General features: G+C 41.4%; 2 protein-coding genes and 3 long non-coding RNA genes across 9 annotated transcripts; 3 read left to right on the top strand and 2 right to left on the bottom strand.

Annotated features, from left to right (window-relative positions):
- Positions 1-599: 599 nt before the first annotated feature.
- Positions 600-92,020, top strand: LOC117769674 (storkhead-box protein 2-like). 4 transcript variants are annotated; one of them, XM_034598747.1, is made up of 8 exons: positions 600-910; positions 2,075-2,124; positions 5,793-5,831; positions 5,871-5,891; positions 35,643-35,828; positions 76,769-76,921; positions 87,289-89,674; positions 90,809-92,020. In XM_034598747.1, the coding sequence occupies exons 5-8, from the start codon at positions 35,687-35,689 to the stop codon at positions 91,011-91,013; spliced, it is 2,886 nt and encodes a 961-aa protein (XP_034454638.1). In that variant the 5' UTR covers positions 600-910; positions 2,075-2,124; positions 5,793-5,831; positions 5,871-5,891; positions 35,643-35,686; the 3' UTR covers positions 91,014-92,020. The 4 variants fall into 4 exon arrangements, with proteins under 4 accessions (XP_034454638.1, XP_034454637.1, XP_034454636.1 ...); XM_034598746.1 differs by having other exon boundaries at positions 2,075-2,144; XM_034598745.1 differs by lacking the exons at positions 600-910; positions 2,075-2,124; positions 5,793-5,831; positions 5,871-5,891 and having other exon boundaries at positions 34,795-35,828.
- On the bottom strand, positions 12,593-13,706 carry LOC117769720. Its single transcript, XR_004615285.1, has 2 exons — positions 13,226-13,706; positions 12,593-12,732 (listed from the first exon to the last, which is right to left on the bottom strand). It is a non-coding gene; the product is annotated as an uncharacterized LOC117769720 (long non-coding RNA).
- Positions 92,021-108,024: 16,004 nt separating the features above from the next.
- enpp6 (ectonucleotide pyrophosphatase/phosphodiesterase 6) lies at positions 108,025-171,125 on the top strand. Of its 2 annotated transcripts, none has more exons than XM_034599060.1 (8): positions 108,025-108,390; positions 133,094-133,273; positions 145,586-145,697; positions 146,633-146,714; positions 146,867-147,046; positions 170,323-170,460; positions 170,602-170,725; positions 170,887-171,125. In XM_034599060.1, exons 1-8 carry the CDS (start codon positions 108,135-108,137, stop codon positions 171,123-171,125), a joined length of 1,311 nt encoding a protein of 436 aa, XP_034454951.1. In that variant the 5' UTR covers positions 108,025-108,134. The 2 variants fall into 2 exon arrangements, with proteins under 2 accessions (XP_034454951.1, XP_034454950.1); XM_034599059.1 differs by having other exon boundaries at positions 146,633-146,774.
- Positions 171,126-171,153: 28 nt separating this feature from the next.
- Positions 171,154-171,717, top strand: LOC117769868. The gene is made up of 2 exons (XR_004615334.1): positions 171,154-171,184; positions 171,608-171,717. It is a non-coding gene; the product is annotated as an uncharacterized LOC117769868 (long non-coding RNA).
- Positions 171,718-171,785: 68 nt separating this feature from the next.
- LOC117769869 lies at positions 171,786-172,461 on the bottom strand. Its single transcript, XR_004615335.1, has 3 exons — positions 171,996-172,461; positions 171,939-171,945; positions 171,786-171,863 (listed from the first exon to the last, which is right to left on the bottom strand). It is a non-coding gene; the product is annotated as an uncharacterized LOC117769869 (long non-coding RNA).
- Between the last annotated feature and the right edge of the window lie 52,978 nt (positions 172,462-225,439).

Below are 225,439 nucleotides of genomic sequence, written 5' to 3'. Positions count from 1 at the left end.
AAAAACTGTACTGCAAAGAGTGGTCATCAAGACGAGAAAAGCGTTATATAAATACAGACCATTTACTATTTTACTTTACACAAAACCTTTTAATCTTTCAATTACAATCTGAAAAAAAGGAAAATAAATAAACAAAATCGTAAATTGTCTGCATTTATATGGTGCTCTTCTCACCCTCACCTCAACCTAACCATCATTCATATCTTACCCCTAACCTTACCCAGATCATTTGAATTAACAATGCCAATTAGGTCTTGATGTCTTGACAAGGTCAGTGTTTAAGCTGGAAAAGGTCCTAAAGGTTTAACAAAAACAAGGTCACACAGACACACACACACACACACACATACACACATACACACACGCACACGCACACACTCCAAACTCTGGCATCTCATTCCTTCCTTTTAACTGTTTATCCTTCTGTCCCTCCATCTTTCACAGACTCCACAGGTCACTAGTTAAGGCTTCTTGGTTTCTCTGACATTGGCCAATCAGTCCTGTCTGGAGGAGGAGGCATTCTCTGGTGTAAGGCCCTCCCTCCATTGACCATACAAGGTAACAGAGGAATGCATGGCTTGGCGGTCCATCTGCTTCATAAGAAAGACACAGACAAAGACCAGAGGATGTCCCACACTGACGAGCAACATTATTTTAGTGTGATTTGAACTTTTGCTAGCTGTGAAGAAAGGTTGAAAGGAAATTTAGAGAACTTAGGCAAGATACCCATATAACACTGTTGTAGAAGTAGCCTCACAGCGGACAAACAAGTCAAGCAGCAGCTGATTGATTTCACCCGGGAAAACCAAGTAAGCAGCCTGTGGCGATGACAAGAAAGAGATGAAAATGTCCAGGAGTGAAGCAGCTCTGAGCAGCACCTCAGCTGACCTGTAGCAGAGGACTTAATAAGGTATGAGATTCACAGAGATTACTCTAAAAAGAGTATACCGGTGTTGTCCAAGTAATTTTTTTTTTCAGGTTCATCACAAAAGTCACTACAGCATAACAATATTAATCTTGTTTCACAAGAATGAAAGCAGACTTGTTTTTCCCTGAAGGTTCTCCACACTGAGTTTGGTGTCAATCCAAAGCAGTGGTTCCAGAGTGCACTGTGTCCAGTGATGGCAATGTAGGGGTTTAGACAATATTCAAATACTTGGTCAAAGTCTCAAGCCTTTGCTCCAGTTCAGTTGTATTAACCAGCCAACCTAGCGAGGGCACTAGCCAATGCCCGTAGAAATGTGATATGACTTCATGTAATGTCTCAGCTTGGATATACTGTATACATACATAGTATATCTGCTTTTTTCATACGGCCATGATTCAGCAATGCTAAAAGCGGACATGCTTCAACACAGTTTTTATTAAATCATCTTACACAGTGTGATATGAAGTGACACTATATGTTGTCACAATGAATAGGGGGGTTGTAGGGGCTTATTTAAGTCAGCACATGTACTGACATAAGTCAGTTAAGTTTTAAGTAAGTGCATGTTTTGTAGATTCAGTGCAAGCCAAAAAGATAAGGAGGGCCAGAAAATCATAAAGTATACTGAAAAAACAAAAAGGCTACCTAAATGCCATTCACCCATACATTCTAACAGTACAATTATGTGCATCACTTTTTCTATCATGACTCAGTGGATTGGGGCTTAGAACCCAAAAACTTCTGCATGCAGAATTAGGGAGATGGGGATCAAACTGCAGATCTTCTGGTTCGAGGATAACCTGCTCTACTTCCTGAGCCACCCCTTTAGTATTTGAAAGCAACTGAATCGATCCCAAACAGACACAAATTCTAATCTGTGCAGGGTGAGGTAGGGTGGGGTAGGTTTGGTTTTATGCTCTCCTTAAAAACAAAGCAAAAAGTCTGTTGCGAAACCCTCCTGCAGTATGGCTGACATTGGTGTCACACAATGTTTCATCTCAAACAGTAGGCCAACATTTATGGCAGGGACTATAGACAACAGTTTCTATATATAGCAGACTTAGAAAGAAGAGGAAACAACTGCTAGTCATATACACACACATAGAATATACACACAAGCTTACTTAACTCCATCTGTTCCCACAGAGCCCTAGCTGTGCGAGTTCATGCTCCAACAGAGGGACGGGAATCAGAAGGTGTGGAAGAAATAGACCAGGTAAGAGCAACACACACACACACACACACACACACACACACACACACACACACACACACACACACACACACACACACACACACACATACTGGTCCTTTTACAAATGTACACACTGTTGACATAACGAATTCCGAGCCTCTACCCCAACCTTGTTACCTGACCCTGAAACCAGGTGTCAACCTTCGGACATTTAAGTAATGATGCAAATGCAGATATGCACTCAACACAATGTTTTAAAACTGAAATAGGTACTTTACAAAGAAAACAAGATATGCCCACAGCGTTAATTGGAACAGGACTGTACAGCAAGTTGGGTGAATTTTTATAGTTTCTCCCCAGACTTTTACTGGAAACAGCTCTGTAAATTGTGGCTTTCAACCAGCTGGGACTATGCACTTGGATCTTAATTTCCTCCAAAATGAGTTTGTACTGAGAGGATATCTGGCGTGTTAAGGGTTAATGATGACGTAAAGGGACTGCATTACATATTTTAGAAGTCTATCTTCCCAAAGTCCAGTTACTAAAACACATGTTGTAACACCCCAGCTGCCAGGAGCTGCTGTCCTGCTGATGACTGGGATGAACATGAGAAAGTGCAGAGGGAGGAGAGGAGGAAATGCTGTATTTATTTACTGAGTAGTCAGGGCACTGAGTTAGGAAGACTTTCACATAACCTATCCATACATAATCAACACCAGTCCTCCCTTGGGACCAAGAGACCATCCATGATTCCCAGGGTCAGTTTCACATGGGAGAAGGAGGGGGAGCAAGAGGAGTTAAGACATAGCCCATGGAAGACCTCATGAAAATACCCCTGACTCAGATGATGTAAACAACCCCCAACCAGTTCAACTCTTTTGGCTTGGCCTTAAAATAATATCTACTCGTAAATGGTCTGTATTTATATAATGCTTTTCTAGTCTTAATAACCACACAAAGCACTTTACACTAAAGTTTTACCATTCATACAGTGCTTTTATGTGCAGCACTTTCTGTATTGTACATCATTCATACACTGCCGGCACAGCTGTCAGGGGCAATTTATGGTTAAGTATCTTGCCCGAGGACACTTCAGAATGTGAAATGGGGGACATGGGGATCAAACCACCAACTTTCTGGTCAGGGGACAACCCGCCCCCTTTGTGACCCTTCATGAGGGGTTATGCTCCACATATCTTTCCTTTTCAGCAAGTGTATATTTCTCATCATTGTCTTGTTACTCCTAAAAAATGTTTTAAATTTTTAAAACCACTGAACCAATCATAACAGCCATAACTTCCTGTGCCCCTGGGCTCCCACCAAAAATCCTCTCTCAGTTCCTTACAGCCTTAATGTTCTGCGCTGCACTTCACTTTGACAGGGTCCTGTAGCTACTCTGATCAAGCACCAGTGTTTGACTCACTGTTCAGCATTGCCATTTTTGGTAACTGATTTTAAGCCCCACTTTCCAGTGACTTTTATGACTGTTTCTTTGTGGACGAAACTTTGACAACACCACTTCCTAAATCACTGCACTAGTAAATCTTTTTATACATACATATACATTCATACATACATTTTGTACATATATGAGATTGTGTGTGTGTGTGTGTGTGTGTGTGTGTGTGTGTGTGTGTGTGTAGTGTGACAGACAGATGGATACAAATTGAGAAAGGGCTTCCTGTGTGTGTTTTACAGAGCCAAGGAGAAACAGAAATATGACCATATTAGGCAATGTTTGGCTCAACAACAGAGATGGCTCTGACTGTTATCACAGCCTGTCTTAACACACACAGACACACAGACACACACGCACACACACAATCTCACATATCTACAAAGTAAAAAAGACTTAATTTCAATCAGATTTACTCGTGCTGTGATTTTGAAGGTGTTACAGTTTCTGTGTAATCTGTTCTTGAACCCTGGTGCAGGTTGAAGTAGGGTGCAGTAGATTAGGTTTTGTGCTCTCCTTAAATGGTAAAAACAGCAAAAATCTGATGTGAAACCCTTCTGCAGTATGGCTGAAATTTGTCTCACACAATTTTTCATCTTGAGCCAGCATAGATGACGGGGACCATAGACAACATTCTCTACATATAGCAGGCTTAGAAAGAATAGTAAACAACTGCTAGTTATATACATACACATAGAATATACACACAAGCTCACTTAACTGCATCTGTTCCCTCAGAGCGCTGCCTATGTGTGCTCATGCTTAGAGACAGAGGAACGAGAATCAGGTGGTGTGAACAAAACAGACCAGGTAAGAGCAATACACACACACAAACACACATAAACACAGACACATCGGCATAGTGCATTCCATAGCCGCTTACCCTACCCGTAACCACCTTGTTAAGCCTTATGAGACAAATTGTGATTTGTGAATATGGGCTGATATGATTGATTGATTGATTGATTGATAACTAAATGCCTAACCCTAAAATAAAATAAGACACAGACACACACAAAATACTGTCAGCCCCATCGTCTTTTTTATACTAGTGTGAAACATGTAGGTGCTTAACAGAGTTTTGCAAGTGTATGACACACCTGTGGAGCCTGAGTTTCCCTCACACAGCACACAGCTCAGCTCAACAGTTAAGCCATAATCCACATCTGAGGATCAACTCTGGGACCAGAGTGAACCAACAAGAAAACTTTGATTCTCATTTCATATTTAGCTAAAACACACAAACAACAGAGAGCTTCACAACTTGGACAATTATTTTCTTAGTATTTGATTTTCATAAATCAAGATTCCATTGCAACAAAAGATTAAATTAAATTTATTTTTACTGAGAACATTTTACTTTTTACAGTATACACATGGCATGAAACTTAAAACCATTATAACCCGGGTAGGTGTTCTTCTAAAATGGGAATAATGTGGTTGGTCTTTTGTTTTATTTGTTTTATTAGTTTTATTTCTTTCTTTTTGGATGTCGCTGTAGCAGAGTATAGCCAATGTCACTCTCATTTATGTCATGTTGTGCTATGTTTTTAGGTTCAGGATGTAAATGTAACATATTTTAACAACAGCATGTAAATGTGTAAAATAGAGTGTAAATGATTGATAATGGTTGGTCTGATGTGTTCATGGAATGGCCACACAGCTAGGCTGCTGCAGGACCTGTCACAAAATTCTATGTATAAAGATAAATGTATAGATTATATGAAGGCTCTCCATATTAAGATGGAACATGAGTAATCAGTTGCCAATAAGAAGGTCCACTCATAGTAAAATGTGTCTTGTGTAGTCCTAAAATTAAATTGCAACAGGTCCTGCAATCACCTAGGAAGAAAACCTCTCTACAGTAAAAACAGAAAGCGAAAGTTACAGATATTTGCTTTATTTTCTGTGATTGTATTAGATTGTACTTTTCATTATCTGAAGAACATGAAAAAAGAAAACAAAATGTTTCAAGCAGCTGTCAGATATTTCAGATGGTAAATGTGTGAATTTAAGCAGATTTGCAGACGACAGAAAGTAATAGTTCTGTGGCAATGAATTGGAGCAAGCAACTTTGATTTTGACCAAGTGTAGAGAGTATGGATGGATACCTCTCAGAATATCTGCATACTGTATATGAGTGTCTAAGCAGTCCAAAGCGTCTTTCAGAGAGATCGTTCAGTGACTGAACATGTAACATTTGTAAATCCAAGGGGTTGAGCAGAGTGAACAGGAGAGGCCAATGCCTGGATAATTTGTTGTTTCTCAGTAGATCCACTACGTACCGCAACAAGAAGAGGCAAGAGGAATTGGTAGGTATGTCATCCTGATTACAGTGCAATACGTCTCGACTCTCTCAGACACTCACACAGATAAATATCTTCCCACATTACAAATCCTAATCACAACTATCCACACAACATGGAGATGATGATTGTAAGAAATGAGAAGTTTGAAGCTTGGTGTCATGTATGCATACACACACACACACACACACACACACAGGAAGGCATTGAGACAAGACTTCACGTGGGTCTGTGGTTTTGTGTGTGAGAGAGAGAGAGAGAGAGAGAGAGAGAGAGAGAGAGAGAGAGAGAGAGAGAGAGAGAGAGAGAGAGAGATGGTCTTTCTTCTTAATATGGACTTGTTGGGCCCAGAGCAGAGGGAGAAGGACTAAATAAAGGCGCCCTCCTCCTCTGCTGCCTCCTCACTGTGACTAGAAAAGGGAATGTATTTAGCCAGAAGGGTAGGGGGTGGTGGGGGTGACAGACTATCAGTGGGAGCAATCACATCCTGGAGGAGGGAATGTTTATCCAAAGCAGCAATCCCTTTTTCCATGTTCCCTGAAATGAAAGACTGTCTTGGGCCATATATGGGCAGACTGGGAGTTTCCAGCAGAACAGAGTCCGAGCATTCTCTTTCTGCTTCTGTCTTTATAGGTCTCTCATTGTGTTGTGAAAGAGAGTTCAATTTCAACATCTGTACATTTGATATGAATCCAAAGTAGATGCCACTTATATTCCAATTTCATATACTGAGACCTGAGGAAGCAATTTACACCACTCCTTCTGTTCAGTCTCCAAGGTCCTGAGTCTTACAATAATCAGGTCTTTAAATACTGAATGACAAAACATCATGTATAAGCTGCTGTTATATCCCACAAACAAATGCAAGTCAATCAACCTAAAAACTGACAGATAAGAGCTGTGGATGGTGGGCTAAAGCTAGAACTGTGCTAAGCCACCACACAATATCAACAGTAGGAATACAAAATGTTTGGTTACGTTATGTATACAGTGCATGGACTCATCTATCTAAGCTGCTGTAGTGTATGCCGGTGGCTCTACGATCTGTATCATTTAGACAAACCAAACAGGCCCAGTTTTAATTAACCTCCTACAGCTTGTAGTGTGAAGCAATATGGACCAATAAGATTGACTAATCAGCCGATTTAGATTCTTTGGGGCTGTGATCTTAAATTTATCTCAGTCTAATAATGCCCTTTTGGATGGGATTATCAAATTATAAAATTGTCACACTGACTACATGAGCTGCAGCAGCACTACCTCCACCTCACTCATAAGCACCTTGATTTTGGTGTTGGAAAAGTTAAGATAAGAAATCATTGATCAGCAGGGTCATTTAATATTGATGAGGAGCTTTGGTTTGACCATTTATGTTTGAATGTGGGAGTGTAGAGGGCAGGGTATGAGGCAGACCAATGTACCCTTTTTTCCAGGTGGACTGGGATTTTTCAGCCGTGCATCTGCAAAGTTTTTTAAATCTGATGATTTGTTTTGCGTACGCCATTTTCTGCTATTGTGCGCATGTTCACTTTTAGTTTGAATCCTATGCAATGTTTTATAAGTGAGTCTAATGATGTTATAATTATAGAGGAAGATAAATACCCAGGTTATCACATCATATTCTGAACACAATTAAATCCAGTGTCATACAGACAAAAATAATTCAATGAAAAATCAGTCCATAGGAAATCACCAGTGGAATGTCTCACTTAATTACACCAAAATGACAGCCCATGTGTAGCACATGGAATTATTAAACTGTCTAAGCTGACAAAATTTATGCTGTCTTTATTTTTTTTCTATCCGTTGACGTGCTGCTCTTCCCTATGGCCCATGGTGCAGTGCTGCATCTCTGGTCAGTTGGTAGTCTGAGATGAAGCACTGTAGCTCGGGACGGAGGACAGAAATATCAATCTGAGCATGTCCACAGTCATGTAACTGCATCAATCAGCAGGTAAATGGTACATGGACATTATTTATATAGTGCTTTTCTAGTCTTATCAACCACCAGTGCTTAACACTACCAGCCACATTCACCCATTCACACACACACATTCATACAGCACTAATATATGATGTGCATAAGTACCAGATATGTGGTTTTCTTGTGTTAGGGAGTATGATGTGAAATGATATGATGATGCCAGTCGAGGATGATGTACGCCCACATCGAGTCTGTTTCTGCTAGAGGTTTGTTCCAGTTAATGAGGGAGTTTCTCTATAATATTTAAGGTCTCAACCTTACTATACAAGTGCCTTGAAATACTGTATGTTATGATTTGGCGCCATACAAATTGAATTGAATATAATATGTTTCTATTAACATTATAGAAAAAAATGTTGTCATAAAATGTGGACTGTGTGCAAATAACCAAGAGTCAGCATTATATATTTTGGTATAGCTTTCCAAAATGTGGAAAATCCAGTTTAGCACTTTGCTTGTCTTTGTAAGTCTTTTTACCCTTATAGAGCTATATCAACCGGCACCCCTTATTCTATTCCATTATTCTATTCTATCATCCAATTCTGTAATTGTCCATTGCAGTGAAAAGCCTTCAATTCCAGCTTGTGAATCCATTCAGATTAATTAATTTTACAACATTTAATCAATATTGCTTTAAATTGTAAATGGTCTGGATTTAGATAGCTCTTTTCTAGACTTGAAGATCACTTTTTTGCAGTTTGACCCATTTACACACATTCATAAAGTGCATCTATGTGCAGCACGTTCTCTATCACACATCACTCACACACTGTCAGCACAACTGTCAGGGGCAATTTGGGGTTCAGTATATTGCTCAACGACACTTCAGCACATGGATTGGAGGAGACTAGGATCAAGCTACCAACCTTTTTGTTAATGGACGACCCGCTCACCTCCTGAGCTACAGCCACCTTAATAAAATGCAGAAACCATTTTTGAAGTGGCACTATCAGAAGAAGGAAAGAAAAGCACAGATGTGGTCGTTTCTAATGTGAAATCAACAGCTGCAGTGCTGCATGTGAAGAATGGATCCATTGCTGTTGGTGTCATGAAAATAATGGATCAAATCAAAAGATTTATCTCCTCTCTCCTGGGGTCCAGTTTTCCCAGGAATCCCTTGACCTATCAGAAAGGGGGATTCCTGGAAATACTGTTCTTGGGGGTGGGGCTTATCAGCAATTCCATGGGCCATATGATACACCATGATCTTGTTTGGTGCCAATGTTTGACAACGCTAGGGCTAGAGTTGGTGTTAGAGAAACACTAATCATTCTTTCAGTCACATGTGATTCTCCGGGTGTCCTTACTGAGGGGCTGCAATGTAAGCAGCCAGCGCACAATATGTCATTTAATATATGAATACTGCTCATTGATCAATAAACTGTCAAAACAAAGAAATAATTGAATATATTGACTTTTATTTTATTACATTTTTGTAATTTACATTTTTGGGGCTTTTTTTGCCTTTATTTTGGATAGGACAGAGAGCTAGCTGTGAAGGGGGGCAGATAGTGTGTGTGGGGGAGGACATTCAGCAAAGGGCCGCTGCGGATGAGACATATCTTCAATAGGGTGGCAGCTCTACCAGGTGAGCTATATGCTGCCCCAAATATTTTGTCATTCATTGTATTTGAATCCTGCACTTTGGGATTAGAGTACAATAGGAAAAATGCCTTGAATTTAAAATGATTTAGAATTTAAATTAATGAACTTCAAACTTTCTTTTACAACCAGACTGTTGACACAGTAAAAAGGCAGCTTTGTCCAGTGACTTCTCACTCTGTCCCCACCAAATCAAACCAAATTAAAAGGATTGGAGAGGCCATGCATGTCCTGCATGCAAGTCATTCAATGCTGACTTTTTCAAATTGTAAAAATGCCATTTCATAATGTTATCACATGATGTCTTCTACACCACATCTTGATGAATGTTTGCGTAATTTAAGTGAAATGTATATCGTGTCTCTACTAATATTGGTTTCAAAAGTTCATGCATTATTATATTATAGGGTGAAATGTTAAATAATCTTTCTAACTTCATAGTGTCATCATCATGACATAATTCTTACCATACTTAATGATAATTTCTGATCATGTTTGTTTTTTGTCTGTATTTCTATAGAATGTAGACATACCGAAAAAAAAAATTTAAACTATGCATTTTTGTCATTTTCATTCTGACTTCTTCAAGACGAAATCTATACTATATCATTTGAGCGGGATTAATTTGTTTATAAATAATGTCATCTATAATAAAATGTAATGAATGAATATTATTATTATTGTTAGTTTACAGAGAATATGGATAATGCATGTGATTTGCTATCTTACAAAAGAGATCCAGAAATATCTCCCTGTTTGTCTGTCCACAGTTCCACAATAAGGTTTTTTGGATGAGTCCAAATCCAATCCAAGCCCCCCATTTAATTTAAACCACTTTCTAGGTACAGCGGTAACATCTCAAAAGGTTGCTATGTGAGTTTCTATATAGACCCCCTCACCCCTCTCAGAGTAAAATCTAATTGAACAATGACAGCTTAATTTATACCCATCTTCAACCAACTCTGGATAGTGTAAAGACCTTTTACATCTATGACATAAAGAAGGAAGGTAATTCAACAGATGAAGCCTTATGCTCCCAGATCCACAAATATCAGTGATAAAATGTTACTGATAAATGCTGATAATTTAATGTTCGAAAGTTTAAAAAGAAAACATGATGATAAAATGAGCAATGATGTTTACAAATGCCTACAAGATTAACGTGCTTAATAGGAAGTAAAGTATGATGTGTATGTGTAGGTGCTGACGTTCCTGTAGTGAGTGAGTGTTGTTTTGAGGAATTTACTATACTTAGAAAAAACTAATTTTGGGCCCTGTAATGTTTACGTGGCTTGTTTGTTTAAATTCTACAATAAAATATTATTTAAGTGCTTTTACTTCAAAATGCTGTGTGTTATTTAATCTGCTACTTGAAGTTTGTTAGTAATTATGAATCATCATTTTGATAAGTAATTTTTATCATTCACGCCAAGTAATATTAACTACCCTTCTGTATTGACTGCACGACCCGACACAATGAAGTAATGTTTACTTGGGTAACGGGAATGAAATTCGAAACCCTCTTCCTGCTCAGCCAGTGAAGTAAGAGGACAGTTTGCGCTCCTTTCACACAATAGGATAGACACTGACCAGAGCAGCAGCACCTGACCCAGGACAGATGTCTCCTGGATGATTTTATAACTCATTTGATGAGACAGTTCATGGATGTGAAGCCACTGGGGTAGGTTGTATATTTAATTTACTTTGTACATTCATGTTAGCTCATCTGCTAAAGTCAGTGTGTGAGTAGGCCACAGACTACTTTGCTAGCATTAGCTTAGCTTGCTAGCTATTATCATGCTGGCACATGTGCTGCTTTTCTAGACACACACCAGCTAATTTTTGTGGACATGTTTTCAGTTGCTGAAGAAGGGACCCTAATGGTGGAAGCTATGTATCTGCTGTTTGTCAAAATGTATTGTGTTGTGTTACATTACATTTATCGTAGTATTTTGGAACATATTTTATCTTTCATTAAAATTGTTTAAAAGAGGTAGTATTGTATTGTTTTAGCATGGTGGTTAACTATGTTGTGTTTGTTAACCTTTTGTTTTAGAAAAAAGAGGAGTTAAGAAGGATCACAACATTTCCTCTCCAGCAACCATTTTGTCAACATTGGACACTGGTTTTTCGGACAAAGGACAGGGTGGCTTGCACGAAAAAAAGGTCTATGCTGGACTCACTCAGGCAGGTAATGTCTAAAATTCATATGATGATAATCTTATGTTGGGCTCGTGTACATGGATGGATGTGACACTTGGTTCATTTGGTCAAAGTGAAATATTTGTATTAGCTTCCCCCACTATTATTCCATCTCTACCTTCTATGTAAAGTCCCTTGAGATCATGTATATTATGATTTGATGCTGTACAAATAAAATCTAATTGAATTTAATTAAACTGTAAGACCACACTTGACAAAATATTAAATGAATGTACTCCATTAAATCATAAAACGTCACTCTCTACATTCAGTCCGTAGCTCGCTTCACCACTGCTTGCTCTCTATCCATAGTGAATGTATAGGCAGTTATATAATGTTCTGTCTGTCTAACAGCAACATATCAAAGGTAGACGAGACATCATAATCCGCTGCTTAATAGAGTAACTTGGAGAGTCTGGAGAGGAACTCATCAAGGACTACCAGGTAAATTTGTGATGACGATTATTCTGACCATAATAAAAGTATTTTTTCCAACCTAAGACTTACTCTTATCTCTGTACAAATACTTTATAGGCAAACCACTCATATCCCTTTGTGTGGTTAAAAAAGACAAATATATTAATTTGCATTCTTCATTAAGATATTTACTACAATTGACATTTAAGATACAGTACCAATCAAAAAGTTGGCCTAACAACTTTTTGATTGGTATAGTCAATAGTTAAAAACAGTCCATAGTCTTCTAAGTTCTGATTTCAAATGTTTTTTACATCATTTCAGCAAGGAAGCCAAAGAGGTCTTTTCTCATCATGACTTTAAGATCTGAAGGAAATGCAGCACAGGACGGCCACAACCCCTGACCATTGTTCTTGATGACTGTTGCAAATGTTTACCTTTTGCTCAATGCCTTAAAGAACAGAATTTGTTGGTAATTAACTTACTGCATTTCTATACTGTATTTCTTACAAAGCTATTGCACTTTACAGTGATACTTCATTGAAAATATAATCTCTGCAGATGTACACGTTTTTCTGTTTAGTCAGACTGTCTGAGTGATTTTCTGAAAGCTCTTGAAATTGTTAAAAAGTTTTGGCCACACTGTTGAGCATGAGGCCACTTTGTATGGCTAAAAGATTGTATGTTCTGTTATGGCAGTGGTTACAAAATATGCAAGCATTGCAGGCTAGCTGAGATATGCATACTTAAAGGCCTTAAGAGGTTAGTTTGGATTATTGTATGTGTGATTGTATGAGGTCCTTATCAATAGTCAGTGTATTCGCTACGTGGAGCAACAGCATGGAATATAAGCAATGATGTGCCATGGACGGGGTAAGCAAAAAAGGTATTTTAGCAAGTTAAAAGACCAACTAAACGCCATAGGAGAAATCACATATTTGTGTTTGTGTTATTGTGTGACCTTGGGAATCTGAATTGTCCCTAAAACACTGAAGTCACACAATAATACAAACAAACTAAGGATCTAGGCAGTTCATTACTGAGCTTCTGTGCTGGTGCCCGTCTCTGCTTCTTCTAACTGTGGATGTGCTGACTGCTATCTACTGTAGCTAATACACTGACTACAGAAAAATACCTGATACAGCCACACATTTAATAATCCTATCAAACTGTTTAAGAGGTCAAATGCATCAGAAAGGTCACATGTCCTATTTGAAAATGTTTTAGTCTGACTAGGTGTTTCAAATGCACTGATTTAGATATGTTTTAATGCACACCATATTGTATGTGTAAAAAGCATCCCACAAGGATTTAAGATACATTAGATAATGTTTGATATTCTTGAGGGAATTAATGAAATGTGCTATGAAGGGGGTTGAATTAAGTTTTTAGATCCTTTAAAATAGTAAAAGTACATACGCATCAGCAGACATAAGTGTGAGTATATTCATTGTGAAATCTTTATCTTGATCTTAGCAGCACAAGCTCTGTAAAATAAATGTAGTAGGATGAGAGTAAAATAATGATAATGGAAATAACGTAGAGCAACTTTACCATTCAGATAGTTAACGTAAGTTTCATTGTAACAAAACACTATACTGCAACAAAAACAAAAAAAAGATACATGACCTTCAAGTTCAGATCCAAAGGAGAGCAGGGAGAGACAAACAGTCTCTATACTTTCCTCTTCTATTTGGGAAAATAGAGAATAATAATCACTACTGTTCAAAATCAGCAAAATGTAAAACACAGATTATGATATGAAATTTTAAATAAATCTAATTTATTTAAAGTAACGCAGATGAACGAGTACTCTCTGCAGGTTGCTGTGCCTCATGTTCTATTGTATGAAAGGTTTAAAGCCATTAACTAAGAAGTTACTGTGTTTTGTATGAAACTGGTAAAACGGGAAGAAGTCGTCCACTACCATTGGGTACTAAAGCGAATGCCGTCAACCCCCTCCTATTCCTCTCCTCCAGTTGATTCGTAAAAACAAACTAAAATCGCACACAACTTAAACTTCTCCATCTCTCAATCTTAGGGGCGATTTGGTTAACTGAATTTGACCTGTTGTATGTCACAAACATGGCTTACCCTGCAGGGGCCAAAGATCCACACAGAAAATCTGCTTTTTCTTACTGTATTCCACACACTTGTAGTAAGTTGGAATATTCAGACTTTAAGTCTGTGTATGGAACAATTTGAAATATAATGCAAATAACTTTGCACAAAATGAATGCATAAATAATCATTTTTAAATCAATCCCACAATTGAATTTGTATTACTCAATCACTTAAGTTATCGACAATGAATCCTAGTTTGGTTTGCACTCATTATTTCAAATAAAACAATTTATATATAATCCTTTTTTAACTTGTAGTTTCACTCTGCTGTCTACAAAAGAGATACTAAATGAAATTTGAACATATTTAGTTTTTCCACAATGTTGCACTTTGCCAATTCACCAGTCAAAGTAATTTGTACAGAGTAAGTGACACACATTCACATGTTGCTGTGGTTGTGACATGGTTAAAACACATTAAAGAGATTGGTGGCTACATGACAGCCAAAGAGAGAAGCTGTATGCAGCTTCTGCATTCACACCTAACCATTAACAAGTCTTTTAGACAAGATCTCTACATAGTGCATCTTAATGTTGAACTTTCTCGCCTAACAAAGTGAAAATAAATGCTAATGCTAAGCTACCTGCAATTAGATAGTATCCCTTGCCTCCCAGAGCAATAACAGTCATGATTCAATCTCTGCTGGAATGAGGTGTGTTATAAAAACCACCAGTCCTTTCAATACTCACCGAATCCAAAACCAAACTGAACTGATTAGTGGAGATTTGTCCAGAAATTGCAAGCTATTAATGAAATTAATCGTTCAGATACTAATTAGATTTTTGCTTCATTGCTGCCGGATTCAAAGTATTATAAAGTTGTCGATTTGAGCACAGATTTATCTTAATTACACTACACCCAGACAGCCCGTACTTGCCTTTGTTCAGGGAAGGTCTGGCGGTGTATGCAACAGTGGTAAAGCGTGACCTGAGGACCTGCGCCTGCCTGGTGGCAGCATACTCTTGCTGTATGCTGATGACCTGTTGATAGTCTCCCTGTCGAAGGACACTTGTCGCTGTTACTCTATTTTGCTGTTGCAGAGACTTCCTGAATGTGGTCACAGAGCAGGCCTGGCTAAGCTACAGATCTGCTCGCCAGAGGTTACATATTTGGTAAACGGTCGGTTGTCTCAGGGCTGTTGCTCTCAAGATTGAGAAAAAATATTTTGCACATCTTGAACATTTCTGCTACTCAGCACATGACAGCAGCTTGTTAATCTGGCTATTAGGTGATCAAGCCTCCACCTTAAATTAAAGCACTCACCACTCCTAAACTCAGAGACTCTTCTTCCTATGATGGATGAAAATGATGAACATGACTGTGTTGTGGTTACTGAAAACCAGAGACCAGATTTGTTGCAGACACCAATACCAAACTCTGATTTGATTCTGTACATGGACGGGGCAGTAAGCAGACCGTCTGACACAAAATAACTTGCTGGCTATGCTGTAATAACTGATTAAGAAGTGTTGGAAGCACTAGCGTTACCTTCTGGTACCTCTGCTCAAGCTGCAATATTGTACGCCCTTGCAAGAACTTGCATTTTGGCAAAGAAGAAAGCTGCAAACCATTAAGATAAGCTTTTGGTTTTGATTTAAGTAAATTATAAAGATAGGAGGTTGTCCAGTCTTTTACGCGATCCCCGTGCCCACTGTCATGAATGGCCCATCACAGGTGGTAGAAGGAGGATCAATAAGATAATAAGATCACAATGTTGCGCACCAGGCATCACACAAGTTTCGCACACTTTATTGGAAAGATGCATTATTTGTCAGCAAACTGGGAGAAAGTACAGCACAGTGAAACACGATAATTTGTTACCTTCATTGCGTCCCTTTATAAATACGGAAATAGATTTGTACATGCGAAGCTATTAGAGGTACAAATACTTAATTGTAGACCAGTTTTTTAAGTAGGTTGAAGCTTTCCCAACTAGGAGACAGGATGCAAAAAAAATTGTCATTAAGATCCCTTCAGTGGATAGCTCAGGTCAGGTTGCCCACACACATTGCCTATTGCGCTTTATTCCATTCCAAGTACACCTAGTGCAAGCCAACCTTTGACACCCCATAAAAACTCTGCTTTGAACTGATAAGTATATGTCAGAGTATGTCAATAAAACTAACTAACTAACTAACTAACTAACTAACTAACCTAAATTAGACTTGTTTTATTTACATGTATCAAGCAGACTGCCAAAACCTTCAAATGAACCCATTCATCTCTTTCATGTTGGAGATTATGTGCAAATCAAATCTCTGGAAAGTGTCTCTATCTCAAAGGCCCGTTCCAGGTGCTGTTGACAACCAGAACAGCCCATAGGGTCTAAGGTAAAGCAGAATGAATCCACGCGTCAAGATACATGCCAGCCCATCCACCAGATGCCCATGAAGAGGTGACGCAGAGGGAAACAGAGGGTGGTTCTTCATCCTCCTCCTATTGGTGGTCTCAAAAGGAGGAGTTTGTTCTGACAACTTAAATGTTTCACATACAATAAACATTATCCGAAGTGCACACAGAGAACTAAATGAACTGAGTAAATCATTTTCAGGGCTGTTACCTTTTTGTGATTAATTATAAATAACAATTTGTATTCAAATCAAACATTTAATTGCCAGTTTCACTTTATATTTGAGCTTGTCTTTTGTTTTAATCAATTTTATTGTTGATGTAATTATTAAAGTGTTCCTATCCCAAGGGTGTGAAGGTCTAAAGTTCCGGGTCAGTTGGTAATTGTCCCGTATAATATGAGTGTTTGGATTTTAAAGATTCAATTACAGTAGGGGTGGGGATCGTCCAGCAAGACTGTTTGATCCGGCCTGCGAGGCAATTCATAAATACAAAAAACACACACACAAACACACACACATATAATTTAATATTTCTAGGTCAAACTGCTGGATGCATTTGTGCATCATGTCTACATTAAACTCTTCTGCATAAGACTGCCTGAGTTCTCCTTTCACCTGCTTCCAGGAAACTTCCATAACAATTATTCTTATTAGTTTAATACTTATTCTAACTGGTCTAATCTTAAATCATTTTATTGCTGTTTTAATTTATATTTATTGTATTGCCTGTATTATTGTATTACTGTCCCTCATCACCATTGAAAGGGTTCTCCCTCATTGTGTCTCCCAAGGTATGAATAAATAAATGATGATGAGGACTTGTTTATCATACAGCAATTATACACTGCCGGCACAGCCAACACAGGCAATTTGGGGTTCAGGGAGATGGTGATAAAACTGCCGACCTTCTGTCGAGCCACAGCCACCCATATACAATAATATTATTATTGCCCCAGGTGAAAATTTGTCTCTGCAGTATAAAAACATTATCAAATACATTCATCATCACACATTCTCCTTCATAGATAAAAATTACAATTTAGTGCAATATAAAACAGTGATAAACAAGGAAAAAGAAGAATAAGAGGATAGCAAAACATATACAAATTTCAGCCTAGGTGGTTTTAAGGGCTTTAATAGACAGGGAGACAAAAGTGTATTTAAAATGGTGGTGCCTTCTGAGGTGAACTCTGTACCATCTGCCTGAGGGAGGAGCTGGTAGTCAGAATGGATTACTTAAAGGTCCAGTGTGTAAGATTTAGGTGAAAGGGATTTAATAGCAGAAATATAAAATAATCCTAGTGATATTTTCACCAGTGTGTTTCGTCTAAATTGAATGAACTGTTGTCTTCTTTACCCTAGAATGGGCCCTTTATATTTGAATACCTTATATTTACATCGGGAGCGGGTCCTCTCTTCGGAGGCTGCCATGTTTTTTACAGTAGCCCAAACTGGACAAACTAAACACCTTTTGAGTTTTTATGACAACTGAAGGCTACCACAGGTTCTATTTCATGTTTGGAAAGGGAGTGTGAGGTGAGGGGTATTCAGCTGCAACATGCAACTTCACCACTAGATGTCACTAAATTCTAAACACTGAACCTTTAAATTAGGATTTTTTGGGCCTATAGATTGTTGCAGGACTGGGAGATTGGGATGTTCATGGACACCCATAATTTTCATAGATATGTTTATGTGTCGGTTGGTCTGGCTTTCTACTACTGCATGATAGAATAAAAGTTGCACTTTTGGTTTGAGCCTTCTCAGGAAGTGCAGCCTCTGCCGCATATTGGAGCAATAATAATCCAAATGGATTTACTACACTATCACTTCATCTATGTGGATCCTCAGATACCTGTCGGAACTTACCTGTGCTATGGCCTGGACATGGATGAATGGTCAGCAAGAGACTTGGGCACAGTCCCATTTCACCCCTTGGCCCTACCCCTTGTTTTCGAGGGTTATCTTGCCCCTTGAAACGGATTCAGAAGTGGTAGTGGTTGAAAGTCTTTCCGTGCACTCACTGTCAAACAGTGTCTTGTTTCATCTGTGATGCTGAACATCTAAGCAATATGCTGTGCAGTTTGCAGGGTGGTAGTTCTACTCTCACTAAACTGCTGGATGCATTTGTCATGCTCCATGGTCATTTAAGTGCTCTCAAGATCAATCAGGCTTTTAATGTAATCGCAGGTAATTTGCCATGTAAAGATACTATATTTAAATATGCATGGTAGCAGCCTTACAAAAAGACCTGGGAAGGGTTGGTGCTATTGACTACACACATATCAGAACATGACGAGAGTTGTGAGAATCAAATAATTTCACAGCAGTAATGTACAGGTTTTAATAATATTGTACTTTAAATGACATGTTTATTTTGGCGTAATGTTTGCTGTGAACACATCAAAAGGCTATTATAAATGTAGATTACATACCCCATATGCTCAGTGTTAATACTAATAATAATAGTTCTTCTCTATTGCTTTAACACTTTTATTGTGCAACTAAACTGAATTTTTATTTATTTTCTATTCTTTTTAATATAAACACCTCAGTTGATGGTGGTTTATTCGACATTAACTTCTTAGCCGAGGTGTAGTCGGAAGAGCTTGCCAGGACAGCAAACAGTCATGATTTTGTTAAGTGGCTAGCTCGCAGTGAGGGAGCAGCAAGCTGATTGGCAGATGCAGAGTGGAGTGGACGGGCTGAGTTGTAAGGTTTGACAATGTTCTGGATGTAGACTGGACCTGATTCGTTCACAGCACGGTACGCATGTACTAGTTTCTTGAAACGGATGTGGGCAGCCACTGGTAACCAGTGAATGGAGAGGAGGAGCAGTGTAGTGTGAGTGAACTTAGGCAGGTTGAAGACCAGTCGAGCGGCTGCATTCTGGATGAGCTGCAGATGTCAGATAGCACTAGCAGGCAGACCAGCCAGGAGGGAGTTGCAATAGTCTAGGCATGAGATGACCAGAGCCTGGAGCAGAACCTGTGGCGCCTTCGGAGTGAGAAGGGGACGTATTCTCCTGATGTTGTGCAGCATGTATCTACAGGAACGGGTTGTTGCAGTAATGTTGGCAGTCAGGGAGAGTTGACTGTCGAGTGTCACAACAAGGTTCCTAGCGGTCTGGGTGGGGGCTACATGGAGTTGTCAATGGTAATACTAAGGTCATCGGTGGGGAGCCTTTTCCTGGAAGGAAAAGTAGTTCAGTCTTATCAAGGTTAATATTCAGTTGTTGTGCGGACATCCACTGAGAGATGTCAGTCAGACAGGCAGAGATTCATGCTGCTACCTGTGTTTCAGATGGGGAAAAGAGAGGATTAGTTGGGTGTCATCAGCATAGCTGTGGTAGGAAAAGCCATGTGAGTGAATGACAGAGCCGAGAGAGATGGTGTACAAAGAGAAGAGGAGGGGACCCAGGACGGAACCTTGAGGGACTCCAGTAGTGAGAGGACAAGGTTCAGACACAGATTCTCTCCAAGTTACCCGGTAAGTGTGGTCATTGATGTAGGATGAGAGCAGGGAGAGTGCAGAGCCTGAGACACCCAGATCCTGAAAGGAGGAAATAGGGATCTGGTGGTTCACTGTGTCAAATGCAGCAAAAAGGTCTAGAAGGATGAGGACAGAGGAGAGAGAGGCTGCTCTAGCAGTGTGAAGTTGCTCAGAGACAGCAAGGAGGGCAGTCTCAGTGGCCTGCCTTGACCCTGGTGAGGGTCAAGAAGGTTGTTATGGTGGAGATAGGAGGAGAGTTAGACCTAGAAACAGACATTTATACAAACACAGTAAGCAAATACTTGATACTTTAATACTTAATAGGTCCAACAGTTGTGAAGTCAGTGCATTTCAGTGCATAATTTGGTGAAATTATTTCTCTAAATGGATCCTTACCAGTTCTTGAGAGGACTCGAACATCATACGATTTCCAGTCTGGTCCTGGCTCCTCATGTTTTTGGACAGCTCTGTTGATGTGTTCATCACTATTATAGTTTGGCCACCAAGTCACACCATCTTCAAGCCATGAGTCTGGTATAATATTTACAGTCGTATATACAAGTATATACATCTGAAAAAGAAAATGTTACAGAATAAAGTTATTATCCCTAAAACTTTAAAAGCCCTTTTTGATACTATCTGTTGTCATAATATTTCCTACAATAGCCATTCAATGTATTTACATTCAGTAATTATCTCTCTACTGTTTCTTTTATTGTTACTGGCGGAGTCTGCCGTTCATTCTCAAATTCCACACGTAATGAGATTCACAGGAACGATGAATTCAAGTACTCCAGCAATACAGTTTGTAATTTTATCTCATTGATAGAAGCCTCCCTGTTTACTAAAAGCTCTAAGACAGCAGTATCAGAGTAGTGTTACTTTATTGCTAACAGAAATGTTCAATTTGTCACTGAGTTAAGCAATGACTGCTACTGATCACAAAAAAATGAATCTACAAAACAAGACAACAGTCATTTTAAGCGCATCTGTCAGCAGGTCTTTTTCAGTTTTTGAAAGGGAGTAGTGGAACAAGCAGAGACAGCCACAGTTTGTGAGAACCAGCCCCAACACACCTTCAAGGTAAACAACTTACTGCTGTTGTGTGGAATAAAGCTGCTCTTCTTCATTTCTGTTAGTCTTGGCAGTGTCAAGTCCGTCTCTAGTCTTTTTGTCTCCCACTACTCAGCTCCCCACCCTCAAGTCCACCAGCACACACATATGCCCTATCACTTTGGCTATGCGAGAAGGGCATGACAGAGTACAAACTTATGCAAGATCTCTGATGCTTTAGCCAACTCAAGTTGAAGGCCATCTGGAACAGGTCCAACATAATGTTGCTTTCTTAAACCCTTACATTCAACTCAATGCTGCAAATATTTTGAACCTCTGATAACCTTCTTATCATCTGAGCAAGTGGAAATTCTGTCTTTCTCACAAACCTCTTAATTTTATGGAAGTAATTTTCATATGCAAAAACCGAGATAGAGTCCAAACATTTGCAGATAGGTGGACCAAACCATGCACATTATACACTTAAGCCAAACTGCCGTACAGATCCCCAAAATGACTTACAAACGTGGTGAGCAAAGTGTTTGCATAATTAATACACACAGAGCAAAGCTGTGGACTGACAAGGATGCAAATACCTGTAGATAACAATTCATTGTTGCCATAAGGGTCACCGGTGGTGTGACAGTCATTGTTGCTATCGCTGTCATTGGTGTTGTCACAGGGGTCTGCCCTATTAGTTGCTGTTTGTTCTGATGACTGACAGTCTTCAGCAATTTCATGGAGTGATTTTTCAAGTGAAAAGCAGGCCCTCCACCTGACTCCAGAGCTTGTTAATGGAGGTTGCTTCCTTTTAATCATATCTCTAAAAAAAGACTCTTTGTGACAAAAAAATGTTTGTTGACATTCACCAGTTATTGCCTCCAATTGCAATAGCCACAACTCAAATGCAAAATCCACAACACAAATGCAAAAGCCACAACACCAATGCAAAAGCCACAGCACGAATGCAAAAGGCACAACATCTTTGTATTCTCACATCCAAATCCAATCATGTTTCTTCCTGTAAAATAAAATATGACGTGTGCTTACGTAGGCTTGAAACAACCAATTTCAACTAATAATGACAATAAAGTTGAATCTAATAGTCTAAATGGCAACAGGACATGCACAAAAAATGATTATACTGTAAGGCCCCCTATAACAAGTTTTTGAAAATTAACTTGCATTCAAATAACTGACTAGAAAAATAGAGAAAAAGCAGAAAAGCCCTGAAATATACAACCAATATGTACCTTATAGACCTCTAGATTCACATTGGTGTCATACAGTGATATGTGTGGCAGAAAGACCAGGGGTCAGTTTACCAAAGATATTTTAGATTGGTCTAAAGACCAGTCTTAATTTTGCTCTTAGATTACTCTAAAGCAAGTAAGATAGTTTCTAAAAAATAAAGAGCTTTAAGCCCCCCTACCACAAGGCTAATAGCCATGTTTGCTCACTACTGCACACTGAAACACTCTGCTTAAGCTCATTATGATGACATGTATAGTTTATGAATTATAAACTATAATGCATTATTGTATAAGGCTATACTATAATTCCTTAATGTCTATGGAGGTCCATTCAGTCCCATTGTATACAGTATTTTCTCAAATAATAGTCGGGGGTAAAAACAATGGTGGCTTAACTCCAGTGCGCCTGTCATGTAATAGGCACAACACGACTAAGCACAATGTACATTTCCATCTCTTTAATTTACTAAATTCAACAATATAATCATGCTATTGTCAACACTTTGTTGCTCTTTATTACTTATAAAAACTGTTATTGTCAATTTCAATTAATGTAAACTGTAGTAACGTTTAAACGTACTTGTCACAAGATGGCAGCTACATTTGAAGTACCTATATGGAAACTGGTATGAATTTTTCACAACACAGTTCTGCGAATGCTTCACAATAAAAGCCTTATTAGGAATTTAAGTGATTCTGTCTACTGAAATGCTAGAGGGCTTTTAATTTTAAATGGATAAAGGAAGTGTAGAGTTTGTATTAACTGCATAATGCAGTAAAAAGGGCAAACGGCAGTAGATTAAAAAACAAAGAGGCTTCAGTAATTACAATAGTAATATGACCAAATATACTCATCGAACAGAGGGATAAGACTGCTTCAAATATAGACCTGGTACCCTCTGCAGTTCAGGTAAATAAAGACCTTGTTCACAATTTGAGAATTTACAGTAACTCAGCCCCTGTATACAGTACAAACTTCATTCAAATTTCAAATGTTCAAAGCTCAGTATTGCACACTGATCAACTGTACTTAGACTTATTATGATGACATGTACAGTTTATAATGCATTACTGTCTATAGAGGCCTATTCAGTGTATTTCTAACACAGCCCCTTTATACAACAGAAACACCAATGACAGTTCAAAATGCTCACTATTACACACTTCTCAACTTACGCTTCGCCACACTGCCTGCGTGTGTGTTGCTTGATGGCTACCTTGCTGACTGCTGCGCACCTCGCACACTTTTGGTGTTAACACAGTGTCTCTGCTGCATCGCTGCTCCTGCCAGTCTTTCTACATTGAGTTTCCCTTTGATAATGGCCATCAATAGAAAAAAGTTTAATTTCATTTAATTATAAATTCATTCTACTGTTCAATGTTAATCAAGTAGTCAACACAGTGTTCATTATGGGTCTTTTTCTACATCGTAACAAATGTAAAAAAAAAAAACCTGACCTAGCTGATGCAAAATTAACTAACGCTACAATAACATTAACGTTACACATAGAGTTGTTTATTGGTGCTATAGCTAACTTAAGGCTAACTTATGGGCTATACAAATAAAATTTGATTGATTGATTGATTCTGTCTTCACATTATAAAAGTACATATAAAATGAACATACTTAATAACATTTTGTTCTACATGTTAGGTGAACAGATTCTCAAGGAAAGCTGCCTTGAAAGGTACAAACCTTAATGTCTAAAAAGGTAGGTGGTTGAATTGTCTAAACTCAAGTTAGCATAAAATTAGCCTGTCTGATTGACATCTCTCATTGGATGTCCGAACGCCACCTGAAAATTATCCTTGACAAGACAGAACTACCTCCATTGGACTTCAATGGGAAAGGCTCTCCCACCCATGACCTTACTTCAATCAGGAGAGACTTGATTCACAAGTTAACAATGTTTATTTGACAAATGCACAGAAGCAAAGTGAATGTTTACAGTCTTTGGCATTTTAGACCCCTGTGAGATGTCATCAGGATTAGAAGGGGGTGGAGCAGAGCATCGAACAGGAATACCCCCCGGGGTCTAGACACTGGTGGTGGTTCATCAGTCAATCGATTGTTTTGGATGGCCCATATTCGTGAGAATTGTCCTATTGGACTTCGCCAATTGTGACATCCTCTGCCCTTAACCCTCAACAAGAGTAAGGAAAAACTACAAAAACCTTTTTGACAGGAAAAACTTAGAAACCTCAGGAAGAGCCACATGCGAGGGATCCCTCTTCCAGGATGGACAGAAGTGCAATGGATGCCACAAGTAATAGGTATATTGTCAGGCAGTCTTGTTGATTTTTTAGTCCGCGATCAGCTGCCACCATGATCGGGTGCCGCCGTAATCCACGATCCCTTGTCATGATCCACTGATACTATTGGGATCCATCATCAAGGTCCATGATCGCTGCCAACACAATGTGGGATTATGCATACGATCAATTGAGGTCGGGATCCGGAAGAGGTGATGATATTCTGCTGGAGACTGGAGGAGATTGGGGTGGAGGAGGGGTTATGCACGTCACTGAAAGATGGCTGACTGCGAAAGAGAGGAGAAGGGATTTTTAAAGTTTTAAAGACTTAACCTGCATACAATCAGCTGATCAGTATGCAGGTTAAGTCTTCCTGACTGAACTTACGCTTAAGCTTCATTATTACCATTGACAACTCCGTGGTAGCCCCATCCAGACTGCTAGGAACCTGGGTGTGACACTGGACAGTCAACTCTCCCTTACTGCTAACATTACTGCAACAACCCGTTCCTGTAGCTCCATGCTGCACAACATCAGGAGAATACGTCCCCTTCTCACTCAGAAGGCGGCACAGGTTCTGGTTCAGGCTCTGGTCATCTAACGCCCAGACTACTTAAACTCCCTCCTGGCTAGTCTACCTGCTAGGGCTATCCGACCTCTGTAGCCCATCCAGAATGCAGCAGCTCGACTGGTATTTAATCTACCTAAGTTCACTGATACTACTCTGCTCCTCCGCTCCCTTCCCTGGTTAACAGTTGCTGCCCGCATCCGTTTCAAGACGCTAGTACTTGCGTACCGTGCTGTGAACGGATCGGGTCCAGTCTACATCCAGGACATTGTCAGACCTTACACCCCAGCCCGTCCAAAAAGCTCTGCATATGCCAATCGGCTTGCTGCTCCCTCAGTGCGAGCTAGCCACTCAACAATATACCGACGCCAACAGAGTAACATGAGCAATTGTCACCCCAAAGTCTGAAGATGTCTCACAAAGCATCTGCATATATCTCCCTCTACTTGCATCACCCATTCCAACAGCACATCCATGAAAGGCTAGAATTTTTGTCACTTTCTATGTTCTACGGAGGTGTTCACATCCTACTGTGTTGTTGATCGGACCCCTGACTTTTGTCACTCACCACCTACTACCTATTTTGTAGCTCTGAAAATCATCTCCATCTCCATGGTGAACGCTCATGGGGAGATAGTGCATCCAGCCATGATGCCTACTTTGAGACGCTTCCATATGGTGGTAAAATCTGGTGTCGTGAAGAAGATCATTGAAGTAGGCTTTAATCAAATTTATAATGGGCTCTGGTACTTTGAAAAAGTCAAAAGCAACCCAGAGGACACTATGTGGTACTGACCCAAATGCATCATTGAGATCAAGGAAAATTACATGTAGATCTCTCTTCTCAGTAATGGCTGATTGGATTTGGTGCCATATCCTGCTAGTGTGTTTTAAACATCCAGAGAACCCTGGAATTCCACCAGCTTGTTTTTCACCAGATAGCTTGTCAGCCTTTGGGCTATGACGTGAAAGAAGATCTTGCCTTCTACACTGAGGAGAATGATGGGCCGAAATTGGCTTGTGTTTGAGGATTCCTCCACTTTTGGTATCAGTACTCCTCTGGCTCTGCGCCAAGCTTCGGGTAGTGTTTGTTTTACCCATGCCACTCATTAATTTCCACAGAAGCATAGAACATCAGTAGCATTCTCACAGTGTCCCTGTTCGGGACACTGTTCGGGCCTGGTGCTGATGACGCTCTTGCCCACCTCACCGTGTTCTCAACTGCTCGACAAATAGAGGCTTCTGAAGAGGTCATAGATAGCCAATGAAAAAGCACAACATCACAAGGACCCCTCTAAGGGTGTCCTTCTGCCGAAATTAATAAAATTTCTGAGTCGCCGTTCTGTTTCGTGGAGAAATTGGACAGAAAATGGAAAACTGATTTTTAAACTTGGAGAATATCTAGGCTCTTGCTGCTTCTGTGGGCTTCACAGAGAAGGTGAACGAACTGTCAATATGAATGGACTTCCTGGTGCTTCAGGTGAATACCTTGTCTGCTGAAAATGATAAGAGAGGATGTACGACATGGGTGCATATTGCAGGCGCTGAAACTTTAAGATCTACGGAGTTCCCAAGAGTGACGGGGAAAATGTTAAAATGACATTGCACATATTGTCCCACATCATCGTTTGGTTTTCTTTCCGACCTCAAAGAGATTTAGGTACTCAGGCAACAACTGATGTCTTATGTAGAAGATTTTAATGTAGACTTGATGCATCAAGGAGACCAGAAGATGAAACAATATACAAACGTCAACAGAGTAACATGAGCAATTGTCACCCACAAGTCTGAAGATGTCTCCCACAGCATCTCCATATATCTTCCTCTACTTGCGTCACCCATTCCAACAGCAATCCATGAATGGCTAGAGTTGCTGTCACTCTGTATGTTACATGTAGGCAGGCACGTGCACAGATAGACCCCTAGTGGTGCTCAAGCACCTGCCCTTTTGCCCTGGATGAGAAAAGTGCCCCTTCTGCTGGAGCACAATTTTTTCTTCATTCATCAATATTTAAGAATAAAAATTACTCTCTCTGTCATCAATTCCCCCCAAATGTGTTTTGATATCTGACAGGGCATTTATTTGAGTTCTTGTGAGAATTTCGCCCCGACATGCTCCGCAGCGCTCACAAGCCCCCGCCGCGCCCCTCCCTCCTCCTCCTCCACTTAGTGCTCATGCAGTGCTGAGCGCCAGGCCAAACGACTGCAGCCTATGTCTTCTCTGACCCGCAGCATCAGACAAACAGGTAATGACGGTGTTTGTGCAATCCCCCGACGTTGTTTGGTGATAAATTAACCACAACATTAGCGCTGCTGAAAACATTACCTCGCAACTGGTCCGACGTTTCCTAAAAAATAAACAAACAAAAAACTCACGAAATCCGTGATTTCAAAGCCTTGTCCAGCTGTTTACTGACATTTGTCATGTTTAATGACGAGAGAGAGGGAGAGAGATACAGGCAGGCAGACAGGCAGGCAGGCAGGCAGAGAATTTAAAGGCAGTTTTACTGTTCTACAAATTAGACAAGTTCACTAGTTTTGTTTCATTTAAAATCGTAATTATTGAAATGAAAGGTAGGTCTTAAGTTGAGCTACATGACTGGTGTCTGGTGAGGTATATTGTGGTATATTATTAGTGTAATGCTGCTTATGCTTCAACTCTGTCAGAAAACAGTAAAAAAAAATGTGTCTGTACTGTGTTGTCAGCTTTATAGAGATTATGTAAATCACTCTTGATTATTATGCACAACATTGATTTATCTCATTTACAAAATTTGCAGCATAATGCCAAGAAAAGAGAGACTCCAAAAGCAGAAGGACAGGGAACTGCAGCAAGCAGCTCAGGGTAGCAGCTCTCTTTTATCTTGGATCAGGCCATCAACTAGTAAAACAAATGAGGGAGAATCAGTAACCCTACCTGGTCCAGAGGAGCCCATCACAGATGAGGAAGGACAGACAGAATGTAGGACTGAGTTATGTTCAGGGGCAGCAACAGAAACAGTGTTGCCTGAGGAGATGAGTCAAGAAGAGGGTGAAGTGACAGCAGCTCCCTTTACATCGCAGCAAGGGCATGTGGAGGAAAGAGCTGTTGATGAAAGTGAGGATGCAATTTCAAAAATAGCCACCATGCCATATCCTACAGATCCGTCCCATGTTGAAGCATTTCACATCAGGTGCAATGAGAGCTACATTGCTATGTGCTGCAGTGTAGGGCCCTGTCAACCAGAAATGTTTTTTCCCAAAAATGCTGAAGGGCAGTCATTCCAAAAGCATTGGTTTTCTGGAAATGTGTGGCTGGAGTATTCCCCAAGTTCTGATTCAATGCATTGTTTCAGTTGTCGGCTTTTTCTACCTGAAGATAGATATAAAAGCAGAAAGGAGTGGAGAAATGGGATCAGAAAGTGGAATACTGCTCTTGAAAAAATCAAGCAGCACTCTGTCACAGAGGTCCACATGACAAGCATGGTGAGGTGGACCAATTACAAAAAAAAAAGGCACTCCAGACTTCATTTGATGTATCAGATGTAAAGGGAGTGGAAGCCAGAGAGCGAGAGAGGCAGACAAACAGAGAGATACTGACCAGGTTAATAGATCTCATAGTGTATCTCGCAAGGCAGGGACTAGCATTCCGAGGTGATAATGAGAGTAACTCAAGTAACAACCGTGGTAACTTTCTGGAACTCGTGAATCTATTTTCCCGCTATGACAGTGTGCTGAAGATGCATACAGAAAATATTGGAAGAGTGAAAGTCACCAAGAAAAGGCCCCAGGTGTCACTGCTGTCAAACAGAAGCCAAAATGACCTGATCACAGCACTGGGTACTTACATCAGGAGGGAGATCCAAAGAGAAATCCAAGAAGCTGAAATGTACTCTATTCTCTTGGATGAGACCACCGATGTTTCCCACAAAGAACAGGTGTCATTTGTAGTGCGATATCTACATCAAAAGCAAATAAAGGAGAGATTTATCGAAGTTTGCAACATTGATACAACAACAGGCCAGGAGCTGGAGAATACTGTAGTCTCCCTTCTACAGAAGAATGGTCTGGAGCTGAAAAACATGTATGGCCAGGGCTACGATGGAGCAGCCAACATGAGTGGCATGTACAAAGGTCTTCAAGCCAGAATACGCACACTCAATGAGAAGGCCCTCTATGTGCACTGCAAAGCACACTGCCTGAACTTGGTCCTGGTGGAAGCCTCAAAGTCAAATAAGCACTTTGTGACCTTCTTCAACCTCGTGGAGAAGCTGTATGCCTTTTGCAGTGGCTCCTCAAAGCGCCATGCTGCTTTAGTTAGATTGCAGCAGTCACTGCATCCAGAGGGACATATTGTGGAGCTCAAGAGGCTGTCAGATACCCGTTGGGCTTGCAGGGAACAAGCACTGAAGGCCCTTCAGAGAAATCTGGAAGCTATAATGATGCTCCTCAATGAGATCTGTGAAAGAAATCCACCTGACCTGGCCCTAGGGGATGCAAAAATGTACAAAAATGCGATTAACTTCGCATTCATCCTCTGCATGGAAATCACCACCCCAGCATTTGAAGTCACTGCTCTTGCATCAAACGCTCTGCAAGAAGAAAGCCTGGATCACTCCACAGCCTACAAGCTAATTGATGGTGTAATTCACACAATACAAGCATTGAGGTCTGAGGAGAAGTTTGCCGAGATATTTCAAGGTGCGTCAGATAAGGCAGAGGCTCTCAACATTCCTTTACCTACTGTTGTGCCTGGTCAGGAGAGGAAACGGAAAGTGCCAGTGCGTTTCCAACACAGCACAACTGCATCGCAAGTGAGTGATGAGATTGACTCTGTGGAGTCATACTACAGGTCGAATGTGTACTACACATTTATTGATACCTTGACTGCGGAGCTCAACAGGAGATTCCAGGGGAGCATCACTGGAAGTCCAACTGGCACAATCATACGGTCCTTCCACTCTCTAACAGTGTGTGCCAACTGGACAAGCACCCCAAACCCAGAGGCAGAGGAAGCTGTCCATGTTCTTTGCGACTTCTATGAGGAAAATGAGGACCAGCTGACGACAGAGCTAAAGGTGTTCCACTCCAGCTTTCCCTCGAAGAACCTGCAAGAAATCCTTGCCATTGTGGAGGAGAACACTGGCCAGCTCATCTTTCCAACATTTGTGAAGATGGTAAGGATCTATGCAAGACTGCCAGTGACAACAGCTTCAGTGGAAAGATCCTTTTCAAAACTGAAGATAATAAAGAACAGGCTCAGGAGTCTCTGTGGGGAAGAAAGACTCTCCGACCTTCTCCTTCTTGCCATTGAGCAAGACATTGAAATAAATCACAGTGAAGTAATACAAATCTTCCAAGAGATCGCACCAAGGAGGATGCTCCTGTGAAGATCCTTTAATTTATTCAGAGCAGAGTTTTGATAAGTTTTAAGTTAGAATATTTTTTGATTATTTAACATATTATTTGGTAATACAATATGGCCTTGTTTTGTCTGTTTTTGCCTGTTATTCATTTATTTATTCAATTTGATAATTTGAGTTAGTTTGTTAACAAAAATAAATATATAAGTTGAAAATATCCTACTGTGTTTTTTATTTATTTATTTATTTATTATTATTATTTTTAATTTCATAAATAATTTTGGCGATGGGTGCCGTTTTTTTTTGGTTTGAGCACCTTCCCCCCAAAATGTCTGTGCACGTGCCTGCATGTAGGTGTTCGCATCCTATTGGATAGTTAGCCTAAAGTATGCATTCCTAAATCCCATTACGTCCTTACGTCTTGCCACTGGTGAAATATGCAAAAGAGTTCAAATTGGTGAGAGTTGAAGTTGGTGCCTCTCTGTCTGGCGCATCTGAGTTAGATATGAAAGTCCCTCAACGTAGACACTGTGTGTTGGCCCTTTTACCTGACCTTGGGTACTGCTTAGAGAGAGAAGGGAGTATCTGTGGAACTAAATAGGCACTATTCTCCTGTACAGATATAATATACAGTATACGTAATATAAGAGGCATATACAGTTATGTGTGAGGATGGTAAAATATTCCTCAACAAAAGGAAAGTGGGAGAAATGAGATGGGCAGGAAGAAACAGGAGAGAAAAAACGCTAATATCAAGACTCAGATTTGGACACAAGACTAAACAGTACATTGCTTAAACAGCAAAGCATGATACAGGAAAATGTGATAATTGTGGGCAAGAGGAAACAGTTCATCATGTCATAGTACACAAATATGAGCAAGAAAGATCGCAGCTAATTGTAAACCTTGGCAAGATTAAAGGGCCCATATTTTACACCTTTCTGGGATTTAATTTGAGGTATTGTTACTCCTAAAATTATATATCAGTGGTTTAACGTCGAAAAAAATGCTGCAATGTATATTTCCATGTCCTCTCTTCTGCCTCTCTCTGGAGCTGCAGACAGAACAGGCTGTTTTCGCCTGCCTCTTGAGCCCCTCTTCTGATTGGCTGACTGCACTTTGAGTGACACGCGACCAGGCCTAACACCGGTCTCATTCTGCAGATTGACAATCTCTGGTAAACACAGCTGGAAGTAACTGGACTGGTACCGGCTGGATGGGGCTGAGACACGAGTGCGATCCCGAATGACATAATACGGGGGAGGAAGTACGAAACAAGACGTTTCGATAACATATTTCTTAGAATGGACTGAGTGAAAAAGTCAGCGGAGTGACTGTTTTCATACTTTGAGGGTACCTACTGACCCCCTTCAAGTAATTACGGATAGTAAAAGCCCAGAAAATTTATTTTACACAATATGGGGCCTTTAAAGCAAGATGACTTTAAAGCATTCTTTTTTTTAACTTAATTGAACCGATAATGTAATTATATGACATCCTGATCCACACTCCATACAAGCTGGGGGCAAATGCACCACATCGTTGTTTTCCAACTGCCTACAAAACCCAGAAGAAGAAGATGAAGAAAAAGAAGAAGAAGAAGAAGAAAAGACAGTGACACTTTTAGGCTTGTGTGGTGTCTTCCAAGTATCTACAAGCCCCTGACATTCATATTCGACTCAAAACAAGGTCATTTCCACCGTGTTTTACGCCTAAAAGTCCACAAGAAGTGGCTGAGCTTGCGGACGTTAGCATTTCTGACGATCCCTGAATGCAACTCATCTGAAGATATCAGGGACATTTAGGTGTAAAGTGTAAACATGGTGTAAATGACCTAGTTTAGAGTCAAATATGAATGTCGGGGCTTGTGGATACTTGGATGGCACCACAGGAGCAGTATGGAGGCATGTTATGTTTTTTTTCTGTTGTTTTTTACGTCTGAAGATAAGTCCCTAATATCTTCAGCTGTATTGGATCGGCTGCTACCTGGCTGCTTCACCTTTTACCCCTGAAACTCATGGGTTACATGAGTTTTATCAAGAGAATATGTGCGTCCTCCAATGAGGTGCTTTAAATGTCAACGATATGGACACACTGCAAATATATGTAAAGGAAAACAAAGATGTGGGATGTGTGGAGGTGAACATGCATATAGAGAATGTGTCAGAAATGTCACGGTGAGATGTTGTAAAGGTGGAGGAAATCACAGAGCAGCTTATGGTGGATTTTCAGTTAGAAAACAAGCAGTGATCATCTAACAAGTTAAATCAGTGATATCAGTGATATGTGACATGCAGAGGCTGTAAAGATATATAATAACGAAACGAGAGGAAAAAATTAATCAAAGCAGGAATGAGGAGGTTAATACAGGATCAGGACAAATGTGCGACAGCAGTACAGGGATATCAATAGACAGGCTTGTCCTATTCTTAGCCTATGTCATCAATTGTTCAGAACAAGCAAAAACCAAGACAGAACAAAAAAAAAAATTATAGTCAAGGCAACAGCAAAATTCCTGAACATGAAAGAGCTATCCTGGGAAGAAATGAATCCTGAATTAAGTCAAGGAGAAAGGACCTCACAGAGCTCTCAAATCATACCATAATATTAATTCTTCAATGGAATTCTAGACATTTAATAGCAAATGGTCAGGGGTTACAAAATATGATTGATAAGTTCAAAACAAAACCAGATATCATATACATTCATGAAACTTGGCTCAAACCAAATTTTGACTTCATCATTAAAGGATACACCACTATACGGAAAGATAGTGACACTTGAAATGGCTGAGGATGTGCAATATTCATTAAAGAAGGTTTACATTATAGACAGCTAAGGACAATACAATAATTATAAGTGGTAGTCATAGAAATATGGATTAAGAGAGAAAGTTTAACAATAATTCATTTTTTAAGCCATGTAAAAAAATTGAGAAAGAAAAGCTGGAAGAGAGTAGTGGAACAATTGAGGGGTAATGTTGTTTTGTATGTAAATCTTAACGCACAAAGCACAATTTGGGGTGAGAAGGAGGAGGTTAATGGAGATGTTTAAGAGGAGGTAATGGACGTTTAATTGATGGATCAGGCACAAGGGTGAATTTGGTGAAAGGAAGAGTCAGCTATAGATCTCACTTGAGTTAAACAATTTTAAGCAGGTAAAGCTAGTTGGGTAGTATTCAAAGAAAGCACCATAGGGAGTGATCACTATCCAATATTCATAAAGGTAGGTGTAGAAAGGAAAATGGATTAGGATGATAGAGAAGGGAGATGGAAGTTTGAAGGAGCAAATTAGGATAAATATAGACTATTATCAGAAGAAAATTTAAGCATGTAAAATTAGATCAGACCACAGATGACATCAGCAGAGAAATATGCAGCATTATTATTGGGGCAGCAAAAGAGTAAATTCCAAGAAGTGGGAATAAATAGGGAGAATGTGGTTGACACAAGAATGCACCAATTCAATAACAATAGAAATAATACATTCAAGGTATTGAAGAATACACACAATTTTCAATATTTCATTGAGTGCAAAAGGGAAGCAAGCAGTTGTTAGGAATGTTATCAAAAGGACTAAAAGAGATTATTGGAAGAAATATTTTGACTCACTAGGTAGAACTATACCCCATACCCTGTCACTAGACAGGGTATGATTAAAAGAATGGCTGGAAATAGAAAAAAAAAAACGCATATCCTATCATGGAAGATACAGGGAACGTAGTCGAAGAAAATAAGGATAAAGCTGAATTATTAGCAAGGACATTTGTAAAAGAACACAGTTCAGAGACCTTGAGTAATGACGAAAAGAGACAGAGGGAAAGGACAATAGATAGAAATATAGAAGCACCTCAAGATAATAAGGATGTTGAAAATATATAAAATATAAAATTTACAATGAGTGAAGGTAAACAGGGCATTAAGTAAAGCAGGGTAAAAAAAACAGGGAAAGATCAGGAAACTGTGATTACTGTAACACACAGGAAACCATTGAGCATGTAATAATTCATTATCATCAAAATACCAACAGGAAAGGCAAATTCTCATTAGTAGATTGGAAAAAGATCACATCAGATTGCAACCGGAAACAATGCTGACATTGAACTCTGGGCATTTAGGATATAAGGTAATATTTTCTTTTCTAACTTAAACAGGACTATTCAAAATATTTTTTTGTAGTCTGAAAAACATTCGGATCCACACTCCAGCTCAGAAGGTGGCGTTGATGCACCTAAAAGTCGTTTGCCAAACGCCGTAAAAAAGCAGCAGCAGCAGCAGCAGAAGAAGAATAAGATGCCGTTTGTATAATTCCCACTCCGTATCAGAGCTCCATATAGACGCCGTCATCATACTTGAACCTAGTTGAGACCGTCCCGCATCTTGCAATGCTCCCCTGCACTGGACAAGAGCGTGACAGGCCACAGCACGACACTGTTCTCCCACGGCTGCTGACATCGCCTCTTTATTAACCTTAAAGGCAGCAAACAAACATACAGGTGTCCCACGAGTAAGGGTTTGTGACCGGCGACGAGAAGAGGGGGCTGGCTGCATCTGTTGCGTGTGAATTAATTTCCACATTAGCATCCAGTTAGCTAGCTGTAATGTCAGACACTTAACGTAACTATGAGGGTTACATTGAAAATCACAAATGTCATCTGTCACTTGTGGTGGGCAGTGCTTTACGGGGATCTCCAGTAAATACAGGGGCGGTAACGGAGCGATATATCATGTCCGTATAAGAAGAAGGACCTGAAAGGTGCATGAATGTGTTCAGTGTAATGCTTCGGAGCTAACGGACTAGCTTCGTGGAAACACGTCGGTAGTCTGAAGAGCGTTGCTTGTCGCTTTACACGGTGCTAGCTAATATGGACGGTCTTACTTCCACCAAGGATCACTGTGTCTCGCATCGGAAAATGCAATGAGAAGACTGCAAGAGGAAAACCTCTAGAAGCCCGACGCGATAATGGAGACTTTCTTGCAGATAGCTCCCCACTCCCTGGCAATAGTGCTGTCCAGGGTCGAGACTGGGGAAGCGACGGGGGCGGCCGGGGTGTCAGAGAGCGACGAATTGCCAAGGCACCACACAGGCTATGAGATTTTTGCCGATTTCAAAGCAGAAAATACCCAGCAACGTGTGTGGAACCAACGGATTACCGAGGCTATGTCCGAGACCTTCTTCCTGGGCTGGATAGACGAGCATGTGCTGCTGATCCAGGGGAAAGAGGACCATCTGGAGGTGTTGAGGGATGGATGGATGCGGAGGTACCTCAATCCTCCTCGGGGATTCACCATCAAATACCTTGGTAAGGCCTTTACACTCGCATGTCTACTTAGGGTTGGGCCCACTAATTTCCCCGGGCGTTTGCGTTTGTTTTCATTAAGACTGGGATACTACTACCTCCATTCAGCACCCAGATTTTGAGGTTAACATCATCGCCATAGTCTGGGACTATTTCTCTCTTGCATTCAGACTTTAAAACGGAAATGTCAGTGCCTGAAAAATTTAAGAAGCAGTCGCATCATAGAAAAATATATTTTCTACTGGCATTAAAAACGCAGAGGTGGGTGGTATCTCATTGGTACCACATAATTGGTTTGGGTGCCGCTTTTCTACATTTTACTTACCCTTTATGCCTGTTCATGTTCAGAACTAGACTAATACATTTTCTTTTATAAAATGTATTAGTCACATAGACCCACAAAGTGACATATGGCTTTATAGCTACCAATTTTGTGGTGAAATGGAAAGAGAGAATTAAGTAGGTGGGGTGATGATGATTTTAGCCTTAACTTGGAATATTAATGATGTGAATTTCACAGGCAGTACAACTAAAAAGATCTGTTGTCAAGTCAGGCCTCATGACTTGCACAGCTACTAACCCGCTGTAACATGTTGAATGCTTTAGTTAACCTAATATGAGAGGAATCAGGTCTTAGCTGAAGTCCTTTTAAACGTGTATTGATTCCTGTGGTTGCTCCACTCCATTGCTCACACAGTCATACACTGAACTCTATAGCCTTTTTCAGACATGACCTCCGGGTAAAATCTGGAGAATTGGCAACGGAGTTTACCCAGAGTCTGCCTCACAACGCAGCGGCAAGTTTTCTGGACAGACGCGTTCACAACAGTAACAAATCCCTTGCGTTATTCAGGAGAGAGGTGGTGCAGACAGAGACAGGAAGTGACTTGTTATCTCTGCTTCGTAGATCACGTGATCATGTTAACATCAGCCCAACACAGTCACCAACTCTTATCACCAACTCTCTTGACATCTTCGTCAGTGTTTTCTACGTGTGTCACAGCTTTTTCACCGGGAGATATTAGTTTTCTTTTTGTTTGTTTGTTGATTTTTTTCATTTTTTAGTCTATAGTGTGTTAGAAGTGTTATCAACCCCCTTACTCGTTCGTGATTAATCCAGCAGGGGATCTCCTGCTGTGTTCACACATCGACTTCTCCTGGATTTCTACGGACTTTATACTAGGAGGCCAGGCGGATAATGTCTGTAGAAACTGTGGAGCGTTTCACTCGGGACATTTGCGTTCATACATGCACCTCCTCCGGAGAAAATACGGAGGAACTGCAGAGTCCAGTACATGTCTGAAAGCAGCTTATGTTGACTTTGTTACCAATTAGGCTAGAGCTGCAACTATTTCATAAATTATTTACTAATTTTACACAAACAAAAGGGGGGGGGGGGGCTATTTTGATAACGGATAAATAATTTATGTAATTCTTCAAGCAAAAGTGTCTATTCTATTTTATGTCTCAGTCAATTGTATACGTTTTGGTTTTGGAGTTACAAAATAATACATTTGAAGATTAAAATAATTATTAATTATAAATGACAACTAAATAAACAACTTCAATATTTCTGTCATGTTAAAATATTATCAATATACCCAGATGTGTCCACTTGTGTAGTTCCATTGAGTTTATATGCCATTGTGTGTAGTTGTAGTTTCATTAGCTTAAAGGGAAAGTTCATCCAAAAATGAAAATTCACTCATTATCTACTCACCCCTATGTCAATGGAGGGGTGGGTGAAGTGTTTGAGTCCACAAAACCCTTTTGGAGTCTCAGGGGGTAAACTTTGTTGGAGCAGAATCCAATACAATTGAAGTCAATGGTGAGTCCGTCTTCAGACATAGTAAAACAACAGAAAAATTATAACATGCCTCCATACTGCTTCTGTGGTGCCATTCAAGTGTCCGGAAGCCCCGACATCTATATTTGACTCGAAACGAGGTCATTTACATCGTGTTTTTAGCCTAAATGTCCTCTGATATCTTCTGAAGAGGTGCATTCAGGGACTGCCGGAAATGCTAACGTCCGCTAGCTTAGCCACTTCTGGTGGACTTTTAGGCTTAAAACTTGGTGTAAATTACCTTGTTTCGAGTCAAATATGAATGTCGCTGCTTCCAGACACACGATGACACCACATGAAGGCATGTTATGTTTTTTCAGTTTTTTTATTACGTCTGAAGATAGGTCACTAACCAGCTACAAGGTTTACACCTGAAACTCCAAAAGTGTTTTGTGGACTCAAACACTTCACCCTTACATCCCCTTACATCCCCTTACTATCATTTGGACTTGTCAAGTCCAAATGATAGTTATTAAGATAGAAAAATAAAATCAAACTAAAACATACCACACCATAATTTTTTTTAATCAAACTCAAAGATAACCTTTATTCTTAACAATTGGGGCATCTTAGCCTTTGCTCTTTTTTTTTTTTCTCGCAAATATAGGATGGTTGAATGAAACTTTTTTCTTTTCTTTTTAAATCAGACAAACGACCAAACCTTTACACAATTAAATGTGAAATCTGAATCTGAGCCCATCTTTAGAAACAGTGTTGAGCCAGATCACACTTAAAAAGAACGAGTTCCAAGTTCAGTTCATAAGTTCATTTTTTATTGAGATGATATAGGTGATAAAAATATGGTCATGTGTTTGGTTATGAATCAATGGTGTCGGATCATGTCTGCGTGTCGCTCCACTCATTTTAAAACTGAGTCCTGACTGTGAGCGTCACGTCTCGTGTTGCACTGAGCACAAAATGTTGACGAGTCATTTTCATGATGTTTAAATGCAGCCTCATAAACTCTGGAGCTAATCAAACAAACACTAAGTTACTTCATGTACTGATCAGGTCCTGGTAACTAGTGAGGAGTGTTTATTAGTTCAAGTGAGAGCAGAGTGGAGGAGGACACAGAAACTACAGCTCGGTACAAATTTATTACTTATCTGATTACTTGATTAATCGATAGAATACTGAATTACTAAAATAATCGATAGCTACAGACCTAGAGCGAGTTTGGTGTGGAAGAACTTGACTAGCCTGCACAGAGCCCTGACCTCAACCTCATCAACATCTTTGGAGATTGCAAGCCAGGCCCTTTTATCCAACATCAGTGTCTGACCTCATAAATTCTCTTTTTAATGAATGGGCAAATATTCCCACAGACACACTCTAAAATCTTGTAGAAAGCCTTTTCAGAAGAATGGAAGCTGTTGTAGCTGCAAAGGGGGGTCCCTATTAATGCCTGGATTTAGAATGAGATGTCATAAACGCTCCTGTAGGTGTCCCAATACTTGTGTCCATATAGTGTATCACATTCAGATTCACGTTCAGATGCCATAGAAGAAATAAACTGAAAAGGAGTTCTTGGCGTCTCCTTTACTACAGAAATGAACCGGAGTGAAAATCTGTCAAACAGCCAAAAACTACGTCCGTCACAAACGATGAGCTCCGAAAGACTAAAGAGTGACAAATGTTTAGATTTGTACAGAATGTTTGTTCATAACAGTGATATAGAGCTGAGAAATGTTTGCATAATGAGCTGGGAGGGCCAAGTGTGGTGCATTGTTAGTGAACCTGTAATGAGAGATAACGACTGCTGCAAACCCCCCACATTTTTTACATAATTAAGTCGCAGCTACTTGCAGTTAAATAATTGCACAGGCGAATGTAGCAATTGTCACAAGATTAATTGTGCAGCACAGGTTTATTCATTCAATCAATTCATGCATTTATTTATGTCATTAATTCTGTGTTAATTAGGTCGTTGGGTTAACTCATTCTAAAACTCGATGGGTTTTAGTGGGGTGATCATCGGATCTACTACTTCTGTCTCGATTTGGCCAGTACATGGGAGCTTTGCCTGTAGGTCAATATTAGCTGCTTAGCTAATCAAAAGTAGTTGATGCTTAGTTCTACAATGTAAAAAAACTGGCAGCTGTGGTTGCCAGAACATCACCGTAATAAATACGGTAGAACGTTTTTATACTACTACGGTAAAAGGATATTAGCATATGGAAGTAAATCAGTCTCATCCAATTTTGACATTTTAAAGACTTTGAATTCCTAGTACTGAATTTTTTTTTACATTGAAATTATGCATTTGTATTTTTTGCCACTGCTACCAGTCTTCATATTTTCGATAAGTATTTTTCACTTTTTTCAATGTTCACAAATTCAGAATCAGAAAGTATATATGTTCAAGTTTCTCATATTCGATAGATCAAATTCAGATGCCAAAATATGAGTACTAAAATTCTGATTAAACATCCGGGATACCAAGGATAAGCAATTGATTGTCTAACATCGAACCAAACCTCCAGCCAATAAAGTCATGTCCAGTGGTCATGTGACGCCGATGCTTGCGACAACCCCACGGAGAAGAAACAAAGGAGAAGTGCTGAACTGTCAGCTACCCTACGCCAGCAATGGCAACAAACCAAGGAGCAACCAAGTGTGATGTCCACATATTTCAATCAATCAATCAATCTTTCAGAGTTGTAGCTGAAGTTAGTGTGTGAGCTAACGATTATTTTTGTATTGATTAATCTAACGATTATTTTTTATTACTAGATTTATAAATAATGGATTTATCAAAAACAAGGGGTTATATTTATTGTACATTGTATGCCCATTTTGATATGGTTCCTTAGGGTCTTAATGAAATGTCTGTAACATACTTTGGTCAAAATACCACAAGGATCATTTAAAACAGCACCCTTTTTACCCTGTATAAAACAGCCCTCCACAGAGTGACCTGTTTTTAGTGCCTGTTCCTTTAAATGCTAATGAGCCCTCTCCCCACCTCCCCCCATGATTTTAAACGATATAAATTACATATTTGATATGATATAAATTATCAAATATGCATCCCATACTTTGTATTCCCCTTCTGTTGTCCTGGAGTTTTAATTTTCCCAATCACATAATTAAATGTCCCCCTCTGCCCATCCACTACAAGCACACAAGCAGACAGACAGAGAGAGAAAGAGAGGGGTAGGGGTGGGGGGGGCTATGAAGACCATCATTTACCCCCGAACCCGACATTCAACGGGTACAACAACAAGCGGAGAAAGCAGAATCGCGGGCTGACCAGCGTGGAGAAATGCGCGTCCCGTGTGAACAGCCAGGCGGCTGCGCGCTTGAGAACGGCGCTGCGCTGCCTTGCAGCCTCGCTGCGTCCGGTGTACCCCGGCGTAACGAGTGGGGGGGGGGCTCTGTGTGTTTGTGCCAGTGGTACAGTAGTGCTGAACACTGCGGACGTCTTCCACACTGCTGGCTGTGTGGCGTTGACACAAATTCCAGCTCACGCATGGGAGAGCGAGCGGTCGCGCCCGAGCAACTGCTGCAGCCTCCCAGTCCCAACGATCCAGACAAATGCCACATGTGAGTGAATCGCGGGCTGACCAGCGCGGAGAAATGCTCGTCCCGTGTGAACAGCCAGGCGGCTGCGCGCTTGGGAACGGCGCTGCGCTGCCTCGCAGCCTCGCTGCGTCCGGTGTAAACCCGGCGTAACGAGTGTGGGGGGGCGGGGGGGATGAGGTGGGGGGTGGGCCAAGGCCATGTAGGGAGACTTCCAGTGTATTGTGACGACACAATACACAGGAAGCTCATTCCAGTCACTCAAGCATGACGTTTCTGACTTAGAGGAACCATAACAAAACGCGCGAGTGTTTTTTTTCCAGAGTTTTTGGGTTGGTAGACATGCCAGATACCCACATTAACCTGTAGAAGCACTAACAAAGTGGAATTTGCATGCTATGTCCCCTTTAATAATCTCTTAAAGGGGACATAGCATGCTTGTTGTTGTACCCGTTGAATGTCGGGGTTCGGGGGTAAATGATGGTCTTCATAGCCCCCCCCACCCTTCTCTTTCTCTCTCTGTCTGTCTGCTTGTGTGCTTGTAGTGGATGGGCAGAGGGGGACATTTAATTATGTGATTGGGAAAATTAAAACTCCAGGACAACAGAAGGGGAATACAAAGTATGGGATGCATATTTGATAATTTATATCATATAAAATATGTAATTTATATCGTTTAAAATCATGGGGGGGAGAGGGGGGAGGGGGGAGCTGGCTCATTAGCATTTAAAGGAACAGGCACTCAAAACAGGTCACTCTGTGGAGGGCTGTTTTATACAGGGTAAAAAGGGTGCTGTTTTAAATGATCCTTGTGGTATTTTGACCAAAGTATGTTACAGACATTTCATTAAGACCCCAAGGAACCATATCAACTTGTGGTAAAATTGGCATGCTATGTCCCCTTTAAATACAAACAAATCTGACAGAAAATAGCCCAGTCTGAACTGCTAATCTCCCTTTTACAATCCCATATCTCTCCAAATAAAGATTTGTGCAAGAGCTTGTTCCATTCAAGTAAAAGGAATATATCAATCTACATTAAGCTGTCCAACAACAAAATAAATGAAAATTCAAGTATCTTTCTGGAGGAATATCAAAAAAAATTATCTTGAAGTAGCCTAGTAGTTGTATCGATGTCTGTATGAAGTAAAAAACTAACAAATAAAATAAAGTAACTATAATTCAATGGTATTTCAACAATGTTTATTATTATTTTTTACACTGAACTGTACTCTAATAATAAAATAAATATTATGTTCTTGTTTCAAGTAAAATAATGTTTGCATACAAAATAAAGAGCTTTTGAAAAAGTAATTTTAAAATATAATGCTTTATTTTTGAAAAAATAAATAAAAGGATGTAGTTTGAGTTTTCCCTTTTCTTCTTTTTCTTATTATATAACTACATTTCACATATAAACAATCTCAACAAACATGAACAACTAAACAGCTTAAACTGTCCTCTTTGTTACCACTTTCTCTGGTTCAGTGAAGTGAACTCTAATGGCTCCTGGACTGTTTGCATCTTTCCTCCATCACAATCCTTACAGTCATCACAAACTTTTATCACTCTAAACATTAATTCACCAAAGTGGCCTGTTTGATTTATTATAAGGAAAGAGGTAAATGTGCAAAAACCCAGGCAAGTCATCTGTAGTCAAAGGAAAATGTACTCAGTACAGTTTAATCATAAATATCAGAGGTTAAGTAAACACTTAAGAGTTTGTATATCTAATACATACTTTTAAATTGTTAACAGCAGTAAATATTTTTTATAGAAGTCACAATTAATCCAAGGCTTCACGTTGGACCGTTCCAGCTGTTTACAATTGAGGACTCTTCATGTCACATTGGTAAACACTTACCTGTGAAGGTTGTAACTGCTGAAGTTGATCCATATATTAATTCTAGGTAAATAATTTACAAGTTAAGTTTTAAAAATGTTACTCTCACCTCTAAAAACAGCAGAAATTAAGTAAAAGGAAAGAAACTGAATCTGAGAATATAGAGAATCAAACACAAAGTTCTGTCATCTTAGAGGATACTGAAGGTGGTTTATTGACATCATCATATCTCAATAAATAATTAAGGATGTTGTTATCCGTCTCTCTCCTCCACATCCTAAAAATGACACCAAATATTCTGCTCCATAAATGAGGTCTTCCTTCTGCTGACACCATTCATCGTGATCCTTGGATGAGGTCCAGTTGTTTCACGTCATCAACCAAAACTTCAGTCCTTCTGACTCTAGTAGATTCACGGCTGATTTAAAAAAAAAACTACAAAAGCACTTCAGCAGAGAGAAATAGAAAAACAATTAATTAATTAGTTGGTAACAATCAGACATTAGCACATCACATAAAAACATTAATTAGATTAAAGTAGAGATAAAGACACTGGCACCAAGAAACCACAGCCCAGGAGAAATCATAAAACTGAATGTAATCATAAAAATCTAATGTAGTTAACTCACTGTCTGTTTTTCCTACACAGTCAGTATAATCTGACAGCTTCACTACATGACTACAAACATATACCTTTTTACATAGACATACAGCAGTAATCACAACAAAACACAGAAAGTTAATGCTACTGTTTAACCACATGTAAGAAGTTACCAAACAATATGTTAAACTGAACTATTACCATGTCCTCATGGATTTTTTTTATTTTTACCTTTTTATCGAGCTTAACTTTTAACACCTGGCTAACATAGGTTAGCAGCCCTGAGGGAACTGGTAGGCCTAACATTGCAAAGCTATCGGCTAACTAGCTAGCTTGGTTAGCATCGTGATTCACATTCACTGGGACAGTAACTAGCATGCTAACAGTTTCCTCTTCTCTGGTTAGAATGCATAGAAACAAACAGTAACTTTTTTGGAGCACAGTGAACACATGTGAAGATTAAAAACTGTAATACGTTAATAAAACAAGAGTTTACTCACCGAACAAACCGGACATCAACTCTTCTGGGTCTGTTGTTACCGATACAGTCTATGGTTGTTACTGTAGAACAGGCCTTAAACCCGGTCGACTCAAAACTAATAATCAAAGCTAAACCCGGTGGACTCTAAACTAATAATCGAAGCTAAAGCAATAATGTCCTCGCACGGTGCTCGGGCCGTATTAAAAACAAACTAACAGTAAACGTGTAGGTGTAAAAACCTTCTCCAATGACTAATGATGACAGAATCAGAGTAAATGTGAGAGAAGTGAGTGAACACGATGTAAATAAAGCTCCAGTTTTCCTCTGGTGATTCTCTCTTGCGCACACATCGGCATCACATGATCACTGGAACATGACTTGGTAGGCCGGAGGTTTGATCCGATGTGATACAATCGATTGCTTATCCTTGGTATCCTGGATGTTTAATCTGAATTTTAGCACTCAAATTTTGGCATCTGAATTTGACCTATCGAATTTGAACAACTTGAATATATACACGGGTAAAATAAGTATTGAACACGTCACCATTTTTCTCAGTAAATATATTTCTAAAGGTGCTATTGACATGACATTTTTTTTACGAGATGTCGGTAACAACCCAAGTAATCCATACATACAAAGAAAACCAAACAAATAAGTTCAGAAATTAAGTTATGTGTAATAAAATGGAATGACAGGGAAAAAGTATTGAACACATGAAGAAAGGGAGGTGCAAAAAGGCATGGAAAGCCAAGACACCCGCTGAAATCTATCAGTAATTAGAAAGCAATCCTGCCCCTTGTCAGTGCAAATTAATATCAGCTGGTTTAGTCCCAACTGATGGCCTATAAAAAGGTGTCTCATTACCAAGGTGTCACACAAGAAACATCTCATGATGGGTAAAAGCAAAGAGCTCTCTCAAGACCTTCGCAACCTTATTGTTGCAAAACATACTGATGGCATTGGTTGCAGAAGGATTTCTAAACTTCTGAATGTTCCAGTGAGCACTGTTGGGGCCATAATCCGGAAGTGGAAAGAACATCATTTCACCATAAACCGGCCACGACCAGGTGCTCCTTGCAAGATTTCTGACCGAGGAGTGAAAAGAATTATCAGAAGAGTTGTCCAAGAGCCAAGGACCACTTGTGGAGAGCTTCAGAAAGACCTGGAATTAGCAGGTACAATTGTTTCAAAGAAAATAATAAGTAATGCACTCAACCGACGTGGCCTGTATGCACGCTCGCCACGCAAGACTCCATTGCTGAAGAAAAAGCATGTGAAGCTCGCTTAAAGTTTGCTGCACAACATTTAGACAAGCCTGTGAAATACTGGAAGAATATAGTCTGGTCAGATGAGATCAAAATTGAACTCTTTGGATGCCATAATACACACCATGTTTGGAGGTCAAATGCACTGCATATCACCCCAAAAACACCATACCAACAGTGAAGTTTGGAGGTGGGAACATCATGGTGTGGGGCTGTTTTTCAGCATACGGCACTGGCGAGACATTCTTGATAAAAATCTGCTGCCATCTACCAGGATGGTGAAGATGAAATGAGGGTGGACATTTCAGCAAGACAATGATCCCAAACACACAGCCAAGGAAACTCTCAATTGGTTTCAGAGAAAGAAAATAAAGCTGCTAGAAAGAAAATAAAGCAGCCAAACACCTGACTTGAATCCAACAGAAAATCTATGGAAAAAACTAAAGATCAGAGTTCATAGAAGAGGCCCACGGAACCTTCAAGATTTGAAGACTGTTTGTGTGGAAGAATGGGCCAAAATCACACCTGAGCAATGCATGCGACTAGTTTCTCCATACAGGAGGCGTCTTGAAGCTGTCATCACCAACAAAGGCTTTTGTACGAAGTATTAAATAAATTTCAGTAAGCGTGTTCAATACTTTTTCCCTGTCATTCTATTTTATTACACATAACTTAATTTCTGAACTTATTTGTTTGGTTTTCTTTGTATGTATGGATTACTTGGGTTGTTTCCGACATCTCGTAAAAAAATGTCATGTCAATAGCACCTTTAGAAATATATTTACTGAGAAAAATGGTGATGTGTTCAATACTTATTTTACCCGCTGTATATACTTTGAATTTTGAACCCCCAGTCACTAGTCAATTGCCTGCACGACATTAAAATCTGGATGACATCAAACATTCTCAAACTGAACATTAATAAGACTGAGCTCATGGTTGTGTCCCCCAAGGCTCTGCTCCAGGAGGTTGGAGATCTCTTCCTCAACATCGGCGGCTGCTCCAGCTTCCAATCCCCCGAGGTCCGCAACCTGGACGTCATTCTTGACACCACCCTCTCCTTCCAATCCTACATCAAATCCGTCACCAAATCCGCCTTCTTTTACCTCAGAAATATCCCCAGTCCGGCCTATCAATCTATCAATCAATCAAATTTTATTTGTATAGCCCATATTCACAAGTCACAATTTGTCTCATGGTCAACAAGGTGTGACATCCTCTGCCCTTAATCCTCAACAAGAGTAAGGACAAACTACAAAAAAAAAACTTAACAGGGGAAAAAGAACGTAGTAACCTCAGAGAGAGCCACATGTGAGGGATCCCTCTCCCTGACTGGCAGAAACCCTCACTCATGCCTTCATCACCTCCTGCCTGGACTACTGTAATGGAGTCCTGTCCGGTGTACCTGACAACATCCTGAAACGACTCCAATATGTAAAGAACTCCGCTGCCAGGGTTCTCACCCGCACTAAGCCCTGGCAGCTCATCAAACCGGCCCTCATTCACCTCCACTGGCTCCCGATAAAGTCCTGTATTAAATACACAATCCTCCTTCTCACCTATAAATCCCTCCACACCCTAGTCCCACTATATTTAACTGACCTCCTCCACCCCTACACTCCACTCAGAAGGCTGCTGTCCTCAAACTCAGTTTTGCGCTCCATTCCCAACACCAAACTGCGAATTACCCTGCCGAAATACGCAACACAGAATCTCTCGACATCTTCAAAAAAACTCCTCAAGCACCACCTCTTCACTAAGGCCTTTGGCCTTAGTTAATGCTCCACCCTGCTGTTTATTTCTATCCTGTTTTGTATTATTACTTATTTCTTTTCTCTTCTGTTTCTAACCTCACAGACATATGTAAAGTGCTCTTGGGTCCCATGAAAGGCGCTATATAAATGCAATCCATTATTATTATTGGAAAAATAAAAGTGAAATATACTTGTTGTACTGAAATTCAGTGGCAAAAAATACAAATACATAAAAAGTCAGTGCTAGGAATTCAAAGGCTTTAATATTTAAAAATCTGATGAGACTGATTCACTTCATTGTTAGTAATTCTGATTTTACCGTTAAGGTTGGAGTCTGATTCCGTATTTTACTGCATAAATACCGTTTTTTACCATTGAAGGAAACACAGTTTTGCCGTTTAATTAACATGAAAATACCATAAGAATACCGTATAAATAAATTTGGTGCCATTAAATATGACTACTGTACAATTACTGTGACTACTGTGCAATATAAAAAACTACTTTATTCTGTATAAAATCTCTTAAAATGCTGTATAAATAAATGGTTTCCCATTAAATATGACTACTGTGAAATTAACATTCCAATGTAATGATTTCACTTCTCATATATATGTAAAAGGTTTTTGCCCTTTAAAGAAACCAGCTCATTGTTAATTGGGGTATAAGTTGGGTTACACTTTCTATAATCTGTGATCTAAAATCTTAATATACTCAACATAGATGGCACAAAGAAAAACAAAAACGCTTTAACAGTAAAATACTGGTAACTGTGCTTGTCATATCACTCAAAACACTTCTCTTATTATACATTTTGGGGGTAATTATAACACATAAGGTAAAAGTTGTATTTAATATTTTAATGATCAAAAAGGGAGCAGGCAAGGGAGCAGTTCGTGGACACAGAGGGTCCTGCCAAGTTGGGTGGAATGAGTTACCGCAATTTATTGGGCTCCCAGGACACAAGCATCAGGTAAAGAGCAGAGAGAACAATCACAGGATCAAAAACATTTTATTTACATAAAAGTAGTGGTGGGAGATATTGCAAAAAGTATATCAAAGTATACAAATTTTTCTGGTAATTCAATTTGAAAATGGTTTAAAAATGAAAGGACACTCTCAAACACCTATTTTGGCTACATTTTCATAGTCAGGCCTGTCATGGGTTATAATTAGTTGTCCTAAAATATCGTTGTCTTTGAACAGTTGAATCAATGGTGAACAGAGGCAATAGGCTATAAAGACAGCAATATCTACGATAACTAAAAGTGGTTGAATTACTTTTACAAATATCATTACAGATGAAAATTTAAATTTTAAGTTTTACTTTAATTTTCAAAATGGAAGATTCTGCTGGATGGAGTGCAAAGCTACTGGTTCATTGGTATGTTAAATTCACAGAAGAACAAGCACATATCCTGTGAATGAGTGAGTGACTGGAATTTGCCCCTTTCTGCCCTTGGCCGTATATGGCACAATGTGAAAAAAATAATTTTTCAATTGATATATGATTACATGACATGTTGATATAGACTCTGCTAGCAGTTGGAGTAATGTCACTTGGCTGATGGCAGGGCAGTAGGCAGGATTTTGAAATTAGGCTGGTTTCTTTTTGTTTTTTAGGGGAGCTGTATCTGTAAATACCTGACTTTGTGTGATGTTATTCTTTAATTTGACAAATCAAAAGGATGTAAAGAGACTACTATTTCTCCTTTTTCCTACTTTCTGTGCTCCTTACTCTGTCTCACCTGCTCCCCTCTGTTCTCCTCCTCTCTATTCTTCCCTGTCCTGCTCCTCTTTGTTTTCCTCTTCTATGTGCTCCTCTCTGTTCTCTTCCACTCTGTTCTTCATTTAATCTCTCCCACACAGATAGCTGTATTATTGAAAGCTGTCAGTTTCAAGCGGTTTCACGTCATTCAGATGTAGAGATACAGTGGGAGACAGGTGTGTGGAGTAGCTAAAAACTGTAATCCAATAAAAGTACTGTTATTTTGCAAAAACAATTGCTCAAATAGAAGAAAGATTTGTCCTCAAAATAACAAAAAATGTCTTGAGTAAGTGAGTAACTAACTTAAGAAATAAATAAAAGAATGCAAAAACCTTAAATTGCACTGAAGGGGAGCTACAGTGTGCGGACGGCTGTCTTCTATAGGTCCAGCACATGCCTTTAACGGTATTTGGATGTGTCTGACTACTATGCCCGGTTTGAAGGTAAAATCCCCCCCCTAAAATTCATTATTGTGACTCTTAAAACTGATTATTGGCCCAGTTCTAGGGCTGGGCGATAAAACGATATTGATAATTATTGAGATATAATTTTTCCTCGATAGATATTTAAGAAATGTCGATATAACGTTGATAGAACTCATCCTATCCATGTTTTGACAGACAACACGAACAGCCAACTGACACAGGATGACCGGACCTTTAATGAGCGTCTGTCCTGAAGCAGCAGTGTTATAATTATTCAGCGGTGGAAACCCGCTAAAACAATGAACGTAGCGGATAAACGACTCTGCATCGATGCATTGTTAAAGTGACCGGAGCGACCCGCAGACATGATCCGACACCATCGATTAATAACTAAACACTTGATCGGAGGTTTGTCACCTAAATCATCCCAATAAAAATAGAACCAATGAACGTGAACTAATACATTTTTGGAGCCGTGACCTTAGTTAAATTTTGTGCAAATGAACTATGAATGTTAACTAGTTAATTTTCAGCTGCATGAACTGAACTTTGAACTAGCTCATTGTAAGTGTGAACTGGCACAAAACTGAGTATAACTACATATAAAACTTTATAAGCTGTGTTATTAAATATGTTTTGCTGCTCCAGAAGTATTTTATTTGTTGGAAGAGGGGGCAAAATGGTTCTTTTGGTAGTAAAGGTTTCCGAGCCCTGTTTTAGACCTATAGCAGCATAACTAAGAGGAGGTCTAAGACCAGCCTGGACCAGCTCTAATTATAAGCTTTATCAAAAAGGAAGGTTTTAAGCCTACTCTTAAACGTACAGATGGTGTCGGCCTCCCGAACTGAAAGTGGGAGATGATTCCACAGGAGAGGAGCTTGATGCTGAAAGCTCTGGCTCCTACTCTACTTTTAGAGACTTTAGGGACGAGGAGTAAGCCTGAATTCTGGGAGCGCAGTGCTCTAGTGGGTTGATAAGGTACTATCAGCTCTTTGAGGTATAATGGTGCCATATTATTAAGGGCCTTGAAGGTGAGGAGGAGAATTTTAAATTCTATTCTAGATTTAACCGGAAGCCAGTGTAGTGAAGCTAATACAGGAGAAATGTGGTCTCTTTTCTTGGTTCTTGTCAGGACACGTGCTGCAGCATTTTGGACAAGCTGCAGAGTCTTTAACGACTTACTGCTGGAGCCTGATAATAAGGAATTACAATAATCAAGTCTGGATGGAATAAAGGCGTGGACCAATGTTTCTGAGATAGGACTTGTCTGATTTTTGAGATGTTACGTAAGTGAAAGAAGGCAGTCCTACAAATTTGTTTTAAGTGAGAATCAAAGGACAAATGTCATCTAGCACAGCTATATAATTAGATTATGTATCGCTAAGGTGTTTATGGACAATTTTTAGAACCTCTGTTTTATCTGAGAAAAGTGCTAATTTGCACAAATTGCAATCGATCTGAAAAATAGGATTTAAACCAGTTTAGGACAGTTCCTTTAATGCCAATTAACTGTTCTAGTCTCTGGAATAATATTTGATGATCGACAGTGTTGAATTGTAGTGGCCGTTTTACTTCGTTCCACATTACCAAAGGCCACTTATATTAAGTCTGCGGAGTGTTTGTTAAGTCTGACTCGTGTCCAACATATACCTTGCCTTGTTGTGAAAACCCAATGTCGACACACTTCCAGGAGGCAGGTAAATCTTGAAAAGGGTTTATTTTACAGTTCCAGCACAATTTACAGACACACCTTATATCGATCCTTTACCGAATAGGCGATGCTGGTTTTTTTTACGCTTTCACGATGTCACGTTTTCATGATTTCACGCTCAAAAACTTATTTCGATCCACTCCTCAGACTTCGCACTCACCACGATGTTAATGCGGTCAATAACAACAATGCGCATGTGCAATGAACTTTATTACGGCATCCTAAACTGTCGCAAACAACAAGCCGCAAACAGCGCCCAAAACAATATAATTAAATACAGCAGACACACTTTACAAAATATGTTTTAACTGTATAAAACTACAAACCTGGATAATTTAAGAACATATCAAACCAACATTAATATTTATTTACACACATGCAGGCTGCATGGTGGCTCTTACATGAATGCTGCACTAAGATGTAACAGGACGAGGACAGACACAAACCCTTGATCTGAAGCTATTAGAAGGTCATTAGTGACTTTTGCCAAGGCTGTCTCCGTGCTGTGATTAGCTCTAAACCCCGACTGAAAGTCTTCATATACATTACTTTCCTGGAGAAACTCACGCAGCTTGGGGATTTTAGACAGGAAGGCGAGGTTGGATATCGGTCGGTAGTTGGCTAAAACCTCAAGGTCCAGGGTGGTTTTTTTAAGAAGGGGTTTGATTACAGGTAGCTTAAAGGACTGTGGTACATATCCTAATGATCATGAGAGATTGATTGTATTCAGTAACGTACTATCAATTAGGGGCAGAATTTCTTTAAGTAACTTTGGGTTTAGAAGATGAGATTATTTTGATCAGCTGATCAAGGGTGATCAGAGAAATTGTTGGTAGGATTCTCAGCTGTTTCTGAGATTTCTGTGCTTGATGGGGTATTAGTGTCAACTGAGGGCAGGAGATGGTAGTTTTTTTTCTAATAGTTAAAATGTTATTAAAGAAGGTCATAAAGATATTGCTATTCAGGGATGGAGAAATACTGGATTTGATTGAGCTGTGACTCTGTCAGCCTGGCTACAGTGCTGAAGAGAAACCTGGTGATGTTTTTATTTTCTTCTATTAATGTGGAGCGGTGGCTAGCGGGGGCTGGCTAACTACAGCTAACGAAGGTTCTAAGCTTCTAAGTCGCTGAGTCGCACCTCCATCGCTACCAATACACTACATTTGTTACATGTACCACTACTTAACAGTAGTGGTACATGTAACAAATGTACCACTACATTTTTTTTTGACATCGATCATTATGTGATGTTCAGTGTTGATAATGTTGATACGTAAGTGCAGGTCAGCAGGAGTGTGGAGGGAGAAAACAGGAAACTCCAGCATGGTACAAACCAACCGCTTGTCATTGTGCAGCAGCAGACCATAGTGAAAACCCTGTATTTTCACTTATTGTGGCCACTGTTCTTCAACAAAGTTGACTAACTGGCCAGTTCACGTTAACAGGCTCTGCTCCTCTCATCTCTGCCTCACTGTGTGTCGTTGTCATGGTCGCTCTGTGTGAGGGAGTGGGGGCCCCGGGGCCTGTGCGTTCCCAGTCTGAGGAGTCTTGGAGCACATGCACACACGATGCAAGTTGCACTGTTGCGCTGTTATAAAATTTTACTGCACTGTCTCCAAAAATAGTTGTAAAATGAGACCAAATGGTCACAGTCTGGAGCTCTGCTTAAGATGATGTGGTGCTGATTCAGTATTTCGTTATTTGTGAAACAGCTGCAGATGCAGCACTCACAGGCTCTCCTCCTCATCTCTGGGGACTTCGATCATGTCTCTCCATCCTCCAATCTGCCCACCTTCACCCAGTACGTCACATGCCACCCCAGAGACAATTAAATACTGGAGCATTTCTATGCCAACACCAACGAAACCAGCTGTAACCCGCAGTGAGGAAGTGGTCCGACGAAACTGGATTTGAAGGACTGTTTCGAGTCAACTTTGTGGGAAGAACTCTGCAAAGATCATGGGGAGGACATCAACAGCCTCACACACTACATCACGGAATACATTAACTTCTAGTTAAGTACAGTGCTTCTCCAATAACAAGTCGTGGATTAACCCTGACATAAAGGCCCTCCTCAAGGAGAAAAAGAGGGCTTTTAGGTCAGGAAACAAGGAGGGGCTGATAGCTGTGCAGAAGGTGCTGAGGAGGAGGTTCAGTGAGAGGAAGAACAGCTACAGGAGGACCAGAAAGACAATGCCAGCGGTTTCTAGAACGGCAAAACAAATTTGAAATCAATTATTTTTTATAATCGAGTTACTTGAGAAATCGTTTTAGCCGCAGTAAGTACTTTCACAGACTCCAAATTAATAATTTGAGGTAAATTCAACACCGTACTCAACCCGGCAATTGACCAATAAGGAACAACAATCAGCAAATGGGAGTACATGGAAAAGACCCGGTGACATTTGGTAACTAAATAATATAAGAATATAACATAAGAAGTCATTTTTTAGTCCTTCAATGGGGAAATTTGCAGCATTATAGCAGCAAGAGCCAAAAAGACATCAGCAAGTAACAAGCAACATGCAATACTTGAGTGTAAGAAATATTAAAAAATATAGATACACATATGAATCTAATTAAACTATTATATACAGTGTAAAGACAGGAAGAAATATATGCAGTGTGAGGATATTTACAATGAATGGATTGCAAATGAACCGTAGAAATTGCACAGACAGATGAATATAGCACAGTGAATATTGCACAGATGAGACTTAAAATGTCAAATTGCAGTCCATAATAATTGTGGTGAATTTAGTTTTTTTACTAGAAGTTATATAGTCTTACTACTGCAGGAATGAACGACCTGCGATACCTCTCCTTCAGACACTTGGGGTGGGACTAGTTGTCAACAGAGAAGACAGCTTCACCATCACCCTCCTCTGAGTCAAGCAGGTATCCCAGGACAGGGCTGGTCCTCCTTATCAGTCTATCCAGTCTCTTCCTGTCAGCAGTGGAAATGCTGCTGCCCCAGCAAACTACTCCAAAGAAGATTGCAGATGCCACCACAAATAACCTATTAGAAACTCATACTTCTAACCTCTACATCACATATTCTCCCGTGTAGACTTCTTTCTCACCACCAAATCGACCATAAAAGACAGAACAGATTTATCAATCCATCCAATTGTAATAATTGACCATGCTTCAATTCCATAAACAATCCACCAGATGGCGCTTTAATATCTCACTGCTCACTACTATGGGAAACCACCAAAACAGTAATGCAAGGGAAAATAATTTCGTATTCATACTATAAGAAGAAAACCTATTAAAACAATCTAGAAAAAAAAGTCAAAGAACTTGAAAATATCTAGGCGATAACTCTAACAAACAAATATACATTGGAATGCTCTGAAATAACAAATACAAAAAACACAGTTTATCTTGCAACAACTAAAACATGAACGTTATGAATACAACAATAAATCCAGGAAATTCCTTGCAAATCATCTTAAATAAAAGAAGGAAAAACATAATCGCAGCTATAAAAAAAACTCTCCAGAGGATATAAGAAACACTTTTTGAACATTTTACAGTGAACTGTATACTTCAGACAATGAACCAGACCCCAATGATATAAATATATTCCTAAATAATATAAACCTACCCACGATACCAAATTTACAATAGTGGAATTCCACAAAACACTAATGTTAATACCTACAAATAATGCACCAGGTCCGGATGGCTTCCCCGCAGTTTTTTAGACACTTTTGGCAAACTATTTCACCTGTTTTTCAGAATGACACAAGAACTGACAGACTAAAATCAGACAAAGATCCCAGTGGTATTATTGTTATTATTATTACTATCATTATATTGATTCGATCTCACCACTTGCAGAGAGAGAGACTACCATTCAGTGATCTATTGGAAAAATACGGTGTTATGAACTCTTTGATAAATGAAAAGGCTTGATTGTTAAGGGCTTTGTATGTGAAGAGCAGGATCGCTGAGGCTAAAGGTAAATCTGACTGGTTACTGGCTTGTATGGCAGTACTTTGAAAGCCATGTGGCCTCAGTAGATTAGGCATCATTACCTCTATGCCTTTTTAAATTAAACACTTTCCCAGTTTAGAACTGTTGTGATTATTATACCTTAAGCGTGACAGCATTAAATGGTGTTCCTTTGGGCATTCAATACATTTGGCTATCAAAATATTGAATATTAATATTACAAATATTAATATTAAATAATAACTTTAATTGATTAAAGCTTCCTCGGGGCACCACCCTTCAAAGGAAGGCAAAAGATGTATTGATTTTGTCTCATGAAAGTACAAACTACAAATTTGGAACTCTGATTAGTATTAAATTAATAACTATAACCAAAATCACCACAGAAGTAGTTAGCAAAGTTGAAGGATATGGATTTCTTGACAGTGTAGAGGTTGGCAAATTCACCCTTATGCAACATTAATAAAGACAATTGTGTTAAAGAAAATCATTTATTATGAAGGTTTTAGCAGTCTGCTCCAGGCAGGCCTGCTTTAAGGTTGATGAGCTTGGATAGGGAGAGGTACCTACTCCTCCGGGAGAGGACAGTAGAAAAAGAGAGATACCCACCTCTCCTCCTGAAGAAGTGAGTAGAAAGAGAAAGAAAAGAGGGGGAACTGGGCTTTTATAGGCCTGGTGACCTCATGGGGCACATAGTGACCAACAGTGGTTGAAAGTTGCATCCAGGGGCAGGTTTAACACCAAGGTGTGAAGTTGAAGCAGCCTGGGAGACTGAGTTCTGGAGGCTCTCCTATGTCTTCAGAACAAAGGAAACATGTGGTTGCAGGCTTTGGCGACACATGAAGGCCAAACTATTGTTCACAAATACTAGGTCCCAACAGAACATAGGACAAGATGGAGAGTATCCCTTGTACGTTCTACCTCACTAATTAATGCCTACCGACAGTTGATGTTGTCGGATTTTCTCGGATGTTAATGACATATCCTCAGTTGTGTACCTTAGCGTATCATCAGGTGTTTCAGCCTTTTAATCACAAGACACCCTCTTCTAAGGCAGGCCCACCAGAGGTTGACGAGACCTACAGTGCTGTGAAAAAGTATTTGCCCCCTTCCTGGTTTCTAATTTTTTTGCATATTTGTCACACTTAAATGTTTCAGATCATCAAACAAATTTTAATATTAGACAAAGATAACCCGAGTAAATTCAAAATGCAGTTTTTAAATGATGATTTCAATTATTAACGGAAAAAAGCTATCCAAACCTACCTGGCCCTATGTGAAAAAGTAATTGCCCCCCTTGATAAATCATGAATGAACTGTGATTAAACCAAATTGTTTTGGAAAGCTGAGTTAAATTTCACTAGCCACACCCAGGCCTGATTACTGCCAGACCTGTTGAATCAAGAAATAACTTAAATAGAACCTGTCTGACAAAGTGAAGTAGGCTAAAAGATCTCAAGAAGCAACACATCATGCCGCGAGCTAAAGAAATTCAAAAACAGATGAGAAACAAAGTAATTGACATGTATCAGTCTGGAAAGGGTTACAAAGCCATTTCTAAGGCTTTGGGCCTTCAGCGAACCACGGTGAGAGCCATTATCCACAAATGGAGAAGACTTGGAACAGTGGTGAACCTTCCCAGGAGTGGCCGGCCTACCAAAATTACTCCAAGAGTGCATCGACGACTCATCCAGGAGGTCATAAAAGACCCCAGAACAACATCTAAAGAACTGCAGGCCTCACTTGCCTCAGTTAAGGTCAGTGTTCATGATTCAACAATAAGAAAGAGACTGGTCAAAAATGGCATCCATGGGAGAGTTCCAATGCGAAAGCCACTGCTGACCAAAAATAACACAAAGGCTTGTCTCACATTTGCCAAAAAACATCTTGAGGATCACCAAGACTTTTGGCCAAATATTCTGTGGACTGGCGAAACAAAAGTTGAACATTTTGGAAGGTGTACGTCCCGTTACATCTGGCGTAAAACTAACACAGCATTTCATAAAAACAACATCATACCAACAGTCAAACATGGTGGTGGTAGTGTGATGGTCTGGGGCTGCTTTGCAGCTTCAGGACCTGGACGACTTGCCATAATTGATGGAACCATGAATTCTGCTCTCTACCAGAAAATCCTGAAGGAGAATGTCCGGCCATCAGTTCGTGACCTCAAGCTCAAGCGCACTTGGGTTATGCAGCAGGACAATGATCCGAAACACACCAGCAAGTCCACCTCTGAATGGCTCAAAAAAAACAAAATTAAGGTTTTGGAGTGGCCTAGTCAAAGTCCGGACTTAAATCCGATTGAGATGCTGTGGCATGACCTTAAACAAGCCGTTTATGCTCGAAAACCATCCAATGTGGCTGAATTAAAACAATTTTGCAAAGAAGAGTGGGCCAAAATTCCTCCACAGCGATGTGAAAGACTCATTGCCAGTTATCGCAAACGCTTGATTGCAGTTGTTGCCGCCAAGGGTGGCACAACCAGTTATTAGGTTTAGGGGGCAATTACTTTTTCACATAAGGCCAAGTCGGTTTGGATAGCTTTTTTCCCTTAATAAATGAAATCATCATTTAAAAACTGCATTTTGTATTTACTCGGGTTATCTTTGTCTAATATAAAAATTTGTTTGATGATCTGAATCATTTAAGTGTGACAAATATGCAAAAAAATAAAAAATCAGGAAGGGGGAAAAATACTTTTTCACAGCACTGTAGGTGCATGTTCCATGCATCTTGGGGCCCAGTTGGGATCGAACCTCCTGATCCAGAGCCATTGGCTGCAGCATTCGGCAGTGTGTGATGTTTCTTTTATGGTCTGGCGCAGGGCTTGTCCATGGATCCCCTGATCTTTGAGTAACCTGATGGTGCATGAAACCCCCGCAGTCAACCTCTCTTTCCAGCCATGTTGCTCTGCCTCAATTAAAGTTGTAAAATGAGGCTTACTTCCTGTTGCCAGTAGGTGGCGCTATCACTACATACAGACTAATAGATCTGTCCAGGCAGGGACTGTGATCATGTGACAGAATTTTGGTGCTAATAGAAAATTGCTCAGTGGATTTACAAAAACTTAAATTTTCACAGTGAATCAGTAGGTGGCGCTATGACTCTGACTCAATATTGACATATGGGGCTGATCAGGCCTAGACTCTGATCATGTGACATAATTTTGGGGCTGTTTAGACAATGCACAGTGGAGTTAAAAAAAACGTCCTGTTTCACAGTCAATCAGAAGGTTGCGCTATGACCCTGACTCAATATTGACATGTAGAGCTGTTAGGTCCTGGACTCTGATCATGTGACTTTTGGTGCCGATTGGACAATGCAGATTGTAGTTAAAAGAATATCCTGTTTCAAGGCGAATCAGTAGGTGGCGCTATGACCCTGAGTTAATATTGACATGTGGAGCTGTTCAGGCCAGGACTGTGGTCATAGGTTTAAATGTTGGTTCCGATTGGACAATGCACAGTGGAGTTTTAAAAGAACTTCCTGTTTCATAGTGAATCGTTAGGTGGCACTATGACCCTGACTCAATATTGACATATGGAGCTGATCAGGCCTGGACTCTGATCATGTGACAGAATTTGGGGGCTGATTGGACAATGTACAGTGGAGTTATGAGAACTTTGTCTTCTATGGCAAAAAATCAACCTTCACCGCACCTCAATGTTTACAAGGTTTGAGGAAAGTTGAGGAATGGTTTTATGACTTGTCTGAGCTCATTTGAGCTGTATATTGTAAAGCAGCTAGGATCAGAGCATCAAAGTATAAAACATGTCACTTCCTGTCGCAAGCAGGTGGCGCTGTAATGATGAATCAATATTGACCTATGGATCTGTTCAGGGCGGGACTGTGATTGTGTGAAAGAGGGGTGAGGCTGAATGGACAATGCACAGAGGAGTTATAATAAATCCCTCTTTTTGGCAAATCATCAAAATTCAACGCCATGCCACGGTCACACCATGTGACTCGCACTTTAAGGCAGTTTAAGGCCCAATCCCATTTCACCCCGTGGCCCTACCCCTACCCTAGTGGTTGAAAGCTTCCCCTACGAGTTGGGACAGCCCTTCAAGAAGCCGTTACATCATCCTCATTAGTTGATGCGGAAATACGCATCAAACCTTTTTTAAGGTTGTTGTGAAAAAAGTGACCATATTATATTTAAAATGATATTAAATTAAGATATTACAATCATTATCGTAATTTTTAAATCGTTATTAATGGAGAAATTACTACTATGTGGGTCTCTCTCCCAGCTTGCCGGTGATTCGCAAGGCATTCTGGGTACTCTGTTTGAAATGAGGGTCTGAAAAATCTCCTTTTGGAGGGGTATAGAGCCCTACCCCTCGGCCCTACCCCTCCGTCCCAACAGGTTTTGGGACACTCTGCCCCTACACGTGAACGCGCAAAACGAAGGGGAAGGGCTAAGGGGTAGGGCCAAGGGGTGAAATGGGATTGGGCCTTAATCTCCATGTTGTTGAGATGACACTCACTGAATTTAAAGTTGATCTGATGAAAGCTTCAGGAAGAGTTCATTCAAATACAACATGTGTAAATGGTAAAAAATGGCCACTTAATTCAAAATGGCTGACTTCCTGTTTGGTCTAGCATATCGATCCAAGAGAGTTTTTTGATACATAGGAAAAACCACATGTTCCTACCAATTTTTGTACATGTCGATTAATCGTGGTGCTAGGGCTGCTTTTTAGGGGGCGCTAAAACTCACAGTTTCCAAATGCCTACATAATCAATGTCTTGAAGCCCTTTTGACAAAGTTTGACAAGGAGCAATACATCAAAGTGTAAGACGTGCAAAAAACCAAGACATTTCCTGTTGCCACCAAGGGGCGCTGTGATTTTAAGTCATGATTTCTGTGTAGATGTCATCAGTCTGGGACTCTTGTCATACTTATCCAGTTTGGATTAGATTGGATCATGTATGTCTGAGATATAACAATCTCCTGTTTTGATGGCGAGTAATACATTTTTGACGCCACGCCACCTTCACACTTTGTGCCAAAAAATCGAAAATCTAGGTAGTTTTAATCTCCATCTTGTTTAGATGACACTCACCGAAGTTGACCTGATGAAAGCTCTAGGAGGAGTTTGTTAAAATACACAATGTGTAAAATGACCATAATGGCTACTAAATCCAAAATGGGCGACTACCTGTGGCGTTTTTCATAATGCTCTGTGAGACTTATTTGTTCGTCTGGCCATGATACACTTATGTACCGATTTTCGTGAAGATCGGTGAAAGCAAACTCAGGGGCTGCGTTTGAGGTGGCGCTGTTCAGCCATTTTGCCACGCCCATTTCAAATTACTCCAGAATACGTACAATTTCACCACTTTTGGATTTTCTGCAGACTTTGGGGAGTTTTTGAGCATGTCTAAGGCCTTGAAAAACATGATTCATTTGCCTGAAAATTTTAAATAAACACATCAGTTGCACTGTAGGTGCTCAGGCCCTATTCAGGCACTAATTAGGGACCAGGGGCAAATTCCTCAATAGATAATAATGAGTCAGAGGAGGTCTAAAATGGCTCCCAGGAAAAAGAAACACACAAGGAGGGGGAAAAGGAAGCAAAAGCCCCCTAATGGATGCTGTGCAGGGAGAACTAATGGTGATAAATATATTTGTTCATGAACTGACTACCGAGCAACTCAGAGTAGTAATATCAATAACCATCAAAATCAATGCATTCCATCTACAGATACACTCTTAAAAATGTTTAAAGGTCCAGTGTGTAAGATCTAGGGGAAAGAGATCTATTGACAGAGATTTAATATAAAATAATCCTAGTGATGTTTTCACGAGTGTGTTTCATCTAAATTATACAAATTGTTGTTTTATTTCCACTAGAATGAGCCCTTTATATTGAAATACTTGTTTATTGACATGAGGGGGGGGTCCTCTCTATGGAGGCCGCCATGTTTCATGTAGTAGCCCAGACTGGACAAACTAAACACCCTTTGAGTTTTTATGAAAACTGAAGGTTACCACAGGTTCTCTGTCATGTTTGGAAGGGGAGGATGAGGTGAGGGGTGTTCAGCTGTAACATGCAACTTCACCACTTTATGTCACTAAATTCTACACACTGCAACTTTAAAACGGCTTAATTTAAGACATGGGTAATTGGTAACTCCAATTAAAGTGTTTAAAATGTGAAACCAATTAGTCCAATTATAAAATTCACATTGTCACCACCAGTTGCCCCTAATTCCAGAAGTGATTTGGGCAAATATAGCAAGATCTTATATTATATATAGCTAATGTTCTGGGCGCATGTTCTGCTTCGATGTCGCAGTCAGTCTTCTTGTCTTGCTGTTACCGTTCGTGTCCCATCTCTCAAGTCTTGTTTTGTGATGTTTTGAGTTTTCAGTGTAATGCATTAAACGTGATACCATAAAATGGTGTGCCTTTCGGCATTCAATAAATTTGGTTATCAAAATAAAATATAAAATATTAATATTGTATTATTAATATTAAATAATAACTTTAATTGATTAAAGTTACCTCGGGGCACCACTTAAGTCTAAGAGATTAAGTCTCATAAAAGTACTAACTACAAATTTGGAACTCTGATTAACAATTAAATTAATAACTAAGACCAAAATTACCATCTAGATTCTAGATGCAAAATTCACTTATGCAACATTAATAAAAAAACATTTGTGAAAGAAAAACATTTATTATGAATATAATAAAGTATAAAAACACAAATTACTAACGGTGTACTTACTAAACAAAGATAGGTATGTAAGTATGCATGTGTGTGTGTCTGTGTGAGTCAGCATGCTTTCAAAATGGCGGCTGGCCAAAGAGATAACACCCTTCCCCCCCTATTGGAATGTTTACGACATGTAGAGATAATTAGGTGAAGATTTATGCGTATGTCTGTGTATGTGTTTGTGCCAAGTTAGAGAAATAGTGTAGATTGAAATGCACAGAAAGACTGTGAAGGGCATAACAAACTAACATTACTTTTGAATAACTTATAACCAAAATATCACAACACAAATCAAACTTATAAACATCACACAGAATCGAATAAACAGTCTTGCTTAGCCTAGTATAATTATTAAGCCCAGTTGTGTTACCCGTCCGAAAAGAGGTTGCTGTGCAGTTCGCAGTACGGTGAAATCGTCTTGCTGGTTGTGTGGCTACTGCCTTCGTAGTTCTGTTGCGCTGTGCAGCTCAGTTGCTGGTTGAAGTTCTCCTGCAGGACATTGCGTCGCTGCTAGGAGGTTGGTCGAGTTTGGATTGCGAGGAGGTTTCCTTGGTGAGATGAGCTGGAAGCTGCACCTTTGAGCTCCTCTCGAAGAGTTGGATGGAAAGAGAAGATGTGAGCTGGAGAAGCCAGGCTTCTCCACTCGGCGATGCAGGAAAAGAGGCTGGGCAGCCTTCTCTCCTTGGAGGGATTGTAGAAAGAGAGAGAAGATAGGGGAACAGGCCTTATATTGGCCCGGTGACCTCACAGGTCATGGGGCCCAGAGTGACCAATAGGAGTTGAAACTTGTGTCCCTGGGGTTTTTTCACACCTCTGTGTGACGTTGATGCCCCCTGGGAGACTGAGTTCCGGAGGGTCTGGTTTTCTCCGGAACAAAGGGACATGCGGCTTCAGGCTTTTGACTGCGCATATAGGCCGAACTTTGGTCTCACAAAAACCATGTCCCAACATCAGGTATCACCCTCGTCTAGTTTTTCATTCACAATGCAAAATTGTCTGGATCACACTTATGTGCTTTGGATCATTGATAACAGCTCAGCACTGCTGCAACCAGAGGTTAACGGCTACAACTCACTCACCTAAAGCCGGGACGTTCTTCTCTAATTACTATCATCTGTCCTCTGAAACACAAAACGGGCAGGTATTCCCACATCGCTAATCCATCCATGTAAGAGAGGGAAGTGAGGAGGTGTATGCACGAGACTGAAGAAGCGTCCTTTCAGACCCCCTCTCTCGTCCATCATACTGGCAAATGTACATTCCCTCCGAAATATAAGGGACTTATTCCATGCCAAGTGTCAGGTGGATAGGGTCTTCAGAGACGCCTGTGTCACCGCTCTGACTGAAACCTGGCTCAATGAGGCCTGCCCAGACTCTGAGGTCAGTCTTTATCATTTCACCTTGTTGTGGCGGTGTCTGCATTTTTCTCAACACAATTGGTGTAATAACATCAAAATCCACTGCACAGTCTGTACTCCTGATGTGGAGACGCTGTCATTACACCCCTTCTTCCACCCCAGGAATTTCCCTACTGTGGTTATCAGGGCTTTAAGGATTCTCAAACAAAAATAAAAATGGCAGTCCCGACGTCCACGGTTTTGGTTTGCGATACGAGAAGTCGAAACCGCGACACGTCTCCCTGCCCAACCCCACATGCTGCCACAGCAGCAGGTTCAGCCTTTTGTGTGTGTGCGTATGTATGTTCAATCACACCCCAAGAGTGTCAAGGTCGGGGGGGATCATCTGTTTTACATTTACAAAAGTGCGTTGTCACCGCTCGGGAGCAGACCATTCGTCTCTAAAGTTGGAGTCAGGAGGAAATCATCTGGTGGATTGTTTATTCCCTTTGTAGTTTCCCTGGAGCTGCTGGCGGACTTATGCCCGATTGACTGACCAACTTGACCATCGACGTGAGTGCCCTTCACATATTGTCTATGGGAACGCTGTTATTGAAGCAACATGGACGCTTCCTTTACTCAGTTGTTGGTCTTTGAAGATCAGCAATTAAACCCGAAACAGATTTTTTTTTGTTGGGCTTATCGGGGAGCCTGAAACAGACTTTATAAAGTTGAGACTGTGGGAGACACACCCTCTTTCCTATTCTTTGGTTATTTTTGTTTACGTAGTTTTATGTGAAGTCAAGTCTAACATGTTCTTTAGTGTTTTCTCTTTTCTGATGTTTTGATAAAACATAGAAATTTCCCCTGGCTTTTTCTTACACTACATAACCCCTCAAAAAAAAAAAAAAGTATGAACCGAACTGCAGCTCAAAATCCGGGGTCCAAACCAAACCGTGGATTTGGAGTATTGTTACAGCCTTAGTGGTTATCATCTTTGTTTATATCCTACCTGATGCTAACACATATTTAGCTGCAAGGCTAGTAGCTGATGGTTTGTGACTTTAATTGCTGCAGACTAGAGGGTGTTCTGCTCTCTCTCCACCAATATGTGGATGTTCCCATAAAGAAAGATAAGGTTCTGGGTTTGTGAGGCAGCCAGCATGGGGACACCTTTTTAATTTTTAACTATTTATTTTTCTATTTTAGGGGAGTGTTAGCTTTGAGCTGCACCCAGACCCGGGAGGGTAATCGCCCATTGCGGGTTATATGCCTTTCCTCTTTGGACCATTTTCAGACTGCAGGTCAGGGAATCTGTCTGCTATGGGATGGCATTGTTGTTTCTTTGGGATTGCTTGTTATTGTCCTTATGGCTCCGCCTACTCCAGCCTCACGTCCCCCTCTAATGCTCAAGATATCTGTCCATTAGTGATTACAGATGGTGAGGGTGTATTATACTAAATTGTATGTAAAATGAGCACCCTACCCTGTCAAAAACCTTTTCAGCATCCAGGGTTAGAATGATGGCTCAAGATGCAAATGCTTTGCTTTTGATTTTAACATTCGTGGTATTTGGAGCACTGTGTTGGGTCTTTGTTTGGTTTAGGGATGAGTGTTATCACGGCCGTATTCATATGGTGGATAAATTTGGGATTGAGCAGGATTTTGGAAATCATTTAGAAAAATAATGATGAGAGAAGGGACCAGAAATTCTTATAAAATTCTAATGGGTATCCATCTTAACTTGATGACTTATTGTTGGGCATGAGTACTTATTGCATTCTTCAGTTCGTCTAGAGCAAGGGGTTTGTCCCAATTCTCTTCCTGGGTTGGGTTTAGTCAAGGGAGGGAGACATTCCTCAGAAAGCCATTTGCGTCTTTGGGTGTTGTATAATGGTTCCGGGTGTACAGTTTGGAGTAATGAAGTCTCAATGTTTCATTTATTGTAGAGTGCTCTTGTACATTGTTTTCAGAGGTATATTTAATTGATGTGATGTTAGATTTTTCAGTTTGTTGTTTGCAAAGAGTTTACCAGTTTTATTGTAAAATTCAAAAGGTTGATGGAGTCTTAGAAGGTTGTATTCGATTTGTTTGTTGAGGAGGTTATTAGGTTTGTGTTTGGTTCTGAGTAAGTCTTTGTTGATTATATCTGTAGGTCTTTGAGAGGCCACGGCATCGAGTCTCTTCACCTCCAGCTGTAGAAAATGTTCTCTTGCAGTTTCCTCTTTTCTTTGTGGAATATGCTATTATTCTGCCGCTTAAAACTACTTTTGCTATTACTCAAAGAGTGCATTATGTCTGTGGTGTTATTAGTTGCTAGAAAGTTTGCCCATTCATTTTAAAAATACTTTATAAAATCTGGGTCTTTCAAAAGTGAGATATTAAAGCTGCATCTAGGTGGTGGGTGTGGGTCTGTTCCTGTTAGTGATTTAAGGGTGATTGGAGCATTGTCTGAGATAGTAATTGGGTGGATGTTTGATTCTTTTACTCTATGTGTGAGTAAGATATTAAGTAAACCTTGGCTTGTTTTAAACTAAGGGATGGTTCAGGGCTCACTTAATCCAGCCCTAACTATACGCTTTATCGAATAGGAACATTTTAAGTTTAACCTTAAATGTAGAGATGGTGTCTGCCTCCCGAACCCAGAGTGGGAGCTGGTTCCACAGGAAAGGAGCCTGGTAGCTGAAGGCTCTACCTCACATTTAACTCTTAAGGTGTTTTCAGACATCACCAGAGAAATGGGTCCAGAGTTTACCCAGAGTCTGCCTTTCACACATGCACAATGCAGCGGGAGGTAATATGCACAGACACATTCACAACAGCAACAAATCCTCTGCATTATTTCGGTGAGAGGTGGAGCAGCAGGAAGTGACGTTCTAACTCCACCGCGGAGATCACGTGAATGCGTTTATGGTACCCTGACACAGTCGTCAGCTTGTGAGGGAGCTGGAAAGCATCCAACTCACTGAGGTGAAAAACATACTCACACCCACATTGACTGTAAAGTTTTACAACACTGATTAAGACAGGAAATACGTTTTTGGTATATTGTGCTTTTATTTTGTAACCCCTACTAACCACTCTCTCTTTGATGTCTACTTACGGGGTGTGAGTACACAGATATGAATGCAGCCACCGGAGTCCAGCAGTTGCCAATTACCTTGTTAGGTTAATCAGGGTAGAGAGAGAGGAGGGCGGTAGAAGGGACTTTTTTGCTTAGTTTGTAGTATTTCTTCAGTTAATTATGCATTTTCTTCATGTTTTAAAGTCATTATGGGAGTGTCACTGTGTAATGAGGGAGGGCAGAGGCCATGGTAGAAAAAGCCAGGGGAGAGGTCAGTGAGGGAGAGAGAAAGAGGGGGTCAGGTTGACTGTCTGCTCTTCTCTGCTCTGCTCTACTGCTGAAGTCTGCTGCACCTATGTGACTTCTTTGTTGTCCAGTATTCTATTGTCCTTGTGGTGAGACATGTGGGTCTTTTTTGTACCCTTTTACTCACATAAGCAAAATTCAGAGCTCTTGAACCAAAGATCCTGGCTTGTCTGATGCTCCTAACTTCTACCACCATGCTTTACACCTCAAGGCAGCTTGTTTCATCTTTTTGTAGAGTTTAACCACCATCAAAACCCTACAGAGCTCTTATCACCACAAACTGTCTAGACATCTTTGTTGTTGTCTTCTACGTGTGTGTCACTGCTATTTTTCACCCGTAGATATTTATATTTTTGTTAGTTTATTCTTTATTTTTGTGTCTGTCGCGCATTAAATTCATCATTAACCCTCCCACTCGCTTGTGGTGAATCCAGGTGTGTTCTCACTTCGAATTCGAGGGTGAGTAGAACAGTTGTCCTCTAACCAGAAGGTTTGTGGCTCGATTCCCGGTCTTCTGCATCTGCATGCCGAAGTGTCCTTAGGAAAGTTCTGAACCCTGAATTGTCCCTGAGAGAAAAAAGTGCTGCCTATAGATGCACTGTGTGTGTGTGTGTGTGTGTGTGTGTGTGTGTGTGTGTGTGTGTGTGTGTGTGTGTGTGTGTGTGTGTGTGTGTGTGTGTGTGTGTGTGTGTGTGTGTGTGTGTACAGATCATTTACAAAACTAAAGTAGATTTTACGTAATTAGCAATAAGCATGTGAAATGAATACTGAATTAAAACCATTGAATTATTAATGTTTTATTCTTCACCTGGTAAGTCTGCCCTCATATCTCCACCCACTGCAATTTTGTTCTTTTGTTTTAAATGCTCAAATCAATTGCTGTTCCTTCTTCCATTTGTGATTAATTGCAGGTTTCAGAAACATCCTAGTATGCTACAATACCTGTCTGCCTCAGATGAAGGATCCACCAGTAAAATAAATGGCAGCAATTAACTGAAGATTTCCGACAGGGGTGCTTCCCCTGATCGGCTGGCTCTGCCATTTCCTGGTTTACTGGCAGTTTGGGCATAGCTGACTAAAGGAGACAAAAGTTCCCCGTCTCCACCGTTGCAGCTTACATTCCTGCTTGCATACTGGGTAGGTCTGGAAGAGGTCTTTGAGGCAGCTCTCAAACACAATTTACGTTTTTTACATCTTTTGTATTCACAATTGCTTAATTAAATTATAGCCACAAACTAAATTTGTGAGAGTAACACCTTACCTAATTTGAGATGGCTCTGTCATGGAGTCACCAGGCTCTAATTTGGAGTCATGCAGCTGTGGGATATTTGAAAGATTGTTTTCATCCTCTTCCTCCTTGTTATGCCCAGCCTAGGAGCAACCTGTGCATAACATAAGTAGGCTCCCCTCTTTCCCCACTCCCAAGTATGACCAGTGCCACAGCAGAATTGCAGTCCAAAACCATAGGTGATTTCTTTTATCTATCAAGTAGTAAACAAAACGTCAGGAAGAGCATAGCCAAAAAAACAAAAAAAAACAATCTACAGTATAATACCAAACTAACTTCCCTACATCCAAAAGAGACGAACAGCAAACGAATGCACGGTCGTGTTGGGAGCCAGGAAAAAGACAAAGGCAACCGGCATCGGCAGGTGAGCTTTTTAAAGTCAGCTCCATCAGCCCATCCTCCAATCACCTGCCGGACCAGAAACACAGACACAGAAAAAACACAGAGCAGGGGAACAGCACCACCCCCAGGCAGGGAGGGAGAACAACTGTTCTATGACTCAGCGTCATAGCTATCCTCCTCTTCCAGAAATTCAAGCCGTGGTTTATTAGCAGACATCCAGCAGAAGTGGAGAACTCTTTACAGGTGTAGACAACAGTTTTATTTTATGAACTAATTTTAGTAGTATTTTTAAATATGTTATACACACCTTTTCTTCTTACATGTGCTTTCAGCGTTCCGTGCGACAACTGTGTGCCCACAGATTTAGTAGATGCTGAGTAGGACATCTGTGTGCCAACATGTGCCAGTTTATGGCTGAACTACGTCTCCAAAGCGTCAGTGTGGCAACCTGTGTCTCTGTATTGTTTCATGGGTCTGTTGTGATAGACAATACGAATTTCAGTCAACAGAAATAATTATGTTTGCTATGATTAACTTGCTGGTAGATCTAAAACAACAGCTTTCGAGGCTAAAAGAAGACGCGTACAAATAATTTTGTTACTGTCCTGTATCAGAAGCTGCAGCATTGTTGACTAAAGAGCAGGGTGAATCTGTTTTCACATATTAACTCCAGACATGGTGTGAAAGTGTCTCTTGTCTGTGTAAGACACTTTCTCACATGCTGGAAATAATGATGATAGCCTAGATGTTTTCAAACGTGTGCACAACATGTGAAAGCATCAGTGAAAGCAGTGAATTTGAATAATTGTGGCATAAAGCAAATGTAAGGAGGAGTCAGACTTTTGTGTTAAGTGTACGATCATCGTGCTGCAATCCAGACTCTGCCTTAGAAAATAGTAATAATAGTACTGTAACCCAGGTTATTTTCTGTAGTTTACCCAAATTTGATTAATTTGCGTAGTGAATGTATAGGGCGCCCTGCCTATGATATACAGTACAGGGACATTAGATATATTGTGAGAGCTTGTTTCTGTTTCTGTTTGTGGTGAGATACTGGATCACTCAGACATTTTAAATTACTAAATTGCTTTTTCAGAAACGAAAAATGTTTTGAAAACGCGGGTTTAGTCTTTCTATTGTTTAAAATCTTCATTTTAAACGTAACTTTAGCCGTCAAATATATGTAATGGAGTATAGAATACAATAATTATCTTTGAAATGTATCAGAGTGAAAGTATGAAGAAGCATAAAGTGGTACTAACATGTTGTAAAATAAAAAGGAAATCTTTGAGATTTACAGTATTTGTGACATTGTGTAGTTTAAACTTTAAAGTAAAAGCCCTAGGAAATATCACATTTATACAGTTTTTCCTGAGTGAGACCCTGAGGTCGTAACCTGTCATTATGAAGTGAATTAAGTCTTAGGAAACGGTTAGTTTCTTTTCAATATCAACATGAATTTAAAGGAAAAACTGTGAAATTTCTTTTTCTATATTATTTATATCAGAATGTCCTGATATTGTCTGACCCTGAGGTTGTGACCTGTCATTATGAAGTGAAATAAGCCTATTTTAAGGGGTCATCAAGACTAGAAAAGTGATATATATATACAGACCATTTACCATTTAAATGTAAATTTTGATAATTAAAATACTGAATAGCTGGCAAATAAGCAAAAACCTTAAAATAATGTAAATACAAAAAAAACACCACAAAATAATAATGGGTTAGGCAGTTTAGATACTAAGGGATACTTGTCAACAATTTCACTTAAATTGTTTGAAAATATATATATATATCTTTACAAACATTTGGTTGTGCCACCTGACAGTTTTTGGGTGGTGATGTTGAAAATACTGTAAATAAATGAATATAAGCATTTTGAAAACTTATTTAACAAAGGAGACTTGATTAAACACATTTGTCTGGACTCAAAAACATGTACTACATCTATATTAAAAAGGCTTTTAAAAAATACCTTTTGAAAAGCTTAAAGGGAACAATTTTAATTCTGTCATCTCACTATTATGCTGATGGAGGGGTGGGTGAAGTGTTTGAGTCCACAAAACATTTTAGGAATCTCAGGGGTAAACAGGGTTGCAGCCAAATCAAATACAAGTGAAGTAACTGGTGACTACTTCTTCAGACGTAATAAAACAACAGAAAAAATAAATAAAATACTGCTCGTGTGGTGTCATCCAAGTGTCCGTAAGCTCCAACATTCAAATTCGAGTTGAAAGGGTGTCATTTGCACCATGTTTTGGCCTAAATGTCAACTGATATCGTCCTCTGGGACCCTGTTAATGTTCATACATACACACCGGAAACAGGCAGACACTGCACACAAGCTCTCGCTGAAGGGCACACGTGAGGTGCACGTAAGCATCGCTACATTCACTAGCATCGCTACTTCCATAGGGGACTTTTAGGCTTAAAATATGGTGTAAATGACGCCGTTTCAAGTCGAATTTGAATGTCGGGGCTTCAGGATACTTGGATGACACCACACTGTGGCTGAGGGGTAGAGTGGTCGTCCTCCAACCTGAAGGTCGGCAGTTCGATCCCCAGTCTTCCCTATCTGCATGCCGAAGTGTCCTTGAACCCTGAATTGCCCCTCATAGAACAACAAAGTGCTGCTTATAGATGCACTGTATGAATGTTTGTTTGAATGGGTGAATGTAAAACTGTATGTAATGTAATGTAAAGAGCTTTGAGTGGACATCAAGACTAGAAAAGCGCTATAGAAATACAAAACCATTTATCATTTACACAAGCAGTTACGAGGCATATTGTGTTTTTTTCTGTTTTATTATGTCTGAAGAAGGAGTCCCCAGTTACTTCAATTGTATTGGATTTGACTACAACACTGTTTACCCCTGAGACTCCAAAAGTGTTTTATGGACTCAAACACTTCACCCATCCCCCAATCGACATAGTGGTGAGTTAGATAATGAGGGAATTTTCATTTTTTGGTTAACTCTCCCTTAAATTTGTCATTGACCCAACTGTTACCTGTACAGAAAGATCCCATCCTTTCCAAAAAAGCCACAAGTAGTGGGTGCTAAAGGAACCCAAAATTCTAGGCAAAGACCAATCACTGGCTCCCTCTCTCCATTATTTCTCATTCCAGGAAATACTCCCTTATCAAAAACCTGGTAACTGATTGCAACAAAAGGCAGCTGGGGATGCTTTGTCATGGTCTCCTTCTTGGCAGCCCACCCACCAGCATGTAAGTCAGTGGTCATTGCACAGTGAGGGAGAATAAAAAAAAAAAAACGGTTCAGAGTGAGGCAGTGTTTGATTGGTCACACCCCCTTGTCTTTGTGTGGCGCAAAGGATTATGGGTATCCCTAGACTGAATGCACATTTGTGTGTGAGAGGGTGAGAACCGAGAATGACGATGTGTGTGCGCGCGCGTGTGTGTACGAGAGAGAGAGGGTGCAGAATACGTGTGAGAGAGAGAGAGAGAGCGAGAGAGTTGGGGGGGGGGGGGGGCGAGTACGTTTGTGAGACAGACAGCACAACGCTGCCATCAGAAGCTACACTGAAAAGCTCACCAGTGGACTTTGGTTTTAGTATAGGAGTGGATTACTAACAGCCAAGGTATGAGTCTGTATGTCTGTCTTTCTGTCTGTCTGTCTTCATTGGCTAGAATGTAGTAGCAGTTGCTGGTTAGTATTAGCAGCTTAGCGTCATAGCTTAACATAGCGAGGCAGTGTGAGAGAGGGATAGATGGAAATGTGCTATAGCAGAGAGAAAACAGGTTTAGAGAAGAATGAGGAATTGAAGAAAGGTAGGAGACATAAATGGAGGGTGAGAGCGAGAGAGGCAGCCAGTGAAGGGCGAGCATTACAAAAAGGGGGAGGGTGTGGTTTAACACGGTAGACAAAGGCGCCTTGCTAATTGTTTACTACCACTGCTTATAGAGAGACATGGACGATCGATGCTCTATCATTCTTGCTCTTTTTATTATCTCACCTCTGTGTTCCCATTCTCTACATCACAGGTGTTTTTTGCCAGCCTGTCTCTTCCTCCGCACTATTTTCCCCGTCCTGTAAGCTCTTGTCTGTCTGTGGGGTGGCTAGTGTAGTGGAAATGGAGGGAGCATGGCTTTAATCTAACGCCTGCTGCTGCCACAAAATGTCTCCTCTTTACGTCGAGCAGATATACTTGTGCTGATGCGTTCTGACAAGCAACTCTCAAAGTGTTTGTGATGAAGTACTACAGTATGATCTGTCTATAGCCATTTTCAAACATGAACTCTGGACATGTCCTCACAAATGGGTCCGGACTATATCTTTCACACATGAACAAGCAGGAGACACTCCGCTTAGACACTTTCACAACATGGGAACTCTACGAAACATTCAAGTGAGGGGTGGACCAGCAGGCAGGGGCAGGACGTATCATAGTAATTCTGCTGCGGACATTACATCTTTCTTATACAACATACTGGCGTCTGCCCTTATAGTTAAAAACTCTTAACATCTTCGTTCGTGTCTATTCTTTTTGTTCTGCTCTTGCTGTGTGCATGTGCAGGATGTGTGAACGCAAATGTCAGAGTGAGAGGCTCCGTAGTTTCTACGGACTTTCTCCGCCTTACTTCCTAGTATATAGTCCGTAGAAATTCAGGAGAATTCGATATGTGAACACAGCCACACAGTGCCAGCGTCTCCTTAGAAAATCATCAATTAAAATCAAAGTAATTAAGGTCTTAAATTGACAATTAATTTGCTGCAAAGTATTAAGTTTGCGGGCGGTACATTTAAGGCTCATAGGAAAATTGTCACGCAGTGTCCTACTATAAAAACATCTTTAAAACTTGAGGACAGTTTTATTTTTCTAATAGCAAAAATCCAATGGGTGTTGATTTCTTCTAGGCTGAATATTAAGTACTCATGCTGGCAGAGCACGCCACATGTTATGTAATAGAAAACTAGTTTTATGTTCAAGTCAAACAACAAACCTACAAATAGTAATAACAATGGTGTGTGTGTGTGGCCACTTAGGCACCTCAGGAGTAAATCTTTCGCAGCGAATAATTCCATTGTCCAGGCAGGCGTCACGTTTTGTGTGGTTTATTTACATTTTTTTGCAAACAAAGCAATGACATCTGCTGTGTCTCTTGCTCCCCGGTGCCTGGCTGCCTATGCCCACCTAACCATATATATAATATCACCTGGTGCTCGGTACCTTCAAAACAACAGCATAAACTACCTAAACTAAATACAAATAGCTAAAACAATATTACCTTTTTTACATTGTTATTTTAAAGGCATAATCTAACATGTTATATTAAACAAAACAAAAAATTAAACAAACAAATCTATCAAAGAAAATGTTTAGACATTTTTGGGTCTTAAATTACATTTATTGAGGTCTTAAAAAGCATTAAATTTGACTTTAAAAATGTCTCTGCCTGCTGCTGTTGTGAACACGTCTGTGTTAGGGGTCTAACTGTACACAAAAATCACGGTTCAGTATGTACCTCGGTTTTGAGGTCACGGTTTGGCATGTTTTCCGTACAGTAGAAGGGGAACAGAAATCATTAAACTGATTTTCTTATTTCTTTTTATTCAAACCTGTTTAGCTATGGATGTGTCTGTCTTACCTAAGTAATTTTTACAAAAATAAAATAACAAAATAAAAACTCACAAATAACTAAATAAAAATAGTAAAATAAATATCCATTAAAGGCATAGTTCATCCAAAAATGAAAATTCACTCATTATCTACTCACCCCTATGTCGATAGAGGGGTGGGTGAAGTGTTTGAGTTCACAAAACACTTTTGGAGTCTCAGGGGTAATCTTTGTTGGAGCAGAATCCAATACAATTGAAGTCAATGTTGAGGGCTGGTATGATGTGACTTGCTGGCTGAAATGCGGACAAGAGGGAATTTCGTAACAGGGCTTGATTACTTCCAATGTGTGTTTGAACCCTGCGTTCTCAACAGCAGAGAACAGTTGCATATTTGCTGCTATAAAAACACCCATCGTTATTGCTTTGACACAGTCTGAATTATTTGCAAGCGGCAAATTTAATGCTGTGGGGAGCTGGGTTTCCACGGAACTCGTTTTGTTGAATGATATATTGTTCCAGAAATTATTATGATAAATTATATTAGGATAGGACAGAGAAAATAATTCAGAGGAAGAGACAGACTGGCAAAAAAACATTTGTGATGCAAAGGAACAGAGAGGGAAAATAATCTCCCCCTCTTCTCCCCTCCCCATATATCTCTCTCTTCTCTCCCCCCCTTTCAGCCCAACTCTCTCCTAGTTTCTCTTCTAACCCCAACCGGTCGAGGCCACATTGAGTCTGGTTCTGCTCGAGATTTCTTCCAGTTAATGAGGGAGTTTTTTCTCTTCACAGTCGCCAAAGTGCTTGCTCATTGTGGGAACGGTTGGGTTTCTATGATTTTTAAGGTCTCGATGTTCTATGTAATGTGCCTTGAGATAATGTATATCATGATTTGGCACTATATAAATCAAATTGAATAGAATAATAAAAAGAGAGGGAATGATGTCATCATCTTGAAACCATTTTGTACCACTGATTATAGCATAATAACCCTTTCAAAGAACAATGCACTTTTATTTCTTGAGAATATTCAGTCTGACATTTGAATATATATATTATATTATATAATATTAAGATAGCCTAAATAAATAGAACATAAATATAATATGCCACACACAATTAAAACAATAAATTAAACGGACTCCTTGGCTCTGTTAGCGAAAATGTATGATTTCGAGGATTCGCCACATCCATGTGTATTGTCCAGTCTGCATCTAACTTCACATGTACGATGAGAGTCACTATGTTAACACCCCAAGGACAATATTTGGCAAGTGACGCCCCCTACAAATGTTCACTGGGGGTCATCCCATTCATTTACATTCAACTAGAGAAATTAAATTTGGCACACGTGTATCATGCCAAGACACAAAATCCTCCTGCCACTCTACGCCACACTTGACAGCAAGCTGTCTTTTTCGGGTATAAAATGCAAATTTGGCATGATTCTGAGCTTTTTCACAGGTGCTACGAAATCCTACTCCTCGATCAGATTCAATCTGATCGACTTCAAATTAGGTATATGTAATGAGTGGGATTTTTAGATTAAGCCCCCTAGCTTTGACGGGAAGTACCATATTTTATACGTTGACATGATTCGCGTACCTTTTTCATTTGATCCACCTCAAATTTGGTCAGGGAAGCCTTGAGACATTGGTGACGCCATGTTGTGCCTCTTAGCCTTTATGTTGGACCACAACAAACAGGAGGTGGTTGTAATGTCACTGCACATTTGCCTCAAAACTTGACATGTATGATTAGATTCACTACAAACACACCCCAAGTACAATATTTGATGGTGAGGCAAAATAAACCGGAGCTGGCCAGGAAAGAAACAAAGAGAACTGTACTTTTTCATGGCTTGGGTTGTTAAAGCCATTACATTAAAGCCTTCAGAGATTGTTAGCTGCAAACTGTGTAAAGCTGATTTCACATGACACAGCAGCACAACAATCACGTGCGTGCGTGCGTGCGTGTACACTCCCAGACAGCGCGCAGCCGGTAATTGACTTACTTAAGTTTCTGTGTCCGCCTCCAGTCTGACCTGCTTTGTTTTAATATTTCGTAAACTAAAATATATTTTTTTAAACTCTTAGGCTGCAGCTAAAGGTTTTTATTTATTTCAAAGATGGCTACTTCTTATTTTATACATTTCCCACAAATATGGGGAGGACTCAAATAGGCCTGCATAGTTCTGTGTTTAATTTATTTCAAAGTAGGCCTACACATTGTGTATTTTGTTCTCCTCTTCATAAGAGTTTGGTGTTTTCCTTTGTAACAGGTAAAAATAGCAATAAAATGTCAACAGTTTTCGTTATTGTCGTTCTATAATTTCATAAATGCAACAAACTATAGTTTTTATTATATATAGTATAACTATATATAAAACTTTATAAGCTGTGTTATCAAATATGTTTTGTGGCTCCAGACAAATTTTATTTGGGGGAAGAGGGGGCAAAATGGCTCTTTTGAGTGCTACATATACAACTAACTTTTTTTTGTTTTTATGAAAAGTCGTAGAAATCTAAACTGGAATTGTCATATAAATGTAGCTGGTTTATTTTTTGTCTGATTAATAATCGGTTAATCGAAGAAATAATCCACAGAGTAATCGATTATGATAATAATCATTAGTTGCAGCCCTACATTCAACTCAACTAAAAATGGCAGAATGAAGAATGAGCAGCTAGATATGTGTAGAAGGAAATGCAATGCTATCAAACTGACAAATCACAGTTATGGACTGCATTGCCATGTTAAATATTCATTAGAGAGGTGCACATCAGGCTCCGGTATGCACCTACACTTCAGCTACGGCATCTTTTCAATGCAGAAGTATATTAGACTTTATGGTAAAATCTTAATTTGGCTCTTATATATGTTTAGATGATCTGGCAGTAAAAGAGAGAAAATATCTTAATTTAATATTCTTTCTGGTAATTGTTAGCCAAGATTTCCCTTCATTGGGTAGATAAAAGTAGGGATGTGACAGGAAATTACGAATTAGAGTGATGACATGACATATGGAGGATGCCTCATCATGCAACAGGGTCAGGTATGAAGTATTAGTGCAACATTAAGCTTAACTGTCTGGCTTCTGTCTTTTCACAGGTGATGTGTCACCCATCAGTATGTCCCCTATCAGCCAATCGCAGTTCTTTCCTTTGGGAGAGGTGTTGCTATTGGCTATCTCTGCGATGAACTCTGCCCATAGGCCTGTCACTCAGGAGGCCCTAACTGAACACCTGCAGACATGTTTTCCAGGTAACACCAGCTTACACACCACCACCAAGCAACAGCCAGCCACCAGCTTATGCCTACTGATGCTTGAGAATGGCCCTGAGATTTTTGGGGTGAATATGATTGAATATGACAATTATGATTATTAAGAAATTAATTTCAATTACATTTTATTTGTATAGCGCCAAATCATAATACACATTATCTTAAGGCACTTAACAGCAGGTCAAGACATCTGCCTCGACCAGTTGGGGTGAGCAGAGAATAATGGGGAGGAGAGAAGAGATGGGTGGACAAGAGGGGAGAGAAGAGAGAGAGATGGGGGGTGGGGGAGGAGAGAGAGACCAGGTACAGTTGTGTACCCTCAGGTTTCAGCTCTGACAGACTAGTTGTTATGATGGTTAGAATTTTATTTGTAAAGATCTCATGAAATCATTCCTCCTCAGAGTTAGAAGAATAGATGGATAAGTATAGTGCTATGACTCTCTGTCAGCCTGGCTACAGTGCTGAATAGAAACCTGGAGTTGTTCTTATTTTCAAAGGGAGGTTCTGGCATTTCGGAGTGCTTTCCTGTAATTTATCAGGCTATCTTTCCAGGATAGGTGAAAATCATCTTGGTTGGTGTAACACCACCTCCTCTCCAGCTTCCGTGATGTCTGTTTTAAAACACTCATTTGAGAATTATAAAAGGGAGCTAATCACCTCTGATTTACTTTCTTCTTTTTCAGCGGGGATACAGTGTCTAGGGTTATTTGTAATGAGGTTGCTGTTCTATTAACAAAGTTATCAACTAGTGTGGGAGTGGAGTTTGGATAACTTTCCTGTATTGTACTGACACATGGCTGTGAAGTAAATGTCGCAGGATTAAATTCTTTAAATTAGTTTACAGTACATTGTAATCAATAATTGTACATTTAAATGTGATTAAAAAATTGTCAGACAGAAGAGTTTGGGGGAAATATTATTACATTGTCAGAACAAGATCAAGAGTGTGTAAAAAACAATTCTATTAATTAAATGCTGAACTAGACTAAGACTGTCATTGGCAACATCTACATGAATGTTGAAATCACCTACTACTATGATTATCAGTGTTAAGAACTAGCTCAGATAAAAATTCAGAGTAAGGGGCAGGTTGACGATATAATAACCAGATTAACTGGTTCATGTGATTTCAGGCTTGGATGTACCAGGCTGATGAGGAGATCTTTAAATGAGCTATAACTTAGGTCGAGGGTTGATAGATAAGTAAAATTTAAAGATTGCTGTGAACCCAGCCAGGTTTCAGTGAGATAAAGTAAAACTGATGGTCAGTAATCGGATCATAAATGAGTCGGGATTGACTGCACTAGATATTAAATTAAAGATATTCAGATCATTGTCAGAAGATGAGAATAAAGAGAGAGCAGCTCTGTCAGGTCTCACTCGGCCTCCTCCCAACTTAATTCTACTGTGGAAACTCTTAGTTATCACGTTTGTCCCGGGTCAAATTTATCACTATGATTATTTGATTATATAAAAGAATTGCGTAGCTTATTTATGATAGTCCCAGAACCTGAGGGGAAAGTAACACACACTGACTCCGCTGCTCTCTCTCTCTCTCTCTCAAAGACTCAGCTGACGTCTCTGACAAATGATCACTGTCAGTGGACTGTATGGCTCCCTGGTGCCTGCCCCGGACTTGGTGGCGCTGTACCCCTTCTCCCTCGGGCTGTGGAGCAGCCATAGACTGCTTGCGTCCGTAGCCAGGGACTGTTTGTTTATTTATCGCAAGTCATATCGTTATCGCATGTCACATGTTTTTCCTAATATCGTGCAGCCCTCGTTTGAATGTATACTCCTCTCCTGTTTACTTTTGATTTCATTCATTTAGGTGTTTGGGGGCAGACACAGTTTGTGTGAGCCCTGCTAGGGCTGGAATGGCTGGGAAAATGTGATTTTTGAACGCCTTAGGATGCTAGAAGTCTCACCAAATTTGACACAGATCTCAGGTTGGGTGAAAAAGCACAGTGCCCCCTGAAACATAGACATCACCAACTATAAGATGCTCAGATGGGATCCTTAAGCTTACCTTGACATTTTTAAACCATATTTTAATTTTTTTTTTTTGTTGGACAGGAAGTCTGCCATTTTGATTTCCTGTGTCACTTTTCATTTTACAAACAAGTTTTTGAGGTCTTAAAGGGATATTTCACCCAGAAATGAAAGTTCTCTCATTATCTACTCACCACTATGCCGTTGAAGGGTGGGTAAAGTGTTTGAGTCCACAAAACACTTTAGGAGCCTCAGGGGTAAACAGTGTTGCAGCAGAATCCAATACGATTGAAGAAATTAGGGACCAAAGTTTCAGACATAATAAAACAACAGCACAAGCACAATAAAACACAACATGCCTGCATACTGCTCAAGTGGTGTCTGCAAGCCCCGACATTTCATCGTTCTACTTCTGCAATCTCCGTCTGTAACAGTCCATATTTTATTGCTTTATTATTGACAAACCACTGTAGCAGCAACCAGCCTGGACAAAAAGCAGAAGTTTATGAGCTAATCAACCATGATCCAGGTTGTAAGGCATCAGCGGCAAAGCCTGAGATCAATGAAACAAGAGGCACTGACAAAGAGGAAGTAAAGGGCTTGGCCCCCAAAAACGGCTGTGTTTCCCTTCCCATCACTCCTTGTTCACTGTGGCATTACGGCTGTGCAGTCTTTCTGTATGAACTATCCCTTTAAGCATGCATGAAAACTGACGAAATTTTGCACAGATGTTTTTAGTAGTAATTTCTTTGATTTGATATCACAATTGACCATAGACGTGTCACTGCAGCTCAATAGCACCCACAAATACTTTTATAAAATTCCAATGAGTAGCGGGATTGGAAAGCTCATGAAACTTTGCACATTCATCAAGATTTGCTCAATTTAGTTTGTCTCAGTTTGTCCTTTGCCACAATGATATTATAGCATTATAATAATTACCCTAACAAAGAGCAATGAAATTGTATATAAGAATACACAGTCTGACATTTGAATTAGAATAAAAAATATTTTAATATCCTAAATAAATAAAACATAAATATAAAAAACCACACACCACCAAAATTTTGAATAAAATGGACTATCTGGCTCTGTCAACAAAACTGCACTTGAATAAATATTTAACATTTGGAACATTTTGCCCCCTCCCAGTCATTCAACAGATGGGTGGGTGGAGCCTGCCATGCACAGACAATCGCCACCAAACCTTTTTACGCCTGTGCGGAAGCACACATGCAGGTGATGAGTTCCAGTAAGGAAGCTGTGATTAAACGCTGCAATTAAACACAACACTGAAGATTATTTTTAAAGATACAGGTGTCATTAATTAAAAATATGTAAAAGAAAAAGTTAAACAGCCCAGTTTGCTTCAGTGAAAGGGCAAACTGTTTACACCAGGATACTTTCCCTGGGTTGTTTTGGTTTTTCGACAGTAAATGAAGGCAGCACCAAAAACAAAAAATATTTTTGCCCCAGGGACCTGAGTGTGTGAGTGTGCATTCCGCCTCACTCTAGGAGAGGAGATAAGACACAACTCACTAAAATATTGTTATTTTATGTAAACAACGGGAAAGGGTTTATATTAAAAGGTCAATCCATCCTTTTTATGAATCGGTATTGGATCATTAAAATGAAGATCAATTTTAATCAGAGGATAGTTTTTTAAAACCCAGCCCTATGTCCAACCAACAATTCAGAAATCAGGAAATTTTGATGGGGCAATGAAATAAAGAACAGAATAAAGTTGACTCACACTCAAGCAATTGTTAAATACTCAACAGTTCACACAGAGACAATGGTCTTCTTTGGTATTCACTAGGTTTATCATGAGCAAACAACAACAGAGGAAACAATGATGCATCTTGATGTATTTCAATGTATCACATCCACAAATTCCTATATTACTGCACATGGCTGCTTTTTTATGAGTTAATATTAGTTAATAAAATCAGTCAAATATGAACTCTTTTTTTATTTAAAACGTGCTTTAAAAAGTATTACAGACTGTTACTGTTATTACAAGTGTGCTGTAATTTACAAAAAAGGTTTTCAATTTATAAATCAACAGTAAGTCTGTGACAGTGGGCAGTGCACTCCACACTGATTTCACATTCATTCAGTTTAGACTTGTGTGCGGCACCTAAGGCTTAAAAGAACAAACTTTGATTATAGCCTTTACTCTATGAAGATGGCCCTGCCTGGCCCCCCCTCAGCAGCACCACTGCACTGAGGCGCATTACTCTGCTGGTCAACAAGTGATTCTGCTCCTCTGATGTTTTCTAATCATCACACTTAGAACTGATCTTTTTAAATACCTGATGAATTCATATTTATGTTCCTGGATAAACAGGGCATTGCTTCTTCTGCAACAATGGAGTTAAAACATGCGCTGTGTCTAAACCCTGATGTCCTGACTGTGCGCATCACATTACGTCTCGTGTTGTTAGCAGGTTTAAACATGTGTCTCTAAACTCTAGAGCGAATCAAACCAACACAAAGTAAACGTCAGTCCTATATGTGTCCTAATAACTTGTAATCAGCGATGGTGTTTGTTGAAGTGTAAAGTGAGCCCAGGTCAGAGGAGTGAGGAGGATGCAGACTCTGACAGAGACTCTGACTCAGGACGACCGGATCTTTAATGAAAGTCTGTCCTGGTCCTGAAGCAGCAGTGTTATAATTATTTAGCGACGGGACATCACTAAAAACAACATGAATCATTATTTTCTGTCTCTGCATCGTTGCAGAGTCGTCCATGTCGCGATGCATCTAAGAATCAAGAAATGTCCACAGCTCTGTGCTCATCACTTTGCAGGAGACGTGGAGGGAGGGAGGGTAGAGACTAAGTCTAATTTCCCGACCTGATATTTAGATTTTTTATTATCATATATATATGTTGACAGGGAAGCTGTGCACAAACAGGAGTATAATATTCATTTATAAAAAGAAAAGAAAAGAAAAAGCACCCCAGGGCACTTTATCTTGAGGAAGAAAAGAGGCAGGCCCCTTTGATGTCGATGTGTGCACGTGTATGGTTGCAGAGTAGAAGTTTGCCTGCCCACTTATAGATCCTGGCTTTTAAGAGAGGGATTCTAATCTTAATATTCTTATTTAGCAGTTAAATATTGTGGTAAATGTGTAATCATCTGTTGTTTTTTTTACATTCTAGCCTGTAAAACAGACAGAGAGAGTAAAGCTTCTTTCAGACATGCACTGAGCTCTGCAGTTAAGGACGGGCACGTGTGAACCCAAATGTCCTCGCCTGAATAATGCGGAGTATTTGATGCTGTTGTGAACACGTCTATGCAGAGAACCTTTGCATAGACGTTCTGTATTATGTTCTGTATGTGTGAAAGACAGACTGCGTGTAAACCGTGTAGCCATGTCTCTGAATTTTACCCACAGGTCATGTTTAAAAACGGCTTAAGTGGAGAATACCATGTGTGCCCTATCTGCCCACAGCTGATGCCCATTTAGGGGAGGGGCCCTGTCTCCTGTAGCTGCTGCTGCTTTGTGTTGAAGCAGCAAGGCTGTGGAGAGAATGAATGGTTTGGGGGATGGGCATATCTTCAACCGGACTTTTTACTGTGAAAGGTTAGTTTTTTAAGACGGTTTGCAATATTCATAGATTGGGCCTTCATAATTATGATCTCTACATCTTGAATAGTTATATATTGTGTTTTTTTGATGTAATATAAAAATGCAATTGTTCTGCCTATTGAATTCAGTCCTGCAGTATTTAGTTCAGAGCCAATGTCTCTGAAGCACAAAGGTCAACAGTTCAGGGGTGGGGGAGGGGAGAGCACAGGCCAACCGCCACCTGCTAACTCTCCCCGAGTGCATAACATTATTTGACTTCATCTATATGTTGAAGTATATGTAAAACTGTCCACATTATGTACATTCTTGCGAATTTGAAATGAAAAATCTATTTTCAGACTTTAAATTTGGTTTTAATCTGAATATTACGTTAACTGCAGGAGTGAACTCCTAAAAATATTTTTAAAAACAAATGCAAGTAAGGGAGACTTTAAGGTGCACTAACAATGCGCTTACATATACTCCACTACTACATACTTATAATATACTTATACCTATGAAATATACCACTAATAGAGTACAAGTACATTTACATTAGTATATTTAATGCTTGAGCATTTATAATACACATAATTGTACTTAAAAACTCCTCAAAATGTATAAGGGAGATTATTACACATTACACTTGTATACTTAAGATGTGCTACTGATAGAGTATAAGTCCATTTACATTAGCACATTTTTAAATATTCTTTGAGCATTTCCAGGACTCATTGCATTACATTAAATTACATTTCATTTAGCTGACGCTTTTATCCAAAGCGACTTACAATAAGTGCATTCAACCATGAGGGTACAAACCCAGAACAACAAGAATCAAGAAAGTACAATTTCTTCAAAAAAGCAAAACTACAAAGTGCTATAAGTAAGTGCCATTTAAGTGCTACTAAATTGTTAGTTTTAAAATTGTATTCAAGGTATAGTCGGAAGAGGTGTGTTTTTAGTTTGCAGTGGAAGATGTGTAGACTTTCTGCTGTCCTGATGTCCATGGGGAGCTCATTCCACCATTTAGGAGCCAGGACAAAAACAGTCGTGATTTTGTGTTTAGCTCGCAGTGAGGGAGCAACAAGCCGATTGGCATTACTTAACTGTTATCTGCTAAAATGTGAAGAATGTTACCAATACTATATACTTCCAATTATGTAAATTGTGCCTCATTCTGCTGTGCCACCCCTCACCTGAATCCTGTGGAGAATTTATAGCTGTGAACGTGTCTGTGCAGAGAACCCCCTGCTGTGTTGTGTGAAAGGCAAACTCCGGAGAAAGTCCAGACCCAACTCTCCGGAGATCCGCCGTAGGACATGTCTGAAAACGGCTTTAGTGTCCTTTGTCCTAAAACAACTAACATTGCAGTGGTGGAAAGGCACAGTGTGGAGGTGTGAGTTGAGCTTTATAGTCCCTGTGATGTCATGGCAGTAGGGATCCCCACAGGGGTCCTCTGGCGCTCATCTAATGGGACACCAGAGATTGGACTCAGGAAAAACGTCATACTCGGGTGTAAAATGCAAAGCCTGATGGGGGTGGGCACATTTCTGTCCTTTCTTTGTTTGGATTTTCATCTAATTTAGTGTATTAAATTGGGAGTATTACTTGGTAGTACTTGGGAGTAGGGTTGCAAAATTCCGGGAATATTCAAAGTTGGAAACTTTCCATGGGAATATACGGGAATTAACTGGAAATTTTGTGGGTAATTTATACTAACTGTATTTACCTTGTCATATACAGACATAAATATAAACATTTTGTTTTGTCATAAGCTGATTTGAGCCCTGAGGAAACTTTGGGCACTTGACTATATGCTTCTGCATCTTTGTGGCATTCTTAACATAGGTCTTTGCACAGTATTTGCAAATGTACACAGCCTTTCCTTCTACATTGGCTGGGGTGAAATGTCTCCACACATGAGATAGTGCACGTAGCATTGTTCTGTAGAATAAGATGAGAAAAAAGCTTGTAAAAAACACTAATGCAATGCCAGAGATATAAATAGTTAGCTAAACAATTGGAATCGTCTTTAAAAATATTTTACAATTGATGGATAAATGAATAGAAATAGGCTAGATGAACAGATGAACAATCCTCAATCAGCATGCTTATATATTTTCCCCAGTAATATCATCAAAACTTACCTGACTAGTTCTTGGGCTAATGCAGTAGTGTGGCCTCAATAGCCCTGCTGTAGTGTGCAGGATGCTGGGAATTATCTGTGCATGTGATGGAAGAATGCACTGCACATGTGATGGAGAAATGCACTGTGCAGGGTTGAAATTCAACGTGCAGCGTGTGCTACATTCCATACATCTTTGAAATAGAGTTTTGAATTATGTTTTTATTGCTCAACGTTTAATTTGCGGTAAAACATTTTTTTCAAAATTCCCGAGCTTAACTTCCCATGGAAAGTTTCCGGGAAATTTTCCGCCCCCTTTGCATCCCTACTTGGGAGTATATCTCCAAATGATATCTTCCCAGTTCACGCTGACTCCTGCCTGCCTGCCAAAAACAGTAAACTGTTTATGGATGGTGAGCTCCCACATATGCAGATAGGATATCTCCTGATGCTCATTCTGACAGTGACAGACTGTCAGTGTTTTTGTGTGGGAGAGAGAAAGGGAGAGCTAAGAGAAAGGGGGCCAAAGAGTGCTGTTCTTTTTTTAATGCCATTTGGTTCAACTTTTAGAATAAACTGCGGATCCCATTATGTTGTTATCAGCACTAACATAATGATGTTCTTGGATTTCTTGGGGCATGGGGGAAATAGGTGAGAGGGCAAGAGAGATCAAATCAATAACTATGCAGTTGAAAAACTGCTGTCACTAGACTCAGAACTCTCACAGTCTATCAATCATTTGCATCTGCTGTTCCTCCTAATTAAACTTGGTATATTACTATGCGGAAGAGTGAGTGTGTTTATCAGGATGAACCTGCCCTTTAGCCTAACTCGATGTTTCCACCTCTTTCTTTCTGCTTGGTCTTCTTCTAATCAACAAATTGGGGATGAAGAGGTATAAACAAACACTTTGTGTTTGTATATGTGCACGCATGCACACACACACGTGTGCAGATTGTCAGTCTGTCTGCATGGCATTGCATCGTTCTGGCTGGGCTGAAAGGCTGTTATGATGTAACTGCTAGTAATACCTCCAGACTGATAAAGAGAGAGACAGCTGGAGATTTTGAAGAGAGACAGAGAGGGGTTTGTAAAGGGGAGACAAAGGAGGAGAGAGCAGGAAAAAATGCGAAGAAACCGACCGTAGAGACAAGATACTATGAGAGTTGAAGTTTGTAAAAGAATGTACACACACTCCTCACTGGTTCATAAATCAGCTAATCAGTACCTGTGTACCTGCTTAGAAAATGCTATAACCCAACAGTACCCAGCACAAAATATTCCTTTTTATCCTTTCTCCAAAATTATTCCTAAGAAACTGTTTACAAGGAGAATGAAATGAACTATTCTGTAATATTCCAGTTTAGGAACATGTTGCTGGGCATACTCATGGATACGCCCTTTCTTACTTTATTTTATTATTATATTAACTGTATACCGAGTCAGACATTCCTTCAACCACTTAATTGAAATTATCGCATTCTGACATTTCTCACAAGAAAGAAATATGGGCTTTTCTTTTGGGAATGTATCTCCACCCCAACATTGCAAACTTTTGTCTGGTTATTTTGTGTATAACTCATAGAGCTTACCTTAAACAGGTGAGTCTGTGTGCTGCAAACTGTAACAAAATTCTAAAATAAGACATATCCTGAATTCACTACATTCATGTCCAAGACTACTCGAACAATATCAGTGAATCGGAAAAATGTTACTTTTCGAGATGTCAACTGAATTTGCTGTTTACATCAACCATATATAGTTCTGAACACAACAATTTCTCATTTTAGGAATAATAGTGGAATATTAGTGTGCATGTAAATATACTGAGTGTGAAGGAGGTAATAGAGAGGGACAAGACTTTTATTTGGTCTTTTTCCTTATTCATGATTAAGGTGCTCTGTGAAAATGACTGAGGTAGTTGTGTGCAGCAAGAGAGTGAGCTCACTTCCTGCCTACTTTCACACTACACAACTGACCAATTGCGGCATCTGAGACAATGTCTCAGGTGAGTGGGGCTGTAGGATTATTATTTTCAGAAAGTTACACAAATGGTTGGAAACAGTCCCCTAATTCTGCCATCAGAAATTGATTTTCAGATGCTTTGACATCTGAAATGCCCATTCAGGCTTGGTATTAATATCTGATTGATCTGATCACAAGTGGACAGCTCTAAGTACATGTGTGTATGCACCCAAATGTATCTTCAATGCGTCCTGAGTTCTGATCACTCAGATCACATTCAAAGGTGATCTGATATGCATGTGGCCACACTTCTTTGCTGAGTGAACACAATTGTGTCCTGGGCCACATGATGGACCACCTAGTCAGCTGATGTCCTCTGACATTCATTGTTTCGCAATGAATCAAACTTATTTTTATATTTCTTAGTGCACATACATTTATTTGTGTGTGGCCACTGTCACCACATAATGAGTGACAAAACAAATGTTGAATACATCTAACCTGGTTATATGTTGGTAATACTATGTGTACCTTTGACAGCACAGGTTTTACAAAACTTTTGGATTTTACACATGTTAATAATTTTATCAGTTAAAAGTCTTCTGAGGTACGACTGCTTGCAGTTTAATCTAATTACCTGTGAGAAATGCCTCTGCTCTAAATGCCTGTTATTATCTCTTGTTCTTAGGTGTTCCTACGCCAACAGAGGAGGTTTTGCACCACACACTAAGCATGCTGGTCCATGAGAGGAAGATCTACCCAACAACGGACGGATATTTTATTGTAACCCCACAGACTTACTTTATCACACCGAGCCTAATCCGAACCAGCTCCAAGTGGTACCACTTAGACGAGAGATCCATTGACCGACACCAGCAACATCAGCAGACACAGTGCACCTCACCTCTCTTTGGCACAGTCACCCCATCCCCTTCTGGAGGCGTGCGTGATAAAACACAGACTAAGACTAGCCAAAACCATAGTGCAGGAGTCGGCGCAGGTGGAGATTCCTTTTACAGCAACACTTACCGTGGAGACGACCCTCCAAGCCACCACACCAGCCTACAGTGCCGATTCCCCAAAGACCACCGGGAAGTGTACTCATCCCCACACCCTCCACAAACACCTCCCCAGCAAACAGGAGGCAGCACAGAAAAAAGCCGCAGCACCCTCGGGTTCACCTTCAAGACGGACACTCTAACCAAGCACAGAGGGGGGGGCAATGGGGGAGGTGGAGGAGGAGGAGGAGGAACTGCAGAGATTGAGAAACAAGCCAGTGGAGGAAGTGGCACAGGCAGTCGTAAGTTTGGTCTGAAGCTGTTCCGTCTGAGCTTTAAGAAGGATAAGACCAAGCAGTTTGCCACCTTCTCAGCACAGTTCCCCCCTGATGAGTGGCCACTCCGTGATGAGGAGGTGCCCAGCCAGCTGCCACGTCATGTAGAGATGGAGATTATCCGCAGAATCAACCCTGACCTTACTGTGGAGAATCTTGCGAGGCACACAGCTGTCATGAAGCGTCTTGAAGAAGAGCGTGCTCAAAGAAGTAAAGCCTCATCAGCCAATCAGAGCTCTAGGAGTAGGAGAAGTGGAGGTAGACACAGGAAGCAGTCACAGACCAAATTTAGCCGCTCACATAGTAAAACAAGGGCATTGCATGGTGAGCCAAGTGATGCATCCCACCTAGAGCTGGCTGACAGGGACTATAGAGCCTACTCATCCTCACTGGCTCGGTCACCAAGGGAACACGCTCTGGCCATGGAGCGACAGCGGGCTCGGCTTCACCTTGCACACAGCAACCCCAACATTCTTGACGCCTCTCACCTGCCTGTCACACCGGAATGGGATGTGTCTGGAGAGCTTGCTAAGCGAAGAACGGAAATGCCTTTCCCAGAGCCAAGCCATGGCCCATCAGCCCACCATTCCAAAGTCCACCGCTCACACTCGCACACCCAGGAGAGAAAATCCAGGAATGAAAGGAGTGACAAGGCCAAGGAACGTTCCAGATCCATGGACAATTCCAAGGGACAGCTCGGAGCAGGGTTGATTGCACCACCTGATTATTATGATGACCGGAACCGTTACTATACTGATGATGGTACCCTGCGAGCCAATCAGAGCTCTTCTCACTACTCTCGTTCCACACCCACCTCAGCTAAGCTTGCTGGGGATTCTCTGGGGTTGAATGGTGGTAGGAGCTTAGAGAGGAATAAGAGCAGGGACAACCTTCCAGCATACTCACCGAAACCCCTGCCCACTTCTGTTGCTCCTGATGATTACTTTCAGTGCTCTGGTTCCTCTGATGCTGTTCTCACAACAGCAAATCCACTGGGAACTCTGGGCAAAAGTAGCCATGATGGATTAAAAGTAGGTAACTCTAACAGGAAGACAGACAGACAGACACCCCACCTGACAGAACATAAGGAGGACAAATGGGTGGGACCTAAAGGTGGCAGCCTGCCTCCTATACCTCTCACTAACCCTGACCCACCCCTTCCGAATGGACGACCTCCCCACAGTGCCTCCTTTGGTCAGGAGAAACGTAAAGAGATCTTTAGTAAAGACACTCTCTTCAAACCTCCTCCTGGCCTACATTTGCCTGGCTACAGCTCCCTGAGAAAAACACCTGCCCTTGTCTCTTCTACTCTGTGCTCATCCTGCGATGTACTTGATTCCCAGGAGGCCTTTGATGCGCCCAAACCTTTGGTGGCCACAACATCTGCACCCCCACAGGGGATTGAACCCACGACCAGTACTGCAGAGGCATCATTTGACTATTACAATGTCTCAGATGACGATGAACTTGAGGAGAGTGGGACCAAAAGTCGAGGAGAGGACGAGAAGGCTGGAGGAGGCATTGTTGGGATGGGAGGGGGTGCAGCAGGTACCATGCAGTGGCTCTTGGAGAGAGAGAAGGAGAGGGACCTACAGAGGCGGTTTGAAAGAACCCTCACCTTCCCCAGTGCTAAAGAGAGGCTTCCAGAGTCCAGTCAGAACCAGCAGTCAGCCCACTCTGCTAGACTGGACAGTATGGACTCCAGCTCCATCACAGTTGACAGTGGATTCAATTCTCCACGGTGAGAACTTGTAGATACACACGCACACGCACACACACTTAGAACTGATACAGTAGGTTTTGTACCCTGCACTGAACATGCACATTTATCGCTGTAGTTTTTCATGTATTCATTTGAAGGGATTTCACTGACTGGTTTTGAGCAAAAGTTGGTTAATTTTTGTCACTCTCAGCATTAAATTGTTTTATCTGTTTTAAGGTAAGCTGATGATGTTTAGCCCCAGACAAGACTGCATTGGGTTTTGCAAGAACCAATCATGTCCCGTTCTCTGCAGTAGGGCAAAAAACTTTTAACGGGGAGTAGCTAGATACAATGTAAGCGGACATCTGCCTCAACCAGTTGGGGTGATTGGAGAAAAGTTGGGGAGAGAGAAGAGAGAGAGGCCAGGAACAGTGGTGTAACAGTCATATTTAAGCTCTGTCAGAATTGTGGTTATAGTGAAAATTATACTGCTGATACTTATATATGTAGTTATTAATGATAGCACCAGTAGTAGTAATAATAATAATTGTGTTGACAGTGTTGTGTTCTATGTGAAAAACTGCCTCACATTTTTTATGTATATTAAAAAGGGTCACCCTCACCCCAAGTGGGGATGGTGGGTATGTCTTCCTCAAGCTTATATCCTTATATGTTTTTTTAAGTCTGTCTTGTGTAACTCATCCCCCTTCTGCAGGGAGGACCCCTGATTATCGGACACTGAGAAACAATACCAGCACTGTGCAATATTAATATTCATGTGTGATACTACAGTTTTTTTATTATGTTTAATATCAATACAATATTCCATATTACTTACTCCTATAATCATTACTTACTGCCACTTGAGTTTAGTATTAGTATCTTATCTTTGCCTGTTACATCCTCTTGTACATCCAAAAAATAGGCAGCATTATAGAACATGGAAACCACAAGCAAAAATTGGATAAAGCATTCAATGATGGACATAGTTTTTTCAGTTTTTTTGAGGCTGTAGAAAAGTGTTCCAATCCAGCTTCTCCATAGAAGTTAGGGTTAGGGGTTCTGGACTCCTATTGTCATTTCCCTATGCTTTATTTCCAGCAGAAGGGGAAGCTTTTAGTGCTTTCTTCAGTGTTGTTCAATTTGTCACTGAGTTTCTCTGTCTCTTAACAGAACAAGGGAGAGTCTAGCATCTAACACCTCTTCCATAGTGGAGAGTAACCGTCGTCAGAACCTGGCCTTGAGTCCTGGACACCTCAGCATCACTACTGGCAACGGTCCCCCCTTCTCCTTCCGTAACATCACAGAACCTACCAGCACCCAACCAGAGAAACTCCAGAAGCCCAGCGCCTGCCTTGCATCAATCACCAGCGTCTAGGGACAGAACTAAAGGCTGGGCAGGATGCTGAAATCCAATGGACAAGGGACAGAAAATTTAAGTTCCAACCCAGAGGACTGTTACACCTTAAGACGAACAAATGGATTTAGCCAGTGGCGCTGTGATAGGCCCACTCTGGAACTATAGCTGTTAAAACACACACACTCACACAAATAAACAGGCCACTGGGCAGTCATTGTACAGCCTCTTGTTTACACTGCTGTTATGTTCTTTCACATACATTGGCGTGTGCGTGCGTGTGTGTGTGTGTGTGGGGGGGGGGGGGGTGTGCGCGCACTCTTGTACAGCTATCTTTGTGAGGACCAGTTTGAGTCTAAAACCAATGGAGTGAAGACATTTTGGGAAAGTGAGGACATTTTGGCCGGTCCTCACTTTGTGACCCCCTTTAATGGACTGTTTGGGGGTTAAGACTTGGTTTTTATTGTTAGGGTTAGAATTAGGTTTAGGTTAGGTTAAGGTAACCCTTAGGGTTAGGGTTAGGCATTTAGTTTGAATGGTTGGGGTTAGGGTAAGGGGCTAGGGAATGCATTATGCCATGAGTGTCCTCACTAAAATAGCTGTACAAACGTGTGTATGTGTGTGTGTTATATTTGTATAATCTGTAATCTCAGGTCATGTTTTTTCCACTCCCATTCTAGCTGCTCCAGATCAGTACATCGAACTCTGTGTGTCTAGGTGTACACATTTAAGAGATGCTGCTCTGCTGACCACTGTTACTAATGGTACACACACTGACACTAATCCAACTCTAACATTCTCCACTAAGAGGTACCCTGTAAGATGTAGCAAACAAATTCACATTGAGTGAATCATCCCTCCAAAATGCAAGGTTTTGGTGCTTAGACTTTTAAATTAATAACCTGTCACCAAGGCTTTACCCTCTGTAACATTAATGTGCCGATGCCCATCGGAACTGTGTAAACATTCTTTCCAGTTTTAACTTTAAATCTCCTCTAGCTTTACAGGCAACCTGAGGACCAGCTCCAGGGATAAGATTTTGATTTGAAATGATTTAATATTTTCCACATATCTGGCCCCCCACTTGACTGCTCATTCAACAAATGCAGCTGCATCATGTTTCAGCTTTCTGTTGGTTGCCAGAAATAATCTCTGCCATTCAAGCGAGTGTTCTAATGTTCACTGACAGATGTTTTCTCTACTGTACTATTGTAGCAGGCCAGGTGTGTTTTTAATAAAAAATCCTTTATTGGTTTCTCAGGGGAAATTCCTGTGTTACAGCAGTGCAGAGATGCAATTTAATTAATTCATAGGGTGAATTCGATATTAAATAACTATAGGAATTGTATTAAACAACTATATTCAATATACATTGGAAATCGGATATGGTGATCACAGATATAGTGATGAATCGTTTATATGCATCAAAAAGTTTGTGTTATATCTAGGGCTGTCAAAATTAACACGTTCACACGTGATGATTAATTTGTGGAATTAACGCGATCATTTTTTTAACGCATTAATGCATGCTCAGAATGACCCACTCCATGTACTCATATCCGCCCCCCCTCACTCGCTCAGAGCGACGCATGCAGTGAGATCAGAGCTCAGATCAGTACATGGAGTCACTTAGTGTTTGTTTGATTCGCTCCAGAGTTTATGAGGCTGCATTTAAACATCATGAAAATGACTCGTCAACATTTTGCGCTCAGTACAACACGAGACGTGACGCTCACAGTCAGGACTCAGTGTTAAAATGAGCGGAGCGACACGCAGACATGATCCGACACCATTGATTCATAACCAAACAAATGACCGTACGTTTGTCAACTATGAACGTGAACGAGTTCAATTTTATCTGCATGAACTGAACTTGGAACTCGTTCTTTTTAAGTGTGAACTGGCTCAACACTGCTTCTACAGATGGGCTCAGATTCAGATTTCACATTCACATTTAATTGTGTAAAGGTTTGGTTGTTTGTTTGATTTAAAAAAGAAAACGTTTTATTCAACCATCCTATATTTGCTAAAAAAAAAGAGGAAAGGCTAAGATGCCCCAATTGTTTAGGATAAAGGTTATGTTTGAGTGTGATTTAAAAAAAAAAAAGTTTGCTCAGAGGCATAGCAAAGAGACTATAAATGTATATATCCGCTTTCTGTCATTTATCTTTCCGTTCCAACAACAATATACATAGAAAATGGGGATTTTGGGGGGAATTTAGAAATGGTGATTAATCGTGATTAATCAAAGCTACCCTGTGATTAATCTGATTAAAAATTGTAATCGTTTGACAGCCCTAGTTATATCTAATGACTCGCGGGCCGCGACTTTAGTTCACACAATTAACTTTATTGTGATGCACATAACTCCGACAGCTCTCTCAGAACAACAAACCCTTTCTGTCGTAAAACTGTTGTGCATACTGCAGTAACTACAGCCAAGACTGGTGTGGCTCATACACAACATTCCACCTGGGGAGCTGCCAGTAGTGGAGTGTGGTGTTGCCCGGTAGTGCAGTAGGGATGTGGAGCAGGGCGGCTAAGAAAGGAAGAACATTCACCAGGTGTGCTCTGACCCCGTTTTTTAGTGTCTGGTGAACCTCTCTCCCCCCTCGTTTGCCTCTGGGTGGTATAAGGCTGTGCGGATGTGGTTAATGCCCCGGTCTTTGGCAAATGTTGCAAACTCGGGTGAGACAAATTGCGGGCCGTTATCTGTAGTCATGGTGTCGGGCTGCCCCACCGAGCGAAAAGAGAGGCGAGGAAGTCAGTGACCACCCGAGTTGTAACAGACCCCGTGGCGACCATCTCTGGCCACTTGTACGACACCAATGTAGGTCGTAGGCTACAATGAGGAAGCGCTGATGCTGTGGAACCCCTTTGAGCTCACAGCAGATGTCCACCTGGATGTGTTCCCAAGGTGTGGGTGGCCACCGCAGAGGCTGCAGAGGTGGCGGTGGCGTCGGGCCAGTCTTCCCACTGACGAGGCAGGCTGTGCAGTTTTTTTACCATCGTCTCTCCATCGCTGTTGATATCTAGCCACCACACCAAGTCCCTGCAGCGTTGCTTCACCTTCACAATGCTTAGGTGACCTTCATGTGCCATAGACAGGATAGGGATAGGTTGTGTTGTTGGAGCCTCTCTGACCAGTGGTCGATCCTCAGTGGTTTGTGCCCCGACCCAGTTGTAGCAAGCAGGGCTGTGTGGGCCTGGTGGTCGGTCCACAGTGTAAAGTGTCCTCCATACACGTACATGTGCCACCACTCACACGCCCAGACACAGGCCAGCGCCTCCCGCTCCCCCACTGAGTACTTTTGTTTAGCTGAGGTGAGGGACCGAGAGGCGAACGCCACAGGGCGCTGGAGTTGGGACAGCACAGCACCGATCACAGTATTTGAGGCATCACAGGTCAGGATCGTGGGGCTCTCCAGGTCAAAGTGTGCAAGCACAGGTGGCGAGGTGAGCTGTGCCTTGAGTTGGCGAACAGCGGCAGAGTAGGCAGGAATCCATGTCCAAATGGCGTCCCTTTTCAGGAGCTCTTGCACCGGGGCGGTGGTTGTGGAGTATTGGGGAAGGAAGCGCAGGTAGTAGGCTGTCTTCCCCAAGAATGATGCCAGCTGGGCTGGGCAAGACAGTTAAGATAAGAGTGAAGTGGGCTGAGGCTGTCAGCGGTCAGGCGAAACCCCACAAACGATGCACAGCAAAGACACTTTACACTGTTCAGTGTGAGGTTGTGGTTGGCGAGGACATTGAGTACGCTAGTGAGGCGCTCATCATGGATGGCCGGTGTCGCACCATGTACCACTATGTTATCCAGGTAGATGACTACTCCTGGAATGCCAGCAAAGATGGTGGCCATGATTTTCTGAAAGCAGCTGGGGGCGGAGCTGAGGCCAAAAGGCATAACGAAAAACCCCAACGTGGGACACAAATGGTTGCGGCTGCTAGGATGCAGAGGCACCTGCAGGTAGCCCTGGCGAAGGTCGAGTTTAAGAACGTGGAGGACCCGTAGAACTTGGCAGTCAGTTGTGGTTGTCAATGGTCGTTGGTGTTGGCGGGCCAGGTGGATGTGAATGTGCCGTTGAGCTGGCCATCACTAGCATCCGTTAATCCGATGGCCGCTATGAATGTTTCAAACGTTTCATGCCAGAGAGTCCATGGAACCGGCGCCTCGCTAGGCAGAGCCAGGAACGGAGAAAGAGGCGGGAACGGAAACTCAATCGTCGTCGCCAATGTTATGTCTAATGACTCGCAGACTTCAGTTCGAACATTTAACTTTATTGTGACACACATAACATCGTCAGCTCTCTCAGAACAACAACAAACCCTTTCCGGCCGCCTGTCGTAAAACTGTCATGCATACTGCAGTAACTACAGCCACAACTGGTGTGGCTCATACACAACAGCTTGGACCTTAAAAAGTTATTTTTTACAGTTTTTTTGCGGCTCTATCAATTATTTACTGCTCCTCTCTGTCTCTCTATCATTCGTGCTCCGCAATGCCAACGGAAAGGACCCCGCCATCTCCTCCAGCTCTCTATACGTTGTCTAAGTTCACAAATTTCGTTGTTTTTACCCAGTGTGAGTTTACATGTATGCTATCCCACTGTGTGTGGTTGTGTGTGTGTGTGTGTGTGTGTGTGAGAGAGAGAGAGAGGCTGAATTAATAAATCATGCGCACAGCTGTGAAGAAAGATTTTACTCATTTAAGGACAGTGTTGATCACCACAAATGGCGGCCATTTCAAACAGATCAACGTTTAAACTGTAGCGGGTCTGTGACGTCAGCTGAGTCAATAGCCTAATTTACTAACTAACTACTAAATGTTCTTACTCTCCGCAGAAAATAAGTGCTTGCGCAAAATCGCCGCCGGATCATGACACGTGCGCAGCAGCCGATTTTGTTCTCACCACCATGCGTATATTTGTGAATCTGAATTTTCTAAATTGACAGGCGCGTGTCCGCTCTCTGCAATTAGCATACTGCCACGCCTCTATTTCTCCATATAAGGACATCCGTTTATCATGAAGAGAGCGGTGTGCTGAACAGTTGAAGTTAGAAGAGACGGCCCCAAAAGGTAAAAAAACACAAGTGTCACACAACAGCAGAAATTGAAGGCGTCGGAGGTGGATGACACAAAATACACACTGGGCTGCAATAACTGAGGCAATGAATGCTGTGTCTGGCCCATTGCTGAGCACTAGAGCTGTGGACGATGAATCGCGACACGGACGTGGACTCCGCTGCTTCAGAATCAGGGCAGACGCTCATTAAAGTTGCAGTGTGTAGAATTTAGTGACATAAAGTGGTAAAGTTGCATGTTGCAGCTGAATACCCCTCACCTCATCCTCCTCTTCCAAACATGAAAAAGAACCTGTGGTAACCTTCAGTTTTCATAAAAACTCAAAGAGTGTTTAGTTTGTCCAGTCTGGGCTACTACAACAAACATGGCGGCCTCCATGAAGAGGACCCCCCCCCCCCCCCGATGTAAATATATAGTATTTCAATATAAAGGGCCCATTCTAGGGTAAATAAAACAACAATTTGTATAATTTAGATGAAACATACTCATGAAAACATCACTAGGATTATTTCTGTCAATAGTTCCCTTTCACCTAGATCAGAGGTCACTAACAGGCGGACCGCGGTCCGGGTCCGGACCCAGAAGCCGTCCCGTATGGACCCGGACCTACAGCCAAAACAGAAGGTTATGATTTAAAACCTGACAGGGCGCTTCTATTTGTAACCGGCGCAGCTTTTGTAGTCTTTATGGTAGTGGTTTAGCGGATGAGGAAACGCACAGACCAATTGCATGCGAGTTAAGCCATCCCACGAGATACTACTCAGCCAATCAAGTCTGTGCATTCCAGGCAATAAACATTGCGACTCTACAGTGCAGACAGATGAGAGAGTTAGAGGCAAGTTACACATGAAAAGAAGGTAGAAAGAAAAAGAAAGATAGCGATACAGGTAGAGAAAACAAAAGGGAGAGATACAGAGGAGTGAGACGGAGAAAGGGAGAGAAACAGGAGTGAGACAGAGAAAGGGAGAGAAACAGAGGAGTGAGATGGAGAAAGTTGAGATACAGAGGAGTGAGACGGAGAAAGTTGAGATACAGAGGAGTGAGACGGAGAAAGTTGAGAAACAGGAGTGAGACGGAGAAAGGGAGAGAAACAGAGGAGTGAGACGGAGAAAGGGAGAGATACAGAGGAGTGAGACGGAGAAAGGGAGAGAAACAGAGGAGTGAGACGGAGAAAGGGAGAGAAACAGGAGTGAGATGGAGAAAGTTGAGAAACAGAGGAGTGAGACGGAGAAAGGGAGAGATACAGACGACTGAGCCGGAGAAAGTTGAGAAACAGAGGAGTGAGACGGAGAAAGGGAGAGAAACAGAGGAGTGAGCCGGAGAAAGTTGAGAAACAGAGGAGTGAGCCGGAGAAAGTTGAGAAACAGAGGAGTGAGACGGAGAAAGGGAGAGAAACAGAGGAGTGAGACGGAGAAAGGGAGAGAAACAGAGGAGTGAGACGGAGAAAGTTGAGAAACAGAGGAGTGAGACGGAGAAAGGGAGAGATACAGACGACTGAGCCGGAGAAAGTTGAGAAACAGAGGAGTGAGACGGAGAAAGGGAGAGAAACAGAGGAGTGAGCCGGAGAAAGTTGAGAAACAGAGGAGTGAGCCGGAGAAAGTTGAGAAACAGAGGAGTGAGACGGAGAAAGGGAGAGAAACAGAGGAGTGAGACGGAGAAAGGGAGAGAAACAGAGGAGTGAGCCGGAGAAAGTTGAGAAACAGAGGAGTGAGACGGAGAAAGGGAGAGAAACAGGAGTGAGATGGAGAAAGGGAGAGAAACAGGAGTGAGATGGAGAAAGGGAGAGAAACAGGAGTGAGATGGAGAAAGGGAGAGAAACAGACGACTGTGCCGGAGAAAGTTGAGAAACAGGAGTGAGACGGAGAAAGGGAGAGAAACAGACGAACAAAGTGGGGGAGTGGGATATAAGAGGGGAAGAATGTGATTCTAAAACTGTTCAATTGTTAAGATGTGTTGAGATTTATTATCTGTAAAATTGGTTGAGACTTTTGAGTCAAGATGTGAAACAGAAAAAGGGAAATTCAAGCTTTTGCTCCCTTTATTTTTCTGAAGTTAAGCCCTTTATTTGAACATGCACAATTTTCACATTTTATTTATTTTCTCTTATTTTGAAATGCAGCCTTACTTTTATTTAGTTAATGAGGGAACATTATACATATCTGCAATCATACATATATGTTCAGTTCTATGTTATGTGACAATAAATATTGTCAAAAAGTTTTTGAATCGTACTGAATTCATTTGATTTGACAGTCAGGTATTTAGTACATGCAGATGTTGATACAACTACTAGGCTACTTACATATATATCACACTAAATAGTTAGACATTATGATCTTCCGGACCTTTGCTTCAAGAAATTTTCTCTAACTGGACCTCTTTAAATTTTAGTTAAATACCCCTGTTATAGAGGATGTGTGTAAGTCTTGAAGTGTCTTATACATGGTAATTGGAGCCATGTGTAGGTCTTTTTCAGTCTTATCTTTCTTGCGTCTTTGTTGAGCTTTGATGTTTTCTTCAGCATGCAGAGCATGTCGTCCAACTTCATTCAGTTTTGCTTCAGACCAGGCAAAGCAGCTGTGTCTGACAGCCTATGCTATTTCAGGACAGAGGCCATTGAAGTTGTTTCGCAGGTGGGCCTCCCAGGCAAAGACTTCCTCGCCCATGGGGTCAGGGCGCACAAGCCTGCTGTGGGTTGTGAAGATGTCAACAAGATGAGCATAATATTCTTGGACTGATTCATCTTTTTGTTTACATGCTGTGATTTTGACAGTGTCTATTCATGGAGGAAAATTCAATTTAATGGCATCACACAGAGCTTTGATGGCTTCTCTGTATCTGTTGTTGGTGGCTTCTTTGATGTCAGCTTCTGTCCAAGGACGGAAAACCATCATCGCACCATCTTGTCCGGCCACCTCAAACATTGGCAGGGTTGGTGTGGCGGTGTCAGCGTAACAAGTGGATGTAGGCTGAACTGCAGTCTGTGCTTTGGCTCTGTGTGTTAAAGGGGGTCCACTACTGCTGCCTGATGTGTCATTCGTGGAGTCTGGTTGATGGGCGCTTGCTGGTGGAATGTAGGACAGAGGGGAACCGGCTGGGGCTGAAGCCACTTCAGGTCTGTGAAGAGGGGATCATAGTCCACTCTGACACACTGAGGCACTGTAGGATACAAATAAGACTTTTTCTGAGCAGATGTATCTGTACGTTTACATTCATTCTTCATTTGTTCACGTTTATTCATCTCATCATCTTTTTGCGAAACATACGGCATTTGTTTTGCATTCTTTTTCTTTCACTACATTCTGATAAATTTTTCCACACGCTCAGTGCTTTCAGATGTGTCTCAATCTCCCCCATTAACTTTCTCTTTTTACTTTCCAGATCCATTTTCTCTTCCAACCTTATTAATTGCCTCGGACTAAATGTTCCCCCTCTGGGGAATCCGTACTCCTTTATCCATATTGGTAAAGGTCCCGTCGCAACATCAGCATATTTAGTCTGCATTATTTTCACATTTTGAGCCTCAAAATCGGGCAAATTATCCAGATTCATTTTAGTTCCTTTGTTTCCCATCTCGTATCAGAGACTGATACGAGATGGGAAACATCTCGTATCAGGGGTAGGCATTGTTGTGTGTGAGTGCATTCAATTTCCTGTAGTCGACACAGAACCTCCAGCTTCCATCCTTCTTCCTTCCAAGCACAATTGAGACTGCCCACTGGCTCACGCTCTCCCTCTCCACACCACTGTCCAGTATGTTCTGCCGCCTGGTTTGTAGTTCAGCATGTAGGGACAGGTTGGTACCTTTCCCGGCTTGCGGGCACTGAACCAGTTGGTATGATGCTTCACAAAACCAGTGCAGTCAAAAAACCTCATCGTTGCTTGAAAATACCTTTGTCCATCTCTTCAACAGGTTGGTCATTTTCCCCTGCTGGTCAGGGGTCAGTCCATCTCCCTGCAACGACAACACAGGATGTGACTTGATATCATGGCCTCCCTCTGTTACCACCACTCGCTTTACCGCCACCTCCACCACGTCCAATGCCACACTGCACTTCCACGTCTGTTCTGTTGAAGACTGAAAGGGAAGCAGCCTCAGATGGTGGTACACAGGGAGTGGGTAAAAAACACACACAAACCAGATAAGAAAATTCTATAAAGCACTTTGAGTGGTCATCAAGACTAGAAAAGCGCTACATAAATACAGACCATTTACCATAAGTGATTTCACTTTTTGAATATGGTACCAAATTTGGAAATGAGTTTCTGCATGGCGTATTTGAGATGAAGTTAAACTGGCACTGAGTAAATGGTAAATGGTCTGTATTTATGTAGTGCTTTTCTAGTCTTGATGACCACTCAAAGTGCTTTACAGAACAGTTTTACATTCACCCATTCATACACAGATTCATACAGTGCATCTATGGCCAGCACTTTTTTTTTTTCTAGGGGGCAATTCTGGGTTCAGTATCTTGCAGATGGGGAAGACTGGGATCAAACCGCCGACCTTCTGTTTAGAAGACGACCGCTCTACCCCCTCAGGGGTTTCTTTGAAATTCTGTTTTTGCAATATACATAGACAAAATATTGAATTCAATATCGAATTATGAGGCACTGTACTGTACTGCCCCTTTTATGTTACACGTTGCTCTGTAATGTGTTATTGTAAGTTTTTGTACGTTTCGTAGCTGTTTTTGTCATTGGTGCAGTTGTTGTGTGTCTGAGAGATTATGCTTCATGGTTGAAGTGAGTTTTGAAGTGAGTGTTCTGTTAACAGGTTGAGCCAATGGTTAACTGATAATTTTGTTCTATCTTTCCAGTTAAGCAGTATGGTTTTCTTGGCCACAGTTAATGCTATTAGAATGAAGGTTTGAAGATTTTGTGGGATTGGAAGAGAGGAGAGATCTCCTAACAGAGAGATGGATGGGGAGGGGGGGAATCTGATCCACGACCAAAACTGGTGTACAGAGCCAAGAAGCATGGAAGTGGATGTCTATTGCAGTGGGACCTTGTGTGCAGCCCATATAGTGCATTTTATCAGTGGTGTTGTGTGCTCTGTGTAGGATCTTGTATTGAATGTGTTGAATTTTTGAGCTAAGTGACATGGAGAATGTGCTTTTACATTTAATTTGACAGTCAATGTTTGATTGATTTATGTTTAAGTCTGATGTCCATTTGTCTATTGGTAATGAAACAGTGTTGTGATTGTGAGAGAAGAGTTTGTATATCTGAGATTCATTCATTCATTAACTCCATTCATCTTGTTGAAGTGAATGGAGTTTTGGTAATAGGTGATGGGTGGAGTTGTCGAAATTATGAACATCAATTTTCTTTTTTATGGTTTTTTTCAATTGTAAGTACTGGTAGTTACAGTGGTGGGGTAGGTTATAAGTTTGTTTGAGAAGGTCAAAGGTCATGAGAGAGCTGTCATTGAAGAGGTGGCCCAGGCTGGTTACTACTCTCTGATTCCATGTAGGGAGGTTAATGGTTTTTTGCTGATTTTAAACATGGGGTTATGTCCATCCCATTTTACCACAAGTTGATATGGTTCCTTGGGGTCTTAATGAAATGTCTGTAACATACTTTGGTCAAAATACCACAAGGATCATATAAAACAGCACCCTTTTTACCCTGTCTAAAACAGCCCTCCACAGAGTGACCTGTTTTGAGTGCCTGTTCCTTTAAATGCTAATGAGCCAGCTCCCCCCTCCCCCTATGATTTTAAATGATATAAATTACATATTTTATATGATATAAATTATCAAATATGCATCCCATACTTTGTATTCCCCTTCTGTTGTCCTGGAGTTTTAATTTTCCCAATCACATAATTAAATGTCCCCCTCTGCCCATCCACTACAAGCTCACAAGCAGATAGACAGAGAGAGAAAGAGAGGGGTGGGGGGGGGCTATGAAGACCATCATTTACCCCCGAACCCCGACATTCAACGGGTACAACAACAAGCGGAGAAAGCAGAATCGCGGGCTGACCTTATATATACAGTCTATGGGGCTGACCAGCGGAGAAATGCTCGTCCCGTGTGAACAGCCAGGCGGCTGCGCACTTGAGAACGGCGCTGCGCTGCCTTGCAGCCTCGCTGCGTCCGGTGTAAACCCGGCGTAACGAGTGGGGGGGCTCTGTGTGTTTGTGCCAGTGTTACAGTAGTGCTGAACACTGCGGAAGTCTTCCACACTGCTGGCTGTGTGGCGTTGACACAAATTCCAGCTCAGCATGGGAGAGCGAGCGGTCGCTCCCGAGCAGCTGCTGCAGCCTCCCAGTCCCAACGATCCAGACAAATGCCACATGTGAGTGAATCGCGGGCTGACCAGCGCGGAGAAATGCGTGTCCCATGTGAACAGCCAGGTGGCTGCGCGCTTGGGAACGGCGCTGCGCTGCCTCGCAGCCTCGCTGCGTCCGGTGTAAACCCGGCGTAACGAGTGTGGGGGGGATGAGGTGGGGGGTGGGCCAAACCATGTAGGGAGACTTCCGGTGTATTGTTACGACACAATACACAGGAAGCTCATTCGAGTCACTCAAGCATGACGTTTCTGACTTAGAGGAACCATAACAAACGCAGCTGGAGTGTTTTTTTTCCAGAGTTTTTGGGTTGGTAGACATGCCAGATACCCACATTAACCTGTAGAAGCACTAACAAAGTGGAATTTGCATGCTATGTCCCCTTTAAAAGAAGAAAATAAAAACAACCCCCGATCTCTCTTCAGCACTGTAGCCAGGCTGAAAGAGTCACAGCTCAATCAAACCCAGTATTCCTCCATCCCTGAATAGCAATATCTTTATGACCTTCTTTAATGACACAATTTTAACTCTAAGAAATAAAATCCACCATCTCCTGCCCTCACTTGACACTAATACACCATCAAGCACAGAAATCTCAGAAACAGCTGAGAATCCTACCAACTATTTAGACAGCTTCTCTCTGATCACCCTTGATCAGCTGACCAAAATAATCTCATCTTCTAAACCACAACTTTTATTTAGATCCATTCCTACAATTGATAGTACATTACTGAATACAATCAATCTCTCATTATCATCAGATGTGTACCACAGTCCTTTAAAATAGCTGTAATCAAAACCCCTTCTTTAAAAATCCAACCTGGACCCGGAGGTTTTAGCCAACTACAGACCGATATCCAACCTCCCCTTCCTGTCTAAAGTCCTTGAGAAGGTTGTAGCCAATCAGCTGTGTGAGTTTCTCCAGGAAAGTAATGTATATGAAGACTTTCAGTCGGGGTTTAGAGCTAATCACAGCACGGAGGCAGCCTTGGCAAAAGTCACTAATGACCTTCTAATAGCTTCAGATCAGGGATTTGTGTCTGTCCTCGTACTGTTAGATCTTAGTGCAGCATTCGACACAATTGATTATCAAATTTTATAACAGAGACTAGAACAATTAATTGGCATTAAAGGAACCGCCCTAAACTGGTTTATATCCTATTTTTCAGATCGATTCCAATTTGTGCTAATTAATGATGAGTCATCTGTGCGCACCAAAGTTAACCACGGTTTTCCACAGGGTTCTGTGTCCAGGAAAAGAGACCACCTTTCTCCTGTATTAGCTTCACTGCACTGGCTTCCGGTTAAATCAAGAATAGAATTTAAAAGAGCACTGCGCTCCCAGAATTCAGGCTTACTCCTCGTCCCTAAAGTCTCTAAAAGTAGAGTAGGAGCCAGAGCTTTCAGCTATCAGGCTCCTCTCCTGTGGAATCATCTCCCACTTTCAGTTCAGGAGGCAGACACCATCTGTACGTTTAAGAGTAGGCTTAAAACCTTCCTTTACGATAAAGCTTATAGTTAGAGCTGGTCCAAGCTAGTCTTAGACCTGCTCAATACATGTTACTGACTTGATTTCTTCCCCAGATTCCCTATGCCTTATCGTCTGCCGATCCAGAGCGGCAACTGCGGCCACATCGTGGATTATGATGGTGGATCGCGAATCAGAGATCGAGATCGTGGCTGCTGATCGTGGACTATGATTACAAAAAGACTATGTCTCGCCAGATACTACCATTACTGGCAATAATTCATCAATTCATTTACCTTCCATTATGCTACAAACTGTTCTAATCAATGCTGTAAATACTCTTATTTTTCGGATGTTCTCCATAACATTTATTATTTGTTGCATTCTCAGACTGAATAGATGTGTTTGATTTGATGCAGCACTGACTTAACGTGATGCATGATAGTCCGAACACAATGCTTGCTGGTTAGAATTTTTGGCCGAGTTCTTCCAGCTCTGCAAAGCGTCACCAGGTCCTGTGCTCTCCTCCAGCTTTTTATTTTATTTGTTATTATTAACCTTGTTAATTATTCAGAAACATTCATATATAAACATATACACAAGTCCATACTTATGGAGTATTATTCTCTTTGAAACTAACATACCAAACATATGTGTCTGCTGTACAGTATGTGGCCAAACAGCAGCTAAACAGGGCAAACAGTGTGTCAGGTTCAATCTTTAAATCATAAATTTTAGAATACCATTTAAAAATATCGTGCCAGAAGATGACAATCTTAGGACAAAGCCAAAAGGTGTGGCCTAGAGTGCCTTTTGAAGATTTACAACTGTCACATATATCAGATACATTAGGATACCGTATATAATATTTTTCTTTGGAATAATGTAAGCTATGCATGACTTTAAATTGAATCAACTGCAACCTGGAATATATTGAGCCCAAATGGATCTTCTCCATCCCCTCCCTCCACATCTCATCGGTCAACTCCACACCAAGATCTGCCTCCCAGGCAGATTTTATATGTTCTGATGAAACAACAGACTTATTAGCAAATAGTAACACAAATTTTGAAAAAAGATGTTTAGAATTAGGATGTTCTTTCATTAAAACATAAAAAGGGTGTTCCTTTGGTGTGTTTTAAAAGTTTTATATATTATTTTTTGACAAAATGTCTAACTTGTACGTAACGGAAGAGTGAGCTTGAGGTAGGGTTTCTTTCAGCTCCATATAGGATGCAGAATTATTATTTATTTTATGTCTGCAATAGTAGTCATTCCTTTATCCTTCCACTAAATAAAGGCCTGATCAGATTGAGATGGAATAAAATTATGATTAAAACAAATAGGAGAATGTAACAAAGGTATAAAACCCCCAGTTCTTTTGGCTTTTGTAGGGGGGTCTTGGCAATACGATGTGTTTTATACCCCCAGACAAATGGCATTATTATTGAGTCAAGTTTTCTTTTAAATGATAACGGAAGGTTAATTGGAATATTTTATAACAAATACATAAACTTGGGGAGCAACACCATTTTAATCGTATTTACACACCCTATAAGAGATAGAGGCAAAGTCCTCCAAAAATCAATATCTTTCTTCAGCTTGGATTAGTTAAAGTTTCACCAGTGGAAGACTTGAGTTTAAGAATGGACCTACCTGCCTGTGCACCCTGCAACTGCCTGGCCAACAATTTACCTGGTTTATCATTCAATTCAGTTTATGTATTTGCTTATTAGCCTGATCACTCAAAATTATGTTATATTCACTCTTCAATTTTGTAATGTAATATAGATCTTTCATGGACTGAGAAGAATAGTATGCCTTCTCTGCTTCAGAGAGCTGCACCTCTATTTCTGCAAGGCGTTTACGCCTTTCCTTCTTCTTCCAAGCTTCATATGAGATAATTTTTCCTCTTACCACAGCCTTAAAAGATTCCCATAAAATAGAATTTGAGACGGCCCCATGATCATTGGTTAAGAAAAAATCACTCATGGCTGCCTTTATATAATCGTTAAAATAACTGTCTTGCATCAATAAATGATTAAATCGCCAAGAATACGAAGTTTTGGGTTAAGACCAATTAAAGGACATGGTAAGAGGACTGTGATTGGATATTAGGATTCCCTGATATTAGTTTGTAATACATTTGAGATCAGCTTAGAGTTGATAATAATGTTTTATGCACATGTGAGAAAAATGTATATTCTTTATCAGCTGGGTGCTGTATTCTCCATATATCTACTAAGTTAAAAAAAGATTTGTCAAAGTGCCCACTGAATTAATAGACGGCGGAGGGCGTGTAGAAAGGCGATCGATAGGGATCTAGGTAACAATTATAGTCACCGCCTATAATTAAGTTAGTAGAATTCAGATCAGGTAATAAATTGAAAACCTTCCGAAAAAAGCCAGGGTCATCAATATTAGGACTATAAATATTAAGACAAGTGATAGGAATATTATTGATGCTTCCTGAGAAGATCACATATCTACAATTAGGGTTGATATTTAAGAAAGAGATTTCTTAAACAAAATAGCGATCCCCCTAGACTTGGATAAAAATGTAAATTGATAAACCTTTGAAAACCAATTTGACCTGAGTTTCTTGTAAAAATATAATGTCAGCAGACAGAGATTTCAAGTGTGAAAACACCTTGACCCTCTTAACTTGACTTCCAAACCCTTTACATTCCAAGTAACAAATGTTATTGTCCCCGTTTCAGAAGTAGGCGTATTTCTAAGCCTTCCTGCCATAGTAAACATATAGGACAAATATAACACAAACAGTAGCCTTATCACATTTTAAACCTTCCCCAGTCTGGCACATATAACATACCCCATTCCCACCCTAACCCACCTTTAGGCTAAACAGTTTGGCCGTGCCCCCATCTTCTTAGGGAAACAACAAGGCAGCAATATGAATTCACCACGTCTTCACCCATGTTCAAAACCAATGTGGTAACCAATATTTAAGCTTTTTTTTGCTCAGCTTTAAAATAAAAGACTTGTTTTTAATCACCCTATCAAATGAAAATGAATAACAAACAAAAGAGTGTCTCAGACTATTACAGATACCAACCGATTAGTCCATCTTGCAGCTCACTTCTTTTAAATTTCCAAGCACATGAGTTTGTAGCATCAGCTGGAGGGTAAAGCATTTGCAAAACCCTCTGCATCCTCCAACGCACAGGTTGGCAGGGAAGTATTGCAAGCCAACCTAGACAAAAATCGAGTGACAAGTGACGAAGTTTTTCCAGGTTGGCTTGCCATACTCCCTGTCCTGGTCGCGGTGTATTTCCGCAATAATTGTCCGTGGTCGTTCTCCTTCTGACGTCGGTCGAGGTTTCAGAATACGGTGGGCTCTATCCACTTCTACCACCCTGGAGAACGCAGTCTGTTCGAAAGGTTTTATGATCAGTTCAGACACAAAAGCCATAGGATGTCCCTTCACCGCGCCTTCTGTGACTCCCACAAACTTCAGATTCAACCATCTGGAGCGGCCCTCCAAGTAGTTCAACTTCCAGCGGAGAACGCTGTTTGTACGTCAGTCACAAAGATACTATTGAACTCCAACCTTATGTCGATTATATATATATATATCAATTCATATTATTGTGAGCAGAGGCTGCCACACACGCAGTTACGCCATACATCACCGGAAGCTCTCCCGCATTTTTATTATTTTGTACTTCTACTGTGGTGATTCCTAAAGAAGAAAAATGTATCTGTGTTTAGTCATCTGATAATGAATTTCAGCTTCTTCTGACAGTTAGTGTCTGTATTTACACATGGCCACTATACGGTATAGTTTTATTTTTCAGCTGAAAGAAAGTTATCATTCAACTTCGCTGTTCATTGTTCTTTGTGTAAAACACGGGGATTTCCAAAGCACCGGTTACATCTGCAAAGAAAAAAGCTGATCACTGTTCTGTCTCACTGTCCCTATAAGAAGTAAAAAGTGTCCGACTTGACGTGTGCGTTTTTTACTCCACCCCTGCAGCCGCCGGCAGATCATGTCGGCGGATCAAGTCAGACACACTCAGACCAAGTCCATCAGGAATGCATCCTAATGTGACGTCCCATAAGCCTACAGGAAGTTTGCCTTTATTTTGAAATCTCTCTAAAACGCTCTTGAAACGTATTGCTTTGGAAAAAAAGGCGCAACGCGAAATGAGTGGGGGCTAGTTTGACCCGGTTTGACCGTGTGTTTCCGGTTGAAGGCTGGTTTGACCGTAGTCCATCCACAGTGTTTGCGGACATCCGACACACACAGTAAGCACAGCAAGAGGCCACACAATCATGTCCTCGGAACAGAAACTCACATGGTCTCTGCGCCTGATCCTGCCGCTGCTACTGCTGTGGGGAGAGGGGCATCGGTGTGCCGCAGTCCGTCCGTTGCTCGTGTTCCTTATCGATGGCTTCCGTTATGACTACATGGATGACTTGCAAAATCTGCCCGGATTTCGAGAGCTTGTGGGCAATGGGGTGAAGGTGGACTACATGACGCCGGACTTCCCCAGTTTATCATACCCCAATTACTATTCATTAATGACAGGTAATCATAATCTTTTAATATGTTTGCCAATAGCCGATAGCACCGACACTAACACTTAAAGTAACTGATGATACTTGTTGCACAGGAGCACAGGATTACTACTTTTCTCAGAGTAGATGTTCAGGTCAGTTTATGGTGATCAGCAGAACTATGACCTTGTTCTCTCAGTGTATCATCAAGAATACATAGACACAAATACATCATTTGAAAAACAGTTTCTTTTAATCAAAGTGTAATTATAATATTATACATCAATATCTACAGTGTAGATCACAATAGCCCTTCAATGAATTCAAATTGATACAAGTGCAAGAGGGTCTCATTACATTTGAGGTCTGTTGCAAAACCCTCTGACCTGACTCTGAGCTAGCACTAATAAGTTAAACCTTACTTATTAGTCATTGTCAAAACACAAATTATGAACAGTAATTGCAACTAGAAAACCCACAGTATTCTTATTACAAAGGGGATTATTATTATTATTATTACTTTAGAACTGTCTCAAACTAATGCTCAAAGGCAATAATATTCCCCTTTTAATCCCTGTCTACAGCATTATGCATGTGAGATGATTTACATACATTCATCTGACAACAGCTGTATTCTGCGATTATTGTGTCTTGCAGCAAAACGATTTAGAAAATCATGCAATTTCAGGAACTTGCTCGTCTAGACTCCACACTTAAAACACCCAGATTGCTCAGTCTATCATCATCCATGATAGATTGCGGGTATGTCTTAACCAGCTTGAGTGTGGAAACGCTGCGTTCACAGGAAGCAATATTCACAGGTATGTGATGGCAACTTTGCATAATCTGAAGAGTTTGTGAAATACCTCTTTAAAAGGTTAAATGATTTTAGTGAGTTCACTAAACTCAGTAAAATCTCCAGTGAGATGTTACTTTCCTCTCTAGGATTCTTTTCATTTGGTGTACCTCATGTTTGAGGTCTTCTATGTTGCAATCATAAATAGAAGCAAATGAAAAAAGAGCTTCCCCTTGGCAAAATGTAGCACTTGCTAGATTTAACGCTTGGATTCCCATCATTATTTCACTGTTTGGTTTAAGAATCACCTCTTTAGCTCACTGAGCATGTTATCAAGCACTGGGTAGAATTTGCTGGCACGAAAAGTGTCCCTGGTCTGCTCAGAACGCTCACCTACACACGGCATGACAGTATGTCCATCTAGCGTTTTGCTCTGTTTTGTCTTTCTTTTTGGAATAGGTTCCGTCTCCTCATTACATTTTTCAGCAGTTTTTACTTCTGAAAACTTCTGTCCAGATTCCTTCAAAGTAGGATTCATCCCTGTTATTTTGAAAATGCTGCACAAGGTTTTCAACTAGATCCACAGCTGAACATAAATCAAGAGAGGGACTGCAGAATATCAGAGAGACATCTTGCATCACCAAATTAAGGTCAATGAACTGCTGGTCAATTTGAGCGACAAGGCCCCGTGCATCAACACTTTTATCTTCGCTGTTTTCTGCAGCTACTTCCTCAAGGACACGGATAATAGAAGGTAGTCTATCAAGTATGGTATGGCAAGCTATATGCCGGCAAGCCCACCTTGTCTCACTCAATCATTGAAGCTCTCTGGGTGCTCCGTCATACATTTATTTCTGTGTGTTAGGCCACTTGGTGTGAAAATATCATTACATCATTTAGCTGACGCTTTTATCCAAAGCGACTGACAATAAGTGCATTCAACTATCAGAATCAGGTTTTATTGCCAAGCAGGTTAACACATACAAGTAATTTGCTGTGGTGTGTTTGTGCAATTAAAAATATAAAAATAGGAAACAAAAATTAGATAAATAAAAATAGTGAGATCTACTATAAGGATCCCAGGCCTTATTGATGATGCCAGCAGCAGTCAGGAAGAAATGGCCCGCAGCCTCATGCCAGAGGGAAATGGCTCTAAGAATCCATGTCCAGGGTGGGAGTTGTCAGCTACAATCTTACCTGCACGCCTCAGAGTCCTGGAGACGTACAGGTCCTGGAGAGAGGGCAGGTTGCAGCTGATCACCTTCTCGGGTGAACGAATGATGCGCTGCAGTCGGGGCCGGTCCTTGGTAGTGGCAGCAGCATACCATCTGGCAATAAAGGAGTTGAGGATTGACTCAATGATGGCAATGTAGAAGTTCACCATCATCGGCTTTGGCACATTGAACTTCTTCAGCTGACGCAGGACGTACATCATATGCTGGGCTTTTTTGGTGAGGGAGCCGATGTTCGGCTCCAACTTCAGGTCCTGGGTGATGAAGGTGCCCAGGAAGCGGAATGACTCCACGGTTTCCACTGGAGAGTCACACAGTGTGATGGGGGCAGGCAGGACTTGGCTCTTCCTGAAGTGTTGCACTCCAAGTTGTTGTCACTGCACCAGATGACCAGGTGGTCAATCTCCCACCTGTAAGCAGACTCCCATCAAAGATAAATCCGATGAGGGTGGTGTCATCAATGGACTTCAGTAGCTTGACACACTGGTAACTGGAGGTGCAGCTGGTGTACAAGGTGAAGAGCAGAGGAGAAAGAACACAGCCCCGGGGGGGATGCGGTGCTGATGGTCCGGGGGTCAGAGACATGTTTCCCCAGCTTCACAAGCTGCCTCCTATCAGAAAGGAAGTCTGTGATCCACCTGCAGATGGAGTCAAGCACAGTCAGCTGTGAGAGCTTGTCCTGGAGCAGAGTAGGGATTATGGTGTTGAATGCAGAGCTGAAGTCCACAAACAGGATCCTGGAGTAGGTTCCTGGGGAGTACAGGTGCTGGAGGATGAAGTGGAGAGCCATGTTTTTCGCATTGTCTACACCAGCCATTCCCAAACTTAAGAATGCCGCGGCCCAATTTGAAAACTGAAAAATTTGTGCGGCCCACCCACACCTTTAATCACAACTATATGATCTACACACAGGACTAGAATCAACTATTACCATACATATTGTTATTTTGCTATTTTATTTAGTGGCTTTATTATGGAAGGTTGGTGTGTAGTTCCTGCTATAAGCAGGGTGTTGGTTGGGACTCTTGTTTTGAAGGGGTTCTAACAGAAGTGGGTTCTGTCGGGGAGAGACGTTTTGGAAGAGTGAAGGAAAATAAACGGGTGTGTTGTCCCGATTCAATAACCATCTTTCGTGTCCTTTTTCGGCTGATGCCTGACAGTATAAGAGAACAAAACGCTCGGCTACAATATTATTCATTTTATAGCAAAAAGAATTGTTTATGAACGTAGGCATATGCAGTGCAAATCCAATAACATCCACATTTAAGCGTAACAATTTGCAAAGCAACAAATGTAAAAAATACATGAAGTGCAAATAGTGGATTGTTAAACATATATTCTTGCTCTTTGTATAACAGAGCACAACAAGAATATCAGGGAGAAGAAAAACACATTTGAGGCGTAACCAAATATACTTGAAGCGTTTAAGCCCCCCCCCCATCACATGTCCATAAACATTAATACTGGATTTCCTCAAGCCTGAGACCTCCGGCAGTTTTCTCGATATACTTGATATTGTATCACATATCGCGTAAAGTGACATTGTGTCACTTGTAACTCACCCGATGAGAGGGGTGATGTTGCCGCGTAGCTGGCTCCGATACTCTCTCAGCGTGTTTTAAAAAGATTCTAGAAGCTTGGATAAATATTGTCCGTTTAGTTTCTAAATGGCGGCGCACACTACATGGTCCCAGGGTCTCGTTAGCTAGCATCGCAGCGCAAGGCGCACACACAGGCTTGGGGGTTGTCCTCTGGGCCAGCGACAGCTACTCACTTAAGTCCTTTCTGCGAGTCATCTTTTTAGTTTTGAATGATTCAGTTAGATTTTCTGATTCCCCTTCGTCATTAGCAGCTTTCCTCTGCTCCACTTTGCTCGACCCAGCTCACAACAAAGTTCTCCCTCACCTATGATTCCCCCGCTAATGATGCGCTCAAGTGTTAACGACACCTGCTATATAGGTCAGATAAAATAAGAACAACGTGGAATTTAAATCTCATGTCTTTGTTTCATTACCTGTGATGATTACTTTTTTTTAAATCAATCATAAATGTTTTGTGGTAATCAACGCTTACTTACAAATCTGAAACTTTTTAATTTATTTATTTTCTGATGACCTCTCACGGCCCACCTGCAGTGGCTTCACGGCCCACCAGGGGGCCGCGGCCCACACTTTGGGAATGACTGGTCTACACATCTGTTGGCTCTGTAGGCGAACTGTAGAGGGTCTAGCAGCATCTACACATCTTTAGTCTGCGGCAAAAGATGTGTAGACTTTCTGCTGTCCTGAAGTCATTGGGGAGCTCATTCCACCATTTAGGACACTGCACAAAAAGCAGAAATTTCGCCCCTGCAAACGCCTGTAAACACCCCTAATTCCTGGCAGTTAGTGTCTTTTCACAGCCTGTGAAGTCCGCGTTCACCTGTGGGGGGGCTCGAGAGGGGGGAGTGCCGCGGAGCAAAGGTGTGATCTAATTAGCTTATAAATCGCAGTGAAACCACTCGTGAGAACTTATCTCACTTCACCATTGGATGAAACCACAGACCTTTGAAACAAAAAGTCACTTGTGATTGGCTGGTAGATCTGTTGCTATTGGTCACCCTGGGTCATTATAATATACACTTGAGTTAACCCCTCCCACACAATAATAATAATAATAATAATTAATACAGTTATTATTACTAATAATTTATTTATAATATTAACTATTAGTAAGCCTATACCAAAAGCACTGCAGTTACTGAAGACTATACATATATTCATGTGATGCTTGATGTTATATGTTGTACATATTGTAGAGGCAACAAAAAATTACAAGGTACATGTTGAGTAAAAGCTTTATTTACATACAGCACAAATATTGTAAAAACACAACTGGCCTAGCCAGTGAAAAACTAATCAGGTGATGCTTGAAATGTCTCTTTGCCGCCTCAGGGTCATAAGTTCTTGGTGGCACTCTGTCTGAATCTGCTCCAGTGTGTAGACGTCTAAACATGGACAATATTTATCCAAGCCTCGAGCATCTTTTAAAAATACGCTGAGAGAGCCTTAAGTATATTTGGTTATGCCTCAAATGTGTTTTTCTTCTCCCTGATATTCTTGTTGTGCTCTGTTATACAAACAGTAAGAATATATTTTTAACAATACACTATTTGCACTTCATGTTTTTTTACATTGGTTGCTTTGCAAATTGTTACGCTTAAATGTGGATGTTATTGGATTTGCACTGCATATGCCTGCGTTCATATACAATTATTTTTGCTATAAAATTAATAATATGTATGATTCTAGTCCTGTGTGTGGATCATATAGTTGTGATTAAAGGTGTGGGTGGGCCGCACACATTTTTCAGTTTTCAAATTGGGCCGCGGCATTCTTACGTTTGAGAATGGCTGATCTAATGAATCTAATCTTACACTCTTCCTTCTCTGTCGACTCCTTAACTTTTCAATGCTGCTGCAAGAGCTGCAAGGTCCGGTTGGATGTACCGGAAGTTCCTTTATACTGGCTCTTAGTACGACATAGTACAGGCAGCTGGAAAACAACATGAGTATATTATAAATAAACGGAAATAGCCTCGCTAATTCACCGTTTGAAGATCCACAGTAAAAAACACAATTACCACACAGTTACTTCCATACAATGGCGTCATTTTCCACACTGAAAATCCAGACTTGCAGCCAGAGCTTCGGCCGAATGTGTAGTGACTGCCTCGTTGTGGGGGGATCTCAGGCTGTGCAAACACAATGATGACATGGATCAGATAAAGTGAACCTAGAGAATGTATTTTATACAGCACAGCGCCTCTCTTCTTTAATCTTACCCTTGCTCGGCTTCGTGGGGCTGGCCATTTGCCTCAGAGGTGTGAAGATGACGGACAGTTTCCTATAAAATACAACAGGACAAAAAGTCACGTTTCTGAAAAAACTTAACGAGAACAAACTCTTAAGTTTACGCAGTTCGTACATATTTAAACATACACTAGTTCTGCTCAAGCACTCGATGCCCCCGCTTCATTCGTGAGGCTGTGATTGGACGAGCCCTCTAACTTGATGACGTTGACGACTGACGTGGCATCTTCGGGAATGGACGTATTCACGTGCTGAGTGTGATGTTTTCAGAGTAAAACTAAGCAGCAGTTATAACAGTTGTGTCAGGGTTTAATATTTTCCTGTACTTAGGTTCCACCATTTCCAAGGTGTTTTCAGTTATTTAGTATCTCCTCCTGTTTCATGTTTTCACACTCCGTGTTCTGTTTCGTGTTTTATTTTGTAGTCTCTGTTGCTTGTGTGTTCTTTCTTCACTTCCTGTCTGTGATTGTCTGCACCAGTCCTCATGTGTTACACCTGTGTCAAATTGCCCCTGCCTTTCCTGTGTGTCTGTATTTAAGCCTCGGTTCTTCCCTTTGTCCTTGTCGGATCGTCGTCGTATGTCTCTTGTCGTATGTGTTCTCGTGTCTACCCGTATACCCGTCCTAATCTCCTGTCCTGTCCTCCTGTCCGGATCTCCTGCCCTGCTATCCTTGTACTTCTGTATCCCGTGTCTCCTGAGCCTCTGCACCTCTGCACCCCCCATGTAAGCTTCCTGTATTTTCTCCCTTTGTGCTCCCAGTGTTGTTTGTTAAAGACTCGTTTCCCTTGTATTAAAATTACACTTTAAGTTTAAACTCTGCGTCTGGGTCCAACTGCCCCCCACACCGTGACAAGTTGTTATATTGTACTTTACATTTATATAGAATGAGTATGAGGCTGAGGACCAGTTTATTCTTTCTGGTGTTAAGTTAATGTACTTACTGATTCTTGAATGCACTTATTGTAAGTCGCTTTGGATAAAAGTGTTGAGTGTTTTAATGGAATACTGGGAAAGTTTAATAACAACAATAGGACAATTGAAGTCCAAATTACGAGGCAATTTCAGCGGAGTCAACAGCTTAGAATGCTTAGGTGCTGAGTTTTTCCCAGTAGTTTGTGAGGACAAATGTTTGGGATTTCGTCACGCGATGACACAGCTGATATGCTTTATGTGAAGCACAGTGTTTTGTTGTCAGCAGAAAGACTTATCTTAGAAAACTGTACAGTGGTACATGTTGTACCACTGTACACCTGGTACCCTGAAAATTGTATCACTGATTACACTCATTATAGCATACTTACTTATATAAGGCAAATCTATTCAAGCTACAATTTATGATTCTATAATTATACTAAGCCTGAATGTATTTATAGGAGAGATTTTCTTAAAAGGGAGTTAGTACCTTTTAGTAAAAGATGTAACCTCTGCACCACTGAGTGAAACTATCCTGATTTGCATTTGTTAAGATCACAGTTTTGTCATTTATCCTACCGATTATTTAGACAGCTTCTCTCTGATCACCCTTGATCAGCTGACCAAATTAATCTCATGTTCTAAACCAACAACTTGTATCTTAGATCCCATTCCTACAAAATTACTTAAAGAAATTCTGCCCCTAATTGATAGTTCATTACTGAACACAATAAATCTGTCATTATCATCAGGATATGTACCACAGTCTTTTAAAATAGGTGTAATCAAACCCCTTCTCAAAAAACCCACCCTAGATCCAGAGGTTTTAGCCAATTACAGACCAATATCTAACCTCCCCTTCCTGTCTAAAATCCTAGAAAAAGTTGTAGCCAATCAGCTGTGTGAGTTTCTCCAGGAAAATAATATATATGAAGACTTTCAGTCTGGGTTTAGAGCTAATCACAGCACGGAGGCAGCCTTGGCAAAAGTCACTAATGACCTTCTAATAGCTTCAGATCAGGGATTTGTGTCTGTCCTCGTTCTGTTAGATCTTAGTGCAGCATTCAACACAATTGACCATAACATTTTATTACAGAGACTAGAACTAGTTAATTAGCATAAAGGAATCTTTTCTGATCGCTCCCAATTCGTGCAAATTAATGATGAGTCATCTGTGCGCACCAAAGTTAACCATGGTGTTCCACAGGGCTCTGTGCTCGGCCCAATTTTATTCTCATTATATATGCTTCCACTCGGAAACATTATCAGGACACACTCGGTAAATTTCCACTGCTATGCGGATAACACCCAGTTATACTTGTCAATAAAACCTGAACAAAGTAATCAAATAACTAAACTCCAAGCATGTCTCAAGGACATAAAAACCTGGATGACCCGCAATTTTCTCTTATTAAACTCAGATAAAACAGAGGTTCTAATACTTGGCCCTAAACACCTTAGAGATACATTATCTAATGATATAGCTGCGCTAGACGACATTGCCCTTGCTTCCACTGAAACAGTCAGGAACTTGGGAGTGATCTTCGATCCTGATTTATCCTTTAATTCACACTTAAAACAAATTTCTAGGACCGCCTTCTTCCACTTGCGTAATATCTCCAAAATCAGACATGTCCTTTCTCAAAAAGATGCAGAAAAACTAGTCCACGCCTTTGTTACATCCAGACTTGATTATTGTAATTCCTTATTATCAGGCTCCAGCAGTAAGTCGTTAAAGACTCTGCAGCTTGTCCAAAATGCTGCAGCACGTGTTCCTGACAAGAACCAAGAAAAGAGACCACATTTCTCCTGTATTAGCTTCACTACACTGGCTTCCGGTTAAATCTAGAATAGAATTTAAAATTCTCCTCCTCACCTACAAGGCCTTAATAATATGGCACCATTATACCTTAAGGAGCTGTTAGTACCTTATCAACCCACTAGAGCACTGCGCTCCCAGAATTCAGGCTTACTTGTCGTCCCTAAAGGTCTCTAAAAGTAGAGTAGGAGCCAGAGCTTTCAGCTATCAAGCACCTCTCCCTGTGGAATTATCTCCCACTTTCAATTCGGGAGGCAGACACCATCTGTACGTTTAAGAGTAGGCTTAAAACCTTCCTTTTTGATAAAGCTTATAGTTAGAGCTGGTCCAGGCTTGTCTTGGACCTGCTCTTAGTTATGCTGCTATAGGTCTAGAATGTCGGTGGACACATGACACATGGAGCTTCTCTTTCCAGCTTCTCCTTCCTCTTCTCAATCGTTATCACATCAAAGTAATTCATATCCCATCAATACATGTTACTGACTTGACTTCTTCCCCGGAGTCCCTTTGCCTTATCGGTCGCAGATCCAGGGCCGCAGCTGTGGCCACATCATGGATTAGGATCTGTGGATCACGTATCAGAGGTCGTAATGGTGGATCCAGTATGGCGGATTCTGCATCGTGCTGGCTGATCATGATAATAAAGGCGGATCCTTTATCGTGTTGGAATCAGATAATGGTGGTGGACCACGACCGAGGTGGCAGCTGATGATGGATCCTAATGGCGGCAGAGGACAATGACTGTGGACTATAGTGGCATCCGATCTTGATGGTGGATCATGATCTTGCTGGCTGCTGACTATAGACTATGATTGCAGCAGGACTGCTCGATACATAGTATTTCTCCTCAGATACCAATTCACTGACCTTCAGTTATGCTTCAAAATGTTTACCCTTATCAATGCTGCTAAAACCTTTATCTTGATGATGTTCTCCTTTACACTTGACATCTATTGCACTTCTGTCCGTCCTGGGAGAGGGATCCCTCACATGTGGCTCTCTCGGAGGTTTCTACCTTCTTTTTACCCTGTTAAAAGGTTTTTTTTGTAGTTTTTCCTTACTCTTGTTGAGGGTTAAGGGCAGAGGATGTCACACCTTGTTAAGCCCTATGAGACTTATTGTGATTTGTGAATGTGGGCTATACAAATAAAATTTGATTGATTGATTGATTGATTGATTGAAGCCTCCCCTAGACCTAGGAGCAGGGGGGTCAACTGCCAAGCTTCTCAGGCTTGTAAAACTGCTCAAAACTGGAACCCAAAGTCAATTCCCGGCATTTCCTGGCAGTTTTCTGTGCTGCCTTCAGATTCCAGTGAACAGTCGTTAACCTGAACTCCACAGAAATTTACAGGGGCATTAACTGACAAAAATTCTTCTTTTCATGTGGTGGGAGCCAGGACAGCAAAGAGTTGTTTCTTTTGAGTGGTTAGCTTGCAGTGATGGAGCAGTAGGCCGATTGGCAGATGCAGAGCGGAGTGGATGGGCTGGGGTGTAAGGTTGGACCATGTCCTGGATATAGGCTGGGCCCGATTCGTTACCAGCACGGAAACGCAAGTACTAGTGTTTGAAACGGATGCGGGCAGCCACTGGTAACCAGTGAAGGGAGCGGAGGAGCTGAGTAGTGTGGAGTGATTTAGGTAGGTTAAAGACCAGTCGAGCTGCTGCATTCTGGATGAGCTGCAGAGGTCGGATGGCACTAACAGGTAGACCTGCCAGGAGGGAGTTGCAATTGTCTAGGCGTGAGATGACCAGAGCCTGGACCACAACCTGCGCCGCCTTCTGAGTGAGAAGGGGACGTATTCTCCTGATGTTGTGCAGCATGTATCTACAGGAATGGGTTGTTGCAGTAATGTTGGCAATCAATCAATCAATACAATTTTATTTGTATAGCCCATATTCACAAATCACAATTTGTCTCATAGGGCTTTAACAGGGTGTGACATCCTCTGCCCTTAACCCTCAACAAGAGTAAGGAAAAACTACAAAAAAAAAACTTTTAACAGGATAAAAAGAAGGTAGAAACCTCAGAGAGAGCCACATGTGAGGGATCCCTCTCCCAGGACAGACAGAAGTGCAATAGATGTCAGGTGTAAAGGAAAACATCAGCAAGATAAGGGTATTTGCAGCATTGATTAGAATAAACACTTTGTAGCATAATGGAAGGTCAATGAATTGATGGATTATTGTCAGTAATGGTCGAGTATCTGAGGAGAAATATTTATATATCAAGATTGTTGTAATCATAGTCCATGGTCAGCAGCCACCTCAAGCGTGGTCCACCACCATTATCAGATGCCAACACGATACAGGATCCACCAGTACGATCACGATCTCTGATACGCGATCCAAAGATCATAATCCACGATGTGGCCGCAGCCACGGCCCTGGATGTGTCCCCCGACATTCTAGACCTATAGCAGCATAACTAAGAGCAGGTCTAAGACAAGCCTGGACCGGCTCTAACTATAAGCTTTATCGTAAAGGAAGGTTTTAAGCCTACTCTTAAACGTACAGATGGTGTCTGCCTCCCGAACTGAAACTGGGAGATTATTCCACAGGAGAGGAGCTTGATAGCTGAAAGCTCTGGCTCCTACTCTACTTTTAGAGACTTTAGGGACGACAAGTAAGCCTGAATTCGGGGAGCGCAGTGCTCTAGTGCTTCAACGTTTTTCAGGCCAAGGACCCCCAAACTGATGGGGAGATGGAGCAGGGACCCCCTACTATATATATTGTATAAAATAGTGTTTTATATTAAACTGGGCCTAGTGCCATGTATAAACATAGCTACCCTGTTATTGTGCATTCAATACTAAGCTATTCAAATAATACACAGGTTCATATATTCATGTTTTTATTATTGTTTGTCGCTGAATGTGTGCATTGCTGACTGAAAGATAACGTCTTCTGCCTCCATTTATCCGTTCCCTACAATATGTTGGATTCATGTTAATGTGTATTTAAAGACATTTAAATTTGTGGAAAAAAAATTGTCTAATCAACCAAAAATTTCCCGACCCCCCTGCAGTACCTCCGCGGACCCCCTAGGGGTCGCAGACCCCCTGTTGAAGACCTCTGCTCTAGTGGGTTGATAAGGTACTATCAGCTCTTTGAGGTATAATGGTGCCATATTATTAAGGGCCTTGAAGGTGAGGAGGAGAATTTAAATTCTATTCTAGATTTAACCAGAAGCCAGTGTAGTGAAGCTAACACAGGAGAAATGTGGTCTCTTTTCTTGGTTCTTGTCAGGACACGTGCTGCGGCGTTTTGGACAAACTGCAGAGTCCTTAACGACTTACTGCTGGAGCCTGATAATAAGGAATTACAATAATCAAGTCTGGATGTAAACAAGACGTGGACTAGTTTTTCTGCATCTTTTTGAGAAAGGACATGTCTGATTTTTGAGATATTACTCAAGTGGAAGAAGGCGGTCCTAGAACTTTGTTTTAAGTGAAAATTAAAGGACAAATCGGGATCGAAGATCACTCCCAAGTTCCTGACTGTTTCATTGGAAGCAAGGTCAATGTCTAGCGTAGCTATATCATTAGATAATGTATATCTAAGGTGTTCAGGGCCAAGTATTAGAACCTCTGTTTTATCTGAGTTTAATAAGAGAAAACTGCGGGTCATCCAGGTTTTTATGTCCTTGAGACATGCTTGGAGTTTATTTAATTGATTACATTGTTCAGGTTTTACTGACAAGTATAACTTGGTGTCATCCGCATAGCAGTGGAAATTTACCGAGTGTGTCCTGATAATGTTTCCTAGTGGAAGCATATATAATGAGAATAAAATTGGGCCGAGCACAGAGCCCTGTGGAACACCGTGGTTAACTTTGGTCCCCACAGATGACTCATCATTAATTTGCACCGACTTTAACTCTTCTGCGTATTTCACCAGTGGCAAGACGTAAGGACACAATGTGATTTAGGAATGCATACTTTAGGCCTAACTATCCAATAGGATGCGAACACGTACACGTAACAGAGAGTGACAGCAATTCTAGCCATTCATTGATGTGCTGTTAGACTGGGTGACGCAAGTAGAGGAAGCTATATGGGGATGCTTAGGAAGACATCTTCAGACTTGGGGTTGACAATTGTTCATGTTACTCTGTTAGCGTTTGTATATTGTTTCACATTCTGGTCTCCTTGATGCATCAAGTCTACATTAAAACCTTCTGCATAAGACATCAGCTGCTGCCTGAGTTTTCCTTTCACCAGCTTCCAGAAAACTTCCATAACAGCTCGCTCGAGAGCTTTGGAAAGAAAGGGAATAAGAGAGACAGGCCTGTAGTTGTTTACTTCAGATGGGTTGAGGATGGTTTTCTTCAGGTGAGGGTTTACTCTAGCCTCCTTCGGGGGGTTAGGGAAACAGCCAGTTGACAGGGAAGTGTTGATAAGATGGGTGGGAAAATAGACTGGAGAATGGGAGATGGGATGGGGTCAAGGGGGCAGGTGGTTGAGTGGGTGGAGGTTACCAAGGTAAGAACTTGATTGGGAGACGGGGATGAAAGAGGAAAGCGAAGGGGATGAAAATTACGTTGATGGAAATGTAATTACAAAAGGTGGATTTGAAAATGAGGAGCGTATGTCATCTATCTTTTTGTAGTAGTTGACAAAGTGGCTTGGTAGAAGGGTGGAAGGAGGAGGGAGACTGGGGGGGGGGTCAAGGAGGTTGGAACAGTTTTATGGGGTTCGAAAATAAGGGTTGAATTTTTGTTTGTTAAAAAGAGCTTTTAGCTGCAGGGAGAAGAGATTGATAAGTGAGCAGGTCATCAGGGTGTTTAGATTTATGCCCTTTTCTTTTCTGATGCTCGCATGGTGGCTCTGTCGGCATGCACCGAGTCAGACAACCAACGAGCTGGGGAGGACTTGCGCACCTGTTGTGAAGTAAGAGGACAGTGAGAATCAAGAGAGGAGGACAGAGTAGAAAGGAGAATGTCTGTGGCAGAGTTAGGATGCATGAGTGAGAAAGAGTCATATGAAGGGAGGGCTGCTAAAACAGAGGAGGTCAGAGAGGAGGGAGAGAGAATGTTGCGACGGACAGGTACAGAGTTGATGTGGTAGGGTTGTCAGATTGTGAGAGTGGGAGAGAGTAGAAGTGGAGATAAAGAAGTGGTCAGAGACATGAAGTGGGGTCACAGTGAGGTTAGATGTAGAGCAGTTTGTGGTGAAAATATAGTCAAGGTGGTTACCAGCTTTGTGAGTAGGAGGGGAAGGACTGAGTGAGAGAGCAAAAGAAGTGGAGGGCCATTTTCTGGGATGTTCGATAGGAGGAAGTCTAATTCTTCCAAGAAATCTCCCAAAGGACCTGGTGGACAGTAGAGAACAACAATTATGAGTAACTGTCACAGCATGAAATTCAAAAGACAGTTGGGTAAAATGTGGCAGCGGGTAGAGAGAAAAACTCCATTTGGGGGTGATGAGTAAACCTGTACCACCACCGCTACCAGTGGGTGTGGGTAAAAGAGAAGGCAGAGGATAAAGCAACAGGGGGATAGATAAGAGACGAAAGGTTACGGTAAAGTTGTAAACGAGGGCGAGGCCGATAGTATCTACGAGTAGATATGCGAACAGGGACGGAAAGAGAGGATCACAGGAAGGCTAGTCTATAAAAGTGTGTTTTAAGAAGAGTCAAACAAGGTAATACATTTCGACCATCCTGATCTCCTCAGGCAGGTTGTTCCAAAGTCTAGGGGCATGAATCGCAAATGCTCTGTCACCTTTATGTATAAGCCTGGACTTTGAAACAACCAGGAGGGCAGCATTTGAGTATCTCAGGGCTTGTGATGGTATATATGTTGTTAAAAGGTCAGTTATGTAGCCTGGAGACAGACCATTCAGGGCTTTAAAAGTACAATTTTAAAATCCACTCTAAATCTCATGCGGAGCCAGTGCAAAGATGCAAGAATTGGTGTGATATGTTCACGTTTTAGGGTATCAGTTAAAGTACTGGCGGCTGCATTTTGGATGAGCTAAGGTGAGGGGATAGATTTTGTGCTGCAGACGGAGAAAAGGGAGTTGCAATAATCTCAACGTGTTGATATAAATGCATGAGTGACTGTTTCTAGGTTTTTGGCAGAGAGAAAGGGCTTAATTTTAGAAATCTTCCGGAGTTGAAAGAAGCATGACTGTGATAGATTTGATGTGGCTGCTCAAAGTGAGGTTGTTGTCAAATATAACACCAAGGTTTCTACACTAAGGAGTAATGAGATGTGAGTAAGGGCCTAGCATGTTTGTGAGTTCGGTGTGTGAGGAGTTGGTAGCGATCAGAAGTATTTCTGTCTTTTTTCGGTTCAGCTGAAGCAAATTATGTGCCATCCAGTTTTTAATATCTGTGAAACATTTTAGAAGTGAAAAGATTACATTTAGGTTATTGGGGTTACATCTGAAGTACAATTGAGTGTCATCTGCATAATAATGAAAACTGATGTTGTGGGATCTTATGAGGTGACTAAGTGGTAACATGTAGATCAGGGGTATTCAACTAAAATTTAAAGAGGTCCAGTTAGAGAAAATTTCTTGAAGCAAAGGTCCGGAAGATCATAATGTCTAACTATTTAGTGTGATATATATTTAAGTAGCCTAGTAGTTGTATCAACATCTGCATGTACTAAATACCTGACTGTCAAATCAAATGAATTCAGTACGATTCAAAAACTTTTTGACAATATTTATTGTCACGTAACATAGAACTGAACATATATGTATGATTGCAGATATGTATATTGTTCTCTCATTAACTAAATAAAAGTAGGGCTGCATTTCAAAATAAGAGAAAATAAATAAAATGTGAAAATTGTGCATGTTCAAATAAAGGGCTTAACTTCAGAAAAATAAAATAAAGGGAGCAAAAGCTTGAATTTCCCTTTTTCTGTTTCACATCTTGACTCAAAAGTCTCAACCAATTTTACAGATAATAAATCTCAACACATCTTAACAATTGAACAGTTTTAGAATCACTTTCTTCCCCTCTTATATCCCACTCACCCACTTTGTTCGTCTGTTTCTCTCCCTTTCTCCGTCTCACTCCTGTTTCTCTCCCTTTCTCCGGCTCACTCCTGTTTCTCAACTTTCTCCGTCTCACTCCTCTGTATCTCAACTTTCTCCGGCTCAGTCGTCTGTATCTCTCCCTTTGTTTTCTCTACCTGTATCTCTATCTTTCTTTTTCTTTCTACCGTCTTTTCGTGTGTAACTTGCCTCTAGCTCTCTCATCTGTCCGCACTGTAGAGTCGCAACGCCTGGAATGCACAGACTTGATTGGCTGAGTAGTATCTCGTGGGATGGCTTAACTCGCATGCAATTGGTCTGTGCACTTCCTCATCCGCTAAACCACTACCCTAAAGACTACAAAAGTTGCGCTGGTTACAAATAGAAGCGCCCCGTCAGGTTTTAAATCATAACCTTCTGTTTTGGCTGTAGGTCTGGGTCCGTACGGGACGGCTTCTGGGTCCGGACTCGGACCGCGGTCCGCCTGTTAGTGACCTCTGATGTAGATAATGAACAGAATTGCGGTTGCGGTTCGATGTAAAGGCTTCAGTGTCACGACATGGCGTCATCAGCATCTCAAGGTTTCCCTGACCAATTGTGAGGTGGATCAAATGAAAAATGTAGGCGTAACATGACAAAGTATAAAACATGGTACTTCCTGTCACAGCTAGGGTCGCTGTGACTATCATAATATTTTGGCATATTGAACTCTTCAGGGCGGGTTCCTTATCACAAAAATAAAATTTGACAGTGATTGGAGTGAAAACATGGAAGTTAAAGATTCGCGCCATGCCAAGGACACGCCCCCTGAGGAAAACTCACATGTTTGATTCTATGGCATCACCAACCCCTTTAGGCTATCCTGACCAAGTTTCACATAAATCAGGTGAACAGGCTAGCTGCAGGAAACCAACATGTAAAACATGAAATTTCCTGTTACAGGTAGGGGGCGCTATGACTATTATCAAATATTATCATATGGAGCTGATCGTGGGGCGTTTGTTGAATATATGTGGTTTGAGGCAGATTGGACAATATACATGGACCTCATAAGGACTTCTTAAATGTAAAACATAACATTTCCTGTTACAGCTAGAGGGCGCGATGCCTATTATTGAATATTATCATATGGAGCTGTTCAGGGCAGGACTTTGTTGTACATATGTGGTTTCAGACACATTAAACAATATACATGGAAGATATGAGCACTTATTGCCGGATCCGGCCCGCCAGGGGGTCCAGGTCGGCCTGCCGGATGACTTTGCTAAGTGTGAAAATTACAGAAAGACATAAATTGCATTTCTATAAAAGTAGCTGCTATTCCTAATCAGTCCACTGGGGGTCGCACTGTATCAGTAAGAGCATGCCATAGACTGTAAAACAAGTAAAGAGTAAGAGTAGTGATTTATACTGAGAACCAGAACTAAACAGCAGATGGCATCAACCCGCCTTTTTTAATGCGTCCTGTCTTTTGCTGTCAAAAGCGTGACACCCTCACCCCCAAATGTCTCTGTCAAAAAAGAGAAAAGTGGACACAGAGTGCAGAGTTTTCCAAGAAAAATGGACCACATCCTATTTTTTTTACAAAGGTAACTGGAAAACCTGTGTGTTTGTTGTGTTCGCAGCAAGTTTCTGTGCTCAAAGAATATAATATTCGGCGCCCCTATGAGACTCACCATGGCAAAAAATATGACTGCTTGCAAGGACAACTGAGAAAAGAGAAGATAAATGACCTGCTAGCAAGTCTAAAGAAACAACAGTCCGTTTTTACCCGGAGCCGAGAGATAAGTGATGCAGCAGTGAAAGCTAGCTACCTTATTGCTAACGAAATAGCATCAGCCTCAAAGCCATACTGTGAGGGTGAGTTCGTGAAAACATGCATGCTGAAGGCTGCAGAAATCGTGTGCCCCAAGAAGCGACAGGCTTTTGCCAACATAAGCCTAACGAGGAATACTGTGACGGATAGGATTGCAGATCTTTCAGCAGATTTGGATAGCCAAAAGAAGCATAAAGTCAAGTCATTTGTAGCATTTTCAGTTGCAATCGATGAGAGCACTGACATTACAGATGTTGCTCAACTGGCCATATTCATTCGTGGTGTTAATGAGACTTTGGCAGTCACCGAGGAGTTCCTTGAGTTGCACGGCGCAGCGTCATTCTGAAGTCTATCTGATGATAGCCTGGCTGAATAGGTGTCTATGTCCATCCATGGCATCTAAAGTTACACTTGTCACTTTTTCTGTTTTTCATATTATTCAAGTAATAAACAAATATCGGTATTGGCTATCGGCTAGATAGTTGTTTTAAATATCGGTATCGGTATCGGCCAAGAATTTCCATATCGGTGCATCCCTAGTCTTTATGTTTCTAGTTTATTGTAGAAAGACCTTAAAATAGGGTTTATCATCCAAAAACCTTCACCAATGATTTAAACATAGAGAAATATTCTCGTTATGTATGTATTATTATGCTATGATTTTACTGGTCTGGCCCACTTGAGATCAAAGTGGGCAGTATGTGGCCCCTTAACTAAAATGAGTTTGACACCCCTGCTCTAGACAAAAGTAAAGGGGTAGGAAGACCCTTGTTGAAAATTTCAAGGGGGCACTATTGAGCCATTTTTGGATGTTGATGTGAACATTAAAATATGTAAATGTTCACCAGACCTGATGAGCCTGCATAATTTGGTGAGTCTTTTAGCATGTGCAGTGATTTTCAAACCATTTCCTGTTTGTTGGCGTTCCGTCGAAGGGCACACCATCCTCTTTCAACGTAGAGGCTTATTTTTTTATTTTTTTTATTTTTCCAAATATGGCTTCACCTATTCACCTATTTTTAGGTGGATCAAATGAAAGAGCTAGGTGTAGCATTTCAAACTATAAAACATGGTACTTCCTGTCACAGCTAGGGGGCGCTGTGACTATTAAAGTATATTGGCATATAGAACTCTTCAGGGTGTGTTCATTATCACACATTTACAGTTTGACAGTTATTGGAGAAAAAACAAGGAGGTTACAGCTACTTGAAGGCTCTTGATGAGTCATTGAGATTCGCCGCCATGCCAAGGACACGCCCCCTAAAGAAAACTCACGAGTTTGTTTCTATGGCATCACCAACTCCTTTAGGCTCTTCTGACCGAATTTCACATGAATCGGGTCAACAGGCTAGCTGCAGGACATTTAAATGTGAAACATGACATTTCCTGTTACAGGTAGGGGCGCTATGACTATTATTGAATATTATCATAGTGACTGTTCAGGGAGGGACCTTTGTTGTACATATGTGGTTTGAGGCAGATTGGACTATATACATGGAAGTTATAAGCAATAATTGTTTTCTTGCGAATCATGGAAATTCGCCGCCTCGTCACGGCCATGCCTCATGACGAAAACTCATAGATTATATAACTTTTAATCAGTATGACCCTAACATAACATAAACCAAATGTGATGTTGAAAGTATAACTTAGGAAGCCCCTCATTGAAAATTTGTAAGGGGCGCTATTGAGCCATTTTTGGACGCATGTTCCCAATCACAAACCCAAAAAGGCATTTCTTTTGTCAGAAGAAAAATGAAAATATAAACTTTAGCGAAAAGAATAGGTCCTTGCACTAACGACCTAATAATGTAAATAAGATTTAACATGTTAACTGGCCTGTCCTGCTGGATTTTAGTACTGCCTTTGATACCATAGATAACAACATTCTGTTACAAAGACTGTAACATGTGGGCGAAAGTAAATTAATAGGAAGACCCTCATTGCAAATCTGTAGGGGGCGCTATCGAGCCAACTTCTGTACGCACGTTCCCGAGCATATTAAAATATGTACATTTTCACCAGACCTGACCCACCTGCATAATTTAGTGAGTTTTTGAGTATGTTAGGGCCCCCAAAAAGGCACTTTAATATGCAGAGTTGTAGGAAACATAAAAATCCTAGCCAAAACAATAGGTCCTTGTACTGTTGTGCTCGGGACCTAATAATGTAAACAAGATTTAACATGTTAACTGGCCTGTCCTGCTGGATCCTAGTATCGCATTTGATACCATAGATCACAACATTCTGTTACAAAGAATGGAACAACATGTAGGGATTAAAGGAACAGTTCTAGGCTGGTTTAAGTCGTACTTATCAGATAGATTTCAATTTGTTAATGTTAACAATGACTCCATGCACACAGAAGTTATTCATGGAGTTCCATAAGGTTCTGTACTTGGATTGATACTTTTCACTTTGTACATGCTTCCTTTAGGCAACATCATCAGAAAGCACCACATACACTTCCATTGTTATGCAGATTATATTTGAGGCCTGATGGAGCTAATCACTTAGTTCAACTTCAGGAATGTCTCAAGAAGATTAAGGCCTGGATAACTTTTTACTTCTAAATTCAGAAAAAACTGAGGTAATTGTACTTGGCCCTAAACACATCAGAGGAATGTTGTCTTACCACATAGTTACCTTAGATGGTATTAGCTTGGCCCCCAGCTCTACTGGGAGGAACCTTTGAGTTATGTTTGACCAGGACAGGTCTTTTGACCAACATATAAAACAAGTCTATAGGACAGTCTTCTTCCACCTGCATAACATTGGGACAATTAGAAACCTCCTGTTTCAGCAGGATGCTGGGAAATTAGTCCATGCATTTGTTACCTCTTGACTGGATTATTGTAATTCTTTATTATCAGGATGTCCCGGTAAGTCTGTAAGAGTGCTGACAGGAACAAGAAGGAGTGATAATTTTACTCTGTTATACTGTCTTAGCTTCTCTGCATTGGCTCCCTGTAAAAATCTGAATATAATTCAAGATCCTTCTCCTTACATTCAAAGCCCTTAACAATCAAGCCACTTGATATATCGAAGAGCTCATAGCACAGTATTGTTTCAATAGATCGCTCCCAAAATACAGCCCATATTCACAAATCACAATTTGTCTCATAGGGCTTTCACAAGATGTGACATCCTCTGCCCTTAACCCTCAACAAAAGTAAGGAGACAGGGGAAAAAGAATGTACAAACCTCAGAGAGAGCCCATGTGAGGGATTCCTCTCCCAGGATGGACAGAAGTGCAATAGATGCAAACTTATGATCATGTGTTTAGTTATTAATCGATGGGGTTGAATCATGAATCCGGATCTCTCCGGTCATTTTAACACTGAGTCCTGCTGTTCACGTCACGTCTCGTGTTGTACTGAGCACAAAGTGTTGATGAGTCATTTTTCATGATGTTTAAATGCAGTCTCATAAACTCTGGAGCGAATCAAACAATCACTACGTAAACTTCATCCTATTAACTGATTAGTGTTTATTAGTTAAAGTGAGAGCAGGTCAGTAGGAGAGTGGATGAGGACACAGGAAACTCCAGCACGATACAAACCAACTGCAGCTTCTGCTCTGATTATGAAGCAGCGGCACTGATCATTGATCAGATGTGGACCAGAGAGAAACTCTGTATTTTCACTGTTTCCACTGATTAAAAAAAGTAATGTGAATGTGAGCGACGTTCACTTTCGCTCGTCATAGGATGTAAACTGATTTGTTCAGTTCATTGTTCATTAAACGCGTTCATACACAACTTCCCCTTTCTCTCCTGTCCCCTTTTTGCCACCCACCTCTCCTCTCTTCCCCGAATTTTGTCCGCTCAACCCAACCAGTTGGGGCAGATGCCCTCCCACATTGAGTCTGGTTCTGCTAATGGTTTCTCTCTCTCCACATATGCCTAAGTGCTTGCTCACTGTGGAAACTATTGGTGTGGCAAACAACATTGCTACCGGGGTCTCCCATCAGCATCCAGAGACAAATCACTCAGGTTTTGACATGATTTATTTGTTTAACAGGCGCAAACATAAATTGAAATGAAACAAAAATTGTCCAGCAGTTTTTGCTAGCGTCGTGGCAGCTCAGCTCTGTTCAGTCTCTTCTCTTTCATGTGTTTTTCCTCCTCTGGCAGCTTTCTCTGCTGCCTTTTAATCCAGGGAGAGTAATTGGCCAACTAGACTCAGCTGTGCCAATTAACTCTCCCTGGTTCAGCTGGAGGTGACGTGCTGACGTGCTACGGTAAGCGTATTGCATCCAGCATTCAACACTATTGACCATCAATTTTATTACAGAGACTAGAACAGTTGATTGGCATTAAAGGAACCGCCCTAAACTGGTTTAAATCTTCTTTTTCCAATTTGTGCAAATTAATGATGAATCAGAGGTTCTAATACTTGGCCCTAAACACGGCTAGATGACATTGCCCTTGCTTCCACTGAAACAATCAGGAACATGGGAGTGATCTTCGATCCCGATTTGTCCTTTAATTTTCAATTAAAACTAATTTCTCGGACTGCCTTCTTCCACTTGCGTAACATCTAAAAAATCAGATATGTCCTATCTCAAAAAGATACAGAAAAATGGGTCCACGCCTTTGTTACATCCAGACTTGATTATTGTAATTCCTTATTATCAGGCTCAGTCCTGTTTTGTTTCACTTCGTACCATTTGGATACACCAGTATGTGCTGCCTGGTTTTTCTGTTGTTAGTATGTAAGTATGGTCCTCCAGTTAGCGTAATTTCAGTAAGGGCTAGGCAATACGGAAAAAAATAGTTATCACGATTATTTTTTCAAATCAGTGCCACTGCACTGGGGCGTATTAGTCTGCAGGTGAAGAAGTGACTCTACTCCTCTTATGTTTTCTAATCACTCAATCTTAGAACTGAACTTTATAAAAAACCTGCTGAATTCTTATTTATGTTCCTGGATAAAATGGGGGTCGCTTCTTCTGCAACAACACTAACACTGCATTGAGTCATAATCTGCGGGAGGAACTTCTCTTCTGTCTGCAGGAGTGTGAGTGAGTGCTTGTCTCTGTCCCTCTTCACATGCATAACGTTACGTCCCGTTTTGAGTAGCAGGTTTAAACATGTGTCGTAAGCGTCAGTGCTCTACATGTCCTAATAACTTCTGATCTGTGATGGTGTTTATTGGTAAAGTGTAAAGTTAGCGCTGGTCAGAGGAGGAGTGAGGAGGAATCAGTCTGTGACAGAGACTCTGACACATACAGGACGACTGGACATTTAGGCCCCCCTTGGCCCTACCCCTACCCCTTGTTTTCGCTAGCGTGCTCGCAACCTTTTTTTTAAAGGTTGTTGTGAAAAAAGTGACCATAATACATTGAAATGATATTAAATTAAGATATTACAATCATTATCGTAATTTTTTAATCCTTATTAATGGAGAAAATACTACATTTGTGGGTCTCTCTCCCAGCTTGCCGGTGACTCGCAAGGCATTCTGGGTACCCCTCGGTTTGAAGTGAGGGTCTGAAAAATCTCCGTTTGGAGGGGTATAGAGCCCTACCTCTCGGCCCTACCCCGCATACCCCTACACGTGAACGTGTAAAACGAAGGGGTAGGGCCAAGGGGTGAAATGGGATTGGGCCTTAATGTCCATCTGTCCTGATCCTAAAGCAGCGGTGGTTATAATTATTCAGTGGTGGAAACCGCTAAAACAGTGAACGTAGCAGAAAACATGAATTGATTATGTTCTGTCACTGCATCAATGCAAGGTCGTCCTCCTCTATGCAGGAGTCCAAACATTAGCACCTCTGCTGCTGCTCCTACACTCTGCGCTGTTTGCGTCAACCTAACCTGACGTGACTGTAACTCTCTTTATTCCAGCCACATGATTGTTTTCGGCACAGCGCTATTCTCATTATCATTGGCTGTTCCTGTTGTCCGTCAAAACATGGATGGAATGAGTTCTATCGACTATGTCTTAAATTTCTATCGAGGAAAAGTCATATCAGGATAATTATCATTTTATTGCCCAACCCTAATTTCAGTTAGCAAACTTACAACAAATTCGTAATAAAAACCTCCTTGTTCAGGAGGGCATAGTTTTTCTTGGTCTGATGAATTCATGCTGCTGCTTCAATATACAAATGCTAAATGCAATCTTGGGTTAGTTTGTCCGTTCCAGGCTACTGTAGAAACATGGCATTTCAACATGGCGATGTCAATGGAAACGCAACCCGCTCCCAATGTAAATATGTATGGCTAATTCTAAGATAACACAAACAATATGGGTTTCAATTTAGGATGGTTACCTACTTACTATATCATAGTTATGATGCCCCATTTTTGCATAAAGATCCTTATCATTTCTACACAGTGCTCTTTTAAGACTGTGGGTGAGACTTTCCCTGTTTGTTATCTGTGTGTGCGCATGTCTATCTATAGTTATGAGGGCGAATTTTGGTTTAATACCATCATTGTGACGACATTTTGATGTTGTGAGGACATTTTGGCTGGTTCTCAAAAATTCAATGGGCTGTTTGAGGGTTAAGACTTGGTTTTAGGGTTAGAATTAGGTTTAGGGTAAGGGTTAGTGTGAGGCATTTAATTGTGATGGTTAATGTTAGGGTAAGGGGCTAGGGAATGGATTATGTCAATGAGTGTCCTCACAAGTATAGAGAGACGTGCATGTGTTTGTGTGTGTGTGTGCGCCTGTCTATCTATAGGTATGAGGGCCGATTTTGGTTCAATACCATTGTGAGAAAATGTTTACGTTGTGTGGACATTTTGGCTACTCCTTACAAATTCAGTAAGGCTGTTAGAAGGTTAAGACTTGGTTTAGGGGTTAGGGTTAGAATTAGGTTTAGGTTTGGGTATAAGTTAGGGTTTGGCATTTACCTCTGACGGTTAAGGTTAGGGTGGGGGGCTAGGGAATGCATTATCTCAATGAGTGTCCTCGCAACTATAGAGAGACATGCATTTTGTGTGTGTGTGTTTTATGCATGCCTATGTGATGCAGTCCCCTCTGTTACTATGCCCTAAGAAAAAAAAACATCCCGGCCAATGATATTTTGATGCCTGCCTTCTGATAATGTGATGATGTGTGGAGCACATTCTCTTTTTGAAGAGATTACTGGCTGGAGACATGCACAAATAAACACATTTGTTTAATTTGGGAAATGCTCAGTTATTGAAAGATAGACTGCCGTGTATGTGTTCAGGATCAGTGAAGGAACAGAGTGGCTCAAATTTGTGGGTTTTTTTTGACATTTTTGAACATAAATTAAGCTATACCAGTCTTTGGATACTCAGACTATATTCAATTTGTGTTATCCATGTTGTCTTTTGTCAGGCCGTCACTGTGATGTTCATCAAATGACTGGAAACTACATGTGGGATGCAGCCTCTGAGAAGGAGTTTCTGATTGGGACCAATTCTGACAGCCAGCTGCCGCTTTGGTGGGATGGATCAGAGCCATTATGGGTCACCCTGCAGAAGCTTGGAAAGAATGTTTTCATGTACTACTGGCCTGGTGAGCATATGCATAGTCAATCAGAACATTCAAATCTTTCTGCCTATCTGTCTATCTGTACACAAAGGCAAACCGACTGACTATTGATATGTCTTTACAGACAGTATTTCAGCTGTCGTCTGTCTGATGTGTCTGTCACAGAGCAGATGCATTGTAAACATAACCCAAAATATATATTTATTTTTCAAATCTGTCTTTTTCTAACATATATAAATAGAATGGATTGTGTATTGGTTTATGAGTTACCCACACTTACGCTTAATACTGAACCTGAATACATTCTTTACAGACACAGACGGTAGAGCAGTTGAGCTGCTACTGCTCTGCCAACATGCTGCTGTGTCCTATGTACACATTATGTTATCTCCCTCTGAGGGTTCATCACTCCTGACCTCTGGTTTCACACACCCAGAGAGATGTTATGTGTGCCCTGCTTTGTTAGTCTTGTGTTTCAAATACAGCATTTAGTGGAAGAAAACAACATGTTTGAAAGATATTTGAAGGAGATGCACAAACAGGGCTGGACTGGGACAAAATATTGGCCCTTGTATTTTCGGCTTGCAGGTATAGTTCACCCAGAAATGAAAATTCACTCATTAGCTACTCACCACTATGCCGATGGAGGGGTGAGTAAAGTGTTTGAGTCCACAAAACACTTTAGGAGTCTCCGGGGTAAACAGTGTTGCAGCAGAATCCAATACAATTGAAGAAATTAGTGACCAAAGCTTCAGATGTACTAAAACATAACATGCTCCCTACGGCTCGTGTGGTGTCATCCAAGTGTCCGTAAGCCCCGACATTCATATTTCACTCGAAACAATGTCATTTCCACATTGTTTTAAGACAAAAAGTCTGCCATTACGAGCCAATATCTGCTGCCACAACAATCACTGTCCACCACCACTATCCACGATCAGCTGCCACCACGATCATCTTCCACAATCCACCATCACAATCTCTGATTCCCAATCTACCATCATGATCTATGGTCCATGATCACAATCTACGATCCACCATCACCATTCATGGTGTGGCCGCAGCAGCCATCCTGGATCTGCAAACAGTAAAGCACAAGGACTCCGGGGAAGAAGTCAAGTCAGTAATATGTATTGATGTATTAATGTGATAAAGAAGGAGAAGAGGAAAGATAACCCTCCCCCGAGGCTTATAGCAGTTGTGTTTTTTTCTCGAGTAAGCAGAACTACGAAAATGTAAAAATGCCACCGAATATAAAGATGAAACCTACTGTTGGCCTGCAGACTATTGCAGCTTTATTAAGTTTCATTTTTGTGCTAAAAATTTACTTAATTTGTAGACTCTGTTATGGTGATGAGAATGTTTTGTTTGTTAAATGTTTTATTTTTTTTGGTGCTACAGACACCATTTTGTTTTCATTTGAATTTTGATTATTTATTTTGGTGCTATTTATGTTGCTACAATAATCCTATTTTATTTGAATTTTGTATGTTGTACTGCCGAGGTGACAGTTGTTTTCTAATAAACTATTGAGATTAAGAATTTTATTTCAGATACAAAGTGAACATACATGAATATATCCATTAATTATAACCATATCATACCATACCATACCAACATCAAACAGGGGACCCACTCAAATTGCCATCTGTGGGTCCCAGGGACTCACTACATTAAAAACCTATCCACATTACTGCTATAGAAGCATTACTAAGAGCAGTTTGAGGAAAGACCTGAACCAACTCTAACGATAAGCTTTATCAAAAAGGAAGGTTTTAAGCTTACTCCTAAACGTAGAGAGGGTGTCTGCCTCCCGAACCGAAACTGGAAGATGATTCCACAGGAGAGGAGCTTGATAGCTGAGGCTCTGGCTCCTACTCTACTTTTAGAGACTTTAGGGACAAGTTAGCCTGAATTCAGGGAGCGCAGTGCTCTAGTGGGGTGATGTGGTACTATGAGCTCTTTAAAGGAATAGTTCACAGAAAAATCTAAATTCACTCAATATCTACTCACTGCTATCCCGATGGAGGGGTGGGTGAAATGTTTGGGTCCACAAAACACTTTTGGAGTCTCAGGGGTAAACAGTGTTGCAGCCATATCCAATACAATTGAAGTAACTGCTGATAAATTTTTCAAACATAACAAAACAACATAAATAAAACATAAAATGCCTCCATACTGCTCGTGTGGTGTCATCCAAGTGTCCAGAAGCTCCGGCAATCAAATTTGACTCAAAACAGGGTAATTTACACCATGTTTTAGCTTACATGTCCCTTGGGGTTTGGGGTGTTTTTACGTGTTTCCTCGACACTGGTTTTGGTGGACTGTGTGCGTCTAGGGATGCACAACTGTTGAGGCTAGTTATATGTTTTTTACTATTTTTCGGACTATTTAAAACAACTTTAGGAGAACCTTTCAGCCATGGCTCCATTGTTTATACTCGGAAACAGCTGATAGCACTGTGCAACACAAGGATATTCCACGAGGAAAGACCAGAGATCCCCCCAGAGATAAGAAGGAGGAGGGGATTCAGCGCTGGAACAAAGTTCAGGGAGAAGAAAACGGTATAAACCGTGTATTCCTTCTGTGATTATGGGGAACGTGAGATCTCTGCCCAATAATATGGAAGAGCTAACGGCGCTAACCAGGCTGCAGAGGGAGTACCCGGAATGTAGCATCATGTGCTTTACAGAGACCTGGCTGAATGAACTCACTCAGGACTCGCTCCTCTCCCTGTGTGGTTTTCAACTACTGAGGGCAGACAGGAGATCAAAGGAGAGTGGTAAGAGGAAGGGTAGGGGAATAGAGATGTTTGTGAACAAGAGAGGTTAAAGAGCAGCGCTGCACAAGAGAAAACGATCTGCTAGCTGTTAGCATTCGGCCATATTACCTCCCACGGGAGTTCTCGCACGCCATCGCGATAACTGTCTACATCCCCCAGTCGGTCAATGCTGCAGCTGCCTCAGGCTCCTACACACTGTAGTGTCACAGCTGCAGACATCGCACCCCCTCCTCCTCATCTCTGGAGATTTCAACCATGCTTCCCTGTCTTCCCCTCTTCCCACCTTCACCCAGTATGTTAAATGCCACACCAGGGACAATAAAACATTGAACTTAATCTATGCAAACGCCAAGGATGCATACAACTCCTCCCCCCTCCCCATTGGGCCGCTGTCATCACAACCTGGTTCGTCTGCTCCCTGCCTACATCCCTATGGTGAATAAACAAGAGGTATGTGACGAAATGGTCTGAGGAGATAGCAAGGCCCTGAGGGACTGTTTTGAGACCACAAATTGGGAAGTGCTATGTTGGCCACACAGGGAGGACATTGACAGCTTAGCCCACTGCACAACGGACTACATAAACTTCTGCGTGGAGAACACTGTGCCTACCCAGAGGGTACAGTGCTTCTCCAACAACAAACCCTGGGTGACCCCAGCACTAAAGGCCCTGCTGAAAGAGAAGAAGCGTTTTTTTAGGGAAGGGAATAAAGACGAACTGAAGAGGGTACAGAGGTAGCTAAGAAAGGAGATAAGGAAGGGCAAGGATGACTACAGGAGGAAGTTGGAGGAACTTTGTCCACTGGTGTAAACTGAATCACTTTACATCATCACCACCAAGACAAAGGAGATGTTGATATACTTTCACAGTAAGTCTCCCCAGACCTCGCAGGTGAACATCCAGAATGTGGATATACAGATACCTTGGTGTTCACCTTAAAGGGGACATAGCATGCAAATTCCACTTTGTTAGTGCTTCTACAGGTTAATGTGGGTATCTGGCATGTCTACCAACCCAAAAACTCTGGGAAAAAAACACTTGCACGTTTTGTTATGGTTCCTCTAAGTCAGAAACGTCATGCTTGAGTGACTCGATTGAGCTTCCTGGGTTTTGTGTCGTAACAAGGCACTGGAAGTCTCCCTACATGGTCTTGGCCCACCCCCCACCTCATCCCCCCCGTCCCCCCACACTCGTTACGCCGGGTTTACACCGGACGCAGCGAGGCTGTGAGGCAGTGCAGCGCCGTTCCCAAGCGCGCAGCCGGGCTGTTCACACGGGACGAGCATTTCTCCGCGCTGGTCAGCCCGCGATTCACTCATGTGGCATTTGTCTGGATCGTTGGGACTGGGAGGCTGCAGCAGTTGCTCGGGCGCGACCGCTCGCTCTCCCATGCGTGAGCTGGAATTTGTGTCAGCGCCAGACAGCCAGCAGTGTGGAAGACTTCCGCAGTGTTCAGCACTACTGTAACACTGGCACAAAGACACCGAGCCCCCCACTCGTTACGCCGGGTTTACACCGGACGTGGAAGCGCTGCTCATTAGCATTTAAAGGAACAGGCACTCAAAACAGGTCACTCTGTGGAGGGCTGTTTTATACAGGGTAAAAAGGGTGCTGTTTTAAATGATCCTTGTGGTATTTTGACCAAAGTATGTTACAGACATTTCATTAAGACCCCAAGGAACCATATCAACTTGTGGTAAAATGGGCATGCTATGTCCCCTTTAACAACAAACTGGACTGGTCCACAAACACAGACATCCTGTACAAGAGGGGCCAGAGACGTTTCCATCTCCTGAGGAGACTAAGGTCCTTCGGAGTGTGCAGGACACTATTAAGGACTTTTTCTGACTGTGGTGGCTTCTGCAGTGTTCTACGCCATTTTCTGCTGGGGGTGTGGATGCACTGAGAAGGACAGCAAAAGACAAAAAAAATGGTTAGGAGAGCCAGCTCGGTCTTGGACTGCCCTCTGGATTCCACTGAGGAGGTGGGTGAGAGGAGAATGCTAGCAAAGCTGAATTATATCATGGACAACACCTCTCACCTTGAGGTGTCATGTAGGGGCTTAGCAGCTCTTTCAGCAGCAGACTGCTCCACCCACAAAACAAGAAGGAACAATTCCGCAAGTACTTCATTCAAACTGCTCTGAGACTGTACAACACCATCTGGAATGTAAAATAAATGCTGCTCTGGTCATGTTACTTACACTATTTGCACTATTTTTAAGAAAAAAGCTACTTTTTGCACATTGGTTTTATTTTATGTACAAACATTTTTACTTGCCACGTACAATCATCCTGTGTGTACATAATGTACACTACCGTTCAAAAGATTGGGGTCACTTAGAAATTTCCTTGTTTTTCAAAGAAAAGCACTGTTTTTTTCAATGAAGATAACATTAAATTAATCAGAAATACACTCTATACATTGTTAATGTGGTAAATGACTATTCTAGGTGGAAACGTCTGGTTTTTAATGAAATATCTACATAGGTGTATAGAGGCCCATTTCTAGCAACTATCACTCCAGTGTTCTAATGGTACATTGTGTTTGCTAATCGCCTTAGAAGACTAATGGATGATTAGAAAACCCTTGAAAACCCTTGTGCAATTATGTTAGCACAGCTGAAAACTGTTTTGCTGGTGAGAGAAGCTATAAAACTGGCCTTCCTTTGAGCTAGTTGAGTATCTGGAGCATCACATTTGAGGGTTCGATTATACTCTCAAAATGGCCAGAAAAAGAGAACTTTCATGTGAAACTCGCCAGTCTATTCTTGTTCTTAGAAATGAAGGCTATTCCATGCGAGAAATTGCGAAGAAACTGAAAATGTCCTACAACGGTGTGTACTACTCCCTTCAGAGAACAGCACAAACGGGCTCTAACCAGAGTAGAAAGAGAAGTGGGAGGCCTCGGTGCACAACTCAGCAAGAAGACAAGTATATTAGAGTCTCTAGTTTGAGAAATAGACGCCTCACAGGTCCTCAACTGGCAGCTTCTTTAAATGGTACCCGCAAAACGCCAGTGTCAACGTCTACAGTGAAGAGGCGACTCCGGGATGCTGGCCTTGTAGACAGAGTGGCAAAGAAAAAGCCATATCTGAGACTGGCCAATAAAAAGAAAAGATTGATATGGGCAAAAGAACACAGACATTGGACAGAGGAAGATTGGAACAAAGTGTTATGGACAGATGAATCAAAGTTTGAGGTGTTTGGATCACACAGAAGAACATTTGTGAGACGCAGAACAGATGAAAAGATGCTGGAAGAGTGCCTGATGCCATCTGTCAAGCATGGTGGAGGTAATGTGATGGTCTGGGGCTGCTTTGGTGCTGGTAAAGTGGGAGATTTGTACAAGGTAAAAGGGATTTTAAATAAGGAAGGCTATCACTCCATTTTGCAACGCCATGCCATACCCTGTGGACAGCGCTTGATTGGAGCCAATTTCCTCCTACAACAGGACAATGACCCAAAGCACACCTCCAAATTATGCAAGAACTGTTTAGGGAAGAAGCAGGCAGCTGGTATGCTGTCTGTAATGGAGTGGCCAGCGCAGTCACCAGATCTCAACCCCATTGAGCTGTTGTGGGAGCAGCTTGACCGTATGGTACGCAAGAAGTGCCCATCAAGCCAATCCAACTTGTGGGAGGTGCTTCAGGAAGCGTGGGGTGAAATTTCTACAGATTACCTCAACAAATTAACAGCTAGAATGCCAAAGGTCTGCAATGCTGTAATTGCTGCAAATGGAGCATTCTTTGACGAAAGCAAAGTTTGAAGAACAAAATTAATATTTCAAATAAAAATCATTATTTCTAACCTTGTCAATGTCTTGACTATATTTTCTATTCATTTTGCAACTCATTTGATAAATAATAGTGTGAGTTTTCATGGAAAACACGAAATTGTCTGGGTGACCCCAAACTTTTGAACGGTAGTGTACATACTCAGCCTTTTGTTATTTAACTTTAAATTCTTTATTTTTATTCTATTGTCCTTTTTATATTTGTTTTTTCTTTCGTCTTCCTCATTCTGACCTGCCTGCTGCTGTAAAAAGTGAAGGTGTTTAGGGTGGTTCCTTGAATGCCAATTAACTGTCAATTAACTGTTCAAGTCTCTGTAGTAAGATGTGATGATTGATAGTGTTGAATGCTGCACTAAGATCTAACAGGACGAGGACAAAGATAAACCCTTGATCTGAAGCTATGAGAAGGTCATTTATGACTTACCTCAAGGCTGTCTCTGTGCTGTGATGAGCTGTAAACCCTGACTAAAAGTCTTCATACAGACAGTCACACAGCTGATTGGCTTAAACTTCCTCAAGGATTCTAGACAGGATGGGGAGGTTGGATATCAGTCTGCAGTTGACTAAAACCTCTGGGTCCAGAATGTTTCTTTGACAAAGATTTTAATAGTGATGAGCGATTACAACATTATCTGTATCTGTATCAGTATCTGATCAACCACCTAAATTATCGGTATCCGAACTCGGAAGTGGGCGGCGCTTAAACCAGAAGTATGCGGGGCCCAACAGAAAGTTGGTATTTTAAGCCTGACATGGATATGGGTTGATCAGAAGTTGCTATATTTATTGTTTATTAGAAAACAATTTACAGAACAGCCTTAGAATTAAGCTTCAGATCAAGAGTAAGAGAACTATTCAGAACAAGTTTTTATAAACTTCAGTGAATAAACCTCAGTGAATCAATGCAGTATTAAGAAGTATTTATTTTTTTCATTAAAAAAAATTACATTTAAACAGTGATGTTTGTGTGTGTGACTGATCACAGGGCCTTTTTTACTACCTGTTGTATTTTTTTGGGGGGGGGTGCTGTATTTTTTATTTCTACACAAAGTAAAACACAACGTTAATTATGTGGTGTGGGTGTGTGTTTGAGTGAGAGAGAGAGAGAGAGAGAGAGAGAGGAGCGCTTGCTTCGTGTGCGTCTAGCCAGGCATGGCACACTCTGACTCGGCCAGTGGAGCTCATGCAAGTCGCCTGGCTCTCACTCAGTCACTTGGCTTGTGGAGAGGAGCGCTTGTTCCGTGTGCGCCTAGCCGGGCTTGGCACACTCTGACTCGGCCACTGGAGCTCGTGCGAGTCGCCTGGCTCTCACTCAGTCACTTGGCTTGTGAAGAGGAGCTGTGGCTCCATGTGCTTCTAGCCGGGCTGGGTGCACTCTGACTCGGCCAGTGGAGCCCCTGCATGTCGCCTGTCTCTCACTCACTCACTCGGCTGGTGGAGAGGAGCGCTCACTCCGTGTGCGTCTAGCCGGACTGGGTGCACTCTGACTCGGCCAGTGGACGCTGAGAAAAATGATCATGATAACAATGTTACACATTAGTATCCCTGTTGACAGAGTGGCTGTGACAACAACATGATTGTGTTGTGTGGCGCTGCTGGCGCAGCAGCAGTGAACTTTCTGTAGGCTCTGTGTAGGCGAAGAGCTCTGTGTGTGGCTGGCCTATCAAGGAATGATGTGGACACAGCTATCTTATCGTGCTCGTGAAACTACATTATCCGTACCGAAGATAGTCGTTTCATCCGAGTATTCGGCTCCACCCTAGATTTTAATTACCGCTAGCTTAAAGTACTGTGATATCTGATAACAATATTGAATTCTGTAAAGTACTATTCTATAAGTAATTTTGTTGGAATGGGATCTAATATAAGGGGTTGTGGGTTTAGATAATGAGATAATGAGATAATTGAGGTCAGCTGATCAAGGTTGAGCTGAGAGAAGCTGTCTAAATAAATACAAGGATTCTCAGTTGCTCCTGAGATTTCTGTGCTTGATGATATATGTGGATCAATTGAGGGAAGGAGATGGTGGATTTAATTTGCCTAGTGCTGTTTAATCACTACTCTTGTAATAAAGGACAACAGATAGCCAAGGGATCAAATTGGCTGGTTGGAATCTTGTAGATGATGTGCAAAGTAGTCTATTGGTAGGTCTGGGTTCTGAGCTCATAAAATATTGTAATAGATTGGCAGTGCAAATGAAGGCCGAGCATTGACCACTGATCATCTGATCGCCCTGCACTTTCCAGAGCTGAGAACTATCAAATCTGGCTGCTGTGGTAGGTGTGGCCTCTGATCCAGATTCTAGTTGGACAAAGAGCTGTTACCTCCACTCTCTTCATCTCAGCTATGTATGCAGCAGCCTGCTCTGGTGATTTGGCTAGCCTTCTCTCAGTGGATTTGGCAGAACTAAGTTGAGCACAGAATTGAAGCATGGTGTGAAGACGCAATAGTGGGGTTGCATAATGGTTGGTACCTTCAATGTCCGGTCTCACCATCTCACTGTATTCAGAACTGATCAGTAAAACTGTATGAGCTTGTTCTGTCTTACATAAAGGTGGAGTTACTTCATCACAGGAAGCAGCGCGTGAGGCTGGGCAAGCTTGTCTCTGAGCCCCGGACCATCAGCACTGGAGCCCCACAAGGTTGTGTGCTCTCCCCTCTACTCTTCTCCCTCTACACCAACAACTGCATCTCCAGCCACCACTCTGTCAAACTCCTGAAGTTTGCAGACGACACAACCCTAATTGGATTAATCTCCAATGGGGACGAGGCCGCCTACAGAGAGGAAGTTGACAGCCTGGCTTCCTGGTGCAGCCAGAACTTCCTGGAGCTGAACGCTTCGAAAACTGTAGAGATGATAGCAGACTTCAGGAGGAGCCCAGCCCAAACCGCCCCCCTCACCATGTGCGACTCCCCAGTTAAAACAGTGGAGTCTTTCAGATTCCTGGGGACTATAATTGCACAGGACCTGAGGTGGGCTGAGAACATCACCACCATCACCAAGAAGGCCCAGCAGAGGATGTTCTTCCTGCGGCAACTGAAGAAATTCAACATGCCGCAGAAAGTGATGGTCGAGTTCTACACGGCCATCATTGAGTCCATCCTCACTGCATCAATCACCGTCTGGTTCGCTGCCTCCACTGCCAAGGACAAGGGCAGACTGCAGCGGATCATTCGGTCATCGGCTGTGACCTGCCGGCTCTCCTACACCTGTTCCACTCCAGGACCAGGAAGAGAGCAGGCAAGATCATCGCTGATCCTTCCCATCCCGGCCACCACCTATTCCAGAGACTCCCATCTGGAAAAAGGTTCCGGGCCATCAAGACCAAAACCTCGCGCCACCTGAACAGTTTTTTCCCCATGGCAGTGGGGCTCACAAACAAGCCCCCTGCATCACACTGACTCTGCCCCCCCGCACATAACTTATAACTTATATATTGTTGGCACTATCCGGAACCAATCACTGCACCTTAGCACCGCACGTGCCTATTGTTTTTTCTGTATATATTGTTGTTTTATGTCCGATTTGTTGTTATGTCCAAAGGCACCAACCACACCAAGGCAATTTCCTGTATGTGTAAATATACTTGGCAATAAAAAGAATTCTGATTCTGATTCTGATTCATGATGTTGACAAGATAGGAGTGTTCAGCTAGTCTAAGTTCTTTGGCAATTAACGCCTCCTTAAACTGATGGACTCTGTGTGGCGGGGATGCAGGAGACAGCATGAATGACACAGTTGCCCTGTTCTTAAAGGGAAGCTCTAAGGTTCTCCATCATGCAGCAAGAATGGTCCGTTTTGAACTGTTGTCCAAGATAGCTTATGACTCCAAAGTAAATGGTAAATGGTTTTATTCTATGAGGGGCAAAGGACACTTCGGCATGCAGATTGGGAAGACTGGGGATCGAACTGCCGACCTTCAGGTTGGAGGACGAACACTCTACCCCTCAGCCACAGCCACCCCAAAGTGCTATCTCTATTATGGAATAGGAAGGTGCTGACTTTAAACAGCACATTCCATCCTCCCGGTTGTCGATCTACATACAGGACTTCCTCTGCAATGTTCAGGAGACCGAAACCTGGTTATGGGGTTTGAGTTTGACCACTATCTGCTTTCTCTTGAGCCCTGCTGTTAATATTGTGAAGAAGAAAAAAGTGACTAGTACTGAAGGTCTGACAGGAGCCGTAGGTGCAGTTTCAGAGGTGTAGAGAGGTGAGTAGTAATTATAAAGATTTTTCAAATGGTGGCTTCATCACTGGTTTCAGATATCTACTGATTAGTTGGTTTCAGATGTGTACTGATTGTCTTGTTGGCTTAGTCTGAAAAGCTCAAACTTTCTCAGCCCTCTCCCCATACTCATAGTTACCATGTCTAGTCCTTATATCTCAAATTCACAAGGGCCTTTGACCTCCAGGCATCAAAATCTAATCAGTTCCTCTTTGAGTCCAAGTGAAAGTTGAAAGCCACCTTGACCTTTGGCTACAAAAATAAAATCTGAGTTGAAGTGAATGTTTGTGCCAAATCTGAAAGAATTCCCTCAAGGCTTTCCAGTGATATCACAATCACAAGGCAAAAAATGTGCTCTGTGAGGCCACCGTGACCTTAACCTTTGACCATCAAAATCTGAATATTTATACCAAATTTGAAGAAATTCTCTCAAAGCAATCTTGAGATATCATGTTCACAAGAATGAGACAGACGGACAGATGGACTGACCACCCAAAAGCATAACATTTGAATTGTGTTTTCAATGTGCAATGCAATTATTTCTGTTTCATTAGCAAGGGGTCCTTCATATTTTCACTGAATATAAACTTTTCAATGACTTTTCAAGGACCCAACTTTCACACTATAATCATTTTTATGTTCACTTCACCCAAAACAATAGATTGACCTTTATTACAGGAATAGCGTCACAAAGTTTGGCTATCGCTTTATGCCAGGGAAAACGGAATTAATGTGAACTGCTTGGCTTTGCACACTGAAAGCACAATTTTAGAAAAAAATGTTGAGCTCCAAAATATATTCTTAAACAATTACAGACATGTCATTTACATGACAGCAATAAGAAACGAAGTATTATGATTCTTCTTTTAGACACCTCTGACTTCTCTGTAGACTACTCAAGATGCTGACTCAAATGTTTAAAATCAATATATTATTCTAATAAATAGGGCTGCTTCACTCCCTAGACACCACAGATATGAAACTGCGTAGTCAGTTAATACTTTCTCCAGAATTAGAAAATACATTTACTTGTTTAGGAACTAGCAAACCAATAGACTAAATGATCTGTAGTGTTTTAAATTGTGACCTCAGGAGATCAGACTTCAGAATATGAGAATACATCATGCACAGTTGTTGACACTTGGCAGGGAGGTTTTCAATGGATGGCAAGGTGAAAGTGAAGGAGCACAACAAAATCATGCATTGCCATATGTCATCGTAATTTCATGATTATGGACAGAAGATTATACACAGTGGAAACTCTGTATTCGTTAAAATAGACTTACAAAAAGAGCATATTTCAAGTTCATAAAACAAGTTTACAGTTAAATGCAGGTAGTTTCCATGAGGGATCAGTTATTATTTTGCCACTGCAGATCTTCGTGCTACCTTATGCAATGTAAATTACCCAAAAATCTAATGATATATAAATCATGTAATTAACATTAATTCTGTGTGTGTGTGTGTGTGTGTGCGTGCGTGCGTGCGTGCGTGCGTGCATGCATTTGTTGGTTGTGTGCATGTCTTTAGGCTGCGAGGTAGAGATCCTGGGTGTTCGCCCATCTCTCTGCGAAGAATACGTCTACAACCCATCGGAGAAAAACCTCACAGACTCAATAGTGAATGCTCTCACTGTCCTGAGGTACCAACACAATGACGAGCCCCTTTCATGTACTCTGCAATGTCCTTTCATCCAATATTTAGCCTGTATGTCAGAGCTTTCAAGTTTAAATGTGACAGTGAAAGTAACAACACAAATATCTAAATGTTAATAATAAAACTATGGTGAGCTGAGTAGTTCTGTTCCAGACGTAAATCAAGTTCCCTAGTGTTAACTTGCAAAATGTTAAGTACACAGGCAGGCAGACAGATAGATGAGGCAAACTAAAGCCAAAAGGATTTTACTTTGAATGTTGGTACAGTTGTCATAGGTTTCAAAGACAAAGTGGCACAGAGGAGCAACATCCCATCTCGTATAACATCCCATTCATTTTTTGTTCATTGTGTTACATTTCAATCAATCAAATCAATCATAGGGCTTAACAAGGTGGAACATCCCCTGTCCTTAACCGTCAACAAGAGTAAGGAAAAACTACCAACAAACAAAACCCTATTAAAAGGGGAAAAAACGTAGAAACATCAGAGAGAGACACATGTCAGGAATCCATCTCCCAGGACAGACAGAAGTGCAATAGATGCCGCTTGTAGCTGAAAACATCAGCAAAAGTACAATATTTACAACATTAATTGGAAGGAACGTTTTTTAGCATAATGGAAAAGTGTGTCAATGTTTAAAATATTTATACATAAGAAATTGTCGGATAGACATGAAGGGAGAGGTAATGACAATTGAAATGGAGGAGTTATTGCATTTTTATTACATGGGTGAAGAGATTCCAAATTGACCAATTCATTTGCTGTTGCCCCTCAATTTCTACCATTTCAGGATAATAAGAACTGATGAAGAAATGATTGAGAGATTGTATTGACTTACAGTAGTTAGTGGAACAGTGGCTAGCCTGAAAATTACATCATGCCTTTGTGTGTGTGTGTGTGCGTGTGTGTGTGTGCACGCAGGTCAGGCCAAGCAGACATGGCAGCTATATATTATGAGAAAATAGATGTTGAGGGCCATCACTTCGGTCCAGATTCTAAGCAGGTCAGAACAGCTGTGAAACAACTGGATCTTGCCATGCAGACACTTATCGGCAAAATCAACGTTAGTAATATCAATACTCTTGTTATTGCAATTACAGATACCACTGCTGTTGTTGTTTTCATCTGGTTCTGCTGACATTAATATTCTTGCAGGAGAAGGACATGGTGAACCAGCTGAACATCATGCTGTTTTCTGACCATGGAATGACAAAGATCCAGTGGTCGGAGAAGGTCATAGAGCTGGATAAGTGTATCAACATGTCGGACATTGTCAAGATGATGGACAGAGGATCAGTGGTCAGTCTCTGGCCCAAACATAACAAATATCAAGAGGTAAGACCAGCATATGCCATGATGCTGTTTGAGAACAACAATGTCAGATAGTCATCAAAAAGTAATTAATGGAGAAATATAATACAGACAGATGATTTCTGATTGTAGAATGCTTTAAACTTTACGGTACATCATTCTATCCCTTAATTAAATCATTGAAGTTCCATTTTTCTGGTATTGAATTGAATGCCACAAACTTTATAAAATGTTGTCCCTGTGCAATCGTAATAGCAAATAACCACCCAATACAGGCTTTGTTTATGGTCTAATAATGCTGACTAGTTGGACTGGGTGCCTTGTTAGATGGTGGAAGGAAAATGGGAACTTGGTCTTGTGTCCTCCTGAACTACTCTTCTGTAAGTGAAAATAAGAGTGAGTCACTCCAAAGGAACAGATGTTTTCTACACATTCAGGACAACAGTGGCAGTAAGGGATGAGGGGAACTGGTCATTCAAAAGTGGGAGAAAAAGAAAAATACACACTAAGCATCTATTTTTTTAAGTTGCTAGACTTGCAAGCAAGTATGAGCGTGCCAGTGGGGAGGTGACGTGACCGCGTTGATGCAGCCGCATCCTGCGTAAAGATGATCAGGGAAGGACCCTTATCACACATGAAGTTTGACTGAACTGGAAGTTAGAGCTACTTGAAGTTTCATGGAGAGACATCAAACTTTTCTGCCATGTCATAGACAGCCCACTGATGAAAACTCACGAGTTTCGTTGTATGGCATCAGCAAGTCCTTTAGGCTGTTCTGAACATTTTTTACATGCCGATGCATGTGAAAATTGTTCATTAAATGGGTAAATGGGCTAGCTGCATAACACCAGAATGTAAAACATGACATTTCCCTTTACAGGTAGGGGGTGCTATGACTATTATCAAATATTATCATATGGATCTGTTCAGGGCGGGACCTAATCAAACATGTGAAGTTTGGACAGTATACATGGAGTTAATAAGCACTTCCTGTTTTCTGGCGAATCATCGAAATTCTCCGCCACAGCCACGCCTTCTGACAAAAACTCACAGTAAATACAACTCCTAATTAAAAAGTCCATAACATAACATATATCAAATTTTGAAGTTGGTGTGTTTGTATGTTTAGGCCCCCAAAAAGGCTATTCATTGATAAGAAGAAGAATATAAGTATTTCCAATAGGGTTCCTACACTAACAGTGCAAGGGTAATAATTATAATACCATAGCTATTCCCCAAAAATATTTTACACTCTGCCAATCTCCATCTCAACATCAAATACATGCCCCTAAGGAAAAACAAAACACAACATATGTAATGATAAGAAGATGTCACAATTGAACTGTTACATTTGATCAGACTCTGAATTTCTGGGACTTCTGGGACAACTTTCAGATGCTTATCTCTGTAAAGAATAACCAGAGACTGCAATATAAATCACATCACTCATATAATGATACATCAGGATACACAAAGAAAGTGAAAGAAAAAAAGTGACAAGAATAAAAGATATAAACTTTAACAAAAACAGTAGAAGACCAACAATGAGTTATTTGGTTTTCAAACTTTCTCAGTGTATTAGATATGATGGCTGTTTCACTGGCACTGTGTCCATTTACAAGGGTGTACCACAGGGTTTTGTTTTAGGTCGGCTCTTATTTACTATTTATATAAATAATTTGGGTCAAAATGTGTCAAATGATAATTTTCATTTTTATGCTGATGACACCATTATATAGAGCTCTGCAGCAAGTCTTGTACTGCATTGAACACTTACAAAAGACTTTTAGTGTTGTCCAAAATACTTAGGGTGCAACCCCTGTTGAAAAGATTTAAGCTAAAACTGGGTTTTACTTCAGAAATAGATTTTTCTTTAAAAGTAAAAAAGTGACACAAAGCTGCCACTTTTTATCTAAACTTGACTATGTTGAAGTGTTATATATGAATACCTCTGCCCTGCATCTCCAAATGTTAAACACAGCCTACCATGCCTCCCTATGTTACTCATCACTATGAGTTAAACTCTTGGGTAGGATGGCCTGCTCTGGCCACCTGTAGGCTCTTTCACTGGTACACCTTTAATTATAAGGCGATTCTGGGCCTGCTTTCCTCATTGTCTGCATTACACTGAATTGTGTTGGGCATTACGCTCTGCGGACTTAAAACCCGGCAAATTAGTTTCACTGAATGCCTTTAAAACCAGAATGAAAGAACTGGAGACAGATTCTACAAGATGTCACTGTTTTTAATTTACCTGGTTGTGCAGCTGTAATCTTGAAATTTGGTGCTCTATGCAGTTTATTGGTTCTTTTGATGAAATAATTAAATACCATTTTTGCAAAGATATCCATGTAATTTATACACAATGCTCCTTTAATATGATTTTTTTTATTTTAAAATAATATATTACCTTAGGGAACCACCCTTCAAAGGAAGGGACGGGCTAGGCAATTCAGTCCTTTTAAAGATGCTGGCTATTTAAACGAATAACTACAATACAATATCAAGTAGGAGTTGGAAGTAGCCCCCTTTATGCAACATTAAAGGTACCATAATTACACCATCTCTAAATTCCCCAAAACATGTCTCTAAAGTTTTTTCTTAAAACACCCCTCAGATACTGCATTCAAGCATTCCTATAAACCCTCTATATTAGCTCTGCTCTTGAGCAGTCTGTTTCTGTGTTTGGCACTTTAAATGCAAATGAGCTGTGGCTGGTCACACCCCTTTTAGGAAGTGGATGTGGTCTAGTCTTTCCCAGGCACACTGTCCAATTTCAAAGTTTCCTGCAAATGCGGCTGACTAAAGCATCCTTCCATCTCCAAAAAAAATGCAGGATCCTATTGGTGAATCCTTTCTGGACCAACCTATCCCAGGATTCATTGCGCTTCAGTGATGAACAAGCGGCAACAACCTGGGCTGAGCGATGAGGCCGATGCTGAAGTGCAAAAAGCTGCAGTTCACTGAGTTGCCACTTGAGGCTGGATCCAAGAAGAAGTAAATTCACATTGACTCACCTGTTAAAAAGCCCGACTTGAGAGCACATTTAAACCTGTTTACAGCATGGTTAAAAAAAAACGATTTAGTCTCAATCAGTAAGTTCTTCCTTCATTGCAACTGTGGTGGGAATTTCTTTCTAACTCGCTCGTTTGGAGGATATATAGGTTTGAAATTGTGCATAATTATCACTTGATGGACAGGTGACATCACCGTTAGCTCGTCCCTTCAGCTTCTAGCCTGTGGTCGGCTCGGCTTCACCTGAGCTAACAGGCTAATCCAGTGGAGAAGTTTTCAGTCACATTTCGGATGAATAATACGGTTTGCTGTTCGGCTGGTTGTCCTGACAGAGAAGACGAAGATGTCTGTCTTATGGCAAAGAAGAAAAATAAAACACTGTTTTTAACTAAAGTGTATCATTTCAGAAAGTTAAAGATGAACATTGTTCAACTGTTAATTTTTTTTTACCAACCATAATGAATATAGAATTGACTCAATATTATCCATGACACTTAGCAATGACTGCCAACTGTAAGCAGTTGCAGGTCATCTTTAGAAGAGGGAGGTAAACATGAAGTGTTGTGCAGATCCTTCTCATGTTGATCAGCCTGAAGCTGCCGATCTCCACCATGTTGCTGCTGCCACAGTGGATGCTGAGGACATCAGGTGCTGCAGTGCTTCATGTAATGAAAAGAAAAAAACTCACTATAAAGAATGTTTTATGCTGAAATCACTATGTCACATCTTTAGGACAACATGGAACAAAGGAGCAACACCTCAGATTAAAGACAGTCTGTATATCATTTGTACAGATACTGTACAACACAATTAATAATAACATTTGTGAAACATATTTACTATCACATGCAATTTACATTTACACGACTCTTTACTAAAGTGATTTGAAAACTTAGACTGAGGTAGTTGACTTGCTTCAATCTGTTCATTAGACGTGTTAAATAAACTGTAAATTACTACAATTACATATTAAAAACCACTTGACGCATGTAAGCATATGTAGTATGATTATGATAATAGATAAATCAATAGGTTTTGTTGTTGTATAGTTTCAGGGTACCCTACCTTTGTTTAAGTTCCTTATGACGACCGCTAGCATCCCAAAGCAACAATACCGCAGTGCTAGCCGGTTAGCAACAGCGGGTAGCATGTAGCCTAGCTCCTTAGCTTGAGCTAACCAGGTAACGTTGAGCTCTGTAGGCGTCGCTCAGTTGTCAGTCGTCACACAGCCCACCTCAGCTCCACTTGCGTTCCTGGCACCGGCAAGATGGTGCCGGGTGAAACGCCCACAAAGAGCCTAATTTTCACTCTTCAGAAACCAACGGGTGATGTCACGGACCCTACATCCATCTTTATATACAGTCTATGGTGAAGAACCATTTTTCAAAGTGGTAATGGCGCCAGCAAGCAATGACACGTTTGATGCATTACTATTGGGCTTTAACTAAACCGAACTGCTAACGGTACATTGTTTAATATAAACAATGGGCATTTAAACTTTCTCGTCTTGTCCAAATTCAATTCTGTTTCTAGCCAACAGCAATAAGGGTTGGACGAGTTGCTGACACTGATCTCAGAAAACATCTGTAGACCGGACCATCGTGGGTCATGTAGACAGCGTCCCCCAAAGGATGCTGCCCCTGAATTGAGACCCTGCTAGTGAGCGCACTTCTAGATATATCTGTTGTGCCGTTGTTCAACCACACAACTTTGATCCAGAATCCAAGAAAAAGTTCATACGCTGCATCTGCAGCAGGACGTTTCTGAACCAGTTAGTCAACGATTTTCTGTATCTTTGTAAGCTTTTTTAGTCAGTCGGTGTGTGTATTGGTATTAAACATTTAGCTTGGACGCTAATGCTAACTGTTACTGTCCACTGTCTATTATTGGGAGCTGTTTGGCTGAATAAACAACACTTTAAACTGTGAAATAGTTATCACTAATGCCTCCTTTGATACATGTTTGTACTTGAGCAGACATTCTGTCCTACAGGAGATTCATGATAAGATGCGTGAGGTATATTTCTGTAAAAGAGAACGTTTCAATTTTTTTGCTTTTTTGCTGTATTTTGAGCAGAGATACTGATGTCAAATCAGCTTCCGTTGTGTAACCATAATCTTTATATTACAGTGAATTTATACCACTATAATTTAACATAATTGTATCTGTATCTTGCATCATTGTTCTTCAGCCTGTTTTCAGTGATTCTATGGTGTCCTATATCTAAACATAACATGTTACACATTTCCATTACGATATGCATTTGAAACTTTGCACAACTTACTACACTAGACGAAAAGCCGAATTTTCGTCACTGCAAACGCCTGCAAACTCGCCTAATTCCTGGCAGTTAGTGCCCGTTTACAGGATGTGAATTCCGCGTTCGCCTGTGACACAAACGGGCAGAAACATACCCCCGGTATCGCAGTGGTGGGGGCTGGGGAGGGGGGAGTGCCGCCGGGGAGTCGCGGAGCGAAGGTGTGATCTAATTAGCATATGAATCGCAGCGCAATCGGTTGTGAGAACTTATCTCACTTCACCATTGGATGAAACCACAGGCCTTTGAAACGAAAAAAGTCACTTGTGATTGGCTGGTAGATCTGCTGCTATTGGTCACCCTGGGTCATTATAATACACACGTGGGTAAACCCCTCCCACACAATATTAATAATAATAATAATTAATATATAGTTATTATTACTAATAATTTATGTATTAATATATATTATATATTTATTATTAATTAATATATACTATTAATTATTAGTAAGCCTTTACCAAAAGCACTGCAGTTACTGAAGACTATACATTCATTCATGTGATGCTGGATGTTATATGTTGAACATATTGTAGAGGGAAAAAAACATTTACAAGGTATATGTTGAGTAAAAGCTTTATTTCCATACAGCACAAATATTGCAAAAACACAACTGGCCTAGCCAGTAAAAAACTAATCAGGTGAAGCTTGACATGTCTCTTTGCTGCCTCTGGGTCATAAGTTCTTTGTGGGACTCTGTCCGAATCAGCCCCAGTGTGTAGACGTCTGTGGTGTGTAGCTGTGAGATTCAGTGTAGCTTCTAGTCTTCTTTGAAGTGTGGCACACAGGTCGGTGAGCTCCTGGCTGTGGAAGGATGGATCCATGTCATCTGTCCCGCTTCAATCAGCTGTAAACACAATCAGTACAATCAGCTCAGTTCAATGACAACATACACCTATACATGCAACTGAAGAATTATCTTATGTATCTAATCTTACACTCTTTCTTCTCTGTCGACTCCTGAACTTCTCAATGCTGCTGCAAGAGCTGCAAGGTCCGGTTGGATGTACCGGAAGTTCCTTCATACTGGCTCATAGTACGTCTTAGTACGTCATAGTACAGGCAGCTGGAAAACAACATGAAATAGCCTCGCTACATCACCGTTGAAAGATCCACAGCAAAAAAACACAATTACTAAACAGTTACTTACATACAATGGCGTCATTTTCCACACTGCAAATCCGGACTAAGTCTCGGCCTAATGTGCAGTGACTGCCTCGTTGTGTGGGGGGGGCTCAGGCTGTGAAAACACAATGATGAAATAGATCAGATAAAGTAAACCTGGAGAATGTATTTTATACAGCACGGCGCGTCTCTTCTTTAATCTTACCCTCGCTCCGCTTCGTGGCGCCGACCATTTGCCTCAGAGGTGTGAAGAGACGGGCAGTTTTCTATAAAATACAACAGGACAAAAAGTCACGTTTATGAAAAAACTTAACGAGAACAAACTCTTAAGTTTAAGCAGTTCGTACATATTTAAACATGCACTAGTTCTGCTCAAGCACTCGATGCTCTCTTCTTCTTTTAGCAACTTTCTCGCTAATCCCACAGTTGTTAACACGCTATTCAGATCTAAGAGTTAACTTAGCAGTTAGCAATGGCTTCTCTCTGTAGTTTAGCTCTTACCGTAATTTTGGGATTGTGCGCCCGTCTTCTCCGCTTCGACTCGTCCACACTGGGCCCGCGGGCTTTGCTTTCCAGCACACTCATCCTCTCCTCCAGGGAAACAGTGTTGTGTCGACTTCAGCAAGTTTTTTACACCGAAAACAGAGTCACTCGTCGGACCACGCAAAACACGAGCCGGTAGTTTCATGTCTGCTGGAGACAGACGCTTCATTCACGAGGCTGTGATTGGACGAGCTCTCTACCGTGTTGACGTTAACGACTGACGTGGCATCTTCAGGAATGGACGTATTCACGAGCTGGGTGTGACGTTTTCAGAGTAAAACTTCACAGATGACCTTTTCACTTTTGAAGCAGCGGCTATAACAGTTTTTAAATTGTACTTTACATTTATATGGGATGAGTATGACTGAGGACCAGTTTATTATTTCTGGTGTTCAGTTAATGTACTTACATGATTCTTGCTGTTCTGTGTTTCTACCCTCATAGTTGAATGCACTTATTGTAAGACGCTTTGGATAAAAGTGTTGAGTGTTTTAATGGAATACTGGGAAAGTTTAATAACAACAATAGGACAATTGAAGTTCAAAATATGAGGCAATTTCAGCAGAGTCAACAGCTTCGTATGCCATGGACATGTGAATATGGTGCTGAGTTTGCCAGTATTTTGGGAGGACAAATGGTTGAAACTTTGACACGCGATGACACAGCTGATATGCTTTATGTGAAGCACAGAGTTTTGGTGTCAGCAGAAAGACTTCTCTTAGAAAACTGTACAGTGGTGCCACTCTCTCCATTCCAACATATTATCTTGGATGAGCTTGATAGGCAAAGGTTGAAATAATTGCACTGTTTCAAATTTTTTTCATAGCATTGACCTTTGTGCTCCCTTATATAGCACACTTACTTATATAAGGGAAATCTATATAAGCTACAATTTCAGATTTTATATTTATTTTAAGCCTGGTGTACTTACGCCAGATATTTTAGTTGGTACCTTAGTTAGTACCTTTTAGAAAAAGGTGTTACCTCTGCACCACTGAGTGAAACTATCCTGATTTGCATTTGTAAAACTTACAGCATTGTCATTTACATGTGAAAGCCTCCCCTAGGCTTAGGAGCAGGGGGGTCACCTGCCTACATTCTCAGGCTTGTAAAACTGCCAGAAACTGGAACCCCGTGTCAATTCCCGTCAGTTCCTGGCAGTTTTCTGCAGATTCCTGTGAACAGCCGTTAACCTGAAATTCCACCGAAATTTGCAGCGACACTAACTGACACAAATTCTTCTTTTCATGCAGTGCTACTTATTCACATCCACACTATTTGGTCAGGTTGTGTATTTCTTAAGCTTTCTATGTTGGTGACTTAATCAAAATTTCACTCATTTTTAATAGGTGCTCATGTGGAAACTCTGCAACAGTACTGACAGAAAACAAGAATATATGGTGCATGGCGATACCACAGGTAACCGTTTATCAGCCAAACTAAGTCTGATTACATGTAACATTAGGAAGATACCATTGCATTTACCTTGTGTAATTCATGGTAGGTTATAAGATGGCTGCTGGAGGTGGAAGAGGAGTTGTCATGTATGATTAACCATGGTCTGGACCTATTTTGCCTCAACATGTTCTCCCTGCAGACCGTGTTAAACACATACAGAACTAACTATGGTAATTTACCGCTAAGAGGAATAGAACAGTATGTTTTATTCTTTTCATAAATTCTCTCAATTGTATCTGTATGCCAGACTGTATGCAGTCATGCTTTACTTTCCTCAGTGGTCTTGGACACTTGGACCCCCACATAATGCATAACACACCCCAAAAGAAATTGGTTAAATTATTTTACAGGTTTTCTATAAACAAAAGTATAGATACTAATCTTAGACATTTCTTAATTTACTGTAAAGTATTTATTGAAATCTAACCGATCCAAACTTCCCTTACACAGTCTTCTAATGTGGGGGGAATTAACATACTGCAGGAGAACATCAAGAGATGACTGACAACCTTGAGGCGAGCAAAATACCTTGTTAGCAGAGTTGGATTGTGCTGTAGTTCTTCGTGCACACCCAGTGCTAGACCAGGAAAAATAATGCAGGAAGAATAAACTAGACATCAGTCTTGCTAGTGACTGTAAAACTTTATTGATCGCTTCACACACACACAGATCACCAGATGCCATTTATAGCATCTCTTATTGGCTGTCATCAGTCATCACACATCACCTGCTTGCACTGAGAATTAGCAACATAAACTAAAGCTAAGTATTTACATTTGAGACCATATTTTACATACATAAGTCTGCATGCCTAAAAACAGTTCGGAAAAGAAAAGAATGAGCAAGAACTCGTTTCTTTAAAGACCTCTTCAAGTTCGTAAAATCTCTCTTCACCACAAAGAAGGGAGGAACCCTGAACCCTCAGAGCGGGACTTAGAGCAGCACCTGGAAAGAACACACTCAGATCCAGAGAGACATGATCCGATAGCTTTCATTTTGATATCCCACTGTTTGAGCAGCTAGAACACCAAGTGGATGTGAGCCCTCTGAAATGGAAAGAAGTAGAGAATACAGTGAGGTGGGCAAGAGCGTCATCAGCCCCAGGCCCGAACGGTGTCGAATATAGGGTATATAAGAATGCTCCTGATGTTCTACGCTTCTTGTGGAAATTAATGAGAGTGGCCTGGGTGAAGCAAATTATACCCAAAGCTTGGCGCAGAGCTGTAGGAATACTGATACCAAAAGAGGAGGAATCCTCATACATCAGCCAATTTTGGCCAATCAGTCTCATGTAGAAAGCAAGATCTTATTTATTGTCATAACCCAAAGGCTGACAAGCTATCTTGTGAAAAACAGGCTGGTGGATATATCAGTCCAAAAAGAGTCTGCTCTATCTCCCCACTAGCATTCACCATGGAGATGGAGGTGATCATCAGAGCTTAAAAATGGGTAGTAGGTGGTGAGCGACAAAAGTCGGGGATCAGATTAACACCACGACATGACAAACCTGACCACAACAGCACAATGCACCAGACGGTTGTTGGGGAAACTTGATGATAACATCACATGGGCCAGATGAGGATCAATCCATCAAAATCAATAAGCATCTTAATCAGCAAAAGTAAGATCATAGGTTCTACATTTATGGAGAACCCATTCCAATGGTGTCTGAGAAACCTATAAAAAACCTTGGACGATGCTATGATGCAAGCCTCAAAGACTGCGAGCAGGTCCAGCAACTAAATCATGATGTCAGCAGCGGCCTTAAGAACACACCAGTCTATGCTTCCTGGTAAACTAAAGCTCTGGTGCCTACAGTTTGGCCCCGAATGATGTGGCCACTTACAGTAGTTGACGTCCCACTTACAAGAGTTGAGTAAATGGAGACAATGATCAACTCCTGTGTGAGAAACTGGTTAGGACTCCCAAGATGTCTAAGCAGCATCGGCCTGTATGGACATGGCATCCTCAAGCTGCCTATCTCAAGTCTTGTAGATGAGTTTAAATGCACCAACAATTGAAACAAAGAGAAATGCTACCATGCCTTTGCCATCCAAAACATAAAACGCAGTTCAAAGGACAACATTTGTCCGAGAATGGGAAATGGGACAGAGAGGGCCACCTCTACTGACCAGGAGTGGTCAGATGGAGCAAGCCAGAGACCGGGAGATGTTTGTGGATGTGGGCCAGCGGACCACATATTGTCACTACCCCCTTAATACCAGACCTGATACTCTGGTCCAACCCCTGCGTGTCATCTACTTCGTAGAATTGACAGTACCCTGGGAGGATGCTATTGATGAAGCAAATGAGAGGAAAAGGCTTGATCAAGGCTTGATCAACACAACATGCATAGTACTTTGAAGGTGCAAAATACCTTTTATTGTGACACAAACAATAATGAGACCAAAAAAGTTGACATCTGTTGGATGCATAAGTATTCACCCCCCTGAGTCAATACTTGGTAGAACCCCCTTTCGCTGCAATTACAGCTGCAAGTGTTTTGGGGTATGGTGTCTCTACCAGCTTTGCACATCTAGAGATGGAAATGTTTGTCCATTCTTCTTGGCAAAGAAGCTGAAGCTCAGTCAGATTGGATGGAAACCGTCTGTGAACAGCAATTTTCAAGTCTTGCCATAGATTCTCAATTGGATTTAGGTCTGGGCTTTGACTGGGCCATTTTAAGACATTAACATGCTTAGATCTAAACCATTCCATTGTAGCTCTGGCTGTATGTTTAGGGTCATTGTCCTGCTGGAAGATGAACCTCCGCCCCAGTCTCGTCTTTTGCAGACTGCATCAGATTTTCTTCAAGGATTGCCCTGTATTTGGCTCCATCCATCTTTCCCTCAGTTCTGACCAGTTTCCCTGTACCTGTTGAAGAGAAGCATCCCCACAGCATTATGCTACCACCACCATATTTCACTGTTGGGATGGTGTGCTCAGGGTGATGGGTAGTGTTCAGTTTCCGCCACATGTAGCGTTTTGCATTGAGGCCAAAAAGTTCAATTTTGGTCTCATCTGACCAGAGCACCTTCTTCCACATGTTTGCTCTGTCTCCCACATGGCTTGGGGCAAACTCCAAACGGGATTTGTTATGGTTCACTTTTAACAACGGCTTTCTTCTTGCCACTCTTCCATAAAGGCCAGATTTTTGGAGTACACGACTAATAGTTGTCCTGTGGACAGATTCTCCCACCTCAGCTGTGGATCTTTGCAGCTCCTCCAGAGTTAACATGGGCCTCTTGGTTGCTCCTCTGATTAATTTTCTCCTTGTCCGGCTTGTCGGTTTGGGTGGACGGCCTTGTCTTGGTAGGTTTGCGGTTGTGCCATATTCTTTCCATTTTCTGATGATGGATTTTATGGTGCTCCGTGAGATGTTCAAAGCTCGTCATCAACTCCCCCATTTGCTTGCAGGGAATCCTGCTGTGTTCTCACATCAAGTCCTGCAGACTTTCTGCGGACTGTATACTAGGGGTATAAACCCAACAATTAAACCACAAACGTGTCTCTCTTTCCGCTGACACGTTTGTGGCTAACACAGAGGGAGCGTAATCTGTAACAACAACACCTCATGAGTTTACCTTTACTTTGCATGTTACACAAAAAGCAACATGAGAAAGTAGTAAGATCCTTTCACGCTGAATGTTCAAACAGCCTGTCCCTCAGTGTTATGTGCTCCAGCATAGGAGCAATGAAAACAATAGAGGCTACACACATTAGTTGCATTGCTACCCAGGCTACCCAGCAACATACACAGTAAAGCAACATAATATGGAAAAAACTTGAAGCTCCCAAGTTTAACGTCCTGTACCGGCTTAGGGCCCTAGCATTTAAGCAGAATTAGATTTTCACACACTGTAAATCTAACACACCCCTTGTAATTTTTATTAGTTGAAGTTGCGTTGCTTATACCAGGGATTCCCAAAGTGTGGTGCGCGAGCTGCCTCTAGGGGGTGCGCAAGAGGAAAAATGTAATGGTGCGCGCTCTCTCTCTCTCTCTCTCTCTCTCTCTCTCTCTCTCTCTCTCTCTCTCTCTCTGCAGGCTGCCGGATGCGGAAGCGCCGCGCCATAATGAAGCGCGCAGCCGCCTGGCTGTTCACACCGGACGCGCATTTCTCCGCGCTGGTCAGCCCGCGATTCTGCTTTCTCCGCTGGTTGTTGTATGCTCCATTCATTGTAGGGGTTTGGGGGTAAATGATGATGGTCTTCATAGCCCCACCCCTCTCTTTCTCTCTCTGTCTGTCTGCTTGTGAGCTTGTAGTGGATGGGCAGATGGGGAAATTTAATAATGTGAGGGGAAAAATCAGGGAAATTGAAACTCCAGGACAACAGCAGGGAAATCCCAAATATGGGATGCATATTTGATCATTTATATCCTATATAATATGTCATTTATATCATTTAAAATCATTTTTCAGGGTGTTTCCTGGCGCGATACGCTCGCGGCGAGAGGAAAAAATAGACCTGACCTTTTTAAGGTGTGGGGGATTGGGTTGCGTGAAACCGGTCGGGATGTAGAAGGGGGTGCGTGGCCTAAAAAGTTTGGGAACCGCTGGCTTATACCAATGCCGGCCATAATGCTTCTATGGATTTTATTTTAATAAGACTTCTGTCAGACAGATGGCGAAAAGAAATAGGGTTGATCCTAGATGATCAAATTAGCCTTTTATTACTTTAATGGTACTAGCAATTACTCTCGTTCCAACCATAGTCATAGAAAACATAAAAGTAGATGAAATAAAATTGCCCTTTTCAATGGCTATGCTTGAAGATAGTGCTTTGGTTGTTAAAGCTATAATGAATCCAGAATGACATAAACACTGCCATTCAGTGAAAGCAGTGAACTGGTGGAGATATTTGAATAATTGTGTTAGAAAGCAGATGTGAGGAGGTGTGAGGATTTTGTGTTATATGCACGTCCAACATGCTTCAATTAATCCCTGACTCTGCCTTAGAAGGGTGGGTGCCTGATCAAACCTGTTGAAAAACGTGTTCAGGTCATTTGCCCACATCTGGTCCCCTTTCTTGTGGCCAGCATCACCTGCAAACTATCAGCGTGGGGGATACTCAGCGGCTGCACACAGTGACACACAGCCACTGCAGAGCGTGTGGCTATAAAACATAAACTACACTCACTGAGACATTCGCTTTGATACAAAGGGTAGGTGGGGCCTTGCTTAATTTGCGGGGCCCTACGCAACGTTCGTATTGAGCGTATAGGGAGATCCGGCTCTGTGTCCTGCACTGTCCTCACTGATCCATTCTTCAGTTTCAGTTAAGAGGCTGCTCCCGTGTTGCACTGGCCCTCGTTGAGGGAGCAGTCAGAAGCAAAATGGTTTGCACGCACATACATCACCTTCGCAAAACTCTGCTCTAGAAGTGTCAATAAATCGGGAGCCCCACAGGTTACATGTGGCTCGAAATCTGAATAGATCGTTTGATCACAAATTTTCAGAAAGATGGAGCAAGTAAAAGAGAGAGAGGGTGTTTTTCTCAGTCTGTAGAGACGTGAGGACACATATTCACGTTTAAAAACAATGAAAAAGTGTATTTTGCCTCAGATGGTTCCTTTAAACAAACCAACTGGTATGTTCAGAGAGATTTATTTAATATCTTACCTAAAACTTTTACTATATTCAGGTCTGTCTTTCTGTCTCTCTATCTTTTTTTTAAGCTGTTGTATTGTGTTAGTTTGTTGTGTGACTGACAGAGACGCCCCCTCCCTCCTTATCCGAAATCCATCGACGCCAAAGGAGGTGGTTCTCCTGGCTGTTGGATACCATGTGTGACAGGAAAACCTGATAAGGCCTCCAGGATGAACAGGTGTTTTCGTATTTCCTGAAATAGTAGCATTTCATGGTAGATCTGATAGAGAACAGCGTCACACTGAACAGGCCTCAATAGGGTTTGTAATGGAAAGACCAGTATGTCATGGGGGTAATTTCTCTAAAGGTGTAGCCTTGCTCTTCTCTAGCTCTAAGCAGAGAAGCACAACAATGTCTTCTGCTCTATCATCTATCAACATCTATGTTTCAAATCAGGGTTCAGCCAGGGTGGAGGGTAGATTTCAGTCAAAAGTTTGAGAGTCTCTGGAAAATCTGAAAAGAAAGAAAGAAAGACTTTGAGACCATAAGTCAGTGGTGGGAGGTAAATAAGCATTTCTTGTCAACCATAAACAAGTCATTCCACAGTGAGGGTTAAAAAGGTCATTCAGAATGACAACTTGGTGTAAATGATGCCGTTTTGAGTCGAATATGAATGACGGTGTCATGACTCTGGACTCAAGACCTGGACTTTGCCTCTTTTATAAAGAGTATTTTGGTTTTATTATGGACTCTTTTGTTTATGGTCTTTTCCTGTGTCTCCCTGTGTTTAGGTTTGTATTGGATTTGTGTTCTCCCTGAGTTCTGTGTTTCCTGTTTTATTTTGTAGTTTTTGCTCCCCATGTGTTTTCTACTTAACATCTCCTGTCTTTGTCCCCTTTCCCGCCCTTGTGATTGTCTGCACCTGTTCCTCATGTGTTTCACCTGTGTCCAATTACCCGTGCCTCCCCTGAATATAAAAGTCTCTGTGCTTCCTTTTGTCTTTCTAAGTTCGTTGTCGTCTACATGGCCGTCTCACCACCCTGTTGTCATTTCTCCTCCATCAGTTCCCTTCTCTCGTGAGATCTACACTGTGTGAAAAATTATTAGGCAAGTTGTATTTTTGAGGATTCATTTTATTATTGAACAACTACAGTGCTCTCGGCCAATCCAAAATGTTAATAAACCTCAAACCTGAATATTTAAGAAAGTACAAGTGAGGTTTTGGCTTTCTTAGGAGAATATCTATGTGTGCACAATTATTGGGCAACTATTAGTGTGCAGAATTATGATGCAACTAAATGAAAAACGAACATTTTCCGGTCTCACTTGTTTATTTTCATCTGTTAAAGTGAGAATAATAAACAAACAACTCAAAATTTACAAATAAACATTTCTGACATTTAAAAAAAAAAATCAGTGACCAATATAGCCACCCATCTTTTCAATAACAGTAATAAGTCTTCCATTCATGGATTCTGTCAGTTTCTTGATCTGTTGACGATCAACATTTTGTGCAGCAGCAACCACAACCTCCCAGACACTGTTCAGAGAGGTGTACTGTTTTCCTTCACCGTAAATCTCCCGTTTAAGAAGGGCCCACAAGTTCTCAATAGGGTTTAGGTCAGGTGAGGAAGGGGGCCATGTCATTATTCTTTCATCTTTAAGGCCTTTACTGGCTAGCCACGCAGTGGAGTACTTTGATGCATGCGATGGAGCATTGTCCTGCATAAAAATCATGGTCTTCTTGAAAGATGCAGACTTTTTCCTGTACCACTGCTTGAAGAAAGTGTCTTCTAAAAACTGGCAGTAGGTTTGGGAATTGATTTTGAGTCCATCTTCAACCCGAAAAGGTCCAACTAGCTCATCTTTAATAATACCAGCCCATACCAGTACCCCACCTCCACCTTGCTGGCGTCTGAGTCGAAGTGGAGCTCTGTGCCCGTTACTGATCCAGCCACGGGCCCATCCATCTGGTCCGTCAAGAGTCACTCTCATCTCATCAGTCCATAAAACCTTTGAAAAATCTGTCTTCAGATATTTCCTGACGTTTCAACTTATGTGTCTTGTTCAGTGGTGGTCGGGTTTTAGCCTTCCTTACCTTGGCCATGTCTCTGAGCACTGAACACCTTGTACTTCTGGGCACTCCAAGTAGGTTGCAGTTCTGGAATATGACAGCACTGGAGGATAATGGGTTCCTGGTAGCTTCACATTTGATTCTTCTCAAATCTTTGGCAGTTAATTTGCGTCTTTTTTTCTCAACACGTTTCTTGCAACCCTGTTGACTATTTGCAACAAAACGTTTGATGGTTCTGTGATCACGCCCCAATATCTTAGAAATTTCAAGAATGCTGCATCCCTCTGAAAGACTTTATACAATTTTTGACTTTTCAGAGTCAGTTAAATCTCTTTTTTGGCCCATTTTGCCTGAGGAAAAGAAGCTGCCTAATAATTATGCACACCTTGATATAGGGTGTTGATCTCCTTAGGCCACACCCTCCCTCATTACACAAATACACATCACCTGATATGCTTAAATCCAATAGGCATTCAAGTTTATACAGCTTGGAGTTGGAAAATATGCATAAAAATGATGATGTGGTCAAAATACTCACTTAATAATTGTGCACACAGTGTAGTGTCTCCTGGTGTTTTCCTTGTTTTTTCTGTTTAGCCTTTTTGAGTGTTTGAATGCCTTTTTTCACAGTGTTTTTCTGCTCATGGGTTTTTTGGTTTTGTCCTTTTTTGTAAGAGCCTTGCCTTAATTAAAGGTCATTTTTTGTTATACTTTTGTATCCGCATAGTCCACCTGCTTCCATATAACCTGACAGTCGGGGCTTGTGGACAGTTGGATGACACCAAACGATCTGAAGAAGGGGTCACTTTGGCTAAAACACTGTTTACCCCTGACACTCAAAGTGTTTTGTGGACTCAAACACTTCACTCACCCCTCCATCAGCATAGTGGTGAGTAGACAATGGGTGACTTTATATTTTTCAGTGAACTATCCCTTTAAGGATATAGATGTTCCTACATTCTGCTTTTTTGACCAGGAGATATGTCTCTCAGACCAGGAAAATTATGTGTCTCTGATGCATTGTGTTTGGTGAAAGTGTGTGTATGGAATGGCCGTAGTCCTCACAAGCTAACTGTGTGCACCTCCAATGTGTAAGTGCGCCCTGAGATGCTGAAGGCCCCATATATTGATGGGCTGTCAGGAAAAGTACCTATTGAGCGGCAGACTAGAGTTTTGGTTTTCAAAATGTGGACTGAATGATGTGCTCTAACTATCAAAGAATCACACAGTGCTCAGCCTGCCCAGGAATGTCCACTCCAGAACTTGGAAAAGAGCCTCCGACCAATAATTGAGTGTGGCAGGCTGACGTTGTCACCAGGGTCTCCAAACAGCAGCCAGTCACAAATCATTCAGGTTTTAAAAGGGTTTTTATTTCCATTGCAAAATCAACTCACATAAATTCAGAAGTAGCAACTGAAAAATCAACGGCAGCTCAGCTCTGTCCAGCCTCTTTCTGCCCTAGTGTTTCCCAATGTGTTTTCTCTCCATTGTGGCAGCTCTCCTGCCGCCATATCAAGGGAGAGTAATTGGACAACTAACCTCAGTTCAATCAGGAGAGACTTGATTCTCAATTTAACGATGTTTATTTTGACAAACGCACAGAAGTAATGTGAATGTTTACAGTCTTTGGCATTTTAGACCCCTGTGAGATGTCATCAGGATTAGAAGGGGGTGGAGCAGGGCATCGAACAGGAATACCCCCCGGGGTCTAGACACTGGTGGTGGTTCATCAGTCAATCGATTGTTTTGGATGGCCCATATTCGTGAGAATTGTCCTATTGGACTTCGCCAATTGTGACATCCTCTGCCCTTAACCCTCAACAAGAGTAAGGAAAAACTACAAAAACCTTTTTGACAGGAAAAACTTAGAAACCTCAGGAAGAGCCGCATGCGAGGGATCCCTCTTCCAGGACGGATAGAAGTGCAATGGATGCCACAAGTAATAGGTATATTGTCAGGCAGTCTTGTTGATTTTTTAGTCCGCGATCAGCTGCCACCATGATCGGGTGCCGCCGTAATCCACGAGCCATTGTCATGATCCACTGATACTATTGGGATCCATCATCAAGGTCCATGATCGCTGCCAACACAATGTGGGATTATGCATACGATCAGTTGAGGTCAGGATCCGGAAGAGGTGATGATATTCTGCTGGAGACTGGAGGAGATTGGGGTGGAGGAGGGGTTATGCACGTCACTGAAAGACGGCTGACTGCGGAAGAGAGAAGGGATTTTTAAAGTTTGACAGGTGCTGAATGATTGGCTGAAAGAGACCGCGGCAGACCTGATTGGACATTTAGGAACACCCACGATCAGCTGATTAATATGCAGGTTAGGTCTTCCTGACTGAACTTACACTAAGTTTCATTTGTGCCAATTAACTCTCCCTGGTTCAGCTGGAGGTGTTCTCTAAACCACCACCTGAGCCTCAGATTTATGAGAAGCAATGTGGAGTCCATCCTTGCTGTTTACCAGTGGACCAGATTTTTGTCCTTGCTGAGATGCTACAGAAGTTAAGAGTATGACTGTAACAGAGTCATATAATTTATTTTGTTATAATTACACAAAATATGTTATATGTTGGTGTCGCTGTCTATTTATTACTTACAGGACTTCCACAAACTCCTGTACCCTAAACTGTTATGTTTGTTTTCATCTGTGATTGTACTCTTTTCACTGAACATGTACTTGCGAGAGTTATTTTAAGAGTGGGTGCAGCTAGCTTAAAGCCGTGCTAAATATGCTAACTTCCACTGTACATTTACTTGTGCAGGAGTTGGAGAGAGCAGTAGGCTTGACATGAAGGTTCTGTTTCTCTGTCTGTTTATCAGGAATGATTGACTGTTTTATTCCGTTGTTACTATTGCCCCTTTTGCCCATGTGGGAGAGGAGCTGGAGAGAGCAAAAGTGTTGACATGAAGGCTCTGTTCTGTTTCTCTGTCTGTTTATCAGAATAAACAGAGGTCGGACATTATAAGAATTCAGTGTCACAACGTCTTTCCTGTCACACCCAACACTATGTGTTTTGTGGACTTGGGGAAGACATAACCATGTCCTTTGTCGAACCCTGTGGGCAGGACTGTGTACCTGTGTCTGTACAAAGTTTGACACAAAGTCATAAACATTCCCAATGTGTGTTGGACTCCGTCAAGGTTGCCCCTTGTCACCAATCCCCTTTGTGATTTTCATGGACAGGATTTCAAGGCACAGCTTGGGCGTATAGAGTGTCCATCTGGGAACCTCAGAAATGCAGCCCTGCTTTTTGCAGACAATGTGTTTGGGACAGGCCCAGAAGCCTGGTAAAATGTTGGTAAAATTCAGTTGACCTTAAGTAAATTTGTTTTGATTTCAGAAGTCATTGACAATACACCATTAAATATATGTCAGTATACTGTTTAACACATTTATTATTTAAAATGTTTACTTTATTTAAGTATGCCTTTGGTGCTGCCTTTAGTATATTTGGTATAACCTAAATGGTTTCAATTTAACATGACCTATTGTAATTATTTAAACATATCAAAATTACACTTAACTATGAATTACACCTTTGTTTAACTTTATTTATTTAAAGCATATATTTTGCCACCTCAGTATGGGTTGTAAAAAGGGTTGCATGGAATCTCAGTAGGCTTGTACTGTGGTGCTAACCCAGTGATTCTCAAACTGTGTGGCATAACAGGTGGGGCGCGCGACCGGGAGGGGGAAATGTGAGGCGGAACTAATGTTATAGCCGAACTAATGTTTTGACGTCCGCATCTCTGTAACGGCGGAACAGTAAAACAAATCGTTCTTTCGCCGTAGCCAGGGGTCGGCCACCCGCGGCTCTTCAGCCCCTCTGCAGTGACTCCCTGTACAGTGTTGTGCATGTCGCGCATATTTTTCGCGAACGGGGAACTTTACGAATCAATTTTCATATGTTGAACGTGAACGTGAGGGAATGTCACGTTAATTTGTTAAATCATCATCGTATCAGGCCAGCATGAAATACCAGGAGCGGGCGAATGTGTGTGTGTGTGCGCCCCCAGACAGCGCACACACAGGCCCCGGGGCTCCGCCCCCCCCGCCCCCACTCACTCGCTCAGAGAGACACACAGTGAGATCAGAGCTCGTTCCCGTGAAGCAGCCGGTCAGTGACAAACAAGACACAGTGTTCAAAAACCAAGTTGAAAAGAAAGTACGATGAAGCCTGTCTTGCTCTTGGGTTCACAGTGAATGAAGGAGGACATGAGGAGAGACCAGTGTGTATTTTAGGTCTGAATTTTGGGTCTCTGTATTTTGGGTCTCTATGAGACCCAACAAATTAAGAAGACACTTAGAAACATTACACCCCAGTCACATGCATGTGTTCTTTTTGGTTGAGCTTTATCATCTTTGTAACAAAGTGATTATAATTGAATTAATTTATTCCCTATTTTTGAAAAAGTACGGACTGATGGAGGAATGTAGTGATAAATGTCACCAAAAGTACTTCAATTAAGTTGAATTTAAGCAAAGTTATTGCACTATTTTCTGAAAAAAGTGACAATGTCACAAAAAGTTGTTTGAAAAAGGTTTTTTATTTGCACATCAGAAATTCCTGAAAGGAATGTGAATTTAATGTTCATGTGTATGTTATGTAAATACACATGTTAAACTTGGCCCATTTTGTCATCATTTTGTTGGGGCAGGGGAGCGGGTGGGGCATGAAAAATATTCTAGCTCCAAAGTGGGGCATGACAGAAAAAGTTTGAGAACCACTGTGCTAACCTGAGAACTCCAATGAAGTAGCCTTATAATGCATGTTTTAATTTGCATTTCTGTATTGGTCTGCCTTAATTCATTGTTGTCAATGTCTATCAGATAAAATGCAGCAGATTTCATCATTGCTCTTCTCAAACATTACATTTTAGACACAGGTTCCACTACTGCAGGAGTGTTTGTTAAACTGGCCATTCCATCATAATACAGTCAATCACCCATCAAAGAGTATGACCCGTTTGTTAGGTGGGAGTTAACTAGTGGACCCAGACCCAGATCAGGAGACGGCTGATCAGTTCAGAAACCAGAGCCTAGCTGAAGGGACATGGGGTTCAAAGTGAGCAGCTAGGCGGTGTAGCTTGAGTATTCAGAGTGACAGGAACTGGAAAAAAACACAATTAGTCAAGGCCAAAAATACTAGAATTTGAAAAATCACAAAAAAGATGAAGTAATAATAAGCTAGAAGCGCAGGTCACTAATTGGTAGCTGAATCTACAATCGGGCAGTGTGGAGATGGCAGGGCAGAGTATATGAAGTGGCTCGATTAACTGATGAAGCGCAGCTGGTGTACTGCCCCCCCAACTCTGGCTAACCTGTAGAAAATTACTCACTCAAGCAGAGAGAGAGAGAGACTCAAAGGAACCTGAGATTAGGGAGGCCCTGATGCACAAGTTCCAAGAGCAGATGTAACAGTTTTACCCTTTCAATTTAACATTGTTCAATCAGCTTAAAACTTTGCATTGCAACTATAAAATGTTATCATATTTAAGTAAAAAATTCAATCAGCGACTAATGGCACCTTAAAGGGATAGTTCACCGAAAAATGAAACTTTACTTATCTACTCACCCCATGCGGATGGAGGGGTGGGTGAAGTGTGTGAGTCCACAAAAAACGTTTGGAGTTTCAGGGGTACCATTGCCGCGAAATCCAATAGAATTTAAGTAACTGGGGACCGCTTACTTAAACATAAATAAAACAAAGAAAAAAACACGTTGCCTCCATGCTGCTCGTGTGGTGTCATCCAAGTGTCTGTACGCTCCGACATTTAAATTTGACTTGAAATGGCATCATTTACATCATGTTTTAGCCCAAATGGCCGCTACCGAAACTAGCGATGCTACTACGCACCCTGCGTGTACCCTTGGGCAAGAGCTTGTGTGCGGGGTGTGTGTGCGAATGTGAGTGCGGCTCCAGAGGAGGCTAGCAGAGGACTTTAAGACATTGTGTAAATGACGCCGTTTCGAGTTGAAGTTGAATGTCGGGGCTTACGTACACTTGGATGACACAACAGTAGCATGATGGAGGCATTTTATGTTTTCTTTTTCTTTCTTTTTTTTTTTTTTACATTTGAAAAAGTGATCCCCAGTTACTTCAATTGTATTGGATTTGGCTGCAATGCTGTTAACTCCTGAAACTCCAAAAGTGTTTTGTGGACTCAAACACTTCACCAAACCCTCCATCGGCATAGAGGTGAGTAGATAATGAGTGAATTTTCATTTTTCGGTAAACTATCCCTTTAAGACTTGTTGGCAAGCTCACTAAGAATTCTCTATTAATTACACATTCATGTTTGGGCTTCCACTACTTTAAACACATATCATTCAATATTACCTAGATGGTGAATCTAACAACAACAACAAAAAGATTTAACTTAAATGTTGTAAACTTCATACAAAAGCAGGTATAAATACAGGTAAGTCTAAAATAGTGTTGCCAGCTCAAACAAATAAACGCTCGTTGATTAAAAAAATCATTAAGGGAATTACCCATAGTCTACTACAACAGCTCTAATGGTAAATTTAGTACGTTTCTACAGCAGTAGTTTATTCATGCAGTAGTCATTTTACATTCACCACTCTGCTGTTCCCTTTATAACACAAGTAATGTTTTCTTGCAAGTGTAATTCCAGTCCTTTCATTTTACCATACTCCTGATCAATATTAAGTTAATGTCAGCCCAACTCTCAACACTCTCGAGACTAACAGCTAGCTTAACATTGTTTGGTACAGTAAAGAATAGGGTTTTGCTGGGCTCTAAATCCACACTTCTCAGTTAAATGAGCTAACAATATCTGTAGAGTTCATGGGAACTGCAGAATTGGAGATGATTAAATTTGAGTTCATCATTATGTACAACACTTTTCACATAACATTATTTTAATGTAATACATTTAAAATACACAGGTAAGAGTGATCAATGTTCTGGTCAATGTTCTGGTCATGCAAGTGTCAAGAAGCAAGGACTGATGATATAAGGGAATTGGGGTTTACTTTGTGTCACCAGCAACATAATTTTTTAAGTGCTAGTCTAATTTCGGGAGAAGGGTTTGACATATGAAGGGTCAAATACTGTATCTTTGCTCACCGACTAGCATGTGTCTCTAAAATCAGTTTATTCCATGAACAATGTTGGTGTGTATGTGCGTGTGTTTTATGCCAGGTGTATGCTGCACTGTCTCGGGTCCCTAACATGCATGTCTATGAAAGACAGGAGATCCCTGAACGTTTCAATTACAAAGGAGGGAAGTTTGTTCCACCCCTGACGCTGGTGGCTGAGCCTGGCTGGTTTATCATTGAGGTAACGAGAAATATTTAACTTGTATCACCACTTTATATAGGTCAGAGTCTACTGCTCTTTAACTACCGATTTTTTCTCTCTCTCTCTCTCTCTCTCTCTCTCTCTTTTTTTTTTTGTGTGTGTGTGTGTGTGTGTCTCCAGAACAATAAAAAACTTCCATACTGGAAAAACAACTCAGGGGAGCCCTCAGCTTGGCAAAATGGCTGGCATGGTTACGACAATGAGTTCCGTGATATGAGCGGCATTTTCTTGGCAACAGGACCTGGTAAAAAGACACATCAAACTATCCTTCTGCACCATACATTTCTCCTGTTATCTACTGTGCAAAAGAAAACACACTCTGTCTGTCTCTTATCTCTGTAAATAGTGTTCAGGCTTCATTACTTTGAGATATATTTCTGATTTCCTTTACTTAATTTCATCTAGATTTCAAGCGTAATGTTCAGGCAGCTCCAATTCGAGCAGTGGACATCTACAATGTGATGTGCTGGACATTGGGAGTGGAGCCTTTGCCCAATAATGGGTCCTGGTCTCGTGTAGAGAACCTTCTGAATGGCTCTAATGGTCCACCCCAGCCCAAAGCCCTCTGGATATGCTGTATGGGTTTGATACTGCTGGCACTGTGGGGGGACAACAGTTATCAGTTCCATGGTTATATCATCTGACAGTTGTGATAAATGATCTTTTTTACATGATTTTGAACATTAAACCATGTACAGCAGAGGTCTTCAACAGGGGGTCCGTGAAATATTTGGTTGATAAGACAATTTAAAACATTTTTATAATTACATTTTTTTTCCCCACAAATTTAAATGTCTTTAAATACACATTAACATGAATCTGTGAATTATTTTAATAGCTCAGTGTTGTATGTTTGTATGTTTAGAAATGGCAGTGGCACGGCCACCCTGTACCTTGCACATGTTTAAAATAAAAACATGAATATATGAACCTGTGTATTATTTGAATAGCTTAGTATTGAATGCACAATAACAGGGTAGCTATGTTTATACATGGCACTAGGCCCAGTTTAATATAAAACACAATTTTATACAATATATATAGTAGGGGGTCCCTGCTCCATCTCTCCATCAGTTTGGGGGTCCTTGGCCTGAAAAACGTTGAAGACCCCTGATGTACAGGTTAGAACTTCTGAAAAGTAAAGAAATTATTTGATGCTGTACACCTCATATTTTGTTCTCCTTCTCTAGAGCTAACAAAATGTCTGAGGCACAACATACCAGTTTGTTTATTTGATTAATAAACAATTTTTAAAAAATCTAATAAATTAATTTGCCTGTGCAATTTCCCTGTCTAATTTGTTTTGATAAGCATTCATTGTCATACCACATCAAAATTATGGATACAACATGTCAAAAGGTATCTCTCTATTTTACATACATCTTTTGTCAAGTTAGCCCACATAGTTCTTTCAATGACAACTAATTTGAAATAATATATATATAATAATTATATACATCATAGCTGACAAATTCAAACACTGTCGGGTTGCATTATGTCCCTTATATAGTGACCCTTTTATAGTATACCAAGAAACTGTAAACATGAGCAGACTGGGAATTGTTGGTTTCTCTTTACTTTTTAAGGTCTTGACCTTCTATGTAAAGTGTCTTGAGATAATGTATATTATGATTTGGCGCTATACAAATAAAATTGAATTGAACTTCAGAACAGTTTATTTTCCCAAGCTGAGACCTTATAGATATACCTCACAGACAAGGAGTCATGTTGAAAAAAGGGCTCCTGCAGTTTTTGCAGCCTTACCTTGATTACTTGTGGTCTGCTGCATGAACTTTACTGCCAACATACAGACTCTTGCACTATGCCCATTTTAATTTCAAAAGCAGCATCTTTACTGCTTTATCCAGACCTGAGATGTAATTTATAATCTAAAGACTGCTGCATCAAACCCTGTGAGTTACATATGAATCAATCAATCAAATTGTATTTGTATAGCCCATATTCACGAATCACAATTTGTCTCATAGGGCTTTAACAAGGTGTGACATCCTCTGCCCTTAACCCTCAACAAGAGTAAGTAAAAAATAAATCCTTGAACAGGGTAAGAAGAACGTAGAAACCTCAGAGAGAGCCACAAGTGAGGGATCCCTCTCCCAGGACGGACAGAAGTGCAATAGATGCCACGTGTAATGGAGAACATCAGAAAGATAAGAGTATTTACAGCATTGATTAGAATAAACAGTTCTAGCATAATGGAAGGTCAATGAATTGATGGATTATTGTCAGTAATGGTAGAATATCATAGTCCACGGTCAGCAGCCACCACCATCACGATCGGATGCCAACACGATACAGGATCCGCCATTATTATCACGATCAGCCAGCACGAAACAGGATCCGCCATTATTATCACGATCAGCCAGCAAGATACAGGATTCGTCATTACGATCACGATCTTTGATTCGGGATCCACCATCATAATCCACAATGTGGCCGCAGCCGCGGCCCTGGATCTGCGGACGATAAGGCAAAGGGACTCTGGGGAAGAAGTCAAGTCAGTAACATGTATTGATGAGATATTAATTTCTTTGATGTGATAAGGAGGGAGAGGAGGAAGGAGAAGCTGGGAAGAGAAGCTCCATGTGTCATGTGTCCCCCAACACTCTAGACCAGAGGTCACTAACAGGCGGACCGCGGTCCGGGCCCAGAAGCCGTCCCGTACGGACCCGGACCTACAGCCAAAACAGAAAGTTATGATTTAAAGGGGACATAGCATGCAAATTCCACTTTGTTAGTGCTTCTACAGGTTAATGTGGGTATCTGACATGTCTACCAACCCAAAAACTCTGGAAAAAAAACACTCGCGCGTTTTGATATGGTTCCTCTAAGTCAGAAACGTCATGCTTGAGTGACTCGAATGAGCTTCCTGTGTATTGTGTCGTAACAATACACTGGAAGTCTCCCTACATGGCCTTGGCCCACCCCCCACCTCACAAAGTATGGGATGCATATTTGATAATTTATATCATATAAAATATGTAATTTATATCGTTTAAAATCATGGGGGGAGAGGGGGAGAGGGCTCATTAGCATTTAAAGGAACAGGCACTCAAAACAGGTCACTCTGTGGAGGGCTGTTTTAGACAGGGTAAAAAGGGTGCTGTTTTAAATGATCCTTGTGGTATTTTGACCAAAGTATGTTACAGACATTTCATTAAGACCCTAAGGAACCATATCAACTTGTGGTAAAATGGGCGCTTCTATTTGTAACCGGCGCAGCTTTTGTTGTCTTTACGGTAGTGGTTTAGCGGATGAGGAAACGCACAGACCAATTGCATGCGAGTTAAGCCATCCCACGAGATACTACTCAGCCAATCAAGTCTGTGCATTCCAGGCAATAAACATTGCGACTCTACAGTGCAGACAGATGAGAGAGTTAGAGGCAAGTTACACATGAAAAGAAGGTAGAAAGAAAAAGAAAGATAGAGATACAGGTAGAGAAAACAAAAGGGAGAGATACAGAGGAGTGAGACGGAGAAAGGGAGAGAAACAGGAGTGAGACGGAGAAAGGGAGAGAAACAGAGGAGTGAGACAGAGAAAGAGAGAGAAACAGGAGTGAGACGGAGAAAGGGAGAGAAACAGGAGTGAGACAGAGAAAGAGAGAGAAACAGGAGTGAGACGGAGAAAGGGAGAGAAACAGGAGTGAGACGGAGAAAGGGAGAGAAACAGGAGTGAGACGGAGAAAGGGAGAGAAACAGAGGAGTGAGACGGAGAAAGTTGAGAAACAGGAGTGAGACGGAGAAAGTTGAGAAACAGGGGTGAGACGGAGAAAGGGAGAGAAACAGGAGTGAGACGGAGAAAGGGAGAGAAACAGACGAACAAAGTGGGGGAGTGGGATATAAGAGGGGAAGAAAGTGATTCTAAAACTGTTCAATTGTTAAGATGTGTTGAGATTTATTATCTGTAAAATTGGTTGAGACTTTTGAGTCAAGATGTGAAACAGAAAAAGGGAAATTCAAGCTTTTGCTCCCATTATTTTATTTTTCTGAAGTTAAGCCCTTTATTTGAACATGCACAATTTTCACATTTTATTTATTTTCTCTTATTTTGAAATGCAGCCCTACTTTTATTTAGTTAATGAGAGAACATTATACATATCTGCAATCATACATATATGTTCAGTTCTATGTTATGTGACAATAAATATTGTCAAAAAGTTTTTGAATCGTACTGAATTCATTTGATTTGACAGTCAGGTATTTAGTACATGCAGATGTTGATACAACTACTAGGCTACTTACATATATATCACACTAAATAGTTAGACATTATGATCTTCCGGACCTTTGCTTCAAGAAATTTTCTCTAACTGGACCTCTTTAAATTTTAGTTAAATACCCCTGTTATAGAGGATGTGTGTAAGTCTTGAAGTGTCTTATACATGGTAATTGGAGCCATGTGTAGGTCTTTTTCAGTCTTATCTTTCTTGCGTCTTTGTTGAGCTTTGATGTTTTCTTCAGCATGCAGAGCATGTCGTCCAACTTCATTCAGTTTTGCTTCAGACCAGGCAAAGCAGCTGTGTCTGACAGCCTATGCTATTTCAGGACAGAGGCCATTGAAGTTGTTTCGCAGGTGGGCCTCCCAGGCAAAGACTTCCTCGCCCATGGGGTCAGGGCGCACGAGCCTGCTGTGGGTTGTGAAGATGTCAACAAGATGAGCATAATATTCTTGGACTGATTCATCTTTTTGTTTACATGCTGTGATTTTGACAGTGTCTATTCATGGAGGAAAATTCAATTTAATGGCATCACACAGAGCTTTGATGGCTTCTCTGTATCTGTTGTTGGTGGCTTCTTTGATGTCAGCTTCTGTCCAAGGACGGAAAACCATCATCGCACCATCTTGTCCGGCCACCTCAAACATTGGCAGGGTTGGTGTGGCGGTGTCAGCGTAACAAGTGGATGTAGGCTGAACTGCAGTCTGTGCTTTGGCTCTGTGTGTTAAAGGGGGTCCACTACTGCTGCCTGATGTGTCATTCGTGGAGTCTGGTTGATGGGCGCTTGCTGGTGGAATGTAGGACAGAGGGGAACCGGCTGGGGCTGAAGCCACTTCAGGTCTGTGAAGAGGGGATCATAGTCCACTCTGACACACTGAGGCACTGTAGGATACAAATAAGACTTTTTCTGAGCAGATGTATCTGTACGTTTACATTCATTCTTCATTTGTTCACGTTTATTCATCTCATCATCTTTTTGCGAAACATACGGCATTTGTTTTGCATTCTTTTTCTTTCACTACATTCTGATTAATTTTTCCACACGCTCAGTGCTTTCAGATGTGTCTCAATCTCCCCCATTAACTTTCTCTTTTTACTTTCCAGATCCATTTTCTCTTCCAACCTTATTAATTGCCTCGGACTAAATGTTCCCCCTCTGGGGAATCCGTACTCCTTTATCCATATTGGTAAAGGTCCCGTCGCAACATCAGCATATTTAGTCTGCATTATTTTCACATTTTGAGCCTCAAAATCGGGCAAATTATCCAGATTCATTTTAGTTCCTTTGTTTCCCATCTCGTATCAGAGACTGATACGAGATGGGAAACATCTCGTATCAGGGGTAGGCATTGTTGTGTGTGAGTGCATTCAATTTCCTGTAGTCGACACAGAACCTCCAGCTTCCATCCTTCTTCCTTCCAAGCACAATTGAGACTGCCCACTGGCTCACGCTCTCCCTCTCCACACCACTGTCCAGTATGTTCTGCCGCCTGGTTTGTAGTTCAGCATGTAGGGACAGGTTGGTACCTTTCCCGGCTTGCGGGCACTGAACCAGTTGGTATGATGCTTCACAAAACCAGTGCAGTCAAAAAACCTAGTGTTTTGGGAGATTCAAAAACAATGTATGTATGATCAGTACACAGAGATTTGCTCTTGTGTTGTGCACTGGTAACCATGATCATACATAATTGTAAGTCTCTACCTGTAGAACACTCACCTTTGTCACTAGCAGCAACCTCAACAACATCAGCATGGACATCAGTCATAACAATATCATCAAGAAAGTCACTGTCAACAACACTGGTCTCTTCAGCAGTGTCTTGCATCTCAGTGGCATTGTTATTATCAGCTGAACACAAAACTGCAACAGGTCCATGAGGCTGAGCAAAATGGCTGCATGAATGGGCAGAAGTAGAAGCCGAACCTTCACTTACCTCCTCAGACAGACTTACCGTCTTGCACAGTGTTGGCCTGTTTGGTTTTCCATTATTCAACTAAGTAATCTTTAAAATCTAATATTTTAGGTTTCAATACTGAAAGAAATGTCAACAAAATAAAGACTAAATCGCAGATTATGCAGCCATTTATGATGAAGAGTTATTAACATTAAACAGGAACTTTGGAACCACAATGAAAACTTACTACAAATGGCAGTTATAATCAAACTGTGTTTAAAAGAGTAAAAGTGTGGTAACATGCACTGCACGAAAAGCCGAATTTTCGCTCCTGCAAACGCCTGCAAACTCGCCTAATTCCTGGCAGTTAGTGCCCGTTTACAGGATGCGAATTCCGCGTTCGCCTGTGACACAAATTGGCAGAAACGTACTCCTGGTAGCGCAGTGGGGGGGCTGGGGAGAGGGGAGTGCCGCCGGGGAGTCACGGAGCGAAGGTGTGATCTAAGTAGCATATAAATCTCAGCGAAATCGCTTGTGAGAACTTATCTCACTTCACCATTGGATGAAACCACAGACCTTTGAAACGAAAAGTCACTTGTGATTGGCTGGTAGATCTGTTGCTATTGGCCACCCTGGGACATTATAAAACACACGTGGGTAAAACCCACCCACAGAATATTAATAATAATAATAATAATAATTAATACAGTTATTATTAGTAATAATTTATTTATTAATATTAATTATCAGTAAGCCTTTACCAAAAGTACTGCAGTTACTGAAGACTATACATTTATTCATGTGATGCTGGATGTTATATGTTGAACATATTGTAGAGCGGAAAAAAACATTTACAAGGTATATGTTTTTTGTAATCCACCAATTCACTGACCTTCAGTTATGCTTCAAAATGTTTACCCTTATCAATGCTGCTAAAACCTTTATCTTTCTGATGTTCTCCATTACACGTGGCATCTATTGCACTTCTGTCCGTCCTGGGAGAGGGATCCCTCACATGTGGCTCTCTCTGAGGTTTCTACCTTCTTTTTACCCTGTTAAAAGGGTTTTTTAGTAGTTTTTCCTTACTCTTGTTGAGGGTTAAGGGCAGAGGATGTCACACCTTGTTAAAGCCCTATGAGACAAATTGTGATTTGTGAATATGGGCTATACAAATAAAATTTGATTGATTGATTGATTGATGTTGAATCAAAGCTTCATTTACATACAGCACAAATAATGTACAAACACAACTGGCATAGCCAGTGAAAAACTAATCAGGTGAAGCTTGACATGTCTCTTTGCTGCCTCTGGGTCATAAGTTCTTTGTGGGACTCTGTCCGAATCAGCCCCAGTGTGTAGACGTCTGTGGTGTGTAGCTGTGAGATTCAGTGTAGCTTCTAGTCTTCTTTGAAGTGTGGCACACAGGTCGGTGAGCTCCTGTCTGTGGAAGGATGGATCCATGTCATCTGCCCCGCTTCAATCAGCTGTAAACACAATCAGTACAATCAGCTCAGTTCAATGACAACATACACCTATACATGCAACTGAAGAATTATCTTATGTATCTAATCTTACACTCTTTCTTCTCTGTCGACTCCTGAACTTCTCAATGCTGCTGCAAGAGCTGCAAGGTCCGGTTGGATGTACCGGAAGTTCCTTCATACTGGCTCATAGTACGTCATAGTACAGGCAGCTGGAAAACAACATGAGTAACATGAGTATATTATTAATAAACGGAAATAGCCGTTGGAAGATCCACAGTAAAAAAACACTTACATACAATGGGGTTATTTTCCACACTGCAAATCCGGACTTGCAGCGAGAGTCTCGGCCTAATGTGCAGTGACTGCCTCGTTGTGGGGGGGGGGCTCAGGCTGTGAAAACACAATGATGAAGTGGATCAGATAGAGTAAACTTAGAGAATGTATTTTATACCATGTGTTTATGCCATGGACATGTGAATATGGTGCTGAGTTTTTCCCAGTAGTTTGGGAGGACAAATGTTTGGGACTTTGTCACGCGATGACACAGCTGATATGCTTTATGTGAAGCACAGAGTTTTGGTGTCAGCAGAAAGACTTATCTTAGATGTATCATCAGATGTACCCTGAAAATTGTATCACTGATTAAACTCATTATAGCATACTTACTTATATAAGGCAAATCTATTCAAGCTACAATTTATGATTCTATAATTATACTAAGCCTGAATGTATTTATAGGAGAGATTTTCTTAAAAGGGAGTTAGTACCTTTTAGAAAAAGGTGTAACCTCTGCACCACTGAGTGAAACTATCCTGATTTGCTTTTTTTAAGATCACAGTTTTGTCATTTACATGTGAAAGCCCCCCCATAGACCTAGGAGCAGGGGGGTCAACTGCCAAGCTTCTCAGGCTTGTAAAACTGCCCAAAACTGGAACCCCACGTCAATTCCCGTCAGTTCCTGGCAGTTTTCTGTGCTGCCTGTAGATTCCTGTGAACAGTCGTTAACCTGAACATCCACAGAAATTTACAGGGGCATTAACTGACACAAATTCTTCTTTTCATGCAGTGATGATCATGAACATTATAAAGGATGACCGATCATTTCATTAAATGCTGATTTCCACACATTAGATAAATGTTCACTGAAACTAACCACACATTAGGCTTTTGTTTTTCCATGTGTTTCACCGAAACTTATTGGCACATTCAAAAAATCTACTTAATAATTTATCCATGAAAATGTAACTGTCTACCTTCTTGTTTATAAGGAACTGATCCTTTAAGTGTTTACTGCAGAAACATGAGGAAGTAGTTGGCATCCAGTCCTTTCTCCTCATGTTCTGTAACCATCTGGTCAGCCTTTCACTAAAGGAAATCAGTTTGAAAGAAAAAAATGTTTACTCTTCTGCGTTCTGACTCTACTTTCCGTAATGATGTGTATATTAATAGTTTGCTCTGACAAGGCACCACATCTGCAATTAACATTTATTTAAGAAAGGATAATGAACAATCATTAACCTGGAGACTTGCGTTCACCATGTAAACATGCGGGCAGACTTTCTCCCAATGCCGATATGTTTGTAAAACAGAATAAAAGTGAGCACAAGCCACTGTGAATGTTGAGTGCTGTACTAAACTCTAATGAATGAAAAGGTTCAAAACACGAAATTAGAGATCCTTTATGTTGTTTAAATGTCATCATCAATCAATGTCATTTTATGATTATGAAACTGTGGTGTACATTTGTTACATATATGTTATTGTTCAAACCACGTTTAAGTTACCTTAATGTAATGTCACCCGTCGCAACGTCCTGTGACTATTAACATACATTAATAATTTTCACATGAACTGGGTTACATACGGTCACATATGCCAGATACATGTCTGACATTATATTAATTCATGGGTCTACATCTCCGCAATCTATGGCTAACACAGGTCGACAGCCAAAGGGCAAGTACCACTAGCATAGCAAAATGCTTTGTCATAATTTGACACTAGCAAGTTAGCTATATTGATTAGCAATATCATCCATAATTCAGATGATAACAGTCACCCCTTTTCTGATAAAAGTCACACGATGACATTCGGGTACATTTACGCACTATATAATTGACACAAAGGGGGCTATTTTAGTGTATTAAAAACAAGTAAGAAGTCAAACATTTACTTACTGAAAAAACTGGACTTCCCAATCCCTTCTGTTAGTGCAGCCAAATGAAGAACATGCCATAGTTACGGTGAACCAACAACTTGTTACAACAAGATAAAGAGCCTGTAACTACGTTAAGGCAAATACGCCGCCAAATAACTAGAAAAATACAACCAAACCGCGATGGGAGCATGAACCAACGTTCACCGCTGAATTGGTCCTTACTGTCCGTTACCAGCCGCTACCAACTGACTGGTCCAGGCCACAGACTGTATGGTCCAGGCACAGTGTCAATCATCCAAGACCAAAGGTGTAAATCATTAAAAATTTAACTAATTTTGAGCGCTAATATCAAATTAATTACTAAATTCTTTTTAGATGGACCACCAGATCTCTTATAAGATGGGGGTTGGCGTTTTTTGAATGGCAGTCTATGGAGCCAGAGTTCTCTTGGAGCCAGCCACTGCTGGATCGCTGCGGTATTAGACTTATAAGCACTTCCGCATAGGCTTCTTCTTTTGTAGCCAGATGCTACGTCCATTTTTATATACAGTCTTTGATTCACACACACACACATTCATACACTGCATCTATGTGGAGCACTTTTCTCTTTAAGAGAGCAATTTGGGGGTCAGTATCTTGCCCGAGGACACTTTGGCTTGGGAAAACCAGGATCGAACCACAAACCTTCTGGTTGGAGGACGACTGCTCTAAATCCTGCCCCATCCAGGTGCAACCATCCCATCTCCCACACAGGCTACCAAAACCACCCAACACTCTGTAGGTAGGCCATACATACCTCAGTCAACAAATATTTCCGCACGGCTCAGATACAAAATATTACAATGCAAAGACGTTAAACTAAGATCTCCTCTCTGTCTTCTTCTCAGTGCACCAACAGTATAGGCCGCCAGGTACATAAATTTAACAAGATACCAATTTGAAATAATTTTTATCTCAATGTGTGTATATACCCCAAATGCCACTTTCTTCACATTTGGCGTCAGGAAGAGCACAGCTAAAACAACAAACAAAACAATCTATAATACCAACAAACTAACCTATATCCAAAAGAAATGAAAAGAAAATACAGGGATTTTACCTGCCTCCCTAACATTAACAGGAGAAAAAGATTTACAAAAAAACAAAAGGGCTAAATGACATGTAATGTAAAACCGGTTTTAAACCCTTCCTCTTTAAGGTTCCAGTGCAACTGAAGGTTAGGGGCAGCATTCAGTGTACACTCTAGTTGTCTCCTCAATGTCTGAGCTCAGCACACTGAGCAATGAACTTCAGTCAAGTTTCTGGGGGGTCGTTGGCTTTTTTTCCGTTTCATTGATCACTCCAGCGTAGAAGTTCTCCAAACAGTCTTGCTGCATTAATAGCCCTTGAGTCATTAGACAAATTAGACATGGACAACAAGTTTTTATACTTTCATTCACCATAATAAATGGCATAAGTTCAAAAGGTTTTATTTGTAGGTTTTAGGGAGTTATCAAGGAATTACAGGGTTTTCACGTCCCTATCTACACAAGGATTTGTGCCTTAGCTTTATAGGTCTCATCATTCTCAATATAATCATCTTCCTTTTCACTGTCCTTGTTCTCATCATAATAAAATTGAGGAACTGACCCCCAGTATGAATTAGGGAACAAGTTTGGAAAATGGCCCTTGAGTTTTTCCTTTCTAAATGTAGGATAAGGATGGGGATAGGTCATGGCTGTTATTTGTGGGATTATCTGTGGGATTTCTCCTCAGAACTATGAATGTCAGAATTGAGGCCATTCTTTGTGGGCCTCCAATCTTAAGGAGTCTGTATCGGTTCCTCTGCTTTTCCTTCCTTGTACTGATTTTGCCCTGCTTCAGAGTCTTTAAAATAAATGTCTTCCTTACCTTGCAGGGCCAATAAGCAATGGTTTAAGTGGTACCACATTGGTGATCCCCTCACTTTGACTGCTGCTGCGGTTGACATGGCTCTTACTACTTAATAGGGCTCTTTACTCCATGTGCCACTTTCTCCTTAAGACCTTCACATATACTTTGTTTCCAGGTGTTACGCCCGGTCTAGGAGCTACCAGAGCATAACATAATTTGGCTCCCCTTTTTCCCCACTCCCAATTATAACCAGTGGCATGTAGATTTTGCAGTCCAAAACAAATATGATTTATTTTATAAATCAAGTAGAGAAAAAACGTCAGGAAGAGAACAGCCAAAATAACAAACAAAATGGTCTATAACACCAAACTAATCTTCCCTATATCCAAAAGAAATGAAAAGAAAATACAGGGATCTTACCTGCCTACTTAAACAAAAACACAGGAGAAAAGAGTTTACAAAAACAAAAAGGCTTCTCTTCCCTACAATAATCGGGACTGCTCCGAATATCAATCAAAAAGTAACGAACAGAAAAACTCTATACAGCGATACAACAATACAGATCAGACGGTTTTAAGAAAACGAAGGCACGGTTGTGTTGGGAGCCAGGAACAAAAGATGAAGGCCACCAGCATCGGCAGGTGAGCTTCAATCACCTGCCGGACCTGAAACACAGACACAGCAAAACACACAGCAGGGAAAATAGCACCACCTCCAGGCAGGGAGGGAGAACAGCATCACAAACACACACATACACACAATATTACTCAGAGTCATAACACCATGCTTTATAGTGGGTTCTGGGTCCAGGTTATCACCTTCTTTCACCTGTACTCAAGAAACAAGACTGTTGTGGATATTAGTCATTTGCTTGATAAATTATTTCATATCTTTGGACAATATCTCCAAAGAAGGTCCTTCGCAAGTTTTATATACAGGCAATGGCATGCAGTGTTAGTTTTAAGCTCCTGTGTGTACTTCCTTTATGTGATATTAGTACTATTGGTAAAGCATCCACCCAGTTCATTCCAGTATGCATGCAAATCTTTTGGAGTTTGTTTTTCAATGTTCCATTCACTCTTTCAACCATTCCCTGACTCTGTAAATGATATAATCATCCTAGTCTCTGTGTAATGCCTAGTTTCTGTAGCACATACTCCCTCAACCATTGGGCCCATTTGTGGGCCGTGACAAAAACGATAACGGTAACGCAACTAATCCACCAAAAACATAACATTTATGTGTAGGTACAACCCAAATTTCATTAAATATGGTTTTGTAAACAGAGGTGACGATTAAGAATCCAGAGCCCTTTGTGGAGTGCAGCTTGACGCTTTCAAATGAGGCGCTGAAGCCCTCCAAACTAAAGCAGCATCTTGAGACAACACATCCATCTCTTGCTGGGAAGCCAACTACTTCCAAAGAAAAGAAAATGGACTAGAGATACAGAAAAGGTCTATCATCTCTTTGACTTCAAACTCAAAATGTGCATTGAAAGCCAGCTACTTGGTCGTGAGATGTGTGGCACAGGCTAAGAGGGCCTTCATGAGAGCAGAGGAATTGGTACAACCTGCTGCACACAGTCCCATTCTCCAAAGAGTCGGCAAATTTTTGAAATGGCCTTGGACTTAGAGTGCCAGGTTGTGGAAAGAATTAAAAGCGACCCATTTTTTTCTTTACAACTTAATAAGATGTTAGTAGTGCCGCATTACCGCTTGTTTTTGTTTGCATTCGTTGAGAAAATAGTCTGCATGAATACATGCTTTTCAGTGGAGAGCTACCAATACAAACTACGGCTCAGGAATGTTTCCGTTGCCTGGATGAGTACTTCAACAAGAATGGCTTGGAGTGAAGGAACTGTGTTTGGGTATGTAGTGACGGTGCAGCATCAATGACTGGGACACATAAAGAGGTCATCAGCCAGATACTTGATAGGGCACCTGAGGCCAAGTGGACTCACTGTTTTCTCCACCGTGAAGCCTTGCATCAAAAAAGATGTCACCAGAGTTCGATGAAGTGATGGGTGTGGTCGTGAAAAACTTCAACTTCATTAAAAAAAATGCTGTGAACTCCAGATGTTTTTCTCAGCTGTGTGATCACATGGAAGCAGATCATGTCCAGCTGCTGGTCGTCAATCGCCTGTTTGAATTGACAAATTAACTTTTCTCATACAGAAAACATCCCAACTCGCACACTACAATACAGATATGAGGTTCCAGGCTAAACTTGACTACCTCTGTGACATCTTATCACAACTGAACCAGCTGAACCTCTCCCTCCAAAGGAGGCATCTTTTTGGTTGCTGACAAAGTCAACGTTTTCAGACGAAAACTTGCGCTGTGGCCAGAGAGGGCCCAGGAGAAGAAGATGGACATGTTTCCACTTGTCCCACATGTGAACATCATGTGGACATATATCACTCAGCACCTCTCACAGCTGACAGAGAAATTTGAGGAATACATCCTTGAGGATCCCAGAGAAGGAAATAATGTGGATTTTGGACCCATTTTCTGTGGACCCCGCTGCAAATGACATTGCCTTGCCCACACATGCTGATTGCCAGCTCCTGGAAGTTGCAGCAGACAGCAGCCTAATGTTGCAGCGGGACAAACTGGACCTGGGCTCTTTCTGGATCATTGTTTCAAAGGAGTACCCTTGCCTAGCATTAAGAGCAGTGAAATTCCTTCTCCCATTCACAACTACATACTTGTGTGAATCAGGATTCTCCATTGGGGCCACAACCAAGACCAAGGCCCGAAACAGACTGAGAACAACCCTGGAGGCCAACCAGAGTGGGCCTTTCCCCCATCCCACAGAGGGTGGACCTTCTGGTGCCTGAGAAGCAAGCTCAAGTGTCTGATTGACTACTGAACATGAAAAGTATTTTTTTTTAAATTATTTTGCATTCATTTATTTTTCTTTGAGCGCTTTCCTCTTAATTTGAGAGCTTCCTTGTTTGTTTTAGTTTTAGTTAGTTTTTGTTGTGTTAATAGGCCTTATGAATTTACTCAAGCAGCAGTTTAAACACTGTCCCATGAACTGTTAGCCTGTTGGGTTTTACTTTATCATATGCCTACAGTTCATATAAATATATGATGTTGTATGTGCAGGTTTATATACACTTTTGTATAATAAATTAAAGAACCTGTTTATTTTGTATGTATTTATTGTATTTCATGGCCTTTGTCTGTGAAACAGGGAGTGGCTTTGTTGGAGATATTTAATACAATTAAGATAGAACAAAGAATAGAATCGATTAGCCAAAAATAAATAGGGATATATGTTTTAATGGGACTTGGACCATTACATGTATGAAAAGGTGGGCCTTGAAGTAAAAAAGGTTGAGAACCCCTGCTGTAGCATACACTTTATTGTTTTGTCCACAAATTCTTTCCAGTTATCTGAACTTGTAGAGGGAATACTAAAATCTTGGTATAACTTCTCTACAAAGACACCTGACAGCAGTGTCTGCATTTTTGCTTTGCTGGCATCGCTTATAGCCATCTACTTAAGCGATCTATCATTGCCAGCATATATCGTTTTCCTTGCACTGGTTTTAATATGTCTTCCAAATCCATAGTCAGGGGTTTGAATGGTCCCTAACGGACAGGAAAGATGTTGCTACTCCCTTCCTGATGTTAATTTTTAAACATGTTTCGCACCTCAATATGACCTCATTTACTTGCTGTAATTTACGTGCCCAGAAATGCCATTCAGGTGTTTTTTCTGACAACTCCCCCTTGCACAATGGGAAAGCCCATGTGCATCAAGTACAACAAATACAGGAGAGCTAGGAGCAATAACTTTCCCTTCATCATTTCGCCATAACCAAATGTATTTTTAACAGGTCCTCTGTCTACCGCGGGTCCCTTGTCAGTGAAGCACTGGATTCTCAAGGTAGTTTTTGCTTGTGATGAAAATGTTTGTCTTTGCAGAAAGTTTCATTCACATTCACATTCACATTCACATTCTCACACACAAACACACACACACACACACACACTGTTCCTCTGCTGGGCTGTCTCCGGCTGTCTTAGGATAAGTTTCTCTGTGGTGCTTTATCAGCGCTAGCACGCTACCGCTGATAAAGGGGAGAGAGTGATAAGCCAACACAGAACACCTGTGAACAATCAAGCTCCCTCCCTGGTACCGTTCCCCGAACTACATCCCCAATCTCTCCCTCCTGCAGCCGACGCTGATCACACCCCACTACCCCAGTCATCTTTTTTGGCACCACTTTTTATCCAAAGGTGTTTGTCTGATTCATTTTCTGACTCTGCCACACAGTCGTGCTGTTTTATCTAATCTAATCTTATCTAAAGCTCCTCCCCATCTGATGGCATGAAATCAACTGGATTCTTAATTTTACAGACTAAAATTGTTACATCATGGTATTTAGCAAGGCGGTGATAATCAGTGTACTGTTGTGACGTTCGCGAAAATGTTCCTTTCTCCAAGAGATTTACAAGTTAATGGGATACCCCATGGTTACAGCCGAGGCCGTTTCTTTCTTTTTTACACTTAAATTTGATTCATTTTTTTTAATACAACACACACACACAACAGCACAGTCTGGAACACTAAGCCAGGCAAAGTGACAGTTGAAAGTGTCCAAATAACAGACATTATGTTTTGCATATTATGTATTATGATCAGAGGATCCTTTTTCTTAATATATGATGAGATGTTGAATATCCCTTGTACATTTGAAGGTTTTCTGCACAATTTAGGTTATCAACTGCCATTAGATGTTAGCAGATGTTAGTGGCCATTTGGGCCATCTCATTTTAGACATAGGACAATGTCTAAAATGGAGAAGGAGAATATCCCTTGTACGTTCTGCTGCACTAATTAATGCCTACCTCCAGTTGATGTTATCTGATGTTCGTGACCACAAGTGGATGTTAGGGACATATCTTCAGTTGTGTACCTTAGTGTCATCAGGTGTTTCAGCCTTTTAATCACAAGACACCCTCTTCTAAGGCAGGCCCACCACAGGTTGATCAGATCTGGGTGCATGTCCCTAGCATCTTGGGGCCCATTTGGGATCTTTCCTCCTGCTCCAGAACCACTGGCTGCAGCATTCTGCAGTCTGTGATGTTTCATTTATGGTCTGGTGCAGGACTTGTCCGTAGATCCCCAGGTCTTTGAGCATCCTGATGGCTTTCCAGCCATGTCTGCATACGGCAGCCTTTTCCTCTCATTCGCTTCATCAACATCTCTTACCTTTGCTTAGTGAGATGCTTCTTGATTTTGATGGATTGATCCTCATTCTGGCCAATGTAATGTTGTCTTTAAGTTTCCCTAGCAACCGTCTGGTGCATGGTGCTGTTGATGTCAGGGTTGTCATGTTGTCCATGTAGGCCCTCAATCACCTCCATCGCCATAGTGAACGCTAGTGGGGAGATAGTGCATCCAGCCATGATTCCCAGTTTGAGACGCTGCCATATGGTGGTAAAATCTGGTATTGTGAAGCAGAAGTGCAGATCTTCGAAGTAGGCTTTAATCAAATTTGTGATGGGCTCTGGTACTTTGAAGAAGTTGAAAGCAGCCCAGAGGACACTATGTGGTACTGAACCAAATGCATTTGCGAGATCAAGGAAGATGAAATGTAGATCTCTCTTCTCACTAATGGCTGATTGGATTTGGTGCCAGATCATGCTTATGTGTTCTAAACATCCAGAGAACCCTGGGATTGCAGCTTTTTGGACCGTTGTATCCACCAGCTTGTTTTTTACCAGATAGCCTACCAGATCAGCCTTTTGGCTATGACGCTAAAAAAGATCTTGCCTTCTACACTGAGGAGAATGATGGGCCGAAATTGGCTGATGTTTGAGGATTCCTCCACTTTTGGCATCAGTACTCCTCCAGCTCTTCGCCAAGCTTTGGGTATTCTTTGCTTCACCCATGCCACTCTTATTAATTTCCACAAGAAGCGTAGAACATCGGGAGCATTTTTGTATACCCTGTAAGGGACACGGACAAATAGATTGGTGAGTGATCAGAAATATCCCTAGTTCTATCACAATTCAGAATCCTGTGTCTATCATTTTGAAACATAAAAAAGAAGTCTATTCTCGAGTACTCTGTATGTGGAGCAGAGCAAAAAGTATTACATTTGTCGAATGGGTGTACATCCCTCCAAACATCAAACAGCCCCATCTCATCGAGACCCTTTTTTTAACATCTTTGTCTGGAGAGATATTTTTCTTTTTTTATTAGATGTGTCCCATTTGTTATTTATAACTAGGGATGGGCATTCGATTAAAATGTCTTAATCGATCGTCGGGAGAATTAACGATCGATTTTCGATATTTTTATATAAAAATTCACTATTTATAGGCTATATTAAAATGCAGTGAAAATAGAAAAAACACAGCGTGTTTCCTCATTGAGATCTTTATTACAAGATGAACAACTCTTGTGGCAGTTAAACGGGATCCGTTCAATGGTTACACTTGAAAATATGCGCTGCTGTACTCTTAAGCAGCGGAGCCGACAGCTAGAAGCTCCCGTCGTGACGGAATGTGATATGCCGGTTCCAATAAGTTTATCAGTTGTCGAAAACCTTCGCCCTCAACAATACTTAAGGGTAGCATATCCATCTCGATGAACTTGCAGATCCGTTGGGTAATTTTCTCTGCTCGTTGTGCATCGCAGCTCCTCCGTGCTAACACAGAGTTGATGCTAGGTTGAGACCGAGAGCAGGATGCACCGCCACGAACCAGGGTCGGATGTGCGTTGTTCAAGTGGTACATCATTTGAGTCGTGGCCGAGTTGTACTTACACACAGCTTCGCAGTGTTGGCAGTGAACTAAGTCATTTTTTAAATCAAAATGGTCCCACGCTACACTTCGCCGTGACCTCTTCATGTTTACTTTTGAAATACACGGAAACTCGCAGGTAACTGAGTAGGCCTGTGGCGTTTTTTTCAAACATTGCCCCGTGTGGTAAAATGTTTAATTGCTGCCCAATAGCGAAATCCATTGCATTCCTTCAAGACTCACACTACGCAACAGAACATGCATTCGTTTTATCGATGAAAAAATAATGTCATCGACGAAATTCTTAATGATCAATTAATCGATCGTCGATTAATTATGCCCATCCCTATTTATAACTGTGTTGAAATCTCCTGCACAGATTAATGTGCCTTGTGTTTCAGTAGCAATCAGGACAAGAATCTTTTTCAGACTTTTTTGATTAGAAGATGATGCTGAACCCAGAATTGCCCCTTGTAGAACAAAAAAAGTGCTGCTAATAGATGCACTGTATGAATGTGTGTGTGAATGGGTGAATGGCAAACTGTAATGTAAAGCACTTTGAGTTGTCATCAAGACTAGAGAAGCGCTATATAAATACAAACCATTTACCATTTATTTTCCCTTGCAGTAGAATATATCTACCTTACTATCCCTTATCCCCCTAACCAACTCAAAATTCACGGAATTATGTAGTAATATTGGTTATTTTCCATTCTCATTTTAGTCATTACTTTAGTCCTTTTTACTGTATTGTTGAGGCCATTTACATTCCATGAAGCCACTTTGAAGTTACTTTACCCCATAATAATATTTCAATTTACATGTGCTGGCAACATAAAAATATTGACTGTGAAAGTAACAGGTAATATCAACAAGAACACTATGAACCAGTATAACATTGACTTCCAACCTCAGGGTCTTACACTCCCATGTCATCACTACAAATCTGTCCATTTGCTGGTGGAGAATCAGTCCTACATCAGGTAGGGGCTCCCTCTTTGCAAGAAGCAGAGTCTCTTTTCTCTTTTGAGCCAAACAGTCATTGTTTTCTTCCTGGTCAGTCTTGTTCTAGTTATTACTAAAAACAATAAGGTTATGATAAGAGCTCAGATACAGTGCATCCGGAAAGTATTCACAGCGCTTCACTTTTTCCACATTTTATGTTACAGCCTTATTCCAAAATGGATTAAATAAATTTTTTTCCTCAAAATTCTAGACACAATAACCCATAATGATAACGTGGAAAAAGGTTTTTTGAAACTTTTGCAAATTTATTAAAAATAAAAAACGAAAAAATCACATGTACATAAGTATTCACAGCCTTTGCCATGACACTTAAAATTGAGCTGTGGTGCATCCTGTATCCACTGATCATCCTTGAGATGTTTCTACAACTTGATTGGAGTCCACCTGTGTTAAATTCAGTTGATTGGACAGGATTTGGAAAGGCACACACCGTCTATATAAGGTCCCACAGTTGACAGTGCATGTCAGAGCACAAACCAAGCCATGAAGTCCAAGGAATTGTCTGTAGACCTCCGAGACAGGATTGTATCGAGGCACAGATCTGGGGAAGGGTACAGAAAAATGTCTGCAGCATTGAAGGTCCCAGTGGCCTCCATAATCCGTAAATGGAAGAAGTTTGGAACCACCAGGACTCTTCCTAGAGCTGGCCGTCCGGCCAAACTGAGCGATCGGGGAGAAGGGCCTTAGTCAGGGAGGTGACCAAGAACCCGATGGTCACTCTGACAGAGCTCCAGCGTTGCACTGTGAAGAGAGGAGAACCTTCCAGAAGGACAACCATCTCTGCAGCACTCCACCAATCAGGCCTGTATGGTAGAGTGGCCAGACGGAAGCCACTCCTCAGTAAAAGGCACATGACAGCCCACCTGGAGTTTGCCAAAAGGCACCTGAAGGACTCTCAGACCATGAGAAACAAAATTCTCTGGTCTGATGAAACAAAGATCGAACTCTTTGGCCTGAATGCCAAGCGTCATGTCTGGAGGAAACCAGGCACCGCTCATCACCTGGCCAATACCATCCCTACAGTGAAGCATGGTGGTGGCAGCATAATGCTGTGGGGATGTTTTTCAGCGGCAGGAACTGGGAGACTAGTCACGATCGAGGGAAAGATGAATGCAGCAATGTACAGAGACATCCTTGATGAAAACCTGCTCCAGAGCGCTCTGGACCTCAGACTGGGGCGAAGGTTCATCTTCCAACAGGACAATGACCCTAAGCACACAGCCAAGATAACAAAGGAGTGGCTTCGGGACAACTCTGTGAATGTCCTTGAGTGGCCCAGCCAGAGCCCAGACTTGAACCCGATTGAACATCTCTGGAGAGATCTGAAAATGGCTGTGCACCGACACTCCCCATCCAACCTGATGGAGCTTGAGAGGTCCTGCAAAGAAGAATGGGAGAAACCGCCCAAAAATAGGTGTGCCAAGCTTGTAGCATCACACTCAAAAAGACTTGAGGCTGTAATTGCTGCCAAAGGTGCTTCAACAAAGTATTGAGCAAAGGCTGTGAATACTTATGTACATGTTATATTTTCGTTCTTTATTTTTAATAAATTTGCAAACATTTTAAACAAACTTTTTTCACTTTGTCATTATGGGGTATTGTGTGTAGAATTTTGAGGAAAAAAATGAATTGAATCAATTTTGGAATAAGGCTGTAACATAACAAAATGTGGAAAAAGCAGAGACTGAAATACAGGGTTAGATAAATGTAGAGTTTATTGCTCAACAAAGCAGAGAAGAGCAGGCTGTGGAGGCAGAGAGCGGGCTGGCTGGAACAGTCCCAGGGATGGCACGAGTGCTGAGCACATGGAAGGGAAAAAACTCTGCACTGAAGACAAATGCAGGCGAGCAGCAAGGCTCACAGGACACCTGGGCAAAGCGGAGGAAAAACACGGGTTAGTCACTTCAACTAAACAAGAACACAGAAAGATCAGAAGAAACGCACAGAGCACTACCGAACTAGACGGAATGATCTGGCAGAGCAGTGGAGTCAAGACCAAGCTTTTATGGGGAGGTTGATGAGTGAAAGCAGGTGTGCCTTGCCTGCTGCAGAGAAGGAGAAGCCAGCCACACACCCTGCCACACACATGAACTGCAGGAGAAGAACAGAAAGGGGAGGGGGAGAGAGAACACAGAATACATACAACAAAACCAAACCAAACACAGAATCATCACAGTACCCCCCTGCCCCCTGAAGGGACGCCTCCTGGCGGTCTACCAGGCTTGTCTGGGTACTGAGCATAGAAGTCTCTGAGGATATCAGGGTCCGAGATTAGGGAGCAAGAAATCCATGATCGCTCCTCTGGACCATACCCCTCCCAATCCACCAAGTACTGGAAGCCCCGGCCTCACCTTCGTACATCCAATAACTTCCTGACAGTAAATGTAGGGTGATTGTCAATGAGCCGGGTAGGTGGAGGGGCTTAGAGGGCTGGTGGAAACTGGTTTGAGGAGTGACACATGAAAACCAAGGTGGACATTCAAAGAGGAGGGCAGCTTAAGCTTCACCACATGGGCCAATATACCTGGTTGTCAGTTTCCGGGATTCAGTTTGAAGTGGTAGGTCACAGGAGGATAGCCAGACCCTTTGGCCGGGCTGGTAATCCGGGGCTGGAGTGCGGTGGCGGTCTGCCACTTTCTGGTTCCGAGCAGCGGTGCGGGTGAGAGCTGCCCGGGCTTCACGCCAGACTCAGCGGACTAGCCGGAGATGCCCCTGTACAGAGGGGACTGCCACGTCTGTCTCCTGGGATGGGAAGACTGGGGGTTGAAAACCATTAGAGGCCATGAACGGGGACTGTGGCGGAGCAAACCAGGGAATTGTGGGCATATTCTACCCAGGGGAGGTGGGTGGACCAGGAAGCCGGGTGACGAGAGGTAACACAACGAAGGGCCGCCCCCAGGTCCTGATTGGCCCGTTCTGTCTGGCCGTTAGTTTGTGGGTGGTAACCTGATGACAGGCTGGCAGATGCCCCCAAAGCCTGGCAAAAGGCTTTCCATACCCGGGAGGAGAACTGCGGACCCCTGTCTGAAACAATATCCTCTGGAATGCCATGCAGTCTGAAAACATGCTGGATGAGCAGATTAACAGTCTCGAGGGTGGAAGGTAGTTTAGACAGGGGAATGAAATGCACAGCCTTAGAAAAATATAGTCAAAATAGTAGTGTTACCTTCTGAAGGGGGCAGGCCAGTGACAAAATCAACAGTGATGGGAGACCAAGGCCGGTGAGGGATGGGAAGAGGACGAAGAAGGCCAGCAGGTGCACGGTGAGACGCCTTACTGCGGGCGCAGACAGAACAGGCAGAAACGTACTGCTTTGTGTCTGCAGACATGGAGGGCCACCAGAAGCGTTGCTGAAGAAGAGCCAGAGTCCGATGGAAACCTGGATGGCCTGCAATCTTGGAATCGAGTCCCCACTGGAGAACTAGAGATCTGGCAGACAGAGGCACAAACAGCCGGTCGGGTGGACAACCTTGAGGGGCTGGATGACCCTTCTGGGCCTCCCTCAATCTCCGACCAAGCTGCTCCTACCACACAGGAAGATGGCAGGATGGTTTCCTCCAACGAAACCTCAACAGGAGGGGCAAACTGACTTGAAAGGGCATCTGGCTTGATGTTCCTGGAGCCTGGCCGGTAGGTGAGTTCGAAATTGAATCGACCCAGGAACAGAGCCCACCGAGCCTGGCGTGAGTTGAGCCTGCGAGCGGAACAGAGGTAAGACAAGTTCTTATGGTCAGACCATACCACAATTGGGTGAGTGGAGCCCTCCAGCCAGTGCCTCCATTCTTGGAGGGCTAAGACGACCGCCAGCAGCTCTCGGTTCCCCACATCATAGTTCCTTTCCACTGGGGAGAGAAGAATGCAAAGGGATGCTGCTTCTGGTCAGAGGTGGATCGCTGGGAGAGGACCGCCCCAACACCAGAGTCTGAGGCGTCAACCTCCACCACAAACTGAGCTGTGGTATCAGGGTGAACCAATACAGGAGCAGAAGAAAACAAGCATTTCATCTTAGAAAAAGCAGCCTAGGCTGCAGGCGACCACACAAAAGGGACTTTCACCGATGTCAGCTTGGTAAGTGGTGTGGCAACTCGACTATAGTCACGGATGAACCTACGGTAAAAATTGCCAAACCCCAGAAACCTTTGAAGTTGCTTTCTTGTTGTAGGAGTGGGCCTTTCGGCCACTGCCTGAACCTTGGCCGGGGTTGGGTTTAATCTGCCCTTTCTCAACTATGAAACCCAGAAAACTGACAGAGGAGACATGAAATTCACACTTTTCTGCTTTAGCATAGAGTCTGTTCTCTAACAGCCTTTGTAACACAAATTTGACATGCTGGACATGTTCTTGAAATGTGCGGGAAAAAATGTAAATGTCATCAAGGTAAACAAACACAAATCTATTCAGCATGTCGCGCAGAACATCATTAAGGTATTCAAAATGTCACAGGGGAGTATTAAAGGAGTCTTCCACTCATCCCCCTCCTTTATTCTAACCAGGTGGTAGGAGTTGCGAAGGTCCAACTTAGAGAAGATGGTAGCTTGATGAAGGGGGCCAAATGCAGAGTCGATGGGTGGAAGGGGATACTTATTTTTCACAGTTATGTCATTCAAGCCTCTGTAGTCAATACAGGGGCGACGAGACTTGTCTTTCTTCTCAACAAAAAATAACCCTGCCCCCATCGGTGAGGAGAGGGACGAATAAGACCAGCAGCAAGAGAGTCAGTGATGTATGCTTCCATGGCATCCCTTTCGGGCTTGGAGAGATTATAGAGTTTACTGGAAGGATAGGGGGCGCCAGGTAGCAAGTCAATACTACAATCGTATGGTCTGCGTGGTGGAAGAGACAAAGCACGATCCTTGTTAAATACCTCCTGGAGGTTAATTATAATCAGTGGGGACAGAGGTGAGATCAACAGGCTTGGGTGGAACTGGTGTGATAGTTACAGTGGTAGGGATGGCGGCGTGTAGACAGTGAGAATGACAGAACAGGCTCCAATTGGTAATTGAAGAGCTAGACCAGTCTATGTGTGGGTTGTGAAGGTTAAGCCAAGGGAGACCTAGCACTAGCAGTGAAGTAGGTGATGAAATAATGTAGAGTGATATAGTCTCGTGATGGTTACCAGAAAGTAGTAGTGACACTGGGACAGTACGGTGAGTGACACGGGCAAGAAGCCTCCCATCGAGTGCAAACCCATCCTTGGGTTCAGGAAGGGGCTTAGAGGGTAGGGTAGACTGGGATATGAAGTCAGAGTCAATGAAATTATCATCCGCACCTGAGTCTACTAGGTCTAGAAGAGGCAGAGAAACCTGTGTCCAGGAGACAGTACCTTTAAGTTGAATGCAGGGAGGGGATGAAACAACAGATAGATGGCTCACCAGCGCCCCTCCTGTGGCTGATGAGCCTGCTCTTTTAGCAAAGCAGGACAGTGGGCTAGAAGATGGCCGTCCTGGCCACAGATGCAGAGCCTCTGGAGGAAACGAGAGCTCCTTGGGTGGATAAGGCCTGTCTGATTCTTTCAGTATCTGTGGGGTACATCTTTGGCCAGATAATTCTGTTAGGTTACTGATTTTGTTTGGACCCCAAAGCAGAGACTGAAATACAGGGTTAGATAAATGAAGAGTTTATTGATTAATAAGGCAGAGAAGAACAGGCTGTGGAGGCAGAGAGCGGGCTGGCTGGAACAGTCCCAGGGATGGCACGAGTGCTGAGCACATGGAAGGGAAAAAACTCTGCACTGAAGACGAGCAGCAAGGCACAAAGGATACCTGGGCAAAGCGGAGGAAAAACACAGGTAAGTCACTTCAACTAAACAAGAACACCTAAAGATCAAAAGAAACGCACAGAGTCAAGACCAGGCTTTTATGGGGAGGTTGATGAGTGACTGAGAGCAGGTGGGCCTTGTCTGCTGCAGAGAAGGAGAAGCCAGCCACACACCCCTGCCACACACATGACCTGCAGGAGAAGAAAAGAAAGGGGAGGGGGAGAGAGAACACAGAATACATACAACAAAACCAAAAGAAACACAGAATCATCACAGAAGTTTCTACTTCTCATGTCCTCGGCATCTTCTCCTGCATTGCTGTAGAGACGAGGTCCGCTTTTCCAGTGAATCCTCATCTTGGCTGGGTATGGGGTCTGGAAATGTCTCTCCTGAAGGATTTTCTTTATGTCAGATAATATGGCACCATTATACCTCAAAGAGCTGTAGTACAATATCAACCCACTAGAGCACTGCGCTCCCAGAATTCAGTCTTACTTGTCGTCCCTAAAGTTTCTAAAAGTAGAGTAGGAGCCAGAGCTTTCAGCCATCAAGCTCCTCTCCTGTGGAATCATCTCCCACTTTCAGTTGGGGAGGCAGACACCATCTGTACATCTCCTTCCTTATCACATCAAAGAAATGAATATCTCATCAATACATTTTACTGACTTGACTTCTTCCCTGGAGTCCCTATGCCTTATCGTCCGCAGATCCAGGGCTGCGGCCACATCCTGGATTATGATGGTGAATCGCGTATCAGAGATCGTGATTGTAATCGCGGATCCTGTATGGCGGATTCTGTATCGTGCTGGCTGAACGTGATAATAATGTTGGATCCTGTATCGTGTCGGCATCTGATAGTGGTGGTGGACCACGATCGAGGTGGCAGCTGATCGTGGATCCTGATGGCGGCAGTGGATCATGACTGTGGACTATGGTGGCATCCGATCTTGATGGTGGATCATGATCGTGGTGGCTGCTGACCATGGACTATGATTACAACAAGACTGCTTGATATATAATATTTCTCCTCAGATACTCGACCATTACTGACAATAATCCATCAATTAATTTACCTTCCATTATGCTACAAAGTGTTTATTCTAATCAATGCTGTAAATACCCTTATCTTTCTGATGTTCTCCATTACACGTGGCATCTATTGCACTTCTGTCCGTCCTGGGAGAGGGATCCCTCACATGTGGCTCTCTCTGAGGTTTCTGCGTCTTCAAGAGCTGGATGTGGGACACAGACTGACGTACCCCGCAACCCTCATCTTTACTGGCAAAGGACAAAAGAAAACATTCCAAGACAGCAGGGAGGCGGGGAGGTAGGGATGAGCTAGTACACCATTATCTGTATCTGTTCAACCAACCAAATTATCTTTATCCGTACTCCTCTCAGCCTACGATCCTGGAGAGTTTTTCTCCTATAACACTCCAAGATCTCACTAATTTGGTCAATCGAATGAAAATCTCCTGTCCCTTTGACATCTCTGTTTAAAAATGTCATTGGCTCAATTGGTCCTGCTGTCCTCTCCATAATTAACTGCTCTCTATTATCTGGTCAAGTCCCTGCTCAATTCAAATGGGCTGTTATTCAACCTATTATCAAAAAAACAAATACTGATCCCTCTCTACCCCAAAATTAAAGGCCTATCTCCAAACTGCCTTTTCTTACAAGTAGAAAGTTGTAGCTAAGCAGCTCACAACTGCAATAGATGAACACAATATCCTTGATAAGTTTCAGTCTGGTTTCCGCAGGTTGCACTCTACAGTACAGAAACAGCTCTTCTCCGAGTCTCAAATGATATCTTAATGCAGGGCGATGGATGAGAATGTTCTGTGTTGGTTCTGTTAGATCTCAGTGCAGCTTTTGATACTGTGGACCACCGTATCTTGGTTGAGAGACTTGAGCAGTGGGTGGGTATCACTGGGTCAGCCCTGCAGTGGTTCTCCTCTTACCTCTCTGATAGGAGTTTTTCAGTATCTGTTGGCAGTTTTACCTCCTCATCTGAAACTCTGTTTTGTGGTGTGCCCCAAGGTTCAGTCCTTGGTCCTATCCTGTTTGCCTTGTATATGCTTCCCCTCGGACAGATAATAAGGCACTTTAAAGGTATCTCCTATCACTGCTACGCAGATAATATTCAGTTATGTGTCTCTTTTAAACCACAAAACATAGCTAAACTGTCAGTTTTAAATTACTGCCTGAATGCTATAAAGAACTGGATGACAGATCATTTCTTGCAGTTTCCCTCCTACTCTTGCCCCGAAGATAAGGGATGGTCTTTGGTCTCTTACCTCGACGGTTAAATCCTTCATAATAAATCTAGGTGTCACTATGGAACAGGCCCTGACAGACCCTGATTTGGTCTTGTTTTTTCCAACTGAGAAACATTGCAAATCTAAGGCCCAAGTTGTCTCAAGCTGAGATGGAAATTCTTATTCATGGTTTTATATCTTCCTGTCTTGATTATTGTAACTCACTTTTAACCTACCTCAGCAAAGCTTGCTTGGATCGTTTACAAGTGGTCTAAAATGCTGCTGCTAAACTCATTACCAGGTCCTCCAAAAGGTCTCATGTGACACTGATTCTGATTACTCTTCACTGGCTACCCATTACATTCAGAATCCAATTCAAAGTTCTTGTGATCACCAATAGAGCTCTGCATGGTCAGGCACCTGGCTACATTAGAGATCTGCTGCAGCTCTATGTCCCCAGCAGGTCTCTAAGGTCCTCTGATCAGGGTTTGCTGGTTGTCCCCCGATACAGACTTAGGAGTAAGGGAGACTGGGTTTTTGTGGTTGTGGCTCCTAAACTTTGGAACTCTATGCCTTTGGTCTTAAGATCTGTGGACACTGTGGAAACCTTCAAAAAGACTAATTTGTTTAAACTAGCCTTTGTGTAATTGTCTATTTGTTTTTATTGGGTTTTCTTTAGTGGTGCACCAATGTATCGGCCGTATATCGGTAGCGGCCGATATTCGCCTCGTTTACTGCCATCGGCGTATCGGTAATAAACTTGACTTTCACCGATAACATTGGCCGATGTTCATTGGTATGTTTTCTGCAGCCTGCCAATCTGGCATCCAGATTATGGTACACTGACACCGGGTTTACACCGGGCGCTGAAGCACCGCGCAGCGCCAAGGAAAGCCAGGCGCCTCCCATCCACCCCCGTTAAACCTTTGTGCGGTTCACATGGGCTGCGATGCGCCGCGCCGCGCCAGCGCCCTTCACCGATGGTTTCGGCGTGCGAACGAGCGTATCGCGCCAGGAAACAGACTGAAAAATGATTTTAAACGATATAAATGACATATTTTATATGATATAAATGATCAAATATGCATCCCATACTTTGTATTCCCCTTCTGTTGTCCTGGAGTTTTAATTTTCCCAATTTTCCCAATCACATAATTAAATGTCCCCCCCAAGCTAAAGGCTTGCTTGGAGAATACGTCATTTACCCCCGACACCCGACATTGAACGGGTTACATACAACAACAAGCGGAGAATCGCGGGCTGATCGCGGGAGTCAGCCCGCTAGGGTAGCACTGCATCTTGACTTGAATTTATATGGCATTCCCTAAGGGTTTATGCTAGTGTTTTGTAAGGCTGCATTGCAAGCATCTGTTTACAGTTGAGATGATGTCTTGAGTAGGCCTGGTGATACTGTTAAATGTTTGGCTGAATAGGTGTCTATGTCCATCCATGGCATCTAAAGTTACACTTGTCACTTTTTCTGTTTTTCATATTATTCAAGTAATAAACAAATATCGGTATCGGCTATCGGCTAGATTGTTGTTTTAAATATAGGTATCGGTATCGGCCAAGAATTTCCATATCGGTGCATCCCTAGTTTTCTTATTGTGTTTCTTATTTGTATGCATGTATATGCTTATTTTACCCTGTAAACCACTTTGTGAGGCCTCTGCTCTCGAAAGGTGCTATATAAATAAACGTACTCACTTACTTACTTACTTACTTACTCTATGGGGGGAAATTAATGTGATTAAAATGGTGTTTGCCCCGCAATTAAACTATGTTTCCATGATGTTGCCAGTTAGTATATCACCACAGTTGTTTAAGCAATTTGACAAAATTATCAAAGACCTTTTATTAGCCTAGAAATGACCAAGGATCAATATTAAGAAAATGTGGTCACCAAGAGACGTAGGAGTTATGGCTCTCCCCAATGTAAGGTTATACAATCTGTCGTTTGAAATGTCTAGACTAATTAAGCATTGGACGGGAACAAACCCAGAGCTAAGCTGGATCAAAATCGAGCAGGAGCTGTAGCATCCCCGGCTGAATGATGGTCTGATTCTTTAACTGATGGTTCACAACCCTTTATTTCCATCTCCATACATGCTGTGATATATGAACACACCATAAGAACTAGGAGGAAAACAAAACAAATATTACTTCCCTTATAAACTCCATATCATATTATCGTAAACATAACAACAAATTATTATTGTGAATAATACAGTTTCCGTATGAGCATACTTTGCCCCACATTGTAAATTTAACACACACACACACGCACACACGTGTCCTTACACTCAGCAAACTGCAAAAGTTTAGAATTAAGTCTATAATAATGACAGCAATAAACAAAATAACCACAAACCTTGTGCCTTTATCAGCCAGGTGCTAAACAACTAATGGTAATACTTTTTCATACAACGACGAGGCACACCTGCCATTTTACTGATCATCTTCGTTTTTCAGGAACTACCTTTTCAAAATAAAAGTATAACATTTCTCATTCCGTTTACACCATTTCAAAATAAATGCATCAAAACCAATAGGGCATCTGTTTGCACAAAATTAACGCAGGATTCAGAATATATATATATATATATATATCTAAAATACATTCTAATAAAAAACTAATGTTTAATAGGTCATTTACAGGAGCTAGTAAGTCCTTTCAAACCTTTGGATGTTTTCTCTCATGGTCCAACTACTAAGAGACATGATTACTCTTTGAATCCAGTACTTGCGCATTCTAAGGCAGGCTGGAGAGGGATACACAAGATGTGTGGTGTTTCGCACCATATTGTGTAAAATACATTTTCTGGGCTTTAACTATCCGTAATTACTTGAAGGGCGTCAGTAGGTTCCCTCAAAGTATGAAAACAGTCACTCCGCGGACTTTTTCACTCAGTCCATTCTAAGAAATATGTTATCGAAACGTCTCGTTTTGTACTTCCTCCCCCCTATGAGTCATTCGGGATCGCACTCGTCTCTCAGCCCCACCCAGCCGATACCAGTCCAGCCTCCGAACAAAACTTGAACAAACATGAGGACGGTGTAACTTACCATTCAGAAACAATATGGGCACTTTAAGACAATCATATGCCTCTCTGTGGCACAATCCGGCCATACGTATTGGGAAAAAATCTGTATCACTGGCTTATAAATGGGATATACAGGATAAGTGATCTGTATTTGGATGCAGTGTTTATGTCTTTTTCTGAACTGATTCGGAAAGTAAGGATAATTTGTTGGGGTACTTACAAATCAGAGACTGTATCACTAGAGGCCAATTTAGTCAGGGCAAAAATCCAGTAATGGAACTTTTGGAATTACCTTGTATAGCACATAGGGCAGCTATGTTCTACAAAACTCTCAACAGGTTACAAGAATATATTTCTAAAAATCGGAGGCAGAAGGACCTACATAGGGAAGTGTATAGGTTCGATGGTACCTGTATAGCAAGACTTTGCCTACTAGAGGACAAGACAGATCTGCCCAATATATCGAAATTTGACTTTGCAGTAATAAAGGTCTGGGCTGTCACGGCTGCCCGAGTGATCCTCAGATTATGGAAAAGTACAGCCTCTCCAGATATTAAGAAATGGAGGGAATCTATGTTGGAAATAGTATCATATGAACACATGAAAGCTAGAATTAATAATGAAGGTGAGAACTTTAAGAGGACATGGGAACGCTTTCTCACTCAAAGCATCGCTGGGACACAGTGTGATGACCTGGTTGTACTACTGAAACTGCTAAATGTTTATTCTGATTGTTCTAAATGGGTGTATTTCTCACAGGTCTTTGGGTATTTTGTTACTCAAAGTAATAATTCTGTCTGTTTGTGCTTTCTGTTTGTATATATTTTTAAGTGAATAAAAACTTTAATTACAAAAAAAATGTGTGGATTACAAACCTATGTTTGATAATCTTAAACTACTTCATTAACTGCTTCTCAAATCGTGTACCAACCTATACTGACTTTTAACTGCTTTGAGCTCTGGTAGTATGGGAGTATTACTTATAGGGTCAGTCTCCTTTATCAAGACACCAACTTCCAAGAGTCCCTGTTTGGTTTGTTCAATGCCTGTCTCAGCTACAGGTTTTAGATGACATTGTGGTCAGGGTGTTCTTCATCCTGGTTTTAATCTGAAGTCTACCAGCTGTATCAGTATCATGTTGTGATTACAATTTAGAGGGAACTGAGTTCCTGGGAAAAATCTTCAAGACTCATGTTAAGATATTGCAAAGCTTGTGGTGATCCTACCACCTCAGACTGTCCCTTACCTTGAGCAGTGATCATGATTTTAATAAAGTTATGGTCTGTGCTAATCCAAATGTATAGATTATGAGTGGGCTCATAGGTAGCTTTTTCATCTTCCAGTACCCTGAGTCCAAAATGTTTTTTGTTTGCTTCATATCCCTCACTTACATTCAATGTGATGTGTGGATGACTACCCTAAACTCTTTCTGCAGGTAGTGAGAGTCTTCAACTGACATGGCTGCATCTTGTTTTCCTAATATTACTTTTGTGGAGAGGGATTCTACATTATGCTGTGACTTTAGCCATTCTTCAGGCTTAGCTTCATCTGGATTTTATATTTTTAAGAATTGCAGTGTGCAGTGAGGTGGGTTGATGGGGAGTTTTGCTTGTGGTATATTGGCTTTAATGAATATATCCCATTTCCATGCTTCTGTCTGACAGTCTTGTGAAATTTGGCCAATCCAATAGACCATTTATTCACGCTTTGGTTTTGTTGCTGGCATCATAGTAACACATTTAGTGTCTACTACCAGGCCCTGTGGAGTGCACAGGATTTGCAATTGGCATCTCAGCCAAATATATTCATGGGTGTATGGTCTGATACAAGCACTGGTAATGTAATGGTCTTGTCCCTAAATCAGAGAGGTATGGGTTCAGAGGTCGGTATCAGCTGATTCCCTGAGAATCCAGCAGTCTTGACAAATTGTCCTGAAAATTGGAGATGGGCGGCTTCTGAAGTGCCATCGCCTTGATGGGCTTCTCTGCCAGATGAACCTGTTGCATTGGTTTCTCAACAGGGCTTGTACCTCCCTTTGAATCCTCAAGGCACCCCTAGTATCCACTGGGTCCCTGCCATGGGTTGACAGGCCTGCTTGAAGGTTGTTGTTGCAGTGGCTGATACACTTTTGGTTGTGAATACACCATCTGTGATTGCTTCCAATGGCACTCTCTGCAATCTCTTTGAAGGTATGCAGGCTGTCCACATCCCCAGCATACAGGGGGTCCTGACCAGGGGCTCCATCTCCTCCATGTATACTGAGAAGTTTAACATTGTCCTCCTATCGTGCTGGGGCCTCCCCATCCTCTGTCCTTGTTGTCCCCTGACCCCAGGGATGTTGTTGTGTTAGCTTTCTCACCACTTCCTCATCCTCCGTTTTTTGCTTTTCCAACTGGTTTCTGTGCTTCACCACTGCATGAGTGACATTTTTAGCTATGAACTTGGATAAGCAGACCCAGAACTATCTTTTGATGCAAAGCTATTCTGTTGAATGCATCATCATCAGAATTCTTTCCAGTTTGTCTCATCCACGCCTTGCATGAAGCATGCACATGTGCTGGGGGGCTTTCTGCATCTCTAAGTGATGGCATTACTATAGCATCAGGATTAATTTTGGATATTTGATTCTGAGCTCTGCCCATGCGATTCCTGGAAGGGTTAATCCTTATGTAGCCAGATGCGCGCTCCCTCCCTGCCGCTGCGGGGCGCTCTACCTGTTCTAATGGCGCACCAGTCATTAGGCGACGTCAGGCGTCCCGTATTTAAGGAGGCGGCAGTGTTTGGCTCGCACTCCTTCCGTTTCCGCTCCTCTCCGGTGGGTCGTGGATAGCGCGGAAGAGCTACCTCTGTAGCCGCGGCGTGGTTGTGCAACAGCCAGCGCCTCCTCTAATTTTCCCCCCTCGTACGCAGCGTGACTGACTGCTGGCGGGGGATCGCTCCGCCGGGGACCTTCGGGGTGCAGTTGCGGGTCTGCTTTGTAAGTAACGTTGTCTGCCGTTTCTTGCTTCTCTTACCCAAGCTGACTGTTTATGTCATGCAACAGCTGGACTCATCTACGGCTGGGGGAGACTCCCACCCTCCGGGTTGCTGTGACGGTGCCTTGGCTTGCAGGGTGGTGCGTATGGCCCCATTATTCACCCAATTCAGTTGTTGTCATATTAATTATTAAATTTGTTTATTTCGCCCTCCTAGAGGCCCTGCTCCTTCGTCGGCCGTCATTGGCCACCACGTCTCAGACGGACCTGCTGTTTTGGCTTTACCGGAAATTGCACTATCCTAACTCACACTTTTAATGAACTGTGGCAGCTGATAGGAGCACGGCTCCACAGTTGGAGACTGCCCGGGCTCAGGACCAATTCTGTGTGTTCTTGGAGTATTGTCTCATGCACTGTGGCTCTCCACGCTACACCTTCACGGCGCGTGGAGTGATCACCACAAAGGGACGCCTAGTTTTTTAGCAACCTTTTAAATACTGTTTATATTGGTTGGTATTTTGTTGTTCTGTTTTGTTGTTTCCACGCGGACATGTTTTAATTATTCTTTTATTGTTGGTCAGGTGCTGTGGGCCTGAGGCGGCGACCCAATTCCTGGTGGCGGGGTTTTCTTCACAACCCGTTTTGTTGGTTTGCTGTGTCACGGGTGGCGAGTTTATTAATCCTTCCCCTTTTTCTTTGGTTGTCGTCGCCGCGGTAAGTCCCAGCCCTGTCCCTGTGTTGCTCATGTCAAGCGTTGTATTGCCTGTTGATTGGTGTTCTGTTTGTTTTCATTTTGTTTGTTGATTTATTTGGTTATATTAAAGTTCTTTGTTTATTAGTTAAACACGTCTCTTGCCCTGTGATTTAAACGAACCTGTGCTGCTGCACTTACAATAGTTGAGTTATTTCCTGGAGGTGAAATTCCCCAGGTGGCGTTGTGGCAACCTATCACTATCCCCGCTTTCCCACCTCGCTACACTTAGACTACCATTTCTTTGGATCTTCGTCATTTCTTCAAGACCTGAATCAGCCAATATTTCTTCTATTTCATGTTTTCCAAGTATCTTTCCTCATAGGGCCTTGACATCACCAAAGGCCAACATCAGTGACACACACGGTTTCATTCTTACATGCAGCAATCCATGATCCTGCACCTTCTTGTAAACTTAACCCATCAGGCTTTCCATATCCAGGAGGTGTAGTTGAGGGTTTGGCCTTTTGCCAACAAGGGAATCAAGTCAACTTCAGTGACTCAAGACTAGCTCTTATACACTGCTCAAAATTGAGGGAAATTAAGTGAACACTTCATAAAATCGTCAGTTAAACTTCAGGGATATCAATCTGTCCATTTAGGAAGCACAAGTGATTGTGAATCAATTTCACCTGCTTTGGTGCAAATGAATGTGACAGGGACAAGGTGCAATGGAGAGGCAAAAGCAAGACAACCCCCAGAAAGGGATTGGTTTTGCATGTAGTGGCCACAGACAATTGCGCTCTCCATATTCTTCCTGACTGATTCTTCTCTAGTTTATTGTTCTGCTAGTGTCCTTGTCACCACTGGAAGCATGAGGCAGTACCTGCAGCCCAATCAGGTTGCACAGGTAGTCCAGCTACTCCAGGATGGCACATCCATACATGCGACAGAATAAGGTTTACTATGTCCCCCAGCACAGTCTCAAGAGCATGGAGGAGATACCAGGAGACTGGACGTTACATGAGGAGAGCTGGACAGGGCTGTAGAAGGGCATCAACCCAGCAGCAGGAACGGTATCTGCTCCTTTATACGAGGAGGAACAGGAAGAGCACTGCCAGAGCCCTACAAAATGATCTCCGGCAGGCTACAGGTGTGAATATTTCTGACCAAACTGTCAGTGAGGGTGCCATGAGGGCCCGATGTCCTCTTGTAGGAGCTGTGCTCACAGCCCAGTACCGTGCAGCTCGATTGGCATTTGCCAGAGAACACCAGAATTTGCAGGTACGGCACTGGCACCCCGTTCTCTTCACAGATGAGAGCAGGTTCACACTGAGCATAGGTGACAGGCATGAAAGAGTCTGGAGACGCTGTTGTGAAGGTTATGCTGCCTATAACATCATCCAGCCTGACCGGTTTGGCGGTGGGTCAGTGATGGTCTGGGGAGGCATATCCTTGGAGGGTTGCACAGACCGCCATGTCATAACCAGCGGTACCCTGACTGCTGTTAGGTACAGGGATAAAATCCTGAGAGCGACCTTATGCTAGTGCAGTTGGCCCTGGGGTTCCTTCTGGTGCAGGACAATGCATACAGGGGCAATACACAATCTGAGTCACATTATGAGTTGCTGTGATAAAATTCCCGGAAGTTGGATCAGCCTGATCCAAATTTTTTACTTTGATTTAAGGGGGGGTTGAATCCAGCTGCAAGACTAGGAAAGCGCTATAAAAACACTGACCATTTACATGGATTGAGTGAATGATCCTTCAAAACTTTTTCAGCTGCTCTCCACAACTTTTCTGGTGTTGATCGATCACAAGGTTTATGCACAAGGTCACCTGCTGATCCACCTACCATGGCATCCTCACTCCATTGTTCAACTTCTTCTATTGAATTCTTAACTTTATTAATGTATCCTTCAGCCACTTTCTGAGTCATTCCATCCTCCCAGGCCTTCCCCTAATACAGGATAAAACTGTTGCTTTTTCTTTCTTTTGCCCTGTCTCTCTTCCATCTCTGCCCTATAATCTCCCATTATATTTATCTTAGTCACAGGCATTTAAACATATGGCGAAGGTGTGGCCGTAGATTTGTTATTATGTATGTGTTTCTTGGTGAAGTCTAAGTTTATTTCCTCTCTAAACAATTTACATTAGATTACATATCATTTAGCTGACACTTTTATGGTGAAATATATAAGTGCAACTAAACGTTTAGTTTTTTAGAGTTGACAATGGCTATTAGGCCATCATCTTCTTAACCAAGATGTAGTCAGAAGAGATGTGTTTTTAGCCTGCGGCAGAAAATTAAACACTTTCTGCTGTCCTGATGTCAATGGGGAGCTTATTCCACCATTTGGCAGTGAGGACTGCAAACAGTTGTGATTTTGTTGAGTGGCTAGGTGTCCCTCGCAGTGAGGGAGCAGCAAGCCGATTGGCCGATGCAGAGCTGCACAGATGGGCTGGGATGTAAGGTTTAACCATGTCCTGGATGTAGGCTGGGTCCAATCCATTCAGCACTGTTTTAATAGTAATTGAGTTACTTGCATTTCATGTTCTCCTTTTTTCTATCTATTCTTAGAATGATCTTTTGGTTTATGATTTTTAATTATCACTTCTGTGATGGAAGTTTTCTGCAAGCTGGTGAAAGGATAACTCAGGCAGCAGCTGATGTCTTTTGCATGTTGTGATTATTATACCTTAAGCGTGACACCATTAAATGGTGTGCCTTTGGGCATTTAATAAATTTGGTGATCTGAAAAATATTGAATATTCATATTAAAAATATTAATATAAAATAATAACTTTAATTGATTAAAGTTACCTCGGGGCACCACCCTTCAAAGGAAGGGAAAAGATAGCCAATTTATTGATTAAGTCTCATGAAAGTACTAAATAAAAACTTGGAACTCTGATTAATAATTAAATTAATAACTATAACCCAAATTACCACATAAGTAGTTCGCAAAGTTGAAGGATATGGAGTTTTTGGCATTGTAGAGGTTGGCAAAATTCACACTTATGCAACATTAACCCTCGTGTTGTTCCTGGGTCGGATTGACCCAGAGTGTGTGTGTGTGCGTGCGTGCGTGTGATCATCCGCAAGCCCTGGCCGGTCAGGGTTAGGGTTAGGGTGACCCACGGATTGTCATTATCCAATTCTCCTGGGGTCATTGAGACCAATGGATTGTCATTCTCGATTCTCCTGGGGGTCATTTAGACCCACAGCTGATTCCAATTGTAATCACGGGAGAAACACACTGGCCTCCCTGTGGGTCTAATTGACCCCACAGAGAGGCCGTTGTGTTTCTCCGTGTGCCGTTCTCCCTGACAAGGTCACGATGTCACGTCAAGCGCGTTTCACCAGAGAACAGGTTCTCCAACAGCTGTTCTCCCAGCAACAATCCTCTGAACCTGAAGAGGATGCGGAAGAGCAAGACCAAGAAGCGGACCGAGAAGCGGACCGAGAAGAAGACAGAGAAGAAGACCGAGACGACGAAGATGAAGACGAAGACGGCGACGAAGACGAAGACCCAGTGTGTGATGCTGCTGCAGATTCGTCATCGTGCTCATCCTCAGAAGAAAAAGAAGAAGATGAAGGACAAGACCACGGCACCACCACCACCACCGGACTCGTGGAAAGAGAGACCTTCCTGTCAAGAAACGGAGAAATAACATGGTCCTTGAGGGCGTACGGCCGAGAGGAGGGCCGCTGCTCCTCCTCCTCCTCCTCTGCTGCGGCTCAAAGCGCCGCCGCCGCTACGCCCATTGGGGTCCACCCGGGCCCCACGATGCACGCGACGTCCCCCGCCCGTGACCTAGCCTCGACGTTCCGCCTGTTCGTCACGCCGACGGTAGAGAACATCATCCTGGAGATGACGAATCGGGAGGGTCATCGAAAATACGCGACGACTGGAAAGGGATGGACGAGACCGACCTGCGCGCCTATGTAGGGCTGCTGATCTTAGCAGGCATGTACAGGTCCCGGGGCGAGGCCGCCGCCAGCCTGTGGGACGCCGAGAGCGGCCGGGCGATATTTCGTGCCACGATGCCGCTCAAAGTCTTGTGTTCTTGACCATGACGACGACGCTCGACCCGAGCGTCCGGTCTCCTCCCTAGCCCTAGTCGCCGCCGCAGCAGCCCCGCTCGGGGCAAGTAAGAGGAAGAGGTGTCAGATATGCCCCAGGAAAAAGGACTGTAAAACTCACACCGTGTGCCACGGGTGTAACAAATACATCTGCAAGGGCTGCTCACTTGTCTATTGCCCTACGTGTGCGTGCTCATATGTGGTGGGCTATGTGAGGGGGCCAACAGCCAGGGGAAGCAGGAACAACACAAGGGTTATAGAAGACAACATTTGTGTTAAAGAAAAACATTTATTATAAAAGTAATAAAAGTATAAACACACAAAGTAACTAAAGGTTTACTTACTATATACAGATGTGCAGATGTGTATGTGAGTATGCATGTATGTGTCTGAGTGTGAGTGTGAGTAAGTGAGTAAGTTTCAAAATGGCGGCTGGCCATGATGAAACAAACGACCCCCTGGAGTGTTTACACTGTGTGGTTGATGTCACATGTATGTGTTAAGTTTGGGGAGATGTGTGTGTGTGAGGTGTTGGTGCCAGGTTAAAGAAGGTAGTTAGGGTTAATAGTTAACATTAGCTTTCAAATAACTTATTACCAAAATCTCACAGCAACACAAATCAAACTTATAAACATTACCTGAATAGAATTGAACAGTCTTTGCTTAGCCTATTATTAAGGCCAGTTGTGTTACCCGTCCATGAAAAGGGGGAAAGGTCCTTTTTGATGTGCTGTTTGAAGTTCACTGAAGTGGTCTTGCTGGTTTGTGGCTCCTGTTGTTGTGGTTCTGCTGGCAGGATGTTGTCGAAGCAGCTTGTGCTGAAGTTCTTAGGCAGGCTCTCACGTCGCTGACTTTTGGAAGGTTTAAGCAGTCTGCTCCAGGCACGCCTGCTAGAAGGTTGGTAGAGCTTGGGTAGGGAGGAAGTTTCCCTGGCTGGGTGAGCTGGAGAGCTACACTTCTCCAGGAGAAGTGAGTAGAAAAGAAAGAGAAGAGAGAGGGAACTGGGCTTATATTGGCCTGCTAACTTTCAACCACACTGACCAATAGTGGTTGAAAGTTGTGTCCAGGGGCAGGTTTAACACAGCTGTGAAGATGAAGCACCCTGGGAGACTGAGTTCTGGAGGCTCTCCTTTGTCTTCAGAACAAAAGAAACATGTGGTTGCAGGCCCAACTATTGTTCAGAAATACTAGGTCCCAACATGCAGAAGAGTTTAATGTAGACTTAATGCATCAAAGAGACCAGAAGGTGGAACAATAAACCAACGCCAACATAAGTAACATTGCTCACTTTTGCTCAAGTAACATGAGCAATTGTCAACCCCAAGTCTGAAGATGTCTCAAACAGCTTCGCAATATATCTCCCTCACCTTGCGTCACACATTACAACAGCACATCCATGAAAGGCTAGAATTGCTGTCAGTCTCTATGTTACATGTAGTTGTTCGCATTCTATTGAATATTAAAGCCTAAAGTATATATTCCTAAATCACGTTGTGTTTTTACATCTTGCCACTGGTTTAATACACAAAAGAGTTGGAGTTGGTGCCTCTCTGTCTGGGGCATATGAATTGGATAAGAAAGTCCAGAAGCGTAGACACTACAATGTACTGCTAGTTGGGGCTTTATCTATAACCTGACCTAGGGTATTGCTTGGAGAGAAAGGAGTATGTGTGGAATGAGACAGGCTCTATTCGCATAATGGTGTACAGATGTAATGTGTGAGGATGGTCAAAAAATCCTCAACAGTTCCCCCCTTTTTGATCATGAGATCAACACTAACCCTAGTATCACAATAAAAACAGTATATATGTTGCCAGCTCAGTAAACTGTATGGGATGTATTGGGTTAGTATTCCAGCTTTTCCCCTACCATGTATGTGTGTGTGTGTTTGTGTGTGTGTGTTTTTTGTATATATCGTGGGCTGGATCAGACAGTCTTCCCAGACATTCCCCACCCCTGTTCATATTGAATCTTTAAAATCCAAACACTGTATTACGGGACAATTACCAACTGACCTGGAGCTTTAGACCTTCACAACCTTTAGATAAGAACATCAAATAGGAACACTAAAATGTATTAAAACAAAAGACTAGCTCAAACATAAAATGAAACTCAAATTTGAATTGAATACAAATTGTTATATATGATTAATCACGAAAAGGTAACAGTCCCATAAGTCATTTAGAATGTCTTAATTATCTAGGAATAAAAGCAACAGAGGTGCACTTATTAGACAAAAAATTCACTGTCTGATTACTAGAAATCACAAGTGTAACGGAAGTCATGGAAAACATTAGGATGAAGTCATGCAAGAATTTCTCCTTCATCTTTTCAGAAAGATTAATTTTGTTTACCTTTACCTAAATCCTGAAATGTCTAATCAGTGTCAGCCTTTGGGTCGGGTATCTCATCAGCCACACTTATATACTTGGAGGTCTGTAATCTTATAGTCTTATTGAAAATGGGATTAAACATTGCAGAATGCATCAAACTGAGCATATTTTAACAGATCCAGTCAAACATCATTATCTGCTTGTTTCTCTTTGCTTACAGGGAACTCAGAGATTCAAGGTTTTAGTCTGCTTTGTTCGTCTCGTCCCCTCTAAACCATGTCAGTTATATTGTCAACAGTTATTCTGCTTAGCAGTTTATTTAGCTCTTTTTATTCTATTTGTGTGCACTTCGAATAGTGTTTATTTTGTGTGGAACATTTAAGTAAACAGAACAAACTCCTCCTCTTGAGACCACTTATTAGGAGGAAGATGAAGAACCACCCCCTGTTTCCCTCTGCGTCACCTCTTCATGGGCGTCTGGTGGATGGGCTGGCAAGTACCTTGAAGCGTGGATTCATTCTGCTTTACCTTGGACCCTATGGGCTGTTCTGGTTGTCAACAGCACCTGGAACGGGCCTTTCCACCAAGGAGATAGAGACACTTTTCAAGAGATTTGATCAGTATCATCATGTATCTCAATAACCATTGCACTTTGTCTAGCACATATAACACTTTGGTTTTTCAGTTTTAATGCCAGTTTCTGTTTTTCATGTTTCTTATCTTGCTATATCCTTTTAGTGTTTTATGATTTTAAGTGTTTTTAGGACAGGTGCAATATTCAACTCACTTTTATTCTGCATTATTTTTCTGGGTCTTGCGTGATGTGTACTGTTTTTGTTGTTGTTGTTGTTTGTTGTACAATGTACTCTTTTGCAGCTGCTGTAGCACTTTGGCCCAAGACAAATTTCCCTATGGGACAATAAAGTATATATGATTTGATTTGATTTGAGTCCAAAGCAGAGTAGTTTTATGGGGTTTCAAAAGTGGGCTTGCACTAGGTGTGCTTTGAATGGAATAAAGCACAATAGGCAATGTGTGTGGCCACTTCAAACCAGTGGTCATCATCGTTTTGGTCAGTGTTTCTTTTATTGCGGATTTCATTCTCTCACCCTGACCTGAGCTATTTATAGCTAATGGCTAATGTTTTAGTGACTCTGTTTTTGGCGCGATTTGTCACGGCGGTGAACTGTTGAACGCTCATTTCCCTGTATTAAGTTTGGCACTTTTATATGTTGAGGAGCTGATGTGCGTGCCATAAAATTCCGGAAGGACATTAATGGTTTTATAGTGACCTTTACAGATATGTTTTTCATTTGTTAAATGTTTTAGTTTTCACTTTTTATTTGATCACCAGGTGTCCCTGTTAATCCTCTTCATGTGTTTTCATTGATTTTTGGGAATATCTTGTTATAAATAATATATAAAATATTCCTTAATAATTTTAATAGCTCTTATCTACTATATCACAAGCTAAATATAGACTTTAATGTCCAATAAGTGTATTTGTATGTGTTGTAGGTGCAGACAATGCATTCCACATTGCTGAGGGAGCTGATGTGAGGGCCATAAAATAGCAGAAGGACATTAAGGGTTTTATATTGTCCTTTACAGACAAATAAATGCTGGGAATACAATTGTGAGTCATGGTCTTTCATACCCTCATCCACACATCGGTTACAGTGGCATCCGATCTTGATGGTGGATACTGATCGTGGTGGCTGCTGACCATGGACTATGATTACAACAAGACTGCTTGATATACAATATTTCTACTCAGATACTTTACCATTACTGACAATAATCCATCAATTCATTTACCTTCCATTATGCTACAAACTGTTTATTCTAATCAATGCTGTAAATACCCTTATCTTTCTGATGTTCTCCTTTACACGTGACATCTATTGCACTTCTGTCCGTCCTGGGAGAGGGATCCCTCACATGTGGCTCTCTCTGAGGTTTCTACCTTCTTTTTACCCTGTTAAAAGTTTTTTTTGTTGCAGTTTTTCCTTACTCTTGTTGAGGGTTAAGGGCAGAGGATGTCACACCTTGTTTAAGCCCTATGAGACAAATTGTGATTTGTGAATATGGGCTATACAAATAAAATTTGATTGATTCTCTTTCCAGCTTCTCCTTCCTCTTCTCAATCATTATCACATCAAAGTAATTCATATCCCATCAATACATGTTACTGACTTGACTTCTTCCCCGGAGTCCCTTTGCCTTATCGTTCGCAGATCCAGGGCCACGGCTGCGGCCACATCATGGATTAGGATCTGTGGATCGTAATGGTGGATCCAGTATGGCGGATTCTGCATCGTGCTGGCTGATCGTGATAATAAAGGCGGATCCTTTATCGTGTCGGTATCTGATAATGGGGGTGGACCACGATCGAGGTGGCAGCTGATGATGGATCCTAATGGCGGCAGTGGACAATGACTGTGGACTATAGTGGCATCCGATCTTGATGGTGGATCATGATCGTGGTGGCAGCTGACCATAGACTATGATTACAGCAGGACTGCTCCATACATAGTATTTCTCCTCAGACACTTGACCATTAATGACATTAATCCACCAATTCACTGACCTTCAGTTATGCTTCAAAATGTTTACCCTTATCAATGCTGCTAAAACCTTTATCTTGGTGATGCTCTCCTTTACACTTGACATCTATCTCACTTCTGTCCGTCCTGGGAGAGGGATCCCTCACATGTGGCTCTCTCTGAGGTTTCTACCTTCTTTTTACCCTGCTAAAAGGGTTTTTTAGTAGTTTTTCCTTACTCTTCTTGAGGGTTAAGGGCAGAGGATGTACCACCCTGTTAAAGCCCTATGAGACAAATTTTGTGAATATGGGCTATACAAATAAAATTTGATTGATTGATTGATTGATTGATTGATTAATTGATTGATACAGCTTCTCTCTTCGGCTGGCATGTAGTCACCGTATTTGTGGAAGCTCTATTCTCATAATGGTGTACAGATGTGTGAGGATGGTCAGAAATTCCTCAACAACTTCCATTTCTTTACATTGCTCCACGTCAAACTTTTCGTCCTCTGGCCATGGAGTCAGGTTGTTTTTGGTTCTTTTTGCTCCACTTATTGGAAGTCTGACTTATCAATTATTTTGATTGGTCAGCTATTGGGTTAATATATATCTTTATATTTATTCAAATTTCCACATCTTGTTCTTTGGTACTAAGTTATTTTTATTTTCCTGAATTTCTTGTTTTTAATCCCACGAATATCATAAGAATATCCAAATAGCACAAGATATCACCTTCCTCCTTCAATAACCGCTGCAGCTTTAATCTGTCGTGTGTGTGTGTGGTGTGTGTGTTTGTGTGCGTGTGCGTGTGCGTGTGCGCAACCTTAAACTGTCTTGTGTGTGTGTGTATGTCAGTGGTCGGTATCAGACTATATTAGCTTACTGCCAGTGGCTGCAGCTTTAAACCTTAATGTGGTTGTGTGTATCTGTGTTTCTGTGTGTGTATGCTCAATGTGTGTGAAAAAATGACTGTGTTAGCTCAGCACCAGTTTTTATTAAAATTATCCTTTATTCTGCAACTATACATATATACAGACCCTTCACAGCTTGTGAATTGAATATATATATAGTGCTTCATGCAACTTTGCTGTTCACCCGAACAACACCACTTTGTTATCCTCGACGGTGCTCAGAGTTTATTTCCCTGAGCATGGCACACGGAGGAAATGGCTTCTTGCTACTCACTTTCAGCAACTAAGCGACGGTGTTGTTGTTCCAGGGAAGGTGTGACTTGTTCTCCCGCCGTACCACCCCAGGACCTATAATTATTTTTGCCTTATTTTTCTGTCCCTATTTTAATGGTTATCAGTCTCCACAGCACTCCATACAGAAATATTAAAGACACCAGAATAACTCACACCAAATATCAGATGTCATTGTCACCTGAATATGAGGGTCTGCTTCTTCTAAATGTTGTAATTGTTGTTACATTTATCATTATTTACACATTTAACAGGCCTTTACTTGACAATGTTTAGCAGATGTAATCTTTACTTGTCTAATTACAACTTGCACACAACTTACATTTATTTATTTTTCAGGCTAATACTTCCAGCTATCGATTACAGCTGTCTGCTTATAGAGGGTGTTCAAATTCTGTTGAACACCCTGTTCAAATTCTCTAAATGATAAGGAAAGGAGCTTTAATGCTTCCTAACTTATCTCCTGTAGCATAGGAAACATCAGACCATCCTTTATGAAAGGAAAGGAGAATATTCCACCCAACAATTCCTTCCGGCAGCAACATTTAAACAGCGACGCAACCTCATATTTGTACGGAAGCGTATTGCATTCACTTGAGAAAAAAAAAGCTCTGTTTTTCTGAGATAATTATCTCGGAAATTCCGAGATAAGTTCTGTTTTTCTAATTAATTTTTTTTTCAGGGGAAAAAACAGGGGAAAAAAATAATTCGAAAAACAGAGCTTTTTTTACATGCTTTTATTTTGAAAGTGAAGTTCCTGTATAGACGCGGACTTACTGTTATGAATCTGTAACTTCACAAAGGAAAAGTTTGATGTTTTAGCGACCCTCCGAAGAGGCACAAGCTCTAACGGTGTTGTTTAGGGAAGTTTCAAATAAACCTGAAAACATCAGTTGAAAGTCTCGACCATCTTTCGGGGGATATGCTACAGATAGATAAAGGATAGTTTTCCTTTTTGTCCATAATTCAAATATTTCGTTTGTTAGTGTAAGCTATTTTATTTAGTGGCTTTATTATGGAAGATTGATGTGTAGTTCCTGTTATAAGCAGGGTGTTGGTTGGGACTCTTGTTTTGAAAGGGGTTCTAACGGAAGAGGGTTCTGTCGATAGAGAAGTTTTGAAGTGTGAAGGAAAGTAAACGGGTGTGATGTCCCGAGTCAATAACCATCTCTCGTGTCCTTCTTCGGCTGAGGCCTGTGACAGTATAAGAGAACAACACGCTCGGCTACATTAGTCTTTTGTGGTTCACTGTTATTTATACAGAAGGAGAGTCTGACAGTTTGAAGCGACGCTATACGTCATGGCGCTAATACAAGAAATCGTGCCAAACAAAAGACTGTCTAAGAGTGCAGCAGTTACATGCAGCCCGCTGAACAAGGGCTCTGTGCGAAACGTCCATGCAAAATGTTTTCAAGTGAATGCAATACGCTTCCGTATATTAGCGCCATGACGTATAGCGTCTATTCAGGAACTTCACTTTCAAAATAAAAGCATGTAAAAAAAGTTCTGTTTTTCTAATAAATTTTTTTCCCTGTTTTTCCGAGATAATTATCTCGGAAAAACAGAAAAAAAAATTTATTAGAAAAACAGAACTTATCTCGGAATTTCCGAGATAATTATCTCAGAAAAACAGAACTTTTTTTTTTTTCAAGTGTATAGTAAATATAAAGAACAAAACAGCTGTTTTATTCTCCTGACACCTTCCATCACATGATCGTCTAGGCTCCTGATTTCTTCTGTGTCTGTCCAGTGAACAACAAGCTGATTGAATTTATAGTTCAAGAACTATAATCTGAAATAATCAGAACTACTTGTATAAAAGTTATTTAGAATCTGCTGATCCTGCTGTTCTGCTGAGAATTTTTCTCCACTTTTATAAGGTTTTCTCCACGTATATTCAACATTTCAGTCGTGTTTTTATTTTCATGTTCAATTAAATCTATTATTATTTCTACTATATTGCCGAGTCACCAGTGTCTCACAGTAGGTTATGTTGGTAGCCAGTTATCTTGATGGATTTGTTAACACGTGCATTTTTACATACAAAGCACTTCTCCGAGTGTTTGAAAAAAATCAAATAGCTTTGTGGCATAGGCCCCTGATATATGTTTTTGGGGCTAAAAATACTGATTTAAATTACTTGAAATATAGTAATTTAAAATGGAACCCCAAAATATTTTGGGTCAGGCTGATTTGGCTCACATACATCTGGCCCTGGCTCAGTCTGTGCCTAGATGTCGAGAGGGGTGGTGGAGTGATTATTATTTAGTGTATTATTCATTTCCAAGCCAGTGAACGAGGCTGAGCTTGTCTTTTTAATAATAAATATAATAAATGATAAATTCCTTTTATCTTTGTATATCCATTTTTGTCGCGTGGCCCTCTCATGTGGATGACAGGTGCGGGCAGCACTCAGTACTGTGCAGCATATGGTGCAGCTGTGGCCTCCTTGGTGCACGTTACCAGTGAAAACGTGGAATAGATTTTCATTCATTTGGGCATTCTCTCAATGAACAAGCGGAATGGATTTGATAATGAAGCACTGACGGAGGTCTCTATATCGCCCAGGATTTACACTGTGAAGTGAAGGGAAACTACCAGAACTATGATCATTTAAGTCAATAATGGCATGTTATTTTATTATTTATTTAAACTCATATTTTAGCTTCTTTATATTAAGTGTCTGTCTACGCTGTTTAAAAAAAGGGATAGTTCACTGAAAAATGAAAATTCACTCATTATGTACTCACCACTATGCCAAGTGTTTGAGTCAGCAAAACACTTTAAGAGTTTCAGTTTAAACATAGTTGCAGCTAAATCCAATATATTTTAAGTAACTGGTGACTCCTTCTTCAAACGTAAAAAAACAACAGAAAAAAACTGAAAATGCCTCCATATTGTATACATAGTACAGCTTACCTGCAAAATGCAAAAACACAACTTTATGTTGACAATAGCTACACAGTGTTGTCTGCTTTCATCTTGAACAGTTTACAGAGAATGGCATTATCTCACTCGTTCATGCAAGACTGTGATGCTTCCTACACATACACTGCTCATGGAGCAACACTGAGACCTACTGGCGATTTACAGGTGCTGCTTCCTAACAATGACACTGGCAATGAATAATACTGTACCCTAAGTTTTAACTCAAAAGAACACTTTTTTTTACATGAACATATATAAACTCTTTCTCAGCTTATCTTTTATCCATGAAACCACTGTGTGAAACCACTTTATGTCTTGTGGCTTATTGGGCCACACTATTGTGTCACAAATTGTAGTTTTAAAATGTTTTGAGGTGAAAATATTGTAGTCCACATCTAAAATTTATGGTCTATTTATCAAGACAGGCCTTTGATTTTGCTCAAATGTTTTCCTTAGCTCAACTGTCATTCAACACACAAAACAAGATAAACGCAGCCAGCTTACAGGCTACACGCTCTTACTAGTATTGACACCTTTAGCCGTGAATACAGCTGCCACATTAAACAGGGTAGAAACCGTTCATTTACATCAACCCGCTCCAGGTGAAACAAAACCGCTGCTGTCTTTTCCGAAGCTTTCAGGCGAGCTTCCTCGCTCTTCATGCACTTTGAGTTTTTCTCTGCACAACACAGCAACAGAGTAGCCGGTGTATGTGTGGGGATGTAACATAAGTAAGCATCAATGTCAAACATCCATTATGCGCCAACTTGCAGAACGTACAAATTCCACTTAAATATTTTAAAAGGTCAAACGCACCATGCCAGGAAAGGAAGATGCACTGTATGAATGTGTGTGTGAATGTAAAAACTGTACTGTGAAGCACTTTGAGTGGTCATCAAGACAAGAAAAGCGCTATATAAATACAGACCATTTACCTTATATTCCTTTCATTTTTTTAAATATCATTTCAGTCATGTTTGTTTATTTTTTCCTTTTCACCAAAATGTATTTTGTTGTTACTTCCTATGAGTAACTGATGGTGAATGTTCACTCCATATAAACTGAAACTTTCTCCTCAAGTGTCATTTTGGACAAGAGATTTTTCTTAAATTTTAGATGTGGTGAACAGTCTGTGGTCTATACATATCTTCAGTGATACATTTTGTTGGTTTAAAACAAGCTGAATGTAAGTGGAGTCAGATTTTCTTCACACCATGGTTTTCCTTCCCTAACACCTTTTGGATTTTCCTCCAAATCTTTACTTCACCGAATGATATTTTCCATTGAGGTCCGTGTATTTTTAGGTTGTCTGGCTGTGTTAAAGACCAGGGGTCTCATTTATCACCGTTGCGTACGCACAAAACGGGGCCTGAAACGTACGTACGCCACTTCTCACGCAAACGTTGGGATTTATAAAAACAAACTTGACGGGAAAATTTGCATATTTCCACGCAAACTCTGACCCATGCGTACGAACGTTTTGGAGACGGGAAAGTGGCGACGCAGATGTGAGGTGGTGAACTGAAGCAGATTATTGATCCACTTCCTCATTTACATTAAAACCAACAGCTTTAGTTGTGCTCGCACGACATATCTGTTCCACACGAACCTTTTAATTAAAAAATATATAAAACAACTTACAGCAAATTACGTTCAGATTCCATTAAACAGCGGAGTTACAGAGCTGAGTCATTAATAGGTTTTAATAATATCTTCTAACACTGTGCATGTATCATCAAATCACTGCAGTGAACGTGACTGTGCCATCAGGCGCACAGAGCACAGAGCGCACTGGAGATCACTCACAAGAAATGAAGAAATTTTCCAAATAATATCCCAGAGTGGACGTTAGGATCCACTGATGTGAGTTAATCGGTCCGATGCTCTAAATAAATAAATACAGCCGTGACACTGGTGCGTGATTCTGCGTGATGGATGCACGCGAATGGAAGGATGAGGAGGAATAGAGGGTTCAGCGATGTCTGATCAGCTGATATAGATTCTATTGATCTGTGATCTCTGAGCTGAACTGAGCTGAAATTCTATAGAGAGGGGACATCACAGCTGTCTCTGAATTTAATAATCCTGCAGTTTTGGATGATTAAAATATGAACAGACAATACAACAAGTTCCCTCAAATTCTGAGTTGTTTTTTTGTTTTGCCTACACCTTTGAATTGGATCTTTTTTATTTAGTTCTTTCTATCGTACTCACTCTCACACATTGTATTATCCACAGCAGCAGCCATGTAACAGTGTATTTTCTTTATTAGTGACATCACTGCTGTCCCTTCACCTCCACCTCACTAACAAACACCTCGATGTCAGTGTCAGAAAGTTTCCTCTTCTCATCGCTTGATGCCGTGACTCTTTCTGACCCATTGGTCAGCAGCATAATTTAATATTCATGACGTGCTTTGCATTGACCATTTATGGTTGAAAGTGGGCGTGTGGAGAGTGGACTTGGAGGCAGATCCACGTACGAACGTTTCCAGGTGCACTGTGATTTATAAATTGAACATTGCGTTCAGGTGGGCGTGGGCACGGTTTTATAAATCTGAATTTTCTTTTGCGTACGCCATTTCCGGCTTTTGTGCGCAGGTACACTTTTAGAACTCAGAACTTGTTGAAAAGAAGTGAATCAAAGCTTCAATTTGATTTGAAACTTGTTTGATTTGAAGCAGTTCTACAAAATGTAGAGCAGGATACGTAAAATACAATATGTTATCACTGACCCAGGCCTAAAAGCTTCTGCATATTTACTGCCATGTGCATTTTCAAGATGGCTGGTTGTGCTAGCATTAAAAGAGAGAACTGTGGCAAACCACGTTGCCACCTTGGTCTCCCAACAAAAGCCAGAGACAAATCATTTAGGTTTCAACATCTTTTATTCGGCTCACTGGAGCAAACAAATTAAAATACAACAAAACATACTTTTTCAGGTGCAGACTCCACTCAGCGTCGACATCACCGCCAATATGGGACCAGGAGCTGACATCAACATCGCGGCCGACAGACCAGGAGCAAGGGCTGGCGTTGACATCCCAGACGGAGTGGGACCAGGAGCTGGCGTCGACATCCCAGACGAAGTTGTACCAGGAGCTGGCATCAACATCGCAGCCAATGTAGGACCAGGAGCAGAGGCTGGCCTAAACATAATCCTGACCCTAACCCTCAATGCCGTCTTGGAGGTGGAAACAGGAGCGTGCCCCGACCAGGCCAGGAGACGCTCCAGCAGCATTGTCCGCCTCTCCGCTTGCCTCTGGAGCGCCTCCAGCTGACGTCTAATCCCCACTGCTGGCTCCCTGTACATGGCAACATACTCCTTCGCTATTCAAGCCAGTGCCGTCTCTGATTGCAGGTGGGTTTTCCTGGCTGTATTGGGCCCCACGTTGGGCGCCACTGTGACAAACGACGTTGCCACAATGGTCTCCAAACAACAGCCAGAGACAAACTCTTTAATTGGTTGGTGCAGATTTTCCTCAGGATGCAGCTCTCTGCCACCCCGGACACTCCGACTTTTATTGAAAGCCAATAGGTATTGATTAACGTATTTTTTTATCTAATGTGATTGGGCGTCCTACATCACTGAGTTACGTTTGCAGCAAGATGACTGGCTTCAGTGGAACTGTGGCTAATCCGGTAATTTCTTTACAAAAACACAGAAGAGATATGTAGAGAAAATACTTGAAAGGTTGACATGCAAAACTGTAAACCTGGATGCAAAGGTGATGAGTGATCTCAGAAAATACAGAGAGGCAGTAGGTAGCCTAATTTATTTGACTACATGTACAAGACCAGTTTTGAGTTTTACAGTAAGATAATTGTCACAATACTAAACGTACTAAGATATCTGAGAGGTACGAGTGACAGAATTGTGTTATAGAAAATGTGACAATGGAGAACTGAGATTACAAACGTGCAGTGATGAAGATTGGGCAGAGGATTTAATTGACAGACACAGCACATTTGGTTACTGTCTGAGCTTAAAAGAGAATGGTCCATTGGTTTCATGGAAAACCAAAAAGCAACTCACTGTTGCACTGTGAACTTGTGAAGCGAAGTAGAATATGTGGTGTTAGCCGCCACCACACTAGAGTGCATGTACCTTGTACAACTGTAAGATGGCATTGGCAGAGAAGGTGGACATCAAGTATAATTTTTTAAGGTCAACAGTAAACTAGGGGTGCGAAGCAGCACTGAGCGGGCCCGAGCACTTGCGAACTTGGGACGTGAAGCGGCTGCGAGAGAGAGCAGTCAGGTTAGTGCTTCACTTCCTGTGTCCGTCACGCAATGCCGAACCGCGCACCCACTAATCATGCATTACAGTCCACACCATCAAGTGCAGACCACACAGTGACAATTTTATGTAAATCTAATAATATTTGTAAAACGAGGCTTACTTCCTGTTGCCAGAAGGTGGCGCTATCACTATCACTACATACAGACTAGTATATCTGTTCAGGTCAGGGCTCTGATGAAGCATGAGCATTTTGGGGCCAATTGAACAATGTACAGTGGAGTTACAACAACTTCATTTTCACGTAGGTGGCGCTATCACTATCCCTACATACAGACTAATAGATCTGTTCAGGCCGGGACTCTGATCATGTGACAGAATTTTGAGGCTGATTGGACAATGCACAGTGGAGTTAAAAAAAACTTCCTGTTTCACAGTGAATCAGTAGGTGGCCCTATGACCCGAGTTAAAAATGACATATGGAGCTGTTCAGGCCCAGCCTCGGATTATGTGACCGAATTTTGGTGGTGATTTGACAATGCAAAGTGGAGTTAAAGGAAACTTCCTGTTTCACAGTGAATCAGTAGGTGGCGCTAAGACCCAAGTTAAAAATGACATATGGAGCTGTTCAGGCCCGGACTCTGATCATGTGACAGAATTTTGGTGGTGATTGGACAATGCACAGTGGACTTTAAAAAAATGTCCTTTTCACATTGAATCAGTAGGTGGCGCTATGAACCAGAATTAATATTGACATATGGAGCTGTTCAGGCCTAGACTCTGATCATGTGACATAATTTTGGGGCTGATCGGACAATGCACAGTGGAGTTACAAAATACTTCCTGTTTCATGCCAAACCAGTAGGTGGCGCTATGACCCTGAGTTAATATTGACACAAGGAGCTGTCCAGGCCGGGACAGCTCCACAGCTCAATGTTTACACGGTTTGAGGAAATGTCACAATTCTGACCATGTTCTTTTAGCTTGTCTGAGCTCATTTGAGCTGTATATTGTAAAGCAGCCAGCAGCAATGCATCAAAGTATAAAACATGTCACTTACTGTCGCCAGCAGGTGGCGCTGTGACGATAAGTCAATATTGACATATGTATCTGTTCAGGGCGGGACTGTGATTGTGTGAAAGAGGTTTGAGGCTGATTGGACAATGCACAGAGGAGTTATAATAAATCCCTCTTTTTTGGCGAATCATCAAACTTTGAAACCACAGCAGGGTCAGACCGTGTGACGTACACTAAAAAAAGTCGTTTTAATCTCCATTTTGTTGAGATGACACTCAATGAATTTAAAGTTGATCTGATGAAAGCTCTAGGAGAAGTTCGTTCAAATACAACATGTGTAAATGGTCAAAATTGGCCACTTAATTCAAAATGGCCGACTTCCTGTTTGGTCTAGCATATCGATCCAAAATAGTTTTTTGTTGGTAATGAAAAATAATTTTTGATCTAAATTAAAACTTCCACATAATAAAAATACTACTCTTTAGTATGTTTAACAGTAATTTTATTAATTTGCAGAGATGATTGTCTACAAACATAACACTCATAAACATAAAACTCCCTTATGCTTCTTTTTGGGAACATTAACATATTTAAAAGGAAAGACACATTTCTGACAAAGTGCATACAACTTAAGGTGCTTTAGAAAATTAAGTTGAAAACAACTGTGTTGTCCAGTTCTATCAAGAGTGGCTTCAGCTTGAAAATTTTACAAAAATACAAAGTTAAATGTCACAGTGACACCATTGAATGTTACAAATCAATATTGGATATTAACTTTATATTGAGCAACATTAAAGGAGCACATCATCAAAATGCCTCCCATATTACAGACCTTCTGTATTACATTCTTCACAGCCTTGTACAGTCATCACTTGTAATCACTTGCAATAACTGTGGGAAACATGAAGCTTGTCTTTGTTTTTCAAAAGTCTTTCAATATTAGGATCCAGCTGAATCACTGACAGAGAGAGGATGTCATGGAGGTGAGAGTCAGACAGTGAGTTTCTCAGCTTACACTTGTTTAGATTCATCACACTGAAAGTCTGCTCACAAAGGTAGGTACTTCCAAAGAGGGACAGCATTACCTGCGTGTGTTTGCGGATCTTTGCATACCTGTCTGCTGGAACACATCTGTAGAAGTTCAGTAAGGAAAGTTCTCTGAACTTCCTTTCTTGCTTGAAACGTCCTGATCTCGTCCCGCAACTAAAAAAAGATGAGAACTTTACCTCGGCTCAGCCATCTCACCTCCTGGTGGTACAGCACATCACCATATTGCTTATCCATCTCATCCAGCAGAGCCTTAAACTGGCGGTGAGATGGCGCTTTGGAGCGTATATTTTTGACAATAGAGACAACGTCGGACATCACAATCTTAAGCCCGATTGATTTGGCACACAGCTATTCCTGATGTAAAATACAATGGTATTTTAACACCCCCCCCCCCCCCCCCCCCCCCCCCCCCCACCACCACAACACACACACACACACTCGCTGACTTTCTGCGATACCAGAGCAGTGAGGCCAGATTTCTACCAGTTTCAGTTGTATTGCCAGCCAGATTCTCCCACTTCAAACGGTTCTTTTCCAGAACTCTCTCCACTGCCAAAAAAATATACGCTCCTTTTGTTGTACCTGAAAGTGTCTTGATGCCAGCTAGCTCTTGTGAGACTTCAAACTAATTGCTGACTCCATGTTAAAACAGCAGCAACTTTAAAGAATCTGATATGTCAGTGCTCTCGTCGCAATCGATGGAAAAGGCAGAAAATCCAGTTGCTTCATCCCTGATTTGCTCTGGGATGTCTTGCACCATACCCTCTATTCGGCGGGTAACTGTGTTCCGTGAGAAGCTGATTTGGGAGAAAGCCCGTGCCTGGTTAGGGCACACAGTGTCAGCAGCCACAGTCAGACACTGTTTTACAAAGTCCCCACATGAAAAAGCTTGTCCACCCTTTGAAATCAGCGATAACTTGCACAGGTTGCATTCTTTTGTGCTAATGTTGGCTGCAACAAAGCGCCTTGGTGAGAGTTGAGTTTAGCTAGCAGGCTACTTGCCTTCTCCTTTTGCTCCTCATTGCTGTACTTTGAAAAAACAAGGGAATGTTTTGTTATATTCGTTCAAAACACCCACTTGCTGGCTACAAATAAGACAAACTGCTGTTGATTTCTTCCTGAATTTTCGTTTATCTGTGTGCCATTTTCTTTAAACATGTACTTTCAAAATAAAATAAAATATATAAGATGTCAAAATTTACTTTCAAAATAAGAGGGGAATAATCACAAGCTATTAAAATGTCATGGCGGGCCAAAACAAAGGGAAGGCGGGCCCCGAATTGGGCAGCCCTTATCTAGGAGGAGTTAAAATACACAATGTGTAAAATGGCCATAATGGCCACTAAATCCAAAATGGCCGACTTCCTGTTGTGTTTTTCCATAACCAGATGA

The sequence above is a fragment of the Hippoglossus hippoglossus genome, chromosome 10 (assembly GCF_009819705.1).
Source record: "Hippoglossus hippoglossus isolate fHipHip1 chromosome 10, fHipHip1.pri, whole genome shotgun sequence".
In the NCBI taxonomy this organism is placed as follows: domain Eukaryota; kingdom Metazoa; phylum Chordata; class Actinopteri; order Pleuronectiformes; family Pleuronectidae; genus Hippoglossus; species Hippoglossus hippoglossus.
Note: the sequence above shows the minus strand (reverse complement) of the source record. Positions and strands in the feature narration are given on the sequence as shown.

Coding starts and splice junctions, on each gene's coding strand:
- enpp6 (XM_034599059.1), top strand. CDS start 108,135: ATGTCCTCGGAACAGAAACTCACATGGTCTCTGCGCCTGATCCTGCCG. Junction 108,391..133,093: donor TTACTATTCATTAATGACAG/GTAATCATAATC, acceptor GTCTTTTGTCAG/GCCGTCACTGTGATGTTCAT. Junction 170,461..170,601: donor CTGGCTGGTTTATCATTGAG/GTAACGAGAAAT, acceptor GTGTGTCTCCAG/AACAATAAAAAACTTCCATA.
- LOC117769674 (XM_034598745.1), top strand. CDS start 35,489: ATGGAGACTTTCTTGCAGATAGCTCCCCACTCCCTGGCAATAGTGCTG. Junction 76,922..87,288: donor CCTGCAGACATGTTTTCCAG/GTAACACCAGCT, acceptor TCTTGTTCTTAG/GTGTTCCTACGCCAACAGAG. Junction 89,675..90,808: donor AGTGGATTCAATTCTCCACG/GTGAGAACTTGT, acceptor GTCTCTTAACAG/AACAAGGGAGAGTCTAGCAT.